This window comes from Octopus sinensis, unplaced genomic scaffold (assembly GCF_006345805.1).
Source record: "Octopus sinensis unplaced genomic scaffold, ASM634580v1 Contig13942, whole genome shotgun sequence".
In the NCBI taxonomy this organism is placed as follows: domain Eukaryota; kingdom Metazoa; phylum Mollusca; class Cephalopoda; order Octopoda; family Octopodidae; genus Octopus; species Octopus sinensis.
This window is the reverse complement of record NW_021833065.1, coordinates 147,501-422,500: the sequence shown is the minus strand read 5'-3', so window position 1 is coordinate 422,500 and position 275,000 is coordinate 147,501. Positions and strand designations below refer to the sequence as shown.

Here is a 275,000-nt window from a genome sequence, read left to right as displayed (position 1 = left end):
AGCAAGAGGCCTTTTGTGATCAGTAGCGCTAAGAAAAAGGGCCTATGAAAATGTAACATGCAAATCTGAGATAAAGAGGTGGATTGAAATAATAGCATAATTGGCAAAGCTAAATAAATTTGGAGCAGTGTGAACGTTGATTTAAGTGAGAAACTGAAACTAATATAATCTATACAACTCTGTTGTATGGATGTTAGACATAGACATACTCAAAAAATCATTGAGATAAAATTGTCAGCATTTGAAATGAGGTGCTTTCTGAAAACTCTTACATTATGTGGAAGGACCACCAGACCAAACAGTCAATCTTAGAACAACTTATTGTCTTCGTTGGGAAGAGAAAAAGACTTATAGAAATAGCAAGATGAAGGAAGCTGCAATGGTATGACATTAATAGAATGATTGGGTCAATTGCAAATACAATCATGTTTGGTAAAATAGAAAATAAAAGAAGAGAACAACCAAGAAGAGACTGGTTCAGTGATATTGAAATGTGAACTGGGATAAGAATATCTGAACGCATAAAGAAAACCAAAGACCAAGAGGAGTGGAAAAGATTTGCAAAAAAGTTCAGATGCTCTAAAGGCAAAAACGTGATGGAAATGACTTATTTTGATTCAGAACAGTCAACTGCTATGAGATGAATTTTTCTTTTCTTATTCTGCAAAGAAAATCTCCGTACTTCTTGGTGCAGTTTTAGTTAAAAAAATCTGAGCTTCTGTTAGAGATTGATATAGTTGTTGAGTGACAAAATGAATTTTAAAGAGAATCTTTTAGATTTGCTTATGAAAATAAAGTATTTTAACGAGTGTCATTTGCAGTTCTAATATTGATGTATGGATACAATCATCATCATCATCGTTTAACGTCCGTTGAGATAAGGCACAGTATGCTGGTTTTGTGCATAGCTGATAGAAAACAGACATCCAGTACATTTAGCAATTGAAAACTGGCATTAAAAAATTAGACCTTCCAAATAACATGCATAAAATCCCAGAATATCCAAATTTTCAGTGTCTTCCTCTCCATATAAAATATGAAATTTAATTTTTTTTAATTTTAAGGAAGCAGTTTATTTGCAACTTTGACCATACCATATTTTACCATAATAGTTTAATCAATTCTTATACAATTTTTTTTGCCTTAATTTCAGCATCTTTGTTTTTTCTCACATATGAATTCACTAAAACGGTCATCTCAACCACATTTGAGCCAAAGATAGCATCAATAAGTTATATGATAGCTGCATCTGCTGGAGAAGTGGTAAGTTATCATCATCATCATCATCATATATCCATTGGCATGGGTTGGACAGTTTGACAGGATCTGGCAAGCTGCAGGACTGTGTTGAGCTCTAATGTCAGCTTTGGTATAGCTTGCATAACTGAATGCCCTTCCTAATGCCAACCACTTTATAGTTTGTACTGGGTGCTTTTTTAAATTGCAACACAGAAAAACAAAAAGAAAAGGAAAAAAAGCTCCTGCTACCAAGTGTGTCTGTTCGAGAGAGGAAAGTAGCATTATGCCAAGTGTTGAAATGCTAAAGTATGATAGAAGAACAAGCGGAGGTGTCTTGCTATAGAGGAGATACATGGCTACCACTCATTATATAGCAATAGGAGTTGTTGGGAAGGAGATAAAATTGGTAGTGAAGGAGTACCAGAGCAACCTCTCGAGGTACAAGACAGTGAGACAATGAGTCAGAAGAGGAGAGGGGAGCATGGGTACTTTTATGAATGTGTAAGGGGAGAGTAACAGATGGTTAAAGATGTGTGTGTGTAGGGGGGTAGCAGTGAATATAATGATTGATGAACAGGTATGGAGGTATGGTTGATGAGAAGTATCAATACGGAGATGTGATAAGATGAGATAGAATTGTGAATGTGTGTGTGTGTACATATATATGTACTTGTATATGCTTTTCTTCTTTAAAGAATTAGCATAAATTCTGATTGATTAATTTTTGCTTGTTCAACACAGATGGCTTGTTTGATCCGAGTACCTGTTGAGGTAGTCAAACAGAGAACTCAGACCTCATCAAACATGTCTTCTCTGAAGATTTTCCAGCAAACCTTACAGGCAGAAGTAAGTAAAAAGTAACTTTTATCGCATAAGCAAACTATCAGCTACAATAATTAATGCATTCTTCTCCAAAAAATCAAAAACACTGTTGACTTTCTTCTTATTGGATGTCTTTTAAGCCGAAACAGCTTAGTGTTTTACTGTGATAAGAAATGCAAAATAAATCTCCTAGTAGGATATCAGTCTATCATAGAGATCATTCTCATTTGATCTGTTACTATTATAAATAGCTAGATGAAATGAAGCACTTAGAATAACGTGTACTATGCAAATATATAAAAATTTTCAGAGGAAATGAACTAAAGACCTTTGAGATTGTAACTTAATATCATATGGATCTGACTAATTTGTTTCTACTTTCTAAGCCACTATCATGGTAGAACTTAAACTTAGCACTGAAAGATAATGAAACTCTCGTCAATTGGACAGCATTTTTACTTCTTACAGTTGTAATCTGTGCCTACTTGTGCTATTTATTATTAACAGGATCCATTTAACAAGTGCTAGTTGTCTTACCTGGGAACTGAGTATACGCTGTCCATTTCAACCAGTAGATACATTATCAGCTTTGACTGGAAGACTTATTATCAACCTTTCTGCTGTTGTTCACAATAAAATACTAAATGACTTTTTAGTAAGATAGCAGATATAGTAAAGTATCAAGTCAGCAAATGCACATGAGTTTAAATCTTAAGTTCTACAGAATTTAAGCATACTTTAGTTTCATAGTACTATAGTTACTTAATATAGTGAGTTCCTACTTTGCAGTACCTGTTTATATCTACCTTAGCATGCCATTTGTGAGTTACAGCACAACACTTCACTGGTAGAAAAATTGGAATTACCAGCCTTATTGCTGTTTGTCTGTTACTTTGTCTTGAAAATCCGCATTCTATAAAAATATATGAACATCAAAATTAGTAAAACCCGTACCACCTGTGAATGACACAGCAGTGAAAAAAATAGGTGAATAAATGAAGTTTCAATAACTCTCAATTGTCTTTTGTTACTATGTAAACTCTTCATTGTATCTTCCTTTTCAACCATTGTTAAAGTGCTTGTTTCTTTTGTAGGGTGTCAGAGGACTTTATCGAGGTTATGGAAGCACTGTTGCCAGAGAAATACCATTCTCTTTCATCCAATTTCCACTTTGGGAATTTTTTAAGGTAGTAATGTCATATTTACATTCAGTGATTCTTGCATTTGGCCACTTATGTCATCATCATCATGATTTAATGTTCACTTGTTCACTTGTTCATGCTTGTACAGAATTTGTTGAGTCAGATTTTCTATGGTTGGACGCCCTCCTTGTCACCAGTCCTCACCTATTTCCAAGCAAGATAATATTTTCCTAGAGCCAGATAAGTTTTTCATGGATGGTTGGAAACAACTTGTAAGACAGTGATGCTTGTTTACAACTATCACACACACTGAAGGATTCATTTCAGTTTATGTCTGCTCAATCCACTTACAAGACTTTGGTTGGTCCATAGTTATAATAGGAGATACTTGCCCAAGATGACATGCATTGGGACTGAACTTGAAACCATATGTTTGCAAAGCAAGCCTCTTAACCGCAACAATACTCATTATATTTGTGCTAAATACAAAAATCTAATGGATTTTAATTTAAATGAATTCGTCCTCTAAGTCATAGAGAAATTTAAGACTTGGAAGCCCACAGGAACTACTATATGCTGATGATCTTGTCCTAATAATAATCCTTTCTACTATAAACACACAGTCCGGTGTTCACCAAGGCTAGGTCTTCAGCCCCTTCCTATTCATCATTGTCCTCAGGGCCATAAAAGAGGGATTTAAGACTGGAAGCCCATGGGAATTGAATGCCCTTCCTAACGCTAACTATTCTATTCTAAGAGTGTAGTGGGTGCTTTTTATGTGCCACTAGCAATGACCACACTCAAATTGTGCTTTTTACATGCCACTAGCAAGAGACCCAGTCAGGTGGCACTGGTATCGGTCACACTCAAATGGTGCATTTTACGTGCCACCGGCACAGGTGCCAGTTAGGTAGCACTGGCATCGGCCACGACAACAATTTCACTTAACAGGTCTTCTCAAGCACAGCATATTGTCTGATGATTGAAGGATACTTATATATATATATATATATATATATATATATATATATATATATATATTATGAACCAATAAAACAGTTACATTTGACTTCCAAAATGTAATTAAAAGAATTGAAATGCTAATGATCTTGCCTTTATAGTAGAATCTGTAACAAAATTGGAAAAGTAATTCCAGGTGTGGACTCAAAGGGTCTTAAAGTTAACTTGGCAAAACCAAGGTCCTAGTAAGCAAGAAATCAGACAGGAGCCTTCACTCTTCAGTTAAATGGTCCTGGTTAATATGTAGAAAGGGTGTAGGCAAAAATTTTTCATTTGATGTGCCCAGTGCAAGCTGTGGATATACAAAAAGTGCTATGGAATAGTAGGAAGATTATCTAAGAAAGTAGTGTTAGCGTGACCTAGGCATCACTGTCAGCAGTGATTTGCGTTGGTCAAAGCATATCTCTAAGATTGTCAGGAAGGCCGAGGGTGTCTTGGCATCACTCAGCAGGTCTCTTGTTAGCCGCTCTCCAGCCATCTATTTAAAACTGTATACAGCTATGGTACGACCACACTTGGAATTCGCATCATCAGTTTGGAACCCCTATCTTGCACAGAACATTGACCTCCTGGAATCTGTCCAGAGACGTGCAACCAAACGCATACCCTCCATCAGACACCTACCATATTCTGAGAGCCTTGTTTCCCTGGGCATGGATTCACTGAAGCTCCGGCGTTTGGCGACGGACTTGGTAAACACCCACAAAGTTATCAACCACCTCACCAACAACAACACTGAACACCTGTTTGATCTCCATGTGTCTAACACACGTGGACATGCCTACAAAGTCAGAAAACAATACAGCTCCCATGACTTTCGGAAACATTTTTTCACGCTCAGAGTTGCTGAAGCATGGAATAAACTGCCTGCGTCAGTTGTTGACTGCCATGACACTGCATCTTTTAAGGCTCTCATGCTTTCCGAAATCCGCCGAAACTACACCTGATTATATATACACTTTAGATGAGTTGTAGTGCACCTGAGCACTGTACACAATTATTATTATTATTATTATATGGAAGATGTACAAGAGCTATAAAGACCACAGATACATGGGAAACAGATTTCCTCAAATTTCCCAGTGGCTCTCTGGAAGTAGTAGATAATTTCTGCTACATAGGGGATCTAATTAGCAGTGGAGGAAGTTGTACAGAAAGTGTAATTATTAGATAAGAATAGGATGAAGAAAGTTCAAAGCGCTTTTACCTCTGTTGGCAACCAAAGGTCTTTCTCTTTGAGTGAAAGGAAGATGGTATGATGCATTTGTATGAACTGTGATGCTGCATGATAGTGCTTTTTTCATGATACCAACACCAGTGCTTTTTATGTGGCACCAGCACCAGTGCTTATAATGTGGCACCAGTGCTTTTAATGTGGCACCAGCACCAGTACATTTTACATGGCATCAGCAAGGCTTCCACACTTTCTGTCTACTGTCAATTTATCATAGAAGATACTTGCTTAAAATTCCTTACAATATGATCAAACCCCAAACTATGTTGTTTGTAAAGTGAACTTCTTAAGCACAAATGACTATGCCTAAGCCTATGTAAATAGACATGTTTATTACTTTTTAATGTTATTTCAATCCATGTCTTTTTTTAAACAGTAGGAACATTTTCTAAATTGAGTCTTTTTTTCTATCTTCTATATTTGGCAGAAATTTTGGAGTGAGAAACAACAAGAGCCTGTGAAACCTTGGCAATCCTCAATTTGTGGTGCTATGGCTGGTAAGAATACCCTTTTATGATTTACTCTAGGATAGAGCTTTACAAAATGGTTTTACAGTAATTCTGAAGTTTTCATAATCAAACCTAAGGAAAAAACACTAATGTAAAAGAAAGCAACTGTTGAAAACAGGTATTTCTTTTAATTACATTTTGGAAGTCAAATGTAACTGTTTTATTGGTTCATAATATATATATATATACATATATATATATATATAAGTATCCTTCAATCATCAGACAATATGCTGTGCTTGAGAAGACCTGTTAAGTGAAATTGTTGTCGTGGCCGATGCCAGTGCCACCTAACTGGCACCTGTGCCAGTGGCACGTAAAATGCACCATTTGAGTGTGACCGATACCAGTGACACCTGACTGGGTCCCTTGCTAGTGGCATGTAAAAAGCACAATTTGAGTGTGGTCATTGCTAGTGGCACATAAAAAGCACCCACTACACTCTCAGAATAGTTAGCGTTAGGAAGGGCATCCAACTGTATAAACTTTGCCAGAACAGATTGGAACCTGGTGCAGCCTCCTGGCTTGCCAGTCTTCAGTCAAACCGTCAAACCCATGCCAGCATGGAAAGCAGACGTTAAAAGATGATGATATATATATATATAAGTGCTAAAAAATATACTTCAACTTGTTTCAACAGAGAATTATAAGGTACTGGATTCAGGCCTTTGGAAACAAGCTTATCAGCTGACCCTATATGAAGCAGAACTGTACCATATACTAGAGTATTTCTTACACATATGAGGCTGAATAACTGCTGCACACACACACATACACATATTCTACAGTATTGCTTGAATGTTCAAGATGAAATAATTGTTACATACATACCACAACAGTATTGCTTACATAACTGTGACAACAACTGTTACCTGTACAAACATACTAAACCTTTTCCAGAAGACCATCTGACTGACTGACAGACCTTCACTCACTAACATTCCAACCATAAGTACATTGACATGCTATCTATTTTTCCATGACTATTAAGATTCCTGCACCTCTAAATATGCATACCACTGATCAGTTCTATCTAACTGCACAAAGCCAATGAGTTGTACCCCTCCCTGTCAAACTAGAATATAAAACAAAGCATGTAATCCACACAAAAAAAAATCCCCTGAATAATTTCTGATAATGTAGAATAAAGTTTATTCATTCACTGGAAAACACAAATCATGAATGATAAGGAACGACAGATATAGTTAAAGAATCAAAATTCTTCTTTCCTTTTTCTATTCATGATTCATAATTAAATAGTTTTTATTACTTGAGTTCAGGGTTTAAAAAAAAAGAATTTTTACTGTCTTATGAAATGAATAGTAAATCTATCTTTCTACAATATTTGCATATTGAGGGATATTCGACACCAAAACTCATTAAAAAAAGAATTTATGTATGCTAGCATGGGTTGGATGATTTGACTGAGGTCTGGTGAACCAGATGGCTGCACCAGACTCCAATCTTGATCTAGAAACTCTGCCAGATCAGATTGGAGTCTGGTGCAGCCATGTGGTTCACCAGACCTCAGTCAAATCGTTCAACCCTTGCTAGCATGGAAAGCAGACATTAAACGATGTTGATGATGATGATGATTGTCATAGAGATGATCTTACATAATCTTACCTGCTTGTTATGTGGGAGACTGACAGAGAAAACAAGACTTTGGAGTTGCACCATGTTTATATTGGTGTTTATATATACAATCTTGTATGTGTGTGTGTATGCTTACACATAGAAAATGGCATATACCCAATTAAATAAGGTAGGATTACTGTAAGTCAGCTGTTAATATCATGTCATTGATGTGTCTATGACCCAGTCACATAACTATCTGTATCCCAATCTACCTGAAGGTAAAAAGAAGTACTACAGAAGAATCAGTAAATGTAGCATTTTAAAATGGATGAATGTTTAGAGGTTTTTCAATTTTTTACTAAGTACAACTCTGAATGAGCATAGAGTAAGTTGGGCAGCCTAACACTTCATTTACAACATGTAAACAAAGACTTTAGAGTGACACTATGGCCCTATAGGATTCACCATCACACACATGCATGTATGTGTAAGTATTTATAAATTTAGAAAGACAAAAAAAAATTTCTCCTACCATCAGGAATAAAGCAAACACATGATGGACTTGCTGTATTTCTGATGAGGTTTAATAATACCAAAATATGTCCAGAAATGTTAAGGCCACAGGTAAGACTCACTCACATCTGCATGTACACATTCTGTTTGTAGATAATTTGACAAAAAAAAATACACTTCACTTTGGCTGAAATTTCTATTAAGATTTCTTGATTCACTACATTATGTTAGCACTGATTTTATTTTATGATGGGAATATATTGACATCAAAAATAAATATGTTTATTTGTAGGAGGAATTGCTGCAGGGACAACCACTCCATTAGATGTAGCTAAAACAAGGATCATGTTGGCAAAGGTATATTATTTTTATGCTGTTATTTTTTTAAAAACCAAATATGATTTTAAATCTTTCTTTCTAATTTTATTAGTTCTGATTTCTATTCACTCGAAATGTTATACCACCTTTTCACTATTTTATGATATAACAGGCATGGCTGTGTGATTAGGAAACACACTTGGCATTTATATTGTTTCAAGTTTATTCCTCCTGCTTAGTAACATATCAGGTTGGTGCAAATGAAATGTCTGATTTAAAGATCTAAGGTAAAAATGAATAAGCCAGTGACTCTGGAAATGTTTATTCATTAACATACTCACCATTGCTTTCACTGACCTCATTCCATCTTTCAACAACCTTATAAATGCTTCGCTTGTAAAATTCTGTTGGTTTAGAATCAAAATATGAATCCAACTCATTTTCAATTTATTCTCTTGTTGTTAACCTAAGTCCATCAAAATGGTTCTGTAGTCCTCGGAACAAATGGTAATCAGAAGGAGCAATGTCAGGAGAATATGGAGGATGAGGCAGTATTTCCCAACCAAGTTCTTCCAAGATAGTTTTGGTCAGTCGAGTTGTGTGAGGACGAGCATTATCGTGATGGCAGATGATACCTTTTCTGTTAATCAAGAATGCTCGCTTTTGGCTCAGAACTGTTTCCAAATGACGAAGTTGCTCACAGTAAAGATTAGCATTAATTGTTTGGTTGTTACCCAACAGTTCATAATGGATTACTCCTTTAATATCCCACCATACACTCAGCATTGATCTTCTTTGGATGAAGTCCTGCTCTCGGTTGATGAAATGGCCGTCCTCCTCGACTGATCCAAGAATGGTGGCGTTTAACATTATGGTAAAGAATCCACTTCTCATCACCTGTAACAAGCCTGTCTAAAAATGTTGCTTGCAAATGTTGCGAAAGCAATGACTGACAACAAGCAGCACGCTGTTGTCAATTCTCTGGGGACCGCTCATGAAGGACCCATTTTCCAGCCACTAAAACCTTTCCAATGTGTTTTAGTTGGTGTACCACGGTTGTATGGCCATGTTTAACTGTTCTGCAAGTTCCCTAGTGGTAACAATAAGGTTCTCTGAAATGTGCTTCCAACATTTTGGAATCATGTTTTTTGGGGATGACCCTCTTTTGGCTCTTCTTTTAAAGTGAAATCATCACTTCAGAAACAGGAAAACCACCTCCTGCAACTTCTTTCTTCCACTACATCATCCCCATAAGTGCTCTGAATAGATCTTGCTGCCGCACTTGCATTAATACCTTTATGAAACTTGTAGAGTAAAACATTTCTTATGTGATCTTTAGATGGGACAAATATGGTTGTAAAATTTTCTGAAAATTATGGCCAGAAATTAGATAATCTGAAAGAAAATAATACAAATTAGACACAGAGATAACTTAAAACTATAAGAAGTTAAAAAATTGATAAATCTTTTGCACCAGCCTGATATATATATATGAAAGAAAAGAGATTAAAAATCCGGGCAAATCTATATATATAAAACTGAAGTTGTGTGGTGTCTGTCTCCGACGATTTAGATTCCTAACTACTCCCACATTTTGCGGTGCAGTTTAACCAAAAGCGGGTATCTTATAGTCGTGATTCATATTGAGCCCTTCTGGGTATTAGCGTGAGTCTACGATTTAAAAAAAAATTTACCATCATCTTTTTCCATTTTTAATGCATTTTCTTGCTATTATATAAGGGAAGTAACTCTCTAAAAATGCTTATATAGTTATTTCCCTTACAAACCCGAGCAACGCTGGGCGATACTGCTAGTACTTTATAAGCACTTAGTAGGGATCAAACTTGGCTAACTAAATTGCTAAATTGTCCATTGTAATCCACATTGATCGTAAAATTACTTTCGGCTGTCTGTCTAATGTGTAAATCTGAAGTTTGAACACTGAATAAATTTAGTATAGAAGAAAAGCAAAGAATGAAAAATTGTACATTCCTTAATTTGCTTATGCACTTTTCAGATAGGCTAACATTTCAAATTTCTGTGAGGAAAATAAGGAAGATATTCCATTTCAAGAGAATTATTTTCCTTATAAGAATAAATATTGGTTGCAAATTTTGGCAAAAGGCCAGCAATTTTGATTACAACAACCCCAGTATACAATTGGTACTTGTTTTGTTAATCTTGGAAGGATGAAAGGCAATGTTGACCTTGGCAGAATTTGAACTCAGACTGTAAATATGGACAAATGCTAAGTTATGGGGACATAAACACACCAACATCGGTCGTCAAGTGATGGTTGGAGGACAAACACAGACACACACATAAATATGTACATATATATATATGATGGGTTTCTTTCAGTTTCCTTTTACCAAATCTACTCACAAGGCCTTGGTCTGCCCAAGGCTATAGTAGAAGACATTTGCCCAAAGTGCCATGTAGTGGGACTGAACCCAGAACCATGTGGTTGGGAAGCAAGCTTCTTACTACACAGCCACACATAGTGCAGGCATCGCTGTGTGGTAAGCTTGCTTTGCAACCACATGGTTCTAGGTTCAGTCCTACAGCGAAGCACCTTGGATAAATCTCTCCTACTATAGCTTCAGGCCAACCAAATTTCGAGCCTTGTGTCTAGAGTAGAAAAGAATATATCCTGAAATTAAAATATTCTTTAATTTTTTTTTTGTCTTCTCTTCTCTGACTGTAGAAAGACTCATCTCTTGCTTCTGGGAGGATTTTCGCTGCTTTGAAACTCATTTACCGTGAAAAGGGAGTTTTTGGGTAAGAAAGATCTTTTGTTTGAACAATAACTATAGTCGATACATTAGTTAATAAATGTCATATATAAGTGTAGGCATGGCTGTGTGGTTAAGAAGCTCACTTTGCAACCACATGGTTTCAGGTTCATCCCCACTGTGTGGCACCTTGAGCAAGTCTCTTGTGTAGCCCTAGGTTGACCAATGCATTGCGAGTGAATTTGGTAGACAAAAACTGGGGGGGGGGCTATCAGATATATATATATCCATGTGTATGTGTTTGTGCTCCACCACAGCTTGACAACCAGTGTTTGTTTATGTCGCCACGACTTAGTGGTTTGGCAAAAGAGACTGATGGGATAAGTACCAGACTTAAAGTAAGTACTGGAGTTGATTTGTTTGATTAAAACCATCAAAGAGATGCCCCAGCATGGCTGTAGCCTAGTGAATAGAACAAGTAAAAGATAAGATATAAATAGCTTTAGTCTTATTCATCATCATCATCATCATCGTTTAACGTCCGCTTTCCATGCTAGCATGGGTTGGACGGTTCAACTGGGGTCTGGCAAGCCCGAAGGCTGCACCAGGCCAGTCAGATCTGGCAGTGTTTCTACAGCTGGATGCCCTTCCTAACGCCAACCACTCCGAGAGTGTAGTGGGTGATTTTATGTGCCACCGACACAGGTGCCAGACGAGGCTGGCAGACGGTCACGCTCGAATGGTGTTTTTTTATGTGCCACCGACACAGGTGCCAGACGAGGCTGGCAGACGGCCACGCTCGGATGGTGTTTTTTATGTGCCACCGACACAGGTGCCAGACGAGGCTGGCTATTGTATAGAAATTTTAGGTTAGAAAATGTGATTGGAATCACATGTTTTTGCTTGTTAAACATGTATACTCTTCAGCAAGACTTATATTTTCATAAAAAGAAGTTATATTTTCATTAAAATCCATCAGGATTAGAGAAAGGAAGAAACTAATGATAATTTCTTACTTTGGTCAGAAATGGTTGGCTGACAATGTACTTGATTGAATCAACACCTGTACATATCTGGTACTCTATCAGGTGAGTAACAGACGTTAACTCTGTTTACTCATCACAACTAAGTAAACTGGAGGAACATGAAATGACGTGCCTTGCTTAAGGATTTGAACTCCCAACCATTTGATCACAAGTCAAACACTCTAACCATCAGGTCATATATATTTTCACAAGTTTAGATAATATTTCAGCCTTTTGTAAAAAATTTTTAAAAAAATAATAAATAAAAGAGAGAGAAAAGAAATTAATGTCTGCTTTAATTTGGATTGAAATATGTTTTCTTTTCCTAAAACTTTAAAACTTTCTTTTGTAGCCTTTATTCTGGAATTATGCCCCGTGTCATGTGGATTTCTGCTGGCGGTGCTATTTTTCTGGGAATTTATGATGAAGTTAAGCATCTACTATCATTGGTTTTACATTAAAATCAATGAGAAATATTGTTGAATTAATATTTTTAAAAGAAGAGAACAGGTTTTATATTTTTTTTATTTCTTTATTTTTTAAAATTTTGTAAACGAAATAAAGAAAATTTTGATTTTTTTTTAAACAAATTTAACAATTTTTATTATTTTATTTTGGCACAGAAGTTGTTTTTTTTTTTTGTAAGTGGTTTGTGAATTGTTAACTCATTGATGATGAGTTCAATTCCACAATAAACGTTTTGCATTTTTTGTGACACCTGATTTTATTTTTGTTACACCTGATTTTATTTTGTGACACCTGGTTTTACATCTCGGACCCATTTCAGAAGTGATTTTTATATCATGTAGCATAATTTAAACATATAAATATACTTCCCCAAGAAACTATTTATTCCATCCATGCCTGCATGGAGAAAAAAATTTCTATTAAACTACTAAAAGCTTCACCCTTATGTTTTTATTTTTTATTGTTCCAACCACCATGCAATAAAAATTAGAACCAGTATTTCAAGAATGGAGAGAAAGAATTTTATACTTGCCTCAGTGAATACACTGTTTACACCAATCTGTCTTGATATTACCTTTTCTCCCTGATCAGCACATGAACCAGAATACGGTATTAACTTGGGCTAACCCATATCATTGATAATTTCTGATGTGACCCTCACTGGCAATCAACTTCTGTTTAGTTGGAGATGCTGTTCTTATTTTGGCTATTCTAGTTTCATTCTCACACACATATAGCAATTAATGACAACAAACTGAGTAAAGTAATTATGAATATGAATAACATGGGATTCACACAATAATATCACCATATCCCAGACCAAAATGAAGTGGTCATAACAAAGTAGTATGATTGCCATTTGATTTTGTATGCAAATATCATTAAGGAAAGAAAACAGAAACTGGATAAGCTAATATAAATTCTTTTTAAAGATCACAGGGCTAATAGAGGTAGTGAGCAGCAGGAGTTAGCTTTGCTGAAAAATCAACAGCATTATGTCAGTTTAACATTCATTGCTACAGCTTCGTTGTACAGATGGTGGGCTATTTGATATAAAATGTTGAAGTTCTTCTAATTGTTCCCTCTGATTGCTGTCCAATTTCTCAAGACGATCTTTTAACTGGTGAAGTTCTTTTCTGTGGCAATTGTCCTGAATATGCAATAATAGTAATTACAAAAGTTGTCAGGTAATACAATGATGTGGATAAAACAAATAAACTGAAATCTTGAACATGGAAAAAATATTTAGAAATTACTGAAAAACTTAATATGAATAGGTGGTATTGTTTATCTTCAGGTTCAACTTATCACACAGAGGAAGTTGATCAAACAGTTGGGTACAATCAACAATAAAGGCGGCGAGCTGGCAGAATCGTTAGCACGTTAGTCGAAATGCTTAGCGGTATTTCATCTGCCGCTACGTTCTGAGTTCAAATTCCGCCGAGGTCGACTTTGCCTTTCATCCTTTCAGGGTCGATTAAATAAGTACCAGTTACGCACTGGGGTCGATGTAATCGACTTAATCCGTGTGTCTGTCCTTGTTTGTCCCCTCTATGTTTAGCCCCTTGTGGGTAATAAAGAAACAGGTACAATCAACAAATCCCATTCCATATGCCAGGGCGTTGCCTCATGAAAGAACATATTGTGCACCCCATTATGTGTGCATATTTAGGGCAGTTATGTATCCCCAGATCAACCCTGATTTTGCAGTCCTGTGGCACATAGGTTGTGAACTGACAGATGAGACATGGCACAAATACACCTTCCTTATTATATCATGCCATTATGTCTGTATGGGATGCAGTATGGCTGTCTGAACATATTGTACTCACTTTTCACTGTCCAGTTTATTTCTTATTACTTTATTGCCCACAAGGGGCTAAACATAGAGGGGACAAAGAAGGACAGACAAAGGGATTAAGTCGATTACAACGACCTCAGTGCGTAACTGGTACTTAATTTATCGACCCCCACCCCCCACCCCAAAAAAGGATGAAGGGCAAAGTCAACCTTGGCAGAATTTGAACTCAGAACGTAACGGTAGACGAAATACCACTAAACATTTCGCCCGGCGTGCTAACGTTTCTGCCAGCTCGCCGCCTTAGTCCAGTTTATTTCTGTATGCTTCCAGCTTCTGTAAGTAACCACAGTGAACTCGATCAAAATGTGACAGTTCCTCTGCACTGATATTGTACATCTTTACAGAGTTTGGAGCTAATAAGGCTATTGATATACAACTTATTATGGGGTGAAGTGTGTTGTTTTATGTTCTTTGTAGCTTGTTAAGGTGGTGTTCCAAGCAGGAGTGGTAATATTTTATCTAAACGGATTGTTCATATATTAGTGATGCTGTTTTTTTGTGTTGACTTTATGTTGATACCTGTGAATGGTTTAATCCTTTTGATACCAACCTGCCCAAAACCGCCCTGGTTCTATGTAAGAAATGACACAAGCATCCTCCACTGGATGTATAATGTTAGTATGCAGGAACAACAGATCACAAACAGAAAAATGATATAAGACAATCAGAGATAGTGTGCTAGAGAGAAGGTTATGCAAGTACATGATACATATAGAGTATGTTGGTTACATAAAGATGTGCCAAGTGGTTGAAATAGATGGAACCAGTAGAACGGGAAAATCTTAGAACTCACATGATGATGTATTGAAGGCTGATCTAAGAAGCTCAACCTCAAAAATGAGATGATAAAGAATTGTAACTAGTGGCGACACATAGTTGTGGAGAGATCTATACAACCAAATAACTGCAGCAAAATAGATATTGAAACAGTGATAATGATGGACGTTGAGATGTATTATATCATCATTTGGGTTTCTTGCAGATTATGTTCCTGTTAAGCCTTTATCTACAACCACCTCTACTTCTTTCTCTCAATCACTAATCATTCTCCTATGCTACCCGAATAGCAAGGCATGGCACTGGATCCATCTTTATTCAAAGCCCAGACCATTATGCTTTATAACTACATTTCTCCATCAGGTCACCTGTATTATAAGTGATCACATCAAATTAATATACAGTCACTCTTCTCAGTGGTTATCCATTATTCTTTCTCTCAAAAGTCAAAATACAGGGTAAAGATTATAAGAAATCTGTGAGCCAATGCCACAGTATGATTGTTAGTGTATTCAACTAAGGGGACCTAATCATAGATTGAATGGAAAGAAATTCTAGACCTATAGGAAAACAATGATAACATTGATGAAATAATTTTAAAATTGTAATTAAATATACCTTGCTAACAATTTTCAGAAATATAAAATTTATTAACCCTTACCTGTTCTTCAAAATTGCTATGAAAAGAATTGTTTGGAAGAATCGGGTTTAAAGGTCCTTTGTCTCCAACCACAGGAGCTGAGAAGACTAGGCGACGAAATTCATTATGACGATAAAGCAAGTCCTGGAGTTGAAGCTTCAGTTTCTTGTGTTCTTCAGGCGAAACCCAGTTTCTACAGGATGACCATGAAATTAATATTCATTAGTTTAGAACACTAAGATAGCACTTTTATACAAATTGAACTCTGTTAACCAGCAAATTCACTTCTCAGTTTTTGCTATGGAAATACTTTTTACACTGGCGAATTATATCATATTGCAGTACTTTTTTTTACAGCCACTGAGAGTTGTAATCACATAAATTCAAAACTGTTTCAATTATTTCGGTTATTATTGTTTGATTGACTGGTGTAGTAGCATCATAGTCAACTGCTACAAAGGTAAAGGTGATGCATTAGATACGAATAATTACAGAGGTATCAAGTTGTTGGATCAGATAATGAAAGTCATGGGGAGGGTCATAGCCCAACTAATTAGGGAGAGAGTCAGTCTAGATGAGATGCAGTTTGGGTTTGTGCTAGGGAAAAGCACCACTGACACTATATTTCTGGCAAGACAGCTGCAAGAGAAATACCTAGCCAAAGATAAACCTCTATACCTGGCTTTCATTGACATGGAGAAAGCTTTTGACAGGGTCCCCTGATCTCTTATCTGGAGGTCAATGTAGAAACTAGGGATACATGAGTGGTTAGTGAGAGCTGCACAAGCCATGTACAGGAATGCAACGAATATAGTAAAGAATTCTGGGTAGGGGTCCACCAAGGATCAATTCTAAGCCCCCTCTTATTCATCATAGTCCTCCAGGCAATAACAGAGGAATTCAAGACAGGATGCCCCTGGGAGCTTCTCTATGCTGATGACCTTGCTCTAATACCTGAGTCACTATTAGAACTAGGAGAGAAGTTTCAGATGTGGAAGCAAGGTCTAGAATCGAAGGGCCTTAGAGTCAATCTAGCAAAAACCAAAATCTTAAAAAGTAGGAAGACAGATAAATCACAAATCCCTTCAGGTAGATGGCCTTGCTCGATCTGTAGAAAAGATGTAGGTAGAAACTCCATAAGATGTACCCAGTGTAAGCTATGTTCACATAAGAGGTGCAGCAATATAAAAGGAAGGCTAATTGGGAAGATAGTTTCCGTGTGTGGCAAATGCTCAGGGGCAATAAATTGAAAATATGCAGAAAACAGCTTCCGTCGTATGCCAGGAGGTAAAACTAGAAGTAGTTAATAGCTTCCATTACCTAGGTGACCATGTCAGTAGTGGGGATGGATGCTCTGAGAGTGTAGCTGCTAGAATAAGAATAGCCTGAGCAAAGTTCAGAGAGCTCCTACATCCTACATAGGGCCTCTTGCTCAGAGTAAAAGGTAGACTGTATGACGTAGCAAACAGCTGTGCTACATGGCAGTGAAACATGGGCCGTGACTGCTGGGGACATGCAAAAGCTTGCAAGAAATGAAGCTAGTATGCTCTGCTAGATGTGTAATGTCAGTGTGCATACACGACAGAGTGTAAGCATCCTTATGCTGGACATAAAAAGCATTAGATGTGGTGTGTAAGAGAGACGACTGCGCTGGTATGGTCATGTATTGCATATGGATGAGGGCAGCTGTGTGAAAAAGTGCCACACCCTAGGAGTAGAGGGAACTTATGGAAGAGGTAGGCCCAGGAAGACCTGGGATGATTGGTGGAGCATGACCTTTGAACCAGCTGTAAACAAAATTATGTGCAATTTGTTTCTAAAGTAAGCTAAAAGTAATGGCTATCAAATGTCAAAAGGGAAAAATCTTAACAATGACAAAAACCATTCAAAAAAATTGTAACTATCTATTTGTGAAAAACGAAATTACTTTCTTCCAACCCAATATATATACAGGTATAAATCAGTTATTGATCAAAAACATCTTGTATTTAAGTATCAAGTTGTGACCCATCTACTCAATGAATAGTGATATAATCAATTTAAAACCATCAAAGTTAGTGCCCCAGTTTGGTCATAATAAAAGAATCTCTCCTAGACTGTCCTATATAGGAATATGCATCTTTTAAACTTGAAATTAATGAAAATGTTACTTACTCAAAGATTTTGCACATGGCATCCAATTCTTCAATTTTAGCACACTTTAATTCAAGCTTTTTCTTCAATGTCTGAATTGCTAGCAGGCTTTTCTTCTTATACTAAACGTCCATACAATAATGAAAAAATAGATATCAAAATAACTTTTATGCTACTAGTATAGAACAATTGTCTAGATTATGTCAGTAGGACTTCACAAAAAATATTATAGCAAAAGAACGACAAATGATAACTTGGATTATATTGATTGCTTCTAAAACCAAATTTATCAGGTTTTTTTAATACAAATTTAATATTAAATTGAAAGCTATAAAAAAAAACCTACAATAGTCATTATCATCATCGTTTAACATCTGTTTTCCATGCTGGCATGGGTTGGATGGTTTGACTGAGGTCTGGAGAATCAGTGGCTACACAAGGCTCCAATCTGATCTGGCAATGTTTCTACAGCTGGATGCCCTTCCTAATGCCAACCACTCCGAGAGTGTAGTGGGTGCTTTTTACGTGCCACCAGTCAGGCAGTCCTGGCATCGATCACATTCAGATAGTGCTTTTTATGTGCCACTGGCATGGGAGCCAGTTATGGGGTACTGGCATAGGCCATGTTCAGATGATGCTTTTTATGTGCCGCTGGCATGGGAGCCAGTCAGGAGGAACTGGCATTGACCACGTTCGGATGGTGCTTTTTACGTGCCACTGGCACACGACCCAGTCAGGGGGCACTGACCATAGCTACGATATTGGTTTTACTTGACTCAACAGGTCTTCTTCAGTTTATCATATCACCTGACACATCAGGGGTACTCTTAACTGGGCTGGACATGCATGGCTGCTATCTCACTTTTGTTGCCAGGTCTTCTCAATCACAGCATATCTCCAAAGGTCTTGGTCTCCTGTCAATGCTTCTGTGGAACCCAATGTTTGAAGGTCATACTTCACCACCACATCTCAGGTATTTCTGGGTCTACCTCTTCCGCAGGTTCCTTTCAGTCATCTCTCTTGCACACCACATCTGATGCTTCTTATGCCTAACTTTTCTTTCAGGGCCTAATTACAAATTATGTGTTTTCAACTGAACTACCAAACTTATGTCAGTGGCTGAGTATTCCAGAAACATGTATTCTTAACATGGGTGGAAGCAGTGTGACAGTGTAACACTGAATTACAGCCACAATCCATTTGATAGGCTTCCAAACAGTTTCCATCAACCGATTTCACTCAAAAGGTATGGGTTAACCCAAGGATACAGTAAAAGACATGTGTCACATGCAAGGGATTGAGTGCTGGGTTTTGTAAATGAGAAGCAAACTTTTTAATTTGGTGCAGGTATAAAAAATAATATAATAATGAAATTATTGTATACAGTGCTCAGGTGCACCACAACTTGTCAGAGTATATGCAGTAATGTACAAATGTCTGGAAAGCAAACAATGTATGAGTCAGATACATGCTTGTGTGTGTATGGAGGGGAGAAAATCAGGTGTAGTGTTAGCGAATCTCAGAAAGCATGGAAGTTTTGAAGGATGCAGTGCTCCGACAACTAACAACTGATGCCGGGAGTTCGTTCCATGCTTCAGCAACTCTCAGCGTGAAAAAAGGTTTCTGAAAGTCATGGGAGCTGTGCTGTTTTCTGACTTTGTAAATATGTCCACGGGTGTTAGATGGGTGGAGTTTGAAAAGGTGCTCAGAGTTATTGTTTGTACGATGGTTGATAATTTTATGGGTGTCTACCAAGTCAGCTGCCAGACGTCGGAGTTTCAATGTGTCCATGCCCAGGGAAGTAAGGCGTTCAGGATATGGCAAATGCCTGATGGAGGGTATTCTTTTGGTTGCACGTCGCTGAACGGCTTCCAAACGATTGAAATCTTGGGCAAGATAGGGGTTCCAGACCGGTGATGCAAATTCCAGGTGAGGTCTTACCATAGCTATATAAAGCCGCAGATAGATAGTTGGAGAGCGGCTCACAAAGGATTTGGTGAGTGATGCCAAGACACCCTCAGCCTTCTTGACAATTTTAGCGATGTGTTTTGTCCAACGCAAATCACTGTCAACAATAACACCCAGGTCACGTTCACATGAGTTGATTTAGAATTCACTTTATATCTACATTTTTGGCTCATACTATTGAAACAATTTTTATTATTTTGTAATAAGGTACAGGCATGGTTGCATAGGTTTAATCTTTTAGCCACATCAGGCCAAAATATTCTACATGTTTTCTGCTTAAACCGATCATCTCTGGCCTTTTTATACCTACCCTACAATATCATTTTCAAAAATAAACAATCACATCGTTGAAATCTTAGTTATGAGATAATGCATGATTAATAGAAAAAAATATAAATAAAAAAATGTTACATTTGACTGAGTAATATAAGATAGCCAGTCTTAGACTTCTCTGTGATGGTATGTAAAACTATAATGAATACAAGGTGACTAAGGACTAAACTTTGATGGACTCCTACCTTCATGCTAAATTTGTCAATGAAATTGTTGTTCTCCTTTACTTATTGCATCTTTGTAGATAGCTAGCATAGCCTTCACAAGCCATTCATCTATAGCTAGTTACCTTAATAACTACCAAGTTACTGGGCATGGTACCCTGTCAAATGCCTTCTTCACAACAGTGAATCCCAAGAACAGTGGTTTACTCTTATTCTACTATAATTATGAACAAACTGGTCTTTCCCTCTCTCGCTCTCATTCTTGATTACTCTCTCACTCTTCCTCTGACTGGAGCAACCATGTATCACCTCTACAGCAAAACACCTATTTTTGTGCCTCTGTCACACTCTAACATCTCATTACCTGGTACAAGGCCACCTCCTACAATACCTGCCCCGCAAAGAAGTTTTGTCTTGCAAGTTACTAGGTGATCTTGTCAGTACTAGTACAACATAAAAAACATCCAGTTGTAAAAACTGTGTCAAAGCAGACATTACCTGTGCTGATGCCATGTAAAAAGCACCCAGATCACTCTGTAAAGTGGATGGCATTACGGAGGGCATCCAACCATAAAAATCATGCCAAAACAGACAATGAAATCTAGTGCAGTCTTCTGCCTAACCAGCTCCTGTCAAACCATTCAACTTATGCCAGCATAGAAAATGGACATTAGATGATGATCATGATGATGCAATGAAACAGAATTGTAGAGAACATTTCAGATTCCAATAAAAACAATCTTTTCAAACTTACTTTTTCATGAATACTGGCAGCAGCTGACAGTCTCTCAAAATTAATCTTACATTTTTTCTCGAGTTCTTCATTTCGTTTTTCTATACGTTCCAGATTTTCTTTCCACATATGCTTTTGCTTGTGTAGCTGTTCTTCAGTCTGTTGGTCATTTTTCTTTGTTGTTTCCTCAATACGCTTCACTTCAGATCGGTATTTTTCAACCGAACTCCGTAAACGCTGGCACTTGTCTGACATATTATGTTCTTCTAAATGTAAATGATTGATTTCAGCTTGCAAAGAATTTACTTGACTGCGCAGAGCCCGATTATCAGATCTTTCCTGCTCTAATTCATCTTTCACAGAACGTTCATGATCTACTTTAGCCCTTGAAAAAAAAATAGTAGTTGAAGAATTAAGAGAAATACAGTTAGAGACACTCACATGTCACTTCAGAAAAAAAATTCAAAATCAGACTTAAAAAGTACATAATCAATTAATTTAACATTCAATAATTGTAAAATATATTTACATGTGAATATATTTCCTATCATTAACCACCCAGGTAAGTGTGTGTATCATTGTTTTAATGTTGACTTTTCCATGATTGCATGGGTTGGATGGAGTTTTAGTGAGGCAGCTTTTCGGTGGTTGGATGCTTTTCGTGTCACTAACCCTCATTTCCAAGCAAGGTATTATTTCCCATGGCCAGGTATTTTCTTGCAGAATATTGGAAATCAATGCCACTGCTTGTATGACAGTGACAATCATTTTACAACTATCATGCAATGTCAAGACAAGGAAGCATAAATATAGTCACACTTAAACTCAAATGCATACACATGAGGGGCTTCTTTCATCTTCCTACATTTAAATCAACTCACAAGGCTTTGGACAGCCAATAGCTATAGTAGACAACACTTTGCCAACATACCTTGCAGGGGGATTGAACTCAAAATCATGTGGTTGGAAAGCAAACTTCATGACCACACAGCCACAAATTTTTGTCAAAATTAAACTGTGATTAAAGTTTGATTAAAATTTCAACATTTTATTAAATTTCAATGTGTTCAAATTTCAAATTCAATTTTTGAAATGTTTTTAATATGATATTTTACTATGAATAATTTCAGTTTCAGAAGGTGGCTTACTTTTATCAATTTTGAAACAGAAAACTACCTGGGGCTCTCACCTAATTGCTTCTCAACTTGAAGACTATCAATAACAGTTTTGATTGATAACATATTCTATTAACTTCCTAACCAGCATTTTATTTTTAAAACAAATGTTTGAATCTAATAACAGGTGCCTTTGATTTTATCAATAATAAACAAGGAAGAATACAAGTGTTCAGCAAATGGAAAATAAGAATCCTACTGAATATTATAAAGTAGTTTCTTTTGGTAAATATATACAAATAATAAGAAATAAAACTTTAGATAGTTACTTTAGTATTAAAAGTTCTTTCTCAACAAGATTTTTGGAATCCGTAACATCTTTTATCTTGTCTTCCAAAATATCTTTCTCAGCTTGCCATACATTAATTTGATCTGAATTTTGCCTTTGTAATTCTTGGAGCTGAGCTTCAAGTTCAAGCCTTTTAAAAGATATCAAAGACAGAAAAGTTGACATGAAAAAAAAGGATAAAAAAAAAGTTATAAAACAAACCAGTTTAGGGTTGGCTATTTATCAGTTGGAACTTCAATAAAAGAATTATGTTTTAACAACAATAACTGATACACTTGGGGGTCATTTAGAATCAAATCTTTTCTTCTTTTGCCTATTTGTAACTGGTAGCCTGTTAAAGATCATTTTATTTTTAATGTAAAGTAGCACAACTTTTCTTTCTGCCCATAAAAGACAGATTTGCAATGATCACAGCATGATTGGAGTCATTTAAACATTTCTTGATAGTAACACTGAGAACAGCTTCAGGAGTAGTGATGAATAGCAGATCCAAAGTGTTGTTACCTCTTGTGGTGGGAAGTGACTGCTAGGAACCAGTTTGAATCCAAGTCAAGGAACTCAAACACTATGTGACCAATAAAAGATTTCCCAATTTATCTGTGGGGTAATTGAAATTGCCAGTGATGAAAAGATGGGTGGCTGTTTTCCTAGATGCAGCCCTGAGGATGTCAGATAGCTGTGTGTCTTGATGGAAGTCTGGATTACAGTAAACAACTCCAAGTAGAAGTGTCGATGCACTTATATGAATGCTGCAGAAAAATACCTCTTGCTATAATTAGTTCAAATTACAGAAATTGCTGAAAAGCAACTCATGTGAACATACCATCCCCACGATGATTAAAGGTCACACCATCCCCATGATGATTAAAGAGGTCTTAGAGAAACAAGTTATTGTCAGCTTATGCTAAGAATACCATCACAGAGTAAAGGATGTGCCCATGTTTCTGTAACTGTAATGAAATTAAGGTCAATAATTTAAATGTAATCATCAACAAAGTGGACTTTGTTGCATAAATATTGGTCATTTAAAGACAGTAATTTATAATTGAATTTGAGCCTATCATGATTCATAAGGGATGGAGTATTATTTTCTTAGTCTTTCTTACTATGTGTACATGTATATAAAAGTCATAGTTTTAACATCCACTTTTCCATGCTTGCATAGGTCTGATGAAAACTTGAGGTAGATTTTCTATGTCTAAATGCTTTTTCTGATACCAAATTTCATCTGTTTCCAAGTAAGGTAATATTCCCAATAGTCTTTTCAACAACAAGCAGCTTAATGACTGGACATGTTTTGACAAAAGATTGCAAACAAAAGATCTCAGAATAATCTGAACAAGAGTGTGTGTGTGTGTGTGTAAGAAATTTGTTTCACAACCATGTTTTGGGTTCAGTTCTACTGCATGGCACTTTGAGCAACTATCTTCTACCCTAGTCCTGGGTCAAAAAAGTGTTTTGTGAGTGTATATGTATGAGAGCATAGATGTGTATATGTTTGGTTTTTCTCTTCTCTTGACATTTGCAAGCTGATTATAAATAAATAAAATCACCATGATTATGAAACAAACTTTTTACACACACACACACACACTCTCTCTCTCTCTCTCTCTCTCTCTCTCTCTCTCTCTCTCTCTCTCTCGTTCAGATTATTCTGAGATCTTGATTCATAATATTATTAATAGTAATCATCTGACAAGAAGGAAAAGAAAATGTCTCCTGAGCTAATAGGGCTTTTAAAAAATTCAGCTTATTTTCATAGCATTAAGGAAAAGTAGGTGTGAGAGATAAAGTAGATGAGAGATAAATTGGCTAGGATATCCTGCCACCTCAGATGACATTCTCAGATGAGGTATTAATGATATTTAGAATTAAGCAGGCTACTCAAATAAAGAAATATCAACTGTAGCTTTGAATTCAAGACCTACAGGTTGGTTGTTCAGTGTCATATTTATCCTGTCTCTTCTACAGTCAAATCCACCTCATATCTAGTACAGTATTTACCTTGACATTTCCAAATAAGAGAGGTCCATCAATAAGTAATTAATAAATAAAAAACATTCATTATTTGACTTGGAATGGGTGATCAACTTTGCTGACTAAAGTGACGGGAAATCAGAATTGTGAACATTCAAACTTTTCCCAAAGGTTTAGTAGATTAAGTGAAATAGATATGAGTGCAAATTAAACAGGGTCGCAGATTCAGTTTGCTGGTGCCTTTCAACCTGTGCTTTAAGTCTTGTCAAATAGAAAAAAAAAAATTATCCCTTTAGGATTCAGATTACTCTGTCAAATGTAATGCTTATTTATTTACATTGTTTTGAATTAATCATGTATCATCCTATAGCATCAAGATGATGATGTGATTATTTATGTTTAGAATGACATTGTAGGGTTGATGCGAGAGGCTGCATATAGCCAGTTTGAACATAAAACAGATAGACTATTTGGGCCTGATATGGCTGGTTTAAATGCTAAAGGGTTATACTAATATTCCAGGTCAAATAATGAATATAAAAATAATCTCACTTTTCATTTTCAACTTCATTTAGTTTCTGTATCTCTTTCTCTTTGGCAAGCTGAACTTGTCTGGTCATTTCTTTCTTTTTGTCCATTAAGTTTTGAGAATGTTGCCTATTTGCCTGTTCTGATACATCCAGCTGAACTTTTAGATCTGAAATAAAAATGATCGAAGAAAAATAAAAATTGTTTCATTTTGTATTTAACTAGCGAAGTATTGTAGTTAATCTATTTAAAAATGTCACAGTTTTTCTAAGCAGCCAAGTTAAGCTTTGTTTTTTTTTTAATAGTGCAACTTTTAAATTTAACCTAAATTCTAAAAAAAAAGGAAAGGACTAGAAACCACATGGCAGCAATGGCCTCCTCCTCCTCCTCCTCACTTTTTTTAGCATCTACCTTTCTATGTTTGTACAGGCTGGATGAAGTTTGCTTTGTGCAACCACACGATTTCAGATTCAGTCCCTTGGGCATGTGTCTTATACTATAGTCCTGGCTCAACCACTGCCTTGTGAGTGAATTTAATAAATGGAAATGAAAGGAAATTTGCTGTGTGAAAATATGCATGAATGTTCACATCGCACGGTTTTGTTTAAGTGAAACAATGAATGATAATTCCTTACTTCAGAAACATTGAGCATGCTTTGGCAAGCTTATGGCGATGAGGTAATGGGTCGTCATACACAATATTTTGAGTGGCACTAGCACTTCAAAATCAGAAGAACATCCCTGGAAGATGATGAGTGAACTGGAAGACCTGTCACGAGCATCACCCCCTGGAAATATGGAGGAAATTCATCAGCTTGTTTATGAGGATACTTGGAGGACAATGAATGACATTGTTGATGCTGTTAGTCTATTGTATGTGTCTGTGCAGGCAATTGTAATGTCTGAATTGAACATGCAGCATGTCTTTGCCAAATTTGTCCACTGAGCAGAAAGAACATCATGTTGAAAACTGTCAAGATCTCTGTCAGCATACTGCTGACGACCCATCCTTCATGTCGAGGATCATCACCAGTGATGAGAGTTGGGTATATGGGAACGACCTGGAGCTGAAGCAGCAGTCATCACAATAGAAGAGCCCTTCATGTCCATGACTGAAAAAGGCACAACAGAATCACAGCTCAATCAAGAGCACAGTCATCATTGTTTTTTTTTTTTTATATCTGCAGTACTGAGCATTGAGAATTCATCCCCCAGGACCAGACCATCATTTGGGAGTTCTACTGTGATGTCTTGAAGCTTCAGAGGAAAGACATTCGGTGAAAGCGACTGATTCTGTGGGGCGCAAAGAATTGGATTCTTCACAATGACAATGCACCCTGTCATTGAGCTTTCCTCACTTGTGAGTTTCTTACCAAAAGCAACAGGGTATCGCTTCTGCACCTGCTCTATTCACCAGATTTAGCACCTGCAGGCTTCCTTCTCTTCCCTAAGATGAAAAGGCAGCTCAAAGGTCACTGTTTTAACACTGTTGTCAAGATCCAGAGTGAGTTGCAGAAGGTCCTTGACTCACTTACAGAAAACAAATTCCAGGCCGGATTCCAAAATTGGCAGGAATGCTGGGATCGGTGCATTGCTGCACAAGGTGACTATTTCAAAGGAGAAGATGTTATGGGGACATAAACAAACCAACACTAGTTGTCAGGCACAGTGGAGTGGAAGGTAGAAACACACACACATGTATATATGACTGGCTTTCACATAGTTTCTGCCTACCAAATTCTCTCACAAGGCATTGGCTGGCCTGAGACTATAACAGAACTTGCCCAAGTGGCCCTGAACCTAAGACCACATGGTTGCAAAGTAAGCTTCTAAACCTATGATTTACATTTAAAAGTAAATGAAATAAAAATTTCACTGGGATACCTTCAATGGTGTTTTGTAATTTGTCACGTTCCCGTTGCACATCACCTATCTGTCGTGTTAAATCTAGCTTAAGTTCACCCATTTCTAACTTATGCTGTTGAATATATTGTTCAAGCTTTGTCTTGAGGTTCATGTTGTCTTGTTCCAGTTCATGTTTTTGGTTTGACACCTTTGTTTGTTGGATCTCACATTCATACATTTCCTCATGGAATTTCTGAATTTCCTTTGTGAGCATTTCTTTTTCAACCTAAAAGAAAAGAAAAATTTACCTTGAACTAATCTTTTTAAAAAATTTTTATTATTGATGTCTTCACTTGCTCCTTGGAAATTTTATATTGAAGTGAGTTGAATATCCAACATGCCAAGAACTAAATCACAACAATATTGATCAGTTTCAAATTATACTCTTCTTGGCCAAAAAGCAATATATAGCAGACATATAAGAAAAAAATAAACAAAAATTAATGAAAGTAATTCAATGCTAGTGTACTTATTTTAGTTTGATGAAATCCTAAGTTAATAACAGTGGAATTTGAACTCAAAACCAAGAAGGAAAATGAAAAGCTTTAGTACTCATAATTTTCCAAAATAAGAGAGGTATTCCTGATTGGGAATCAGAAGTATGAAGTCGTTGGGATATGAAATTGTAACTTTACTCAGGTATACTTGAGTAGACCAATAACATATCCATAGTGGTGCTTTAATGTTGAGCCATCCCATATTTTGGGGTAAGATTTAGGACTTAAAATATGTTCACATTTTGAAAACAGTAGAGAGTTTACAGGAGAGGGATAAGGTTATTACAATGAATAAGTAAAATGATTCTGTAGTTACTTCTGTATTGTGAAAACTCAAAATTTTATTTAAAATGATAAAGTTCTAGTGCTCACCAGAGTGACTCTTTAGCATGAGGCCTTTCAAAAAAGAAAAATAGAAATTCATGTTTCCTAGATGTCATTAATATGAAACTCAAAATGAATGTGACAATGGGAAAGGCATTGATCGTGATGGTGATGATGGAAGGGTAGTGATGATGACAAGAGATGAAGAGGTTCAAATGTTTTTACTATCCCTCTGTTGCATTTACCATCACTAAAGAGCAAGTGAAAGCAATTCTTTTCAGCTCAATAACACTAACAAGCTTCTTACTTGAAAGTAGTATCTGCTGACAAATGACCTATTGCTAAAGTTTACAATGTTGAGTGAGAGTCTGGAGCTGACACATTAATAGCAAAGTGGAGTACAAGTGAACGAAAGAGGTAACTGAGTATTAAAGTCATTCATTTGCTGAAATATTTACAATATTTGTGCTGCATGAAAAGAACCTTGTGTTGATAATGGAACAAATTATCAACCAAGTTATGGCCATGTCACAAGATGTGTGAGTCTCACAAGAGTAGAGATATGCTGTAATGCAGACTCATACGAATAAGGAAACAAGATCACCATATATTTACATATATATTTAAATATACCAACTAACCAGAGGTAATTTGGATATCACTAAAGCCAGTAATCTTAACAACCTTAGAGGGTACATAGTGGAGGGCAAAAAAGTAGTTAGGACTCCCAAATTCACCATGATGTGAATGATTATGATGATGATTGTGATCTAAGTAAGATAACTTATTTTATTTAGTTAATAATCAACTAAAATTATCAGAATATAAATATTAGAATATTTAAAAATCGGGAAATTTCTACAAGATTATTTTCAAATCTAAATTTTAAACTGATAAAACTGAGATTTTTTTCAAAGACAAAAAAAAAAAATTTAGTTGAGTTTCAATATCAGTTTTAATTTTAAAATATTTTCAGTTTCATCTCCAACCTAATTTCAAATTTAGGAAAAAAAAACTTTCCATTTTTGATATTTACAACTAGAATGAAATAAAAGTAATAACAAAAGCCTCAAAGTGCCATATTATTAGAATTTCTAACTGTTTGAACTTAATAATAGAAAAGATAACTACTTACTTCAATTTTTTTCAAGTTGGCACTCTGCTCCACTTCATTTTTTGCTAACAATCGTGATACTCTATCAATCTCAAGGGAAGATTTTTCACGAAGAGCTTGTGCTTCTTCTAGCCCAGTCAATGCTGATTTCAGTTGTTCTTGCAAAGTCACATTTTCTCTTTTCAATGAAAAAATCTGTTCTGTATCTTTAGAAGACTCAGAATGAAGCTGAGCAAGAAGACGATCTTTTTCAGCTCTTACGTTGTTCACCTTTTAGGTTAAAAAAGAAATTGATTTTATCAATAAATGTTGTAGGAGTAATTAAAGTGTTGTAAAGTAATAAAGTGCAAGGAGTTACTAAAAACCGCAGCAGAGTTATTGAAACAAGAGGATGTTTAACCGAGAGAAAAACTTAACATGTGTGATTAAGTATTTTAGCTGGATGTTTAACTCTTTAGCATTTAAACCGGCTGCCCGAATATTGTCTTATGTTCAAAACAGCCAGATCCAGTCTCTCACACTTACTCAACAATGTCATTCTAGAAATAAACAATCACACAAAACTCTACTTGTGAAGACCTATTGAGGCAAGTGCGGATCAGAATCGAAATCGATCAATGGAGATTGCAGATGTGTTACCAGTGCCGGTGGCATGTCGAAACTCTACTTGTGAAGACCCGTTGAGGCAAGTGAGGATCAGAATCGAAATCGATCAATGGAAATTGCAGATGTGTTACCAGTGCCGGTGGCATGTAAGAGAACCTTCTGTTTCGCGACCGTTGCCAGCACCGCCCCGTTTCGTGTCCGTTGCCAGCTTCGCCTGGCCCTCGTGCCGGTGGCACATAAAAAGCACCATCCGTTCGTGGCCGTTTGCCAGCTCTGTCTGGCACCTGTGCAGGTGGCACGTAAAAAGCACCCACTACACTCACGGAGTGGTTGGCGTTAGGAAGAGCATCCAGCCGTAGAAACACTGCCAGATTTGACTGGGCCTGATGAAGCCTTCTGGCTTCACAGACCCCAGTAGAACCGTCCAACCCATGCTAGCATGGAAAACGGACGCTAAACGATGATGATGATGATAGCATCAGAATCTTGAAGCTATGAGACAATGCACAATTTATTCAAAATAATGTGAAAAAGCATCACTTTTGACAGAGGAATCAGAATGCTAAGGGTTGAGTTGTAATTAAATGTGAAATAGGTGTTATTGTTTGGTTACCACAAAAAGGAAAATATCGTCATTATCATCATTCTAATGTTCACTTTTTCTTGCTTGCATGGGTCGGACAGAATTTTTGTGATGCAGAACTTCTATGGTTAGACATACTTCTTGTTACCAACCCTCACCTGTTTGTAAGCAAGGCAATATTTCCTCATGACCAGATGTCTTCATTGAAGATTGGAAATGAAGGACACTGTCTATATGACAGTGACACTCATTTACAACAATTAGGTGATGTCAAAACAAGAAGACACTAACAAACATACACAAACAGACTTCTTTTAGTTTCTGTCTACCATCACAAAGCTTTGACTGACCCAGCGGTACTTGCCCAAGGTGCCATGCAGTAGAACTGAACCCAGAATCATGCAGTTGGGAAGTAAGCTTCTTAACCACACAGCTAAGCCTGATGTAAAAATTGATCTTGTTTTCTAGAAGATTTTCAGTTCAATACTACTAACATTGTATTAAAACGCCTTGATATGAAACTGCATGAGAAAGCAAGCAGGCATCAGCTTTAGCTGTCCATGTACTAAATAGATATCCATCTTAAATTTAATTGAATAGCTTTCAAAATTATGAAATAAGCTAACATCAACTTTGAAGTAGGCAGGCAATATGCTAATTTGTTTATATCTGATGCCGTATTTTCTACTTATGTATTTTGAAAAAGCTTTCATCATCATCATCATTTAACGTCCGTTCTCCATGCTAGCATGGGTTGGACGGTTCGACCGGGGATCTGGGAAGCCAGAAGGCTGCACCAGGCTCCAGTCTGATCTGGCAGTGTTTCTACAGCTGGATGCCCTTCCTAACGCCAACCACTCCGTGAGTGTAGTGGGTGCTTTTTACGTGCCACCGGCACAGGTGCCAGGTAAGGCTGGCAACGGCCACAATCGGATTGGTGCATTAACCTTTGAGCATTTAGATTATATCTGTCAAATGTAATGCTTATTTATTCACATTGTGCTGGTGGCACATAAAAAGCACCTTTCGAGCGTTAGGCCTCACTGAGGCAAAGGGCTGAGCTCCTTTCGAGGGTTCAGCCTGACAGTGGCAATGACCGAGACTTTTGGCATTATGTTGTGCTTGAGAAGAAGACCCATCAAGCTGAGCGAAACCGCAGTCATGGAAGATACCAGTGTCATGCAAATGGCACCTGTGCCAGTGGAATGTAAAAGCACTCATTGCACTTTCGGAGTGGTTGGCATTAGGAAAACTATCCAGCTGTAGAAACCTTGCTAAATCAGACTGGAGTCTGGTGCAGCTTTCCAGCTTGCCAGTCCTGGTCAAACCATCCAACCCATGCCAGCATGGACAACAGACATTCAATGATGATGATGATTGTTTTGTATTAATCATGCATTATCTTGTAGCTTCAAGATGTTAATGATGTGATCGTTTATTTTTAGAATGACATTATAGGACAAGTGTGAGAGGTTGGATATGGCTGGTTTGAACATAAAACAAGTAGAATATTTGAACCAGATAAGGCTGTTTTAAATACTAAAGGGTCAAAGTGCATTTTGCAGCTAATGAAATGGTATTCATTATATTGTGTCTCTATTCCTTAGTCGCTGTATTCTCTTTACTGACAAAATATATTCATTTTAAAAAACTCCCTAGGCAAAGGAAAATTCACAATAACAGCATCTCAAATTATTGTTTCCAAAAAAAAACCCTCCAAAAAATTTTTGACGAGTGAAGCCAATGTCAGTGAACCAAGACATAACACCCATGTCAAACATGCTCCTCTGACATCTTTTTATCATACAAAAATCTCAAGAGTTTAAATAATTTATCCATATAATTATTGATTTCTTACATTGGAACTAGGCCACAGTCATTTAGGAAAGGAGTATAAATGGTCATTAACCCTTTTGATACCAACTTGCCTGAGACTGCCCCTAGTTCTAAGGTACAAACTTCTTGCTTTTAAGTGATCTAAATAAAAATCTTCTTTCAAAATTTCATGTTAATTTATGTTCCAAACACCTGCTTAATAATGACAAAGATATCCTTACACACAGGCATGTCCTTTATGGCCATGTTCTCAATTCTTCTCCCAACTGAGAGGTTTTTGTCTTGCAGAAGCCTGTGCCATGTAAAATGTACTCATGCCAGTGCTATGTAGATGTACCCATGCCTGTGGCATAAGAAATGCACCCAGCACACTCTGTAAAGTGGCTGGTATTAGGAAGGGCATCCAGCTGTAGAAACTATGCAAAAAAAAGAAAACTGGAATCTGGGCAGCTCCTGCCAAACTGTCCAACCCATGCCAGCCTGGAAAATGGATGTTAAATGATGATTTTACTGTCATTAATTTTTAAAATCAATTTATCAGAGGCAGAGTATTTCAACAGAAATATGGTAACAAAAGGGTTAAATGGTAGAAAAAGGAATTGTACATCACCTCTGCTTCTGACTTTTTCCTCAATTCCTGGTTTGCATTTTTGTGTTGCACATCTTGCTGCTCACACTTGCTCTCCAGCAATGACAATTCATAACGTTGTCTATTGCAACAGTTCTTAAATTCTTCCAACTCCAATTCCAGTTTATGATACCGTTCCTTATAATTCTTCTCTAATTCGGAATAAGTCTCCAAACGGATCAGCTCTATCTGCTGAGGTGTCACAACTTTGGTTCGTAACAATGTAATTTCTTCATTTTTTTCAAGTAATCCTTTATGATATTGTTCTTGTGTACTTCTTAAATTATTATATAAAAGTCTGTTCTCTTCTGACTTTTGACGGCATTCATTTTGTATTTTGGCAACTTCTTCTTGTAATCTGTTCATAATATAGTAGGTAATAAGCAAAAACAAGAAAAAGACAAAACGAGAGGGACAAGTTTTAGCAAACGTGTTATTAGTATAATGCTTGAAAGGAAGGGAAAGAGCCTTTGATGTTTCAGGTGTTTCAGTCCTTCATCAGAAACAGGTGAGAAAAGGGGAAGAAAAAAAGAAAGAAAGAGAAATGGTGAGAAGGGGGTGGTGGTTCCAGGACCAGGTGGGAATGCAGTTCTAGGGGAAGAAGTTAAGAGGATGTAAAAATCAATGTGTAATAGATAAAATGTCAAAGAATATTTCTGCAACAAATAACCAGACAATTGCCACAAGTGATAATAAATTGCTGTCACCAGGAATCAAAACTGATTTACAGCTCACTGGAAGCTAACCTCTATTTTACGATGCTCAGGGTAAAGACCCCTTTCGGTCATGAATGACCTTGGGACTGCACCTAGAAAGTTACCCACAGAGGCACAGGTCTGGGCAAATTTGTTAATGGAAGACCAGCAGTTGCCCATACATACCAGCAATGTTATCCAAGGGAAAGACAAGGGTTGATACAGCTTGGCACCAGTAATATCACAACTCATTTCTACAGATGGGTTAATTGGGGCAACATAAATAAAGTGTCTTGCTCAAACACAACACACTGCCTGGTCTGGGAATCAAACTCACTACCTTATGATTGTAAGCTTGATACTCTAACCACTGAGCCATGTGCCTTCAGCTTAGAGTTTCTATATTTGATGTAATGAACATTAGAAATCTAATTAAGAAATAACTATGGATTGAGGAAAAGACAATATTAGTCAATGACTGTATAGTTTAATTGTTTAAGAAATTATGGGCTGAACATACTTTGAACTAATTAAACTTCCTCAATAAAGTATAAACTTCACTGTACTTATCAGTATACGAGCAAGTAGGATAAATTAACATATTAAAAAGAAATTAGAGAAGTTGACTACTTAAAAATACCATCAACAAAAACAATAATCAATGTAGTGTAGCATATTTAATGTAGTGAGCATTAAAAATTTGATTAAGAATAATTATGTGGTAAGGAAAAAATAACATTAGTTTGATGAATATTATTTTCTTTTTGCTCCACTGCATAACTACTTCTCCTTAAATTTTTTTGTTTTTGTTTTGCTGTTAACAATATTCAATATATTTATATATAAATAAATGTGTATGTGTGAGTGTGGTTTGCGACTTTCCATTTATGCCTTGATAGTGTTTCCTGCTGTCTAAAAACAGTTCATCATGTGAAAGACCAGATAATAAGTATCTTTCTGGGAGATAAATAAGAGCTGGTGACAGGAAGAAGGATATCACACATAGAATACTGTCTCAACAAGTTTTATCCAATTCATGCCAGCATGGAAAAAAGGAAAAGTAAAAACAGAAAAACAAATCATCATTCTGAAACCCACTTTTAAGTAAGGTAATATTTTCTCATGGCCAAACAAGTTTCCATGGAAAACTGGAAATGAAAGACACTGCTTATATGACAGTGATGTTCATTTACAACTATAACATTATATAAGAGGACACACAAACACATTCATACACACATGATAAGCTTCTTTCAATTTCCATCTACCAAATCCATTCACAAAGCTTTGGTTGCAGGGGTATTGTAGAAGACACCCAAGGTCCAAATGGTTAAGAAGCAAATATCTTGACCACACAGCCATGCCTGAGATATATACACTGAGTTTCAAATTATTAATGATGTAACATTTAAAAATTTTATTTAAAAACAAGTCATTGGAATACAACAAAATTTCCAGAGAATGATGGCAACATTTATATGCATGTGGTGTGTATAAAAACATGAGGTTCTGTAAAACAACACAGAAATTACAGCCATTTACCAAATCTACGTAAATTTTCACTGCTTCAAATTGTTAGCAAGGTGTAATTAAAACTCATGTAAACAAGAAAATACCAATTTGTTTAATGTACATACTGAAATGAATACATAGTCATAAACATGGAAGAATATAAATAAACAAATAAACAGTGTTCAAAAATGATAGGTGAGCTGGAAGAGGTAAACCCAAGAAGACAGGGGATGAGGTGGTGAAGCATGACCTTCGAACATTGGGCCTCACAGAGGCAATGACAGGAGACTGAGACCTTTGGAGATATGCTGTGATTGAGAAGACCCGGCAACTAAAGTGAGACTGCAGCCACACATGTCCAGCCCTGTTAAGAATACCCCTGATGCTTTGGGTGATATGATATGGTTGAGAAGACCTGTTGAGTCAAGTAAAACCAATATCGTAGCTGTGGCCAGTGCCTCCTGTCTGGCTCCCGTGCCGGTGGCATGTAAAACGTACTATCCAAATGTGGTTGATGCCAGGTTCACCTGACTGGCTCCTGTGCTAGTGGCACACAAAAAGCACCAACCGATTATGGCCAATGCCAAGCCCATCTGACTGGCTCCTGTGCCAGTGGCACGTAAAAAGCAACCACTACACTCTCGGAGTGGTTGGCATTAGAAAGGGCATCCAGCTGTAGAAACATTGCCAGATCAAATTGGGGCCTGGTGCAGCTGCTGGCTCTCCAGATCTCAGTCAAACTGCCCAACCCATGCCAACATGGAAAGCAAATGTATGATGATCACACACACACACATCCTTAAATCCTTAAAAATGTTTTAGCCCGAAGGCCGCGGCTATTCATTAATTTCATGCACATTGTTTTTTGGCTAACATGGGTAGGATGGAACTTGTTGAGACAGATTTTCTATTGCTAGACATCACTCCTATTGCCAATCCTCACATATTTTCAAGCAACATAATATTTCCCTGTGGTGAGACATATTTTCATGGAAGACTGGAAACAAATGGCATTACTTCTATCACAGTAACATTCATTTATAAATATCACATTATGTCAATACATAGAGACATTAACTCACACACACAAACATACAAGGCGGCGAGCTGGCTGAAACGTTAGCATGCCGGGCGAAATGCTTAGCGGTATTTCTTCTGCCATCACATTCAGAGTTCAAATTCTGCCGAGGTCGACTTTGCCTTTCATCCTTTCGGGGTCGATAAATTAAGTACTAGTTACACACTGGGGCCAATGTAATCGACTTAATCTCTTTGTCTGTCCTTGTTTGTCTCTTGTGGGCAATAAAGAAATAACAAATATACAAGGTGGTATCAAAAAGTTCCTGGACTAGTTCCATAGCATGCCAACAGATGGCAGTACATGGTGGCGTGCACAGTGAGAGCTAGCAATGACCTTCATGACACAGTATGCTGAGTGACATCACTGTGTTTACTTCACAAGTTGTGAAATTTGTGTTTTGTGATCACATGTATGCTGTAGTCTGTGATTTTGTCATGGACAGGAACAAAGAGCCAACATGAAATTTTGTGATAAACTTGGAAAATCTGCTACAGACATGCTTCGGCAAGCTTATGGCGACAAGGCAAAGGTAATGTTTTGAGTGGCACAGGCACTCCCGAAGCAAAAGAACATCCTTAGAAGACAATGAGTGCTTTGGAAGACCTGTCACAAGTGTCACCTCTGGAAATGTGGTATTGTGCATTGAGAATTCATCCTCCAGGGCCAGACCATCACTCGATGTTTTGAAGTGCTTGAGGGAGAACATTTGGTGAAAGCAACTGGAACTGTGGAATGCAAAGAATTGGATTCTTCACTGAGCTCTCCTCACTCATGAGTTTCTCTCCAAAATTAACATGGTATTGTTTCTGTACCTGTCCTATTTGCCAGATTTAGCACCAGTGACTTTTATTTCTACCCCAAGATGAAAAAACAGCTCAAAGGTCACTGTTTTAACACCATTGTTGAGATCCAGAGTGAATTGCAGAGGGTCCTTGACTCACTTATGGAAAACGACTTCCAGGCCAGATTCCAAAAGTGGCAGGAACACTAGAACCAATGTATTAACTAGTCTTGGAACCTTTTGATACTACTTCATATCCATGCCCACACACATATACAATGGGTTTCTTTCACTTTCCATCTACCAAATACACTCACAAAGCTTTGCTCAGCCTGGGACTATAATAGAAGTCACTTGCCCAAAATGTTATTTAGTGGAGCTGAACCTGAAACCACATGATTGGGAAGCAAACTTATTAAACCACACAGCCATGTCTTTGCAAATTGTGTGCATGTATTCATGTACATCTATCTATCTGTCTATCTATCTATCTATCTATTTATATATATATATATTGCTTTCTGTAATTATGCAGTAGCATAGTATATGTAGAACAAGAGATATATAGATATATGGATTGCATGTAGTAGTTTGGCTGACTACCTACAAGCTCTAAGTTTGTTTGATCAGAACTGAACTGGGACTACACAACAACTACAAAAGCCAGTTCATTGCTTCTGTGAAGAAATACACTATAGTAGTAAAGAAAATTTCTAATTAAGGAAGAAGCCAGCAATTTTGAAGGGAGAAAATTAAAGGAATTAGTTAATTACAATGGCCTCAGTACTTGACTGATACCATATTTTAGTGACCCCTGACAAAAAGGCAAAAGTTAACATTGGCTCGATTTCAGAACATAAAGGGCAAGAAAAAATTCCAAAAGGCGTTTTGCCAATCCACCTTGCTTATAGAACAGATGTAATAATAACTATAAACAACTCTTCAATTACCGTGAATGCTGTACTTTTAGCCGCTCATAGTTCTGCCTATGTTGTTCAGCTCGTGTATGCTCTTCATTCAGCTGTTTATGTATTTCCGGTTCAAATCCTCTAATAGGCAGACTCTGGCTAAGCCGTGCTGGAACCGGAGGCAGGGCTGTAACATGACTGGCCATTGAACCAGCTTCACTATCTGTTGTATTTCCAAGCATGGAAGAAGATTTATCCAATATTCTGTAGAAATTGAAAAGAAAGAAAGTTTTTTTTAATAATTATCAAAAGCAGCTATCATATATATTCAATTTTATAGTATTGAGTAAATGAGTGATAAACCTTGTCTTGGACAGGACACAAGTGCATTGCAAGTAATATTCCTCTATGATCTTGTACTTATTTCTGACAGCAAAGTAAATTTGGAATGATGTAAAAAGGCATTCCAGCCAGTGGTTTTGAACTCATGACCTATGAGAAGATAATCTAATACCTTTTTTACTCAGCTAACCTGCCTCAAAAACTAAATGGATCACATCCTATTGAAAGCCAACAAGACAATTATTAATAAAAGAAAGTAAGTTCCAAAATACTTTCCAACAAATATTGAGGACTTATTAACATTAATATACTGTTTCAATTAACAAAACTTATCTTCCAAGCATTATGTCAAATACTTTCATAAACTTTTGTGCAGGAAATTTTTTTTCTTTATATGTTTAAATTAGGACATGTCCTTTTTAAAATAATATAATTCTTTTAAAAAAATTAATGCATTTGAACTTTTCTATATCATTTAAAATTACTATGGGAAAATATCTACATTATACATCTATAAGGACAACACACTGAAACAATACAGTTCAGTACCATCATAAATATTTTTTCATATCTGTCTGACAGAGGGTTCTTTCAGAAAATCAATTTATTCTATCTTTTAGGAAAATTCATTGAAAGACTACAATTAAAAGAGCTGTACTTTTTTTTTTATCACAAATATGTTAAATTAGTGTAAATTTTCATATTTTACTTGTATCTTATTCCTTTCATTTCACAAGCCCTTAACTCTTGATGAAGTCAAAAGGGTGCTATTATAAAATACGGTGTTTTAGGTTCAGCAACTTAAAACTTGATAGAGCCCTTCCCTCAGCAGGTCTGAACACAGCCAATTTCTTATTGAGAAGATATAGAAAAAGAAGACATGACCCTAGTACAGGACTGGTACTTTATTTAATGACCCTGAAAGAATAAAAGACAGAATTAAAGCTCAACAGTATAAAAGTGAAACAATCTGTTGTCAGTCAGATAAACTAAGGCAAACATATATGCCATGTCCAGAAGAACAACATAATGAACTCTTGGCCATAAGGTCAGTTATAAAGTGTTTTAAACAAACAATAACTGTGACTCAGATATGTTAAGTTACTAATTGCTTTAGCACTAACAAGGCCAAATAGATTTTGATTGGTCAAAAGTAAGCCAATCAATATAGGTTTAAAAAGCTGTGTATCAATGATATAGCAGCACTGTTCCAGTTAATCAATATATTGATATTTTTGCAATACAGAATTAACTCCGCTTGAAGCAAATTTATTTTTTTCCTTTTTACTAATGGATGATATTTGTAACTATGTCGACCAAACATTAACAACTCTATAAACTAGATTTTGATTGATTGAGAAATTTTTTCCAATGTTCTTTTGAAGTATTTTTTTAATATTAAAACAAAATAGTTGCATTATATACCTAAAACTGGTTTTACCAGATTACACAATGGTAGATTAATTTTTCACCCTTTTTGACTTAATTTGGTTATTAAATATTCAAAACCTTTTCCTATCTCACCTGTAAATCTTAAATCTTGTGACTAATCAAAAGAAATTCTTATAGACTCATAGTAAACAATTCATTCAATTTTATATTTTAATATGCAGCTAAACTTCTATTTAATTCTCTTCAATGGGCAATAGTTAAGAAGTTCACTTTGCAACCATGTGGTTTCAGGTTCAATCCCATTGTACGACTCCTTAGGCATCCTGTTGAACCAAGAATGATCTGGTTCTTCTACCAGGACCAGCTGCACAACACCCAGAATAACAGTTGGCTTGCCTACAATCCATGCAATGTCCTACATATTCCAAAACCAAGTTCCCTCAAACTTTGATGATCTGTGTGTGTGTTTCTAGTGAAGGGGATGCCATGCTGCCAAGGCCTTAGGATCAATTCAGACAGCTATGTGAGGCTGCTAGAGACTGGTCAAACCCTGGTTGGAGAGAGTTGCTGCTGGAAGGCTATATGTGTGGTAGCAAGATTTGACTCTTTACCATACCTCTGGAAAAAGTCAGAAGTAGTTGTTGAAGAATTTTTATGACTTCACCAGCTGCAATTTCTGGTCTCCTAATTCCTCCCATTGAAATTCCATGGATTACTATGTGTTGGGCACAGTTGAGAAAGACACCAACTGCTCTGCTTGCAACACCAAGGGCAAGCTGGTGGCCAATCAAGGAGATACTCAAGAATCTTTTCAGGGACACAGTGAGAAATGCACGTGCCAGGCTCCAGAGCTGTCTTCGCACTGTGGTGGAAGCTGAGAATGGCTATTTTGAGTAAACTGTTATTACCTAGCCACAAACTAGTTGATATTTTTCAACTTTTTAAAATACTTTTATTTTTTGAATGGGATATTGTGCTTTATTTTCCTTTTATGCAAACCGTCAAATTTAGCCTGAACACCTTGTACTTTGTTGACTCCAGAAGAAAAAGCAGAGTCAACTACAGTAGAATTTAAAGTCAGTCAGAACATAAAAGGATGTAACAAAATACTAAATGTCATTCAGTTCCATAGTCTACTGTTTCTACGACTCTACAATCCATTAGCAGGCTCACCAGTCTTGCAATTTCTTTTGTTTTAAAATCTTCCTTGATTGTTCAGAGGTCTTCAGAAGAAGTGATAAATGGCAATTTCTTTCCAGATGAATACCATTTGATGGAGGATAGGGTAAAAAATTTGGAGGAAATTTTACAATGATATCATGAAAAAAGCGCACCTGGAGCTTGGGATGTTTCTTTATCATTTTCCTTTTGCCTTTAACATGATACTTAAGATTGTGGAGCCTGGTTGATCATGAGTTATTTCTTTTGTGATATATCTTCAGTTTTGCATGATAATGTACACAGAACAATACTAACTCCACATGACCAGTAGTCTTTGAAATTCATACTTTGTTTCCATTATAGTTAAAATCCCTTCAGTGGATAATTTCTACTACCTAGGAGACCTAATCTGTAGTGGGGGAGGATACACAGAAAGTATAATTGCAAGAATAACAATAGGATGCAGAAAATTCAGTGAGCTTTTACCTCTGTTGGCAACAAATAATCTCAATCTCTCTCTCACTCTCTTCGAGTGAAAGGAAGATTGTACGAGGCATATAAATGACCAGCAATTCTACATGGTAGTGAAACATGGGTCCTGAATGTAGAGGACATGTGAAAACTAGAGGGGAATGAAGCTAGTATACTCCATTGGATGTGCAATGTAAGTGTACATGTGAAACAGCATACTAGTGTGTTAAGAGAAAAGTTAGGCATAAGAGGAATTAGATGTAATGTGCAAGAGAAAAGACCATACTGGTTTGGTTGTGTGATAGGGATGGATGTAGACAGAAGCTTCCATGCTGGTGACACAATAGCACATATGTTGGTGCCACGTAAAAGCACATGCGCTGGTTCCACGTAAAAGCACCTGTGCTGGGACCACTTAAAAGCACCTGTGTTGGTGCCACATAAAAGGCATCCAGCACACTCTATAAAGTGGTTGGTGTTAGGAAGGGCTTCCAGTTGTAGAAACCAAATCAAATCAGACTGTAACCTGGGGCAGCTCTTCTGCTTATCAGCTCTGGTCAAACCATCCAGCCCATGCCAGCATGGAAAATGGACATTAAATGATGATGATGATAACTTATTTCCCCCTTTTTATGAGCATACAAATTCAGTACCATGAATCTCCATAACAGCAAGTGAATGCAATGATGGAAACAGTGTGTGTGTATATTTGTATCCTGTATTACCTGACATTTTTTTTTTATAGCAGATTTATCTTAATCAAACCCTGAAAACAAAAATAAGTTTCTGCAGCCTAACCAATTTTGCACATCACATGATAATTTCTAACCAATGAAGCTGACTGCCATCAAATTGTCAAATTCTGGGCTAAAAAATATTGACTCACCTATAAGCTTCAGTGTACAGCATGTTTATTTTTGTTCTATCAGTAAATCAGACACTTTTTGGTACTTTCAGCTACTGTTGAGAGTCTACTTTAATCAATAAATAGGAATGACATTTCATTTCTTGAGTTGTTCCTCAGTGGGAAGAATATTTGCTGATTACAGCACTCTTACCACTTGTATGAATGCTTGTTTATTTCTAAAAGTTTTGAGAACTTTTTTAGTACATGTTTGATGACACATATTTCACTTGCATGCATTTATGTATTTTGAAATTTTGAATTCTGTCTTATTTTCACATGTCAAAACATTATGACAGTTGATTACAATATCAATAAATCATTATGTTATAATTTTATTTTCACTTATTTCTTTAAAAAAATATTAAAATTTTGACAAATATTCTACCTTTACTGTAATATGTTTTTAATCATTTTGTCTTTTGGCCACTTTGTTATTCTATTAATAACTTTCTACAATTATGTCTTCAGATTAACTTATATTTTAGTTAATATGCTTTCTCCTAGGCTTGGCCTGAATGCTGACACTTTACAAATCATTGGATATGCTCACATATTTAGGAAAATACAGGAAAGTACTGCAACACATTACAGACTACTATAAAGGCAATTTGGCTGATTCACAAAGATTCACCCAACAACTGTCTACAACTTCTCACATACAGACATGCTGTTCCTTCAATCTTCCTCTTCCACTACAATTGCAATGCTATTTATTCCTTTGGATTATTAATCTACATACACCTTCATTGCAACCCACTTGAGGTAAAAATCTCTTGTGATGTCTACAGTGTTCCATTTACAGGACTCTACACAGATTTCCCCATTATTCCAGAGTTGAATTACTCAAGAACTAGCACTCTATGTATGTTGCTGTTGTGATATTTTTTTTCTCTTTCACTTACTGGATCTGGAGGAAGAGGCAGTGCCCAAGTCTTTGCAGGTGCTCCAAGACCAGGGAGATCAATGCCATTAATGTTCCTCTTGAATCTTTGTAAGTCAAAACCTACAGAAGCAGGGAAGGAATTCCAGAGGAATAATCTAAGAAGGAAGCACAAGGGGCTAGTGATTAATGTGGAGTTTGTTCGAGTGGGGTGGGGAGCAGTTGAACAAAGAAGAAGGGAGACATTGGGTTTGGAGTGCTTGAGTTGGGGTGGAACAAGTCCAGACAAAGGCCATTACAGTAGTGACAGAAAAGGCAGAGAGAGAGGAGTGCCAAATGCTGCAGCATACCTGTGACTTCATACCAATCAGCTGAGTGACCTTTTTCTGGGTGCAGTCTAAGATATCTGTGTGAGTAGCAGCACCATCCCAGATATGAATGCAGTACTCCATGGTGGGTGTCACCCGAGCTTTATTGCGTCAATTTACTGTTGGGGGCTGAATTATCTTCTGGCTCCGAAGAAAGGAAACAGTCATTAAAATATGGCCCTACCTATGTTAAGACTGTGCACTAGTCTGAAGAGATCCTCGTTAATGAGTGGAAGACAAAAATTAGAGCGATCTAAACCCAAAACATTTCAACTCTAGCCATCTCAATACTTAATGATTCTTATTTAAAACATTAAATATTGAACGGCCAAGTAAGAGGGGTTTTTTCTTTCTTTTTTATACAAGAGTTGAATTACAGAAATTCCAACTGAAAGTCAACTGCATCGCTTTTCAGTCTGGAAGGACCTTCAAAAGCCTGTTAGTCTTGGGAAAAGACTACATATATAAAGCAATGGCATCGTCTATTAAATCAAAATAAACACAAAATGGGCATATATTTTATCGAAAAAGTTGACTTTAACAGGATTTTAACTCAGAAGGTAGGCGCCAGATATGAATATTGTAAGGTGGCCATCAACTTAATTATTATAATGATATCATATTGCCGGTTCTATGATTGGTAAATACATCTTTAAAAAAAACAGGCAATGCAAAACGCCCGCAACAATCATAAATCAGATTGTTTATAGATTTATTGGAAAATTTAAATTTCTTGCACAAAGACAAAATAAAATGTCTAAATGGATATAAAATACTGTAACTCAAACTAAAATTATCACCAAAACACTAAAATGTGATTGAAGAATCAATAAACTGACCGTTTTTCACATTTCAACTTCTATGACATAACGGCTCATCACTTCTATTGCATCACGAAAATGAGTTATGTGACGTCTGTGATAATGTAAATATTATCATCACTATCACAGAAAAAAGCTTAAGGTGAAAAAAGTTGGATTAATGTCTTAAGTCAACGAATATTTCTTAAGAATATCAACTGAAAAGTTCTGGACGCAATAAATATTTGAAAATACCATTTAAAAATCAATTTTAATTTTTTTGTTCATGAAAATCAGAAAAAAATTCCTAAAAAAAGATTCTGAGTTTCATTTGAATTAATGTTTATTGAGACACCTATAAAGTATGTGTATGTATATATATGTGTATGTATGTATGTATATATATATATATATATATATATATATATATATATATATATATATATATATATATATATATATATATATATAAGTATGTGTGTGTGTATGTGTTATGTTTGCTTATAGCAATGACAGATGTGTCTGTAAAACCAAATCTGCGACACGGTTCGATGCTCGGTTGTAGCTACTTCAGTTAGGATATGGTCACAACTAAGGTTAACTTAAAAGAAAATTATTTCAATTTAAAAATATATCCACCGGTTCACTACAGCAATAAATATATACCTTCTATGGCAACAATTTTGAAGGGTTTGTACACCGCACTCATACAACAAATAACCCGATGGAAGTATGTACAATACGGCAAGTGTCTAGAGAAACATTAACCGGGTGTGGCTGACAGCAACTTAAAGTGTTGAGAGGATGCAATCAAGCAGTAGGTTTCGCAGCAAAAACGTACTGCAGTTTTAAACTATTTCGTCTAAATATATTTCTTATATATACAGACGAAGGACTAACATTCAATTCAGTCCATCAAACAAACAATTTACGCAACAATTACATACATATATTTTGGGTTATAATTTACACACCCAAATCTTCATTTTTGATAATCAAGTAAAGAATAACGATAAAAGGTCAGACTTACGGACATATAAAAGGAGAGAAAGCTTGGAATGTTATTAAAACCGAAAGACAACATGCCGTAGCACGCTTAAATTTTGAATCTCAACAACAAACAAGTCTACGCATGCGTATTTGGTGACAGCATGCGAAGCACTGAATAGTTTCGGTCCGGGTACTTTTCTAACGGGGTCTTCACTAATTCCATTCTTACCTAGAATGATAATTAGGAACCCGATACTTGACTAATATTTTATTTTATTGGTCCTGGAAGTATAAAAGGGTAGAGTTCACATCGACAAGATTTGAATTCAGAATGCCAAGTGTCTAGTATTTAGTTACGATTCTACCTACCAAATGTATTCCCATCCCACGTAATCCTCTTATATAATATTTTTTATCCATGTGCGGTTCGAAATAATGGGTATAATCGGAACAAGAATTAACTTTCACTTTAGCAATGGACATATCTCGCTCTATGGTCTTGTTCCAACTCGGGCTGCAGCAACAAAGTTCATCCGTCACACCTCTCGGTCCAACATCACTGCCTCTAGATCCTGGATATATTCCAGGTACACAGTGACCGGTTTGTCGCTGCCGTCTTTGCCTGATCTCGCTAGATTTCGACAGGTTTCCATAAAAGCATTCGCTTGTCATATGTTATTGCCATATGAACATATTTTGGTCTTATTAGACCTCCTCTGCGAAGTTGACAGCAGAGACGGACCCAAGGTGTGAGAGTGGGTGTTGAGGGGCATATGCCTCAAGAAAAGAAGTGCATCCTTCTAAATAATTACACCCTTTTCTCCTGGAATTGTATTCACTTCCGACCTTGTGCCCTCTCTTTGAAAAATTCCTGAGACAGCGCCTGCTAAGAGTGATATTCATAATCAGTAGTATCTCCACATTCCCTCTATTTCTATGTATATGGTGGAATAATAGCTTTGGTAGGAAGCCCGCCAAGTCCATTTCAGGACACCTACTCCACCATGGCTCCCACTTGGACCCAACATTCATCTGTAATTCCACAAATTATCTGCTTGCTTTAAACATCTTGGTTTATTTAAATCTCGCTGGCAAACTGCAACTAGCCTGGATCCTACTTCAACTGTTAAAAAACAGAGAAGACAGGAGATGGTACTCACACTAGGTACCTGCAATGTAGGTATCCATTTTTGACAACACTGAAATGAATAGAACTGCACTGATTACAAGAGAACTGTTTCTTTACAAGGCGGACATGGTAGCCTTCAGTGAAACATTCCTTACAAAAAAGGACTAGATGATGGTGTCTAGCAGTAGATACAAGTTGTTTGAGTGTTGAGGAGCATTTAAAGACTGTTAATGTCTGTCCTTCAGTCACATTTTGTATGAAAACTTGCTTGTCTACCAGAAGGGCTCAAAGCTCAGCAGATGACTCTCACACTCCTGCCAGAAGGCAAGAATAGTGTCACCATTGATGTATAGAAAGCATGGGGGACAAAACTGAACCCTGGAGTACACTAGAGTTGATTGTGGGCAGGACAGAAGAAGCTCAGTCAACATGCTTCAATGATGCAATCTGACAGGTCCAAAGGATGAAAGATGAGTGGAGTTTATAGGCAGGAAGTTTTGATTGGAGAATTGCATACCAAACATGATTGAAAGCTTTGCTAAAGCCTTGGGCAACAATATTGCTTTTACCAAACTTCCTTCAAGTAAGAGCCCACTTGTGAATCTGGATCTATGGAAGTCATATTATTAGCTATTGAAGAGTGGGTGAGAAAAAGAGATATTTAAGGTGTTGGAGAACATCATTGTTAATGGCTGTCTACATTTATCTTAATAGCATAAGTAAAACTACTGAAATATTGCATCAATCCTAAAAAATTCTAAAGTAATGTAGGAAGTTTACCATTTTTTTTATCAATAAGCATTCTTGAAAAAGGTTTGAGAAGACATGTAAAGCTAAGTGAAATTGTGGCCATCCATACATATAGGCATGTCTTTCATGGTTATAACCTTCCCCTTCCCATCACACACACACACACATATGCACATAATTTTGTCTTCTGGCAAAACTTACCCGCAACCATCTCTGCCACCCCACTCATTGCAGGCTCCTCCAGTTCCTCTCAACATCACTTGCTATCTCTAAATATCTCCCTCACACTCCCCATATGGTACATCTCCTAATTTTTATGAGGTCTGAGTTCAGTGAATTTCATCATCATCATCATCATCATCATTTAACGTCCGCTTTCCATGCTAGCATGGGTTGGACGGTTCAACTGGGGTCTGGGGAGCCCGAAAGCTGCACCAGTCCAGTCAGATCTGGCAGTGTTTCTACAGCTGGATGCCCTTCCTAATGCCAACCACTCCGAGAGTGTAGTGGGTGATTTTATGTGCCACTGACACAGGTGCCAGACGAGGCTGGCAAACGGCCACGCTCGGATGGTGTTTTTTATGTGCCACCGACACAGGTGCCAGACGAGGCTGGCAGACGGCCACGCTCGGATGGTGTTTTTATGTGCCACCGACACAGGTGCCAGATGAGGCTGGCGAACGGCCACGATCGGATGGTGTTTGTTACGTGCCCACAGCACGGAGGCCAGTCGATGCGGTACTGGCTACGGCCACGTTCGGATGGTTTCTTGTGTGCCACGTGCCACCGGCACTGGTACCACAAAGATACAAATTCCATTGATGTTCATCTATTTTGATTTGTTTTGATTTTCACTTGCCTCAACAGGTCTTCACAAGTGTCACAAGAAGGAAGGTATGCACAGGTGGACTGACTACGTCCCAGGTAGGGGCCACAGGTTATGGCCTGACTAGTCTTGCCGGGTCTTCGGATGGTGTTTTTATGTGCCACCGACACAGGTGCCAGATGAGGAAAACATTAATTTGCTTTTCCAAAAACGAATGTTCGATCACTATAGCATCTGAGCTGAAGTGTGAAGTTTTGCATTACAAGAAATTTAAATATACAATATATGATTCTTGAAATAAAAGGAAACTGAATCACAGTACCACACAAGCAGATCCCTGAGTCAGAGGGTTGTCACAGGAGTGGTGCAAAGGTTCCTCTGCTAAGAATAGGGAACTGCCAACAAATGGTGGATGCAGTGACATGCTGTTACAGCACATGCCCCCATACTACTACAACAGTACCCCTTACATGAAGAAAATTTACTTTAGATATGAGTTCTCTAGCCATTCATCCAGCAAAATTTCATTAAAAAAGATTCCCAACAACAAACACTACAAAGACTGTTTATACTTGTTTGGAAAAGTATATTTCCTGAAGGAATTCCTTTTGATGGGTTAGGAACACTAAAAGATGCAGCTGGTGTTTCTAGATTGTCAAGTTTGTAAGAAGATGCATTAATTATTTAGTGTGCTGTGAAAATGATAATATAGTTGAAAGAGTGTTTTCAAAGGTAACCTCCTCCAAAATTACACTGGATCGGATCTATTTTTATCAATTTTAAGACTAAAAATAAAACTCAAACAACATTTGTTGCTGATATTTAAACTCCTAGTAAAGCTACATGCTTCAAGCATCTACATCTAAATGAAGAAGAAATTAGGGAAGAGAAGAATTGAATTCTTGATGTCTTGAAGTTTTAAATTTTAAAGGTAAAAATCCTATTGAATATCATGTTTAATTATCAACAAAGAAAATTAGAATTGACTAGCAGGCTATCATCATCAACATCATTGTCATTTAACATTTTTTTTTTTGTGCTGGTATGGGTTGAATGGTTTGATATGAACTGATGAGCCTGGGGGCTGCTCTAAGCTCAGTATCTGCTTTGGGATAGTTTCTTTCTAATGCCAACCTCTTCACAGAGTACTGGGTGCTTTTCTTATTGCCCCAAAACTAGTGAGGTCATCAAGTACTTTCAAAGCAAGATCCCCTCAACTGTAGGGTACAGTATTGAAGGATATAAAAGTATAATAGAGGAACAGAAGAAAGTGTTTTGCTGAAAAAGTAAATACATGGCTTCCCCATTTGGAAAGTACAAGGCAAATATATGGGAAAGAAAAGGGATAGAGGAACAGAAAATGTGGGAGGGAAGATGGGTTTGAAAAATCGAATTTGTGAATTTTTTAAAAATTTGTAATTTCCACTGTTTAATATATGGAAATCCAAAAGAACTTTCTAAAAAAGTAAAAGAGTTTTCATATATGGTGGGGCATGTGGGAAATAATTTTAAAAAATTTACTTTCAAATTGTTTGTTTGGGGTTAGTTTCCAACATGGTCTTCCTTTTGAAAATATGGGGCTACTTCTTTTTTTATTTAATTGATTTGACAGCCCCGAAACAGATACACTCCCTAGACTCAATTCTCGAGTGAACTGTTTGAATGAACACTCCTTGTTTTCTGGCAGCCTTCCAGAATTCTCAGTCGACCAGTATTCTCAAATAAACATCAATTTAAAGAAAACATGAGACAGAGTAAGAGCAGTTTCCATGTATATGTTCTATTTTTAAAAGTGGGTTGTTGATGAAGATAGAATGTGAGTTCCCAGTAAGTCATTTGTATGACCTACTTTCAATAATTGCTTGTACTATTTCACATAATTACTTTGGCTAGTGCCTCTAGAAGAAAAGATTAACTTATGTTTTCCCTTCGTTACAAAATTTAAAGTTTATTTATATTTGGAAGAAAGCCAGGAAATCTTTCCAGTATACATTTGTAAGGAATACTAAGAAATTTATAGACCAATGAGGGGAACCTGCACTGCAAATGGTCTTCAATCTACTGGAAATAGCAACCAAATTTTGCTCAAATTGCACCTCACCTCTTAGAAAAGGATATCTTGGTAGTGCACAAGTTTCAGTTACCTAATTTGTTAAAAAACTTTCCTTAGTACATAACATCTATCTAAAATCTTAAAATTACAATACAACTGTATGACTTGTCATAAAAAGGGACTCTTCTGACGCTCCTAAGTACTGCCATTTCTTCACTCCTAACATCTACAACATGAAGGAAACATTCTTCATCAACCATAATTTACAAATATTTTCCTTCAGCAGCATCAATAGTTCAAATGGAAAAAATAGAAAAATAAATTTTCTCCAAATTGCCACTAGCTTTAGAAATCTATAGCAAAACTCAGTATGTAGCTTCTGTCAAACAATGACATGAAAATCAAACCAAACTCTTTTCATAGACTCAGACCAAGTTATAAAGAGCTAAAGCTTTCTTCTGAGCTATACACTAAGTGAATGAGATATTTCACTATCTACAACATTAAATCAAATGTTGCCACTGATTTATCAGTCACTGCTAATTTAATTTCTAATGATGTAGCTGACGCAAACCTCCAACCCTATATTTTTAGTCCAACACTAAATCCACAGCTAATAGTAACAGCTTTAACTATGTATATTCATTACAAAGATACATTATATTGTAAGGCCAAAATGCATGTAGGCACTTAGATTTTCTCTCAAGAATCAAATATACAATACCAACAACTGTGATTCACCAGAGGAAATAGCACAGCATAAAATCACCAACACCCTTAACTACATTTAGAAGAAAGCTATCTACATTCCTATTTCAGTGCTCATGACTTTTAAAGGCCTTCCTACACTGGTATCTGCATGAAAAGCGAAGAAGATAAGGTTTGGTTAATGAGACACACCATGTATATAAAAAGAAGAAACAGGTGTATTAAATGGAAAGGGTTTGCAACTAGTTCATTCAGAGGAGCAATGATGGTTGTAGTAATGATAAAGGAGACCAAGAAGCAGCACATATATGAACCAGTGATTGTTGATTCTTTGCCAAGCAATCAAGAGAGCTTACTTTTGGATGCAGTCTAGGATATCTCTGTACATAGTATCAACACTGACCAACATACATGAGAAGTCCTATGATGTGGATCTTCAACTTCCATAGCCCTGGAAGAGGAATCCGAGTCTTTGAGATTCACTTCTAGTGATATATGTTTAGATGTCAACTGTGTATAAAGTGGTTGAGAAGGAGAGAAGAGGGATTCATCTGCGTAAGAATGTATTTTTGAGAGAAAAGAGCAAATAAAGTGTTAATATACAAAAGGAAGATACAACCAGACCTTGCAGAATACCAGGATTGGCAGAATGTGGATTGGAGAAGCTTCTGATCTAAGAATGAGAAATAGATGGAGCCCATAAGTAAGCAGCTTAGAAGTTCACATTCAAGACACAGTCAAAAGCTTTGCTGATGGCAGGAGCAATTATATCATTTTCAGCAAACTTTTCTTGCTTAGAATGTCTTCATGCTACTGAAGTATTATTTTTTAACGTCGACTCTCTGTTTAGAGACAGAGGAGAGCAGTTTTAGACCACAAGAAGGAGAAACCCTCAAGATGATTCTTAACTTTTTCTACTACCTTTGAGATGTTGGAGCTGAGAGTAACTATATGGTAATTGTCAGGGGAGGAGGAGTTGCTCTCCTTGGAGATGTGACACAGTGGAGAAGATTTACAATGACTGGGGTAGATCTCTGTAAAGAATGATTAAAGAGTTTCGCAAGTTCTGAAGTGATGGAAAGGATACAATCTGCAACATTGACCTGGCTGAATTGGAGCAATCAAAAGTTTTCGTTTTTTCTTTTTTTTTTGCAACTGTGATTGGTGGGATAGAGGAATGTTTGGAATGAGTTTTGTGTGTATGCAGTTTTAAGAACATAGCAAGCAAAAAATGTTTACTTCATACTGCAGAGTTCAGATGTGATTAGTAGTATTCCTCAATACTAATTTGACACCTCCTGGTACCTTACTAGAAGGACCAGATATAAATTGAGAGCTGAGATAATTTGGAAGTTGTACAGTGCAGAAAAGGGTCCTTTGTATTTCATAAAAAAAAAAGTTTAAATTAAAATTATAAGTCTAATTTCTAAGATGTGTCATTTTATTACATTTTAAAATTAGTTCTTTGTTTCTACCAACACTCGTATATTTGTTGGTTACCTTCAGTATTCAGGTTAAAAACTGGGCCTTTGAAAATAATAACTATTAACATAAGGTCACATATTCTGATATTGCATGAACTTTCTGTATGACTTAACAAAAAAATTATCCACCTTTCTGTGCCTGAGGAGATTTTCTATGTTATAAAATATGTAACATTCAAGTTTTCAAACTTTTCATGTTATATGAAAAATATAACATTAGAATTCATCTGAATAATATTGTAATAACTTCCTTTTATTGGAGATTAATTGCAGGAGTCAAACTACTATTAAAAGAACAAGTCAAAATACTATTACAAATTTTAGCCTACAACTACAAATTGCCAATTCATCTAAATGATTATATTATTTAATAAGCAACACAAACACGTTATCATTAAATTAGCATGTTTGGTGAATATATAAGCTTAAAGGTCATGCAAAAAACATAAAACAAAATTTGGTTTATTTGAGTTTATACAATAAATAAAATGAGCCAAGGGGAGTAATTCAAATGAGTCAAAGGCATGAAGTAACAAATGCAATATGCAAAAAATTCTAAAATGGAATTTCTCTCATTGATGGGAGAAAGAAAAGAAAATGTAGCAGTAATTGTCAGTGGCTTTCAAAGAAAAGACCATTTCTGTGGTGTGTGTGTGTCTGTATATACATGATGGTATATGAATATATATCATCATCATCCTCAACATCTACCTTCTATGCTGGCAATTGTTGGGTGGTTTGACAGGAGCTGGTCGGGCAGAAGACTGCACCAGGTAGTAAAGTACATTCACTGGCTCAGTGTTCATTAGGTAATCGATTAATGAGAGAGATGGGAAATATGAGAATCTTTATTGATCACTGCAATTGTTTTGACCCATCTAGCATTGATCACTTGCAGGTGGGATACTGAATGTCTGGTTTAGTTGTATCTATCAGTGAAGATGTGTCCTCCTCAGGTGAAAACAAGGTTTAGAATCGAAGGGCTATAGAGACAATATTGCAATAACCAAAGTCCAAGTAAGTAGGAAGGCAAACAAATCAGGTAAATGACCCTGTTCAATCTGTAGAAAAGGTGTAGGTAGGAACACCATAAAATGTACCCAGTGTAAGCTATGGACACATGAGAGGTGCAACAACATCAAAGGAAGGCTAACTGGAATGAGAGCTTTTGTGTGCGGCAGATGCACAGGTGCAATAAACACTGAAGATGCTCAGAAAACAGATTCCATCACATGCCAGAGGGAGAAACTAGATATAGTTGATAGCTTCTACTACCTAGATGACCAAGTCTGTAGTGGGGGTGGATGCTCTGAGAGCGTTGCTACTAGAATAAGAATAGCCTAGGCAAAGTTCAGAAAGCTCCTACCTCTGCTGGTGACAAAGGGCCTCTCGCTCAGAGTGAAAGGTAGACTGTATGATGCATGTGTGCATACTGCCATGCTACACGGCAGTGAAACATGGGCCATGACTGTTGAGGACATACGTAGGCTTGAAAGAAATGAAGCTAGTGTGATCTGGTGGATGTGTAATGTCAGTGTGCACACACGACAGAGCATAAGCGCCCTGAGAGAAATGTTGGAGATAGGAAGCATCAGATGTGGTGCGCAAGAGAGACGGCTGTGCTGTATGGTCATGTTCTGCATATGGATGAGGAGAGCTGTGTGAAGTGTCACTCCCTAACAGTGGAAGGAGACCCAGGAAGACATGGGATGAGGTGGTGAAGCATAACCTTTGAATGTTGGGCCTCACAGAGGGAATGAGAAGACCGAAACCTCTGGAGGTATGCTGTGATTGAGAAGACCTGGCAAGTAAAGTGAGATCACAGCTGTAGCCTTTACCAGTATTACATAATCAGCCCATTTAAAAAGTACCTTTGAATCATTGGGCAACACACCATGCTTGAGAAAACCTATTGAGTCAAGTAAAATAAAAAATCAAAATCACAATTATACCAAAATGGAAATTGTAGTTGTGGCCAATGCCAGTGTCACCTGACTAGCTCCCGTGCTGGTGGAACACAATAAGCACTATTCATGTGTAGGTTGTTTTTGCCAGTGCTGCCTGACTGGCTACCCATGCAGGTGGTATACAAAAAGCACCATCCGAACATGGTCGATGCCAGCCCCAACTGGCTCCTGTGCTGGTAGAATATGAAAAGCACCATTCGAATGGGCTGATGCCAGTGCTGCCTGACTGGCTCCTATGCTGGTGGTACATAAAAAGCACCCACTACACTCTCGGAGTAGTTGGCATTAGGAAGGGCATCCAGCTGTAGAAACCTTGCCAGATCATATTCGAGCCTGGTGCAGCCTCCTGGCTTGCCAGTCTCCAGTCAAACTGTCCAACTCATGCCAGCATGGAAAACAGATGTTAAACAATGATGATGATGACATTCTGAGTTTGAATCCTCTGAGGGCCTAGTTTGCTTTCATTTTATCTGGCACTGAAAGAATAAATACTAACTAAATACTGAGGTTGATTCACATATCAGAGATGAATGTTGAGTGATAATTGAAAAGTCAACATTTTAGCCATTTAGCTGAAGTAATTCATCAGTCTTACCTGAAAGAAATATCATAGAAGTGAGATAAAATTAAGTGAAAACTAATACAGTTGATAATTCTTTATCTAAAAACCTCTGAAATCTGAATTTTTCAGGAAGTGGATGATCTCAACAAATGGAAAATTCCATAAAGTGCTTGGAATTTTACTTCCACTTAATTGTTTTTTTAAAGAATTTTTAGTCGTTGAGTTTGACACTTGTTTCAGCAATCTTGCAGTATGATATTTCATTCACTTTCCTAAAGTAGTTTACAGATGGATTTGTTGTTCCATAATGTGAAAGTAAATTTGGTGTAAATTACATGTGAATCTGTTGGTGGTTGAGCATTTGGCCACAAATACTCCTAGCTATACATGAACAATATTAATTTCTTTAAAATTATAATTGCTTTCACAATGTTGTCTTCATTTGTTCAAAACTATTATAATTGATATAATTTGTTTGTAAACTAATGGAAAACTCTTCATTAAGTCACTAATCTAATAGTGTCCATCTTTCTTATAAATATTTAAGAAAAATAGTGGGAGGGGGTGACTTGATCTTTACTATTTGTTTTTGTCGACTGAGCAACTGCATCTTTTTAACTTTTGTGAACTAATATCAAACATTGGAAAATATGTTTCATAAAATTTTTATGATTTCACAAATTTTTAAAGTGTTATTTCTCTATTCATTTCAATCTTATAAATATAAAAATGTTATTTCAAAAACAAGAAAGGAGACTTCATTCAATAATAATAATAATAATGAAATTATTGTATAGTGCTCAGGTGCACCACAACTTGTCAGAAAGTGCGTATAAAGTGTATGCAGTAATGTACGAATGTCTGGAAAGCGAACAATGTATGAGTCAGATACATGCTTGTGTGTGTACGGAGGGGAGAAAATCAGGTGTAGTGTTGGCGAATCTCAAAAAGCATGGAAGTTTTGAAGGATGCAGTGCTCCGACAACTAATAACTGATGCCGGCAGTTTGTTCCATGCTTCAGCAACTCTCAGCATGAAAAAATGTTTCTGAAAGTCATGGGAGCTGTGCTGTTTTCTGACTTTGTAAATATGTCCACGGGTGTTAGATGGGTGGAATTTGAAAAGGTGCTCAGAGTTATTGTTTGTAAGATGGTTAATAATTTTATGGGTGTCTGCCACTGCTTATTTGAAAAAGTTTAAAAAAAGTGTGTGTGTGTGTGTGTGGTGATGTTATAGTTGGGCATAAAATGCAAGTGTAAAGTGTTGTAAGTAGTTGATAAAACTGAAGTGAGTGTAACGTAGGTAGACTTGTTTTGATGGAAAGCTAAATGTTCCCAAAGTGAAGCTGTTATATGTTGTACAAAACAGGGGGTACCTTAGACAAGTGTCTTTTACTATAGCTCTGGACCAACCAATTCCTTATGAATTTGGTAAATGGGAACTGTATGGAAGCCCATTGTATGACAACTAGTGTTGATTTATACAAATCTATATTTCTGAGATGAGGAATTGATATTATGTATACAGTAATTCCTCGACTATCACATGTGTTATGTTCCAAAACCCTCTACGATAGGTGAAAATCCACGAAGTAAAAACAGTACTGTACTGTATATTTTAAAAATTATTTTCATAATTTCTATATAATTATTTTATTATAAAAGCAAAACATCAGAGAAATTGACGTAAGCTTAAATAATAAACCATGATATGCCATGGGATTACTGTATTGTTTATATTAGTTAGATGGGTGTACTCATCTTGAGTGTTGCTTTCACATTTTGGCTGTTGTACACTCCAGCCTTCTTCAGTGTCTTGTGTTAACCTTATTTGTATTGGAATTTCAAAGTTAACCCTTTACATGAGCACACTATTCTCATTCCACTCTTTGCATTTCATAACATTTTTTGCTTCAGTTGATTTGTGAATTACCTTACTGCCTTGCCTGGGATTGAACTTAGAACCTTTAGGTGACTGCATTGCATTAACCAACATCTTTATCTACTACTCTATAGCATAGCATGTTGATAGAATAAGTACTACTCATAAAAAAAGTGCTGGCAGTCAATTTGTTAGACTAAAACCCTTCATGGTGCTTTAGTATGGTTGCAGTCCAATGATTAAAACAAGTAAAAGATAAAACCAAATTTATAAAACTACCTTTTCAATACACACACACACACATACATGCTGTATTTAGAAATGGTAATGGATAACATGTTTAGACTTGGATCTCATTCTTAAGCTAACACATTTTATAGATACAAATATTCAAACATTCAAAAAACTCAAAATACTTTCAATCCCAAGATTTCTGATAAAAGATTATCAATTCTGATTTGAAAAGTCTGATATAAATTTAATTTCCTTTGTATTACAAATAAATAAACAAAAACAAAATTTGTGGCAGACGTTTTTATTTTCTGTAAACTAAACTGACATGAAGTATGCATGGTAGGTTAAAGTCCAACCAACTTGATTTTTTTTATTATCAGTTTCTTTTTTGTTAACTAAACAAGTAACATAGATTGGAGAGATCTCCAAATGCAGTTACCCGTACAGATAAAGTCTTCATTGAACTAAAACAGACAATTATTACCGAGGTTTGAAAGCAATTTTTCGGCTCTTCAACACAGACCACTTATGTCGTTTATAATAGAAACTCACAGAAATCAGAAGGCCAAATATAACAGCAGCCTGAAAAAGATAAAGAAGAGAATTATATCAATTATTACTCTTTCTTGCTAAACACCACATTTTTTAACAAAGTCTTTTCCTCTTTCTGACATCATTATCATTGCTTAACACCTGTTTCTCCATGCTGGCATGGGCTGGATGTTTAACAGGAACTGACTAACCAGAAGATTGTGCCAAGCTCTGTATAGACAAAAAATCTGATCATATAAGGTTAGCACAGATACTACTACTATAAAAGAAGGTTGGCTCCTTCCCCACAAGGTTAATTAAAAAATAAACAGCATTGGAGGGAGGAACATGTTACAAGAGTTAGTTTCTGTATGAGATAGAAGGAATGAACTGCAGCTCATTCTTTGTTATTCAGTTTCTTTGTTACATTAAGTATGAGTTTACTTTGCAAAGAATGATAAAACATAAAAAAAAGTCTTTAGTAGATGTGATGGCCAGTTTCAGTCAACCTCAAAACTAAAAGTGAGATTTTCTTTATATTTGTTTTAAATTAATTGACAAACAGTCTTATTGTTTTAGAGACAAATTATGGATTAACATAGACAAGAATATCAGCATAAACACTTTACTATTTTGATTCTATGTAACAAATGCTTTGCACTTCATCATATTTCCAAAACATTTTGAAATATTATTCTGATTTCATACATGAAAAATTTAATGCATTAGAGAAAAAAAGCCAAGACATTGTCAAGAAGGGCAACAACAACAATAATCTTACCTTCATAGCCATCTTTTTACGAGTATCGTGCTCTGGCTCTGCAGCCCATTTTAAGAAAGTAGTCACATCCATAGCCAACTGGCTTTGTGTAGCTGGTGTTCCTACAAATATAAATATTACATATAGTGGTTCTTTTTTTAAAACAGCAATTATGTTGTAGAATGTACAACCATCATGACAAACCCACTGTGTCCTTTTTACCTCTCTGACTATCCATGCAGGAGATGGTGAACGATATGAGTTAATGTAGTATTGGGCAAAATATGAATTTAGGAGATTTTTATAAAGCTGTACCATCAACTCAGTTAAATCAGTGCAGACATTTGGCATCTAGTTTAACAATTTTATTTATATTTTTTAATATTTCAGTCAGGAGGGAAAGCATTGCCCATGATATGTTATAGGGCCTCTGAAACTGTTGGAAGCGAGAAGACTGGCTCTAATGCACACAACAGAGTGGACCCTACTAAAGACACCTAAGGTGCCAGGTAGTGGTGCTAAACTGTATGATGGGTTAAGACCACCAAAGTCGGCCATCGCAGGATTTGAAGTAAAATTCTGCAAGGCATCCAGTTTGATGTTCTTACAGCTTCACCAATCCACTACCTTAGATTGGTAGGTTTTAATAATACACAAAAGAATGAAAAACTAAGTTAGATGGGTATTAAGATTTAGACACTTGCAGAGATTTCTGGATTGAAACAGACACTCATTTATTTAAAAATTGAATTATACAGAGGTAAATAGAGTAAAATATCTTGATGAGTATCAGAACAAAACAAGCTATATGTTTAGAATGAATAAGGTATTTCGCCATCATTTTACATCTTTCCTATGATGTCATGGAATGTATCATGATCCAAAACAATTCTTAAGAGTTACTGCCCCTGTATATGGGCCAGGATAACATTTCAATTGTATGGTATAGTTTCTAAAGGTTGGATGCCTTTCCTATCACTAACCACTTTACAGAGAATATTGAGAGCATTTTATCTATGGCACCAGTACTAGAGAGGTTACTTTCTTTTCAGCAAGAATCGAGAATCCTCTCTACCTTACACTGTCTTCATCCACACCAAAGAAGCTGCAAGGCTAAAATGCCTTCTCTTTTCTACTTTGTCTCCATTTGGTGGTTACTTTCTACACAACTGAGTGCAGAAAGATGAGAAGATGACTTATTAGCCAAGTGAATTTAACAATTGTGAGTCAGAGAACAAACATGGATTTTGTGTCTCTAAAAAATATTGATTGTAAAATCAGGATCAGCTGATAATGTTTCTCAAAAATAATATTCATCTTTTATAACATAGAAAAATGACATTAAAATAATAAACACACTTTGCAGCGATAACAGAATTTACTTACCGTCTTCATATTCAATGATTTCATTGTATAAAGCTTGTGCCATACCAATTGCACCTCCAGCAAAATAAGGATTGTAGTGTGTGCCTTCCTGGAGATTAACACCGGCAGGAGGATCACAATAACCAGTCAAAATAGAGAAGATGTAATCCTAAAATGTAAAGAAATTAAATTTTTATTTTATAGTAAGATGTTACATCATCTGTGTAAATAGAAAGGAAGTAGCTTCGTTATTTTACAACCAAATATCATTGGTAATTCTGATTTCTGTCAACAAGCAATGCAGAAGTAAATTCTCAAAGAATCTAAACTGTTATCTAGTTTGAAATCCTGGTTATAGAAATATCACTTGTTCATGTCACTGTCTACCAGGAGAAAAGAATGTAAACCAGACCTATGTAACCTTCCTAGGTTACTCTAATATGATAGGAAACTATATCTAAAAATGCACATGCTTTAGAGAAGCAAAATCTTTGAACTGAATCTATGTCAAACAGTAGGTCGATGAAACAGATGACAGTTTACGAACATAGTCATTTTGAAATTCTAAGTGGGTAGCTAATAGGAAAAACTCACAATATACGTGGAGGAATGTGGCTTAGTGGTTAGGGTGTTGGACTCATGATCACAAGATTGTGGTTTTGAATCCTAGACCAGGTCACACATTGTGTACTTGAGCAAAACACTTCATTTCATGTTGATCCAGTCCACTCAGCTGGTAAAAATGAGTAATCCTGCAATGGACTGGCATCTAGTCCAGGCGAGGAATTTATACATCATGGAAACCAACAATTATGAGTTGGCAGGATTCAAGAAGGTAACTTTACCTACTTTTTACTCACAATATATAAAGAGAAAGCCAGATAGCAGGAAGAACAGCTAACTACTAAATTAAAAAAGTTTGTGAGAACAAAATAAGTCCTAAAACGATATAAAGACAACTTGTAGTTCAATCAATATAGTTACTAGTCATATTTTACTAAATTTTTAAATAATACATTATAATAAAATGTTTGAAAGTATAATTTTAATGGAATTACAAAGCTAAATAATAATTGTTTCCATTCTTACAATACAAATCTATCAAAATTTATGAGCTTCACTATACATGCTCTAGTCAGTCAATGCACGAACGTGGCCGATGCCAGCGCCGCCTTGACTGGCTTCCGAGCCGGTGGCACGTTAAAAGCACCAACCGATCATGGCTGATGCCAGACCCCCCTGGCAACTGTGCCGGTGGCACGTAAAAAGCACCACTACACTCGCGGAGTGGTTGGCGTTAGGAAGGGCATCCAGCTGTAGAAACACTGCCAGATCAGACTGGAGCCTGGTGCAGCCCCTGGCTTCCCAGACCCCGGTCGAACCGTCCAACCCATGCTAGTGCGGAAAACGGACTTTAAACGATGATGATGATGATACTGGTACACATCAAAACACCTAGTAAATGAGTGTCAGCTTGTCTTCAACACTGAAATTCTTACACTGACAGGCATATAATTTCTTATCTTCTGAAAATACTATTAAAAATAAAAACAGGAATAAAAAATGGAGAATTGGAAAACAGAGGAGGAAAACAAATTTGAGAAAAGAAACGTACCTCTCCACCTTCCCTAGCTGAAGTGATTAAAGACAAGTCAGGTGGGAGTGCTCCATTGTTAGCTGATCTAGCTGCTTCATCATTTGCGTAGGGCTTTGGAAACCTGTCTGATAATTTTCCAGGGCGTTCAAACATATTGCCATCATCATCAGGCCCATCAAGCACCTGGATCTAGAAACGAGAAAAAAATTTTTTTCAATTAAAATTAAAAACTGATTTAACACATGCTTACAAATTTGAATTAACTTAAAGAGTTTAAATATACCAAGTTAATAAATACTATAAGGACACTCTTTAAGCACAATCTAGAGAGGTTTTATTAAGTCTTACTTTTGATTTAATTTTGATAGGAATTGTAAATGTCTACTGATATGTGCATTAGCTTGACATAGGCTATTTGGTGACAATCCAGATATAATAATTAGGAAGATATTTACTTCTTCGGCTTCAATTCGTGCTTCATCTTCAGTATGGGAAACATCTATGAGATTACGGTAACACAAATACCGCATACTGTGACATGCTGCACATACTTGTTTATAAACCTGGTAACCACGGCGAATACTGAATAATAAAACTATGAAAAATTAGTTAAGAGTAAAAATCAAAATTTTATGAGCTGAAATGTGGATTGAAAACAAAAAGGACATACTATAAAAGTATCTTTATAAGTGTTCAATATTATCTGCGCATTTCACTTTTTTTACACTTTTATTTATGCCCTATCTTAGGTAAACCAAATGATTTAATCTATACTATTTAAGGATGGATTTGAGAATACATTTTTCTTTTTAAATTAAGTGTGAATTCAAACTTTAACTTCTACATGTCAGAGAAAACAAAAATGTATACAGGGAGACTTGAGACTACACTCAATGATTCAAAGTGACTTGAATATACATCATTGATATAATATTTTTCATCCTAATATCCATGTGTTCCTATTTATTATTTATTTTCTTTCATAGATCTCTTTGTTTTAATCAGTTAAATATGCTTCTAATTTTTTGCCCCTTGACCTGAAATTAGTAATCCCCATGCAGCTTCGTTTATGATTATTAAACAGTAATAATTAGAATTATATCACTTTTATATGATTTATATTTCCTAGAACTGAAAAAATCCTCCCTCCCCAAAAAACAACAACAAAACAAAAAAAAATCAAAATAGGTACAAAAAAAAAAAAAAAAAAATCAAAATAGGTATTTGGTAGTAATCCAATCCACATTTTCTTGTTGGTATGTTTATAACTATATTACATATACTCAGATAATTCTGTGTCTAAAATAAATCTGAATTGACATCAGTGAAATTATATTTTTCATCCTAGTAGAGAAGAAAGATATAGATAGATAGATTCAATGGTTTAACGTTGAAACAGATGAGGTTTAATAAGTTTCTGAGAGAAGGACATATGTGGAAATTATGTGAGATGAAGTAGCATAGTAGTGGTCAATAAACCAAAATGCCATCAAGAAGAATTTGTTCAAATATCTCTAAATATTTATTTTCTGATTCTGTGTTGTATAAGTTATGTGAGAAAAGCATTGTTATATAAGTATTTTTTATCACTTCTACATTGAGTTAACTCTGTGAACATTCAAATAAAATTTAGCAGATCGAACATTTGGCCTCACAGAGGCAATGACAGGAGACTGGGACCTTTGGAGATAAGCTGTGATTGAGAAGACCCGGCAACTAAAGTGAGATTGCAGCCACACATGTCTGGCCCTATTAAGAATACCCTGTTAAGAATATCAGGTGATATGATATGCTTGAGAAGACCTGTTGAGTCAAGTAAAACCAATATCGTAGCTGGGGGCAGTGTCCCTGGCTGGCTCCTGTGCCGGTGGCATGTAAAAAGCAGCAACCAAATGTGGCCGATGCCAGTACCACCAGATTGGCTCCTGTGCTGGTGGCACGTAATAAGCACCATCCAAATATGGGCGATGCTAGGTCTGCCTGACTGGCTCCCAAGCCAGTGGCACATAAAAAGCACCATCTGAACGTGATCGTTGCCAGGCCCGCCTGACTGGCTCCTGTGCTGGTGACATGTAAAAAGCACCCACTACACTCTCAGAGTGGTTGGCATTAGGAAGGACATCCAGCTGTAGAAACATTGCCAGATCAGATTGGAGCCTGGTGCAGTTGCTGGCTCTCCAGACCTCAGTCAAACCGTCCAACCCATGCCAGCATGGAAAACAGACATTAAACGATGATGATGATATATATATATACACACACACACACCTGTAGGTGCATAGGATCTCCAAGTAAGTTGTGTTTTACATTTGTATGTAAATATATATACAGGAAATATAACCATTGTGTATAAAACAACAGTAAATTCCCTACCATGTTAAATCTCGATATCTTGTAAATGATAAAATAAGGGAACTTGACAACTTGTAAATGCAGCTATGCAATGCAAAAAAGATAATGCAAAGAGGGAGAGTGTTTACAGAAAACCACATTTTCTGTGCAGTAGGTGGATTTTTAATGTAAATCAATCACTTAACGAAAAGGTGCATTGAATGATATGAATATCCGATTTTACAAAACCTAAATGAAGATATTTTAAGCAATGAAAATGTACCCAGAATTGGGTGAAAAATATATATATTTTGTATGGCTTAAACTGAGGAGGGAAGGCAACACTGATGGCTTTTTGCTAGCTGCTGAAATTGGTGGAGTAAATGGAGGAGAAAATCAGTACTTAGGGATTATCCTCAAACTGGGGGCCAAAGGCCAGATGCTGGTGTTAAACTGAGTACCAGAATAAATATACCAACCAACCACAGACATAAATAATCCAGCTGATAGGTTAATGTTTGTTTTTGGGGGTTGGTTTGAAGAGATACAGGAGAGCATCTATCTAGTTGGTGAATCTATTAGAAATAGCATCCAGCTCATCCTAACATTAATCCTACCGGCTTGAACAACAAAAAAAAAGACACATTAAACAGTGTTGCTCTAGATATACAAAATTATGTGATGGTCATGGCTAATTTGTGAGCAAACAATACCTTACCTCGCATGGTCAAACGCATCAAATATTCCCTGATGTCTCCAGGCATACTTTGGAGGATGCAGTGCGCCAGATGCAAACACAGCCTGATTTACAGCTACAGCATAAGTGGCAGCTCCCAAACCAGTTAATCCAACAAGTGTATAAACCTAAAACAAAGATAGAAAAAAAATTATATATAAATCTGCGTGTGTGTGCATGCGTGTTTTTTTTTTCATACAGAGCTTAGTTAATATCACAGAAAATTATTACTAATATCTTTAATATTTAATTTAAAAGGTTTACAAAAATTTGTTAAATAATTGTTGCTTGATATCAAATTTTCTATTCTCTCCTTTGTATAATCCAATGTGGTCTTGTGTAAGAGGTGGGTTTCTCATTTCTTATGTACTCCAACCCAGTAACTGGTTGAGTTAGCTCTTAGTTATACTTTGGTTCATCATCATCATCATTGTTTAACGTCCGCTTTCCATGCTAGCATGGGTTGGACAATATGACTGAGGACTGGCGAACCAGATGGCTGTACCAAGCTCCAATCTGATTTGGCAGAGTTCCTACAGCTAGATGCCCTTCCTTACACCAACCACACTGAGAGTGTAGTGGATGCTTTTACGTGCTACCAGTATGAGGGCCAGTCAAGCGGTACTGACAACGGCCATGCTCAAATGGTGTTTTTTACGTGCCACCTGCACTGGCAACGACCTCGCTCAAATGTGTTTCACATGCCAGTAAGGCGATGCTGGTAATGATCAAGGTTGTTATTTAAAACTCTTGGTCTGCAAACCTATGTTCAACAAAAGTATTCAATCCATGACTCATTAGTAATTCCCCTTTCAAGCTCAATGTATATAGGACTACACAAAATTAGATCCTTGAAAATTTTCTTAAATTTTTCCCTTGACACTAGCAAAGCTTCTTACTGTGATATGAGTAATTTCATACAAAGCCTCCTATATATAAGGTTCTGAAAGCAATTTGGCTGTTTTTTTTTCAAGCAAATCGAGTTACCACATAAAAGCTCCTTCATTGGTTGATAGACAGATAGATATATGCACGTCATTCTCTAATGTTTAATTGAAAGTAATGAATCTATTTTTACTAAGCATACAATATTAATCATCACATCCCACCACCACTAACATTTTATTTCTTTTTGTTATATATTTCCTTTTAAATCAGCAAGACTTAATTCTCTCTGTTGCTCAGACACTACAGAGATATCAATTAAACCATTTGGATTTCTCTCACTGAAACTCAATGCATAAGGCCTTCTAATATTTTTGATGGTGATGAGCTGTTTTATATCACTCTTTCCACTAATAGGACAGATTTTGATGAAATTGTGCACCAAAGAAGGTTCTTCTTACAGTTAACAGTTTAGTGAAAATGAAGTAGAACCAGTTTTTGTTAGTTTGGTAAACTAAATTGAGCTCAGGAAAAATATTTCATATTGATATTTTGTTGTTAATCGTTCTGCTAATTAAGAGGACTCAAAAAATCTTTAGAGGCAACATTAATTGTAAGATTATCAATAAATGCTGACCATTTAGGTTCTATCAATGTCTTCTTTATAATGCAATGTAGAAAAGAATTTACTTACTACTTTCTTTCTTGTGCCAGGGTTTTGAAAAGAGATACCAGCCTGGAAAAAAAAAAAATTCTTACATAAGATAAAGCCATAAATTTAGAGAGAGATAAACAGATGACTGTACTGACTTGTATTTGATTAGTACTTTATTGACTTCAGAAAGATGAAAGGTAAAGATGACCTTGGAGATAGCTGGACTTAGAATGTAAAAGGCTGGAGCAAATAGCTATTTTGTTCAATGCTCTTACAAGTCTGTCAATCCAATCCACTACTCTCATGAATAATAATTTTTTTTTGTAAGGTGTTGGTGGCAGTATAAGGATGAAATATAGCACAAAGTGAGATTTATATTGAATAAAAAAAACTGCAAAATCAATAAAAACATAACCCTGCTGAAGACCACCTAGGGTGGTATTTCATAGGTAAGTTCCCATACAAAGTCACAGATTACTCTGTTGCATCGAAAGGTATCCAAACAGGAAGAAAGAAACAGAAAGGATTTCTTTTGTTTATTATCCCCTATTAATAAAAGCACAGTCAGAATAGGCTTCTTCAACTCATCAATCTTGCTACTTCTATCCACTTTTTGTTAACACAACAAAAGGCAATGCTCCTCCTTCTGCCCTCTCCTTCAAGTGCTTCTTGAAGAAGCAGATGAGATGAGAGCTTAGCCAAAGAGGAAAACAGCTGTCCTCAAACTTCTTAAACATGTCATTACACAACTTCTTTCACTACAGTTAGTAGTCAGAGGAAGACTAACCACACCATCCTGCCAATGAAAGTGGTAGGTTAATTTTCACTATTGATTCAGCTGATTGCCATGGCAGTGATATCATCTGTGCATGGGGACATAACACTCCTATGACTTAGTTCAAGTGGGATGTCCTTTGAAGTTTCCATATTTTGCAGCAATGGTTACCAGCACCAACACATGCTTGACAGACCGGTGTGTGTGTGTGGTGCAAAATGGTTTTGAAAGGTGGCCATTTAGTTTGATCACTGAACAGGTGCTGTAGTAATCAAGCCTCTGAAAACAGAATTGAAACCAACTGCTCTAAGTTCAGCCACTAGATAGAGGTACACAACTTTGTCAAAAGAACTGAACTAAGTCAAACTGACCAATACTCCACTGAAGCCAGACCTATTCTCAACTGGCCCAACAATGATGAGAAGATTGTTGAGGACAGATCCACAAGCTATCACTCAAGAGTTTGTATATCTTCACACCAACCTCTTGGCAAGCATCTTGCATTTAGTTGAGTTGTGGGCCTGAAGATCTCTATCACATCTCTGTTCTTCAGGTCCTCAGCAATGCATCCTTACAACTGAAGTACATAGAGAGACTTTCATGTATTCATGTTTCACATGGTTATTCCTGCACAGCACATCATTTGTGGTTCATCTTTTGACAGATGTGTTTCTTTTGTACTATACTATTCTCTATAAGCTATCTCTTTGTTAAAAGTTAAAATGTTACTCTATTTTTCTCTTTAATCATCAACATGTTGATAGTCCCTGTTATTTCCCATTTAATTAGTTCTCTAATCTGGTCACTGAAGTATCTGCACAATGAAAGATGTTTCAACTTCCTGTCCAGGTCCATCTATTGGTCTTTTCTAAGCTGATAGTAAAGGCCACAAATTAGTAATGCATTTAACCAACTACCTAAAGCTGTGGACAACTTATGTTAATCCTTTCATTACCAACCTGGCTGAAACCAGCTCTGGCTCTAAGTACAAATGTCTTGTTTCCATAAGTTTTGAATTAAAATCTTCCACCAAACCTTAGCCACAATTTATGTTCCTAATACTAGCTGAATGACAACTAAGTTATTTTACTAAATTCTTTGTTACATTTTAAGTAATTGAAAGAAACAGAGCATCTCAAAATAAATACAGTAACAAAAGGGTTAAGCCTATTTGCTAGCCTGATGAAAACTCTAAGCACGACCTGAATGAAATGCTGCAATTTGACCATGTCCACATTCGAACATTAGTTGAAGGGTTCATCTAAAAGTTGTTGTTGCCATAGGGCAGAAAACCTTGAAGTGGTCTGTTATGTCAAATTTGTAGTGCACTGGCAGTCTTCCTTCACATTTTTTTGCACTCTTTGAACCAAGAGTTATCTAAGGTTTCAGCAAAATCCTCAGGTAAGACCAACACATGGAACCCCAGAAACATTCACATTTTGTGCTACCACAAGTGGACTTCTGTGTTCCTCTACCATAGCTTTCCTCTGGCTTGGCCTCTGTGGTGTATCATGTTGGTGGCTTGGATTTGTCACCTGTTTTCCCAAATACAGTGAAATCAACATGAAATCTTAGGATGTGCAAGTGGTTGTAATGATTCACTAGCCTTCATCTTACTGTTGCAGACAGCAACAAATGTCTGAAGTTGTTTCCTTCTTAATAATTAATATCTGTACCATATCTTGTGGGCATTTTTCTGTTTGTGCTGTACTTAGATGTTTATGATGTATACCCTCATATCTTTATCCTTTCTCCCTTATTATTGTGGACATTGGTGAAGATCACATCAGTAATTTACCCTAGCATAAAACACAAAATTTCAGAAGATGTTAGGTGATTTTAAGCTTGGCCAACTGAAAATACACTGGTGGGTGTTTTTAGATGCACCATTTTCAATATGAACAGTGACAGATGGACAGAAAGAAGGCAAGTAAAATGTGTGAGGAGCCCATTTTTTTCTATGTCAAATTGAAGTTTGTTCTTTGCACAACAAAAAACTGGTAGAACTAAAATCATTTCAAAATATGAGTTGTTTTGCAATATTTTTCTTTGCTTGTGTGTTGGCTGTGCAATTGCCAAAGCTTTTGTTTGAAAAAGTATTTCTTGCTGACAATTTCAAATAACAAGAGTCTTTATTCACTCAACCAGGGTAGGAGAGTTAACAAATAAACTGTTCACTTTTGTTCAAAACAACAAATTTACGCAAAAGAGTCATTCAAAATATTTTTAAATCCATAAAATGTAATCCAGAACAAGACATGGGAGACACATTCCATCATTGTAAGTTCCACTCATAGTAATCCTTTCCAGTGAAGGTACAAGGTCTGAAATTTTGAGAGAGGGGACTAATCAATGACACTGACCCCAATGCTCGACTGCTACTTATTTCATCGTTCCTGAAATGATGAAAGGCAAAATTGACCTTGGTGGAATTTGAACTCTTCTCACAAGTAATAATAATAAATAGTTTCAAATTTTGGCATGAGGCCAACAATTTCGAGTGAGGGGGTAAATCGATTACATTGACCCCAGCAGCATTTGAACTTAGAATGTAAAGCAGGAAGATATATCATTAAGTATTTTATCCGGCATGATAATAATTCTGCCAGCTCACTGCTTTATAATAATAATAATGGTTTTAAATTTTGGTACGAGGCCAGCAATTTCGGGAGAGGGGGTACATTGATCCCATTGATCAACTGGTACTTATTTAATTGATCCTGAAAGGTAAAGTCAACCTCGGTGGAATTTGAACTCACAAAGTAAAGATGGACGAAATGTCACTAAGTATTTTGCCTGGAGTGTTAACGATTCTGCTAGCTTGTCACCTTAAATAATAACAGAAAAGTAGAAAATGCATAGAGATAAAGATTTTAAATAGATATTTCTTCCATAAACCATCATTTTAAGAAATACAAAGATTTTTTTTGTCTAGAAAAGACTGTATATAAACTATTCCACAGTTTCGTTTACTAATGAAAAAATTTTTAATTACAGCATGTAACCACTTCATTAACACTCACACATTGTCATCCTAGCCCAATGACATTAAAACAATTAACTTCTACATAGCATGAGATAACATTTGCACACCATCCTCAAATACACATAAACAACTTGCGGTCACAATGAAATCAACAATCTCATCAACTCTACCAATGCACTATTCAAAGAACAACAGAATTTAACACTTTGTATACTACATCATAACACAACAACAGTATTTCACAAAAAAATTGAAGCACTAGTAAGATGTTTATTGTATAATGCTATCATTTTCCCCATTCAACAACCAAGATGTTAGTAAATTAGTTTTATTTCCTGAAGAATCTTAGAAACTACTGAAGAAAGAAAATCCAAATATTTTATCAATAACTCATCAAAACGATTTTCTCACTTTCTTTGGAATTTTGCATTTTTAGCAAGTTATTTCAGTGCACAAGAAAAACAAATGTGCTAAAAATGCTTTCAGTTTTACAGCAACACTTTTTCACAATAATAATATTGCAAAATACATGCATACATTAATGACAACAGTGAAGAATATTTTTTAATATGTAGTTATGAGTGCTTATCAAATGCAAGCCTTGCTTATTTGTTGGTTTGAGGAGAAAAGACAGTGATTATAACCGACTGAATGAAATTGTTTATATTTAATGTTTTGTTCGAATGTTAGCATACTAGTGGCTGAATACAAAACATTAGCAAAGAAGTTGAAGATGTAGCAGTTCTTTACCAGCCAAAGATAAACTTGTGAGCTTGGGAGGTGGAGAAAAAAGAGCTAGGAGAATCCACTGCTGTAAATGTCAAAGATAACATTAAGTTGAAAATGAGCAATAAACATGCAAAAGTTTATTAGTATTTTTTTAGAGGCATGAATGAGCAGCAACAGTGGGGAGTACTGAGAGCTTGATGCCACATATTGTGCAGAAACAATTGCCTCACAGTTACTGACAAAGTAACATTTCCAGTAGAAACAGTAAACTGTTTTTTTTACCTGTATACAACAGGATCAGCTCTAGTTATCCACTTCAAATTTGTTGTAGGTTTTGATTGCACAGAAGATAGTCAGATATAGCAAAGAAGATAGTTTCTACCATTTTGTTGGTGTGGTTTGACTCAAACCAGACCTGATCTAGCAGGCCTATGAACAAATGCTTTCCAGCAGTGACAGTCCCATATTTTTCAAAAATAATGTAACTAGAACCACATTATCCAATATGTTCTTCCTTTTCGAAGATAGTAGGTGTAGTTTGAGATAATTTGTTGCTGAGACTATGTTGTTGTTGTTGATGGCGGTGACTAGTGTCCAACAGTTGGCTTAATAAGTGATGGTATCATTATTATCATTGTTAACTGATGATAGTGGCAGTGATGGTTGTGTTGGTTTTACTGGTAAAAAATCTTCCTGGGTTGAATTTTCATGTTAAGTTGTAGAATTGAACATTCAGGGAAGAAATTGCTGACATGGAATTGTATGCAAATCGAAGTAGGAGGGTACTGTGGCACACACTGAAGCTGTAGGTGCATGCACGGATGAAGTCAACCACGGATGTAGACCTCTATGGTAATAGAGAATTTTAAAACAATTTTCTGTCTGATAAGATAGATTGATAAAACATGAAAAATACCCGCTAACTTACATTGAAAATCATAAGACCTATTATTAAATAGTTCGAAAAATAAATAAGTTGAGCTTAATGTCATGTATGAAATTTGTCTGAAAGAAAAATACATTAAACACACATATCTTGGAAAATTCTCAACATTCTTATATTAGTCTCACTCTCTCCTAAATAAAGACACTAAATTAGCCCAATATAAAAAACATATCAACATAGATATGTTTGGACATACAATAGTACAAGTTAGAATGTTTTCATTCTTTCCTTTCTTATTGTGTTCAATGTTTGGAAAATGTTTGCTAAAAATGCAACTTTATTGCACTACATTTTAAATACGAAAAAAAGAAACCTTAGTTCATAAAACCTCTGAAACAGCCTTCTTTGAGATAACAACCCCACACTCATATGCAATAGAAACTGTGCAAGTAACTTCCATAGAGGAACAGAATGAAGGAAATGACTCATTTTAACAACCTACTTTTGATGTAATTAACCGTTATCTGAACCAGTATATCTAATGAATTTTGAAAAGGGTTCTCTATGATGGAAGGAATGTGTAAAAACAATCACAGATTTCTTTTGCTAGGTCATGGCATAAAATCCTCACAAATTTCCTATCATAGAGGAGGAACACCAGCCAGACTTTCCATGACAATCAGCAATAACTGTAAAGAAAAATAGCTTCATTTTTTTTATTTTCGTTTCTGGAAATGGCTTACAAAAATAAAAATTGTTTCATGTCTCTTTTACAAACAAATCTATTGAATGTAATTAGTTGAGCTTCTTCAGTTATGTCAGGTGATTCATCCAGCAATATGATAAATGAAAAACCATTGTTTAATACAAGCTTTATTGACAGTTCTACCTTCCACCACAACATGCATTGAGTGCTATACGGAAAGTCCATTTGGTTGGCTATCTTGTTTTATCTAGATCAGACTTTCAGGCCTACCCCTGACTGGTTTTCCTGACAGAATCTTTTCATATCCAGCATAATATCTTCTTGCAGTACAACACATGACATTAACCACCAAATGTTTGTTTCTGACAACATATCCACCCACCACTTTACCTTTGCTAGTACATATAAGTTGGTATGATGAAAAAGTCTTCACCTATACACAAGGTAGCATATGGGTTTCTGAGAGAAATTGTACCTCCACCTGGAATGAGTGACACTACAAATACCCAACAAACATTTCTCTACCCGAGTCTGTGAAGGTTTTTCTTGCCATGTATTGATACAATGCCATTTTTTCTGTCCTTTCATGCATGGGTGCTGGGTTATAGCTAATGTGACCTTTCTGTCTTCTCTACAAACAAGACATTTCTAGCTTCTCTCAAATCTTTTTTTTTTCTCTTCCAGTGAGACTCAGGCTTTTGATGCTGCTGCTATATTTAGCTGCTGTTAATGCTGCTCCTGCTGGTGTCTGTGGTCACAGTAGATATGGCAGTACTGGTGTTGGTTGCAATTGTGGTGATTTTTGCCTGTACCAACCTCCACCATATCCATGGCTGAGACTATGTTGTTGTTGTTGATGGCGGTGACTAGTGTCCAACAGTTGACTTAATAAGTGATGGTATCATTATTATCATTGTTAACTGATGATAGTGGCAGTGATGGTTGTGTTGGTTTTACTGGTAGCCACCACTACCAGACTAATGGAGCTAACCACCTGGAATGTAAGAAGCAGTGTGTTTCTGCAACAAGCTTCTGTCCCCTACAATTATTGTCACTACAGGTAAAAAAATTACCTCCAAACACCTAGAGAAGGGGTTCTCAACTATTTTTTATCCATGGACCCCTTTGATTACTATTTCAATCTGGTGGACCCCCATAGCTATTCAATGTTCAAAGACTAGTTTTATAGAAACTTCTTTCAAAACTCCTGTTTAGTTTTGCACACATTAACCTGTGAGAGAGAGAGAGAGAAATCTGTTTCTTGCAATACATACATCTAAAGCAAAATTCTTTCAGGGGCCCTGAAAATATTGTGGAACCCCAATTTATTATTTTATTATGTGGAGCCCCGAAAATCTTATATGGACCCTGGTTGAGAATCACTGACCTAGTACATCTTAGAAAGCATTATTTTCCCTACTCACCCCAGACAAGCATGTGGAACACAAACAAAGAAATGGTTGCAAAATCAATAGCCTCACTTGCCCCTAACACTGTTCTTGGACACTCACCACCCCCAAGTGCAGAGGAACAGTAACTGCTGTACTCCAGTTTGTCTGCCTCTATAGTGTCTACTACAATAATCTACAATTGTACAGGGATAGACGGGACAGGGGAATAAATCCAGACTGTCATGCTGTACAGGGATAGACGGGACAGAGGAATAAGTCCAGACTGTCATGCTGTACAAGGATAGACGGAACAGTGGAATAAGTCCAGACTGTCATGCTGTACAGGGATAGACGGGACAGAGGAATAAATCCAAAACTGTCATGCTGTACAGGGATAGATGGGACAGTGGAATAAGTCCAGACTGTCATGCTGTACAGGGATAGACGGGACAGAGGAATAAGTCCAGACGGGACAGTGAAATAAGTCCAGACTGTCATGCTGTACAAGGATAGATGGGACAGAGGAATAAGTCCAGACTGTCATGCTGTACAGTGGAATAAGTCCAGACTGTCATGCTGTACAGGGATAGACAGGACAGAGGAATAAGTCCAGACTGTCATGCTGTACAGGGATAGACGGGACAGAGGAATAAATCCAGACTGTCATGCTGTACAGGGATAGATGGGACAGTGGAATAAGTCCAGACTGTCATGCTGCACAGGGATAGACAGGATAGTGGAATAAGTCCAGACTGTCATGCTGCACAGGGATAGACAGGATAGTGGAATAAGTCCAGACTGTCATGCTGTACACCTTACAATTCATCACTGCATGTCATAGTGTGCAGTATGATCCTCAATTAGACAAAGATAGTGTATGACTGGGAAGACGGACCTGTGGGTCATATGCCATCATTCAGAGATTTGCTGCATACTAAATGAGTGCTTGATTAGAGTTGATTTGAGATTACATAACAGCACAATATATAGAAACAGCTTGAGCAATGAAGCTATTTCAACATGTCACACTGCATATCAGAATGTGCATTTTATAGTGTACCTCTAGTATTAAGTTTTTGTAATTCCTGCCACTGCCTTTATAATGGCCTAGTTCACCTTAATAATTTTTAAGTCAAAACCTTCCAATTTCTACAGTTTGCCAAGTAGTCATATAGATTTTCCATAGGACATTCACTCCTAAATTCCAATGTGATTGCTCAAGATCAAAGATCAGAAAGCTGAGAAGAAATCTTTCCACAATTCTTCAATGCTGGCCCTAATTCATTTTTAAGCAACTAACAACTCATTCATTCAAACTTAAGGTTTCTGCACAATAACTGGTAAAGAAAAATGCTTATTTTGCTAGCAGACCAAACTCCACAATTAAATTGGGCAGAGATTGAGGTTATCATGGCTAAAACACAAAGTGAGTCTCTAGATTCACTTAAATTTTGAATCTCTGACCCAAGGTGAGATGGTAGTTGCTACTTTCAATTGTCATATTGCAGAACTGTTTTGGAATCCAAAATTTCTCACTCTGAATAACATTATGTAGAACATAATGTTTGCAGGTCATGACCAATCATTCAATTGTTTTTCCAAATACCTATTGACCAGGGTGGGACATATATAATAACAAGAGAATTATTAAAGCAGCAGCAATAGAATTAGATACAATCTATTTGTCAAGGCATTACATAAAATACTTTAGAAAATCCAACTGAAAATAACTGAGTTTATTGTATTGACATCTTCCACAAAATGTATCTCCTCTATAGCACGATACTTATCTCTATCTCTCTATTACACTTTTTAACCTCTCGTCATCTAGCACAAAGCCACCTATCTCAATACGACTTCCTGTCCTAGCCGAGTGATATTTGTCTTATAAGATAGTGACCTCGCCGGTGTTGGTGTTACGTGAAAAGTATCCAATACACTGTAAAGTGGTTGGCGTTGGGAAGAGCACCCAACCATGTCAAACCGTGCCAAAGCAGCTCCTGTTAAACCCATGCCAGCAAAGAAAACGGACGTTGAATGCTGATAATTTATCTAAAGGAATTAATTTTAGTATGTATATTATTTACTTTTTACAGTGGCACATGAAAAGAAGTGTAACAAGTCCTCAATGAAAATACCTAGTATTAAATTTTTGTACAGACGAATGCTTTCATAAATCGATTAGGATTTCTATGATAAGAAAATCAAAGAAAGAAACTAGCGATCTTAAATATTTAATGTGTTATCTCAAGTGAGTTCCAGTAATGTATTGCTTATAAGATACTAGAAGCTAAATAAGCGGATACCACTAGTTTTTTTAGGTTCTAGTGACTTTTTATGCCCACCTGACAATCACAAATATTGATACTTTATAATTATTTTTCTTTTATAGATATTGATTTTAAAACTAAATATTAATTGCGGTTTCTAAATTAAATCCATATTTCATTTTAACATGGTGTTATTCAGAGTGAGAAAAGAACATATTTTCAAGATTTACTTTAAATAAGAACACTAAAAAGAAACTATCCTTTGCAAAGGTCGTACAAAACCAACCACCTCCAATACCAATGGCTCTTATTTTCTATCAATTGACAACGTAAAGGTCAATGTCAAAACATTCAGTTAGACTGAAGATTCCGGAGTTAAGCTATATAACCGCTATAATTCTAAAAGAAGGAAAAAGAGAGGGTTGGAATATATTTAGAAAAAAATATTAAATGACACTGATTCAAAAGGAAATTAAGTCATCTTTTTACAGCAAAAGCAGACAGAACATTCAATATATCGTATTATTTTTATCTCTAGGTGTCGAATTAATTCTAATTTCATTCAACATTATATTGAGAAAGGTGTGTAGTGCTTTGAAGATCATTTTTATTCTGCTTTAAATCTGATTACACAACACTGCATAAAAATATTCAATTAAAATTCGTCTAGTTCAAAACATACACGTAAATAGTATCTAAGAATGTAAGGTGAAACAGAATATGTTTACACCTACGTATATATATATATATATATATATATACATATGGTTCACTCGTTATTAGCACAAAATATTAGATTGTGGGCAAAGTCAGTTATTAATAACAAAACAATAAGAAAATAACGTTAAACGAAATAAAATGAAATATACAATGTATGATCCGTAATTCATAGATCTCAATACATAAAGAACAATTTTAACAAATATAAAAAAGGGATTGAGTAATAATTTTTTTTTTAATTTTGAGAATTTAAAACTTCATCAATCTATGTGTGTATGATGTGATGTGTGTGTATTGATAATGAGAATGAATTACTGGAGATTCCAAAATTTAAACCTATAACGGTAAAGACTATATCATTAAAACGGTTCATAATGAATTATTAGCAATTAATTGAATGAATGTTGAATGAACAGTGAAACTGGAGATGAAAAGGTTAAAATAATGAGTAACTACTATCATCTGAAAGACCTTCATAATATTAGACCTTCGAGTGACATTGTGGAAAGACAGTACTGGTTTAGAAATCTTGAAAGGACTATGATATAGAATGTATTTTGATTTTAATGAAATGAGATAATGAAAAAAGCATGAAAAGTAAACTTTTTAATCATACCTTTTGAATATGAAAGTTGGCCGGCCACCGTGATAAAACGGGCCTCAGCCCATTATTGAGCAGCGAAGCCATGTCGAACAGAAGAGAGGGAGTACAACCACAACGAGGCTACGCACGAGCGCAGGCTTCAAACGCTGGAATTACCTCCCCTTTCAGGTCACTCTAATTACTTTCCAAGAGGTTAATTCTGAAAACTTTGAGAATGCGAGAATGACATGTCGTATATGAAACTGATTTTATCGATCACCAGTTGAACAATATGACTTGTCATGTTTCAGTGGTAAACTATTAGAAAACTCTGTTCCCACTTTCGGTGCTTCTTTGTTGCCAGGGCCCCATGAAAGTGTTTACTTTGTTAAAAGTAAAGGTGTTTCCCAAAGTTAAAGAGTGTTTTCTTTTGCGAATGGGTTTTCCTTCGCAAAGAAGGTGAAAATGTTGAACCGGGCAAAAAGTGAGTCTATTTTTTAAATAAGTTTTGAAAAAATAGATTCAATCTTTTTTTTTAGTGATTGTTTATATCCGTCGTTAAGAAAGGCGTAATATTAAATATTCTCGACTGAACGACGTTACTATGCGTTTGTGCCCCGCCTCCGACATTAAATGTGACTGCTCGCAATGAATTTCTTTCAACGAAGTCGTCTTAGGTTTATCTCCGTAAGCATCCTCTGTACAACGGGATTCTTTAGTGAGCTTCATGCAGTCACTACACGAAGTCGAATGCCATGACAAAGACCATAATTTTGAAGAAAAGTAATTGCCTTTCGTGTATTTGTATAGTAATTGTATCTCTTTTGTTAACACTTGATACAGTTGGGTAGTTTATAACCGTGCTTTTGTTCTCTTCAAAACAGTAAGAAAAAGGTTAGTTAAAAAAAAAAAAGCTAGCATTCTACTGCCTATTGCTAACGACTTTCGTTCCTTAATAATTTCTATTTTTGTAAAACACTTATATCTACACTTTTGACAAAAGTAAACGCTTTATTTTCATCAGTTCCGGAAAACCAAGGAGTGTCCCACTTTCTGTTCTTACTGAAACTTCCGCCCATCCCCCACCAAAGACCACCCTTAGGAAAAAAAAATTTTTTTCGTCTTTCCCATTTTGTTGCAAATGATCAAAATATTACGACAAAATAGCCCGTGTTGCTCAGGAGATTACTTACCTGACCTTATGACCTTGGTCAAGATAATTTTGGTTTCATAATTACTATAAAAATAAATCGTGCTTATTCTTTATTACAGATTAAAAACAATTTTCAAGTGGATGATTTTGTTCTTTATCGTCGAAAGCTTTACAGAGGGAATTTATCAATTTTATAAAAATTATTATTATAAATCTTATATAACTGGAATCGGTATTGTGCAGAGAGAAATCTTTGGCGAGTCAATGATGCAACTAATTTCTTCATTCCCCTCCTTGTAGCTATTTCACTTAATAAATTCCTTTAACGACCACCTTTCCTTCATAGTTCTAAGCCTTAGCTCTACCTAAGAAGTCTATATTTTATAAATTTCTACATTCTAAGGAAATGCATCAATTCGAAATAAGAAGGAAATTCTTATTTTTCTCAAAAACTTTCGGGGATGGGTGTGTGTGTGTGTGATTATATAACACCTTGAAAGAACTGGAAAGTCTAACGACTGATCCACAACCTAGTTGGGTCTCATTGGGTTGGATGGATTTGAAACAATACATGCTTTCTCTATAATTGATGAAATATTGGTCAAAACAGAATAAATAATCAGGTGATATAGATTTGGCAACAGGTGTTTGAGTACAATTACCTATTTATTGTAAAAGTATATGAATAACTTGTTGGTATTCCAAATCTTGAAACCATAATTCCAGTCACAATAGAACCATAACTTAAATTAAAGGACCAGCCCTGTTTTGTTTGGTAAAACAGCAGAATCAGGGAACTAGCTATATGCACCAGTAAAAATGAATGCAAATAGTCCAAAAGTGTTTTTATTTAGGTATTTATAGTGGGCTTAAAGGAATTATATAATTATTACAAAAATTTTTCCAAGATAAAATTGATTGCATAAGTTCAGTTAAAATGTTGTTAAAAGATGTTTTTTGTTTTTAGTAATCTAAGAACTCATGACTTTTGCAGCATCTTATGTGAAAGATATTTACTCTTTTACTTGTTTCAGTCATCTGACTGTGGCCATGCTGGAGCACCACCTTTTAGTCGAGTAAATCGACCCCAGGACTTATTCTTTGTAAGCCCAGTACTTATTCTCTCGGTCTCTTTTGCCGAACCGCTAAGTTACGGGAACGTAAACACACACCAGCATTGGTTGTCAAGCGATGTTGGGGGGACAAACACAGACACACAAACATATACACATACATATATATATATACATATATACGACTGGCTTCTTTCAGTTTCCATCTAGCAAATCCATTCACAAGGCTTTGGTCGGCCCGAGGCTATAGTAGAAGACACTTGCCCAAGGTTCCACGCAGTGGGACTGAACCCAGAACCATGTGGTTGGTAAGCAAGCTACTTACCACACAGCCACTCCTACTTGTATGAAAAAAAAAAAAAATTGGAACAGGAAGGGAATTCTCGAAGGTTGCATTTCTGGAAAAGGAAGGCTTCTGGTAGTAACATATTTCTTTGAAATTGAGGTTTTATGAGAAAAAGTGTAGTGTTTTTGTTTCTGGTTGTGCATGGTAAAGAAAACAGTTTGGGAACAGGTAATGATTCCACAAAAACTTTCTTGTTGGATTTCATGTTAGCTACCATTTCTAGTAGGTCAGTTACCAATTCGTAGATGTGTAGTGATAACCATTTTGTTGTGTTGAATATTGGACATTATCTGGAAATGAAGGGTTTGGAAGTTTAAGGATCCTTTGAATAGTCAGAAATTTAGAGACACCCTAATTAAGATATTTAAAGAGAAGGATGAAGAGCTACAGGCCATAAAGGATAACTGAAATTTTCAGTGGGACAACATACTGAGTGTCATAGACCAAATCTGTGGCTGGTGATGTGGTGGTGGAATGGTGTAGTAGCCAGGGCTGATAGGGTAAAGAAACAGACTCGGAATAATTGGTGCTAGCAGAGAACTACAAGTAGCTAGAAGACAGGTATACTTAACTGGGGGAAAAGCAGACAGGAAAAAGTTTGCCAATGTTCTGCAGTATGAGAACCAGAGACTTTAAGTATTTTGGATTATAAGATAGTGTACCAGAGAGAATCATGATGTACAAGAGAAGTGTTTTTGCATGGATGATGGCTCATTTGCAGTTAGCAATTCTGCAAAGAAGGAGGCTTGGAATTACCTCTATGAAAGATTGCTAAACGTAAAGAATGTATGGGAGAAGGAGAGCTTGCCTAGCATGGACCTAACAAAGGGATTGGCTATCCAAATCAACAGTAGCTTGGTATTATCTACCAAGTAATTAAGGATATGGCCTAGTCACCTGTATAATTAATCAGGTTGTCCATGCGGGAGTCATATTCAACAACTGGTATAGCAGCATTATAGTCATGTGCTACAAAAGTAAAGGTGATGACTCAGGTAGAAATAATTACAGAGGCACCAAACTGCTGGACGAGGTGATAAAAGTTACAGAGAGGGTTAATTAATCAGGAAGATTAATAGATGAGATGCAGTTTGATCTTGTGCCAGGAAGAAACACTATTAATGCTATCTTCATGGTAAGGCACCTGCAAGCGAAGTACTTGGCCAAAAAAAAAACTCTGTATTCAGCTTTTGTTGACATGGAGAAAGCCTTTGACAAGATCCCCTACTCCCTTATCTTGTGGACAATACAGAAAATAGGGATAGATGAGTGGTTGGTGAGAGCTGTAAAAGCCATGTACAGGGATGCTGTCAGTAAGGTGAAAGTTGGCAATGAGTATAGCAAGGAATTTAGTGTACAGGTAGGAGTTCACCAGGGATTAGTTCTCAACCCCCCTCTTATTTATCATAGTCCATTAGGCCATAACAGGAATTTAAGACAGGCTGCTCTTAGGAACTTCTCTTCACTGATGACCTTGTTCTTATTGCTGAATCATTACCAGAATTAGAGAAGACATGTGGAAGCAAGGCCTGGAATCAAAGGGTCTTAGAGTCATTTCAGCAAAGACCAAAGTCCTAATAAGTAGGAAAATAGACAAGTCACTGATCCCTTCAAGGAGTTGGTCCTGTTCAATATTTAGAAAAGGTGTTGGTAGAAATTCTGTACAGTGTACTAAGTGCAAACAATGGACACATAAAAGGTACAACAGCATCACAGGAAGATTAATGGAAAAAGCTGTCTTTATATGTAGCAGATGTGCAGATATATTAAACACCAGGTATGTTGAGAAAATAGACTCCTTCAAATGTCTGGGGGGTATTTTTAAAAGTGGTAGGCAATTTCCGTTATTTGGGTGACCAAGTTAGCAGTGGTGGGGGTAGTTCTAAAAGTGTAGCTGCTAAAATAAGAACAGGCTGGACAAATTTCAGAGAGCTGCTACATTTGTTGATAACAAAGAACCTCTCCCTCAGAGTAAGAGGTAGATTGTATGATGCCTATCCATGAACAATTATGCTACATGGTAGTGAGACATGGGCTTTGGCTACTGAGGATGTGTGAAGGCTTTAAAGAAATGAAGCCCACGTGCTCCATCATCGTCGTCATTTAATGTCCGTTTTCCATACTGGCATGGGTTGGACAGCTTGACTGAGGTCTGGAGAGCCAGCATCTGCCCCAGGCTCCAATCTGATCTGACAATGTTTCTACAGCTGGATGCCTTTCCTAACACCAACCATTCTGAGAGTGTAGTGGGTGCTTTTTACGTGCCACCAGCACAGTCGATCATGTTCAGATAGTGCTTTTTACGTGCCACCGGCATGGGAGCCAGTCAGGTGGCACTGGTATCGGCCACGTTTGGATGGTGCTTTTTATGTGCCACTGACACAAGAGCCAGTCAGGTGGCCCTGGCATCAACCACATTTAGATGGTTCTTTGTATGTTTCACTGACACGGGAGCCAGTCATGAAGCATTGGCCACAGCTACGATATTGGTTTTACTTGTCTCAGCAGGTCTTCCCTTTTCAAGCATATATTGCCTGATGCATCAAGGGTACTCCTAAATGGGCTGGGCATGCAATACTGGCTTTAACCATGGCTACGATCTCACTTTAGTTGTCGAATCTTCTTAATCACAGGATATCTCTAAAGGTCTTGGTTTCCTGTCATTGCCTCTGTGAGGCCCAATGTTCAAAGCTCATGCTTCACCACCTCATCCCATGTTTTCCTGGGTCTACCTCTTTCACTGGTTCCTCCCACAGTTAAGGTGTGGCACTTCTTCACACAGCTGTCCTCATACATATGTAACACTTGACCACACCAGTGCAGTCGTCTCTCTTGCATACTGCATATGATGCTTCTTATGTCCAACTTTTCTCTCAAGACGTTCGCACTCTGTCGTGTATGCACACTGACATTACACATCTAACGGATCAAACTAGCTTCATTTCATTCAAGCTTACGCATGTCCTCAGCAGTCATGGTCCATGTTTCACTGCCGTGTAGCATGGCAGTTCACACACAAGCATCATACAGTCTACCTTTTATCCTGAGCGAGAGGCCCTTAGTTGCCAGTAAGAGTTTCCTGAACTTTGCCCAGGCTATTCTTATTCTAGCAGCTACACTCTCAGAACAACCACTCCCACTACAGACTTGGTCACCTAGGTAGCGGAAGCTATCAACTACTTATAGTTTTTCCCCCTGGTATGTAATGGAATGTTTTCTGTACATCTTCAGTGTTTATTGCCCCTGTGCATCTGCCACACATAAAAACTATCTTCCCAGTTAACCTTCCTTTGATATTGTTGCACCTTTTATGCGTCCATAGCTTGCATGGGTACATTGTACAGAGTTTCTACCCACGCCTTTTCTACAGATCAAGTAGAGCCATCTATTTGAAGGGAATTGTGATTTGTTAGCCTTCCTACTTACTAAGACTTTGGTTTTTGCTAGATTAACCCTAAGGCCTTTCGATTCTAGACCTTGCCTCCACACCCTAAACTTCGTCTCTAGTTCTGGCAGTGAATCAGCTATTAGAGCAAGGTCATCCTAGTTTTGCGGGCTTTTGGGTTCTAGTGCTACGTAACAGCACCCATGCTGGTGCCACATAAAAGCACCTAGTACACTCTGCAAGTGGTTGGCATTAGGAAGGGCATCCAGCCATAAAAACCATGCCAAGACAGACAAATAGAGCCTGGGAAGCTCTCCAGCTGACTGACACCTGTCAAATTGTCCAACCCATGCCAGCATAGAGAATAGACGTTAAATGATGATGATCTATTGCTAGTTGTTGATTGAGTGAATTTACTAACACTGGTTAAATCAGGGCAGTGAGAGATTTAGTAGAGATTTTGTTGAGTGTATAAGGTGAGTAGTTGAAGTTAAAACTGGTAGCACATATGGAGGTGTGTGTATATGATGTTCGACAAGTAGTTGAGCACTTGATCACTTAAGAGAGTAAAGATATTATTGATAAGAAACACAGAAAGCCTTGTGAAATTCAGCTATCCAGGTTTCCTGGCTGGAATATTAAATTTATTTAACAATTTTTTAAAGCTGGTTATGTCAATAAAGCAGTTTAGTAGCTGCATTTGACGTAAGCAAGGTTTCACTGAGCATGCTTGGTTTAAGAAAATACAGTGATTAGGGGGAGATAATTTACTGAACAGCAAACACATAATCTCATATGAGTAGTGAAAATTTTGTAAACCATCGTTGGAATGTACTATGGTTTGCCTGATGGCTTGTCTTTAATTCCTATTAAAATAGGGGAGAGTTATTCTCTTTTAGTGCCTTATAATTTAACACACTCACTAGTAAAATATAGACATGAGAAATTTTCACTCTTGGTATTTATACAGTCCCTGGAGGTTCTTAGGTTCTTTAAAAGATACAGTTTTTTGAGTGAGTATACAGAATAATGTTAAGAATTCCCAAGGTATTAATCTAATATTATATAAGCTGGGTTCACTGCGACTTTTAATACAATTTCTTAATCACTATACATATTGCATTTCCAATATTTGGATGTGTGGGTTTCCTTTGAGCACTCTGGTTTCTGCACATTATAGGAATGATTTTATCTCTACAAGTGCTTTTACTTTCCAACACTCTTGTTTTTACTCATTTCTCAAGCTATTTTAAGAATTAAGGAATATCAAGAATAAAAGATTAAGTAAATATTTTGTTTTTTAATTTGCATAAATTAGAACCATGTAATTTTTCACATTTAAATTATGAAATATACTTTTTATATCAATAGTGCTATGCATTAGACATTGCACAGTTGAAAATGCCTTCACTTTATAGCTACTGTTCAGTTTGAACAATACCAACTATTCTGCTAGTATACACACACACACACACACCCATCATCATCATTAATTAATATCCATGTTCTATATTTACATGGGTTGGATGGTTTGACTGAATTCCATGAGCCCAAGAGCTGTATCATGCTCCAATGTCTGTTTAGCATGGTTTCTATGGCTGGAAGACCTTTCTAATGCCAACCACTTTACAGTGTGTGCTAGGTACTCAGCCATCTGGACTACTTGTCTCAACTGTGGTCACTCTACAGTGTCAAATCAATAGCAGAACTTGAGGCAGTTCAGTGGTGTTACACCAAGTAGATTGCATCAATGGAACAGCTGAGCTACAGGAGGAGACTGAAAGAGCTATGACTCTACTCCCTGGAGAGAAGACAGGAGAGGTATGCAGATCCTGGAGGGGCTAGCACCAAACTTTGGTATTGAGAGCTATACCAGTCCCCAAACTGGATGTCACTGTACTGTTCCGAAGGTCCCAACTATCCTGTCTAGAGTGAAGACTATGTACTGCAATAGCTTGGGATTCAAGGGCCCATAGCTAGTTAAGGCCTTGTCAAAACATCTGAGGCATCTTCATTGAAGAGGGGTAGATGTTTTCAAGAAATAACTTGACCCCCTGCTATCCAAGGTCCCAAATAAACCAATATCAAGGCAGGAAACTCAGAAGCGGGTGGCAGTGTTGAACTCCCTCCTTCACCAAAAGCCAATCACATTGGTGGTGCTCCAGCATGACCACAGCCTTAGGGTTGAAACATTTAAAAGAATAAAAGAGTATACACACACACACACATCGTCTTGAAACCAAAGATAGTTGTTTTTCTTCTAGTGCTGATTTAAGCTGCTCAAACTGCTCACAGTAGATCTCCTTTGTTATCGTTTGGTTTGGGTTTAACAGTTCAAAGTGGACTAAACCTTTCATATCCCACCAAACAGATACTAACACCTTACGTGGGTGAAGACCTTTAGCCTGTTTCTCCTTTTCCTACCCATTGTCTTTGGCACTCAATATTTTTATAGAGAACCCATTTCTTGTCTCCAGTCACTATTCGGTCCAAAAACGGTTCATTTGTGAGATGTGACAGCAAAGAAGAGCACACATTCACTCTCTACGCATGATTAGACTCGGAAAGTTTATGAAGAACCCATTGACCCAATTTGCTGACTTTTCTGATGGCATGTAGTTGTCAATGAATGGTTGAATGACCAAATCCAAGCTTCTCTGCTAGTTGCTCAACAGTCATGATGGGATTTTGTTCCACCAGGGTTTGCTGGATGTCCTCAGTGAGGTCTACAGATCTTCAGGATGAGCTCTACAGATCTTCCAGGATGAGGCTCATCTTCTTCGCTGTAGCTGCTGGCTTGGAATTTCTGGAACTACCAAGGACAAGAGGAAAGACTGCACTATGAAGCTTTTGAACAAACTCAAACATCTCCTCCAACTGAACTTGCTTTGGTTTTTCTCAGATGAGAAAATTTTCTGCCAGGATCAGATGGTGAACACAGAACAGCCATTGGCTTTCCGTGTCCCCAAAATATATACTGAGAGTGATAAAACTCAAACATCCAGTCAACATCATGGTGTTTAAAATGATCACTCGTGATGGTGACATTATGCCTCCATTCATCTTTCCACACAGCCTCAGACTCAACATGGAGGCCTACATCAAGTGCCTGGAGGAGGCAGTGCTGCCCTGGGTAAAGAGGGTGGCTGCTGGATGGCACTATGTCTGGCAACAGGACTCTGCACCATACCACACAAGCAGGAGAACCCAGTTATGGCTGTCAGTCAATTTCTGTGACCACATCACTCCTAACATCTGGCCACCTAACTCCCCAGATAGCAGAGACCAACAAAACTCCTTGTAACACCAAAGATGAACTGAAGGCAAGGATTATGGCAGCATTCACCAATTTACACAAGGAGACCATCCAGAAGAGTTGCAGGAGATTGTGAAGTCATCTGGAGGCCATGGTTGAAGCCAATTGGGATTTTGTTGAATAAATTTACTCTTTAGTATTTCAAGATAGTTTTATGTAATTTTGGTAAATATATCAATCAAAATGAGATTTCAGTGTTATTTTCATTTTTGTATAATTTAGATGACAATTTATTCATCGCACCCTGTATCATTGTCATCTTCATCATTAGCTGATGCCACTTATGCCTAACTTTTCTCGAACATGCACACTGACATTGCACATCCTGCAAAGCATACTGGCTACATTTCTTTCAAGCCTATGCATGTCCTTGGCTGTCACAACCCATGTTTCACTGTCATGTAGCATAGCTGTTTGCACACAGGCATCATATAATCTGCCTTTCACTCTGAAAGAGAAGCCCTTTGTTGCCAACAGAGGTAGGAGCTCTCTGAATTTTTCCCAGCCTAATCTTATTCTTTACAGCTATACTCTCAGAGCATCCATCTCCACTACTAACTTGGTTTACCTAGATAACAAGCTATCTACTACCACTAGCTTGCCCTCCTCACCTGGCAGTTTATGGAATCTACTTTCTGCACATTTTCAGAGTTTATTGTACCTGCGCATCTTCCACATACAAAAGCTAGTTTCCCTATTAACCTTCCTCTGATATTGCTGCACCTTTTATGTGTCCAAAGCTTTGGACACATAATTAGTTGGGCTATGACTCTGTTACTTTCATCACCTGATCCAACAGCTTGATACCTCTGTAATTATTTCTATCTAAGGCATCACCTTTACCTTTGTAGCAGTTAACTATGGTGCTGTTACACCAGTCATATGGTATGACTCCTTGGTGAACCACATTCAGCAGTCTTGCATAATATTTCCAAGCCTCTTTCTTTGCAGAATCATTAAATGAAAGTGCACTATCATCCATGTCAACACATTTCTCTCCTATGACATCATAATTTTCCCTCGCACACTGTCTTACAATCTGAAACACTCCAGTTCTTTGGTCCTCACGTCACTGAACATAAGCAAACTTCTTTTCTGCTTCTCCCTTAGCTAGATATACCTGTCTCCTGGCTTCCCTTCTGACTGTCTGATACAGTTCCCTGCTAACCACACTCTTCTGGGCTCTAATGGCCCTGTCTCCCTCATCATTCCACTACCATGTTACCCTAGGTCTGGATGGGGCTTAGCACCAGCTGCAGATTTGGTTTGTGGTACTCAGCAGGCTGTCCCACAGAAATTTTCATTTGCCCTCGATGTTACAAGTCTGTAGCTCCTTATATATGTATGCACACATATAAAGATATAAAAGTTTTCAAGACCTTCAGCTCTACTGCTACACAGACTTCAATTTAAAAGAAGGCTCCCCAATAATGCTATTGCATAATTTAGATCAGTACCGCTATATGATGGTTAAGAAGTTCATGCTACATGTCATTGACATAGCTAACCATTTGCAACATAAACTTCGGGAAAACCAACCAGCTACTTGATTGCTACTTGTTGGTAATGAATTTAGTATCAGGAAGGTGTCTGTCAAGTGTTGGTTCTCAGCCTCCTTCTGTTTATTATAGTTCTTCAAGCCATAACAGGAATTTAAAACCAACTGTCTGTGGGAACTCTGACATGCTTATGACCAAGTACTTGTAGAGGTGGAAGCAAAACTGACAATGAATAGGCTTTAGAGTAAACTCCTTGAATTTTATCAAGAAGTTTTACATAGGCGCAGGAGTGGCTGTGTGATAGGTAGCTTGCTAACCGACCTTTGGTTCCGGGTTCAGTCCCACTGCGTGGCATCTTGGGCAAGTGTCTTCTACTATAGCCTCGGGCCGGCCAAAGCCTTGTGAGTGGATTTGGTAGACGGAAACTGAAAGAAGCCTGTCGTATATATGTATATATATATATATATATGTATGTGTGTGTCTGTGTTTGTCCCTCTAGCATTGCTTGACAACCGATGCTGGTGTGTTTACGTCCCCGTCACTTAGCGGTTCGGCAAAAGAGACCGATAGAATAAGTACTGGGCTTACAAAGAATAAGTCCCGGGGTTGATTTGCTCGACTAAAGGCGGTGCTCCAGCATGGCCGCAGTCAAATGATTGAAACAAGTAAAAGAGTAAAAGTGTGGTCTATCAATATTTCAATGTTATGGGATTAGAAGATACAGCTGCATGGAGTCAGTTTAGGTGAGATAATAACAGTGTTGAGCATTTTACAATCAAAGTGAATGTGACGGTCAGGGTTTACAGTTCAGCAGTAGGCCGCAGGGTAGATTTTTTTTCTCAAGTTTAGTCCAAAACAGTGGTTCTTAAATTGCAGAGAGCCAATTCTAGGAGCTGTGAGAAAAAAGTGTTGAACAACTTTTTGTTGTTTTGTTGCTAATTTATGCAACTTTTCTTCTTCTGAGAAATTGGTTGGATGCTCAACATGACATCTTTTTAATGAGTTATTTCTTTGTTAATAATAATCAAAAGTAAAAATTTCAAAACAAAGATTTATGAGCAAAACATTTAAAATAAATTTTGTTTTTGTACTTTTCTTCTTCTGAGAAATTGGTTGGATGCTCAACATGACATCTTTTTAATGAGTTATTTCTTTGTTAATAATAATCAAAAGTAAAAATTTCAAAACAAAGACTTATGAGCAAAACATTTAAAATAAATTTTGTTTTTGTATTTGGTTTGCAAGGTTCTTTATGTGAATTCGTTTGTTGAAGCATATTTTATTGTCTGGGGAGAGTCATTCTCTTTTAGTACCTTATTAACTAAACACTTACTGGTCTAATTTTCACTCATTTACTTATTTATTTTTTTTACTAAAATTTTCATTGCATCATGAAAATTTTAGTAAAAATAAATAAGTAAATGAGTGGAAATTAAACCAGTGAGTGTGTTGAATTAATAAGGCACTAAAAGGGAATGACTCTCCCCAGACAATAAAATTTTAAATGAAATTAAAATACAAAAAGCAGTCTGACTATTTCAATGATTATACTGTTTTTATTCAAATATTTAGACTAAATAGAATTCAATGACAATGAATACTTTATTTAAAACAAATATTACAATAAAAAAAAAATCAACTTACAAATTAAATACAAATGCAAATTATAAAAAAATAAACAAATGAAATGGTTTCAAATGCTCTCTGCTTATACTAGAAGCTCATTATAGTATCTGCACAACCCTTGCATACTAAAAGCACATAATGAACACCATCTGCACCAGCCTCTTCTGTAGATCATATGCAATAATGTGGCTAGATATAAAACTAAATAAAGAAGTTAGATCCTCGTTATTAAACCACTTTGATATAGATTATTGTTTTAAATTCCTAAAACAATGGTTATTTTTTCTATACTAAACTTTAAAGAGTACAGTAGCTGATAATTGATATTTCTTATTAATAAAATTGTTTTGAAGTTATTCAATAGTTTGCTGCCAGTTTGACAGAAAATCAGAATTGTCAGTGAAGGTTTGCAGATATGGAAGCATATAAAGATAACAGTTTTGATTTCAATGTTGAGAGCAGATTTTTTTTACTTATACACAAGCATTAATTCACTGAATACATTAATGAATGAACAGTCACTTCATTCATCATGCAAACACATAAGTATTTTTTAATATATATCACATGTCATTAACTATTTAGTAAAAAAAATTGCACATTGGATCCCAGGTACAGCAATCATTTACAAAAGTCCAAAAGGTGAATTATATAGACACATACAACAAAACATGATGAGAAGGTATGTGTATAACTGACTTGGTTATTTAAAAAGAAATCTTCTATACAGATTCAAGATATAAAATAATTGCATGCAAAATTTGACAAAGTATGGTGAAAAATGTCTTTTAAAAAAAAAGTTGTACTCTTGGTAAAATTAGATGTTATGGGGCACAGGCTTCATATTAATTATAATGATATGTGGCATGATTATGGGAAATAGGATGGCACTTTTTTTAGTTGAATTAATAAGAAAATTAACTTTTTTGAATTTTAATATTTCTTGTTACTGATTTTAAGTGGTAATTGATATAAAAGAAGTACATAGCAAAAATAAATAAAAAAAAAACAACTTCCAGGTAGGATTTTATAACAGATGGAAGCATTTGAAATTATAAGAAAATTTATAAAAGGTAAAAAATAAAATAAAACTTAATTACAAAGTACTGAGCCAGTTTGTTTATGATTTAATACATAAAGATATAAATTATCTAATGGAAAATTGAAAAAACTAATTTTGCAATGAATTGTCTTTGAAAAATGCCATTCTCAAGAGAACCACACATTTGGTTTTAGAAGAAAGTGGGTATATCTACACATTAGAACAGTAGCTATCAAATATGTTTATAAAGTAAGGTAAATTTAAGGCAGATCTTTTACACCAAATGTTTTTGTTTCTGTTCTTAATAAATATGACTTAAATAAATAATTGCAAACTAAAACAAAGACTGAACTTTTAAGTTTACTTGGAAATGATACTTGAAATAAATATTTTTGTATAGGTGAAAAGAATATAAAATGTAATATAAAAAAAAAATAGAGGGAGGGGAAAATAACATTTGAAAGGAAACTTATTTTATGGTGATGCATGTGAAACAAAATTTGAGTTTAGTGATACTAAGAAGGCAGTGGAGACCAATAATAAACACAGATTTATTTGATAATATAACATTACTGGTTAACTTTTCATTTTTACTTCTTGATAAATTACTGTAAATGTTGTGAAATATGTGAAGTAATTCCATATGAAAATAAATTTAGAGAAGAAAATTTTAAATGAACAGGTAACTTTATAGAAGTTTCTATGCTTAATAAAAAACAAAACAAACTTTATAATGGCAAAGAAAAAATATCCAAGTAATACAACCGGTGCTTTATCATTTTATATTCTTTGCAGAGAGTGAACATGTTTATTTTTAATCTTTAGTAATAAAAGATAGTCATTGGATAGAATATCAACTGTAATTAGTCAAAATTATAGAATGCATAAGATTTTATATCTATTGATATAGTTCACTTCTTTACCAGTTAAGAAGAAACCAATCTAGTGATAGAATTTATTTTACCATCAAAAATATTTACAAAGAATAACAATAAAAATAAAATGGCTAGGTGTGCCTAACAACAGTTCTAATCTTTTATCAGTCTTTATCAGTTCTAATCCTTTATCAGTCACTTTCAACATGTTGCTTATTGTTCCCCATTATGTCACATGACCAAAGCTACTCTGGCTTCAGAAACTGTATAAATAGCACATTTTTCAGTTATCAAAATTATTAAAATGAATGATTTGAATGTAAACCACTTCACTTTCATGCTCTTTCTTTCTCTCTAAGTATCAGAGAACATGTGTAATTTTATTATCAAGAAATGGTTAATGTCTAACTAAGCCACATAAATTTTAAAGACAAAACTTGTAAATTGAACATCCGTTCAAAAATTGAATCTCTCAGATATGAATGCTATGGGAAGATGAAGCATATGATACAGTAAGTAAATATAGAAATACATGATCTTGTTTTATGTTGGTGAAAGGTATATGTAATTAATAAAAATGATTCTAATGTTTACATTAGAAGTATTATTATACTAGTGCTGATTTGGCAAACGTCTGGCACTAGGATCCAGTTAGGAAGATGACAATGAAAAATTGTGGTAGATTGGATACAGAATATTACATTCCAAAAAAGATGACACCCTAAAGAATTGAAAATGATAGCTGAAAAGAGAAGTCATGTTGAAAATACTGGAGAGTGAGTGAATGCAGTTTGTTGCACATTGCTGACAGATCCTGGTCAGTCAGAAAGTTATTGTTGTAGTCCTCCCAATAAAATTGTGGAACCATAAACATTCTTTAAGCAATTTCACTTCCTTTTCAAAATATGGACTTCTTCTTATCTTTCTTTGTACTGCAGAAAATAAAATGAAAAGTATTAAAATTATATCAAAACAAAAAATTAAAAGTATTAAATCATAAAATTCTTTTTTCACCAAATTTCCATTGGAAAGTGAAAGAATAATTGGAATTAAAGAAAACAATATTAGTTTTTCTAAATGAATTTCATGTAAATGTAGCCAATCTCTCCCTAATATAGAGACTGACTCAATGCAGACAGTTTTTAAGCTGTGGAACAGAATCAACTAAACAAAGATTTGCAAGATATATTTTCAGAGTTTTTTTTTAATGTATACTTCACAAATATAAAATTATATTGATAAAACCTTACTTTATATTAACAAAGAGTAAATTTGGTAATAGCAAAATAGCTAACATATATTTGTAGAAAATATAAATAATAGAAATACCGAATGATTAAAAATAAAAGAAAATATATAAAAAATATAAATTTGGAACTATTTTGTTTCAGACAACCAATCCCATAGGCATATCTATGAAGGAACAGCATCAGAAGAAAAGAAAAATCAGACATCACAAACAACATAGACAAAACATATATGGAAACACTATGACCTTATAACTAGTTCAATAATTTATTTTAAAAAACGTGCATCAAAATGAAGTAAAACGATGACAAAGTAACTGAATATAATAAATACTCAAACAGAATCAAATATATTTGAAATTTGAAAGTTTATGAATTTATTTACGGTGCTCCAACATGGCCACAGCCAAATGACTAAAACAAGAATAAAAAAAAACATCCTCTAAAACAGAAACGGCAATATAAAATATGTAGACTTTTTCTTCTAAAATTCTTTATAATACTAGGGTATATAATTGATTTAACTGACCTTAGTGTATATCAACAATAGATGTAGGAAAGAAAATGGGATTTAAACTCTAATACACAGTACACTTAACTAAATTGCAGAAAAAACCCTATAATTTCTTGATTAATACTGAACACCAAATTACAAGTTATATTCATTTAAATAAAAATGACAACTTTATTTTAATGCCATACTGTACTACAGAATATAACTCAGTTTTTTTTTAGTCAACACTATGCATGAACACAGACATTTTCATGGATAGGAAAAGATGAATCAGTTGAACTAGTTTCAATCTTGTGTTGGGAGTTTATCAATGACTGAGTACCTCTTTAACGACCCACAGAGATACTGCTTATAAGCATACTAAATAAAAGATAGAACACATTCTTGGCAGGTAGTTTGATTATTAAAATACAGGTGCATTGACAGTGTTTGGTTTCAAAGCTGTATCATACTATAGAATATATATATGTATTCTTAACCAACATTAAGAACAGACAGATGTAAACATATTGTCTGTATATACAATATCTTTACAGACAGAAAATTTTGTATATTACAGACAAGGTATTAAAAGCTGTCTATTCATATCATCATCATCATCATCGTCGTTTAACGTCCGTTCTCCATGCTAGCATGGGTTGGACGGTTCGACCGGGGTTCTGGGAAGCCAGAAGGCTGCACCAGGCTCCAGTCTAATTTGGCAATGTTTCTACAGCTGGATGCCCTTCCTAACGCCAACCACTCCGTGAGTGTAGTGGGTGCTTTTTACGTGCCACCTAGCTAAAAATCTATAGGTATATTCTATAGTACAATACAGCATTGACTCAATACAGTTAACACACTAGTAATTCATTAATCCAAATTTATTTTTAAATTCTCTCAGAAAAAGAATACCTGATGCTCCAGTATAAACTACTTTGAAAGTAGGCAAAGATATCTAGACTGTTACAGGAGATTTTCTTTCAAACAAGGTACACTGCTATAGATAATGTAATGCAATAAAAATAGACAAAGAAAACAGGAGATTCTTGACAGTTTTGATGGAAGTAGATGTAACTAAAATTTCAGAAGCTATTCAACCAACTGCAATTAACAACCATTTCAATTTTGTTCTGTTGACAAAAGAAATTTCACAAACTCAAAATCCTGTCTCAATAAAGAGAACTACCTGAGCTGGTTGCCATTCACAAGTTAAAAAAAAAAAATCAGAGAAATGGAATCAAAGAAATGTCTATCCTCCATATCAAAGCAGAACTTATAGGAAGGTTTTTACCTTAGTGTTAACACAAGCCAATGAAAGAGCTCTTATGTGGTCACTCAACTATTAGAAATAGCTGCTAAATCTCTTACAAATTATACCACACCATCTTGAAAAGAGAGTAGCATATTGACAGATACACAATACCTAAGAGAAAGATGATTTAGTTGCAACTTAAACACCTTTGATTACAAGGTCTGCTCAATCAAAGACTTCCAGGGACTAAGATACTGTTGTACGTCCAAGAAGTGAACAAATAGGAACAATGTTGTTGATAAAATGAAGTGTGTAAACAGTTTGGAAGTAGAAAAAAAATGTAGTAGAGATTATATGAAGAGTTTAGATGACACTACATTTACTGAGCTGGAGTGAATATTAATGGCATGAGAAAAGTGTAAAGTGCCCTAGACAAATTAGGCTGTTATGGGAAAGAAATGCTATCAAAAGTAGAGATGTAGTCAAGGGCTAATGGTAAGAGAAGCTTACATTATCACTACAATACAATCATTGAACATATGGTATGAAGCAGAGAGAGTCTATTCTCAGTAGAGGAAATAAAAGTTTCAGATATTAAATAAAACAATGATATGTAGGCAGAGAAAATTGCAAGACAACCTTACAAATAAAGAAAACAACTATCTTGCATTTGTTCTACATGTTTATAGTTGTTGTTCACTTCCATGTCAGCTTCAACTAAGCAAAACCTAGGAGCAACCATGACAATCCTGTCCTCAAAGATCTGAGATTACATTATCCAATGTGTCCTTCAATTCTGAAGACAGTATGGTGTAATTTGAAGGATATTTGGCTGTTAATTCTCATAGGTTATGTAAGCATGTAGAATCCCATTCATAAGCTGAATGGGATTATGAGAAATTTGTCAGGTAAAAATGTGCAATAAACCATGTCAGGATCAACTGCAAACCCAATGAAGAATTTATGAATGTAAATATAGTTTAGCTTGCTTTGAAAAAAATCATTAGCTAAAAATCCAAGTTATAGTTTCAAAGAAAGACTAAATGTGTTTATAGTCATAAAATTCAAGGATTTCTATTATGTGTAGTTTATCTAACAATTAACTTCAAATATTTTTGTCAAAGGCTGGTCTACATAGACTTTGTCAAAGGCTATGTAGACCAGAATCCTTAGTTGTGTACACAACCCTTTAGCATTCAGATTAGAATGACATTGTAGGGGAGGTGTGAGAGGCTGGATCTGGCTGGTTTGAACATTAAACAATTAGAATATTTGGGGTGGATATGGCTGGTTTAAAGAAGACAGTATGAGATGGACTGAGAACTGGCTATACTAATTTTATATTAATTCCATTCAAATCAGCTAGATGTCATTATGTGTAAAGAAATATGCTTTACTTTAAATAGTTCTTTGGATGGGATAGTATGAAGTGCAGGAAAAGCAACAACAATATAAGGAACCAAGATATCAGTAATAAGAGAACAGAGAATCTCGTAGTGACAGTGAAGGCAACCAGATAGAAAAATAAGACTTGATAAAAACCATTAAACACACACTCACAAAATATTTTGATAGGATCAAAGCAACTTTTGTAAGGAGTGTGTGGTGTACATAATTAATTAAATCAAAGTATAATCCTGGCACTGATTTTATCAACTTCAAAAAGAGAGAAAAAGAAAAGACTGAGTTTAAATAACTGCTATCTGGCCCTGAATGGTAAGAAATATTGAAAAGATAATGATGTTTTCATTAATCTTTAACCCCTGTAGACTGATCTACTACGCTAATTCAAAATAGAATCTCTAGCTAAAAAAGCACACATCCAAAATATAACTGTTGACACTTGAACTATTAGGGAAATATTTGTCATTATTATACTATATGGCCTGATCATAATAGTTGTAAGATGAAACAAAATAAAAACCTTATATCAATGAATAGTATAACCATTGCACCAAAAATAATGATAAAGGATAATATATCAAGTTTGAAGATTTTAAAATTTAATTATTGAACTCAAATGATTTTCATTTGATACAGAGCAAAAACAAAATAAATGTATTACTCAAGACATGAGAATCTAAATTTCATTTATTTTACTTTTTTTTTTTGTAATTGAAAAAAATAACAACAAGGCAGCAACTAAAGCTCTGAAATCATGCAAAGGAATGGGTTTGAGGCAGTAACATGAAGGTATGTATATATGAAGATGACAAGGTTCTGAAGAAAAACGAAAAAAAAAAAAAACCCTCATCTAATAATACATACAATCCAATCTGTAAATGTAAAACTATTCCAGAATATTCACAGCCTTACCCACAATAAGGACAACACACGAAGCTCAAATGCTGAATAGCAGCTGCTAAGCAGGATGACACAGACATACAAAGGACACAATACAAACCACATTGGTTTCCACTTAGCAGGGTAAGACACACAAGTTGCGAAAGCCACTGAAAATATTTGAGACAAATATTCACTATATCACAGGAATAGGTGAGAATATGCAAGCTAGATGGGATCAAGCAGTTTGAGAGAAGAGAGGAACCTCTTGAATAGAGGCTGTGCATAATTGAAAAGCATATTGTTCTAAATATTAGTCATACAGATTCTCAACTGAAATAAGCACATTTGTAGGAATTAAATTCCTTATAAGCAATTTTGAATTTAATATAAAATGACTAATAATAAGGATAATAATGAAAATATACATTAATTTTTTTTAAGACTAAAAAATAAATTCATTTTTAAAAAATCAGGACGAACAGAATAACTACAGAAAGAAACAAAATTATTTGACATATATCATTAAAAATGCAAATAATAATGTATAATCAATTAATTTCTAGAAAAATAGATACAATGCCAAAAAAAAATTTAAGAAACAAAATGGTAATCAAGGAATAAAATAGAGAAATTAGGTTTTATTCTCAAAGAATAAAGTTTGTGAATGAATATATTCTTTAAAATAGACAGGAATAATAGGCCTTACAACTTGTTTCTTTTTATACAAAGGTTTTCTCTCTTTGTGAAAGGCAGTGTAGAGATGTGCATGAAAAGTTATGGCTATACATATATATATATATATATATATATATATATATATATATATATCGCTGTGTAATACAGACACTGAATGCAGAGAATGTGTAATAATTAGGAAGGAGAAATGAATTCAGTATAGTCTGTTGAATTTCCAGTGTTAACCTGGAAGAAAGGTGGAGCAGAAGTGAGTTGCAAAAGCAGCTGGGGTATCAAAGGCATTGGCCAATATATGCAGGACAGGTGACTGCTTCAAGATGTCATATGAATGGATGATGCATGCAAGTGAGGAAAAGTTATGAATTGGTCAAAGTTATAACTTCACACAAACCAATAAATATTTGGGAAAAAAATGCCTGATTATGTTAAATTCTTACAAATAGGATGGCCAGTAGACAGACAACACAAGTTTGTGGACCCATTGCAATATTCAAATGGTAAACTATACTGTTGATGGTAATTATAAAGATACTTGCAATATTGAAATATGTATATATAGAGACACTTTTGAGCAAAATTTGAAACATTCTAAGTATGGCAATGAATCTCATAAACAATTATCGATAACATTCATAATGGTCAATCCAAATAAGGAGGCTTTCATCAGATATATTTAAAGAAAAGTAATAAAATTAAGCAAGATAATAGCTATTGAAGAAAAGCACCATTTTTAGAATAACAAAAGTATGTTATACCATACCACTCTATCTTTCAAATGGATGAGACAAAAATTGGTGCATCACAGGTATCTCTTGTTTTTTATTTTTCTAATTTCTTATAATTTTTTTTTTTACAAGGATGGGTAGCTGGCTAAGCACAATTCTTTTGAAGAAAATTACTTTTTTCTATAGGGAGAATTGAATACTTTAATGTAAGCCAACAAAAATTTACCAATATCACAGGGCTATCACTGCATACACAGCAATCTATATCACCCCGTGGTAGTTATTTAGAATTAGGTGGACTCATTGTAAACTAAACCATAAGAGAAAAAGGAAGTAGTAAAATATTTTGCTTTAACTTTTTGAAAATCAGTCAAGATCTTTCCTACAATTGAAAAAGGTGCTATTTAAAATCACAACATTTAAGTTGTATGAAGAGGTTAAAAATTATCGTAACATATCTGAAATGACTTACAACACACCAAACAAATGGCTCACTATATACACACTCCAGAAATAATGACATAAAACAAATTATTATCACCTACAAAAAAACCTTCAGTACAACACAATAATCCTTTATAAAACTTGTTAGACAAATCACAAGAAAAACCTAAAACACGAGCCCTGCTCATAAAAGTCCAAGATGCAGCAACAATTAATGCATAGGTTGTGACAATTTAGTTAGTTGAACTGTGACATCATATAATACCAAACATAACCAACAATCAAGTTTATTTTCAAAATATGAAGCATCCAATACACAAAATCATTATACCAAGTTTGGAAAAATATATCCTGTAAAAGAATGAGTACTGAAAATATTGGCTTAAACACAATATAGATGTTACACATTAGATAATACAAAGGAAAACCAAGCCCTACATGTTTGAAGAACTTGAAATTTAAGTGCCATCACAATCATAATTCTGATACCTCCATACCTCAAAGAAGAAACAAATGGGAAATTTTTGACAGATTAACATCTTGACACTCAAATGTGATTTTTCTTGTACTATCATTTGAAAATATTAATCTGGTTATTGGTTAAATCCTTAAATCAGTTTAAAACCCAGTGGAAAAATACATGGAAAAAATTTAGCGGCTACTTTGAGTAATACTTATCAGTAACATTGTGATATATTTTTTTTTTTATCATAGCAGTATGAATAGAAATGAATTTATTTGCACATAAATTATTGAAGCAACTGTGTTTACAATTAGAAGTCCTTCTACAAGCACCTGGATAGTAGCAATATCTACATTTACATTGTTGAAATGTTTTCAATGCACAGTATATATTTTCCCCAAACATTTTAAACTTAATAAAATAAAAAAAATTAATCTAGTATAGATATCAAGATAACATTCTTATTGTCACACACCATCATATCAATCACACTAAGTTATATCTTTCTTGTATCTGAAATATATCTTTTATACTACAGACACTTTGTAAAAATGTTTATCAAAGCAGCTTACAGCATTATTTTATTAAAACTATAGACCCATATCAGGCTTTATTGCATTTTTGTCACTCATCACATTGTAATATTAGTCAGAAGTATATCAATTGTTATTTTCATATTGTAACTAAACTTTTATTCATATTTCTTCATTTACAGAATCTTATATATAACTTCTTCCAATATTCCACTGGTCATATGAATTCTTTTTATTTTAAGTCTCAACAGCCAATCAAAACAGAAATTTACAAAATTTTTTGATTGCCTGCACATGTGCGCACACACACAAACATACACAACGAGGAATCATTTATACTTTAAATATATTCTTTTTAAAAATACACCATCATCATTCAGTCGTCAATTTTGAGGCCAACTAGAAAATCACAAAGGAAATAATACATAAGGAACCAAACGTGCTGCTAGACCCTTTGACTTACTTTATAAATTTAACACAGATATTTTCACCAGTGAAATTGATTAATTATTAAAGCATGTGTTAATATAACTCCACTTATTTTTAAAGAGGTAGTGAAGAAGTCAGTAAATAACAACTATGGTAAACACTGTTTAGATTCCAAACAAAGTGCTGAAGATTTAATAAATCTAATGACCAAACAAAACGAAGCATCAACATGTCAGTTTCATATAAATACGAATAAAACGTTAGTTCATGCTGATCCAGTTCTTAATTTCACAGCATGTGTAATTATACAACTGGATTACATATCTGACAGATGATATGGCCGAGGCAATTTTTAGAAAAAGGAGATGAAAGGGTTATAAAAAAAGTTCATGCCAATAACATGCACTTGATTGCTTTCAAAGCATGACGGTTGTTTTAGTATTCAGTGGTTTTGATTATAGTTACATTTTCTTATCTACTTCGCTAGCATTTCACGACATACCTGCTCTCCTTGTGATATTTTGATCAATTTAGCGTTTCAACCGAAAAAAAGTAGACCAGGCCGCACTGAAAGCGAAAGAAACTTTACCAGAATGGAATAATGTTTCCTTAGAGTTTAGATGCAGGATGAAGAATGTTAATGTAGTAGATATTACTACTGGAAATGACCTATTATTGTATCCCCTTTAAAGGGCTTTTTAGTAGGTTAAAAATACTTCAAAATTTTCTTTGTCTTTATTGTTTTTTACTCTCTTAGGAAAGCAAGATAAAAATTACCCAAACTGTTAGAGGGATTATGTGAGGTATCAAGGGAATTCAGACTTCAAAGAAAATAATTCAATTAATTAATAATGTTAATTTGTTAAAAAGAATTAGTACATTAAGAAAGAATCATTATATATATATATATTTACAGACAAAAAGTAATCATGTTTAGTGATTAGAAAAGAATTAAATATAATTATCTCCCCTTAGTTTTATGATTTGAAACTAATATTAAAGACTATTTCCATAGCAAGAAAATAAATCTCTAAATAAAGCTACATTGTATACAAGTACTAAAATATATCAAAAGTAATCCTTCCAATAAGAATAAAAGATCATTACTGATTTAGTGTTATCCAGTGTATTTTGTAAAGCAAAATGGTGAAAAGATTAACTGTGAAGCTCATATTTCTCATTTAAAATATAAATTTATTCAAATATCACATGGTTGCATTTATGTATTGCAGCCATTGTAAAATTCTGTCACTGATAAAATGCCAGATGCAACAGGAAAAATGTTTTATTCATATTAGACACTAGCACATAATTTCAAACAAAACTTTTCTTTTGTTTCTTTTTACAGGTTTCAATCATTAGACTGCAGCCACACTGGGGCACTGCCTTGAAGAATTTTATTTATTCTTTAAAGCCTGGTACTTATTCCATCAGTCTCTTTTGCTGAACCACTAAATTATGGGAACATAAACAAGTCAACACTGGTCGACAAGCAGTGGTAGGGACACAATCACAGACATAAACATACACACACAAACAGGCTTCTTTTAGTTTCCATCTATCATATATACTCACATGGTTTTGGTTGGCCTGAGGCTATAGTAGAAAACACTTGCACAAGGTTCTACACAGTGGGACTGAACCTGAAGCTGGAACCATGTGGGTGGGAAGCAAACCTCTTACCACACAGTTATACCTACATAAACATAGGTAAAAAGGCTGTGTTTGTAACCACATGGTCTTGGGTTCAGTCCTGCTGGGTGACAACTTGGGCAAGTGACTTCTACTGTAACCCAGGCTGACCAATGTCTTGTGAGTGAATTTGGTAATCAGAAACTGAATGGAAGCCCATTATGTGTGTGTGTGTATGTATGTATGTATGTATGTATGTATGTGTGTGTGTGTGTGTATGTACGTATGTATGTATGTATATATATATATATATATATATATATATACACACACACACACACACATATATATATACACACACATACACATATACATATGAATACATGCATATGTGTGTTTATGTTTCTGTTTGTCCCCAACATGACCACTTGACAACTAGTGTTAGTTTGTTTACATCCCCATAATTTAATAGGTTCAGCAGAAGAGATCAATAGAATAAGTGCCATACTTAGAAAATAAGTACCCCAGTTTGGCAGCAGTCCAACAACTGAAAACAAGTAAAAGGTAATATTATGATATATCAGTGCTCAGTAATTATACAATTATACACCCAACCACCCGGGGCAGTCAACTTTCAAGTTAAGAAAGCATGCTTATCTTGCCTCTTGAAAAGAAAATATAGCTTAGAATTAAAATAAATTATGAAAATAAGATACAAAGCTTACAACATGTAGAGCAAGCAAGCAAGAAAAGCTTCTCATTGGTTTTGATTCTTAGTTGATGTAAGTTCATTTTACTTACACCATTATTACCCTTGTGGAAGGTATGAATGTTGCAATATCCTAATTTTCCTTTAAAATACAGGGTCTTTGCAACTCGTCACACGAATCAATAAAAATAAACTTAAGAAAGAGATAACATTGAATATATGGAAATACAATAGCATCTATTTTCTAGTAAAGAAATCAAATACAATTATAAATGCAAACCCAACATTTACTACTTATGAACATATGTTCATACTAACACTACTATTCTAACCCTTACCAGTGCACTGAGAAATGCCATTTAGTAATATGCATAATATATTTGCAAACATTGATAAAAGTTTCTCTTCCCACATTATATGAGCCGTTGTATTTTTTTTAAAGCTAATTTGGAACAGAATCCCATGGTTCTCTAAATGGTTACAATTTGGAATTGCTTCTAGGCAAATCACAAGTTAGGAGACTTATGCAAGCTTTCACACATTAAATGATCTCTTTATTATGCTTTTAACTCTGAATGAAAATGTCCTGAAAGCTAGTTTCAAAAGCTAATACTAGAGAAAAAGTTCCAAGGAAGTTTAATATTCTACCTCTTTTGTAAAATATATACTGCTTATCTAATTAACAACCCCGGATATACTATAACATTATATCTAAATGAAGATATTAAGAAACATTTTATGTAAAGATATGTAATATTTGTGCGAATTCTTATTTCTAATGTGACTCCTTCCTTTATGATTGTTAGTGCTTAACTATGAACAGTTTAGTATGAATGAAATACACTAGAAACACAGCAATACCTCTTCATAAAAAATTAAGTATCAACTTAGGAATGGTATTAGCAGAGTTGATGGAGAGTAGATTGTTATGTATAAGAGAAAGAATATGGGAAACAAAACTGAAGCTAAAGATCACACTTAGAGTCAAAGAGAACTTTATTAGTATGCTCTGCAGTAGTGCAATCTGACAAATGAATGGAGCCCACAGGTAGACATTTTTGGCAAGAGATTCATGTACAAGACATAGCTGAAAGCTTTGCCAATATCAGGGGCCACATCACTGCTTTCATTAAATTTCTTGAGGGTAAGATCCCACTTGTTAGTGACATAGGAGGAGTGTGAGTCTAGTAAATATGGTTTTATGTACTGGTGACCATTAGAGAGCGAGAAAGATCAAGTGTTGGAGAATGTTGTTAATAGCTGTTGCCATCACCTTTAAGACATTGGAAGTGTATGTATGTAATATAATGGTTGTTGGCGGGATTAGAGGAGTTGCCTTTCTTGAGAGGGGCACACATCGATTGTGTTTCTAAAGATTGAAAGTAGCACAATAATGGATAATAATTTCTTGAAAGTGGTTTTAATCTTATTTAGTATTACTGAAAAACAAAAAGTTGCACAAGTACACATTTTCATCCATCCATCTATCCAATCATCACAACATCAAGATTCCCTATCTTTTATAATTGCTCTGTGAGGTTTTCTGCCTTCTATCATGGTGCTCAGAGGACTTCTAATTGTTCAAATGTTGAGAAGTAATGTAAAATTAAATGTAGTATATATGATGGTTACTGATGTTATTCTAAATATCTGGTTTTAACAATAGAAAAATATTCTTAGCAAGTGAAGAGATCAAAGAATAAGAGATCCTTTAGTATCATCATCATTGATTTTGTCATTTATTTGATAAGATTTGCAAGCTTGCCCATTTACTAGAGAAAGAAAGTTTATCAAAACCCTGATATAAATCTATCAATAGCTAAGATATGTTTTTACCAAAACAGACTAACTGAAATCATACTGAGCTTTCATTAGAAAAACTAGTGAGAGAAAACAGTTAACTTAAAGAGGGTCTACAATATTTATAATTTCTAAAGACAAGTTTTCAAACAAATAACTACTCATGAGAGATAACACAGGAGAGTATCAATATCTTGTAGAAATGCAAATAATGATAGACCAGTGAAGGTTAAGGAATTCATATGCCAAACAGTTATAGCCTGATAATCCTGAACAACCAATTCTAAATGCTATAATCCCAAACATTAAAATTCCTCAAAACTCCCCGAAAACCTTCCATCACAAATGTCGTATTTAAAGATTAAAATCCAAAACAATTCTTGCATCTTGTTTATCTCCCTTCGACTTCATCTTTTTGATGTATAAATACCATTCTACACTGCCTACAGAAATACAATCTTGAATTCAATGATTTACTGTCATTATATGGAAGGATATGGAAGACATAATCGGGGATGTAGTTTCAATATCAAACATGTTTATGACTTCATCCAAAAGCTATTCATCACTGTACACATATTTGCAGTAAAAGAACAGACGTATTCAATAGTTTAAGAACAAAAGTATTCAATATTTAAAGAGTAAAAGTATCTGACAAAGAAACTCTTTACATTCCCAATTCTTAAAGTTGCTGGAACGTATGTTCACCAATGGAGCCTATCCTTGAAATACACTTAAAAGCTTTTTGAAGTAATTGTATTTTAATATTTCTTAAATAAATCCCATTTTAAAATCATAAGAAATGTCCTTTAAGAATTTTTAAAAAAATAATTTTTTTCCTGAATATATTTTCTGGGGTTTTGAGATTGTGATTTTCAGCATTTGGGATGTTTTTTTGAGATTACACTCAAAACCCAGCCTAAGACTACGAGTGGTCACAACATGATAAAACTCTTCAACTATATGATTTGTTAATGCCAACAGGATGTAACATCATACCTAAAGTATGTATCAAATGTTTCTACCAGGATTAAATTATTTTGAGATTATATGTAAAGCTGTTAGACAGATTAACAAACTGGTGAAGTAGACTACCATCACAAAATATATAGATAACTATCTTAGTTATTACAAATGGAAAACAAGGTAACATATACCAAGGGCTATTGTTCACAAACCTAATATTTCCATAATAGCAAATACCAACATCAGACCAAAATTATATGATATGAGAGATAAGCCAAAAGTACCACTTATATATATACTTCAGTCTTTTTCACACATTATCTATGTCACTAAGTAGAGGGTAGAGAAAATTTACAATGAAAACTGAACATTCAAGGTAGTTGTCTTAATAATAAAAGTTGCACTAAAGCATTTCCTTCTTGTTAAATAAACAATGTTTTGGATCAAGATTTGAGAACTTCTCACATTTCTAAAATGAGAATATATAGCTAGATAAATAAAGAGAGAAAGCAGTAAGGATATTAATATGTTAATGTATACACCTTATAAACCTCCAACAACAACGACAACAACAAAAAAAAACCTACTTCCAGTTTCTATGACAGTGGATCTATTTAGTAAAAAAGAAGCAGAGCGAAATTTTTATTTACACCCGTACTTCAAATATACAAAAAAAAAACCCCAGAAAATACAAAATAAATAGTGTCAGAAATGTTAGAATTAACTTCAGTTGATCAATTTGTTTGATTTTCATCTAGATTGAGATAATGTTATATACCATTGCAATTTAAATACCTCATTGTAAGTTGTTGTCTCATGAAATCAAGGATATAGCAATATTAAATCAACAGATCATAAAAAACATACAAAGCCAAGTAACAAGTGTTACACATTTTTATTGATTTTTAAGTATTTTCATTAAAGGAAAACAAAGTGAATCAAGTTTTGAATTGCCTTTTTTTTAATAAACTGAATTTTTTTTTAGTGCAAGAAAAAAAAAATGAAAATATGGCCAGTTGTGATATACTCATGCAAAGAAATGGAAAACTGCAACGAGACAGCAAGTGAGTCTGCTGAGAATAGTCAAGCACAGAATGTATTAACTGCAGATAACAAAAGAGGAAAAGATAAGCTAAATGTCACACACCTTCAGCCAAAGCATTCTAAATGAAGGAGAAAGCAACTGCTTAACAGGCAAAGCTTTCTGAATACTTGAAAAGGGGTTGCCCATCTTGTCTTTTACTCCTACCTGCTTTCAGAATATAGATTTTCTGGGTTTTTTTTTTCAGGAATGCCCTAGTACTCACCAAGTCAGGCTTCTGAACCCCCAGTGAGTATATCCTTCAATGGTGTGTAAAATGTTGACTAACTTTTAGTTTAAGGGATTGAGGGAAGAGGTATTGAAAGTTCTGTTTTTCTTTCTCATATGCATACCTAACAATAACATCATATTAATATTGTGTTGCTATTAGGTTCAAATAGACCACCGATGATTCTATGGATGTCTTACAAAAACTGCAGTAACATGTTAACGTAAGGCAATTAGTTGTAGTAAAAGAATGTTCATCAAAACTGTTCATTTGCAAAAAAATGATTTATTTCATATTATCCTCAATATATTCCTAGTTCAACATCTGAAAAGCTTTGGTGGTGCCTTGATATTTTTGTTGTTTCTCATTGTCTGTGGAATATTATATTTCTACTATTTAGTTTCCTTACTTGGGCTTCACAACTGCTGACTTTTTGTCAAGAGTTGCAACTGACATTACCAGCAAATGGAAACATGGTTTCCTTGGTTTGATTCGGACGTGATATCTAAATTATATTTTCAGAATATATATAATTTAAGTTTATAAATTATCATACAGTTTAGATAATAACTATGAGTCACTGACATTTACATAAAAATTGTATTGCTAAAGAAATGACTTGCACTTATTTCCATGATCAAAGAAGAACAACATAAAATAGACATATATACTGGAGTGAGGAACAACAAAAGAATAAAGGGAAAATACGGTAATCTGATTAAAAGGGATTAACTTACTCTTTTGTATTCTCTAGTGAGCGTCTTCTTTCTCCCATCTGCTCTTCCCAAGTGGATTTTTCTTTCTCAAAGGCAGACCATTTCTCATCAAGTTCTTTCTGTTGTTGTTCTAAACTTTTCTTCATCTGCTCAGCTCTTCGTTGCAACTAAAATTTTATTTCAATAGAATTTATGAATGCATTTTAGAAAAAACTAATTTCTCAATAAACCTATCTATACCTGCCCTGCCTAGTAAAATCTGCCATTCTTGTTCAGTATACTTATACTATATTGACTATATATTCAGTCAGTAATAAAGGGTAATGTGTTCATGATGGTCAGTTGTTCTTTCTAATGATTAATTATATAAGAAAAACTAAATTTGTATATAGGCAAAAGTGGGTATACAGTTGCTTAATGAGTTCTTTTCATTTCTCTCTTTATCTTTTAGGATGAGAATTAGTTAAAAAGATAATTAAATAGAACATAGAATCAAAGAATTCTGATCTTCAACGAAGCCTGTAAACTTTATACATATATAACACACACACACTTTCTTCAAGCATTAATCATGATGTAATCAAATCTGAACACACACCAATTATTATTGATAATTAAAACTAAAAAACATTGGTAACAATAGTCCTTTTACTGTTGATATATCAAAGTAGTCAATGATACATGTATATTTAGAAACTTAATCAACTCACATCAGCTTCAGAGTCCTTTAATTTGGTCTTCTTTTCTTTGACCTTCATTTCGAAAACTTGTTCCATTTCAGCCTCCATCTTCTTCATTTTAGCATCATGTTCACGCTTTTCCTCTTGCATTTGTGTGAGGGGATCCCTAAGAAAAAAGCGGGGATAGAAAAAGATAATTTAATTAACAGTAAATTTTAATAGCTCCAATAATTAGTTTCTCTTGTTGGATATTTTCATTGTTATTTGCATTGATGAAATATCTTGATTTTGCTTATCTAACTAAAACATTCAAGTATAAGACTTTATCTCATCTAGAAAATAACAGGAAAACAAGGAATACTTACTTTCCAAGAGATGCTTTTACTTTTCCATCAGCAGTGACAGGAGCTAGCTTACTATAGCGATAATTTTCATAATGCACATTATTGGTCACATCTTTTAAGTCTTGCATGTGTGTCCTAAGAAAGAATAAATTAAGAAGGAAACATTCTAATAGTCAGTCAGTGAAAAAGTATAGTTAAAATTGTCCAAATTTAGTTGTCTGTTCAACATTATACCATGAAATGTATCTGCAGCATTGAAAGCTAACAAATGATTAACAGTTACACAGATTTGTTTTTCTTTTAGTTTTTTTTTTCCTTTTACTATTGCTATGAAAGAGACTAATTTTATTGACCCTAAATTCAAAGTGATATAAAAAAATCATCAGCATTGCATATTCCAGGCATTAAGCTTTCTGTTTCATTTTAGCAATATTTTCAGCATTACTTTAATATATTGCTACTACCGTTGTTAATGGTTTTACAGGAACTGATAAACCAGAAGACAGTGCCCAATTCCAATGTCTGTTTTGGCATGGTTTATATGATAGATCATTAGCCACTACACACATTTTTTTCTCTCCTTGTTTTCTGTGTCCCATTCTGTAGAAGAGCATATGCTCGAAACGTAAAAGACTTTTTCTATTCCTGAGCGTTATACTGATACATCTGTTTTGTACACCACCTGTTTTCGTCTTTTGTTTTTTTCCGTTAACTCTCCCTATATATATATACATACACACAAGCAAATGCATCCATTCCTTTGGATGGCTTAAGTTGCTTTGGTGGTATTTTTTTCACCAAATAATTGAACTACCAAGAAGTTTTATGAGTAGCATGGCAATCTGTTTCCAATTAACCTAGGAATGGAAAACCAAATTGATGGCTGGTTATTGTGGAGGTCATAACACTTTAATGATCATAGAACAGAAGTTTGCAAGTGATGCAAGAGCTACTGAAGTGTTTTGGGAGTATATTATGGATAATGACTACAAAATATAGTTGTTTTACATGAAAGCTAAATTTCTTGGCAGAAATAGCTACATAAATGGTATAAGGAAATTGAAAGAAGATGTGAAACTTCCTCTTTGCGAGTTTATTTTATTCGTCGGCAAAGGGAGCTACTTTTTCAGAGAGAAGTATGATTGGTACATTCAAAAATGGCAATACCTACTTGGAAAAGTAGAATTAAAGGAATGTATTTGCTACCTACTTACAGTGTACGACCACTCTGAAATTGACTTCAGGTAACAAAAAATGAAGACATGAAGAGTTTGACTTCAGTTCACGAATACTGCTTTGAATCATTAGCAGTTCGCAGTGAAAAGATGTCGCTGTCGAAAAATCATAATGGATGGGTAAATAAGCATCCTTAAAGTGAAACAATGCATTGGTGGGTAAACAAAGGTATGAATAAAAAGAAGAGAGGGAAGGGAACATCACCTTTCAAGTAACTCAGAATAGGTAAAGGTAAGCTTGCCAAATTTTAATGCAGTTTAAATATGGAGAGTAAAATTGTTTGGTATTGGATATTCATCGCATACAGTGTTCCTAGCCAATTTAATCACTGTTACAAGCAGACAGTCGAAATAAATAAAGACACAAAATCCTTTCACTTTTATAATATTCTCTAAGTAAGTAATAATACACAATTACAACATATAAATAAATAATAAATAAAAAAAATGTGAAAACCAATAAAACATATTTTCTAATGCCAATATACAACTATATAGATTAAAAAAAAGTATAGAAGACCCTACATACAAAATATGTGCATACAACAAATTAGAGAAAAACCAGTATAAACCACCATTTTCCCCAGTTTGTTCATTTACACGGGAGCTCTGGGCAAAATGTTATAGTGCATGACCATCCTTAGGACATAAGTAATGTGTGTGTAAAGTTTGGTGAAAATCAGTTGAGAATTGTGGAAATGTATGTGTCAGTCAATATACACACACACATATATACTGTAATTTATATATACTAGATGACCAATTGGCAGGGCTGTTAAAGCTTTAGATAGATTGTTTAGTGGTAATCATTCTGGATATTAGTGCTAAAATCAACATTCGATCATCTTTCCAAGATAAATAAAGTACCAGCCTAGTAGTGGATTGATTTCTCTCTCTCTCTTTTCCTTTTCTGCTGTCTGTCTATCTTTTTATTTGGAAGAAATTGGTTGTGGTCAGAGCTGGAGAAAGATGGTCTAAAACTGTCCAAGACATATAGTATGTCATTCCATCAATAGCTGAAGAGCCAAGGCAAGGCATATATATTATAATGAATAATTAAAAACATTCTAGACAGTAAATTGGCAGTAAAAGACAAAATTGGTGTAGGACAATATGCTTTGCGTTGTTTGCCTTTCATCCTTTCATGACCAATAAAATGAAAGTATGAGTCATGGAGAGTGTATTGTCAGAATTATTGGAGCATTAGACAGGATGCTTTATGGTATTTGCTCTAGCTCCTTGTCTTCTGAGCTCTTAGACTTAATCTGACACCTTGTTTAACACTACCACCTGGTCCTTGGGTGCATTTGGAAGAATTCATTCTATTGGAAGTATCCAGGCCTGGTGTCTAGCTTGAGGATAGCTTCCTCTATTCCTCCCATCAGATTACATTTATAATCTAAAAAAATCTGCTTTACTCAATGATTTACAGTTACAAGCTAGTGGAAGCACTCCGTCGGTTACGACGACGAGGGTTCCGGTTGATCCGAATCAACAGAACAGCCTGCTCGTGAAATTAACGTGTAAGTGGCTGAGCACTCCACAGACACGTGCACCCGTAACCTAGTTCTCGGGGATATTCAGCGTGACACAGAGAGTGACAAGGCCGGCCCTTTGAAATACAGGTACAACAGAAACAGGAAGTAAGAGTGAGAGAAAGTTGTGGTGAAAGAGTACAGCAGGGATCACCACCACCCCCTGCCGGAGCCTCATGGAGCTTTAGGTGTTTTCGCTCAATAAACACTCACAACGCCCGGTCTGGGAATCGAAACCGTGATCCTATGACCGCGAGTCCGCTGCCCTAACCACTGGGCCATTGCGCCTCCAAAGTTACAAGCTAATACCTACCAAATATGTAAGTCAATTTTAGTAAAACAAAGAAGCATGACAGTGAATTTAAACCTCAAGTTTCAAAGAAGTATTGCATAAATTTTAAAGATCATATTGTAAGGTACAAGCAACAGAGACATTTGTTTAAGCCAAATAGGCATATAATTTATCAAAGAAAAAAAAAAAGAGGCTTAAAAAATTAACTTAAGACCAAATAAAAATATTCTTCTTTTACTAAATTTAAATAATAAAGTGAGTTTCATTTGGCACTAATTGATAACTTGGGGAATCCATTGAAATATGGAATATCAGCTAAATGCTATAAACATTAAATCTTGTGCTCTTTGAGGGTCAAAAGTATTGACAATGATGTGAATATCTTCTCATAAAACAGTATATAGTTAGCACCAAGAATAGACTGTAGAACATCATCATTTAATATCCAAACTGTCTACATATAAAAATCATAAAAAGAATTCTTTTGAAATTGCAAGGATTTGTATAGTATCGTATTTTGTCAATTCCAATTTATTTTATTGGTGCGTAATTTTGAATAAACTGCTACCAGAAATTAAGAAACATCCCAGTAACTGATTTAGAACAAAAGGGTTCAATTGGGTTTCTTTAAATATTTTAAACATTTTCTTACCGAATCAGCATATTTCGAAGAGCAATAAAGTCATTATGCTCAAGATTTTCAACTGGAAGTAAAATAAACAAGTAATCTATTAGTGATCATTATGTAATTACGCCAATAAAAGTTACAAATAGGCAAGTATGTGCACTTATTGGTGTAGAAAAATAGGAATGTTCACAGAATAAGTTATTCTGATGCCATCAGTATGAAAAAAACAACAGTAGCTAACATAGTGTTAACATATTTAATGCAAAAAGTTTACTGGGAAAAAAAAATTGTGTGTCTTAAAAAAACCCAAAAGCCACAACATTTATTGATTATTATCATTTTGATTTTTTTGGTAAGTAAACAGGGAAATTCTTACCAGTTTTATTAAACCCATTGCCCCGCCCCACCAGAGTTTGTAGTCATAACCAATATGCTTTTAGCAATGGTGTGAGTACAAGGTTTTTTTACTTAGTCTTTACTATTGTCAATCAATTACCAGAGCATTAAAATAGTTAAAAAGTTATTTATTGAATGTTGGAAAAAGAAAATTTCTTAGATTTAATTTTATACTAAAGTCATCTTTATTTTATTTTTATCTTTGAAAAATATTATTCTAACCTTCAACAATCCCCCATGGATATTGACGTCCACGCATTCTCTTTCCATTGCAGTCAATCACAGTGTTACTGCCAACAACAGCGAAAGGAACTCGGTCCTAAAACATAAAATGTTATACTTTTACAAATAGGAAAAAGAAATGTTTAATTTACTCACTGGAAAATGTATTAATTATTTGAAATTACGCGGGGAGAAATGGTATAGATACCTATGTGAGGTTATTTACCATGGGCGCTACCTTAGTCGTTATAATGTCAGTTACATAATATATAGTTACAAAAAAAAGTTGTAAACTCCTTGTGAATTTCATAATAAAAGATGGCATTTACAATTTTGATACTAATCACTCATATGTGTGTGTGTGTGATATCATATTATATATATATATCATCATCATCATCATTGACTGTCCACTTTACATGTAGGTATGGGTTGGACAGGTTGACAAGATCTGATGAGGTGCAGGGCTCTGTTGGGTTCCACTGTTGGCTTTGCCATGGTTTCTACAGTTAGATGCCCTTCCTATTGCCAACCACTTTACAGTGGATACTGGCTGCCTTTTTTGTGACACTGGCACTAGTGAGATTGCCAAGTTTGTAAGATAAGGAAAAAAAAATGGAAAGAAAAAGTTCCCTCAACTGAATGGGAATGTGTTTGAGAGATGGGGAGGTGACTTTATCCAGGTGTTGAAGGTTAAAGTATGAAAGAGGGACAGGCACAGATATCTTGCTATAGGAGATACACAGCAACCCCATATTATATAAAGGTGGACGAGAGTAACTGGAAGTAAGATAAAGATGGTAGCAACAGGGTACCGGAGTATACTCTCAAAATACAAGAAGGCGGGTATAAAGGGGAATACAGATAATATAGGATCAGGGGAAAGTGGATGGTTAGAGATGAGAGTGGAGGTGGATATATATATTTATATATATACACACACACATATATATATATATTTCAACACCATTATATATATATATATGTTGATTTTATTAAGGTAGCTCCAGTAGTAATTCATGTATCTTAATAAAAATATTTTAAAAATTAGCAAGACATTTTCTTTCATAATATCTCAAAACCCACACTGTTCCTGCCCATTTTAGTCTCTTTAGAATAATAAATAATAATGATAATAAAATTATTGTGTATAGTGCTCAGGTGCACAACTCATCAAAAGTACATGTACAGTACATACAATTATGTATAAAAATCAGGAAAGTGAACAGTGTATGTGTCATGATATACATGTGTGCATGCATATGGAGGTGGGGATATCAGGTGTAGTGCTGGCAAATTTCAGGAAGCATGGAGGTTTTAAGGGAAGCAATGTCTCAGCAACTAACAACTGATGCCAGTAGTTTGTTCCATGCTTCAGCAACTCTGAGTGTGAAAAAATGTTTCTGAAAGTCATGGGAGCTGTGCTGTTTTCTGACTTTGTAGGCGTGCCCATGTGTGTGAGTCACATGGAGCTCAAAAAGTTGGTTGTTGGTGCAATGGTTAATAATTTTGTGGGTGTTTACTAAGTCAGTTGCCAGATGTTGGAGCTTCAATGCATCTATACTAAGGGAAGCAAGGTGTTCAGAATATGGCAGATGCCTGATTGCATGTCTCTGAACAGTTTCCAGAAGGTCATTGTCCTGAACAAGATAGATGTTCCAGATTGCTGATGCAAATTCCAAGTGTGACCACACCATAGCCATATACAGCCTTAAATAAACAGCCAGAGAATGGCTGACAAAGGTCTTGCTGAATAATGCCAAGACATCCTCAGCTTTCTTGACAATTTTAGAGATGTGCTTTGTCCAGTGCAAATTGCTGCTGACAGTAATGCCCAGATCACGTTCACAAGAAAACTTCTTGTTCTGAATATTACACACTATTAGAAAAGCTACCATCCCTCTTCATTAACAACAACTTGAGCATTATCTTGTTGAACATGAGAGAGGTGGTGGAAGATAAAGGAGAAAAATAATTTCAAAAGCAATTCTGCAATGGTTAATTGATATAAAGAAATAAAAAAATTCATTAAGAAAAAAAATTAAATGTAATTATATAATGAAAATTGAAAGCAAATTCATTGTTTCTAATCAGAACAACTAGTTTGTGAATCCTTTTACAACAGCTTTATATTTATAATACCATCATTTAATGTCCTTGTTCTATGTTGGCATGAACTGGACAGTTTCATGAGGATCCAATGAGTCAAAGGACTACATTGTGCTCCAGTGTCTGCTTTGGGATGGTTTCTACAGCTGGATGCCCTTCCCAAAGTCAACCTCTTTACAGTGGGTACTGGGAGATTTTCTTCATGTTACCAGCAGTATTTGAGGTCGCTGTGTAGCTCAAAACTCTACAAACCTAAGGAGGGGGTATGTGTGCTACATCCTTACGTTAGATGGAGTTTAAGGTACGAGGGAAGAGGTTGGGGTAGAGCAGGTTTTGTTACATGACTACTCACATTTAGGAGAGACAGTGAGAATGAACTGGTGGTATCTCCAAAGAAAGAAATAGTGGTGATGAGGTGTCTAGGTGGCAACTCATGTAAAAAGAGTGGTAGTGGGTAGGGTTTTCAAGAGTGTAGGAGAAGTGAGAAGGATTGGGAGGGGTTGCATTATTTGGAGAGGCTACAGGGATGCTAAGAGCAGGGTAGAAATGACCAGTTTGTTAAAAATCTAACTTCAGAGATTGATTGTTCTATGAAGTTCACTCTTAAGGTCTAATCAACATACAATACCAATTTTTCAAAATTGATAAAGTTTAACACAAAAGTTATTATTTTAGACAAAAATTACAATTTTTTCTTTTGCTTTTCTTTCCAGTCAGTTGTATGATGAGAGAAAAAAGAGAATATGCTTCAATTACAGAAAGGGATGATTTAAAAAAAATCCCAGATCAATATTTAAGGTTTAATTTAGTTTATGATTTACCAGAAAAAACTGCCATGATAAAATTATTGGGAAATGTTAAATGATTTAAAAATACATACATGTCCATGTAAAAAAAAATCAACAACAAAAAACCCAAAACAGAGTTGAGCTATTAAAATGTGTGAAAATGTGTTTCTACTTTACAGAGTTAAAACCATTTTATATATGTTGATCATTCAAGTAACTAAAGAATTTAATAGACTATCCATACTTCCAAGGTCTCCTTGCTTGACCCTCATACATCTACATCCATAGGAAAAGAAAATACATATAGTATGGAAAGCAATTTTATGAAAATTAGGGCTCTGACGTCATACTGAATGAACAAATACTTGAAAAGGTAAATCATTTCAAAACTTAGGCTTCCTTTTAATTAAGAGATGGTTATTTATTAAAGCAAAATAGAAAAGTGGTGACCCTGGATATTCTAGCTGCAACCAGTCTATATATTATGTATCTGAAATCAATGTGTCTATATATTATGTACCTGAAATCAATGTGTTTATACAGTTGAAGCTATGAAAGTTACTGGTCATCATTTATCTTCATGAATTGAATCCTAATGGCATGAACAGATGCTAAATGTTAAACACAGACATTTTAATCATAAAACACTTTTTCAAATCTTATAACCAACAACTCTATAAAAAGGGAGTTGGGGAGAAAAAAACAAAATCACCATATCTAATTGTCTAAAATGAGTTAATAATAAGATTAAAAACATTTTGGACCATTAATGTCATCTCTACAGATAAAAGACTTTTCAATAATTACATCTACTTTACATTTTGATTTCCGAAGCAAATACTGTGAAATCTGTAGTGGTTAACAATCTATAAAATCACAATCTTAGAAAATCTTGAATTTTGTAGGAAACTGAAAGTATATATCACATTCACTGACAAGATGAAGAGTTATCAAGAGTTATTGATACATCACGCAATATAACTCTCTATCTAAAATTTATGTTCAAAACTACAACAAACAGTTGAAAGCAACCATTGAAATGCAAAGTTATAAATTGTGTCTTTCAAACCTACCACAGTTAATGAGGACTGTGAATACACAAACTAATTAAAGACATAGTCAGGACACCTTACAAACTCACTATTGTCACATGTTGAATGAATGAGTTGACATAATTCCCAATTATATGCACTTCATTTTTTTGAATTATATATATATATATATATATATATATATATATATATATTATATATATATATATTATATTAAATTAGAGATAAAACCACTATTAGGCAAATCAAACAGTGAAAAACATATGTATTGGTTTATGTATTGGCTTATGTTTTTCACTGTTTGATTTGCCTAATAGTGGTTTTATCTCTAATTTAATATAATATAATATATTTATACTATAAAATTGGATTTAATCCTAAATCTCATTTTCCCCTGTAAGTTTGGATTTATTCCCTAATATCATTATATATATATATATATATATATATATATATATATATATAGCATAATTGTAATAATTAAACATATATAAATGCCAAAGGCATGAAGAGAATGATTTACAAATAAAAACATAGGATGAGAAAAATTGTTGGTCAAGAATCAAGAGTTCAGTCATCTGGAAAAGAATGGCATTAAATCATCTTTTGCTTTAACATGTTGAAATATCCTATTCATAGTTTTTTTAGATATGTATTTTGACTTTGTTGCAGTAAAGATTTACATGTAATAATATTTTACATTTACTTCTTTTAGTAAAGATAGGATAGGGTATTTAAATGGAATCAAACATTTTTCAGAACCTCAAAACCATTCATAGAAGTTACTTAGTGAAATAACAACTGTTAATTATATTAATGTTAACAAATATTTCAGATAAGATAGGAAAATAAATCCTCTTGTATACAGCAGTTACACGACAAAGGTTGAAAACAACTTAGATAATGCAAACAAAATTGTTAATTAACCATAAAAACTTGAAGTAATAGCTCAGTAGAGACAAGGTAACATCTGAAACTTCAAAATATCAGCAAAAAATACAGTAAAAATATTTTGATATACATAATTAACACTAAGTACAATGTGTTGAAGTTATAAATTGTTTGTTTTCTTTAAATAAAAAAAGCTCCCCACCCACCAATCAAGAATAATAGTAAAGATAAACTGTGGTAGCAAGATCAAATTTAATTCAAACATTCAGTTTGCTTAATTTTGATATACCTCAATTATAAAATAAGGAAATATATTTGCAGAGGGGAATAAAAAGCACAAATGGTGCCAGGGGGAAAAAAAGCACAAATGGTGCCAAATTATAAGAATAGTAAAAAAGAAAAAAGAAAAAGAAATTAAATAAATAAATAGATATAATAAATAAGTAAGTAAATAAGCACAATTAAGCAAAACATGCAGATTTGAATAAAAGGTCCTGAAAAGAATCTCAGAAAATGACAAACAACAATAAAACAAGAACATAAGCAAACTTTGAACCTATATTGAATGTTAAGTATTAATTTATAATTAACTAAAATTATAATTTCTAATAATTCAATGCAGCTTTGGATTAGGAAAAATAAGCTTCAAAAAACTATTATTAATAAAATAAAACCAGCATTTTTCATACTGGTTGATTTAAAAGCAATGTTTTATATTTCTGAGTTTAACCAAGAACTAGTTTTTAGTATTAAAAATGTTAATAAACAATATATATATATATATATATATATATGGGGTAAGTTGCATACCACCAACCAACACTGATTCATTGCTCTAAATTAATTAATTAGTTTAACATATTTCTCTTGGCTGACAATTATTTTGTAAACTTCAAAAAGTCCATAGTTTCAGTATTTGACTGCTCAGCAGATGAGAGACAAGTCTCCAATAGGATAAGATGCCAATCTATAGCAAGTAAATTTGCCAAAAGTTCTGATACCTATTCCCAACAGGTGGGAACTAATGAACGAAGAATAAAGAAAGCAAGTTAAAGCTAGTTATGATAATTTGGTAACAGGATAATGATTTTCATCACAGCGATGAATATTCCTAGTATTTACTGTAATAAAAAAAAAAGGAATCCAGAATATGAAAGTGGCATAATACTCTTTTACTTGTTTCAGTCATTTGACTGCAGCCATGCTGGAGCATCATCTTCAGTTGAAGAAATCAACTCCAGGACTTATTCTTTGCAAGCCTAGTACTTATTCTATTGGCCTCTTTTGCTGAACTGCTAAGTTACGGGGATGTAAACACACCAACATCAGCTGTCAAGCAATGGTGGGGGGACAAACACAGACACACAAACGTACACACATACATATGGGCTTCTTTCAGTTTCTGTCTACCAAATCCACTCACAAGGCTTTGGTCAGCCTGAGGCTATAGCAGAAGACACTTGCCCCAAGGTGCCATGCAGTGGGACTGAAACTGGAACCATGTGGTTTGGAAGCAAGCTTCTTACCACACAGCCACACCTGTACCTATAATAATAAAACACTAAGAATAAGATTCAGTTATATAACTTATCTGCACAATTTTCCCTGCACCATAACATAGAATTTAAATATATTTTTTATTTTTATTTGTTTCAGACATTAGACTTGGCCTTGCTGGGGCACCGCCTTTGAATTTTTAGTTGAATGAATTAACCTCAGTACTTTATACATATTTAAGACAGGCTTCTTTCAGTTTCCATCTACCAAATCCACTCACAAGGATTTGGTTGGCTCGGGGCTATATTAGAAGACACTTGCCCAAGGTGCCACGCAGTGGGACTGAACCCAGAACCATGTCGTTGGAAAGCAAGCTTCTTACTACACAGCCACACCTATGCCTATTAACATTTTTCATTGCGATATCTCTATCAATATAAAGTTACTTTGAATTCAAATACATTTATTATTATGATAAACTTAGTGATCTATTTAAGACTGAGAAAAATAATGATTAATCACAATATTTACACAGGAAAGATGATTAGATAAACTCAGTATATTCTTGTTATTTTATTGACCTAAAAGAGACGAGCAAAGTTGGCTCTGGAAATCAGAAGAATAAGGCACCAAATGAAATACTATAACATAACTGGAAGTGCTTTAGTATTAGCCCTCATACACTTAACTAGAGAATTAGAGCAATAATGTCAGTAAAAGTATTTTCTGCATTATTTATCCAGTTAGTATATACTGTCATTTAAACATATGGTATTTATTTTAGAAAGCATATGGCATTTATGCTCAGGTCATACTTTATAAGAATATTCAGCACATTCTATTTCAGAAGTTACAGAATTCATATTGGTAGTAAGAGTTTAAATTTCATAACTAGATAATATCAAATAAAATCTAGTATTTCGACCATTATGGTTTCTATTTCATTAACTTGCTAATTCAGCTAGGCTAATATCTATCACTACAAATAAGTAGAATATCTCGAAATAGCACTTTATGACAACCCTCATTTTATTTTTACTTAAATGGTTTCAAAAACAAAGTGAACTTGCACGTCATCTTCCACTCACAGATTAAAGTTCCTAAATACTCTAATGCAGAACTGAGTAGAACATGAGAAAAATAATTATGGTTGTTTCGTTTGCTATTTAATTGAATTGTATCTCAGTTGGTAGAGCAGAAAATTGTAGTCTATAAGTGTAATTAAATATCAAAAGATATGCCTAGTATAGCAAAGTAAATATATTACTTTTTGTATTATGTATCTTTTAATACAAAATATTTAATCTCTCCTAAACTATAAAAAATAACCAATAATGCCAAAAATATAACTAAAACATGACTTATCCTGGGGATGTTGCTTTTCAGAATAAATTAGCTCCAATAGTTCAATATTGTTTCGTAATCAACCTTTTAATATATAATCTAATGTAATTTAAAACTGAACACCAATAAAATTGTTGTTCAGCATTTTATTTTCAGTTTTATAGTGGAAAACTATCTCTTCCAAGTATTACTGCTTACATTTATGAAAATATTGAGAAGACATTTACAATGTAATTGAAGAAAGGTATTTTTTTTGTTTAGAATAAAAGAATGCAATTGGCTAACAGAAAATGCTCAATTATATCCAAACCAGCTTTAAAAACTACTTTAAACTTTCTTCTGAACAAAATTCTAAATAATCTGATTTATTTAAAACCAGTAGTCAATATCTCGTATTGCTCAAGTTAGCGATATTATGAGAAATTAATATAAAATTTAATAACTAAAACTAAATACTTTTAAATAATTCTAATGAATGAAGCAGGAACTAGTTTTTATAATACAAATGAGTGCAGCAGGAATGATTTCAAATGTGTATAACATCCCAAAATTAGCTGTATTTTCTAACATATATAGGCAGCTCAGATTAAATATATATATATAAAAAAAAAAGAGAGTTGAAATGATTATTTTACATTCAGTGTCAAATAACACTCAATTTCAGATGTGAGTGAGCTGTGAAAGTGGACTTCAACATAAACCACTTTTTAATAACCTTGTATAAACATACAAATAGTGAGTGACTAACATACCAAATCACATTAGATTATTAGATTTATATATTATCACGAACACTGAGATAAAATGTGCCAGTGAACATAAAAGTTGCATTTAGAAACTAAAGCACGCCTAATGCTATTGCAATAGCAACAACTAAAACACATACGTTGCGATACTATATTAGATACAGACATAAAGGGAAAAAGAAGAGTTTGGGTAAAGAACAACAGGCAAATGGAGACACTATAAGACATGAAAAAAAAAATAATAAACAGAAAGCAGAAAATAATTTAATTACATACCTTGAAGAATTTACCGCCTTTTAAGTCTTTCTGAAAGGTTGAAAATAAAATAGTGTGCAAGATCCAACTTAGCAGACAGCTAATTCTCCACTTCCCAGATAGGTATGAGATAAGATACTTTTAGAAATGTGAAAACCAACTTAATATTTGGGAGATTTTTCAACTTCTATAAGTTTTTAAGCATATAGATATTGTTGAATGGAATTACTGCGTATATGTGTATGTCTATGTATACTTGTACACATATGCATGCACACCGATTTAAATAATTAAATGATATTAAAATGAAACTGTTCCTGAATCGATAAATAATACAATTTCTGTACTTCATCAAGAATAGTATATGAAAACAAAATGTATATTAAGAAATGAAGACAAATGTTTGTTAAATAACAGTGAAATGCAACTTTTCTGTCATAATAATAAATAGAGATGAAACCCAAGTATCGCACAAAAGTAAGATTTTACAATACAATTAGTATGAGAACCTCAATAAAAAATCAAGCTAAATAGTAAGATTTCTTTAATCATCTACAATCATTGTACATTAATAAAAGTTGTTAGAGTTTTCTTCTAAAAACTAAAGAAAAAAGAATGACAATTTCCCTATTATACAGAGATATGAACTGATACAGATGAAATTCAAAAGCATCAATGTTTCCAAACATTGCTACATTTTCTTACCCAACTTCTATTTATCTAATTATTAATAGTAGGTGGACTAGAATACTAATCTCTCTATATATAAACGGCAGTTTGTCTGTGCGTGTTTCTGTTTGCTTGTACCCTCACCCTGACCACGGCTTTCAACCGATTCTGATGAAACTTGACACACACATAGCCCAATGTCATAATTCAAAACTAACGCAGCCAAAATTTTGAAAAGTTTCCCCAGTTCTGAAAAAAATCGATAAATTCGACATGGGGTCGAGAATCAGAAACACGAACCACAAACTGTCTAGGGGACGCAACTCCATCCTTTTTAACTCTCAAAAAAAAATTTACCATCATTTTTTCCCATTTTTTTGCTATTTTTTGGTTATAACTCTCTAAAAATGCTTTATAGTTATTTCCCTTACAAACCTGAGCAACGCCGGGCGATACTGCTAGTCAAATATAAAGAACTAGTTCAATAACTCAGTCTTGCAACTACCTAACTTGAAATTTAATTATAGACCTATATGTTTAAAATAAATTAATGGTAGAGCAGTTAGAAACAAAAATTATGGACAGTCTTACTTTTGACACTATTTCTATAAGTGAGATTTTTTCAAATTGCCTTTTGGCAATACATATTCTGTGGTTAGGCTTGAACTTAATATATCAATTTTAAACTATAGCCACAAGGTCCTGAATAAAAGCTTCCGAATGGCTAAGAGTATATAAAGTGTGCTTAAAATAAAAGTTATAGAAATATGGCGTGAAGACAATCAGTTTGATCATTCAAAAGGAAAAGGTAAAAGAAAATCCAAAAAAAAAAACAAAAAAAAAAAACAAACAAAAAAAAAACAAAAAAAAAAACCACAACAAACTTAAACTAAATTTAAATGAATCTAAGATAACTGAAAATATAGTAAAACAATATTTAAAAAAAGTCAACACTAATGGTGGTTTTTAGCAGTGTTAGTGTAAAAATGTTTAATAATACACCAACATCATTTCAATAACAGCAAATGAGTTATTGGAAGGCAGAAAGTTATAAGGCAGAAAGCTATTATATTAATGTTATTAGTACAAATAGCAAAGCAGGATGATAATTTAAAAGTTGGCAAAATTTGAAGTAATATACTAGAGTAGCATATATTAAAAACCCATTAAATCAATTAAGCTAATGAAGGGGGAAAAAAAAAGTTTGGTTGCTAAATATTTGCCACAAAATACTAAGCATTCATGAATGCTACTTCAGGCAAAGTTTTAAAAGAGGGACATAATTTTGTTAAATTAATGACTTGGATAAATTTCCCCCAGTTTCATCACTAAATATTTTGAAGTATCTTAGTAAATATTAGCAAGTACATTGTGGAAGAGTCGTAGCTTATTATGAATGCAAAAATCTATATTTAAACATTTTACATTTCTTTTTTCAAACTACAGTTTATTCTGAAATGTCAACAATTTCTGTTACCCTTCTATGACTTGGTCACTGTTACAATTTCAGTGCACAATTGTATCAGGAAGCAGGCCAGAGAAGTGCAGTGTTGAGACTTCAAAACAGACTGTGGTATGAAAGAATGTGAAAGTGAATATAGCTCTGCAAAAATGTAGCTGTTTCAGTTTCAACATAAGTATGACTCTGGAATTAATAAACTTTATAATTCACTCATATAAATTAAAATGAGGATAAAAGTAGTACCATATTAGACAATCCTAGGCAATTTGATATGCAATTGGTTTTAGATAATTAAAAGAATAAATAACCAAAATAAAGCTAAATATAAAAATATTGAAGTATGTAGGGTGGCAGAATTTTGAAATAGTCCCCAAAATTCCACCTGCAATACAAAACCTGCAAAACATAACTTTGGTAGATTTTTTTCAATAAAATATATGAACAACTTTATAAACTATATGTAAAAAATACTCTCATATTCAAATAAGTACTTTTATGACATGGAGGTGGGGAGCAAAATAAATCACCACAAACATCTAAACAAAGAAAACAATTATTAACAAAGAAACAAGGTGTAGAATAAACAAACCTTTAGTAATTTCTTCTGCAGTTTGTTTTCCTCTTCATCATCACATTCAGGAAACTCATAGATTTTGATTTTATGCTGCGCTATTTCATTTAAAATCTGAATAAAATAGTCAGAGGAGATCATGGAATGGAGACAATGAATATATTCTTTGACATTATAATTTCATTCATTCTATAAATGTACATAATACAGCTAACATTATAGAATTATTATATTTAATAAAAGATGGTGTCTTCTCTCTCTCTCTCACTCACTCAAAAAGTGTGACAACAGATAAACATCCTCTGAATAAATATATGAATTGAATAATAAAGAGTGAAGATTCTATCCATTTTCCTATGCATGCATTTGAAATCATCAGGTGTTTTTTTTCATATTCACAAAGGCTTTTGTTTCAAGCAACACTTTATGACTAATAAACAATATGATCTCGTCAATTTTCAAAACTTTTTTTTCATCTCCAACAACAATAGTTACTTATGATTCATAAACATCCAATACCCAGGTTAATTAAATTACATACTCAATTTCTCATCTTAAGCTACATATTTTGACTTAAAATGCTTACAAATACCAAAGTTTTTGTTACTCAATTTTGGAACTGCTTTGTTAGATTATCTGCATATAAATTATCATCCATTGTCTTTTAAAATTTTTTTTCCCCAGAAAAAAAAAAGAATTATCCCCCTTGTTTTAGGGGAGAGAGAGATACAATCTTCAAGTTGCAATTTTATCTTGTATGAATAATGTTAGCTTAATTCAGTTTAAACATATTAACTCTTGCAATCCTAAAATGCATAAAACTGCAACCAATCACTTTTCTGCATGAGGGACAAAGTTTAGCTTCATTCTGAATTCTATAAAGAATTTCTTGTCACATGGTTTCCTGTTCACATCTAATCAAGTGAATTTCTCTGGATTTTGCTTCCTTCAATTTATGAACATAATGGCAATTAATACCTCAAGTGAATTAGAATTCAGTGACATTATCCATTAATAATTTAATTAGAGAAAGACAGCTTAGACATGGACACAAAGAATTAGAATGATATTTCAGTTTCATCTATAAACACCAAAGACTTTGGAATTTACTGATTCTGAGCAGGAGTGAAGTTACCACATAAATGATATGGCTTCAATAATTTTCTTAATAGATAGTAATATTTAAAAAAAAAATGAGTGGCTGTGTGGTAAGTAGCTTGTTTACCAACCACATGGTTCCGGGTTCAGTCCCACTGCGTGGCACCTTGGGCAAATGTCTTCTACTATAGCCTCGGGCCGACCAAAGCCTTGTGAGTGGATTTGGTAGACAGAAACTGAAAGAAGCCCATCGTATATATGTATATATATATATGTGTGTGTGCATGTATGTTTGTCCCCCTAGCATTGCTTGACAACCGATGCTGGTGTGTTTATGTCCCTGTCACTTAGCAGTTCGGCAAAAGAGACCGATAGAATAAGTACTGGGCTTACAAAGAATAAGTCCCGGGGTCGAGTTGCTCGACTAAAGGCGATGCTCCAGCATGACCGCAGTCAAATGACTGAAACAAGTAAAAGAGTAAAAGAGAGAGTACTGATATATTTTAAATGTGCAGCTTCTGTACTTATGAAGAGAACATAATTATTGTAATAAAAGTGAACAACATTCATTTGTTGAGCCTTACAACATCACTGAATGGAGGAAATGAAGACATAGCTTGGAATCCTTTTTGAATGGAACCCTTTTTTGAATGTGTAGCTTCAAAGTTACAAAGACTAGCTGGAACACAATTTCAGCTCTATAACAGGAAACCAATGCCCAGGATATCAATATCTTGTAACTATATGTGAAAACACCTATGTGTGATCAACTTAACTGTATTCAACCTATCCTGGCAGGTGACAGTGACATGACTAAGTAAAAACCACATTTACAATGCACACTAATTAATGGTTGTTATATTGTATCAGTAAAGTCATCCAAATTCATGCCATTGTCATATTTTTATGATTTTTAAACTGAACTAATTGCATTTCATCAAAATCTCTAATTTCTAAGATTGGGAGATTTAGAGACAGAAAGCACTATAGGGTTTTAAGAGTTAACATTCAGCTTAGCATTATATAAAATATTCAAATTATCACTTTTAAGATAACATTTTAATACTAAAATCATCATAGTTAATGAGCACTTTGCACACTTAGATTGCTCCTATTTGATAAGGACAAAAACTATAGAGTTTGGTGCCTTTTGCTCTTTTTATTAGTCTACTTGACTTGGAAGAGGTTACTTCATTATAATAGTGGTCTAAGCAGGATTTTGAACTTAGAGCATGCTGAACTGAAATAGATACTTCAAAGCATCCCACTCAACATTCTAATGAATCTGACAATCTGTAACTCTGGAATGGTATTTTATTTAACCCCGGAAGGATGAAAGGCAAAACTGATCTCAGCAGGATTTGAATTCAGAGTGTGGAAATCTAGAATAATTTCAACAGATATGAAGAGGCTATTTATTTCTAAAGTATTTCAATATTTATAATGAATTACAAATATACATAGCTCCACATAATATTGTCCAACAACATAGTAAAATCAAATTTAGGTTTTTTTTATTGTTATACAGGTGTTTTCTGGAGTTTTAGAATAGATACATCATATCCAGTTATAAAACACTTTCATCCAACCCATATCAGCATGGAAAATAGTAATAAATGCAAAAAACTTACAGTTTTCTTGAAATCTCTGCATTCATCTGGTGTCAGTGTGTCAGCTTTGGCAACGAGTGGAATAATATTTACTTTATCATGAAGACGTTTCATGAATTCAACATCAAGTGGTTTCAGTCTGAAGGAGTTAGAGAAACAATTATCTTATTACAGATGAGCTTTCTTCTTTGTGACAAATATTTAGTAATGTTATGTTATATATTATCAATTTAAACTGTTGAAATTATTACTCACCCATGACCTGTGGGAGCAATGAAATATAAGCAACAATGGACTCTGTTGTCAGGCATAATGGTTCGGTTAACCCTGGATTCTGAGTTGAGATATTCCTCATATTTAGTGTCAATGAAATCAATTACAGGCTGCCAACTTTTGAAGAATTTGAAAAAAAAAAAAAAAAAAATTTGTATTAAAAAATGTAAAAAGACAAAACTAGAAACTAAACTAAAGCTTTCTATAATAACCTGTTACATAGATTTGGAAAGCAGGGAAATAAGATTGTGTTGTGCAATACACACTTTTTAGTGTTAGCAATTCAAGTGGAAAGAGAATTAAAAACCCACATTAAACTCTTTCTTTCTTAGAACCATTTTCATTTATTCAGATGGCAAACTGGCAAAATTGTTAGCATGCCAGACAAAATGCTTAGTGTATATCCTGAGTTCAAATTTTGCCAAGGTCAACCTTGCATTTCATCCTTCCAGGATTAATAAAATAAATACCAGTCAAGTACAGGGGTTGATGTAATGAACTTTTTCCCTCCCACAAAAACCGCTGGCTCTGCACCAAAATTTGAAATCAATTATTTTTCAATTTGTTAGCCACTTTCCAAACACCAGCTTAATTCTGAAAACATGATGCATTTTACTAAATCTCATAAAATTCGTGAAACAGAGTTTGTCAATGGAAATATTGTCGTATAAAATTAATTGAAACAGAGCATTTCACTGGGAGTATTGCAACAAAAGTTAGAATTACTAAAGTTATTTTTCTTATGATACAATAGCATGGATACATTGTCGTCAATAACATTCTAAAGTCTATTTTTTCATTGTCATGAACTATGGAAAGTTTCGCTATATAGCATATCTCCACTTAACTCAAACTTTTATGAAGACCAGCATCTTGAGATCTGACCACACTACTCCTTCCTATATTTCCCTTTTCCAATGGTACTTTCTACCAAGAGCACAAGTTCTGTGTGCATTTGCATTATATGTTTATTTATTCTTTAAGGTTATTTGTGCTTCACCTTTTATGTAAGCTAGCATCACATATCTAACAGGTCATGATTACATCATTAATCTCCAAATCCTCTCTAGTCAATGATCCTATCTCAACTGCTGTATCACACTTCTTACACATGTTTCATAGAGTCTTGCCAAAATATTCAAAGTTTTTCAAATACAAAATGGAATAGATTCATACCAATTGCTGTTGTCAACGGCATCTCCAAAACCTGGTGTGTCAACAACAGTTAAACGCAATGAAACACCATTTTCTTTAAGGAGTACTTGAGTTGTGTCAACCTGTAAAGAAAAAAAAAATGAAAAATATGATCTTCTGAAAGCAAAGTTTAGTTTATAAAAATACTGATAAAAAAGCCCAGGTATTTCAATGGAGTATATATAAAGTTGCAATCATGGATGAAAGTATTATCTATAACAGTTGCAGTTGAAATAATGGCATCAGTTAACCAACTTGTCCTGTCAACAGTAAGTAATTCCTCAAACCAGCAGAAGTACTGTACTGCAGAAATAAATATTCTTAATCTTAATTAGTAATTTCTTTTTAATTTAAGATTTTATATATGTTTTTATATTTTTGGCATTAGGAAAGGCATCTAGCTGTAGAAATCATGCCAAACAAGTACAAAAGCATGTGTTCCATGGACCCATTCATTCCTGTCAAACATCTAATTTATGCTAGCATGGAACACAGATATTATATGATGATGATTTTATAGAACTTAAAATATTTTATTTGGACGATGTCAATATGAAACTAGATTCTGGGTATTTGTAAAGCTTAGAGAGGATTAGACACTATAAAGATGAAAGTGTTGAGTAGTTCCTCAGTGGCCTATAGTACATTCTATAACTTTACTTACACTTAAATTATTACTGACAGATAGAAAGTTACTGAAACTTTGGTGAATTTAATGATTTTTGTACAAATTATTATAACAAATGTTTTTTTTTTTTTTGATGTATGTCAGAACAAGAGTAATATATTATTTTCAGTTCAGAAGGTTGAACAGCTACAGTAGTATTGTAAACATAATTGAAAATGCATTTGTGAGTACATGTGCCATATTTTACTCATTTAGACAACAGACTTTTCTATTGCATAATATAAATTTCTTCAATGATGGAATATAACATAATTAAAAAAATTTGATTATAAATTCTTTATGCTACTATCAAACATTGGCTTTATTTTTAGTACATAAGTATGCTTGTGTGTGCATGTATAACACACAAACATATACAGATCAATAAAGAAAAAATCAGCAGCCACTCCAAAACAGATTAGATGAATATTATACAGGATTGCAATGTGAAGAATGCAAAGCTTTTGTAAAATGCTGCTACTAGAGGTAACTGAGTGCCATTTCTCCACTTAAATACCATTAAAAGGGGATCATTTGCTGACATTATACCAAAATAGAAAAATTCATTTTTGAATAGAATAAATATTCTGAGAAAGTTGAACATTGTGAAAAGTTGAAAATATGGAGCAAAATTAAAAAGGAATTAATAAGTATTATTTATAACATTGGAATGACATTTCAAATCTTAGGATGAGTAAAAATGTTAAGCTGTCACATGGATATCTTTCCCAAGTGTATTAGTAAAGAAAAACAGAATTTATCACAAACTACTCCAGCAATACTAATAGCAAAAAAGCTAAGTTGATTATTAAAATTTTTGTCAGGAAGGAAAAGATAAAATTACAAGTGTAATATATTTAGGGTGAGGCCACAACAGTGTAACTTAAAGTTATCATGTGTATCTTATGAAAATGGAGTAATTACTAATAACAATGGCTGTTTGTTGAAGGCCAGCGCTATAAGCTACACATTGTAAAATGCTTTTCCCAACACTGTGACACACTTTAGCCACATTTATGTCTTAGTTTACTTCAAACATATTCCACAGTTTAGACAGCTTTTCACCAAAAATTTTATCAAAATTGTACACAGATGATTCATTTCTTAATTGTTAATTATTATTCATTTTTAAAATCGTACTTTATGAAATCCTTAAAAATTAATAAGGAGCTGAAATTACCAGTACCATCCACTTATTACTAACACAGATTTTTTTTCACCATATTTTTTCTATCTTGAAGAGCAGTAGGGGGTGGTTTGAGAAGATTTGGTAGCTAAATTCTAGCAGGCTGAGAGACTTCCTATTCTAACTATTACTGACAGTAGCAAACCTTTTGATATCATTCAGCCCTGCCCACTTGTACTCTGTTGAATAGTAAACACTGCCTTAAAAACAACACAAAATGCTGGCTGATGAGCTGTTATTGTTAATGACACTAGGCCTATGTAAGGTACAGAAGCAACATGTATAGAATCCCGGAATCTGTAACCCTTTTTAAGCAGAATACTGCAAAGATCTTTCTCATCTCATAATAATAATAATATATATGCACAACCTCATAAGTAGATGAAATATTATAGTCTTTTCACCACACTTAGACACAGCTTTATAACTGCTCAAACCCATATTTCAGTCAAAGATGAAAATATTATCTATAAAATCCCACCATCTTTCTTTTAAATGAAAACAAAGTGATGCACAAATATTTATTACTAGGAAACAACATTTCTACAATCTGCAGCATGCCTTAAAAATTTCTAGAGATTAAGAAACCCCCCACAAAACTCTGAATTAGTGAATCTCATAAATGTATTTTAGAATGACTTGAAAAGAGATTAATCCTTAGTTGTGCATCACAAATTCACAATTGTGTCTGTTTGGAGAAATGGAAACAGATCTTAAAAAGTATGTGTATCAAGAAATCCAAAGGGTGAAGGAAGAGGCTTGCATACACAAAGCCAGGATTACAAAACTTCCCCAACAACCATATGGTACAAGAATGGGGTCTGAATTACAAGATATTGTAGGAAGTTTGTATGACATTCAAAATGCTGTTCCACAGAATATTTTCAAAACACCCAATAAATTGATGTCATATATTTTGATGCAATAATTAAAGTCAGATAGATAGCCATCACCACAAAAAAGGGAAAAAGAACAAAAACAAAATAAAACCATATTTAATTCATCAAAACAGCTCATCCATTATTTAATGCAATTAATTAACCTATATTCATTTAAATAATTGTTTAAGCCTTGTGTCATAAAATTCTTTGCTCTGAAAATTTTCAAATTAAGAATATATATTTCTTTTAATTCATGAAATCAACTGCTTATATTTTTATAGTGCTTTATTATTTAGATGTTGTTCATCAGAGTAGTTCATTCAAACTGGTAGGGATGAAACTAATATTTATTGTTCAGTAGAACTGTCCTACTATACAGACAAGTCTCATATTAGACTAACAGTTCCTCTTGTAAAAAAAAAAAAAATTTAATAAATACCAAATGCAATAGAAAAAATGCTATTTTTGTCTTTTATTAATCAGATTATTTTATGACAAACACGTCCAGCAAACTTGGATATTGTACATTTGATACATATGACTATTATCATGGCTGTGCACACACACAAATTCTTTTTCAATCTTGGCCCAAAACACAAGCCTTTTCCAGCTGCCCATATCCTTTCTTAGTCATTTCCTCTTATGCCCTCACCTCTCATGTCAATCCTACTACATTTTACCCTGCCTGCTTCAGTTTAAGCTACCATTAACAACAGCAAACAGTGTCTACAGTTTTAAAAATAATCTTACTATGTAAACTAAACATTGAGCCAAGGTTGATTCCAAATGAATTCATTGCTTTTTGTTTTTAGTATTTCTGGGACAATGTTTAAGAAAAATTTGTTTGTTGAAAAAGACATTTTTTCTTCTTTAATTAATTTTACCCTTCCTAAGGAAATTATAATAAAACATTAAATTTGACGAGGAGAGAAAAAAGTGCTGAGAGAGAGAGAGACTTGAAAGTAAATGGTTATAAGAAATGATGGTGGGGTGAAGAGGAAGGATAGGAAAAAAGAGAGATTCAAGAAGAGACTAAGATAGAGAGAGAGAGAGAGAGAGAGAGAGACTGACTGGGAGAAAAGGGATGAGGATTGAGAGAGCTAGTTGGGCAAAGAGAAAGTGGCAAGCTTAAAAAGGAGGTGAGTTTGGTGAGAATGGAAAAGAGAAGAGGAATGGGATCATTGAGATGATTAAAGTGGTCCTTGGGATATATAATTCCCTCTGTAATAATATATTGGCATTTGTCTAGAAATCATAACCTTGACCTGAATGTTATTCTTGTTAATCATTATTATTATCGTTTTAAAGACATATGAGAATAAAGAATACATATCCACAGCCTAATTTTAAATAAAAAAAATGAAAGTTAATTAAATGCCTTAACATTTCTCATGTAATAATTATTTAGATCAAAGTTATTTTCCACCATAACAGCTAAGAAATTAAATAGACTTTACATCATCATTTTCATGTTCAACTGGCACAGATCATATGATCCTGTTTGATCATCTATTGCCTTTTGTTGATGGTCTATAGAAAGTCCAGCCTCTCACACTCCTCTACCCTTTTGGTTACATATTTTCAATGTATTTCAGTTTGCTTCATGTAAGCATACTTGCAATTCAGAATTCTTCCTAGTTTCACCCAAGCTAAATGTATTGCTTAAATTCTCACCAATATGACATCATACTGAATATTCAAATATTAATATGATTACATCATATATTTTGCTTCTTTACTATTTGCACCAGAGTACTCACACTGTTAATATGTATGTCATACATAAATGTACTGAAACCGATAATGAAATATAGTTAAAATACAAAATATTAAGTTTATTTTTAAATACTGATATTTACATACTGTGGTATTCATAGCTTTGAATATTTTTTTTTCAAATGTTTATATTCCATTCCTTCCAGTATGCATGCTAACACAATTTCATGAAAAAATAGTCTTTCTTTTTTTTGGGAAAGTAAAATTTTTCATAAATTTATGTAGATGTGATTGATGGGTGTGTTGTGTGTATGTTATCATCATACCCATGCTTGCATGAATCAGATAAGATTTGTTGAGGCAGAAATTTTTATGGCTGGATGCTCTTCTTGACGTCAACCTTCATTTGTTTCCAAGCATGCATGCATACACACTTGTATGCACAAGCAATATCACTTATGCAAATGGCATCTTAGCTAGAGATACATGCACTTCAGTGCATGTGCATATATGCATGTGAACAAAAGTGATCTATCACTATCTAACTAGCTAGCTAGAGTGTGTGTGTGTGTGTGTGAGAGAGAGAGAGAGAGAGAGAGATGGCAGTGATGTGAGAAAAGTAGATAGAATGATAGATAGATAGGTATTTAAACAACCAACAAAATACAAGTTAAGCTACATTTAAGTAACAGGTAAGTAAGGGAAAGTGATAAAAAGGCCCTCATTTTAATTCTTCTACTACCTTTCCCTATTTGTGGTTTGATCACCTCCTACTGCATTACACAAAATATAAAATACACACTGGAAATTATTTTAAGTAATTAAAAGAAATTTTCAAAATTCCTACAGTTAAGACAACTTGACCAATAACTACAACCCTGATAAAACAACTAATCTTTCTATTAAATACACATTTGCTATGGTATATATCCTGTCAGTGTACATAAAATTGGTAATTTACAAAGATTAGCAAAAAGAAAAAAGAAAGAAAGAAATATATTGAGTGATGTACACTTTTTGGAAGCTCAAACCCAAATAAACTTATTTGCATTGACATTAAATAAGTTTTTATATTGTGAATGAAGTGTGGCACTTGCTATCATGTTTGGCATTCACTTAATGGCAACCTTACACCATTATCAGTTCTTAGAATTCCAGCCTGAAATTCTAAATTATCAATCAGACGGGACACTCTTCCATATAAACTATACAGGAGTTGATGGTTCTAACAAAACTAAAAATTGCAGTACTCTGGTAGCAATCATATGATTTATGTTTCTAATTTCAAAATTCTTTCAGAATGATTACATGTAAAGAAGAAGAAAAATGTTTCACTATTATAGGTATCAATGTCTATCATTCATTCACTTATGCATAATGGTGCTCAGGAAGAAACTTTTATTTTTATGCTTTTTAGTTTAAAAAACAGTAAAGCTGGTCAATTTCTGTCTACACTAGTAACACGTAGAGGATATGCCAGAAGTTATGAATGATATAAGTACATGCAGCTGTTCCTCATGGTACCATGAAACAAAAACCAACCACTAACTAATATATGTAGCCACTTAGTACAATATTATTTCTTATTTTTATCACCAGTTAATATTTCCCCTCTATAATTATTTAGAAGAGAGATATTTGTTTTTCATGACGTACTGAAATACCCACTTGAAATCAAAACTAAGTTATCTTTGAAATAATTGTACAAAATAGAAAGTAGATTGAATAATAAAGATTTTTTTAAAGCTGACCATAGTTTTCAAATGTTGAGCATGTTAGTAATTCTGCTAATTCTCCCTAATTCTTTAATACTTCTTATGTTTGGAATGGACAGATGAGATCCATAACTAATTCTCTAAAGTATGCTGTTGAAAGGTATATGTTTTTATCAACTGAGAAGTTTAAGTGATAACAGGCAAAATTCTTGAAATAAGATGTGAACAAATCGGTTTGAAACTGGAAACAATGATAACAAAAAAAAAAAAAGTCTTCTAGTCATGGTTACAGATATGCTAATTGTCCCTATATTTTTGCAGTTTACCTCAGTATAGGTGTGTGTGTGCTTAGATGAAAAAACACTTTACACCCTTATAACACCCACATAAAATTGTAGTAAACAGTCTTTTGATGACAAGATGCATGCATAGAGCCAGAAAATATTTAATCTCCAATCAGTCATTAGACAGCTACAGCTTCCAAGTATGACTCACAATGAAGTGCTGCTACAAGCACGAACATCCTAGACTATAACCTGCCTTAGGCCATCCAGCTGATTAGAAAATACTCACTCCACTACATTACAACCACTACTTGCCAGCTGTGTTATTTTCTCTCTTATCATTACTAAAACAGCCTCTAAAGCAGAAAGCTACATACTTCTCCAACCTGGTCCACCACAAACACTTACCCTTCCTTGCAAATATACGGCATTTCACTCTCCCGGACCTCTTGGAGTAAATATTCTTCCATTCTCCCCCACAAGAACTCCAACCTATTGAAATTCTTTCCCTGCTTACATATTTTCTGCAAAATTTCACAATGAGCATCGATCATACAAATTTTTTTAATGGTTTAATCAGAGGAGGAAGGGTAGCTGAATGAATAACCTTTTAGACCTTCAAGACCAGTAAGAGGAAACTTGCCCAGAATGCTTGCAGTGCAGTGGACTTCGCTAAAGGTACTCAATGGTGATGTGGATTAGGTCTAACACCCCAAAACAGAAACAGTCACTCCAATGCACTTCTTCAGTTGTCATCTAACAAATTTTACTCATAAGGCCTTGGTCAACCAGAGGGATATGGTAGAAGACAGTTGCCTCAATTACAGTACAGTGGAAGCGAAACTAAAAAACCATGTAGTTGCAAAGGAAATGTCCTAAACACAGTCTTGTTGTGCCTTGATTTGACCAGGCTTACAAAACTAATGGATGCTGCACTTGTGTGCATGCATGCACATCCATGTCTACATGTCTTACTATCTGCTATGTAAACCACTCCAAAAGATCATCAGAGTAGAATGGACTCTTAAGTCTTGCCAAAGGTGCAATGAGGTCCACATTATAAGACAAACACAACAAAAAAAAATGATGATAAAGATTTAGCTTATACAGGTACTGAAATCCACCTATTTCATATGGAACCAAAATTCAAGATTGCATAAATATCTTTCATTATGAAATCAAAAATAAAACTGGGAAGTCATGTGTGAATTCTATATTATTAAAAAACTGCCCCTCAGCCGGGGCTACCTGATGGGCAAAAAGACCGATTTTATGACACCCTCTTGCAGACTACCTCGTTGACAAATGACAGGGACCTTCTCTTTGTGGCTGGTGACTTCAATGGACATGTTGGACAACATACAGGGGTCATCCATGGCGTACATGGAGACTATGGTTTTGGTTCCCGCAATGAAGAGGGAACCAGGCTGCTGGAGTTCTCCAATGCAAATGATCTTATGGTTTACAATACTAACTTCAGGAAACCTGCCAGTCACCTAGTCACCTAACATTCTGGCAGACATACTAGCCAAATTGACTACATCCTTGCCAGAAAAAGGGAAAGATGGCTGCTTATAAATGCCAAAACCTTCCCAGGCAAAGAATGTATCCCACAACATAGACTGGTAGTTAGTGACTTCAGGATCGGGGCTAAATGGATGCCCAGAAAACGACCAGCATGGAGGAGAAGGGTCTGAAAGCTTAAAGATCCTGCGAATGGACAGAGATTTAGAGACATATTACTCGAAGCCTTTGATGAAATAGAAAGGGATATAGCTTCACACGATGTAGAAGACAACTGGAGGTTTCTATGGGACAACCTGCTGAGGGCCACTGACCAGATTTGTGGATGGTGCAAAGTTCCCTCTTGACCCAAAATAACGTGGTCGTGGAACAATGTTGTTGACAGGGCTATTAGAGAAAAGAAACAGGATTGGAAGAACGGTGGTAGCAGGGAATTGTATCAGATTGCTAGAAGGGAAGCTAGGAGACAGGTTTATTTAGCCAGAGGGGAAGCAGATAAGAAAAAGTAGAAAGGTATTTTCTTGGGCGAGTCATCCTTCACCTTATTTCTGACCACCAGCTATCTATACATGAGATAGCCAAAAGAAGCACTTGACTCTGACTGCCTTCTTCAAACTGTTAAACATGGAGGAGGATCTGTGATGATCAAGGGGGGGGGGGGCTATATCTTGGAAATCCACTGGTGCAATGGTTTCCCTTCATGGCAGAATTAATAGTCAAGATTATTCAAATATTTAATCGGACAAATTCATCCTATGGTTGTGGAACTGTTTCTGGAGGGAAATGCAATCTTTCAGGATGATAAATACACCAATTCACACAGCTAAAGTTGTTACTGAATGACATGAGGAACATTCTAGTGAAGTTGAACATCTTATCTGGCCACCACAGTTACTAGATCTCAATATTATTGGACATTTATGGTGCATTTTAGAAAAACAAGTAAGGAGTTGATACCCTCCACCATCATCACAAGAACTAGAGACTGTTTTAGCTGAAGAACGGACAAAAATTCCTTTGGGAACGATTCAAACTTTGTATGAATCCATATCTCATAGAATTCAAGCTGTAATTACTGCCAAAGGTGGTCCTACCCCTTATTAAAATAAATTTGTTTGAAATTTTAAGATGTTTTCATTATTTTGTCCAACCCCTGTATATAGAGTAGCTTTATTTTCACAAAATGAAATTATACACCTCTTTCCTTTTTACACCCACCCAATTATGGTGTTTAAAAAAAATCAAATTGATACTATATTAAGATGTTTTCCCCACTGATACTGACAAGCTGCAATCTGGGATTTTTTCCTTTCCATGTAAATTCATAAAGTTACAGAGATCTAAAACAGCAACTATTACTGATTAAAACTGATAATGAACCTAACAATGGGCACTGATGCATTGTAATTAATAATTACAGTTTTAGGAAGTTATTTGCAGAGAACCATTTCTGTGGAGGGATAATATAAAAGGCAAAAAAATAGGTTGGTTAACCAGGTGCAGAGCATAATGACCAAAAAAATTCAAAATCAATCAATACCTGTTTTTATGCATCTTTGGATATGATTAATATAGGGGATGCACAACAAAACAACTAGGTTAAGTTAACCCAATCAAATCAGAGATGATTTAGTTTCCAAGGCTCTGATATTCTACTAGCTGTTGTAATAAAGAAACAAATACATTCTACTGGTGTTAGTTTTTAAAGCACAAGAAAAAAATGTTAAAATAAAATTTTCTTCCTATTGAATATTAAGTAAATTTTATATACAGTAGGAAGACAGTTTCTAGCACTTGTAAAGTTATGTTGTATTAGAGATGTGAACTACTTAAAGTGAATGCAAAGAATTTACTTTGGTGACTTCAAGCCATTTATGAATCAGCAAAAAAGAATCCAGAAGAGATGTGGTGAGGGAATACAATTTTTTGTGCAAGTGAATAAGCAAACAATTATTTTCTTTGAGTAAATTCAGAGGGAGAGCCTGCTAACAGCTAGGAAATAACATAAATAGTTACTTAGGAAAGAAAAAAAAAGTGAGTATATTGGTCAGAGATAACTGATGAAAACCACATTTTAAAAATCTACTTAGTTCTAAACAGGTCACTCTTAGTGTTTGTTTCTTGTAGAGAAAATGTATGTATGTCAGTTAGCATATTATTTTTCCCTTTAAGTAAATCCAAGAAAATAAAATTATTTACCTAAAACTATTACATATGAACAGTCAATTATATAATTAAATATCTTCCCATTTAAAACATATGTTTGAAATAATGTTTCTTAAGTATAAAATTGTTTATTGTTAACAATATTTTCATCCTCTATAAAGATTCTATATCTTTAAGTTGATATGGCAGCATCTAGATAGAGCAATTCATTTATCTAATCACTCAGCTTTCACCAAATTTTTAAATTTTATTTTTTGAACAACATTACCATTATTTACATTTAGTTTGAGAAAGCTGTGACTGCTGATCTTGATAACAGGGAGAACTAGCATATAAGTTCAATTCCTAAATCTTTTATGTTAGTAAGAGTGGAATGGACTTTACCAGCTTGAATATAAATAAAATACAGTTAGTGCAACTATTTCTACATCTGGAGGCTCTTCCTTTTTCTAGACAGATTTATATAACATTTTATGACCAAAATGGAAACTAATAAAACATTTAAAAAAATAAATAATTAGTAAATCATTAATAAATGAATTTAAAGCAGATGTAACAAACTATAAAATGCAAGTTCTTTTACAGTTATAATTCATTATAATATAATTATCTGCAATATAATAATCTACAATATAATTGTGTACAATGTAAATACAATATAACCTAAGTTATTACACATTTGCACAAACTGAGTAAAATTTCATATCACTTTTCAATAATTAACAAGAAACCAAAATAATTTGAAACTAGAAAGAATGGTTTCAGTATTAATTTAGAATATAATTATTTAGTGATAAAAGTGGAAATAATTTTCCCCTTTTTATTTGACATTTTGTGTGAAATTTTTTGTAACTTTGTTGAAGAATAATCCTGTTAAAAGTGATTCCATGTCTGGCCACGAAATATAACTTTGCACAGGAACATGAGGATTAGCAACAAGAAGAGCATCCAGCAATAGAAAATCTGCTAAAACAAATTCTGCCTGACCCATGAAGCATGGAAAAGTGGATGTTTCATGACAACACACACACACACACAAAAAAAAAAAAAAAAAAAAGAATCAAAGGTTGCTTCCATGTTCATAAGGCCAGTGTCCCTGATTCTGTGGCATACATATTCACCTTCTGGATGGGGTGCTGTTCTGTCACAGGATTACTAATTTTTACCAGCTGAGTGAACTGGAGCAATGTAAAATGAAGTGTTTTGCTTAAGAACATAAAGAATCACCCAGCCCAGGAATCAAAACCACATTCTCAAAATCACAAGAGCAACACTCTAACCATTAAGTCACAAACATATTTTCTTTTAACAGCAAATGTGGAAATGTCATTTCCTTATTTCAACAGAATATATATTTCATTCATTTTAAGTAGAGCAAACGTATGAGTGAAGTAGAGCTGAAGAATACTAAACTGAATCATGGACTATATCTTAGTTTGCTAGTCATTAGGTTTATAAATTCTATTAAATGCCATGTTAAACAGGAATATGCATAGTGAAGTAATGGATAAAAAAATTGTAATTAGTGAAGTTACATTAGTGACTAAGAGCTAGATATTTAAGTGTTTACCATGTGTGCACATATATATGTATGTATATAAATTAGGGGTGTGTGTATGTGTGTATGCATGTAGGAGGACACAATGTGGCAGCTAAAAGGAGGATGAAAGTCGTCTGATATCAGAGAAGTAGCTAGTACAAGAGAAGTTGCTGGCATGAGAGATAGGAATAAACCAAACAGAAGTTGATGCAGAAAGATAAGTGAAATAAACTGTAATAGTTTAAGACCATTCCAATTTCTCACAACAGCAAAACATTTTGGCAAATAGCACACTCATATCTTTAGTGGCATGAAAACATGTATTTACTTAATGTTGTTAATTTTCAGCGAGTTGCAATAAAGCTTTTTTAAATTCAAACCTAATGCAACACCTAAGCATAAATAAAAAATACAGATGTGATTAATTTTTCTTGCAATTTGTTTTGTATGACTTAAGTGCTAACTGTAAGCAAAAATAGTTTCCAAATCAAAAGGTCAACAACTTTCTTTATATTTTGTCCAAATTTGCTTAACAAAGAAGCAGGTGTTGAAATGATCTACTGGGCATCCACATTTAAGTTCTATCCATTTTATACATCTGATTGAACATCATCTTTCTTTGTCTCACCCAAGTCTGCCACTGCTACCTCCTACCATGTGACAGATCTTGAAGTGGTACTTACAGAAAGGTGAAACTCTGTGGTGTAAGGTAACATAATATCTGTCAGCCTTGCAAATGCTATGGTGGGGAAATGTTCTTCATTTTAAGTATGTACCTAAAGTTAGACAGACTGAGGTACTTGGCATTAAGTATTTGATGGTAACATGACACAAACCATCAACTCCTCAATTGGCAGTCTGGTATTCTATTGTCTAAGTCAGTTGTGATACTTTTAATTGAAATAAACAAATATTAAATATGCATTATATTTTCTGCTTAGTATATATTTTTTTCATTCAATGTTACACTATTAATACACATCATAAATTATAATTACAAGGTATCCAACAAACAAACAAATGGGAATAAAAAAAATATATATTTAAGAAAACAAAAATCATAATAATGTCCAAAACATTTTCAACTTGCTTTGACATTCTGCTACAAGTAACTTAACCATATTCTGACCTGCTGTCCTGACCGCATCTATAAGATATCAATTTGTTCTATGCCCTAGTATGAGAACAACTTTCAGTTGACACTATCTTTAACTGACTTCATTGTCATTTTGACAAATGTAAATAGCAAATGCAGTAATCCACAATATTGCTATACGACCTCTTATGCAGACATTTATGTGTAGCGAGGCTCAAAGAAGCCAGTGCCATTTTGAAATAATGAGATCTCGTCTGCAACCCTTATTTAAGGAAAAGACAACATTTTCCCTCTCATTCTTCTCACGCTGTTGCCGAGCAAGACATCAAAGCCAGGAGTTCACAGCAGACTTTTGTCCCGCTATGATACCATATGCATTGTCTCTAGAGGTTATTGAGCCTCACGTGTATGGGAGAGAAAGCTAACTATGCACTGCTATGAAGATGGCTACTGAAAGCAAACCCCTTGTACGAAGCACCTGTGAATGAACGGTTATTGAATTTACTCTGCCTAAGAACTTCATTCTTTGTATTTCCAGCTCCTTGAATTAATAGAATAATTATAACAGAAGATACCCCAAAAGTATCATAAAAACTTTTGATCTAAACTGATTGGAAATGTTATAAGCTGGGCCACAGCAAATATTCTGCTCAATATCACAGATTTGCTTGTCAGTTGCTTGACCATAACCATCTGAGCATGTCCCTTAGTGGCCGGTGATATGTGCATATCTGATCATGAGCAGAAGTAGTGGGACAACCCTTATTCAGGGACCTTTTGAGTGGGATGTGCTACCCAGCTCAAAGAAAATTCTAACCAGGCCCCATCTGCAAGGTCATGTGCTGTTTATTTCGATATGAGATTACCATGACATGCACATATAGTTGTAATGCATGTGCCTGGTGTACCCTTATTAGGCAGGTAGTCATGATGGGTATATAGGGTTTCATATGGTTGTACCCCAGTGTCACTTAGATGGTATTCACTGCTCTCTCACTCAATAATAATAATAATAATGCTTTCAAATTCTGTTACAAGGCCAGCAATTTTAGGGGAACAAGCTTAGTCGATTACAAAAATGTTCCTTTCTACTACAGGCACAAGGCCTGAAATTTTTTGGGGACAGTGGCAAGTCAATTACATTGCTTCCAATATGCAACTGGTACTTATTTCATCAAAATGAAAGGCAAAGTCAGTCTCAGAGGAATTTGAACTCAGAATGTAAAGATTGACAAAATGATACTAAGCATTTTGCCAGCTCACAGCCTTAACAATAAGAATAATAATACAAAGAAAAAAAAGTTATATATTTTGCATGCAGCAAACATTTTCAGGTTCTTATTGGTATAATTAACTTATCACACTGCATCTAATCTCCTTCTGCAGAGAGTTATATTTGAAATGAAGGATGAACAAGATATAATTCCATCCTTCCAATATTTAAATTTATCCTATTGCACGTATACTGATTATGCAATGAAAAATGAACCATGTACATATAAAAGCTCCTATGGAAATATATTCTTGAGATTCTTTAAAATAGCTTTTGGTTAAGAAATGAATCATGTTAATACTTCAGTTAATTCTTAGTGAATGTAACATAAAAACCTAACTTTACATTTGTTTAAAGTGTCATTCTTTCACATTTAGTTTGTTTCTATTATTTATCAAACAAAACATGAGATACTCTAGATCAGTAAAAACTAGGGATTTGTTCTTTGCACTTTCTCAGAAAAGACAATCAAACACAAATATTACACTGTGAAAAATACATAAAACATTTTTTGTCATTTAAATAGAAATAATAAAAATAAATAATGCTTGTCAACCTTGACAGTCTTTTGAATTCTTAGTGATGGTCCAGGATACTCAGAAGAATATAAATCCGTTAGAAATAGAGAATTTATCAATGTAGATTTTCCCAAACCAGATTCACCTGAAAGTACACAAAAAGAAAATATTGATGTTGGCTGGATAGTAATGATGAGAGTATCAGTTAAAAAAAAAACAAAAGAAAAACTATAGAACTTCAAAAGCTCTGACAAATATTTAGATAATATTGGAATAAACTGATTTTAAAATACCAAAAACAATCAAGTAAAAATCATAAACTTACAGTAAAAAAAAGAACTTGATATAAATTTATTCTCTAAAATATCTACAAATTATACACTTACTTAAAGAGTCTCTTAATGATTCAGCCAGTATGGCAGTATAGTGACATCTATGTTTCACTGATGACATCTAATATCACCAGAACACGTGGGGGGGGGGGGGGCTGTACAACCAGAATAATTAATATGTCAGTCACTAACTAATATTGTCTTTTCCTCATTGAATAATTTAATTAACTTTTAATGGCCACAATATTCAATTTGTTAACACCAACTTAACTAAGAACATTTGTGTTTATATATATATATTCTTAAGTCTTTAATATAGTCAATAAAAATTTACTACGGAAGATATATATCAAATCATCATTATTTTGTATGTTTTTCCATGGAAGAGTTAAATGTATCCCATTGCATCCAATTCAGTATCGGGAGTTACTGCCATCCTAGAGGGACTACATTCAAATGTCTTTGGGTCTCTGTGGGAATTTTCACTAGATAATGTTTTTGCTATGTGGACAGAGCAAAGGACATTACAGTGCTTTTCTGTGGCAGCTGGGTATGAAATAAGTAGATGGTGGTGGGGAGGAATACTCAACAGTACAACTTATTGTTTTTAGATAAAACAGTAGGGTTAGATATCAAAGGAACTAATTGTCCTAGACTAATGGGGGTTGGGTTGATATACCAACTGTTAGGGTCCATGGGTTATGGTAGTGCTTTGTTCAGATCAAAGAGTTCAATAAGAGAGAACTGCAATAGTGATCAGCAGTTGCCAGTCAAGATGATAAGCATAGCTATGCACACACAAGGAAAGAGTAGACCAAAGCTGGCTCCATTATTTAGATAGTGAGGGAAGTAAGGTGTTTAGCTATTGGGGGGAGAGAGCCATGACTGACAAGAAGGAATGGGAGAGTGGGTATAAATGATTGTCAAGGACAGTATGTATAAAAATTGTCAGCTGGACACTTCTCTCAACAGAATTTTTAAACAATTTAAAATAGATAATAATTTAAAGTAGACAAAATCACTTGCATTTATTTTTGTTGGCAGTGTGTAAAATTTCTACAAATTTCATTGAACAAACTTGAGCATATTTTCTAACTATATTCCAACAAAATGTAAATAATACAACATGATTATTTAGCTTAGTTTTTATCGAAATGCTGCTGAGTTCAGTGACATGTAACTAATTACAAATGACTGAGTGCTGTTTGTTGGTAATGCTAATTTCTACAAATTTCCTAGAACTAAAATCTTGACATATTTCTTCTAAATATAAATGTAAAATAAAAATATTCAATGAAAAAATACTGCTGCTGCAGTGTTGTTATAAAAGTTATTTAGGTTAATGTGATAAACATTCATGTTGTTTGATAATTTCAAATAGTGGTAGTTACACATAAGATAAAATTTTGTTAGTAGAGAGGATCAACAAACATATCAAAGTACACTGTTCATTATATTGTGGAACAAGACATGTGAATGCAAGCACTGTTAAGAAACACAGCTATGGACAATAAACGACAAGGACCCTACCAAAGCTTTATCTACTCAACCAATCTATGTCAGAATGTAAAATCATAAAAGAAAAAGTATATCATTACACTAGCAAAGACGACACATAAGTACAAGGATTTCTTTCATTTTTATGTATACTTAAAATGAATGAAGAATTAATAGGAGATATGCAGTTTGGTTTTGCATCAATGCTACTTCACTGGAAGTAAATTGGAACAAGTAATTTTATTTGCTCCCAAATTCATTTGGAGAAAACATACAATATAATTTGATGTTAATAAGTATCAGTCAAATATAAATGACTGAGATAGTAATCAAATTTGGCCAGTCTCAAGACTGGTTTCTTAGAACGAAAAATATATTCTTTTATTTGTTTCAGTCATTAGACTGTGGTCATGTTGGGGCACCACCTTGAAGAGTAGTAATCAAAGCGATCAACCCCAGTACTATTTTGTGAGTCTAGTACTTATTCTATAGGCCTTTTTTGCTGAACTTGCCAAATTGCTAAGTTATGAGGATGTAAACAAACTAACACTAGTTGTCAAGTAGTGGTCATGGAAAAGGCAAATACACCAGGCTTCCACATAATTTCTACCTACTAAATTCACTCTCAAGGCATTGGTTAGTTTGGAGTTATAGAAGATACTTATTCACAGTGCTGTGTGGTGGGACTGAATCTGAAATCATGTGGTTGCAAAGCATGCTTCTTAACTACAAAACCATGCCTATGCCTACACTGTAAGCTTTTAAAATATTTAAAAAATGTTATCACAAAAAATCCCCAAATAAATGTCATGAAGAATGAAAGAATTGTACTCATTTAGATATTGGGAAGACACTTTCAATAAACTCATAAAAAAATATTGTAGTATTTAAGACAGAGCTTTTTCAATTTCTACAAATAATATAAATTAATATAGAACAAATTTTAAATGATAACCAAAATGGAATGAGAAAACAATTTTGATGTCAACAGAATTTAAGACAAAAAAAAAAAAAAATTTAGTGAACAAAAGTAGCAGTAATGTTAAGTCAAAAGAATGTAGCAGGCAAGCCCATATAAGAGATGAATAAGCTTTTGATGTAATTTACTGGCTATGACAAATTTCTAGCACTGGTAGGTAATATTTTCAATGTTAGTGTTGGACATTTTTATAATACTGGAGATGAAGTAAACCAATAGTTTAGGAGTGGCCAATAGGGATTATGCAGAAATGTACCAGATTATGTACATATATGGCCTAGTTTCTGACAGTATATTCCAGTACTGAAAGGAATGATTTGCAAGGCGAAGTTGATCAACATTCAAAATTCCTATAAACTCTCATCATTAGGAATTTAGAGACCAATATTGTATTAATGTATATCAGGTTGCTGTAAACCAAAATATAAGAACAAACATTTTCTGTAACTTTCTAAGAGACTAAATAGTGGATACAATTCTGGTCAAAGTAGATTTTATCACCAGAAACTCATCTCTATTACACTTCAATTAATAGATTTATTTATTTACTGTGGTACTAACACAGTAAGCTTGTACTCTTAGACTCATGTGTGTTCACCAAATGATGTTATTTTGTTCCTTCTTATATTTCCTTTTCCATTTAAAAAAAATGTTTAGAGAAAAAGTGACAGCACCTACAACCTTAGCATACCCTCCAAGAAACTGGTGAGATGAATGTTCAATTTGAACAATTGTAGTTGATATCTGCAGGAAATATATTAGCAGAAACAAAATTGCCTTCATGATAGCTTAAAGAGGGAAATTACAATTTGACAATGGTACTGAAATGAGAAGATAACCAAAATTCCATCAAGAAGGGCTGAATAACATGACCCTTGAGAAAGAAGAAATATTATATGGGTGATGAGTGAGACAGGACAAAAACTAGGGAATGAGAAACTGAAAGAAGGGTAGAGTGCTAAGGACAATATTGCATAGTAGATATAGTCCAGGCAGATATGTTTCTTTTGATATTTGGGTTTAGGCTAGCTATCTAACCAGCAGCAAGGGAAAAGGGAGAGGACTAAAAATGTCAGTGTAAAAAAAAAAAAAAATACCAGCATGGCCACAGCATGACTGAAATAAGATAAAAGACGAAATAACTAAAAATTAAATACAAACAATATATATTACCACTTTGACATGATGGGGAGGGGGGTCTTTTCCGTTTTGGCTGCCAGTGTCAATTTCTCTTCGAATTGATTTCATATTCAGTGTAATGATACACTTTTATAGGCTAATGAATGACATGAAAATCATTTTTGTTATAAATCAATAAATAAGGAGTTATTAGCAATTAAAGTTTGAAAATTTTGAGCAATTTTAGCCAATGGTAAACTACAGATGCATCCATGCCTGTTTCCATAGTAACAGGTAGAACATGAGAACTCTTTTGTCTGTGAGAAAGCACATGTTGACAAATATATTGAAACCACTTGTTTTATCTATCTGTTGACAACTGAGCTTGTGAATTTATGTGGCGCAGGAGATACGAAAATTGTGATTTGTTCGAGAAATTGATTGAATGCTTAAAACTACAAAAAACATGTTTTACTCTTTCCTTTTGTTTTTGTCTTTGAGGTGGTTGTGAGGTATGCTAAAAATAACAGCTAAATAACGTTTTTGGATAAATCTTTTAAGTTCATGCTATCACATTAAATGCATATTGAATGCTTCAAACAACAAAAGACGTGTTGTTTACTTGTTTTCCATGTATAGAATACAAATATTGACAACATGTACTATTTTCAGGATGCTGACGACAAAATGTGCATCATGCACAAAATGACAACTTCCAAATCCTGTTTCCTAACTGGGTGAAAAATGATCAAACTTTAAACCTCTACAACTTTTTAAAAACATTTTTTCTGGAAAAAGTGAAATAACTCCAGCAGTTCAGCTTGGAAAAGTACATTAATGTGCCAAATTTTGAAATTTTTAATAAACTTTAATTTTTGAAATGCTGGCAGCCAAATGGAAAAGATCTGATGGGGGTAATAGATAAAAAGGAAAATCTCTAGAACTGAAAAGGAAACCAAAATCAGAGATGCTAGTTGATGATTTAAAGCAGTAGTTTTCAACCAGGATCCATATGACTTTGGGGGTCTGCATAAGATTTTGTTGATAAAATTGTTACATTTTTACAAAATATCTTAATTTTCTATACAATACCTAATAAAATTTAATTATAAAAATATTATAGGATTTTTAAAACATTGAATGGCTATGGGAGTCCAGCCAAGTAAAATAAGAATCAAAGGAATTTATAGGTAAAAAAAATCCTTGAGAACCACTGGTTAAAAGCAACATAGAGAATAATTACAAATTGTGTAAAATGTTAATAAAATTACTGAGCAAGAATATCTTCCTTACATATAAATGCACATGCACTAATAAAATAAAATATATATATATATATATATATATATGGTTGCCCAGAAGAAGACCAGCTTGGAGGAGAAGGGTCTGGAAGCTTAAAGATCCTGCAAATGGACAGAGATTTAGAGACATACTACTCGAAGCCTCTGACGAAATAGAAGGGGATATAGCTTCACTTAATGTGGAAGACAACTGGAGATTCCTACGGGACAATCTGCTGACAGCCACTGACCAGATCTGTGGATGGAGCAAAGTACCATCTCGACCCAGAGTAACATGGTGGTGGAACACTGTGGTTGACAGGGCTATTAGACAAAAGAGACAGGCTTGGAAGGACTGGAAGAACGGTGGTAGCAGGGAATTGTATCAGACAGCCAAAAGGGAAGCTAGGAGACAGGTTTATTTAGCCAGAGGGGAAGCGGATAAGAAAAAATTTGCCAATGTTCTGAGCCGTGAGGATGAAAGACTTGAGGTATTTCGTGTTGCAAGACAGTGTGTGAGAGAGAATCGTGATGTGGTAGGAGAGAAGTGTGTTCGCATGGATGATGGTTCACTTGCGCTAAATGAGGAGGCAAAGAGAGAGGTTTGGAGATGCCACTATGAAAGGCTACTGAATAAAGAAAATGAATGGGATAAAGAGAGTCTGCCGAATGTTGACCCAACAGAGGGACCAGCTATCAGAGTTGATAGTTCCGTGGTAGCTAAGGCAATTAGAAGCATGAAGACAGAGAAAGCCCCAGGCCCATCAGGAATTACTGCAGAGATGCTCAAAATATCTGGCAGTGTCGGCTATAACCTAGTCACCCGTATAGTCAACCAGGTGATACACGAAGGAGTCATACCCAATGACTGGTGTAGCAGCATACTAGTCAACTGCTACAAAGGTAAAGGTGATGCCCTGGATACAAATAATTACAGAGGTATCAAACTGTTGGATCAGGTAATGAAGGTTACGGAGAGGGTCATAGCCCAACTAATTAGAGAGAGAGTTAGTTTAGATGAGATGCAGTTTGGGTTTGTCCCAGGGAAAAGCACCACTGATGCTATATTCCTGGTAAGGCAGCTGCAGGAGAAATACCTAGCCAAAGATAAGCCCCTGTACCTGGCTTTCGTTGACATGGAGAAAGCCTTTGATAGGGTCCCCCGATCCCTCATCTGGTGGTCAATGAGGAAACTAGGGATAGATGAATGGCTGGTGAGGGCTGTGCAAGCCATGTACAGAGATGCCGTAAGTAAGGTTAGAGTTGGCAACATGTACACAGAAGAATTCAAAGTAGAGGTTGGGGTCCACCAGGGTTCAGTACTCAGCCCCCTCCTATTTATCATAGTCCTCCAGGCAATTGTGGAGGAATTCAAGACAGGTTGCCCCTGGGAGCTCCTCTATGCTGACGACCTCGCTCTAATCGCTGAGTCACTATCAGAACTGGAGGAGAAGTTCCAGGTGTGGAAGGAGGGTTTAGAATCGAGGGGCCTTAGAGTCAACCTAGCTAAAACCAAAGTACTAATAAGTAGAAAGGTAGAAAATCCACAAATATCCTCAGGAAGATGGCCCTGCTCGATCTGTAGAAAAGGTGTAGGTAGAAACTCTATAAGATGTACCCAGTGTAAGCTATGGACACATAAGAGGTGCAGCAATGTCAAAGGTAGGCTAACTGGGAAGATAGTTTTTGTATGTGGCAGATGCTCTGGAGCATTGACCTCCGAAAATCTGCAGAAAACAACTTCCGTCACTTTCCGGTGGGAAAAACTAGAAGTAGTTGATAGCTTCCGCTATCTAGGTGACCAAGTCAGTAGTGGGGGTGGGTGCGCTGAAAGTGTAACTGCTAGAATAAGAATAGCCTGGGCAAAGTTTAGGGAGCTCTTGCCTCTGCTGGTGACTAAAGGCCTCTCGCTCAGAGTAAAAGGCAGACTGTATGATGCATGTGTACGAACAGCTATGCTACATGGCAGTGAAACATGGGCCGTGACTGCTGAGGACATGTGTAAGCTCGTGAGGAATGAAGCCAGTATGCTCCGATGGATGTGTAATGTCAGTGTACTTACTCGACAGAGCGTTAGTACCTTGAGAGAAATGTTGTACCTAAGAAGCATCAGTTGTTGTGTGCAAGAGAGACGATTGCGCTGGTATGGTCATGTGGCGAGAATGGATGAAGATAGGTGTGTGAGAAAGTGCCAATCCCTAGCAGTTGAGGGAACCCGTGGAAGAGGTAGACCCAGGAAAACCTGGGACGAGGTGGTGAAGCACGACCTTCGGACGTTAGGTCTCACCATGGAAATGACTAGAGACCGAGACCTATGGAAGTATGCTGTGCGTGAGAAGACCCGGCAAGACTAGTGAAGCCATAATCCGTGGCCCCTACCTGGGACGTAGTCAGTCCACCTGTGCATACCTTCCTTCTTGTGACACTTGTGAAGACCTGCTGAGGCAAGTGAGAATCGAATCGAATCAAATCGAACCAAATCAAAATAGATGAACATCAATGGAATTTGTATCCTTGTGGTACCAGTGCCGGTGGCACATAAGAAAACCATCCGAACGTGACCGTAGCCAGTACCGCAACGACTGGCCTCCGTGCTGAGGGCACGTAACAAACACCATCCGAGCGTGGCCGTCAGCCAGCCTCGTCTGGCACCTGTGTCGGTGGCACATAAAAAACACCATCCGAGCGTGGCCGTCTGCCAGCCTCGTCTGGCACCTGTGTCGGTGGCACATAAAATCACCCACTACACTCTCGGAGTGGTTGGCGTTAGGAAGGGCATCCAGCTGTAGAAACACTGCCAGATCTGACTGGCCTGGTGCAGCCTTCGGGCTTGCCAGACCCCAGTTGAACCGTCCAACCCATGCTAGCATGGAAAGCGGACGTTAAACGATGATGATGATGATGATGATATATATAATGAAGAAAAACTAGGATAATTATCTCCTAATACAGCACAACTAATTAGCGCTCTAACTGAGTATCAGGAATATAAGACCAAAAAAGAGAGAATAAATTTCAGAAGTCATGTTCTTAATCACTCAATATATTTCACAGCATTGGAATACTTCACAGCATACATAGGTGCACTCACATATACATACATATATATATATATATATATATATATATATATGAAAGGTTGTTGAATAAAGAAAATGAATGGGATAAAGAGAGTCTGCTGAATGTTGACCCAACAGAGGGACCAGCTATCAGAGTTGATAGTTCTTGGTAGCTAAGGCAATTAGAAGCATGAAGACAGAGAAAGCCCCAGGCCCATCAGGAATTACTGCAGAGATGCTCAAAATATCTGGCAGTGTCGGCTATAACCTAGTCACCCGTATAGTCAACCAGGTGATACACGAAGGAGTCATACCCAATGACTGGTGTAGCAGCATAATAGTCAACTGCTACAAAGGTAAAGGTGATGCCCTGGATACAAATAATTACAGAGGTATCAAGCTGTTGGATCAGGTAATGAAGGTTACAGAGAGGGTCATAGCCCAACTGATTAGGGAGAGAGTCAACTTGGACGAGATGCAGTTTGGTTTCATGCCAGGGAAAAGCACCACTGATGCCATATTTCTGGTGAGACAGCTGCAGGAGAAATACCTAGCCAAAGATAAGCCCCTGTACCTGGCTTTCGTTGACATGGAGAAAGCCTTTGACAGGGTCCCCCGATCCCTCATCTGGTGGTCAATGAGGAAACTAGGGATAGATGAATGGCTGGTGAGAGCTGTGCAAGCCATGTACAGGGATGCGGTAAGTAAGGTTAGGGTTGGCAACATGTACACAGAAGAATTCAAAGTAGAGGTTGGGGTCCACCAGGGTTCAGTCCTCAGCCCCCTCCTATTTATCATAGTCCTCCAGGCAATTACGGAGGAATTCAAGACAGGTTGCCCCTGGGAGCTCCTTTATGCTGACGACCTCGCTCTAATTGCTGAGTCACTATCAGAACTGGAGGAGAAGTTCCAGGTGTGGAAGGAGGGATTAGAATCGAGGGGCCTTAGAATCAACCTAGCTAAAACCAAAGTACTAATAAGTAGGAAGGAAGACAAACCACAAATGTCTTCAGGAAGATGGCCCTGCTCGATCTGTAGAAACTCTATAAGATGTACCCAGTGTAAGCTATAGACACATAAGAGGTGGGTGCAGCAATGTCAAAGGAAGGCTAACTGGGAAGATAGTTTTTGTATGTGGCAGATGCTCAGGAGCAATAAACTCTGAAAATCAGCAGAAAACAACTTCTGTCACTTTCCAGGGGGAAAAACTAGAAGTAGTTGATAGCTTTCGTTATCTAGGTGACCAAGTCAGTAGTGGGGGTGGGTGCGCTGAAAGTGTAACTGCTAGAGTAAGAATAGCCTGGGCAAAGTTCAGGGAGCTCTTACTTCTGCTGGCCTCTCGCTCAGAGTAAAAGGCAGACTGTATGATGCATGTGTACGAACAGCCATGCTACATGGCAGTGAAACATGGGCCGTGACTGCTGAGGACATGCGTAAGCTCGCGAGGAATGAAGCCAGTATGCTCCGATGGATGTGTAATGTTAGTGTGCATACTCGACAGAGTGTTAGTACCTTGAGAGAAATGTTGGGCCTAAGAAGCATCAGTTGTGTATTTATGTCTTCAAAGAATTATGATATCCAAAATTTTAAGTAAAATAATTGGATTACATTCGCTGTGTGCATCTTTTAATATTCTCATTGATTTCTAATACGGATAAACTATCACACAAGATCTCCTGTAAGTACAGTTATGATTTACATGTATTATTGCTATATCATTATATATATATATATATATATATATATATATATATAAGTGCACCTATGTATGCTGTGAAATATATTGTGTGATTAAGAACACTGACTTCTGAAATTTATTTTCTCTTTATATATAAAATTATCTATTATATTTAATAATAATCATAAAAATAATTGATCAAACAATATTTACTACTGAAGCTCTGTTTCAGCATGAAAAGTAAGAGTAAGAAAGCTCAACATTTGTCAATCTGAAGGGGTCTTTAATAGGGTTCTATGGTCTGAAGTCTCATAGTTGCTATGAAAACTATCGGCAGATGAATGCCTAGGGAGTTGTTGAAACCATATATAAAAATGTCCCCTGCAAGGTGAGAGGAATTTACTATTGTAGACGGATGCTCATCAGGACTTAGCTCTTAGACCTCTCCTGTTTGTTAAGATTTGCCAAGCAATATCAGAGGAGTTCACAATAATATGTCAGTGGGAACTCTTGCATGCCAATGATCTAATATTCAGAACTGTATCTTGAGAAGAAATTCAAAATGTGGGAGAAAAGTCTAGAAGTGAGAGGTCTCAAAGTAAATCTGGCAGCGACAAAATCTTTAGCAGGAAACAAGGCAAGATTCTACAACCATCTAAGAAATAGCTGTGCTGAGAATACAGAAAACATGGTGAAAGGAATTTCAAACACTACGCCTAATGTAAATTATGTGTACACAAGAATGTAAGGGAATCATAGGTAGATTGACAGTAATCGCAGCCCCACCACACACACACACACACACACACAAAATGCATATGCATCAAATGTACCAGAGTAGTTAGTAATAAGAGCATCAGTGGTACCTAAAGTAGTTGACAGCTTCCCTTACATGGTGATCTAATTAAGAGTAGCGGTGGATGCTTCAAACATTTAGCAACCAGAATAAGAACAGATGGAAAAAATTTAAGGAACTGTTGCCTCAGCTGGTAACAAAAGGTTATATCATGAAAAAGTGATATGAAGTGCAACAATGCATAGTAGTGAAACACAGGCATTAAATGTGAAAGATGCATGAAAGAATAATGTTAACATACTCCACTAGATGGGTAGAACTGTGTATGAATGATGGAGAACAAATGAATTGAAAGAAAAACTGAGTACAAGAGGAATCAGATACAGTATGCAAGATGGAACAATGGAGCCAGAATTGAAATGTGCTACACATAGAAGATGATAGTTAAGTAGAGAAATGCCAAATGATCCAAATGGAAAGCTGAAAAAGACATGGGCAGAAGTGGTGGAAACTGATGAAGATGCTAAACTTCATAAAGGAGAAGATGCATGACTGAGACAAGTGGAAAGATCCTGTTCTGGAGAAAGCCTATCTAGCTTGTTCATGCAAGCATGAAAAAACAAAACAAAAAAAAACCCCAATGATGATGATGATGAGGAGGAGGTGGATGAATAGTGAACTTGAGAGCAAAATGCAAATAACTTTGAAGATTAGCATTACTGGAACATTTCATATTCATAGAACATTTTTAATGAAGCACCTAATTGTTAGCATATTGATGCGTGGTTTCAAAACTAAAAGAATGTAACATTATATCAAGCTACTATAATTCTTGGCACAAAAATATATCTAAGAGAGCCCTTCCCCACCTGAAAAAAAAGGGGGAAGAAATCTATTATTTGATGAATTAGTATTCCATGACGTTAGATTTCATTGGTGAGAATTACTTGGATTCTGTTTATATATTCCAGTCTCTATATGAAGACTGGAACTGAATACATTGAAATGACCCATTTTCAGTCCATAAATATATTTTTAGCAATTAATTACTTTTACAGCAAACTAAAAGGTCATGATGCCCAATTCAGTATTTTTCATTCATTCAAATAATTTGAAGTCAAAACAACAAAACTTGATCTGACTAAAGAGTAATTTAAAAACTGGTTCTTGTATAAACTTATAATAGAGAATCTTAATAACTGAACAAGAGATCATTTGCTTTCAAAAGTTCCCATGTCTATTTAGTCTTGGGTGATTAAAGATTAACATATTAAAATCTTAACCCTTAGTAGAAACTTTTTCAATAAATCAATAAAAAGTGATAAATTGATAAAACTGTATGAGTCCATTTTTTAAATACCACTAAGTAATATTACTCAACCGTAAACTAATTTGTAAGATTTTGTATTAAATTCATTTTTCCATACTTTTGAGTAAAGTGATTTAGTTATTGGAGCCATTTTAACAGTTAAATGCTCTTCCTATGGTTAACTATATGTTTTTGTTCAGTAATCATAGACACCAGCTTACGGGTGAACTATAACAAAATGACAGTAATAAAATATTAATTGATGACCATGTTGTCAGTACACCATAACTTCACTGCTACATTTCATGCATGAAGAATTTAACAAAATACACAAAGAATTTAAGACAAATAATAATGAAGAATTTATTCCACTTAACAAAATGATCATTTTACTTCAATATTTAAGAACACTGATAATGAAGCAAAATATACAAATAAACCCTGTTATCAGACTGCAGAACAGTTATTCATGCTCATCATCTATGGCTTGTGCATTTATGTACTATGATTCAAGTTGTAAAGTTAACGGTTTAGTATAGCAAGCATGAGTTTTATTAAAGAAGTACAATAAACCAGCCAACATGAATTTATACATAGACCTTACACACGAAAAAAAAAAAATTGTGAAGTATAAAGAATACTTTATGGGCTGTTACAATTAGCTTCTTATATAGGCACAAGGTAATCATTTTGAGGGTTAATTAATTGAAATTAGCCCAATGTCTCAGTGTATAGTTGATATTTATTGACTCTTGAGGTATGATGGTAGAGTTGACTTGAATAAAATTTCAACTCAGAATGTAACAGGCATAGTTATGTTTGTTACTATACAGTCTTCCATTGAACTACATCAAGGAGGATGGAGCAAGGTTCAGCACAACACATGTGGAGGATGACATGATGATAAAATAGTAGATAGAACCATAAAAGCAAAAGGACAAACCTGAAAAAAATAGAGGAAACTGGGGAGCAAAGAACATTACTAAGTATTTATGAGAGAAGCTAATTGTCTGTCTATAGTGTGAGCACTAGAGGCGTGAGGTTTTCCAGATTGTGAGATAATGTATTGGAGTAAATCAGGCCATCATTGGTGAAATGTGTGTATAGAATGATGCATCATATTTGCCCTTAATATCAGCAAGATGAAAGAGGCAGGGAAATGAGATAAATAGTTACTGAACGAGGAGATTGAGCAGGAATAAGCGGGGTTACCTTGGTTGAATTGAACAGAGAAAGTTGCTACTGAAGTTAATTACAATGTAGTAGGAATTAATGATATCAAGGTTGGGAAGGCAGCTGGCTCACCAGAGATAATAACTGAGATATTAAAAATATCTAGTCAAATCATGTAGTGCATGGAATTATCTCTAATGACTGGAAGCAGTTTTGTAAACTACAAGAGAAAAGATGGTTGACAAGGAAATGTAGCAAATCTGTCATGACAAAAGGAAGACTATATTTGTGGTGTGCCAATGATGTGAACTTACACCTACAAGTTTAATTCACAGCTGTCAAATAAATCTGTAGATATACCTTTTTGCTGTTAGCAGTGATTCTATGCCAACCATTTCTAACAGTCAGTGCTTAGTACCAGGTTATATTAACAAGCATGCCTAGTCACTAGAGAGAATGCCAGTAGTAGTAGTGATACAGACAATAAATCAGTTATGCAATACCAACTAGAGTGACTGGCTTGCTTTTATCAACAACCTAGATTCTTGACCAACTCAAATGGTAACTCCACATAAAACTATGTGGTGACTTTTCCCCACAGAATTATGCAGAAATTCCAGTCAGAACCATGTAGTGAGCTATTATAACAACCAGCTCAAAGACAAAATTGCTTTAACTGTAGTTATGTATTAAATCAACTACAGTGACAGATGGCTTTTTGCAGCCACAGTTTGCAGTTAGAACTTGCAGCAACAAACTATTTACTTCCTAGTTTAGCTTTCATTTGAAGCATATGGTAATAAGAATATAAATTCTGCATACTTTAAAATGGAAATACCACTGCAGAATTACTTGCATGTACACATACACTCTTCATTGACTAACTTTGTAGAATGCTTTCTTCCTTTCTGTATTCAATAAATTTTCAATGTTTTTCATATATTCTTGGCATTGGAACTTAAAGACATTTTATATGTACTATTAATCTTCTTGCTGAACAGGCCTGTCATAGTCATATTAATTTATTGACAAGCAGAGAATATATATCCTCATGCTGTTACTATAAATAACATCATATAGTTACTCAGTTTACACATTTGGTTGAATTAATGTTTTCTAGAGAAGTAATTACAGAAGTATTCAACAGATGACCAAATCATGAAAGTGGCAAGTCTTGGAGAACAAATCCTATACTTAGTATTCAATGACTTGGGAGAAAGATATCACACCAGATATCTGGTAGTCAATAAGAACATTGGGAGAAGAAAAATGGTTTGTGAGAATTGTGCAAGTCATGTACCAAAGTAATTTCAGGAAAGTAAGAGTTAAGAATGAGCCCAGTAAAAGTTTAGTGTGCAAATAGGTACCCATCAGAGTTTGATTTGCAACCATTTCCAGTTTGCTATTGTCCTCAAAGCCATCACAGAGGAGTCCAAGACAGCTGCTAGCAAGAATTCATGTATGCAGACAATCCAGTGCTTAGAGCCGAATTTGTTGAAATGTTAGAAAAAAATTACTAACAGAAGAGTAGAATTTAGAATCAACTGTTAATTAAGCAAACAAAGCATTACTATCAACAAGGAAGTGGTTATGTCCAATACACAGAAAGGGAGCAGAGAGGTACTCTATACTGTGAACCCAAATGGGTACAGTACAAGATTCAGTGGGATCTTAGGTAGGCTGATAGAGAAGATTTCATATGTAAAAGATCCATACTAGTAGATAGCAGTGAAGACTTAAGTGCCCAGTAGCCTTGTTGGAAGTAGATCTGTTTTGTTACCTAGGTGATGTAATCAGCCAGCAGTGAAGGTGGATGATGCAAAAGCATGGTAGCTGATTAAGGCCAGTGTAGGAAGAGATTAGGGAGAGAGCTATTACCACAATTCACATCAAAGGGTTTCACTTAGTTAGTGATGGCTAAAGTGTGACATTACAAAAATGAAAAGTAAGCTTGACTTTGGAAGGATTTGAACTCAGAGCACTAAAAGCCAGAACTAGGAACATAAGGCAACCTATCTGAAGCCAACTTTCCACCAAATAAACTCATAAAATATTTCACATTCTTTTTTTCCAGAAATTTATCTCCAAATGGAAGATATTTTCAGAAAAGGGAAAGGCTTTTGCAGATAACTTTTATTGTTCTTACTATTGATGGCCATTGAGTTGCAGAAACTGTAAAGTACAAGACTAGCTGCTGGGTTACAGAAACAGGTAAAAGTACTAGACTAAGTGCTTCATGATATTTACTCATGTATCTTCTTTACCTTAAAGGTTTCCATCCCTCTGAAGTTGAAGAAAATAGGTGGTAGTCATTGAACCATCAACACAGTCTGTAATTTTTAGTCCTTATGTTTCATTTATTTCTAAATGAAAATGCTACACACCAATTCTAAGTATACAGTTACAAAATGTAATCTTAGCTTACCAGAACATTTTAATAATGTTGAGTTTGATGTATGACAAGAGTAACAAACATGAAAGACAAAAACTGGAGGCATCACATATTCATCTCAATTTTCATAAGCCCAGGGTACACAATAGAATGTTTCATATGCTTAACCAGCTTTGCTTGGGTTTCCAACTATGCTGATACAGATTCCAATAAACTGCAATATGCACCAATAAACCTTTGATATGGCTTGGCATAAGGAGCACTTAATACACTTCAAACTGATTAGTTGGTTTGACAAGTTCTCACATTAATTACTCCACTTAGATAGAAATAATACATATAAATTTATAGTTTTGACATTCTCTTTCATAAAAGGCCATTCATCTGTTAATATTATGAGCCTTCACTTGACTTAAGTTAATTTCAAGTTCCATTAGGATGCAACTTATATTATAGAAAAATATTACCACACATTCAAATTCTTGTGAACAATTCTTTAAGAATTCTTGGTATTGCACAAACTAAGACAGTCAAAAAATAAATATATTAGTTTTGAGAATACAGAACAACATGTTATGGACTGCTGCTCTCCTATATGGAATGCACTGGCAGCCTTTTATGACAATAAATATCCCACTGAAGAATTAGTTAAGAACCAACTTATTAATTTTAAAATGTTCCATAATTGAGAGCACAAATAATTTATTTCGGCTTTTTTTTCCGTTACATAAATGTATTTCTGTATAAGAGCTATGTACCAACTTTTTACTATAATCAATGTTTCTCATTCTCAGACCCCTGATCCATAGAATATCCACAAGATTTCTCAAAACGTACCTGATGCATTTGTTTCATAAGTCAACCATACATACATAATACATGCCAAAAGTTAGTTGTTTAATCATCTTATTATCATTGTTTCATAACATGATTTTATTCAGCAGAACAGGATAATTCCATTCATCTTGAACATTTCCTTTAACAGCATGTTCCAAAGTTTTACCATATGTATTGCAACTCTCACTATTACCATTTCATTATTTCACTGATATTCTATTAACAGTCATTAAATCTTTTTGTGGAACTACCATTATATGTTGTAGGTCTTTTGCTTGTAATACCAATTTTGAGGTTATCAGAGAATTTTGCTGCTCCAGTGCTTCACAATTTACTAACTATATAATATGCAATATAGTTTCCTTGTGAGCTGAGTTGTGAAGACACAAACACATGCTTATGTATGATTTGCTGTTTCTTTCTTCCAAATTTCATTCACAAAGTATTGGTTAATCCAAGGCCATAATAGAAAACTGTTGCTGAAGTTACTGTGTGGTAGGCTCAGAACTACGACACAAACATTTTAACAACACAGCCATATATGCACATATCAATATCGATAGCTGTTTTTCAAGTGAAAACCAATATATTTATCTGATATCCATCCACCTGCTTTCTTAACTTACACTCGCTATGACCCTCAAATTAACACTGCTTATCCAACTTTCAAAGTGTTAGCAGCAGGGCATGGATTTAGTTATTGGCAGGACTTAACATGAAATTCCTGGCTTTGAACTAGAAGGATATCATGCAGAGGATCTTCAATGCAAGCCAATGGATGAGACCTTAATATTCCTAGTTAGATGGAAACTGCAGGACCACATGGAGCAGTACTCTGTGACTCCTATAGTATGTGCAACCGAAACCCCTAAAAAAGGGGTGTCCTATGAGATGACCTAGATGATGAGATTATCCAGCTGGTGATATTTAACTTACTCTTCTTTTATCACTGCAGGCTATCTGTTCTGATTAACACAGAAAGCTGTACTTCTGTTTAATTTTGTCACTAATAAAATCAGTAGTTACATATGTTTTTTTCCCACTTATTTCCTTTAAATAAACAGGTGTATCTCATCATGAAATTTATCTATAACCTCAAATAACTTATCAAAACAATCTATAATTTTCAATTCATAAGAGCTTATTCTATTTCAAATGAAACTACTTTTACAATTTATCACCTTAGTTCATCAAGACACAGTAATGTTAGATTTCATAGGAGACAAAAAAAAAAAAAAAAAAAAAGCAAAAATCAACTATCATAGACATCATCTTGGATATATTAATAAATTGTTCCAAAAGGCTTAACCATTTTCCTGAGGTCCTTGAGCCAATCTGACCCAAAACAATACTTATTACAACAATGAAGAATTCTCAGTGTAACACATGAACATTATTTTCTAAATCACATCTCATTCAAAACTAACATCCTTCATATTCACACGACATACACCCTATTAACTACACTTAAACGACAATATGAAAGAAAAATTTAAAATAATGTAAACAAGTGTCATATTCAGTAAAGAAAAGTTAATTAAAAATGTTTTTGACACTAATTTACAAACAATACCTAGACTTCCTGAGGTTTCAACCACTTTTCTACAAATTATAAATCAGCCTACACAGTGCCTATGTAATTTAACAAGTAACACACAGGCAGTGTACACAGGAAAAGGAAAATAATAAAACTAAAAGACCACTTAAAACATGTAAGATCTCTTTAGTCTATGATTATAGTTTGCTCCAGTTGAACTGTTGTATGAACTGGAGCTCATACAACACAAGTAAAACCTGCAAATACCAGTAGCACTCATATTCAAAAATCATTTTCTTAACCATCTTATCTGACTCATATAAGTACAAAATCCATGTACAGAAAAACAATTTCAATATCAATGGATTTATTAGCTCTAAATTGCTGAGCTGTATCAAGTGAATTTACTAAATGCTGAGTAATGTAAGTTGTTAGACATTCGCTGGCTTCACTAAACCATTTTTGCTGTAACTATCACCAGAAACTTGATCTGTATACAGAACCCCACCCCCCAAAAAAACAGCTGTTTACAACACACCATTTACAATAATGCATGATGGTCTACAATGAGCCACAGACTAAAAAGCAACTCAATAATAGTCTTAAAACATATTTAGATCAATGAATATGAAGTTTGTTCTTAATGACTTTTCTTCTAAGCACAGAAAACAGAAATAAGGACTTTGTGGTTCCACACAAGTACAAGTTCCAGTTTATTCAACTATTGCATTAATTCTTACCATCCACATTATCTACTTGCCCTATAACCTAATTTTTCAATCCTAAAAATATTTTTCCTTAGTTGACCTGTTATATTCTTCAATTTATGTATTTTATTCACCCAAAATCATACATTAAAACTATGTTAATGGATTTATCCTCTCAATGTCAAAATTACTCATTTGTAACAGAGAAGTTTTATTCTCATGATCAAATACCCTTTAGTTAATGATGTGGTGGCAGAGACTTTTGTCTGAATACTCCAGTTAATAAGGTACTAATAGAAAAAATACATGGGGTAGTTTGATATAATTATCAGATTTAAATTCTAGATTTTGCAGTAAGAAATTAATGCTTCCTCATTTTGAATTGAAGCCAACTCATCAGTTAAGAATTATAACTGTCAAGGTTTGTTCAATAGTTATAACTTTATTATTTGGCACAAAGCTTCGCATTTTGGAGGAGTGCAGAATTTCTTATATTGACCTCAGTACTTGACTAGTACTTATTTTATCTACACCAGAAGGGTCAAAGGCAAAGTTGACTTCTGCAGTATTTGGACAGAGTACAAACACCACAGGCATTACTTAGATAATTACTTCAATTCTATAAAGACATAAAAATGTCCAACATAACCTCAAAATTTTTTGGTCTTTCTGTATTTAAAATGATGTATATGGATGACTATCTCATTATTGTCAGGAAAAATGATTTGTTTTGGTATTCTGCATCATAATTATTTTTTCAGAATGTCAAATGTTACTTTGTAACAAATTAAAAGGCAATCAATTATTATTGACAATTAAATAAAGTGCTTTAAGTGGTCAACTGAAGACTTTTTAACTTAGAAATAATTCTATCTCTTCCACAAGATAATCAACATATATTAAAACTAATACAAGTTAAACAAAATATGTAATCAGAGACAAGTTTTTCATAAATTTAATGTCCAATTTTTTCATGCTTGCCTGAGTCAGATAGAATTCATTGAAGTAGGTTTTCTACAGCCAGATGCATTCTTGTCACCTCACCTGTTTCCAAGTAACATGTTTTCATGGACGACTGGGAATGTGCGATCTTCTGTCTTGTATGACAGTGACGCTTGTTTATAACTATCCCATGACATCAAGGCAAGAGACGTAAACAAGCACACCTATACATTGGCTTTTTCAGCTTCCATCGACCAAATCCTCTCAGGTTTTGGTTAGCTCTGAGCTATAGTACAAGACATTTGCCCAAGGTGTGCCACACAGTGAACTGAAACTAAAACCATATGGTTGGAAAGTGAACTTTTTAAACACCCAGCCATACCCGCACTATTATTGACATGTGTTCTATCATTTTGTTTCTTTGTTTATACAAAGATTCTAACAAGTGTGATTTTTGTCCTGCAATAAGTTACTTATACCTCTTCATCATTTCCACTGTCAGAAATGACATGAACTAGTAATTGGCCCATTGGAAACCTATAGCTAATGATAATATTGTTCACAAATTGCAAGATAAAATAAAAATAAATAAATAAAGCACAGTTTGGATGTCTCAGGGTTAACATCCACAAATCATTTCTCAGTTAAACATAATGAATTTGGAAGAGCCAGGGTTCAGGAGTGAGACAGCGGAATTTTCAAATATATTGGAAGTGAGCTATAAAAAAGCTATATATGTAATAATTGGCTATATGTATATGGGCATATACATATGCCTATATATCTAATATTGATACGAAAAATTATTTTAAGATAGTTTATGAGAAGACCAAAGATTTTCTCATTTAAATAACTTAAAATATAAAGTACTTTCTTTTATGAAAGCCACATGAAAGATGCAATTACATGTTTTATTTCATTTTTCGTAAGTTTTCTCAATAAAGAATAAAGGTAAAATTAAAATGTATTTAAAATAAGATACTTACCAACTACCATTAAGTTAAATTCAAACCCTCTTTTGACAGATTTTCGGTAAACTTGATTTGGTAAGTTAGCAAAGCCTACATAGTTCTCCAGTTCTTTATGACCCTCTCGATGGTGCTTCTCATTACGATCATTGTCAACATCCTTTGTAATTATTTCCCGTTCTCGTGTACGCTCCCTTTCCATTCCGAACCTTGCACTAGGGTCAAATTTGGGTGCTGCTTCATTTTTAAAAAAAGCATCCCTTTTGGCAGCATTAAGCTTAAAAAAGAAAAGAAAAGGAGAAATAAGTATGTATTTAAATGTAAAGAAAACAATAAATGTAACAAAATTACCTCAAATACAGAATGGGATTTGTATCCTAAAATATATAAATTGATTTTATTTTAAAATAAAGAGAAAATTATTAAAAAAAAATTCTCATAGAATTGAAGTCAATTCATTTTGTACATTGGTTGAATTAACCCAAAGAAATAAGAATAAGTATTTAATTCTTTGATACCAATCTGCTTGAAACTGCTCCTGGTTCTATGATATACAAACTTCTCGATTTAAAGTGATCTAAATTAAAAGTTTTCATCAAAATTTCATGTTACTTAATATAGTAGAGTTATTTTAGTAAATTATTCATTATTCTCAAAATTAATTGAAATAAGAGCAGTGTATTTCAACAGAAATATGATAAATGGGAGCTATTCAAATTAGATTTAGTATTACTTGCAAGATTATTCATTTGCTTACTATCTATGTTTGAAAAGCATACAACAATAATTAAAAAACATTGAAATAAACATTTAATTGTAAACAAAATTTAAATCTTGATCTTGACTAAATTACAATGACTTGATGGATCAAATTCTTTAGTGATAGTGATGTGTATCTGTGGAAAAGACACAGTACTTGCTAACTTTAAAAGTGGGTGAACATATTTAAAGCCAAACATCAAAAATTTCATTGGAAATATTAGTGTAGTGAACAGAAATAAACATTAGTTAAATGGCTAAAATTATTTTAATAATTTTCACAAATGTAGGAGACAATATTGAATATATTTCAGCAAAGCATAGACCTCAATGTAGTGCCAAACTGGTAATAAGAGAACAAGTTTGAAGTACAGTACTGTAATCCAAATAGGCATGGAAAATTAAACATTATGTACATAAAAATTTATAGTTAAGTAGTGGTGAACATATTTAATGCAGAAATCAAAATAATAATGCAGTGGGAAAAGAAGTTACTTAAAAAAAAAAAAAAAAAGACTAAAATTTATATAACTTTTCAGACAGAAGAAGCATATCTGAATTAAGTTGTATTTTTTATTTCTTGAAAGCAGAGACCTAACTATTCTAACCCTCAATCAATAAAAAAAAAAACTAAAAAATTTATCCCTTTTCATGCTAGCTCAACACAAAAACTGATATCTTCTCAGTTGTGCCAACAAAATATTCAGCACACAACATCTGGCAAAAATATATTTAAAGCCATTCCTTAAAGTTTCCTATTTAAAATAACTTGATGCTTAGACTGATAAATAGCCAACTCTCAGTACAAGAAATAATTTAGATATCAAGTAATGTAGATTAATATTAATTTTAGCTCATACATTTACCTTTGTAAAGAGAAAGATAAGTGGTATTAAAGCTAATATTCTATACAATCTTCAAGACAAATATTTATATCATTATATTTAGTTTTAACAGCATTTTTAAATTTCAAAGCAACAGTAAGCAGAATGTTTGTATAAAATGTTCTAACATGTTGTTCACACACTTGAGCAACAAATCTGTGACAAAAATCTAGTCAGAATTGTAGGATTGGAATAGATGAGACAGTTTTTTTCCTATCTGAATTCAATTATTTTTGTCTGACAAAGAATATAACTTGCAGACAAGTTTTAATACAGAAACCAGCAAGAAATGTCAGATCATGAAAAAGCAAAACAAATGTCTACTCAGCCACATTGAAAGTTACACATTAAAAGAAAAAGGAAGTAAGAAAATACAAAGATCTGTGAAGCATTTTCAACAAGGACATCCTCTCATTAATTAACTAAAATATACAAATAATAAACTTACAATGATGTCTTTATGTAATACACTACATAAACTCTAGCCTGGTTAAAACAGCAAGTAAAGAAAAAAAAAAGTTTTAAGATAAGCAGTTAATTATGTTGTGATTTTATTGCTTTTTAATAAATTACTTCAAAATTTTCAACTTTATTATAAAACCCAACTGATTTTTCCAAACACATCAGGCATTGCCTTACATTTTTGTTTTGTTTCAAGTCAACATAATTCTGTGAAAAAAAAAATCTTTCATGTAGTTTTTCACAAATATTGTTTGAATTGTGCAAATAACTTGTTTAATTGTATCAGTTAACATTTATAGTTTTCAATATTCCTCAAGTGTTATAAAATCTGCTTTATTGCTGGCAGATGAAATTCAAATACAAACAGTAAAGAACTATGAAGTTAAGGACAAGTAGAAACTTCCAGAAATGATGGCATAAACTGTTTAAGAATTTTAATTCATAAATCAAATATCATCAGGATCAAAAAAAATCATACTATAATAGGCGTAATGTCCGTCTGTCTGTACTCACATCACGGCCAAACGGTTGGGTCAACCGGCATGAAACTTTGTTTACAAAGAGGTTTTGTAAAGATAGCACCATGAATGAGTTATGTAAATGTTTACATATACATTGTTCAATAAGGTACACTATATAGTTTGACACCATCAAATATAAAGAATAAAAATAAGTACAACTTAAATTGTCTCGGTTCGCACTCTGCTCTTACTAACCATCGCAGATGGATAAGTTTGCTAGTAATGATAATGCCAGTATGGAAAGTGGACGTTAAATGATGATAAATAATAATAATGCTTTCTTTTACATTATTTAGTTTTGAGGAAGGAAGCAAGTGCTTAATAGTTTATAGAACAGAAAAAAAAATGATAAATGGCATGTAACAATATACCAAGGGATTTTCGACAAAACCACTAAATAAGGACATCTAACTTGAAGCCGACACAATTTTTACTAGCTTACTAGTAGAATTAAACCTTTAAAATTAATAAACAACTGCAAATTGTATTATTGTCATCCTGAAATATTATTTTGACAAGATTGGCTAGATAAATACTCACATGAGTTTAGTTTTATTTATTTAGTTGTTGATCTTAAGAGTTTACACCATCCCACACCCACTTTTAAACTACTTGCCACTTCTGGCTTTCTGCTTCCGCACCACCTACACTTTTTCATTCTGTAGGTCTCACACTAGGGAGTATGTACAATCCTTCCTCAATAAAGCTACATACATCATTAACAAATTTTCAGTCAACCCACTGAACAGAGTAAAATAATTTAGATCACAGTAGTCTTTTCTCATACAAGCTGTTCCTCATCATGAAATGCTTAAAAAAATATTCAAGGCAGAAAAAGTAGCATTTATTTATCAATATCATGATGAAGTATTTGTTACCAGAATAAATTATTGAGGCCTTTTTTTTTTTGTTTTGTTAATCAACATCCCTACTTAATATATTGCTGCTGTTTAGAAACATGAAGCTAATATTTGTATCCTCAATTCATTATGATAGTGAATCGATCATTATTTCATAAAACATTGAAAACTTACACATGGAAACCTACGGTTAACTACAGCTAATAAAGAATACATATTTTCATTCTGTCCAGTACAAACAAAGCAGCTAAAATCCGTGTGTATGTTGGTAATCATACAAAGATAATTTTAAATTAGGATTATCGCTAGACACATCAATTTCATTGATAACAAAAAATATATTCTGGAAGCAATCCATCACTATTTATCCAGCTATACTTTCATAATGAACCAACAAGGCAGTTTCTATATGGTCACACGACTGGCTAGAAATAGCAGCCGAATCTTCCTTAGTCAACACTAACCATCTTGAAAACAGAAAAAGACATTGCACAGTTTAATTCTAGATATATGAAACAAGAGATAGTTATGGTTGTAGTATTGTTGATCATAGGACTGTGTGTAAACAACAATAATGAAACACTTCACCTAATTTTACAATAACTACATTTACAATAACAACCTGCCTAGTTGATTTGCTTATAGTGATGAAATTTTTGTACTGCACACAAGCTCACTCTCTCCATCAAATAGGCACTTTCTGTATAGGTGCATGATGTGCCACATATCAGATGTTAAAGTGATCATAGAGCAACATTAGATGAAGTATTTTGCTCAAGAATACAACACACTGTTCAAGCCAGGAATCAAAACCATGATCTCACAATCATTACTAGCAAATAGGCTATGTACACTCGCTCACAAAATAGTAATAATTAATCTCACCCAAATTTCTTACTTTCCTCTTGAAAGATATTAGTAGGCTGTAGGCATTAATATTCCACTTAGAATCAATAAAGTCTTTTAAAAATTTATAAAAACCATAGTGTTTCCCTATGTATTGCCTTCAGACTTCAGACTGAATCATGGAGAAGTGCTTGAAAAACTTAAATTAAAAGACAAAAATATTTTTGTAGTGATGTTTTGTGGAGGTAATGAATAAAAAAAAAACAGGAAAGAATGCTATCATTTATCTTCTCTGAGACTAAACAGTTCAATGACCTCCACAAAACTTCACTACAAAAATGCACTCCTCCATAGTACAATTCAATCTGAAGTTTTTAAAATCATGGTGACTTGGTGGAAATTACTAACACAATGCAATACACAGGGAAACACTATGCTCTTTATAAACTCTTTAAAAAAAATACTGCATTGTCATATTTCTTAGAGAATCTTGGTATTTGGTTGATGCTAAGAATTCTTTTCAGAGGTCCAATTTAAAAAAAAAAATCATTATTCTTTATTAATCTACAAGTAGTAATGGTGCTTTGACATGTGTTTTACATTGGTTAGTTGTGTACCTGGTTATACCAATATATTGTTTATTCATTAATTACTTTTGGTCTTAATCCAACATTTTATTCATTCTCATTATGGTAAGACACACTTAATATAAATATTTCTATAATTGCAAATTCAATATGATCAATTTTTGAAAGGTCATTTGATAAGCGTAACTAATTTCAAATAAAAGTAGCCTAGTTTCTTGCAGTACCATGCATAATAAAATTAATACAATGATGATGATATTGACAAATAAAATTATGAAACTAGAGATTGGTCTTCTATAATTTTCTTTTTGTTTATTCAAAGACTTCTAGTAAGTACATTTTGGATGTTTCAGGGACAACTTCCTTAAATTTTTGATGGAAAGCATTTTCTCAGCGAAAAGTAATAAATTTGTAAGAGTCTAACTATGAAGCTATAGATTAGTAATCAATCTATCGGGATTTTCAAATATATTGGATACTAGATAAAAGTCTATACATCTGTTTATATTGCATTCCCCAAAATTACCTATTTATATGAAAACTGATTTTAAGATTGTTTATAGAACTAAAGAAAATGTTCATATGACTTAAATACAAGCTGCCTCTGGAGGCAAAATAGTAAAATCTGGACATAAGAGGAATCAGATGTGTGCAAGAGAGAAGGATATATAGATATGGGGTGAGAGCAGCTGTATAAAGAAGTGCTGACTGCTTAATGTGGATGGAACTTATGGAAGAGGAAGACCCCAAAAGACAGATATTTAATGATGAGTTTGTTTGTGTACCACAAGACTGGGTAAACATACTTTCTTTAGTTTACTTAGGATAAAAAAAAAAAGTATCAGGTATATTTTCAAAGTTCTCTGTGAAGCAATCTGTGAATGTATTAAACTAGAACCAATAAATAATCACACATTCTATGTATCAAGACTTCTCCTTTCAAGACTTTCAGAATCTTTTATATCAAAATATAAAACTTGAGAACAAAGCAAAGGTTTAACTAAAAACAATGGTGGTGTATATCAGGAAACGGAAAACTGAAGTACACAAAAATCATGCAACTGAGCACCAAGAAAGATATTTTAGAAGATAAATAAATAAAAGATTTTGAGAGGAGTAGAACAAGAAAACAAAATTAAATTGAGAAGTTTTAACTGAGAAAAGAATTATATTTCTGATATTGACAATTTTGTATGCATAGTTGTAAAAAGGTATATTTTAACTGAAAACTATTTTTCTCAAAATGTCTGAAGCAATTGCAAGCAAATTTAATATACATAAACTATCTATAATGTTTAAGCAGTAACTTATATAGAACAGCTTTGATTTAGCATTTGTATTAGCAGATTCCACACTTGTGTGATGCAGGAAGCAATCTAAGATTTCTAGCTCAGCCAGTGCTAATCCACATTGCAACATTTTAGGGCTTGTTTACCAACCAGGTACCCCTAATTATCATCTGTTAATAATTCATTTTTGAGTGGATTTTTTTTATTCCTTTGAGTCCCACAAAAGGGCTTACTTTGTGTGTTTGGTTAGAGACTATTATGCAGCATAGCTAAGCATGTGAGATGCTATTTGCATTCAGCTGCAAACACTGATTGTTGTTCGACTATCTTCTCTTCCTTCCCAACTCCATGAGACAGTCCCTCCATTGGACAGCTGGTATATTACAATAGCATCTGCATGTTGAATGCATCAAGCATCTTTCCATAGCTGGTCTTCAGAACGCCCCACAGTTGAGGTATGATAGTATACTGAGCAAAGGTTTCATTGTTTGAAAAACAATGCTCTTTTTGAATTATCTTTTTCTTACTTTTTAGAGGAAAGTGTTATGCTAATTGACTATCATTATTCTAAAACAGGGTTCTTGAAAAAACAAATCTTTATATTACATAATCATTCTGTTGGTTAGAGAGGGTGAAAATACTTATTCAGTCTCAAATTTTTCATGACCTATAACACAATTTTAAGTAACTACATTCTTCAAATTAAAGCACTATATAAGTTCCACGCCCCTGGAATCAGCCTTAATACGGGTCACTTAAATATCATTCTTTTTACAAATGAACTACTGTCCCAAATATTTAAACACAGAACATACATTTTGCAGTAATGATTTTGATGTACTGGAAATAACAGTTCTCATTTGGAATACCTGAAGAGCCACTGTATGACATTTGTATTCATTCAATTTGTATGGTCTCCTTTGTATTGAGTTGCTATTTTCTAAATAGGTGCAGATGTGGCTGTGTGGTTAAGGTGGTTGAGAGGCCTATTTTCTAACCATGTGGTTTCAGGTTCAATCCCACTGCACAACACCGTAAGCATGTCTTCTACTAAAGCCACAGGCTGACTAAGGCCTTGTGAATGGACAAGGAAACTGAAAGAAGCCAATCATATATAAATTGATGTATGTGTGTGTTTGTGTACCAAATGGACATTGTCATCATACATGTGAATGTTTGGCCAAGGGGAAATATTGCCTTGCTTGGAAACAGGTGACGATTGGCAATAGGAAGGGTGTCAGACCATAGAAAATCTGCCTCAGTGAATTCCATCTAACCATACAAGTACGTAAAATATAATGCTAAAAGATGATGTAAAAAATGATGATGGAGGAATAAATATGCCTTCCTGTTAGGACTAAAGTGAGACATCACTTCAAGTATAGCTAAAACTCAAATAATATAATTTTCACATTTTAATTCTTTTTTTTTTTTATATATGATTTTCTTATATAATAGATGCAGGCACAGGCATGGCTGTGGAGTTAAGAAGTTTTTCACAACCATATGGTTTCAGATTTGCTCTCACAGTATAGTACCCTGGGCAAGTCTCTTCTTCAGTCTTGGGCTGACCAATGTGCTGTGAGTGAAATTCACTTGATACCAACATAGAAAAACAGACTTAAGAATATTACTGATGAGGTGATGATCTGCTTATTAAAACAATCTATTAAGAAATCTTGAATTTCTGTACTGAGAAACTAAAACTAAAATCAGTAAACATTGAAAACAGAGCTATATGTAAACATCAAATGTGAGCTAAACATCAGCAGTATTATCAGTAAAGACTATATTAGTATTTTCTGGAGTGAATAGTGACTAACAAAGAAGGTGACTTTTAAAAAAATTTAAGGAAGATTTTCTTACATTTTTTTTTGTTTTTTTTTTTAGCAGAAATATGGAATCTTCAGATGTCTTGAATACAAAAACCTAATTGTTTCTAAAATGTTGATTTATCACATGATTTTGTCTACTCCAACCTCTCACACTGAAGTGTCTCTTGACAAGACATCTGTATGAGCTTAAGTATAAAAATATAACATCAAGATATCTATTTAACAAAATTAACATGACTGATTTAAAATTAATATTTTCCAAAATAAAATACTGAAAAAAAAAAAAAAAAAAAATTAAAGCTTACATCAAGGCTGTCTCCAAATTCTAAGTCTTTAACTGCGATTACATTATCAAAAGTAGTAATGTATTGTTGCTCTTTATCAGCCATAATGACAAGTATTCATACAGCCTGCTAAATTATATATCTTAAGGAGGACAAAGGAACTTTCATGACAAAATTCTTAAAATACTTTAGGAAGTGATTAAGCTCTCTTCTGCATTAATTCCATAAATGAACAAAACAAAAGATTTCATACTACATTAAAATTTCAGCATTTTTAAAGATAAAAATAGAACTTTCAACAAACCAAAATCCAATTTAATTAATTAAAAATCAGTTTGGGAAGAATTTCAGATGATTTTTAGAAGATCACACTCTAAATAAATACACCAACACACCTCTAAACATTCACACTAAATAGGTTCAACATTTAAACAAAGGTAGAATATAAACAACTTCCTTTTTTTCCCCCTTCCATTCCAACTAGGCACATACTGTGTTTTGCTTTTAGCAATAAAGTGAGAGGAAATGTAGTTTAGACTAAAATATAACAAGTGCAAAGTATGTTGGGCTTAAATTACTATTTCCTCAACAAGTATCAACAGTTTATATAGAAGCAAGGATAAAATAATCAAGATGGAGTTGACAGGCTCAAGGAATAGTAAATTGTAAGAAAAAGATAACTTTTTCTAAATATTTGAGTATTTCCACCCAAAGATTAACTTGATAAACACTTGATGAAGGATCACGCCAGCTTAAATCCTAATCCTATATACAACTTTCACTAACACCATAATTTTATACTGAGAACATTAACAAAAAAAACTTCCAAAATACATCTTTCACTGTCTTTTTAGTATGCATTAAGAGATTCATTAGGAAAATAAAGAGAACAGTTTTGTATAAATTTTGAGTGTGAACTTTTTCTGGATCACCAATATTCTTATTTGCAACACTATATTAATGAAGAAACAAAGCAACAATATTTCTAAAGATTAAATAAATATAAGTTTTATCCAAATCTACAGAAACAATTGTATTGTCTGATATAAAAAGACAGATTATAAAGATAATCCTATTAAATGAAATCATTATGTTGGCTTTGATGATTTTTAACTATAACAATAACCATTTAATAAGTAGGAAGAAAGCTGATTTGTAATTCTATTTTAAAATGAACTTAATTATGAAAATTTAAAGATCATTCAAATAAGATGTATATTATCTTAAAAACTGAATCAAGGACATAATTACTTCCTTGAAATTTATCTAACTATATGATGATGATGATGATGATAATGATGTTCACTGAATACTCTGATTACACTGAGGCGCTTTTTAACTGAATGTGGTTTGAGCAACTCTACACTTGACTATTTTTCTTCTTTCATATGTCCTCTCTACATTCAGATTTAGTTTAAAATACATCTTTTTTTTTTTCTTTTATATATTTTTACTTGTTTTAGTTACTGAACTCTAGCCATGCAGAGTCACAACCTAGAAGAATTTAGTCTAGCAAACTGACCCCAATATTTTCTTATTGGTAAAAAGTACCCATGCTAGTCCATGAAAAGAGCACCCAGTACACTCTGTAATATAGTTGGCAGTAGGAAAAGCATCCCACTGTAGAAACCAAGCCAAATCAGACTGGAACCTGCACCTCTCCAGCATGCCAGCTCTGGTCAACCCACACCAGAATGGAAAATGGATGGATGATGATGGTATGGTATTTATTCTACAGGTCTTTTTTGATGAACTGCCAATTTTATGGGGATGCAAAAAAGCCAACATGGGCTGTCACGCAGTTGAAGGAACAGGAGACAAACATAAAAGACACACACACAATGGGCTTTCAGTTTCCATCTACTAATTTCACTCACAAGGTATTGGTTGGTCTAGCACTATAGCAAAATGAATTTGCCCCAAAATCATATGGTTGCAAAGCAAGCTTCTTAACCATACAGCCATGCCTAAGTAAACCAAGAAGCAATACATCTAAAAAAGCAAAAAAAAAAAAAAAAAACAGACTGTCTTGGCAAAAAAGAGAAACTAAATGAACTGATTCCCACATTAAATTACACTTCATTGCATTTAACTAAAATAGCTATTTTAGGTTCTAGATGGCAAATGAGCAGTAGAAATATGAAAATGTCAGAAACCTATCTAAAGGACAATATTAGACTATTTTCACCATTAAGCACTTGATCTTGTTTAGAAAGTCATATTTGGACAACCACTGCTTTTTTAAACCTAATCCAGTATAAGAAATTCTTTCAAGTTTCCTTATTCTTAATATTTTCTAAAAATCTACTGAACACTACATCCATTCTCAATTTTGTGATTTGTAACCAAGTTTCAGCCCTTTAAAATGATTGTGGAACATAAAAATACATGGCTATGGTTTCAGTCTCACTGTATGAAACCTTGGGCAAGCATCTGCTATAGCTTCGAACTGACCAAAGCCTTGTGAGCAGATTTGGTAGACGGAAACTGAAAGAAGTTTATCATGTATATGTGTGAGTGCTTTTGTGCTTGTGTTCGTCCCCATCTTACCACCTGATAACCAGTGTTCGTTTGTTTACATCCCCTGTAATGTGACTGTTCTGCAAGAGACCAATAGAACAAGTACCAAGTTTTTTTTTTTAAAGTACTAGGAAGTTCAAAGGGGAACCCTAGCATAGACATCTCCTAATGACAAACAAGTAAAAGTTAAAGATAAATAAAAAGAATAGTCTTAAAGATATAAGATCGCTGACCACAAGGAAAAAAAAAACGAATTAAAAAACATGCTTAATTTTACCATTTTCAACTATTTATTTATATATTATTTTACTTTTTGATTTATACGAAGACTTGAAAAAGCACTTTAGAATGCTCATGTTCTTAATACATGATATTGAAAAAACAATATTTTATTTCACATTAAATCCGTAAGTAAACTGAACGAATAATTAAGACAAGAAATGTTCCAGGTTCCATTCTATCTGTAACAATTCTACCGTAGCATTGAGTTTGACTAAATCCTTTTGTAAGTGGGATTCAATACAGTGAAAACCTGTCACCAGTTGGTAGCCTATGCTCGACTACTTACGATTTCAACAGGTACCTCACACACATCAAGAGTTGATTCATAGATATCATTCCGCTCGCCACTTCGCCAATAACGCTCGTATCCAGGGCTTTCCCTCCTCTTGGCAATCAACGCTTCCACAGTATTCTTAAGTTACATTTGCTGTCATAGTGATCTGTGTTCTTTCCGTCCACAAAATTGTTTTTCTCCAGCATCACATTTCGAATACATCAATTTTTCTTCTATCTTAAGTTAAACTGTCCTGTTTTAGCATTCATACATCATTATTGGATATACGATTCATATTAGTATCTCTTGCTCTTTGCAACAAATTGTTTGTAACCCTATTAAGGATTATAAGCTCACTCCTCGTATATTTGTGACCATTCTCGTGTCCCTTTATGTGCTTGAAACTTAGCTGTTCGACGAGCAATCGATAAAATAACAGACGAAAATAAGGATCAATACGTAGGAAAGGACTTTTTTCAACTGATTACTTTCATTCTGTAATACTTTTATTGTTCGATATTGTGAATATTTTCCTGATATTTTTCCGTCATGCCTTTGAATTTCATGTTAATAATGAATAACACCAATCACGGTAATGGGAAGGAACTTAATGTCATTCTTAGAATCATGTGTTGAAGTGTTGGTATAAATATTTGGATAGGCATTGGGTTGATTTTCCAACAGTTAACAACATTATAGTATTTAGATGTTTTTGTAAACCATAACACACCAGAGGGTTATATCATGTTTTGAAAAATATACGTAAATATAAAAGAATATGAATGAAGAAAATATTTTCTCTTGGTTCATCTTCAAGTATTCTAATAAATTTTCTAGTAATTGCAAGAAACTTCGCTTTCCACTTGTCGCTTCTTAAAGTTCGTCGAAATGAAGTCTGATATATCAACTGAATTCTTGCGAATACTTCATCAGTCATGACCAGCTGATTTAATAGTTGATTTACAACACGGTTATTAAAGACAAAAATCAAATAAGTAATTTATTCCTGCAAACACATCCGAGAATATGAATGCTTTTCTATGATTGTTACCTTTAATAGACTCCAAAACAAACAATAACGTTTCTGCTAAAATAGGAAACCATGACTCAAATATGCAATACCTTAACTATAATACCATTCTTCCCTTTCCTATTGATTATCCATCTACAACTGATATGAACTTCACGCCTCGTATATTAACATTTCTTTGTCATCACCTGCTCACATTTTTATTGTAACGAAACGGTAGAACAATCAAGTTTAGATTACACATGATATCAGTTCTTAATGTAAACCTTTTTGTTTCAAGTCGTTTTAAAGAGTAAAACTGTTCATTAACAATTGCTATCCTTATAAGATACTGATGATAACATTCGAAAAATTAAATCAATTTATTTATTTATTGACTTCATAATTAAAATAAAATAGCTAATAAATAATCAAATGACTTCCCCATTCTCTCGAGTACATCATAGCCTGTAGTTGTTGACACTTGTAGTTAATCTATACCCAAGAAATACGAGTGAATAGATTCTTACGGATAGAACTCATCAAAAAGTCGAATCACCTTTGACGGGATGTGTATTCGTATTCATAAGACTAAAAATCCGACAATTACATTCATTCATTATCTTTTCTTCTAGTTATAAAAACAATAACTTTCTATGTTATTTATAACTCAAAATAAACATGAATATAATAAATAGAATTCAATTTATGACTAAATCAGCATGGGACTGCAAATAGAGAGACAAGCTGAACAGATGGAAGTTGAAGGAGGTAGGGTAGGGCAAATCTGAGTCAGAGGCTAAATTAATACAATTAATAATAAATGTTAAAAGAATAAAACAAATAATACCTAATATGGAAAAAAAAGATAATTATATTTCGATGCGTCGTGATCCAAAAGAAGAACATAGGGACAAATTTGGTCACAGTTATATATTGAACCTATCAAAGCGGAACACAAGACAATTCAATCGGAATCGAAGGAGGAAATAGTACTTACAGCCAACTTGGAATTTTCTTTGTTATAATCTGTATTTATAATAGTATTTGATACACCGTTAACAGGTTTATTTTCAGAGCTCGGAGACCAGTCAGAGACACCAGTTATATGTACATTGTTTACTGTTGTTGTACTAGACATGGTAGAAGTTAATTGGATTGGGGTACCACCACTAATGTTTTGGGATGAATTTCCTTCTCCATTAGCAATCCGGGAAGAGGTCATAAGTATAGGATTCACATCAGGCTTCTCGCACAAAAGACGGGATTTGTCAACAACTTTAGGTCTGTCAATATCGTCTCGACGGAAACTAGATTTCAAAAGTCTTGTTCTTTCAGCCACGGAAGGCGGTTTTTCTGGTGGTGGAGGTGCAGATCCACGATTCATTCTTTACACCACAACAATGATATATCAGATACTGAAGGTTTAACTGAGTTTGTTTAACCAGCTGCAAGTTTTCAAAACTTTCTCACTCACCCGAAGTGAACATTTAGTCAGTTTCGATAGCGTTGAGAATGAAACATAATATTACACACTAAACGTGTTGTTGCGGCAGTCGTAACAGCAGCAGCAGCAATAAAGATGACGGTGGTATAGTAAGCGCTGATAAGTAGAATTAGTAGGGAGATGGGGAAGACGGAAGAAGGAGACAGTGAAGAAAAAAAATTTGATTCAAATCATTGCCAATCCTTAGCTCCATTTTGTTTAAATAAAGCCTGTTACTCGGTTATGTTGCGACTATGAAATAAGGCATATAATATTTACCAGATGTCGTAAAATTCGTTTACGAACAGCAGAAGAAAAAAGTAAATTATTTAAAACAGTAATGACTAAAATAGGCCTAGTGAAATATACAAATGTGTAATTTTTGGGGGCCTATTTATGTTATAAAATATTTTAAAATCTGTTTAAATGTTGTGAAAATAAGGATAGAATGAAATAAAATGCTCAACGAAAGACTGGTGAAATGTCATCAGTTGTTGTTACTTTCACAATAGTTATAACAAATTGCTACAATTTCTTAATAACTATATAGTGAAGGTAAACAGCAAGAATTCTCTTAGCAAATAATATTCACAATTTTTATCTTGGTGTTTGGAAAGAGATGGCGGTCAGTTTTAGAAAGATATGTAAGCAACGCAGAATTAAACTTCAATGAAAAAAGTAAATGATTATTGTTGGTGATTTTTTTTTTACGTGACTATATAAGCGTTATTTTGACATATACAATATATACACATACAATACATCTAGCTACATTCATACATACGTAAACACATATATACATAAAAGACACGGCATATATATATATATATATATATATATATATATATATATATACACACACACATAGGTATATATGGAAGTATATACACACGTGTTTTGTGTGTGTGTGTGTACACAGGCAGGGCTAAGTGGTTAAGAAATTTGCTTCGAGCCTACGAGGACCTGAGTTCCAATCCTGCTGTGCGGCAACCTGAGCAAGTGTACTTGCCATCGCCTTGTGAGTTAATTGTAGTTCAAAAGTTCAGCCTTGTTACACTTGTGTTACTAGTCATCATCATTTAACGTCCGTTTTCTATGCTGGTATGGGTTTGACAGTTTGACCCAGGCTCCACTGTCAGTTCTGGCAGGGTTTCTACAGCTGGATGCCCTTCCTAACACCAACCACTTCACAGTGTGTACTAGCTGCATTTTATGTGGCACAATCACCAGTGCTTTTAACATGGCACTAGCATGAGAAGTGGCACCAGCACTAGTGTCTGTGGAATATCCAGCTGCTTTGCATATTAATTCAATGAATAGATTTTCCTGTTGATCAAACAGCTGGTTGCTTATATGTTGAAATTTATGTGCGTATGAGTCCATCTCACATGCACATTATATACATCACCATTTATGTTTTAACGTTCATTTTCCCATACTTGCATGGGTTGGACAGAATTTATATGGCAGATTTTCTATGGCTGGATGCCCTTCATGTTGTTAACCCTTACCTGTTTCCAGACAAGGTAATATTTCCCCAAAGCCAGACATGTTTCCACAGAATAAGAGAAATAAATGACATTCATTTACAACAATGATGACATGCAAAGACACAGAAATCATGATTTAGTTATTCTACAACTGCTGTTGGATACTTTTTGCCTGCTACCGATAATTTGTGCTTTTTAGCACTATATGGCTATATGAAATGCTTTCTCAAGATGAATGTTAGAGGCACAGACATGGCTGTGTGGTAGAAAGTTTGCTTCCCAACCACATGGAGCTCAGGTCAAGTCCCACTGAATGACACCTTGGGCAAGTGACTTCAGACTATAGCCTTGGGCCACTGAAAGCCCTGTGAGTGCATATGGTAGACGGAAATTGAAAGACGCCTGTTGTGCATGTGTGTGTCCCCTATCACTGCTTGACAATCGGTGTTGATTTTTTAAAGTTCCTGCAAATTAGCAGTTCAGTAAAAATAAAAGGTATTGGGGGTCAATTTCTTTGACTAAAACCATCAAGGCTATGTGCCCTAGCATGCAATGCTTCGTTCAGTTTCTGTCAACTGGGCTATAGTAGAAGACACATGCCATGCAGCAGGACTGAACTTGAAACCATGTGGTTGTGAAGCAAATTTCTTTACTACATACCCATGCCTGTGCCTATATATATGGAGAGAATGACATTCTGAATAGAGCAAAGCTTATTGAAATATTGGTTTGAAGCTGCGTTACATTTCTAAAGACTAGATAAAGTCTGCGTTCATAATTTCAACAAGAGTTCTAACAAATATTTCTATAAAATTCCTCCAACTCAGAAAAGTCATTCAATAGATGACTGTAAAAATTATTACAAAAGACTAAACCCTTTAGCATTTAAACCAGCCATACCTGGCCAGAATATTTCTACCTGTTTTATATTCAAACTAACCAAATCTAGCCCCTCACTCCTACTCTACAATGTCATTCTAAAAATAAATTACCATATTGAAATTTTGAAGTTATGAGATAATTCATGATTAATTCAAGGACAGCTGCATAAAGAAGTGCCAAGCTCTAATTGAGGAGGGAACCTGTGGGAAGGGTAAACCTAAGAAGACATGGGAGGAAGTGGTGAGAAAGGATCTTTGGGTGTTGGGCATCACTAAGATAATGACAAATAACTGGGAGTTCTGGCAATTTGCTGTACTTGAGAAGACACACCAAGCTAAGTAAAACTCCTGTCATTTATACATACAGGTTTGTACTTTACAAGTGCCAGTGTCACATAAAATGCACTTGTGCCAGTGCTGTATGAGTGTACCTGTGTCGGTGGCACATAAAAAGCACCCAGTACCCACTGTGAAGTGGTTGGTGTTAGGAAGGGCATCCAGCCATAAAATCCATGCCATGACAGACAACTGGAGTCTCAACAGCGCCATGTCAAACTATCAACTCATGCCTGCATGGAAAACGGATGTTAAATGATGATATGATATGAATGTGAATAAATAGGCATTATGTTTAACAGAATAATCTGAATGCGACATGGTTAAATTCTTTCCTATCTTTTCTCCTCACATTATCACCCATACATCTATGTATAATTTGTAATTTTACTAATGTTGTTTCCAGTATCACCTGACTGATTCCAAAAGATGGCAGTATAAAAAATAGGTTCACTACTGCATGATTAATAGTTCGCTCAATCAATCAGTTGTTTAGTCAGAGATCTTTCATTGCTATTCATGACCTCATCAATGGCATACCCCAATAATTCGAGGTCTATTATTATGTATCCAATCTCGTCATATATGGTAAACCTCAAGCACTGAGATAAACTTTTTTTTCTTTGATATTCATGGGGAAATGTGTTTTGTTTTGAGTTTGCATGTCAATGAGAATGATAAACTTAATCAAACATAACATTTGTAGCTATTGTTATGGTTTTGGTTTTGTTGCTGGTATGATACCTGAGGACATGGCACACATTCTATGCAGCAGCACTTTTAACCCTTTTGTTACCAACCTGTCTGAGACTGCCTCTAATTCTATGAGCCAAACTTCTTGTTTTAAATGCAGTCTAAATTAAAACCTTTCATCAAAATTTCATATTAATACGTGTTCCAAACACCAGCTTAACAATGGCAAAGTTATTTTACTAAATTACTCATTATTTTCAAAATTAGCTGAAACAAAGACTGTATTTAAATAGAATACGAACAAAAGGGTTAATATCTGATAGCTACTGCATGTGCATCACATGACAATATTGTATTGCTTAATTATGTAAACATATACATAACCGCACACAAACATGTATCTAATTTCAAAGATATTTTTCAAATTCTTCATGCTGGGATGGATTCATGACAGAAAATGTAACTTAAGTTTCAAAATCCATTTGCTAGAAATTGCAGTCATACATCTATCTAACCCATTGGGACACATTATCAAAATGTTAAGTATGATAATCAAGAACTTCTGAAATGCTTTAAACACATTTCTCATTTGATCTTCTGTGTCTGTCTAGCTACTTCTAGTTGTCTACCCATGTATCTAACTTCCACCCCATCTATCTGTCTGTCTATATATCTATCTATGCATTTATCCATCTACGTATTTATCTACCTATCTATATGTCTACCAATTTGTCTGAGTTCCTCTTTCTCAGTTTTATATCTATTCACCTACCTATCTAAAAAAAAAAAAAAGTGGTGCTCATGGCTGGAATATGTTCTCATCAAAACAGCGAATGCAAAGCTCAAGAAATTCACAAAAGTTGATTCAAGCACACACACACACACACACACGTGTGCGCGCACACACACACAACACACACACGTTTATATATTTGTTTTGCAAGATTTTTTATGTGAAATCATGTGTTGAAACAGATATTGTTGTATTTAGGAATGGTCATTTTGCCAGTTTAGAACTCTGGCCGAAATAAGATTAAGATTAATGTAAAATATAAATAACGCAAAGTAACACCAAATATATAGTGCGTGTGTTTTTATTGGCTAAACTGGCAAAATGACCATTCCTAAATACAACAATATATATATATAATTCACAAAAGTTGATTCAAGCACATTATATATATATATATATATATATATATATATATATATATATATGCACACACACACACATCTATCTATAAACCAATCTATCTATATCTATCTGCTTATCTATTTACTCCTCTCTTTATTTATTCACTTATCTTCCAGATAGCCATCCATAAATAAAATGGCTTTAGAGATGCCAGTCATCATGTTTTGTTTCAATCAGATCACATGTTCTCATCAAAAATAAATGTAAAACTAAGGAATTTCATCCATGTTGATTTAAACCTACCTGCATATCAAAGGATGATCCTACCACTTCCTAGCTATGCTCAAAACCTTTCCAAATTTCCTCCCAGCACATCTGAAAGCAGTCCACCCTTGATCATATATAGTAATGCCATTGGATGGACCTTATTTCTCAAACTAGCTTTTACAATCACGAATAGTAATACACATGAAAGAAACTACTAAGTTGGGTTAAATACCAGCATGCCACAAATTTGTTTCATTGTGGCTAACTTGTGACTACATAACCACAACACCAGACACATAGAAAATGATTTCCTCCATTAGCAACCAACAGATCATCCAAAGATACAGGGTTCAATTCCACTTCTTTACAAGTAGTAAAAGAGAAATACATAGTTACTGGTCTATGAAGAAATTATCTATATAAGTACTAAAGAGAAAAAGAATGTTTCTCAAAAGCTATGCCAATAACCCTATTTTGATTCTGAGTTAATATTTTCTAGTTTTATTTATAACGATAACTTATGAGGAAAGAAATGAATCCCATTACATCCTGCTCTTATGTAAACCTAAAGTTTGTACTCTGATGTAAGAAAACAATGTCTCTACTATAATAGCTGAAACTTGAGCTAGTTTCTCTTCTCTTGATGACTAATGGCAACAAAAATTGTAATTTCCTTTGACAAGAATCAAGGCCAATTGAAAATGATTTCCTCCATTAGCAATCAACAAATCATCCAAAGATACAGGGTTCAATTCCACTTTTTCACAAGTAGTAAAAAAGAACTGATTCCAATGTGCTTATTTAACCACAGTAGGATTTGAACTCTTGAGATCATAGGGTGGGCAAGGGTTAATTACTAAAATCAAATTTTTTTGTCAACTTTTCACCCTATAAACACCAAGAAATATTATTATGTAATTAAAATATGTTAATTAATATTCAATAAATAACTGCAAATGTAAAGTTAAAAATTGTGAAATTGTTAGATCACTTAAGGAGGGGAGGAAGAAAAATAATTTATTTACAACAAAATTTACTACTATAAAGTAATATAGATATATATAATTACACCCAACTAGGATTGAACACTTCACACCACTGTACAAAAATGATTCAATGTAAACATAACAAATGGATTACTTAGAATTACTTTTGCAAGTCCATGGTAATAAGTAACTAATGAAATTCTGTCAACACCTCATATATTGTAGTATAGAAAAACTGTAAAGATATAATTTCTCTATACCATGAAAGGTGAAATGAAATTATAGAGCAGGTAATTAGTACATCTGAACTATAAGCATTTTGAGAAAAATGATACCCTGCACGTGCAAGGAAAATTTATCAAGATTATACATAAGGACATCAGTTTGCTCACTGTCACCTATCAATACCATACAAGCTCTACTTTAATGTTGTAACATTAGTGAGCTTGCCATTCTGAAAGTAAGAAAACTTTTTAAAAAATATTTTATGTATTTTAACGTGAGCATGCATGTGGTGAGGACTGTCAAAGAGGAGAGACAAATAAAGGTAAGTAGGATGATAATGTATTGGATTAACAGCTTTTTATTGTTATTGGTAAAATAGGGTATGTGCTAACAAAAACGTTTTTGTCCATGAACAAACTAAGGGTATTGCGATGATTTCTCTCAGAATTATGGTAATAATCACTTAATCCACATATTTTCAATTTACTCATGCTATCACACACACACCACACACACACACACACACACGTGCAATATCTTAATTACTATTTAGGTGACAAACTGATAGAATTAGTAGTGGTGAAAAATATGCCTGGCAGTATTTGTTCTAGATCTTTATGTTCTGAGTTCAAATCCTGCTGTGGCCAACTTTGCTTTTCATCACTCTAGGGATGATGAAATATAGTGCCAGTCAAGTACTGACTAACCCCTCCCTTCAAAATTGCTAACCTTGTGCTTAAATGTGAAACTTTATTACAGGTGATGAGCTAGCAGAATTGTTAGAGTGTCAGAAAAAATGCTTTGTGATATTTGTTCTGTATCTTTATGACCTGAATTCAATTCCCACTAGGATCATCTTTGCCTTTCATCCTTCCAGGGTTGATAAAATAAAGTAACTGTCAAGTACTGAAGTCAATGGTATTGACTATTTCTCTGCTCAAAACTGTTGGCCTTGTAAGAGCTTTTTAAAATTGGCTGTAATTCACTCAAGCTTAAAGCACTGAATGATTTTCAGCATCATTGTGTTGCCTAAGAATGGGTCTTTCCATTTGCATATCTGGTACTGTCAGTAGTGTCTTAATTCCTTCCAAACAGCAGCCAGATCCCTTAACTGGGTGAGGACAGAATTCAAGAATTTCTTAATACGAATATAGAAAAGGACCTTGTGAGTGAAATAATCAGCCATTTTGAAACAAAAATGATGTGTTATATCTAGTTTTCATCGAAACATTAAAGAAAACAAAACAATGTACTTTATCGTGTTTAAATACAATCCAATTACTATAGTATTTTTAATCAATTGATATGTAATTAGATACCCAGCATTTTACCTTACATGTATAGGGTGTTTGTTTGTTTGCATGTATGACCAAATGTTTAGTATGAAGCTCTGTGTTCAATCTAGTGGGTGGGGTATCTTAGCAAGCCTGAATTAATATGCAGGAATAGCCTGTAGCTGTTAAGACATTCACTTCATAATCATTAGGACCTAATGTTCAAACCTACTGCATGATTTTATGTGCAAGTGCCTTTTGTATCAAAGCCTTAGGTTGATCCAAGCCTTTTAAGTGAAAAGTGAGTCTATGGTCACTGTGTGGAAGTCTATTTGACAGATTGTACCTTAAATTCAAAGAGCTGACCATGACTGCCTCACACACATGCAAATTTCTAAAAATTACATTAAAGATAAATGCCTGTGGAATACTCAACTGGTTAAACAGCAAATCAATGAGTTGGTAATTTCATTGATTGAATAGCTAGAATACTTGTTGAAATGCATGTGTGAGATCCAGTAGGTTATAAATAGATTTTTATAGAACTGATAAACAATGGATGAAGAGATGTTCTCAAGGGTTGTTTTCAAATGAATAGGTTCATATTACTTCACCACAAAACATGTATTTACAATAAAACTCCACAAAAATCAAAGGCTGGATTTTCAAGATGGTTTGTCAAACTGTGTGCAACAAGTTCACACAGAATTAGAACAGTAAAGGTGTGAGATGGAAAATTAGTTGGCTCTTTGCAACAGAATGGTAATAATCAGACAAAAGTAGCTATTTCATATGTGAATATACTGTGTGACTGAATGAATTTCAAATACCAAGTAAAATCGATATGAAAATTTTAGTATATTATTGGACAAATTGGGATTAATCACCCTCTCGTATGCTGAATTCATTTGGGGACTGTGGCTAGTATAGGTGCAGGAATAGCTGTGTGATTAATAAGGTTGCTGTGTAGTTATGTGGTGTTGGGTTTTTGATCTCATTGCGAAACCTGGGCAAGTGTTTTCCACTATTGCCTTGCAAGTGAAATTTGGTAGAAGCCCCTTAAGTGTGTGTATATGTGATTGAGTGTGTATATTATGTGGGATCACATGCAGGCTGACAGAAATGGTATTCTATGTGGCAGATGTGCAAGATTAGTTAGCAGTAACAGTAAACATGAAATAGACCCCTTCATATGCTCAGAAGGCTCCTGCTAAGTTGATAGCTTTTGTTAACTCGGTGACCTGATTAGTAGTGGAGATGGGTGTTTTGAAAGCATACTTTTCAGAGTTAGGAATGGCATATGGAACTATTTGCTCTGCTGACAACAAAAGGTTTCTTTTAGAATTAAGAGCAGATTTCATGATGCTTGCTTACAAGTGTGATATTTTATGGTTACCTGTGCTGGCAACAAAAGTTTCTCTCAGCGTGGAGGGTAGTTTACGTGATGCTTATGTAAAATATGCAATACTGCATGATAATAAGAGATGAGCCTTGATTATGAAATATATGAAAGTATGATTTGTAATGCTAGCATGTATAAATGACAGAAAAGTAACTCCAAACAAGAATTAATAAGGACCATGATAACCTGTCCAGCCTATGTTAGCATGCAAGAAGCAGATGTAAAATGATGATGATGATGTGTGCATGTCAACAAGGAATATCAAGATTAGCATACACCACTTTGCTCAAATGGTGACAAACGTGGAATGTATATTGACACACATCCATGCATGCATGGACACACACGATGGACCTCTTACAGTTTCTGTTTACCAAATTCCCTAACATGGCATTAGTAGACTCGGAGTTATAATAGGAAACAAACATACACAGGTTTAAGGATTTAAGATACATATGGTGTTATGCAGTAGGATTGAACCTGTAACCATGTAGGTGTGAAGTAAACTTATAATGCACTTATGTAGCTGCATGTAGGAAATTGAAAACATTTATAAGAAAATCCTAAACATATCTATAGGTGCAGGCATGGCTGTGTGGTAAGAAGTTTGCTCCTAACCATATGGTTCTGGGTTCAGTTTTACTGTGTGACACATTGGGCAAGTGTCTTCTATTATAGCCTTGGACCAACCAAAACTTTGAGAGTGGATTTGGAAGACGGAAACTGAAAGAAGCCTGTAGTGTGTGTTTCCATCCCTGTCACTTAGCAGATCAGCAAAAGAGACTGATAGAATAAGTACCAGACTTAAAAGAAAAATTAAATACTTGGGTTGATTCATTCAACTAAAAATTCTTCATGGCAGTGCCCCAGCATGGCTGCAGTCTAATGACTAAAACAAGTAAATGATAAAAGATACACACACACTCACACACACAATATCTTGCATTATATTGTATATGTGTATATATACACAAGTGCCTTGCATTCTAAGTTAGTGCAACCCATAGAAGAGAGAAATCAAGAAAGACACTGGACAAATTGGTGAAGGCTGACCTGTAAAATACTGTATCTCGCAGAGGAAATGACAAAGGAATGTATTGATTGACGATATGTGGTGCTGCAGAAGACATGGTTACCCCTGATGAAATGTGTATTGAATAATAGTAGTAATACAGGCTGAGATCTCCAGTGTGTATATTTGTGTATATGTATCCTGCCAAGCCTATATTTGCTGCCACCCTCAGCAACTTTGACCTCTACCTCTTAAGTATCTGGATCACCTTCCTTCTTTCATTTGTTTCTCCCACTTACTTCAATCAGCTCTTTGCTCTATCACCCATATCCCTTCATCTCTTATCACCATACCATCTATAAAACTCATAAATTATTAAGTGCCCCAGCCCTACCTTGAATGTCATCCTCAATCACTCTATCCCACCTCCATCCTGTACTAGGTCTATGTGTGAAAGACTCAACTGGTTCATCCTCATCACTCTACCTCTACTTACTTTCTCCAATCCGCCCATCTCCCCCCACCCCTCACTTCAATCATCACCCTTTCATATCTTTCATTTCACCACCTGTAATACTCACTGGCCCATCACTCCTCTTCTGTCTCTTTTTCTCTCACTGTTCTCTCCCTGCAGTTTCTGTGCCACCTCAATGCTCTCACTTACACATCACAATCCAAACACCTCCCTTTCTATTAATGACTTTTTCTGGTTCCTCATTACTCTTTTTCTCTCATGTTCTCTTTTCCTCACACTTTCTGCCTATATTTGCCCTTATAATGCAATATAGCTTTGGACTCCCTCCTCACACAACCCACACATCACCCTTTCCCTCTCATTCTCACTTATATTAATCCTTTTCTTTCTCAATGTTCTTTCAATACTCCCTTACTCCCTTCCCCATAATGTTTCATACTCTCCACTACCAACCTCTCACAACTATAGATCTCTTTCTCTCATCATTCTGTATCCTCTCTCAATACCTAACCTAAAATCATTACAGTTTTCCCCTCTCTTATTCTCCTTCAATTACAGGGGCATATTTAGGCCCTGTACTAGTGAGGTCACCCTATAATGTGACTTCACTAGTGCTAGTGTCACAAAAAAGCACCTAGTACACTATGTAAAGTGGTTAGCATTAGGAAGGGTGGCCAGTTGTACAAACCAATTCTATCAAACCATCAAGCTATGCCAGTATGGAGAGCAGATGTTAAATGATGACTAGGATGTTTTGTGTGTATGACAAGCTTCTTTATCCATCTCTTTTCAAATTCACTCAGATTGCTTTGGCTGGCTGAGGGATGTGATAGAAGATACTTACCCAAAGTATCAAATCCGCATGATTGTGAAGCAAACTTCTTCACCACACGACCATGCCTGAGCTTATATATATATATATATATATATGTATATATATATATAATTAATATAATTTTTTTTTTTTTTTTAATTGCCCACAAGGGGCTGAACATAGAGGGGACAAACAAGGACAGACAAACAGATTAAGTCGATTACATCGACCCCAGTGCGTAACTGGTACTTAATTTATCGACCCCGAAAGGATGAAAGGCAAAGTCGACCTCAGCGGAAAAAAAAAAAAAAATATATATATATATATATAATTAATAAATATAAGGGTAGCAAAAAAATTCTAGAAAAAATTCTCCGCTACCAGCAGTCTAGTGAGAAAGAAAAGATAGTCGAAGACTATATAATATACATTCAACAATATAAGGAATGGCCCTGATAGGCCATTCGACTCACTAGAAAGAGCAGCCAGACTCAAACCGCTAAATAGTTGTAATTCTGAAATTGGAAGAGAAATAAAAACATTTACCCTTTTCATCTCTGGACTATGCATAGTAAGGGTAAATGTTTTTATTTCTCTTCCAATTTCAGAATTACAACTATTTAGCGGTTTGAGTCTGGCTGCTCTTTCTAGTGAGTCGAATGGCCTATCAGGGCCATTCCTTATATTGTTGAATATATATATATATATATATATTATATATATATATATCTGGTTTTGGGGTAAGTTCCACTATGTGGCACTAGACAAGTGTCTTCTAATATAGCTTCAGATCAACCAAAGTTTTGAAAGAATTTGGAGGTGAAAACTGGAAAGAAGCCCAATGTGTGTGTGTGTGGGGGGGGGGGTGAGATCAACTTTTAACATCCATTTTCCAAGCTGATATAGGTGACAGGATTTAACATGCTGGAGGACTGCGTCATTCTCCAATGTCTGCTTTTGTATAGCTTCTACAGCTGTGGATGCCCTTCCTAACAGCTACCACCTTACAGAGTGTATTGGGTGCTTTGAGGATGTCATGTAGCTTGCAGGTCCAAGATACTCCCTTAACTGGGTAGGGTTACAGTAGAGACAGATTTATACTAGGTAATGAGGCATTAAAAACTGAAATGAGCTAGAACAGGTTTCTTGATGTAGAGGACATACATGACACTTTGCACTATAAAAGCATGGATGGGAGGAATCAGGATGTTCTCCTTATTAATTATTCTACTACTAGTTTGTTATGTTTCAAATAAAGTAACATACCTGATCCAGGGATTGAACTCACATTCAATAACTAATTAACCTCTGACACTTGATGCTTATATTGACTATCCTATTGTTCCCATCGAACAATTAGGTAGCAGAATCTAGAAACTTTAAGCGAAACTAGAAACTTCTGCGAGCTGGCAGAATCGTTAGCACGCCGGGCGAAATGCGTAGCCTTATTTTCGTCTGCCGTTACGTTCTGAGTTCAAATTCCGCTGAGGTCGACTTTGCCTTTCATCCTTTCGGGGTCGATTAATTAAGTACCAGTTAAGCACTGGGGGTCGATGTAATCGACTTAATCTGTTTGTCTGTCCTTGTTTGTCCCCTCTGTGTTTAGCCCCTTGTGGGTAGTAAAGAAATAGGAATCTAGAAACTTTAAATCTAACTTTGTTTTAAGATAGGAAGTTACTAAATCATTTTGACCCACAACAGTTCAGATTTATTGATCATGAGAGAAACAGATTAAGTTACTGTTTCTTATTTGCATATAAACATTAACACAGAAATTTTCTGGTTATAATTACCAAATGCTATGAATCAACACTTGCATGCATTCATTAGGTGAAAAAAATCAAATGATTGTTTTCAAGGAAAACAATAAAGAACAAAAAAAAAATAACTGAAACAAGTACTTGTTAGGCAACTGCCAACTATTTGTTAGGAGAATTGACTATATGAATCATTTATGAGTATTTCATTAAATTGCTTTATTTTAATACTTTTTTTCATGTTTCACATCTTTCTTTCCTTGCTTATAAATTATTTTTTTGTTGTAATATTTTATTGCTGGATTCCCTTTGTAGTAAGATAGTAACACTTTTTTTGTCAGTTAAACAAGCTGGAGGCTTTTGTTGAGAGGCAAAAATTATAAACTAATGTAAGATTTCAAAATATGCTCATGTAATCCAGTATATTAGCCTCACAGCCATTGTGCTTTTCTCAATTCTAATCTAAAATGTGCACTTAACTCCTACCTAGAGTCAAATACATTTCAAAAAACTACCAAAGGCTAAGCTGAAATCAAATACAACTAAGGAGACTACAATGACAGGGTTACAGCTGCAAGTCAGTACAATCAGAGCTGACTTGGGGATAAACAACAACCACTATGACTAATCATAAAATTATTATTGCTTTATTTTCTGTGTAAATATATGTGTGTGTGTGCACGTGTGTGTGAGTGCTTCTCAACTAAAGATGTTGCTTTTTTTTTTTATTTTATTTTCTCTTTTACCCAATGGTGGCTAATATTAGTTATCTAAACACACAGCTACTATGTTTCCATTGTTATTTAATAAAATTTCAGAACACTTCCTCATAACTGTTTTTGACATATTTTAAAAATTCAGACTGCATACTGAAATGAAGAAATTTCAATAATTTTCAGAAATTTCAAACCTGTAGCTCTAATTTTCTAATAATGATAGTATATAGGTACCAACATTAAGAATTACACACATATTGATCCAGTGTTTAATAACAATGGTTATAAGAATAGCCATTACAGATAACTGAACTTGTTGATTGTATATTTACTGGAAATTCAACTATTGTTTCAATTTAAACAACACTTCAATTTACTTAAAAATATTGTAGAAATTTTATATTTTAATACCTTTCATGTTGCCCATATTTCACATGCATTTCTTTTCTTTAATATTCCCAATTTTTTTTATATTTCCCTTATTTTTGAAACTGTTTCAATATTTTTTACTTAATTAAAACCAAACCCTAGATTATGAAGTACATATCCAAGCATTAAGTTTTATAACCATGTAAACAAATTGCACATAACCAACAGTGAACAAATCTCAGAACTAAATACTTTAATATACTTATATATATTTTCTGTTTATACATACAGTTCTCTGCCAAAATCAGCCTTTTGCTGAGTCCCATTTAAAAGTGCTCATGCCAGTGCCATGTTAAAAGCACACAGCACACACTGTAAAGTGGTTGGCACTAGGAAAGGCATCCAGTCACAGAAACTAAGCCAAATCAGCTGGTGCAGCTCTTTGGCTTGCCAACTCTGGTCAAATTGTTCAACCCATGCCAGCATGGAAAATGGATGTTAAAGGATGATGATGATGATGATGAACATCATCATCATGTAGAAAAATAAAAACACCTGCTTTCCATCACATGTCTAGGAAGGAGTGGGATTACATTTGGGCAAGTGACAAGCTTATAGGATCCCAGATAGAGCCACAGTGAAATTTAGTGAAAACACGATTTGGATTTTTGTAAAAAGTCAATGACAAAACCAATGATTGATAGGTTTCCTAATTTGTCAGGAGCTAGGATCAATCAATTCTACCAAGCAATTACTGCATGGCATTAAGAGAAGTAGAACATTATTTAGTGTGTGATGAAGCTATGCCAAGATGATTATATCCAACATAAACCAAACTAAACTGAATGTAGCCAAAGTTAACAATTTTTCTTGACAAAAGACCAAAGTTTTTTTTCCTTCAATTTTCTATCAGAAAAGAGCATTGCATGTGACTTTTGCCAACTCTTCTACATTGTTGAGATCAATGTAGAGTGAAATGTAAACATTTGGAAATTGATCGCTGCAAGAAAAAAATAGGCAGAGAACCAATTCCAAAGGGTTTTATTGAAATGTGTTGGGAGTAATATAATACATTCTAGAATCAAGAACTCTGAGTTTTAAGATAACTAGCCTTTTCAGCTATTTAATAAAAGATAAAAGTTTCCCCACAAAAATCTTTTTTTAAACAATTGGTAGTCTATTAATTTCTCAGAGAACCAAGTTTATTTCCAATTGCTACATTTTTACATCTCTTACAAGTTTTTTTTTTTTTTTATCTAAGAGGACTTTTGTCAAGTTAAAAAATATTACAAAACTAACCAATCATTCAGAAAAATTCTTTATGAGTGGAACACACACACACATTGTTTGATAGTTAAAATCATTAGACCATGTATATCAGATAAAGACATGAATGAATTGTAGCTCAACACTTCAAATGTTTAAAAATAAATAAAAACAAATAAAAATAGTTACTTACTGCTACATGAGTAGGCACGGGTATTGAATTATGAAAAAGAAAAACGAAAAAAAACAAAATGTTAGAATTTAAAAACAGAATTTATTTCAAACAGAAAATAATTTTATATTTTCTCTCATTTACATTTTTTCAAGAAGAAACATTGCATTTTTCAAGAAATGAACTTTGAAGAAAAACAATTTAAATTATATTTTACAACACCCATTCACAGGTAACATATACTGTCCATGAGCAAAACAAGCAATTAAAACAAAATAAAATCAAATGAAATAAAAAGTTTGTTAAATACTAAACATCAATGGCAAAATAGAATTCTGTAAGTAGTAATTAATTTAAGCATGCTATTTAAAAAAAATTGTAAATTATCATTATCAGTAAGACACACCTCACGCCCACCCCACAAAAGCTTTCTTAGTAATTAGATGTATAAATTCTTTATAAACAAACACCATCGTGAAGATTTTAAGGTGTATTTCTAGTCTAGATTGGATATGTAATTAAACTTAATCATTGCTGAATTGCTTAATTTACAGTGGGATGCCTTTTATTTACTTTCTTAAACCAAACTATCTCAGTAACTGTAATCATTAGCTCATTAAACAGTCATCATTGTTATAACTATTGGATACATCAACTGCTTAAAAATGATGAAACAACCTACGGTTACAATCAGGTAGATTAAAACTTATGTACTTTGATTTATACTAAATATGATATTCTTCAGCCTGTAGTGTTTACAATTTTACTGCTATAAAACATCACAATTATCATATCCGTCGTATAATCTGCACGTCTCCACTGAAAGAATTCTTTACAAATATAGGTTCATCATACTAAACGTCACACAAATTTCTAAACAGTATAAAGGGGATTTATTTGGTGAAAAACAACTTGTAGATGTTGCAAGAAACTTACTTTAAATATCATAGTGCTAACTTATTTTCAAGCATTTGTCCACAGATAACATCATTAGGTATTCACTGCTAGTAAAAAGATTTTACTATAACTTTCAGTAGAAAGATCTGATAACTTTATGTCAACTGCATTTCACATGGACGATGCTCTGTATGTACATGGAATTATGATTTCTAGCAATCTCTACTGGAAGTTCATACTTTAAATCACAATAAAAAAAAATTCACTCTAAGTAGACATTTATTTCAAATTCAAGTAATATTTCTACAAGACCCTACAATATCTACTATTAAGTGCTGATTCCATATCTGGGACAATGTATCCTATTTTGATTTCAGAAATCATAGGTATAAGTAGAAAAACTTCTGATTAAAAATCTTCAATCTGTAGCTCACCATTGTGCAGTTTCCACTGAGTATTGAGCCCAATGTTATTGACAAACCCCTCCCCCAAATTTCAGACCTTGCACCTAGAGTAGAAAGAATTTACTGTCATCACTGTCACCACTGCTATCTCCTCCACCTACAGAGTTCTTGATTTTAAAGAAAAGTTCATTTTGCTGAAATCAATTATTTCTATTATTTAAAAAAATATTGTTTTTAACAGCAGAGTTAGTATTTGATGCTTTTAGCATGATTATCTTGTAGTTATTTTCAAAATGCATTTTAATGAAATTGTCAGCAAGCTTTCCAACAGTGCAGGTTTTAATTTCTACTAATCTGCTATAATTGCTTCCAACAGAGATTCCTTGCTTTTAAAGGTTCTTGAAATCTTAATGAACTGCCATACATTTCCAATAGCATTTAAGTCAGGTTCCAATACTAAAATATTGATTATAATGAGGAAACCACTACAATCAGTTTTTCATTCAAGTTAGCACAACCATTTTCATGTTTGAACATTCATTCTTCTTACTACAACTAACTGTCAAGTTGGAAAAGAAAGGTATAAAGTCCCACCCCTTCTTTTTCTGAAGAAAGTTGCAATTAACTATTCAAATAAAATAATTATCCATTATCATTTTACTTGTACTTTCTATGCTAGCATGGTTTTCATAGGGCATGATGATTTGAGTCAATTCTTATTCAAAGTTATTGCTCTCCTTAGGTGTGGGGAGCCATTTCCTAACATCAACTGATTTACTGAGTGTACTTGGTATATTTTATCATGGCATCAGTATGAGTGAAGATACTCTGTATCTGCAAAACAGAAGGGGATTTTCACTGCTCTCCATTGCCTTTGTTTGTTCAGGTTAACATAACCAATATGATGAGTAGAATAGAGGGTGATTGTAGATGAACTTAGGTGCAAGGGTGAAAAAAAAAACGTATGAAAGGGAGTCAGCAAGTGAGGTAATGGTGTGAAAGAGAGAGAAATAGGTGAGACAGTGTTTTGGAAGTGACAAAGTATCAAAGGTAAATTGTAATGGGAGAGAGACAGTCATGACATAGGGTAATGGGGGACACAACTAATGTTAACTACATGTATGAAGTAAAAGAGTGCTTGAGTGAGGAATAGTGACAACTGGGAGCAATATGGAAGGGAATGGTAATGCTAAGTGGCACAGGTGATGGGTAGCTGAGATGGTAATGGAAAGAGAGTGATGACTATCAGTTAAAGAGTAACCTGAAGGTGAGGGAGAGATGTTGGACAGAAGAAGAGGGTAAATGCATCAACATCGATAAATTCAATGCAATATCTTGTTAATCAGGCATTGTGATGAAAAAGAAACACTAATGACAGCAACAATATTTGCTGGTAAGAGAAAGAAGGGGTGTGTGATGAATCATTGTAGGAAGGGTCACTAGTAAGGGTGTGATGGGTGATGCGGTGCAGTGAATAGAAGAAGAAGCAACAGTTATAAGAGGATATCAAATAAGCAAGCAGAGCAACAAATGAAAATTTAGCAGCAACAAAATTGTCAATAGGCCCAAATGTGGATATGTAAAGCTGTCTCCGGCATCAGAATATAACCCTAACCTTCAAATGATATAAGGAAAATTTTTTAAAAAATACTAGCCCAACCATCAACAGCTGACTATACTTTGACTAACAACAACTTCCTACTTGAGTTAACTATGGTGTTTGAAGACATAACTGACTTAAAAGACTTCACCCAGGTGGTGCTATTATTTTACACATGCCCTGAGTCAAAACTGAGTGAAATCTACCAAAGATTCTCAGGATGTCCTTGTACATATATGTGTGTGTGTGTGTGTGTATGTATATATATATATATGCATATATATATATACTAGCAGAATTGCCCGGCGTTGCTCGGGGCTGAATTGCTTGAAAGTACTGTTAATGATTGCACTGAATTATGATGATTATTCAGGCAAATATTGATATAAGTTTGCAGTGGGAGATAAGGACTTAACGATCAAACGTGTGCCATTGCATTGTTTTGGGGGAACCAAATTTCTGATGAGCATTATAGGGGCACCAACTTTAAGTTTGAGAAAGTGTGGTGGTAGTCCGGGATGCTCAAAGGAATTGAGTACCTCTATTGGATAGTTGATGACGTCCTCTGGGTCAGGAGTTGTATCGATAGACTGATATACATAGACTTACCCAGGAATGAGTTTTAGCATTTCATCATTAATATGGTGAACAGTTTTATTCCTCGGGGCCAGTATAGCCTTTTTGCCAATCCAATCCATATTCTGATAATTAGCTTGTAGATCTGGGAACACTGCATCTCTGAGATCAGAAGGCGTCTTAACAATGGTACAAATGGAATCGATGGCAATATTACCATTTTCATCCCCTGGTATTTTGCCTTCGCCAAGTGCAAGGAGGGTGTGAGGAAATGCTGCTGATGTGATATTACGTCGCATATGAGCACGCATATTGGTGTGAAGTTTCAGAGTTACTTCCCTTTATTAAAAAAATATGCATTAAAATGGAAAAAAATGATGGTAAATTATTTGTAAAATCATAGACTCATCGTAGACGCGCGCTAATACCCAGAGGGCTCGATATGAATCACGACTATAAGATACCCGGTTTTGGTTAAACTGCATCGCAAAATGTGGGAGTAGTTAGGAATCTAAATTGGAGTAGACAGACACACAACCTTTCTTTTATATATAAATATTTTCGTCCTAAAAAACTTTGTATGGATTGAATGGTTACCCCTATGGAAATATATACACACACATTATACATACATGTGTGTATAGATGAATATATAAATACATTTAAATATCTATATACACTTTTGGGCGATCTTTGTGCTACTTAGAGATAACTTTAGATCTTATTTTCATCCTAAAAAACTTTGTGCGGAGTGAAAGGTTACCGCTATGGAAATATATACACACACATTATACATACATCTGTGTATAGATGAATATATAAATACATTTAAATATCTATATACACTTTTGGGCGATCTTTCTGCTACTTGGATATAGGTCTTATATTCGTCCTAAAAAACTTTGTATGGAGTGAAAGGTTACCTCTATGGAAATATATACACACACATTATACATACATCTGTGTATAGATGAATATATAAATACATTTAAATATCTATATACACTTTTGGGCGATCTTTCTGCTACTTGGATATAGGTCTTATATTCGTCCTAAAAAACTTTGTATGGAGTGAAAGGTTACCTCTATGGAAATATATACACACACATTATACATACATCTGTGTATAGATGAATATATAAATACATTTAAATATCTATATACACTTTTGGGCGATCTTTCTGCTACTTGGATATAGGTCTTATATTCGTCCTAAAAAACTTTGTATGGAGTGAAAGGTTACCTCTATGGAAATATATACACACACATTATACATACATCTGTGTATAGATGAATATATAAATACATTTAAATATCTATATACACTTTCGGGCGATCTTTCTGCTACTTGGATATAGGTCTTATATTCGTCCTAAAAAACTTTGTATGGAGTGAAAGGTTACCTCTATGGAAATATATACACACACATTATACATACATCTGTGTATAGATGAATATATAAATACATTTAAATATCTATATACACTTTCGGGCGATCTTTCTGCTACTTGGATATAGGTCTTATATTCGTCCTAAAAAACTTTCCTGTCACACACTCACGCACACACACACACACGCACCCTCACAAACATGCACACACACACACACTCACACACACACGCACGTTAGCTGACAATTTTATTTATATATTTGCGTGTCTATGTGTGTAAAGAGGAAGTGGGAGGCAGAGTGAAAGAGTCACTCACTACAGAAAGTGAATTACTTTCATTTTATTCGTTGCACACTGTGTGTGTGCGTTTGCGTGTGGTGTAAACCACACTAAGAGAAGCATTTGACTCATACACCAGAATGTGAGTTTTCTGTAAATTTTGCTTAATTGGGGTTGAAATTTTAAAAAGTGAACCTGGCAAAACCCGATGCATTCTACTCTTAAAAATGCTAGGTAAATTGTAATTGAAGAAATCCTATATTGTAGATTTCTATAAGTGACAAAGGGAGGCAGATAAAATCTGCCTTTTATAATAAGAGATATGTATACATATGTGTATATGTATACATATACATATACATATATATCTATGTCTATGTATGGTCAAAAGTAGCCAGAGACTTACAGACTAAAGGAAAAATCTCTCCAATCTGAACTTCCACAAAGCAGACTGGAAATCAATCCAAAAAGAGATCCTCAGACAGGACTGGCTGAAATGCCTCTCCACACCAGACATTGGCATAAAAACTAGAATATGACCAGTTCAAAAGTATCTTTACCACCCCGTTAGAACACAGACAAGTGAACGAACCACTGGATATCTTTGCTGCCTCACCTATAACCAGTGAGGCAGTTACGATGGATTGCATCAATATCAGCGAAAAAAAAAAATACTACTAGCGATAGATGAGGTGGACACAAACTCAGCTGCTGGTCCTGATGGTTTCCCAGCAATGCTCCTCAAATTGTGTAAGCATGCCCTAGAGAAAATTCTACAGATTCTCTTCCAGAGCTTTCTTGCAAATGGCAGGCTGCCAAGCAAACTGAAAGAGGGAATAATATGCCAATATAAGTGTAAGTATATATATATGTGTGTGTGGAAGCCAGCTAGTCTCCTGATAACCTATCAATCAGGTGACTCTGCTTGCCAGATCGATTTCATTCTCACAAGACAGCGGGATGCATGGTTGCTCTTAAATACAAAGACCCACCCTAGTGAAGAGTGTAACTTTTACTCGAGGCTTGAAGGATGCCAAAAAGCACACCAATCTGGAAAAGAAGGACTTGGAAGCTTAGGAATCCTTCACATGGTCAGAGATTTAGGGATATGCTTGTAGCTCTATCTACCAAATTTGTAGCTGGTGCAAAGTCCCTTCCAGACCTAGGGTGACATGGTAATAGAACAATACTGTAGACAGGGCCATTAGAACAAAGAAACAGATTTGGAATGCCTGGAAGAGTAGGGGTAGCAGTAGAATGTATCAGATAGCCAAAAGGGAAGCAAAGAGACAGGTATATACAGTCAAGGGAGTAGCAGAAAAGAAGTTTGACAATGTTCAACAATGTGATGACCAAAGAACTGAAGTATTTCAGATTGCAAGACAGTGTGTGAGAGAAAACCGTGATGTCATAGGAGAGAAATGTGTCCGCATGGATGATGGTACCTTTGCGTTTAAAGATTCTGCAAAGAAAGAGGCTTGGAGAATCCATTATGAAAGACTGCTGAATGTGGAGAATGAATGGGAGGAGAGTCTGCCAAAAGTTGACCCAAATGAGGGACCAGCTATCCAAATTGACATTACCCAGGTACATAAAGCAATTAAGGATATGAAGACAGAGAAAGCACCTGGCCCATTAGGATTCACTGCTGGGATGCTTAAAATATTGGGTGGTGTGGGTTATGGTCTTGTCACCTGCATCGGAAATCAGATAGTTCATGAAGGAGTTGTACAAAATGACTGGTGTAGCAGCACCACAGTCAACTGCTACAAGGGGAAAGGTGATGTTTTAGATAGAACTACAGGCATATCAAATTATTGGATCAGGTGATGAAAGTTACAGAGAGGGTCATAGCCCAACTAATTAGGGAGAGAGTTAGCCTAGATGAGATGCAGTTTGGTTTTGTGCCAGTCAGTTTAGATGAGATGCAGTTTGGGTTCGTGCCAGGGAAAAGCACTACTGATGCTATATTTCTGGTAAGGCAACTGCAGGAGAAATACCTGGCCAAAGATAAACCTCTGTTCTTGGCTTTTGTTGACTTGGAGAAAGCCTTTGACAGGGTCCCCCTGATCCCTTATCTGGTGGTCAATGCAGAAACTAGGGATAGATGAGTGGCTGGGAAGAGCTGTACAAGCCCTGTACAGGGATGCTGTCAGTAAGGTGAGGGTTTGCAATGAGTATAGTCAAGAATTCCGAGTATAATACGTATATCCGAATATGCTATGTGACACTCACTCTATCAAGTCTTCTGTAACAATAATAATATTTTTTTGATGTATTCTTTTTTTGCAATGAGGAGAACAGTAATATGTAATTAATTTAATTATAATTAAATTAATTTCTAATTTTTCTACCATGTTATTTACATGTTAATATTGCTGTTTGAAATGATTGTTTGCATGGATTAAATTCTTTTCAAACTTTTAACATCTCTTCTCCATCTTTAACAGTTTGTTGAGTTTCTATAGGATATTTGTTCTAGAAATTCTCATAACACACCTAATACTTGTAGCATTTTCATATTCGCAAAATTCTTACAACAGTAAGCTACTAATGAAATATGAAGAATCTTTATTAAAAATCGACCTTTTCAACCCCACAAAGTAAAGGATGAAATAGAACTCAACCTTTTCTCATATATATATATATATATATGTTGTTTACACGGTTTTTCTATGCTAGTATGGGTTGGATGAATACATGGTATTAATGCATTGTTTGATGCTCTTCCTGCTATGAATGTTACATTTGTACACATGAAAAATAGACTGCCAGTGTTGCTCAAATTATAACAGAATGAAATTTAAAAATCATCAAACCTTGGTGCACTGTGTCATCTATTTCTCTTTACAACTAATTGTGAATTTTAGAAACATCTATTTGTATTTCTATGTCTGCATTTGAAATCACTTGCTTAAAAGCAATCACTTTTGTATTTCAAACAGAAATCTAAAAAAAACATTTTTTAATTCAATTTAAATTACAGTAAGGATGTTATTTCAAAAGTCCAGGGTTATAATTTTTAACATTTTCTTTTTATGAATAATTTTATTTTAGAAAGTAATAAGTTTGTTTAGCAATATAATTACTTTCTTTCATTCTTCTACTTTTTAAATGCAGTAATGCTAAAACAAGCAGCTAACTTCAGAACAACTTCCAACATCAAAAGGCGCCTCTCTTCACCCTTTGGTCTACATTGTTCAAAAACTTTGCTTAACTGATCTTAATGGGGGTGACTCCTCTGCTTGTTGTTTTTAGTATTAAACACTCCGAGACAAAGCGTCTACTAATTGCTTGGATAATCTGAAATAATTCAAGTTCTCCAACTCCCTGTATTACATATTACACACGCAACCATATTTGTACAACTATATATAGACTATTTGTTTTTAGTTTTGTAATGAGCCCATACAACTAATTTTACAAACAGTGTTTCTTCCAGAGTTGTCTCACTGCTGAAAACCATTAATGGATGTATGTATATCTATTAATATGTGTTTACATTTGCCTTTATAATGTCAATATAGCAATTAGTAAGATACTGTATTTATTTAGTTATATATATTGAGGTTAATGATCTCTTTCTTTTTACTCTTGCAACTTGAGATCTACTCTCGTGTTTGTTGCATACATATACAAGGTAACTGAAATTAATTAAAATAGTTGCTTTAGATACCATATGGGATGTGAAAAACATGCATTACACTATCAAAGTGGATTGTAGGCAATTTATTAGTAGATAAAAAAGCTTATGGGTATGTAAAAAAAAAAAGGGGGGGGGCTGGGGCTCTGATAAGAAAATAAGAAAACTTTTATATATCAACAATGATTTTCCTAAAACAAAAACAGTAGCTTAGCTACAAAAATAGTAGCTTAGCTAAAAGTAGTTTTAATGAAATTTGCCAATTATATTTAAAAACTAAATCACTTAGAAAACACAAGATGTGTATCTTGAAACAAAAAAGTTGTTCAAAGAATGTACATTTCCAAAATAGTTTTCAGAACTTTAGTAGTAAGGAGTAGGCGCCACTAAGTGGTAAGAAGGTTGCTTCCCAACCACATGGTTCCACGTTCAGTCCCACTATGTGGCATCTTGGGCAAGTGTCTTCTACCTTGGGCTGAGCAAAGCCCTGTAAGCGGGTGTGGTTGTCGGAAACTGAAAGACGCCTATCGTGTGTGTGTTTTCGCCCCCCCCCCGCTTGAAACCGATGTTGGTGTGTTTACGACCCCCGTAACTTAGCGGTTCGGCAAAAGAAACCGATAAAATAAATATCAAACTTAGAAAGAAAATAAGTACGGGGGTCGATTAGTTTGACTAAAATTCCTCAAGGCGGTGCTACAGTAAAGGTAAATGACAGTAAAGGTAATTTTATGTTTTCTTTCAGTTTTGTTATTCAGAGATTTTTCAATTAATTTTAATCCGAATAAACTCCCTTTATAGGGCTGAACATTTTCTTTCTCTTTAAGCAGGTTGATAGTTAGGATACGGCACGTCAAAACACAAACTCTTTCTAAGTGTCTATCCTTAACAGACAAATTAATGTTAGTATCAACAATTGTGTATAGCATCTGATATCTGATTACAGCTCAACGAAATTTAATACTATAATTGCTCACTCCCACATCGCGTTCATTTAATATTAAAAATAATAATCTTCATAAGAGCAACAATGTTACTAAAGAGTTGTTTCCCCTGGTCCAAATTAGCTTCGAAAGCAAAAAAAACCTCACTGCGTTCTTTTGAAACCATTAAAAAATACGAAAAGTTAATAATTTTAACAATTATCTTGATGCCAAGGACAAATTTTCTGGTATTTTGATACATGAAATAACTTTGAAATGTCAATGAATGTTTTACATGATGCTACTTTTGGAGTTGCACAAATAGCAAGTGATTTGATGTGAGGGTTGAGACTGGGTGTTAAAAACAAGCTATTACATCGCAGAAGAATTCTTTTAGATATTTAAAATCACACAAAAACTTGTCAAATTCACTTTTAATTGATTTCTTGATGTCAACATTTTCATAGCGCAACTGCAATCTCGTCACAACAGTATCAGTGGCCACGTCGTAGTTGAGCAAAGAAATTTTTTACACCTCAAAAAATAAAAAGTGAAGAATAATGTCTATTTCTCTAAGTTGTTACGCAATGAAGGTAACAAGAAATGATAAGTCTGAGTTATTATTAAAAAAATGCATTTCAAGTCATTCTTTATATCCTGTGAATTCAAGATGAGATTTCATTTTTTTAATATTTATAATATTATTCTGTGTTCTAATATTAAAGGCATTAATATGTGTTCTAATATTGTAGTGGAAGGGTATTTTTTTTCTGTAGAGGGGGAGACCTTTTCATTGGTTTGGTCTGAGGGAAGAGGTTCCTGGGGATTTTGTAGGGTCACCGACATTGCTTTCTTTTCTTTAACCTTTTAACATTCAGATTACTCTGTCAAATGTATTGCTTATATATTCATATTGCTTTGAATTAATCATGCATTATCCCATAGCTTGGAGATTTTGATAATGTGATTGATTATTTAGAATGATATTGAAGAGTAGGTGTGAGAGGCTGGATCTGATTGGTTGAAACATAAAGTAGGTAGAATATTTGGGCCAAATATGGCTGGTTTAAATGATAAAGGTTTAATGTTTGACAAGTTGGGAGTAAGCCTTGCTTTTCAAGATTCTGCAATGAAAGGAGGGTCAATTTAATTGTCTGTATCCTCCCACAGAATGTGTGACCAATATCAGAAAACAATAATTAGTTATGTCCCATATTTTTTAATTCCAATTTGCTACCTTCCCTACTTGCCCAGGTACAATGAAATAAATAGTTGTATTGAGATTTATTATAAAACAAAAGATCATATCTATTATTATGCTTTTTTTTTTCTCTTAAACCTAAATCTAGAGAAAGTGAGATCATGCCCACAACTTTAGCAGGACTTCTCAGATCAGTGAGACTGATGCTGTTAGTATCCTACTTAAACTGTTCCAAGTTGGAACAGTTTGAATGGGAAATATATATTCAGGGAGAGATTTCTGCATGGCTTATGTTCTAGAGAGATGGGACAGGCCATATTGGTTAGTGATTGCAGGAAAGATATGTGTAGTGAGAAAATTTCTTCACAAGGCTGATATTCTAGAGAGATAAGAAAAAACATAGCAGTAAGTGTAGAACCTGGAGGGTTGGACACAAGGCCAGCCAGCTCCAGAGAGCTGAGGTAAGTGTAGTAGTATTAGAAAAGGCAAAGGAGAAGAGAGCAGGTCTGCAGGCCAGAGGCCTGTGATCAATGTTAGCTGGCTTTTCTATTGCAGTCCACCTGTATGAAGTTGTAGCACTATGCCAGATGTGAGAACAATATGCTATTGAGAAACTTTGTAGAAGATCAATAATTGTTGAGGATTGAAAATATTTTCTTTCAAGAAAAGAGCCAGTTCTTGAGATTCAATTTTTTTATTTCCTGTTCAGAATGTGAGTTCATCAGGAGAGATTCTCAGTGGTAATGAGGTCTAGTATTAAGAGTGGTTACAAGCACATGAATTGCATGCTGCTTGTAAGTGTGATGAGTTTTTTTTTGTTTTTTGCACTGAAAGAGACAAGGCTGGTATGAATCCATCAATGTTGGAATTTGAACTGTTTGGCTGTTGATCATCATGCTTCACAACTAGTTTTGATTTTGATAATGAGCCATTATAAGTGATTTACCTATCATTAATAACAGCCTTTTATACCTTCTTACATACTATTGTTCATGATCACTATTATTTTTATACTTTTAAACTATTTTAGTTAAAACACTTTTGCTGAGCAATGGTAGACATTTTAATACTTGAATGAGATCTAAACTATTATGCATTTGTCTGTGTTTGATCTTTTCTGTGGTTTATGGTTTTACTTTGCACAAAAGTGAGTATCTGTGTGTTCACTTTATCCAGTGGTTCAACTAGGTCCACATGTTAAATTCTTATAGGATTTTTGTAAATATCAAATGGCTATGAGGATCCACCCAAGTAAAATATTAATCAGAGGGGTCCACAGGTAAAAATATGATTGAGAATCACTGATTTTATCAAAGGCATATTCTGATATGTGTCTTCATTTTGTTCAAATTAGGTAAAATATATCACGGTATATATATATATATAGGCTGTTTCCTTCTATATCAACTCTCTTTCTTTCTCATACATCTAATCAGCTAATCTGTGGAGTTGGCAGTGCATTAATAATGATTTATGTTGTAGTGAAACATTACCTTTTTTAAATAATTTTTCATTATTTTTATGAATTTTAATATTTTTTTTCAATGTTATGTTTTACTTCCATCCAATGATCAGCAACATGAAAACTCAAAGTAATGATTTATGAAGTTTGTGTGTGTGTGTGTGTGTGTGTGTGAGTGTGAGAGAGAGAGAGAGAGAGAGAGAGTGTGTGTGTGTGTGTGTGTGTGTGTGAGAGAGAGAGAGAGAGAGAGAGAGAGAGAGAGTGTGTGTGTGTGTGTGAGAGAGAGAGAGAGTGTGTGTGTGAGAGAGAGAGAATGTGTGTGTGTGTGAGAGAGAGAGAGTGAGAGAGAGTGTGTGTGTTTGCTTGCATGCACTTATTGTGATGTTTGCAAATGTGAGTGTACATTTTTATATGTGTAGTTTATTTAAGCCAGTCTAGAGTAACAGGTCACTGAACCAGCTTTGATAACTGCATGCTACATTTCTATTGAGTACTTCTTTTCTGAATTGTTACCCAACAACATGTGTGTATTTATAGTTAGCATAATTTTATTCCTATTTTCTATAGTGGAATGAGTTGATTTATTTGTGTCTGTATCAGAATATCTGTATATATAGCTGGATGTAATATTGTATGTATAGAGATAAGTGCTTGGACTTTAGGGTGTGAACATTTATTATCTTGGTGTGAATATGTCTGGGAGGGTGTGTATTTACCACTGTTCATATAAGGCATCTGCTTCAAATTCTCAAAGCCTTAACCTAACTTCATGCATGAGTGATTCTGGTCACTACCAAAGGAACCTAAACAACAATGAACTCTATTTATCTAAGAAACTCAATAGCTGTTCTGCTTTGGCTTAATCTATACATTCCATCACTCTAACCCAAGTTTCTCCCTCCTCCATCCAAAAATTCTTTCACCCACACAAACTGTCTATTCTTAATAAATAATAATCCTTTCTACTTTAGTCACAATTCCTGAAATTTTTAGATTGGGAGTGGAGGGTAGCTGCTCACATTGACCCCAAAGATCTATTTTATTGACCCTGAAACAATGAAAGACAAAGTCAGGAATTTGAACTTAGAAGATAAAGCTGAAAGAAATGGCACAAAGAATTTTGTCTGGTGTGCTAATGATTCTGCCAGCTTGCAGAGACAGATGAAGCAGTGCTGAATGAAATATAGGATGTAGAAAGGACTTCTGGCTGTGGAAATAGTCTCCAGGAAAAAATTCTCTTCAATGTGTGAAAATACATTATTGGATTGTAGGATGCATCATTATGTTTCATCAGCTGCAAATACTAAATCAGTCTTTCATAGCCCTGCAAATCTGATGACATCTTTCTCAGCCCAGTGATGTGTTTTCAATATTTTGTTAATGAGGAGAATTTTCTCCCAAGACTATTTCCACAGCCAAAAAAAATCTTACTACATATAAATATATATGAATGTATTAAATATGATTGTACACACATAAATAACAATGATTATATTTTCCTATTAAATTTTACACTGTTGCAAAATCTACTGGTTTTTATTCATCAACGTGCCAACAAGTAACTCACTGTATCTTTTTGCCCTATCAAGAGAGAATTGCATAAGTAATATATCTCCAACTACAGTATTCCTAATTTAACAACAGCTGAGCAGTGAAAGAAACTATGAATCATTTCTTGACAGACACAATAAACAAAGTATTTTTACTGTTATTTTTTTAACGACTATGTATAATGCATATATGAAACACACATTAAAATACCATATACATATAGGTATAGTCTTTTAATATGTGTACTTTATGTATTAAGTAACATTGGGCTTATGGGCAGTGTATTTGCGGGCAAGTAAAGAAAGTACGCAGTTGCTAATGACAATTCCAATAAGAATTGAGACATGCTTATAACTGATTTGTCTTTATCTGTCCATGCATATACTAAACAGAACTGCCAATGGGAGATATCTGCAGTATGCCAGACAACCAACCACATTACCAAATATACTATAGTGCCTTTCAATAATTTGGCCCACCAAATTAGTACTTACAAATGCCTTATTGAATAAGCAAGCATTATTCTTTACCATCACTGCTGCCACTACTACACGTCTCGCGCATAAATCATCAATATTTTAGTAGTTCTCTCTCTCCCTCTCTCTGTATATATATATATATATATAAGTGTTTGGTATGAGACATTAAACATTTTTCCAGAATGTAAAAATGGAATTCTCAATCCCTGACTTATGAACACTGTTATCCAGCATATGCATCTCTTTTCGACATGGTGTTACTTATTGTTTATCAAACTTGCTTAAATGTGGAAAAGGCACATAGACAGACTTCCCATATAAATAGCTTTCACTGGTTAAAAAAAAAAATTTACTGGAATATTTAGAGCTGGAAGAAGGAGGGTATTTTTAAAATACCAGTTCTGAAAAGGCTTGCCCCATCTTTTGGCACTAACAAAAAAGGTTGCAAATGAAGGTAGATATGGTTTCAGCTATTCCTCTGGACTGGCTTAAATACACTATATATATATATATATATATATTTCATTATCATCATTGATTAACGTTCGTTTTCCATGCTGGCATAGGTTGGATGGTTTGACTGCTGTCTGGAGAGCCAGCAGCTGCACCAGGCTCCAATCTAGTCTGGCAGAGTTTCTACAGCTGGATGCCCTTCCTAACACCAACAACTTCAAGAGTGTAGTGGGTGCTTTTTACGTGCCACCGGCACAGGAACCCTTAAGGCGGACCTGGCAATGATCACGTATAGATGGTGCTTTTTGTGTGCCACCAGCACAGGAGCCAGTCAGGGGGTACTGGCATCAGTCATGATTGGTTGGTGCTTTTTACGTGCCACTGGCACCAGAGTCAGTAAGGTGGGTTTGGCAACGAAATATTAGTTAATTTAATGCTGATTGTAGCTGTTTGGCCAATTCTTGATAATTTCATTTTTGGATACAAGTCAGGTTGAAGAAGTTACTTAGTGTTCAATCAAGGACCAGTCAAATGAATTTATCATTAAAACCAGTGTTGAACAGTTACTATAGCTTATGAAGGGATCAATTTATTTTTAATCATATGCATGACCATGACCTGGTGTTTTTGCACCTAAACTGGCTCAAAATTCACAAGAGTTACCAAGGATCTTTTAATAAAGTTAAATACTGGTGAGAATTAAAAGCAATTACAAATTCATACTGATCAATTCTTTCCAAAGACATATTTCAGCATATAACAACATAAATCTTTCTTTCAAGTGCATCCTTGCAAGTATGCATCTCATGCTTAACAACTTGAGAGAAAGCTTTTTTCCCAAATCTGTCACCAAACTAGATCATCACCTTTAGATTAAATGTCATGGACTACAGCAAATGTATTTTGAAGGACAGTCCATTGAATTCTTTAGCAACTGAGCCACTGTAAACAATGCACCTGGTTATAACATCTCTTTCCGTATCTTTTTGAATATCATCATTACTCAATCTTCAATAAAATATTAATCACTGGCAACACTATTGTCACTGCCATTTTCATTATTTTCTATAATTGGTGGGCTATTAGTAGTATAAATATTTGAAGTAAATAAAACTGATTTAATATTTTTTTTAATGTTAAATATACTATCAACACATCTAGTAAGCATTTCTTTCACAGTTACCAGTTATTAGATCAACCACTTCATTTGATACACTTAGCTGAAGGATATATGAAGGACTGCTTTGTCTTCTGACATGAAATGGCATTTAAGGTGGAGGAGATATACATGAACAAACAACATTTAGCTTTATTGCATTAGCATGTTAGAACTATAATCTGATAGAACTAAACTACTACTTGACAAATTGCCCAAAGTGTTTCCAAATTTTGACTTTTGCATTTTTTTATGTAGAGCTTAATGACAATTTGAACAATGTGTAAGTGTGCATGCACACATGATGTATACATACACATATATATACACATACATGCATATATATACATATACTTACATATATATACACACACATACATATATATACACACACATACATATATGTCTTGGATAGGCTACCTGCCATCAACAAATTAATCATAGGAACCTATCTTGATCATTTTCAGAAAGAATGGACAAACAAGAGAGACATACATCTACACATAACTACTTTATCTTATCAGATGTCAACAATCTTATACCATCTCTTGTCACTAATTTATTGTCATATATCCATGTATTCTGAGAGGACACTTAAGACTAGCTGTGAATAAGATGGGCTGGAGAGACATCTGTACATCTTTGGATTGATTACTTTGAGATTCTGGGACAATGATGGAGTATATATATATATGTCAATAGATGATTCAATAAAAGTCTAGTGAATATCTTACATTTACTAGTAAGGAAATAGTATGGAAGTCACTGATTTAACATGGCACTTTTTCCCATGTGCTATGAAATTATCCTGTAGAATTAGTGAATCATTCCAGATATTGGCAATTAGCATGATCTCAAGAACAGTTACTACATCCCCACCATGCTTGGTAACTTCAGCTGATATACCATGAGCTTCAAGGTCTTTACCTGAGTTGATCAGTTCAATGGTAATTACGATTTCTCTATGTTAGGATTATTATCCATTTCTTCAATAACAAAGAGCAGCAGATCTGACTTTCTTAACTATCGTGGGTGGAATATGAGAAAGGTCTGTGAAATGCTCTATCTATCTCTTCAGAATACCTTAAGTAATTTAAAATGGATCCATTCTTGCATTGAGACAGAGCAGCCTGAATGAATTTAGCTACATCACTTTACATTCCCAAGTTGAAATTTTGTCAGGTTGACTAAGCAGATAATCATTCAAAGGTTGATGAAATATAATTCTCCTAATTATAACTGGTTATAGCCTTCCTAGAAAATGTGGCCTTGTATCTGTGTTAAAATTCATTCACCATAAATTTATGAGGTTTAACAATGGTACAAAGCTAGAAATTCTGAGAGATGTGCAGTCAATTGCAGTGAATTATTCTTATTTTATCAAGCCTGTAAGGTGGAATTTGAAGAGACATTCTCCCAAACCTGTAATTCATAATCCACACAACTTGTAACAAATATTAGAATCAAATATTCTTACAAACATTTGTATACCTGACCTAATTCCTGCGAATCAATTGATCAATGAAATTGTTGTGAACAAAACTATCACAAATGACCAAACAACAATAATTGTAATCCTAAGTCAATAAACACATTTAGTACATAGGAAGCATGGAGGGATAGGAGAAATCAATGTTATAAAACGATATGTGTAAGAGACGTTAAGTAGTATTCATAAGTTCAAACAGTATAAATGATTAAATTAGTGTTTGAGGTAAAGTCAGATATTCTTAATGGATTGGACAATGTCATCTATAAGGGCAGGGCAATGAAATACTTGTTTGGTCATATGATAAAAAAAACTTAAACAAGTTAAATTATATTTGAATGTTATACATATTCAATGAGAGATTAGGGTCAGTTATTATTATTATTATTTTTTGTTCTGTCCTACATAAATTATCAAGTAAATGCTGTTTGAAGATCCTTTAGTAAAGATTATTTCGGGAAATTGAGCATTTAATATGAAATATGACAATAGCTGTCTACTGGAATCAACAATGTTATCACCATTTGCCCACTTCATCATGGGCTGACAAAGCTAAACCTAGATTGCATTCAAATGATCCTGAAATTTTTCAGTATTTTGTACACATCAGTCTTTTCATTAGAGGCATTTCTTTTCACTTAATTGTATACATATTTGCTAACCACTTATCTCATATTTGATTTGTGTAAAAGTTAATAGATGTTTAACAAATATTCAAAGAAAAACTACTACATTACTATCATACATTGAATGTCCTTCAAAGATTTGTCTGTTGTTGCTGCTTAGTTCCAGTTCAGCCATGATTAAAAGCAGTAGACTCATCTGTTCTTGAGGCATAGTTTACTGAAGACTATAACGTCTAACATGTCCCTTTTTTTTTTTATCTATTTTTAAAACAGTAGTGTGATCTGATTGTGAGTTGGCTGTTATTCTGAGTCTGCTGAGCAAACAGAGACGCTCTCTTCCAGCTTGTTAAAAATGTTATTAAATAATGATAAAAAAAAAAAACCACATTACATTTTAAGCATAAATAAAAGTTAACTAAAAATGAATTAAATTTTTTTCCCTTCCCAAAAATATAAAACTAACCAAAGCCATTTGAATATGAAAAAATATCATCTTTAACATGCAGCTTCTGATATGCAAAAATATTATTTTATTAATTTTTAATGTCTCTCCAGTGTTATTATGTTAACAATAAAATGTATTGAAGATGCTTAAGACAAAATTAATTCTCAACAAGGTCTTGATCTTAAATATACACAGAGTATTGTTTTAACATATATAAATAGTACAAATAACTCTCAGACTAGCATTCTTGAGTCTCCAACATGATGTGTAAATTTACTCTTTAACCTAGTGTTTGTTGAACTATAACTTCTAACATTTTTTTGTATCTCTTATAAACTGGCCAAAACATGTATACACACACACATACATACATACGGATATATGTACACACACACAGAAATACAGACATATGTATGCACATATACACATGTATACATACATACATACAAAATGCTTTTCTTTCTGGACCTTCTCAACCAATATAGGAAGAGTTCAGTTTCATTTGAAATACATTGCATGTACCTATTCTTAATATTTATTTAAGATACATAGAAAGGGAGATTCTATATAGTTAACTAGCTAGAAATAGCAGCCAGATCTTTTTTTTTTCAAAATAATACACCACCTTTTAAAACACATATGTGTTTGAAAATAAGATGGACTGGCCATGGATAGTATGCCTTTAACTATGGGTCTGCTTGAATATAGCTGATCAGACCTATAAAAGAAAACGAAATAACAAACTAATTAGCTATATCAATTTAAAACCCTAATTCTATTTGATTTTTCTATTCCAAATAGAATAAAGCAAGCTTTAGGCCTTTTCTGAATCTTTCTGACTCACTGTTACCAGTGGCTTAACAGCAATTATTAATTGCTATTAATTTTTTTTTATTTATTCATTTTATTTCATAATCATGTAAATGGTTCCTAGAGGGAAAAGTAAGCATTGAAATAATACTGTTACTAAATATCCTGTATACTGTAAACTAATACTGTAAACTTCACACACACACACACACACACACACGTACGTATGTATGTATTTAGACAAGTAGAAGCTCATGGCAATCAATGCCCAGGTATTGTATCAAAGTTACATATAAAAAACAGAAAGGTGTGACCTGAAAGTGAAGCGGCAGGTATTTCTAACAGGAAGATACTACATAGAGGTTTGTTCATAGATATGATGGTAGGGTGTGATTTGAGAGAGAGAGAGAGAGAGATTTAGTTGCTTTTTTCCATCATGTGCAGCTACAATATATGAATTTCTCTTGGCTCCTACATACAAAAATCCAAAGTGTGTGATTTGAGAGAGGTTTATCTATCACCTCCATCAGGTCAAGATATGTATACATATATACATACATAAAATTTGAGTGACATTTGGCTCCTGTTTCTACAGGTTTAGCTACCACACAAAAGTTTACCTCATTGACTTAAGCATTGTGCATCATTGTCATCATCATAAACATTTTTTACATTCATATTTTCCATGCTCACATGAGCTGGATGAGATTTGTTGAGGCAGTACACTAAGCCATATTCATTTTCAACTAAGTCTCACATATTTTGAAATAAGGTACTTTTATTCCATGCCTTTGGATGACCCACAGAATTGTTCGTTAATATAAAACCTAAACATTATCACTTAACTGTGTCAGTCTGAAAACATGTGAAGATACAAACACACACACACACATCTAATATATAAAACTGTAGTTGTGTGAGTGTCTGTCCCCTTCGATTTAGATTCCTAACTACTCCCACATTTTGCGGTGCAGTTTAACCAAATTCGGGTATCTTATAGTCGTGATTCATATCGAGCCCGTCTGAGTATTAGCGCGCGTCTACGATGAGTCTACGATTTTTAAAATAATTTAACATCATTTTTTATTCCATTTTAATGCATAATTTTTCGTGTGTCGATGGCGGTGGAGTTGACGTCCATGGTCACACCTGCACCTGTGTTGCTTTTCCCCCTTCTTCCCTCCCTCGTTAAGCTGTGGGGAAGGGAGTGTAAGGAAATCAACGTCGTAAAGCATTGTCAAGGAGACCAGTGTTCTTTTAGAACAACGACTTCATGGCTTGAAGACACCAAAACAGAAATGGCTAAGAAAGCCCGAATTGGCATCTATAAGGGAAGTAACTCTCTAAAAATGCTTATATAGTTATTTCCCTTACAAACCCGAGCAACGCCGGGCGATACTGCTAGTCTTTATATATAAAAGTCAAGTTGTGTGTCTGTCTCCTACGATTTAAATTCCTAACTACTCCCACATTTTGCGGTGCAGTTTAACCAAAACCAGGTATCTTATAGTCGTGATTCATATCGAGCCCGTCTGAGTATTAGCGCGCGTCTATGATGAGTCTACGATTTTAAAAATAATTTAACATCATTTTTTTATTCCATTTTAATGCATAATTTTTCGTGTGTCAATGGCGGTGGAGTTGGCGTCCATAGTCACACCTGCACCTGTGTTGCTTTTCCCCCTTCTTCCCTCCCTTGTTAAGCTGTGGGGAAGGGAGTGTAAGGAAATCAACGTCGTAAAGCGTTGTCAAGGAGACCAGTGTTCTTTTAGAACAACGACTTCATGGCTTGAAGACACCAAACAGAAATGGCTAAGAAAGCCCGAATTGGCATCTATAAGGGAAGTAACTCTCTAAAAATGCTTATATAGTTATTTCCCTTACAAACCCGAGCAACGCCGGGCGATACTGCTAGTACATGATAAGTGTCTGAATATTAGTGACAAGCCATTGATCGACTTAAGTTAGAGCACAATTAATTAGGAAGAAATTTTGCTTAGATGAGATGCAGTTCGAGTTTCTGCCAGGATAGGGTACCACTGATGCCTTCTTTTTAGTGAAATAGATGGAAATTCTTAGCAACTAAAACCTAGTAATTGTTGGTATGGAGAAGGCCTTTGACAAGGTATCCAGCTCTATAGTTTTATGGCCATTAGCAAAACAAAAATGCTTGGTGGGCTCTCTAGAATTAGTTGATAGCTTTCATTTGCGAGTGGAGACATGTGTTTGAAAACCATATTAGTCAGGTTAAGAATGCAGTGAAAAAAATTCAGGGAGCTACTTCCTCAGATGGCAACAAGAAATTCTGAGAAAAAAGCAGACTGTATGATGCTTGTGTACAAAGTGTGATGTTTCATCAAAGCAAAACATAAACGTTGAATGCATAGGAAAGGCTGGAAAGAAATGAGACAAGCATACTTAGCTGGGTGTATAATACTAGTGTGTGTATGAGTGATAGGCTACAAATGAGCTTAGAAAAAAACTTAGAAATACTATGCTAGAAAGAAGACTGAGCTGGTATGGATATGTGACATGTATGAAGGAGAACACTTAGGTAAAGCAGTGCAAAGTGATCCAAGTAAAAGGAACTTTTGGAAGAGAAGGACAAGACATGGGGAAAATGTGGAAGTCTGATGTTAAGAGGCTAAACCTTACACCAAAGATGACAAAATTGCAACAAATAGCAAGATTATGCTAGAGAAGACATATCTAATCTATGCAAGTATAGAAATATATATATATATATATATATATATATATATATATATATATATAAAATTCCTGTACATGACTTTAAACTATCTGGTAGTGGGACCCGGCTTCAGGAATTCTAGGCTTTTTAGGAGTGTGTAACCACCACTTAATTACTATTGTCTCCAGGTCTTTTCTGAATTGGAGTAGTAACAGCTGTCAGGGCCCAAGCTATGGGTTAAATCAACTTGTCATGGAATTGCCTTTGAAAAATCACTCACAGAAACCTCCAATGGATCCAGGGTAGAAGAGGCTCTTCAACTCTTTAGTTGCTCATCTAAGAGAAAGTAACTTCCAGCAAATATTGCATCCAGAGCAAAATAAGTGCTTAGAGCACTTGTTGCACCTGATGTATGAAGGACAAGACTGACTTTGCATAAGCCATGTCTACTATAATGACAAACCTCTGCTGCCTTGGAGGATAATTTGTGGAACATATAAAAAGGCTGAGAGAGAAAACGTCTAGAGAAAATCTGGTGGGAGGGATCCTGTACTTAACCAATATCTGGCATTCCTCGTGGCTCCATGGATGCTACAAACATACTGACTTATATCCATGTATGGAGACAGAGGTGGTAAGTATACTTAGAGTAAGGCACTTGTTTCTGAAAACAACCTAGCAGACGTGGTTAAGTTACTGTCTCTGCAATACTGTTGACCAATGATGATACAGGCGATTCCCAACACACAATTTTAAGCAATCTTATATTTAAATTATTTTTAATGAATTTTTTAAACACAAATTATTTTTAAATAGGAAGCAAAATAAGGAAATAAATTTGTTCACTTCTGTATAGGAAATAAAAATGACTGAAAATAAAGAGCTTTAGTTAAACATGGCATTTAATCTAAGATCTGGTAAGCAAAAATGTTAAGAATTGCAACTATTAACAGCTAAGTTTAGAAAGGGAGCATGTTTTAATAAATAGAGCATTTCATTCCTGACTGATAGCTATCACAAAGATGACCTTATTTTGCTAGTATTTCATTTTCACTCTTCTTACATTACATAATTGTATGTTCCTGATAATGACAACATCAAGGAAGTTTTAGAGCAGTAGATATTTGAAGAAAAAGAAATTCAATGAAACAATTTATAATATCCAAACTGAGTAGAAATCATAGACAGACTAAAAATGATAGTGTATACTAAGAGTTATACATATGCCCAGACAGTTTACTGAACTACATTATGTTTAATTCATAATACAAAAATTAAAACAATGAGATTTAAGCATAAAAATTGAAAAGGCTAAAAAAAAAGTAGTAGTGACAGTCAGCACCAGTATAAAAAGAAAGAAAAAACCATTAATAACATTTGTAAAATAATATTATGTGCCTTACAAATTCTATTAACAAAAATATGAAATTAAACATAAAAATAAAATGCGTAAAACTATTGTCTACTTAATTATGTCAATGTTTTGAGAATGTTTAAACCCAACATATCTCATCTGGCAAACAATTCCAATTCCTACAGATGAATCTACTCACAACCATTACCAAATTCATTTGCTAGCCTAAACATTTTCACTCTTCATGGAAAGCTTCAAATAATCTACAAACATATAATGCCATATGAATCAAAATTACTTCAATGAGCTTCTCTTGTGGAAATGGAAAGCATGTCATAATTTCATTAGCTAAGTTTGTAGCATATTGTTTATTTTCTCTGAAAATAGGAAGGGCATCCAGCTGTAGAAACTCTGCCAGATCAAGATTGGAGCCTGGTGCAGCCATCTGGTTCGCCAGTCCTCAGTCAAATCGTCCAACCCATGCTAGCATGGAAAGCAGACGTTAAACGATGATGATGATGATGATGATGATTTAGTCTCAGGTCAAGCCTTAAAGTAGCAGACCTATGATAAAAGGTATACTAGTGTTGACCATCCAGCATTTTTTAAATCCTATTTCAGGTATAATATACCTGGGGACTATTCATTCTGGTTGTTCCCCATTTATTTTTAAGGATGCAAAGTGTGATGAGGGAAATTTAATTATTATTTCTAGTAGGTCATCCTGCTTATCAAGAATTTATTAAAACTGGTAGGAGACTAATGTTATATAACACCCACTGCATACCAAAAACTGCATCATTTTAATGAGAAACATAAGTCATATAGAGACACTACAAGTTCAATTGAGTGAGCATTGACTTATCTGGAAGAAGGTCTTATCACTCAAAATATGTTTAAAATACTTATTACTAATTTACTCCACTTAATTACTAATAATCAGCAAGAATATGAGAAATTAAATTTTACAAGGAGTTGGATACTGGTTTAGTGTATCAGTTTATGTATCAATGGCATTTTAAAGAACTTTTTGAAGCTTTAATCAGAGGGAATAGGGTAATGTCCATGCCCATGTTTAAAGGGACCCTGATGTTTGTGGGAGGAAGAGATTAAGTTATTCTCAGACTGGCAACTTAGCTTAAATTCTTAGACCAGAGATTGCAACAGAGTGAACTCCAAAAGTCACTCATAGGCTAAGTAGTGTTAAACTAGGAAACAGATTAAGTAAGGGACCCAAGGGTAGTGAGTTGACAGAGTTGTTTGAGTGTCGAATAGACTTCTTCACAGGAATTGTTCTGATGCTTAGCACTCAGGATTCAAATACTGCTGAAGTCATGTTGCAAGATTTTGGGCCAGATCTCTAGTTTGAGGACACCTTCCTTCCCTCCCACTAGCCTTGGAGGGTCTACGAGAATCATGAACACTGCCTTCCATCCTGATTAAAAGATAAAAAGACAGAAATGGTCGCTTTAGTGGGTTTTCATTATTTTTCTCTTGTCAAATTTCTTTCACAAGGCTATGGTAAAAGACATTTGCCCAAGGAGCTGAGCAGAGAGATCAGACTTATGAAACAAATTTCTTAATACTGGTGACAAGAGCAATACAGTGGATTACAAGACAAAACATCATAAAAAAAAAATTGTGTAGTTCGTTGATTGTATATCTATATGATAGTTGATACTTTCAATTAGGTCAGTTTTCTAACAGAATATTTTGAACTAATATACATCTCTTAGATTGTCATCTCTGCTGTCTTATTTACGAAGATTAATGTTTTTAAGTCACTCAAACTGGAAAATTGATCTGTGAAATTTTCTCAAATTCTATTCCTTTCACACTTGGGACATTTTGAAAGATGATACCAAGTAAGAAGTTAAAATGAATCAAGTTAGATTACAATGAACACATTGTACTAAAAGATAAAACAATAGATTTAGGGTAGAATTCTGATCTAAATAAGTAGGAGTTATTCAGAAGCTAACACATCTGGATCCAAGACCTGCTCAGATTGATTTAGACTGTCAGCCTTCTGAGAACATTTGAAATAAGAATGGACTAAACAAAAAATTAACCAAAGACAAAATATTATTAATATTTATGTTATGGCTGTATTGTTAAGAAGTTTGTTTTGCAACTAACTAGCTTCAGAATCTAATCTCTGCGTGTCTTTACACTGATACCATTCCAACTGCAGTGATGTGTTTATGTTTCTCATAAACAAAATGTGAGACAGCAGTTTGTTATGCATAGTTGTGGAATAAAGCAACTTGCTTGAAAAACAAGGGTTGGCACCAGAAACGGCATCTGATTGTAGAAATTGCCGTAAGAAGCTTTTTCTAATTAATTCATACCAGCATAAAAAATGCAAAATGTTAAACAAAAAAAAAAGAGAGAGAGAGAAAAGAAAATGATGAAGATTATCTTATTTTTGATTTGTTCACAACTGATATTGCAACATATGTTCAAGTCAGTCAGCATGTCACAATTCATTATCATCATTTGGTTCTAAAATAATGGTAAATGCAATCTTGTTTGTACTGCTAATCAATAATTACCATATTAATAACAAAATTTGAAGAAAAAATTATGCAGTATGGCTTGAAAATACTTAATGAAGATAAACTTGAGTACATATGATTATCTTCCCAACAGCATTAACTTTCATTCAATAAAACAAACTGACATCTTACTCCAATATCTTTCCCATTACTAAATGCAAAAGAATATTTCTTTCTACTAAGATTCTGGCATTTTTTATCTAGTGAGATGTAAAGATGCTGGATGCTTTGTAAATTCAAGAATAATTGAAATAGTAGCAATCTTCCATTGCTCAGAGAGATATTCACAATGCAGTGACTGCTTATGCAAGCTAAGCTATTGGAACATGTAGACCAAATTCTTAGACAAAAGCAAATCAAAATGATTGGGAAATTCTAGTTTGAAACTGAGTACTAGAGTGGTTTCTTTAGACACTTAGCAGAGTTGAACTTAATACAGAAAGCCAACAGCACTGCTACTACTTAAAATGCTAATGTATTCCCACTAAAGAGTATATATTTTCAGTGGACTGATACTTTTGAAGGTTAAGTGTGTTGACCATAGCAACAATGTCGTATCAGTTACACAATGGAATCGAACTGTTTCTATAACTGAAATAGCATAAGAACGTTCTTACAGTAGCTTTTTTCATTATTCTTGTTTTAGTTTTCCAAAAAGGGTGTACCCATGGTCCTCTGAGACAATAGTGCTGTTAACACTTCTCTTGAGTTGCAAGTTGATAGATACAGGTAAAACATGGGCAAGAAGAATTCTAGAAGGCTAACAGATACATAGTGACTAGTACAGAGTTTGGGAGGGTAGACAGAATATGGGTGATGAAAGGAAGGGAGACAAGTGAACTGAGAGTGCTTGAGTAGAGGCTGCACAATACTAACCAATTTTAAGGTGTAGATACCAATATGATAGCAATAGAAAAGACAGAAAGAGATGAGACAGTACGTCAGCAAAAAGAGAAGTTGTAATGTGTTTATGAGTGACCTAGTGACAGACAGTTGAGTAAGCTTTCTTTGGATAATCTAAGATGTTCATGTGTTTTGCAGTTACACTATCCTAAACGTGGGAAAATATCTTATAGTTTGTACTTCAGTTCTAAAGGAAATGTGTTAACCTATTTTGTTTCATTCATCTTTGTACACTAAATGTTTCTCACAAAACATTTTCCTTCTATATAAAATCATAGTTCATAAAACCAACAATATTACAATTTTTCATGACCCAAATACCAAAATAATAACCTTGGTGTGATAATTTACCATTAAACAAAAATCTCTTTCCCATAGATCTTATGAGATCCATTCTGTTCAGTATTGCTAACAATGAACTTCCTTCTTCAAAAACCTACAGAATATTGGAGCTCAAATATTCTCTATAACAGCTAAATATTAAAATTAAGAAAAAAAAAAAACCCATCTGCTGCACTAATTTCCTCATGTCTCTATATTTCTATTCAAAGGAAACTGTTCCCCAATGAATAACAGTCAATTTACTTGAAATTCATCCAGTTGTTTAGCCCGGTTCAACTCTCACCAAGTAGATTTATGATAAAAGACATTCCAGCAATGACCATTCTGTTTATATTCTCAGGTAAAGTACATCCCTGACTATATTAATGTATCCTTTAACCCATTAGCCCTCAGATTACTCTGTCAAGTGTAATCTGAATTTATTCACATTTTTAAAGATTAATCATGTATTATCTCATAGCATCAAGATTTCAAAGATGTGATTCTTTATTTTTAGAATGACATTGCAGGGTAGGTATTAAATGATAGATAAAGCTAGTTTGAACATAAAACAGGTAGACTATTTGGATCAGATATGGCTGCTAAAGGGCTAAAACAGTAAGACTGTCATTTGCTTGTGATAGATATATGTTCCAATCAAATGGGAGAAAAATCAAAAGAATCATTAAATAGTAGTGTAATTATGATAAGCAACAGCCATTCTAAATGAAACTAAGACTTGCCAAATTAGTTTGATTGATTTGACATGATTCTATGAATAGACTTTTTTCTATGTGAAGTTAAAAAAAGAATTAGCTTTTGTTGTTAACCCTTTTTACTGGAGAAATCAGATATATCCACTCAAAATTTCATTACCCTTAACTGCAGAAAGCTGTTTTATATAACAATCTATCTTTTGTTGAGGAATGTCATGTTTGAAGCAATGTGACTTGCAGGAAATATCAGTTCTAGTTTTTGGTAGATATTTAACATAATTACTGGAATAACCAGGAAATTTAATTTCACAGTTAAAGAGTTAAAACTCTAAAAACTCTATTGTGCAGTTTGAAAAATTCAATTTCTGAAACTTCTCAAGGACAAGGAATGGTGTATCCTGCTGTTTTCTCATTTAATCAGCTTTTCAATTTGATAACTATTGGTCACTGTGTTTACGTGGATAATTCTTATCCAATGGTTAGCATTAGTGTCTGCACTGACATGTAGAAGTGTAATAATTACCAAATGGTATTCATATTGCCAACCAGCAGTAGCCATTTCTGCAACCATCCGATCATTACAAGTCAATACAGACACCATCATAAAGACAGTGGATCAGAATTATTGACATCATAATTGCAACATCAATAAAATTTAAATATTTATCGATCATATATTTAATTTTAAGTTATTAGATGATTAACACAGAGCTCTCTTAATTAGGTATGATGTAATAATTGGTTAGACAGAATCTAATAAATGAGTATTTCTGCTACCAACATTTTAAAGTCAATGAAGGGAGCCTTCATGTAGTCACTCATCCTGCTAAAAATAACAGCCAAATTCCCTGTTTAAAAAATGGAAGGATAAATTGGATAACAAAATGGTCACAGCTGGAGCACCTTTTATCATACGTCAGCTTGATCAGGGCCAACTGGGGTTAGATAACAGCTAATTTTAAAGCTGGTTCTGAATGTTTCATTGTTGTAATATTACACAGAAAGAAACTATTATTCTAGACAACAAACTTTTCTTTTTTCTCTTAATCTGACTTTCTTCATATGGATATTTTCTGAATGTCAAGACTAAGCTGCTTCATTTGGTGTCCTTCTGTTTAGACCATTGTTGAAGAAAACAACGGTTACTTGAGGAAATAAGATCATGTGAATCACATATACAGAGTGCAAAGAAGCTCAAAAAGGTTATAATTTATGCATGCACAATAGAAAATCACAGAAATATTACGACACAAACAACTAACAGTCATGCATATGCATATTCCAATCTACATACTACTAGACATAACACTATTACAGAATTTAAATGAAATATGATGAATAAACAAAAACAATGGACATAAACTAATAAGTTTGTATTTAGTTAAAATCAATACTTGTACTCTATTTCTTTTAACTTCAATCGTATGATGAAAAATACATAATATGAAAGTGCAGAATTCAGTTAATTAGTAACATTTATAGAACTGATCTTCAGCATAAACAATTCAAATTTAGGATAATTAATTTCTAACAGATTTGCCATGATTGAGTTGCTCCCATTACAAAGTTGTATTGCAAATTAACAAGAGCTGCATAGCTTAAATTCTCGGAGTTCTCAAAATAAAAAAATGAAATTAACTGAAACTAGCTTAGTGAATAGTAGTGATGAAATTAGTAATGTAATATAGGTCAAAAGTATCTGGGTATTAAACTATTCTAATAAATAAAAATAAAACACCATTCAATTTCTCAGATGAGAAAGGTATGACACAACAATACACAAGCAGATTAGTTGAAAGTTTCATGTCAAGAATTTGTAAGAGAACTAATGTAAAATTCAATGTAGCAATTGCCACACAATCAAATTTAAGCTGTTTGTAGGAGGAACTCATCTCAAGTAACATGGAAAGCTTTTTTAAAAAAAGCATCTTAATTACAAAATTCCAATGAAATCTTTATGAGAAAGAAAATAGATATAAAATAAAAATCATGGACATTTTGAAAATTGAGAATTAATGTCAGAGAAAATTAAGGACTAGTGTTAATAAATGCCAGTTAGTTTACTAAAGGATAAGATGAAAATGTTTCAATGTGTTCCTCAACTGGATTGCCAGTTTAGTAGCAAATATAGATAACCCTCAAACTATAAATGGATACAGGTTAAATTCTTTACGTATACTATTTTAAAGTTGACTTACATCAATTAAATATTTATATCAAGTTATAGTGATGACATTTAACAATCATAGAGCTATTTATTTTGCCTTGGTCCAACTGAAATACAGTTTAAATAATTTCCAGATCTAAGTTAGTCAATATAATCAAATAGACTATTAGGGATGGATTAGAGAGAAAGTAAAAGTATTAATGCAGAATATATTTATGTGTTTATCAAACATGATACAAAGAAAATGATTACAGTAAAAAAGAATGCGTATAACGTTATATACTGGTATTTTCTTAGAACGTGAAACTGAAGATAGCAAACTTATAAAAGACAGCATAAGTTTATCAAAATATTTTAATGGCATTCCAGTCATCACAAATACCATTTGTAGAAAAGAATTTAATCTGTTTTTCTCTCTTCGTGTTAAAAGACAAAACCCCCTTATATACATGGCTTGTCAAAATGTAGATAATATAGAATTATTCATGCCATTTTATATTTAAATGTACAGGTATATCCATATAAGGACTATTGAATTTCTGTTATTTTATTTTTAATACATTCTTTAATGTTTAAACAGATATAGATAACTACATTTTTAAGATTTTTTCTTTTCCTTTAAATAAATGATACTTCTTATTCCATTTAAATAGAGAATGGTTTCAAAAAGTAAGTGTTCATAAATATAAATTGAACATATTTTGGGGCAGATTTCAAAAAAATCTAAATATGACTTCTGTTGATACATGAATGTAAACAAATCTACATTATTTAATTCCATCTATAGTACAGACAGAATATATGCAAAATATAGCAGTTTATTATTTTTTTACAGTAAGTAATAAGCAGTTTTATAGACAATAAAACTGAAGTAACTCATAAAACATTTCATACAGATTAAAACAGAAATAGATTCTCAAAAACTATAAGAAGTAAAACCATTTTAAAAGATATTTGTTCTGAATATCCAAATTTGGAAAATCTGTTTGAATGTAATGAACAACTCAAAGCATAGGCTTTTACTTAAATCTAACAGGAAAAAAAATGCCACCGCCCTCACCAAATAGCTTTTACACCAGAGCATGTTTGTTTAATTTTTCATCTGAGAGAATAATTTATTACAATAGAGGAAATAGCAGCAGTGCTTGTGAGTTGAACATGTCAAAACACTTACCAAAGCAACTACTTTTGGAAATGCAATTCTGAAAATGTTTGTTACTGTTCAGTCACTGAAGCCATACAAAAATTTCAATTTATTTTTGCATTCTGCAAAAGCATATGTAACACAAATCTGTGTCTAACCCATTAAATAAAAGTGTGCATATATTTCAGAGGCCAGAAGCCTCAGATTTTTAGGGAATGAAAAGTGAAAAGTAATGATACATATACTTGGCTGTTTCTATCAGCAATGGGAAGTAAAGTGAAATGCCTTCAATTCACAGATAATCAAAATAGGTTGTCCAGTTTAGCTTTTCTTCTTTATATAAATATCATAAATCTTATGAGCAATAGTATCATTGGTTAAAGGTTTCAAAAAAAAAAAATGAATGGCTTACTGCATTTCTGAAGCAACACATGTAGAAGAAATACTTAGTAATCTTGTTTGATTAGTTTATCAGCTCTCTCAAGCACATGTGCTAGTTTTCTAAACAATTTTCATTTAACAGATTTCACTCCCAAAGAATTGATTGTTCAATGTAAGGCTATAGAAGAAGACACTTGCTTAAGGTGCCACATAATGAGATGAAACCTAGAACCAGATCATTGCAAAATGGTCTGCTTTACATAAAAAAAATCAAATAATAAAAAAGCTGGCAAATTCTAAGAAAAAGCAGCAATAGCAAGAGTGTTTTGTTACTATCTCACCCTAAAGTTACATAAACCATAAGAGCAATAGCAGTTTTCATTTTACTAAAAAATAATAATTTAGCATTTTTAGAATTATCATCTAGATGTCTATTTTGCAAATAGCAGTTAATCTAAATAACAATAATACCCTAATAACAATTTCTTTACTAGAAATATAAAGAGCTATTTTTTAAGGGACATGAACAATTGAATTTATGTTCAAATATTACATGTATATGTGAAGACTAAAGAAGGATAAAAGCCAAAATTTGCTCTCAGAGAATTTGAACATGCAACTAGGTGTGGATCTTTGTTAAATACGAACCTTTAAAATAAGGAACCACTCCAAAAATTTTTTTCCTGTGTATTGTAAATTCTAAACCATACCGAGCAACTATGAGACTGAGAATATACCACCGTACCAATTTTAATTACCACTTTTTATATTAGACTTCAACATAATTATTTCAGAAGCAATTCTTTTTGGTTAACAAAAAGAATTTAGCATTTTGTTTTGGTTTCATTGTTTTCTCAATACAAATAAATAACTGATCCCATTAGTAAGATACTTTACAGAAAAATTTGAAAAGTGTAGGTAAAATCTGATCTCTTTGAGAAGTAAATTAAAAGAAACATATTAATAAAACAAAACAAAAAACACATACACACACAAAAAACAACAACATTTGTCTTAATGCACAATAGCAAACAAATTTTCAAAGCTAGCATTTTGAATTTCTTTTCATGCATATATTTGTAGTAAATAAAGAAAAATATCAGCATTCAGTTCAGCTGTATTAATCTAGTTTAGAACAAACTAATTTTCTTACAAACGGAAAACTCACAAATACATTGAATAAAGATAATTCAAATGAAAGTTATACAGTCTGAAATATATTTGAAATAGTTAAGTACATAGCAATAAATGTGTTTTAATTTGACATAGTTCAAATTCTTTTCTAGACCATTTCAATTTTCTTTGTAAAATTATTTTTAAAAATATATTTTGATTGAGGGAATATATTGAAGCTCTTCTAGAATAGTTGATCAGAGTTAATATTTAAAATGTTGGTATTGTAAAATTGTTAGGAGTGCATAAACCAGAAGAGTGCTTTAGTCAATAATCAAGGCCTAGTGTTTAATATTTGGTTGCCTATATGGAACAAATAATTTAAAGTAAAATATAGACCTAGTAGGTTCAAAAGACTGACATCCTTTGCAGTACTTTCATATGAGCCATCACAGCTAAGACTATGCTTCATAGTAGTAAAAGTAGTTTCATGGGCTGAACTAAAAAACAAAGGATGGTGGTGGCTAGTATGCTATGCCTTTTCTGGTTGAATGAAAAATCTGGCACTGTTCTAGATAATGGGAAATGTGCTCTATGACAGTATTTCAGTTGTAAATGATATAAGCAGCTACGCAAGACAGGAATTTTTTATCACTGTAGAAAAATGTTGGCCTGTCAGTATTATGGTTTTGGCCACACATAGATGTGGCTTCCATAACCTTCAGAAAAAGCATATGTTTTTCTTGTTTTTATCACATGTCATGAAAAATAAATAGAAAGACAGTAGATTTTATCTCTCACAAGCAAGCATTTTTTTTTTAAAGTAATACTAGGGTGTGTCGTTAGATGCTCAGAGGAAAATATTTCAGACTATGATAACATTCCTTTTGAGTTCACACAAATATAAAAATATCTATGCAAAAACAGGTTACCTGTAGATGAAATATCTGTTATAATTGAAAAACAAAAAAGAAGTTTATAATTAAGCCTGATATTTCTAAACAATACAAAAATATATTTAGTAAATTTTCAAAAAACATTAAAATTTTAATAAATAAGAGAAAAAAGAAATTGTATCATGAAACAAATGTTCACAAACATAAAACAGCTACAAATAAAATCTGCTTTAATATAAAATCTAAGATCAATGCAGAAATATTTATCAATAAACAAGAAAGAAATTCTATATGATCATTCTGCCATGAACTTCAGCTGGGGGGGGGGGAAAAAAAGGAACGTTTTTCCAAATGAATTTCATTGGGGGGAAAATTTTGACTGTAACATTAATCAAAAGAAAAACAAAATGATAGCAAATTATTTTCAATCCTATTATAAGACATAAGTTCAACAATTAAAAACTGAATATATAACGAAGATCAATAAACTTAACTTTTAGGTAATTGACAAATAACAAAGGAAATTTTAAGCTAATGTATTTATGGTATTTGATTTTAAAATTAATTTTCTCTATTTTCACAATATCTAATATCCAAGAAATAATAATGCTGTTATCCTCATGGAACTGCGGTCCTGACTCTAGGGCATGCATTTGAATTTCTCAGTCTTTCTTTGCACAGCAAACTGAATAGTTTTACCAGCTTTGTATATGTCAAGTTGACAGTACCTTCCCTTCCCTTTTAGTTGTTCATGCCTGCTTTATTCTAATTTATGCCATCCTTATCTAACTTCAGTTCTTCCCAGATCCAAGAAGTCACTGCATATTTTCATATATTACATTTTTTTCATTCTGCAGTTCTACTACTTCTGTTATAATCATTGTCTATAGATATATATATAAATGTTATAATAATTATCTATAAATATATATAAATACACTTGCTTAGAAAGGTCTCCATTAAGCATGCCCACAAATGAAATTTATCATAAACTAGAAGCAGTGGAAGTAATACAAGTGATGAAAATATAATCTTATCAGTTTCAAACGTGAATTTATATGAGAGAGAGAGAGAGAGAGAGAGAGAGAGAGAGAGAGAGAGAGAGAGAGAGAGAGAGAGACGGTCATGGCTGGGTCTGGAAGATGATTCAGATGCTTTCATAGTTGCCTATATATAGGTCAATGAAGGTATAAGAAATTATTCTTTATAATCTTTCTTATAATTTCAGAATCTAATAAATGTTCACTTTAGAATGTTCATTTTGTGGAAAACAAAAGGCATCCATACATATCACTAGTAATAGCTTGATAACAATTAAAAAGAAGAAAAACAAGTTAAATAAGTTGCTTTTCAAATGTATGCTTTCCCAGTCGTTCTCACTTAACTGTTTGGATATGTTTGAAATTTGGACTGCTGTATTTACTATCAAGCAAAAATTATAATTTGCTAATCCAGGTGAGGTGATTTAAGCCTGTAGATACATGGAGTTGGATCAATAGTGAAGGAAAGTTAGATAAGGGGGACAAAAAAAAACTTTTAAGAACGGGTTAAGTAATAAACATTATTTTACTTTGCAGAAAGTAGCTTCTGCCATAAACTGAAACCAACTGCTGATTTAGCTCAACATGGGAATGTCAACAGTAAACTTCAGAGTTAATCAAGAAACAACACAATTACTATTTATAAGCACAAGTGGCAGTAGTTTTCCAGATGCACTAATTCCAAACTACCCTAAAGTATAATTGGTATTATTTCTTATAAGACCAATAAACATGTTTAGCTTAAGGTGGTAATATAATGCCTTTGTTATAATTGAAACTCATTACAAATGGTCTACAATGAAAGTAAGTCAACTTTTATACTTCTGCCCTCCCACTCCTATTCATTTCATACCATGAGGGTCCACACTCTCAAGGTTCATTGTCTTGCAAGCTGCATGGCAACCTCAACAGTGCTGGTGGCACAAAATTAAAAAAAAAGTGCAAGGAGTGGCTGTGTGGTAAGTAGCTTGCTTACAAACCACATGGTTCCAGGTCCAGTCCCACTGCGTGGCACCTTGGGCAAGTGTCTTCTACTGTAGCCGCTGGCTGACCAAAGCCTTGTGAGTGGATTTGGTAGACGGAAACTGAAAGAAGCCCGTCGTATGTATGTATGTATGTATATAAATGTGTGTATGTGTGTATGTGTGTGTGTGTGTGTGTGTGTGTGTGTGTGTATGTTTGTGTATCTGTGTTTGTCCCCCAACATCACTTGACAACTGATGGTGGTGTGTTTACATCCCCATAACTTAGCGGTTCGGCAAAAGAGACCGATAGAATAAGTACTAGGCTTACAAAGAATAAGTCCTGGGGTTGATTTGCTCGACTAAAGGCAGTGCTCCAGGATGGCCACAGTCAAATGACTGAAACAAGTAAAAGAGTAAAGAGTAAAGTGGTTTTAGGAAAGGAATTCAGCTGTAGAAAACATGCCAAAGTAGACAATGGAGTATGATGCAGTCCTTGGGCCTGACAGATCCAGTCAAACCATTTAAATCATGCTAGCATGGATATTGAATGGTGATGAAAACTATAGCCATGACTCAGAAGCAAGTGATTTGGTAGCATATACCATGCTTTCGGTAATTACTTTAGGTATCAATGTAGTGCTAAGTAGACAGTTGCAGCCCTATTGCAGTGTGAAACAGCAAGGGGGTGTGTGTGTGTGTGAGAGAGAGAGAGAGAGAGAGAGAGAGAGAGAGGAGAGAGAGAGAGAGAGAGGGGTGAACACTTGGCTGGTGCTCATTTTCAACCGAGTAAACTGGAGAATGTGAAAAGAAGTGCTTTGCTCAAGAACAAATGCTACCCAGTCCAGGTATTGAACTCACAACCTTATCATTGCGAGTCCAACAATGACTATTAGGCAATGTGTCTTAATATTTTTTTACACACACACACACAGCTTTTAGCTCAAACCTGTCACAAAAAGTAATAACTGAAAGACATTCTACTAAGGAGGGTAAAGAAAACTTTCAAACAATAAAAATAAAACAATTTAAATAAACATAATGAAATGTTATGACGGGATGGCTCTAAAATTAAGCACAGATTAGTATAACTAAGTTCATGAGTGAGCTCTAAGTAAGTCAAAATTTGGTATTTGTCGTCTGTCAATCAATACTGAATTCAGTGCTTTCTACCCAGAGCTAACTGGCTTATCGTATGTAAGAATCCGTTTTCTGTAAATCAGTTGCTATGCAATAGCAAAATAAGGAAGAGAACAAAATAAATCCATATCTTTTAAAGGAAATAATTCAGATAAGCCAATACATAGATAAAAAAATAAAGCTCAAGTACGTATCTTTTATCTTTTACTTGTTTCAGTCATTGGATGTGGCCATGCTGGGGCACTGCCTTGAGGTGTTTAGTTGAACAAATTGAGCCTAGTATTTATTTTTGAGTCTTTTACTTGTTTCAGCCGTTTGACTGCTGCCATGCTGGAGCACTGTCTCAAAGGGTTTTAGTTGAAGAAATTGACCTCAGAACTTATTCTTTGTAAGACTAATACTTATTCTATTGGTCTCTTTTGCTGAACTACTGTGTTATGAGGACATAAACACACCAACATTGGTTGTCAAGTGATGGTGGACAAACAGACACACACACACATATACAATGGGCTTCTTTCAGTTTCCATCTACCAAATCCACTCACAAAGCTTGGCTCAAGACTATGGTAGAAGACACTTGCCCAAGCTGCCAAGCAGTAGGACTGAACCTGGAACCATGTGGTTGGGACTTCTTACCACACAGCCATGCCTGCGACTTGGTACTTATTCTATTTGTTTCTTTTTGCCAAGTGTCAAGTGGTATGGGAGAAGACACATACACATATACACACATATATGATAGACTTCATACACTTTCTGTCTACCAAATTCACCCACAAGGCATAGGTTGGCCCTCAGCTACAGAAGACAATTGCCCAAGAAACCATGCAGTGGGACTGAACCTGGAACCACATGGTTGTAAAGGGAACTTCTTAATCACACAACCATGTATGGATGTATTATTTGTTTTTTTTTTTTGCATACATCATTTAATAGATCCATACATACTTGATTTATTTCAATCTGGGACACAACCCTTAGCTCAATTTTGTTTTTTATTAAGGAAATTACTGTATATAATATGTAATTTGTCAAGGAAATTACTGATGCCAAAAATTATTCATAGAAGCCTTTGTTTATTGATCAAGGAACTTTGTTTATGCTCTGTTAATCATGTCTAATAAAACTGAAACAGGTCTGTTATTTTCACTGTCCTGGATAAGAAAATTCAGATTATCCTCCTTAGGCGTGAGAATCTTTTTTAAAATCAATTTACGGAAGTTATCTTCTTTGCTAATTGCTAATGAATGCTACTCGACTTGTTTTCTTTCTCCAAAAGGAAAATTTCAATTCATGAAGAATTCTGAGTGTACATCTTTCAGTACATTCAAATGGAAATAATTAATAAGTCAGTTAAATACTACAAGATTAAGAACAATCTTTAGGGGCTGGCAAAAACGTTAGCATGCTGGGCGAAATGCTTAGCAGTATTTCGTCTGTCTATGTTCTGAGTTCAAATTCAGCAAAGGTCGACTTTGCCTTTCATCCTTTCGGGGTCAATAAATTAAGTACCAGTCGCATACTGGAGTTGATCTAATCAACTGACCCCCTCCCCTAAAATTTCAGACCTTGTGCCTAGAGTAGAAAAGAATATTATTGATTACAAAAGCCAGATTATTCTGTTGTAAATGGGTTTACTGAAATATTTATTGATGTAATGGTTGGAAAAAATATCTCCACATTTCTGCCAGACATATTACATTATTTAATAATATTCTATTTTCAAATGACAGTTTCTGCGTAATGTTATCTAATATTTTGTGTCATGCATTTTAGAGTAACTTTGATATGAAATATTCCAGAATACTGCAAAGCTGTATAAATAAATCATTATAGTTTATGAAGGAAGTAAGAAATTAGTAAATAGAAATTTGTATATTGTCCTTTAATTTGACATTTAATGATAAAATTATTAAAAAAATGCTTCAGTTCATGAGAGAGAGAGAATATATATTTCATTAAGCATAGTTTATTTTGATAGTCACTTTAAATCTGTTAAAAGAGTCGCCATTACTCTAAGGCAATAGATAATATTTTTTATGTATAAATAAACAGCTATTTAAAAATTGACAATTACTTTTACGGACATAAATTTTGAATATTTCTATTTAAAAGCAATAAATATTGCAACAGTGCATTTTACAGAATTAAGATTTTCTCTCCATTGAACTGCATGTTAAAAATTGCTTGGGGTGAAAGTAGGCATCTCTATTCTATACTGTCATTACTTAGATTCCAGTTTAGTTTCTTAATTAGAAACCAGCTGCTTCTTATAGAAATAAAAGATACTGTACAAACATCATGTGAGATATGTGTGTGTGTATAAGGGCATCCAATTGTAAAAATCATGCCAAAACAGTCACAGAAGTCCGGTACTGGTTTCGGCCTGGCCGGCTCTTGTGGTACCGTCCCACCCATGCTAGCATGGAACATGGACGTATGATGATACACACATACACACACGAACAATCATCATCATTGTCATTTAACATCTGCTTTCCATGTTGGCATGGGTTGGACAGTTTTACTGAGGGCTGGCTAGCCAGAAGGCTGCACCAGGCTCCAATCTGATCTGGCAATGTTTCTACAGCTGGATGCCCTTCCTAACGCCAACCACTCTGAGAGTGTAGTCGGTGCTTTTATGTGCCACCGACATGAGGGCCAGTCAGGTGGTACTGGCATTGACCACGCTCAAATGGTGCTTTTTACGTGCCACCACCACAGGAGCCAGTCAGGCAACGTTGGCAATAATCACGCTCAAATGGTGATGAAGGTCATGGAGAGGGTCATAGCCCAACTAATTAGGGAGAGAGTCTGTTTAGATGAGATGCAGTTTGATTTTGTACCAGGGAAAAGCAACACTGATGCTATATTCCTGGTAAAGCACTGCAGGAGAAATACTTAACAAAAGATAAATCCCTATACTTGGCTTTTGTTGACTTGGAGAAGGCCTTTGACAAGGTTCCCGAATCCCTTATTTGGTGGGTGATGCAGAAACTAGGGATTAACTAGTGGTTAATAAGAGCTGCACAGGCCCTGTACAGAGATGCTACTAGTAAAGTTAGGGTTGGCAATGAGTATAGTGAAGAATTCTGGGTAGAAGTAGGGGTTCGCCAAGGATCAGCCCTCAACCCACCTCTTCTTCATCATAGTCCTCCAGGCAATAACAGAGGAATTCAAGACATGATGCCTCTGGGAGCTCCTCTATGCTGATGACCTTGCTCTCATAGAACTAGAGAAGTAATTTCAGGTATAGAAGCAAGGTTTAGAATCGAAGGGCCTTAGAGTCAATGTTGCAAAAGCCAAAGTCCAAGTAAGTAGGAAGGCGAACACATCACAAGTCACTTCAGGTAGATGGCCCTACTTGATCTGTAGGAAAGGTGTAGGGAGAAACTCCATAAGATGTACTCAGTGTAAGCTGTCGATGCATAAGAGGTGCAGCAACATCAAAGGAAGGTTAACTGGGATGATAGCTTTTGTGTGCAGCAGATGCACAGGGGCAATAAGCATCGCAGATGCTCAGAAAACAGATTCCATCACATGCCAGTGGAAGAAACTGGAAGTAGTTGATAGCTTCCGCTACCTAGGTGACCAAGTCTGTAGTGGGGTTGGGTGCTCAGAGAGCATTGCCACTAGAATAAGAATAGCTTGGGCAAAGTTCAGAAAGCTCCTACCGCTACTGGTGACAAAGGGCCTCTCACTCAGAGTGAAAGGCAGTATGATGCATGTGTGCAAACTGCCATGCTACACAGCAGTGAAACATGGGCCGTGACTGCTAAAGACGTGCGTAGGCTTGAAAGAAATGAAGCTAGTGTGATCCGCTGGATGTGTAATGTCAGTGTGCACACACGACAGAGTGTAAGCATCTTGAGAGAAATATTGGACATAAGAAGCATCAGATGTGGTGTGCAAGAGAGACAAATGCACTGGTATGGTCATGTGCTGCGTATGAATGAGGAGAGCTGTGCGAAGAAGTGTCACTCCCTAACACTGGAAGGAACCCATGGAAGAGGGAGACCCAGGAAGACATGGGATGAGGTGGTGAAACATGACCTTCGAACGTTGAGCCTCACAGAGGCAATGAAGAAAGATCGAGACCTCTGGAGATATGCTGTGATCGAGAAGACCTGGCAAGTAAAGGGAGATCACAGCTGTAGCCTATATCAATGCTGCATAACTAACCCATTTAAAAAGTACCTTGAATCATCGGGCAACATGCTGTGCTTGAGGAGACCTGTTGAGTCAAGTAAAATCAAAAATCAAATCACAATCAAATAGAAATTGTAGTTGTGGCTGATGCCAGTGCCGCTTGACTGGCTCCCTGTGCTGGTGGCAAGAAGCCAGCCCTGACTGGCTCCTATGCCTGTAGCACATAAAAAGTACCATATGAATGTGGCCGATGCCAGTACCGCCTGACTGGCACCTGTGCTGGTGGCACGTAAAAAGCACCCACTGCATTCTCGGAGTGGTTGGCGTTAGGAAGGGCATCCAGCTGTAGAAACCTTACCAGATCAGATTGGAGCCTAGTGTGGCCTCCTGGTTTGCCAGTCCCCAGTCAAACCGTCTAACCCATGCCAGCATGGAAAGCAGACTTATCACTACTGTGCCAAGCAAAAACTTGTAGGGAAATGTATAAATGATTGACTTGATCCCTGTACATGTTGTACAAATCATACTGACTCCAAAAGGATAAATGTAAAATTAATCCTGGCAGGATTTCAACTTAGATTGATGAAATTTAACAAACCAAGTCACTAATTCATTTTGACGATGATAATAAAGTATGTTCTGCTTGTTTAAAATAAAATATTTTTTCCTACGACTTGTAGAAAATGTTGAAACCCAAATTTGGGAACATAACCAGTGAATAACCTCTTAAGTTCTCAATGTTTAATCAATATGCAATAAAGAACTTCTGCATCAACAATAATATATAGTTTCATTCATTTATAAGTAAGATGGAACAAGAAATGATGAGTGTATAACAATACTTTCTTGATATCTTAGAATAAAACAAAAATGACCCTTGAAAATCATGTCCTTTTACTGGTTTCATTCATTGAACTGAAGCCAAAGTGGGTACTGCTTTCAAGAATTTTAGCCAATTTTATTGACATCTAGAACTTGTTTCAATCTGGTAATTATTTCATCTTTACTTATTCACTAAACTATCTTCTGGCACAAAAATATACAACACAGTTTTACACTGGTATATACAACAGATATAAAAACACACACCACATCACCTCTAACAAGCAATCCTCTACAGAGTCATTCAACTTATTAGAAGTAGCAGCCAAATTACCCTCAAATCACACATATCTTTCTTTATTAAATTAGGTGATGTATTTCTGCACACTCCTAAAAAGATAGAGCAGTGGTGGCTGGAATATGCCAGGGATGATCTGAGGAGCAGAATGACTAACTTATAAACACAAAGCACTCTTAACTTTTATGTAAAGTGATATTCTTTATAACTAACAGATTTTGTTCTTGAAGAAGAGTTATTAGGTAACATGAGAAGTGATGATGATAAATGTTTTTTTTTAAAACGAAAAAACAGGCGAAACCAAAACAAAAAGCCTACACACAAAAGAACAAATTCAGTCATGAATGAAACATTCAAAGAGAAACAAAATAAATTAAACCTGCATATATATATATATATATTTATATATATATAAACTGTGAAATTTATATGTTTGTGACACAATGTGGGAGTACAAAGAATGACTCAAATGACAAAAGACAGCCACTAGAACATAAAGAGATCATTTGACTTCAATTTGGAATTCAAATGTATCATGCCATCAACTCGTGACAACACTAGAAACAGTAATCCAAAATATGAATGACACAATAATCATCAGCACAACGAGATAATATATAATCAACTATTGATCAAAAGAAACAGAGGTTATTAGATTAATGAATCTCACTCTATGCAATTTCCTGATTCCCATCACATATGTTTTTGCTCTTCCAAGTTTCTGTATGGTAGAATACAGAAGGCAACTCTTCCTTTTTAAAACTGTACCAACAAATTGTATCAAAATTTGAATACTCATCATGAGTCTTTCAATTTTAAGAAACACCAACCATTTCCCCAATTCAAATAGCTTAAAAACCAAGCATATTCTTTCTCAATTATCCTTTAGAGAAGTGGTGCTAATTTTTTATCATTTAAATTAAACAACATACAAATTACTCAGTCTTTACACACACAAACACACTACTTTTAACACTTTAGGGGAGTGGATTAATTTGATAAGTTTAGTGTCACTAAATATTCATTTTGAATTACTGGTGATGAGTATGTGGAGGAACAATACTAGCTTGAACAGAGTTCCAGAGAGAGATAGCTCTCAGGAAATATAAATTATAAAATTTGAAAGTTGCTACAATGATGTAATTAGGAGCATAAGGAGATAAATTTAGTGAATTTATAGTATAGCTTTTGGTGGTAGGTTTAGTCAAAGTAGCAAAGTTTATTGTAGGATACATCCTGGTGAGAGACCAGTGCATAAATGAAAGTTTGACAATTATGCTGTTTCTTAGATGTGGCTTGGAATATGTCTAGTATATTAGTATGATGTGCTGTTCCTCATACATGAGCAACACTAATTTAAGGCCCAAAATGAAGAGCTATTTACACTTGAAATATTGTTTTGTTTTCAAAAGGAAACCTAGCCTTTGTGATACTTTGTTATGTGAAGTATGTACAGCTTTCATGAGATACCATAGATTGTCAATTTTCCGTGTAAGGAGTGTTGATAACGGATACAGTGTTAATGGCATGTGTAAATAAGTGTAGCAATTAAGTTTTAGCACCATTCAAAGAAATTGGGTTGTAAGGTCACAATTGCAGGATGTATAAAAAAAAAAGAAGTTTGCTTTGCAATTACAAGGTTTGGGGCTGAGTCCCAGTGCAGCATCTTGGGCTAGTGTCTTCTACCATAGCCCTGGGGTGGCCAATATCTTACTAGTGAATTTGATAAGCAGAAATTGTGTGGAAGCCTGTCACATGCGTGTGCATCAATTATTTGCAATCTTTAAATATAATATCCTCTGGGAAATTTGTGAAGTAATGAATGCCTGTTCATCGTACTGTTTGTGTTCAAAGATGAGGGTAAATATAACATTGCTTGGAAACAGGAGAGTGTTGGCATTAGGAAGAGCATCTGATTAGAAATCTGCTTCAATAAGTCTCAGTTGACCCATGCAAGAATGGAAAAGTAAACATTAAAATAATAATGATGAAGATTAGTCTAGAGGAGGGGCTGTATCCAGTAACTATACAGATCTATGTGATTCTGCCATCCACTGCACTTTAAACTAAACTATTTATAATATTACATATGAATCTAGATGTATAGAAAACACCAGAGTAACAATAAAAATGATATAGATGGATACTGAATATAACAAATAAAGGATATCATTTCTCCCACAACTCATCTTCTAACTCAGATTCTTTCATTAACAACAAGATTATTCACTATATATCTCCACTATACTTTACATTGTCTCCCTTTTACTCTCATTTATCCCCTCTTCTTCATCCTTGACCCAATACAATTTCCTTCACATCTTCCCCAAACTAATACTCATCACTGACTGTGTCTCTAGCTATGTGTTCTATTTACTGCACCTACCTCTATTCCCTTCTCTAACCATATATTAGTTTCCTTTCACACCCTTGGGAACTTACCTACCCTTCCCTTCAATTCCTCCATTCCAATTCTTTCCCTTATATTCACCTTGTACTTTGAAGGTACACTTTTACCATGTCTTTTCTCCCATTCCAGCTAAGAAGCATGTATCTCCTCTTCAGTAAGGGCGGCGAGCTGGCAGAATCGTTAGCACGCCGGGCGAAATGCGTAGCCGTATTTCGTCTGCCGTTACATTCTGAGTTCAAATTCCGCCAAGGTTGACTTTGCCTTTCATCCTTTTGGGGTCGATAAATTAAGTACCAGTTACACACTGGGGTCGATGTAATCGACTTAATCCATTTGTCTGTCCTTGTTTGTCCCCTCTATGTTTAGCCCCATATGGGTAGTAAAGAAATAAGTAAGAGGCCTGTTCTTGTCCCTCTATTATACTTTAACCTCTCAACACCTGGTATAAAACTACCTCCCTTAATAATACACTCTAACTGAGTTGAGGGGTATCTCATCTTGCAAGTTGCTTGGTGACCACATTTATATTCTGCAAATAGATTGCAATAGGAGGGGCATCCAGCCATAGAAATCATACAGTTCTCTATCTTGTTGGTTCCTGTCAAACTGTCCAATCCATGTCAGCATGGAATACAGACATTAAGCAATAATGAATGGGTACAAAATATTTATATTTTTATCTGTAAAATGTATTAACATTCATGCCTTTCCTCACAGCACAGGCGAAACAAAATTGTTTTTATAAGAATCTGAAGCCAATTTTGTGAGCATTAATTTATCATCAGAAGCAGACACAATGGTACCAGTTTAGTTTGAAAAGAGGAGACAAAAAATTCAGCTTTTCGATTTGTTAAATATAGCTAATAATTCATAGCAGCTGAACAAAGATTTGTACGTTGGTTATTTTTGGAAAATCAAAATTACAAGAAGACTGACATACAAATGCCAAAATAGAGTAAATAAAAAAATAACTGAAAGTGATACCCCTATCGTGAAAGTCTCAGTGAGGTTTTATGTGACAGCTCAGCCTACAAGTAATAACAACCACATCTTCATTTCATACCCTAACATCGTGAAAAAGAAGAGATACATATTGAATGAAGCAGTTCTCAATATGCAATGCTCAAGAGAAAGGCAAGATAGGCAAAGCTGAAATGCTTTTGATTATAGATTTGCTCAATCAGGGCTGATCTGGAGCTAAAACAATTGTAACAGTGAATGCTTATATCCCTTAACAATAAGAGTATTAATTTTGTTAGTGTACAATTACAGAGAACTGAATAACTGATCACAGGCTAGGAAAAGAAAGCAAATAACATAATTGGCAAGGTTCTAAATTGCTGTCTAATAATTTGTGAATGTATACAAATGCTGTGCATAAATTATGAAATATTTAAATATCTGACTCGTCTATTCTTTTCTGGGTTTTGACTGATAAAAAAAGAAATAAATCCAAGAAAGGTAAGTACAGATTAAAATTTTACTTTCATTTAATAATATATTTTGTTGGAAGCCAAGCAGTGACATTTTCATCAGTAGAATTATGTAAGTAGTAGTTTTTCTTTTAATCTACAGCAATTGCAAAAAGCAGAACAAATGGTGAAGGCATGTCTTTCAGTGAGGAAAACTTTATTGTATCTAGTGCAATGCCTAGCTGTTCTGTATCTAGATCCAAATGAGAAGACAACTGAAAGATCTACAAAGTGGAAAAAAAGGCTTATGTCACAATGTTCATCAATCCTTAAATTAAAAATGAAAACAGTCAGAAAAATCTTTTTAGATTGTTCCTTTGTAATGCTTTAATAAATGAAAAAAGCAAGGAGAAAGAGAATTAGCCAAGAGATTTCAAGAAAATGGGCTCAGGAGTTATCAAAATATTAACATATATAATGAATTTTCAAGTGTTGGTCTTTCAAACAGTTTATGTATAACAGTTTTTCTTTTAATTTTATTTATGCCTTATGAATGACCTCACATATAGATTATTGGCTTAAGAGTGCAAAAGTCTGCTGAATTACTTTCCTCTACACTTCTAAATTTTATTCAATTTTTTTTTATGTAAGTATAATTACTTCAATTCATGTACCCAACTTGTAAAATGTAGCCATTTATCCATTTTTCTACAAGTTTGTACACCATCATTATTTTATTTTTAGCAACAAATATTTTGATGCCTTTAATTTCCATTCATTCATTTTTTTTTTTAAGTTTCATCTTGGTACAATCTTTCATTTAAAAAATTTCATATTTAGTCAGTCATACTAATTCCTTGCCAAATATTGTGTATTGAAAATTCTGTTTTGATAGGAGGTACTTTGCCATTTTGTATGCAAACAAAATCCTTTAAGAGTATACTTTAAGCTGTTGCTTGTGAATATCAATATAACATTTTATCACAATGCTGACACCAAACATATTACGTGTTGTCATATTTAATGGGAGATTGTCTTCAAACACTAGTTGTAAACAAAACCCAATATATAATTTCAACAAGTACAAAATTTAGCAGAATACTATTTTGATTGTTGCTATGATTTTTCTCATTACATGAACTGATTAAAACAAATCAAGTTTTAGGAAGTCATTATAGCAGTTATATATGAATAAAAGTTATTATTAACAAAACAAGTTAATAACACTTTACTCAGGTTACGAACACCACTTGAACCAATTTTGCAATAACTTTTAATTTAACCACTTTCTCTTAAGGTGGTGGGTGTGTGTTTAACTAATCCTAATCTAAATGACTTCACTTATAGAAATTGTTATCTTGGTGGTGTCATCACAATATATGTGTTAGGGATAGGATTACAATGATAGCACACTGTCTACTGTTGGGTCATAATAGACACCAACAAGTGACAAAATTTTACTAACTACAATAGCTACAAAATCTTAGTCAGAAATAACAGGTCATAGGAAAAAATATGACAATGGGGCATTGTCGAAGACAAGAACCAATTAAAGTGAAGTGTAATGTAAATTAAAATATCTGGAAATGATTGGCTTTCTTTCTTTTTATGATAGTGTTTTAAAGAGGAAAAAACTCAAGAGCTATACTCATATGAAGTGCTGGTAATGTTTTAAATTAGCCAATGATATTAGCTAGCCAAAGGTAGTTATGATTGAGCTGATCTACCTTAAAACAAAGAAATCAAATGAAACATATTGTATCAGATATTTAATGGAGGTATTTCGACTTTATAAATCCAGAGTGGTATATATTCCTTCTAGCTATTAACAGTACTTGTTTCAAAAGGACTGTGAAAGAAAAACAAATTGAAGAGGCTAAAAAAAGATGCAATATATTTGGACCTATTTCTCAATGGTTTGCTATATGGATGATATACTCTTTCACTTAACTTTTTATATACAAGTATCATCCACATACAACATTGTTTCCATGAAGAGAAACCTTCAAATTATTTTCTAACAGGACCATATAAATCATGTCTCCTTCAATAGTGCTACAAGTCAATCACTGTATACATCAAAGGAACAATCTTTTAAACCCCTCCCACTTATGAATATTATTACAAACTAAAACCTCTAAGTTAATAGCAAAGTTAGACTTCTCAATTACTGATCTATGCTAGTGATTTCACATCCACAGATTAACCAAAACTTCATCATAGAGACTGGTCTTTCTTTTCAAGGTCAGAAAATACTTTAGCTACCAACAATTGCTCTCTACAAAAAGTCATGTGAAACCTGTAATGGAATACTGCTCCCACGTCTGGAATGGCAATGCTGCTACACATATGAACATCCTAGATTACATTTCCAAAAAAGGTCACCTAAATGATCAGCATAGATTATTCACAAACACATGCTATCATCTCCTTATTTTCATTTCTACTGTTATAACAATGGCCACTCATTTTTAAAGGCTGGTTGATCTCATGCCACTTAACTCATTTGTTTCTCTTCCTCTTTTTCCTAAGAGCATCTACAATTCCAAATCTTGCACCAACCACTATTCCTTAACTTTCTGCCATAGACCATAATTTTCTTCCAGCCACTGACTTGTAATTGTTCAAGAAGAACATAAACCATAGTGATTTTAGAGCATCTACAAGAGCCATGAGCACAGCTTCTTCCTCTAATTAAAAAACAACAATTAGTTCTATATTAGGAATATTTTTGAATGACAGGAAAACCTGGATGCCAATATAAAGATAACTCTTTAGATTGATGTCCCCCACACCTATTTTTAAAGACTTTTTCACTGTTCACTTTCTGCACATATTCTATCTACTATTCATGCAGTTTTGGTTACTTTTTCTGATGAGTGTAGTGCACCTTAGCACTGTATACAATAGGTTCATTATATATATTCCTTGCTTAGCTCCTTATTTTCATTTCTACTGTTATAACAATGGCCACTCATTTTTAAAGGCTGGTTGATCTCATGCCACTTAACTCATTTGTTTCTCTTCCTCTTTTTCCTAAGAGCGTCTACAATTCCAAATCTTGCACCAACCACTATTCCTTAACTTTCTGCCATAGACCATAATTTTCTTCCAGCCACTGACTTGTAATTGTTCAGAAGAACATAAACCATAGTGATTTTAGAGCATCTACAAGAGCCATGAGCACAGCTTCTTCCTCTAATTAAAAAACAACAATTAGTTCTATATTAGGAATATTTTTGAATGACAGGAAAACCTGGATGCCATATAAAGATAACTCTTTAGATTGATGTCCCCCACACCTATTTTTAAAGACTTTTTCACTGTTCACTTTCTGCACATATTCTATCTACTATTCATGCAGTTTTGGTTACTTTTTCTGATGAGTTGTAGTGCACCTTAGCACTGTATACAATAGGTTCATTATTATATATTCCTTGCTTAGCTCCTTATTTTCATTTCTACTGTTATAACAATGGCCACTCATTTTTAAAGGCTGGTTGATCTCATGCCACTTAACTCATTTGTTTCTCTTCCTCTTTTTCCTAAGAGCGTCTACAATTCCAAATCTTGCACCAACCACTATTCCTTAACTTTCTGCCATAGACCATAATTTTCTTCCAGCCACTGACTTGTAATTGTTCAAGAAGACATAAACCATAGTGATTTTAGAGCATCTACAAGAGCCATGAGCACAGCTTCTTCCTCTAATTAAAAAACAACAATTAGTTCTATATTAGGAATATTTTTGAATGACAGGAAAACCTGGATGCCAATATAAAGATAACTCTTTAGATTGATGTCCCCCACACCTATTTTTAAAGACTTTTTCACTGTTCACTTTCTGCACATATTCTATCTACTATTCATGCAGTTTTGGTTACTTTTTCTGATGAGTTGTAGTGCACCTTAGCACTGTATACAATAGGTTCATTATTATATATTCCTTGCTTAGCTCTAAAACAATATTGAGGTTATATCTGTTAAGGTAATGTGGAACCAAATGTAGAAAAGAACAATACATAGATTGTTCATACGTCAGTTAATGTCAAGAATAAATAAATTTTTTGAGTAAATTTGGAAATTAGTGTATGAGGGAAATCGTGTAACATACCACAACATAAATTTATATATTTCATAAGAATGCTTTTAGCCTTATTCATATTCTTGTTTAGAATGAATGCTTATCACAAAGGTAGCTAAAATTGGCTTGCTACCACCTGAAATTGGCTCAACTCAAAATGGACACAAAAGTATTTTGTATAGGGGGAAAATGTAAAATACAGATTTTAAATATCTATGAAACACATTTGTCTTTTATTTTCCATTCAAGCTATTTTCTCTTGGCCCCAGGCTGCAGCTATGGTATAACCTGCATATGTATTAAAATAAGAGACCTGCTCTTTTGTCAGCATGTTATTCTGGCTTCAGTCAGCTGAACTGAATAAGTAAAAATAATTGTCATCTCTCTTTGAACTCAAAGTTTATAATTACACTGAAGAGGTCCCACTTCAGTTGAAATATGCATATACAATTGGAATTTTATGATTTAAAAAAATTTTCTTCATTACTATGAAATAGACTAAATATGATTCTACAATGGAATTTTAATTATGATTTTTAAGAATTAGGTATGTATTCGCTCCCTCACAGAGAAAAAAAAATGAATAACCCCTTAGCATTTAAACTGGCCATATTTGGCTTAAATATTCTACTTTATTTTGTGTTCAAACTGGCCAGATTCAGCCTTTCAATCATTGAAATCTTGAAACTGCAAGATTAATTCAAAACAATGTGATTAAATAAGTACTACATTTGATAATCTGAATGCTAAAAGGTTAAGTTGATGATTATAGACTATATAAATGGACGCATTAACATTTTACTAGGGGCTGCAAAGAATTGGAAGCTTAAACTTGTCACATCATCAAACCTCATTATAAAAAAAAAAAGAAAGAAAGAAAGAAAGAAAAAAGGAATATAAAGCTCAATAAAATAATCTACTTTTAATTTTGAAAATACATATAATAGTAGCTTTTTATTAAGTAAAATTCTTGGAATATAAAGTAATATGTGTGTGTATACTTATATATATTACAGTTGTGGTTTCAAATTTCACTAACGTCAACTCTGCCTCTCATTCTTCAGGAGGCAATAAAATAAAGTACCTGTCATATAAGTGACTGTACTCCTTTACACAAATTTTTTACCTTGTATTTCATTTAAAAAAGTTATGATTTTGACCACTATTAAAGACTTCACTATCATTATTATGATTGATGCAATAGTTAATAAATAATTAATTACAGTTATTAATCATTACTATTATTGTTGTTATTTTTGCTATTGTTACTTGTTTGACTGCTACTACTACTATTATTATAAGGCAGCAAGCTGGCAGAATCGTTAGCATGCTGGGCAAAGTTCTTAGTAGTATTTTACCTGTCTTTATGTTCTGAGTTCGAATTCTGCCAAGGTCAATTTTGCCTTTCACCCTTTTGGGGTCAATAAGTACCAGTGGAATACTGGGGTTGATGTAATCAACTAGTCCCCTCCCACTAAATTTCAGGCTTTGTGCCTTTAGTAGAAGGGATTGTTATTATTATTATACTTTGTTGTTTTTACTTTATTCATTCTTTTTTTGGCAGGCAGTTCTATGCATTTTCTTGGTTTATTGTTTTTCACAATGACCACTCAGGACTGGACAACTTGATATGGTTTTCTTGAGTGCCTATGAGCATATTAAGTAGTTAGTCTTTGCATACGTATATTTATGTATTCATGTACGTGGGTGTTTGTGTATATCCATGCACATTCACAGCTTATTTCCTCTACTCCCTTCTAATGACCTGGACAAAATGCAGGATAGTAATTTGAGGCAATGACGTATGTATATTTAGCAATTCCTGTGAGTCCTAGTTTCTCTCTCTTTCCGCTGTCAGAATGAGGTATTGTATCTTTCCACCTAGTGTCCATTTGTCCTATGAACTGGTGACAGGTTGTGAAAACTCCATAAGCCACTGGAGTGACAATCTATTACATCTATCTGTAACACAAATACACGAGAAACTAAAATGGAGCACTTTTTAAAATGGTGTATTACATTATTTATATTTGACGGATATTTGTCCTCATCTTGTTTGTTGTTAACACAACGTTTTGGCTGATGTACCCTCCAGCCTTCATCAGGTGTCTTGGGGAAATTTTGAACCTGGGTTCTCATTCCTAAGGTATTTTTTCAATGTTGTTGTTATTATTATTATTATTGTTCAGGTCATTGCCTGGAATCAAACTTGGAATCTTGGGGTTAGTAGCCTGTACTCTTTACTACGCCATGTGTCCATGGACATATGGCGTAGTGGTTAAGAGCGCAGGCTACTAACCCCAAGATTCCAAGTTCGATTCCAGGCAGTGACCTCAACAACAACAATAATAATAATAATAATAATAACAACAACAACATTGAAAAAATACCTTAGGAATGAGTACCCAGGTTCAAAATTTCCCCAAGACACCTGATGAAGGCTGAAGGGTACATCAACCGAAACATTGTGTTAACAACATACAAGATGAGGACAAATATCTGTCAAATGTAACTAATTCCTCATCTCTTAAATATAGAACTGTATGGTGTATTACGTTCAATTTTTTAAACTTGCTCATTAAACTCATTTGCGTATTGTTTGATTATAAGATAAACTTTAGACTTTTCAGTTAAGCAAAGCCTGCGGTGCCCTAATCTATTCAAGTATGGAATGGTCTTCACACTGCCAGTTCTTCAGCATCCAGATAAATTGTGACAGAGATGTGAATTTTCCTTGAATGAGTGGCGTTGTTGAGGTAAGTGATACTTGAATTCTTTTCAATGCTATCTCAAGTCATTATGGTTTTAAAAGTCACAATCCCCTTAGTGAACAGATAAAAGAATTTCAAGAGTTACAGATTGGTTAATGAGGTAGTGGCTGTGTAATTATGATTGTAGTACTTGATTTAGGAATTTATGTTGTCGACAGGATTAAGTGACCTTAATATTGTCTGAATTGAACAACTTACAGTATTTTTGTGTGGATGGGAAATGATGGTTTGCTAGATTTAGGAAATATCTGGCTACAATAATGGTAAACTCTAAGTCATAAGACAGATTGAACTAGATTATTGTCCTCTTTTTGGCTTGACATTGACCTGTGGTTTGTCAGGGTTTTAATCAAATAGAACTAGTGAAAGTGGTTATAGCTAGTACATTATGATAGGGAATGCTCTATTGAAGATATCAATGTTAAAGAATTAATCAGAGACTCATGAAGACTGAATAAACAGTCACTTGCTTTTTTCACCAAGTAGGAATTATTGTTGTATAACAGTAACTTCCTAGCACTCATTGTGATGTCAGTATCTAGATCAGTAATGGTGGTGAATTCCTTCCTGAAATTCACAGCTTTCATGATGACAGACTTAAATATGGATGAATAAAGGACTACAGTATTACACGGAGGGAACATGCAATATGTCATGCTTTCAGTATTGTGTATCCACCTGATGATGGAACACTGCAGATCCATTACTCTACTGTCATGAAGTTTCTCATCTTGAGGTTGATAATGCTGATAGGTCAAGAAAAGTTACTTTTCTAAAAAGAGGGGTTAATTGACCTATTTTTGGAGTTCGGGGAAAAAAAAACTGGCTGTGATCTTTAAGAATAATGTGCTGTGTGTGCATGATGAGATGATTCACACAGTTTTCTATTGGGAAACTAATTCCTTTGCTTCTGTCTTTATAGAGTTTCATGTGGTGGAGCTGCATGTTTTAAATATCTTCAGGTGATGTTTGTTAGAAAGTGTGTTTCCCAATCACATGGTTTTAGGGGTTTAATCACACTGAGTGGAAACTTGGGTAAGTGTCTTCTACAATATCACCAGACCAACGAGTGGAGTTACGAGTGGATTTGGTTGACAGAAATTGAAATAAGTTCAATGTGTGGTGTGTGTGTGTGTGTGTGTGTGTACATGCATGTGCCTTGGTTTTGATATGTTATAGTTGTAGACCACTGTCACCATCATCAAGCGGTATCATTCATTTCCATTTCTTCTTTGAAAACATGTCTGGTCATTGGGAAATATCTTGCATGAAACAGATGAGGGCTGGCAACAGGAACATCGTTTGGCTAGAGAAAATATGCCTCCATGAATTCCATGGAAAAGTGAGTGTTAAAATGATGATGATATATGAACAATGGGAGGATTGTTTGAAGGATTTCATGTGGTTATTTAAGGTGTTTAGAAAGAGGTGATGTAATAACAAAACAGTTATGCTTTTATTTTTATCCAATGCTGCATATTGGATTCAAAAACTTCAAGGTCCTAAATCTGAGGTAGAAGGCATGTTTGTATTTTGAATCCATACTTGTCTGCAGGTATTCCAGTCATCCAATTCTTGTGGATATCATTCCAATGCTTGTGCTTAATTATGCTTACAAGGATAGCTTCCTTCAACATTTCTACCCATTCAGGTCAAGAACACAGGGAAAATTCCACAACTATTCACTGGGAGCTTAGTGATAAAGAACTGACATGGCTTTTGCATTACAGCAAAGACTTAAGAGATATTTTCTATTTCAGTGAGTCACAAAACTGCAGAAATTGCCTCACTGAAAAGTTCCAGATCCTGAAACAACCTGCAAAATATTTTAGAAGTACTGCCCAGCTGCTTCTACTAGAGGAGGGTCTTCTATAAAATTTACCAAAACTTCTAGATTTCTGAAGGATTCATTTTGTAAAAATAAGCTTTAGCCAGTTCTATTCAGCTTTTGGTGAGTAAGTAACTTCAATGGTGAGAACCTTGAACTGAGATTTCTCCATTTTACACCACAAAAGCACAAGAAAAGTAGTTCTGCAACCTCCAGCATATCAGTTACATGACCAGCACAAATGCACTGACGGACTTAACACCTGGCATCATTCCCCTTTATCCACATTATTTTCTGAAGCATCGCAGGCAAAAACCTAGTGTATGTGTGAAACATAGTAATGAAGAGATGAGTCATTAACAGTTTTCCAAAAAATATAAACTCTTCCTCATTTTTTGAATGCATAAAAGTGTGTGTTTGTGTATTAAGCTATTATGCTCAACACAAATTGATGCATGCATGCAGCAAAAGTGAGGAATGGTGGCACTGCGAAAGAAAGATCCAAACAAGGGGAATACCATAAATGACTTCAGGCCCATCACTCTACTCAATGCAGATTCAAAGATTTTGAAGATGTTAGCCAAGAGGTTGGCGCTTGTCATTGGGAAACTGGCTGACAAGGCGCAAATGTGCGCTGTACCAAGCAGGAGTATCCATGACATCCTCCATCTGATGCTACATCATAAACAAGGTAGTTAAGGAACCTGGCATGGACGAGGTGTTGATCAATTTAGATCAATCCAAAGCTTCCGATAGGGTAGACAATCGATACTTGGAGGCTGTCCTCATAGCGGCTGGTTTCAGTCCTGTTTTCCATGGCTGGATCACTGCCTTATACAGCGGCATCTGTTCAGTAGTTCGCATGAATAGGCATCTATCCTGACCATTTGACATTGCACATTCAGTCCGTTAAGGATGCCCCTACTTGTCACTTCTGTACATTTTGACTCTTCAGCCACTACTGTGGAAGCTGGCAACGCTAAGGAGGACACCACAAGAATTGGGATGTGGGACGAGTGTATCTGCATACGTGGACGACGTCACCTTTATAGAGTTTAGCCATGGCCATATTGATCTAGTCAGCGAGACACTAAAAGAATACGAAGCGGTAACAGGAGCAAAAATTAACTGGGAAAAGTCACTTGGTGCAACCCTCAGGTATCAGTCTACTGATGGGTGACATCAACTGAAGTCCTACTGCCATGTGGTGCATCTTTGGTTTGTAATGCTTCTCCCCTGTTTGTTGATTTTTGCAATGGCTAAAATGAAAGAATAGCATGCTTTTGTGATATTCTGTTTTATGCTGGGGAAAACAGCAGCTGAAACAATTGTCATGCTTCAAGCAGATTACAAGGACACTCAAATGAGCAAAACACAAGTTTATGAGTGGTTTCCATGCTTTAAGAATGGTCACTTGTTGACCAATCTTGTTCAGGATAGCTGTCAACCTCCCAAACGAATGAAAACATCATGAAAATTCATGAACTAATTTTGGAGGACTGTCACCAAACAACTGACAAATTTGTTTATATGACTGGTATGTCCTGAAACTCCTGCCAACGAATTTTGAGCAAGAAAGTGCGAATGAATAGAGTTGCAGCAAAATTTGTGCCTTGCTTCCTCATGGAAGATCAAAAGCAGTCACAACTGAATGCATGTCATAAACTGAAAGAACAACTGGAAGTTGATCTGGACCTTTTTTTGAAGGTCATCATTGGTGACCAAAAGCTGGTGCTATGGAATTTGCAGATGTGGAGTCGTTAAAAGGTATCATTTTGCAAGAGTTCCAGTTTCTTTTGGGTATCCCCTCATGTGTGTGTGTGTGTATATATATATATATATATATACATATATATATACAAATCTGTAGCTTCATATCTAACATATATAGCATAAACTTAGCTAAAATTATATAAACAGAGTATGCCTAAATAATTTGAAAACAATATAAACAAATTTAGCTTTGCTAAAATTCCTATAAAAATACTAGATTTCTTTGAAGGATATATTTTCTATAAAACATTATGCTAAAAGGGAAATTAATAATCGAAATTAAATGACCATTAAAAATCGTTGAAGATTAAAAAAGACTTTTAACAATGTTTGAACTACTTTTTTTTAACACTCTTCAGGATTTTAAATAGACTTGAAATGAGTAAAAGATAAAGAGTAACAACTAGTTTGGAAGGGTCTATTGCACATAACTCTGTTATCTGGTAACTTGCTTAAATGTGTGTTAGTGTATTTATGAAAGACTTTTTTATTTTAACCTTAGTGGTTTAATTGTAGAAATTTAGTATTATGAATAGCAAATATGCAAGAACAGAAATTATTTCAATACAATGCAATGTATAGTTAATGCTCCAGAAATATTATAATGAATAACTATATTTTCTAAAATATCTTTTGCTTTTTTATATTCACTCTCACATTAAAGCACCCGAGTTTCCATACTAACAGAAGTTATAAATACATCTATTAATGCATCTGTAACCTGAATCATCTTATCTATGAGGGTCAAAACTCACAGGTTTTGTTTAATTTGTTTTTATCAGATCTTTCTAGAATTCTCCAGCAAATAGATACCCTCCACAACAGAACATATTTATTCACAGTACATGTTCATTCTAATGTAATCACCTGCTGAATTTATAGTGACCTTATTGTTTTGGTATCAATTTTGTCAATTCACAAATATAAGACTTTGTAGGTTAATGTTTTAAGTCTAACTTACCAAATTCCACTTATTCTTCTCTAATTACTGTCATTCATTTCTACTGTTTGTGTTTCATTACCACACAGTATCATATACACACACATATGTTCACACACACATATATATGTACATACATATATATGTACATACATATATACATACACACATATATACATACACACATATATACGTACACACATATATATATGTACATACATATATACATACATATATATATATATATATACACATACATACATATATATATACACACACACACACACATATATATATATACACATACATATATATATATACACACACACACACACACATATATATATATACACACACACACACATATATATATATACATATATATAATATATATATATATATATATATACACACATATACACATTTATCTAATATATAAATTCCATTCTGTATGTCTGTTTTTTGTATGCTTAGAGCACAAGTATTGTTCATCCGATTGCACTGAAATTTTAAACATGGATACACGAGAGAGTGGGGCATTCCATAATCTAAAAAGATTTTCAAAATTGTCAGTTTCAAAGTGAGAATCGCTATTTTTGTAATCTTTCTGTCCTGTTTCTTCCACCATCCTGTTCATTAACCGATGTTCTAAACAATTCATTTCTACGTTTTCACATTTAAATGACAGATATATGTGAATAAAGCTTGCTATTTGTAAATACAGTCTCATTTTGATATAAATATTAGACCACAAGCAACTGTATTCATTTCTGCATTTTCACATGTTTGAAAATAAAGCAAATAAATAACTGGTGATTACTCAATTTTCTGAAGATATTCTCAAGAAAATTCAATTGAAAGTAGAAAAGACTAATTGATTGCTTATAAAATGTGAAAAATTTGGAGAACAATGTATGGGATAGTCTGTCATGGATCAATTGTGCTGTAATTTTTCTATGGCCTTCAAAACATGATCTAGAAGTTTGATTCTCTATAATTTCTTCTACAATGTATAACTTGATTAACTATCTAGTTGTTATTCGTATATCCTACCTCACTGGATATTTTGAGCGTCTCTGCAACTATCCTTGAAAGACCTGCAACTTTCCCTTTCTTCATGTTTTTGATCGCTTTATCAAATATGCTCCTGTGAACATGAATTACTTGTCCTTCTGAAGAGTCAGCATGAGTTAGCCACTTATATCCTATGCAATGTCCATGTTCAGTTGCCACTCATAATTGCAATATCAACCCTTGCCTTCCACATCACGGGCAAGTATACTTTGATCATTCTCACCAATGACATCTCAGTTTATTCTCACTCTCACACACTTTCTCTCAATCCTGAACACCTCAAACCTCTGATCTCATGTTGCAAAACAAGCACAAATCTCTTCTTTTCTGCTTCATCCCTAGCCAAGTACACTGGTCACCAAGCAACTCTTTGAGCCATTTCATAATGCACCCTACTACCACTGCTGTCCTAGCTTTACCAAGCCTGTCTCTTAGTTTTTACTAGCCTATCAACCAAATTATTCCACCATCATGCCACTTTTGGCTTGATGAGACACTATCTGACAAACATATTTGATATATGTACTTCTAAACAGGTTTTTTCACAGAGAATCTGTTTATCATCTACACCACAGGTATCTAAGTCTGTCCCTACAGGCTTATGTAGGGACAGACTTTCTCAAAATCTATTCACCCAAATCCCATACACATACATACGAATGTGTAGTGTGTGTATATATATATATATATATTGCATACACATCTATATCTACATGCCTATACATAGATATATTCCTACATATATATATATATATACGTACATATATTCAAATACACACACATATATATTCAAACACACACACATATATATATATATACACACACACACACACATATATACATACTCTTTACTCTTTTACTCGTTTTAGTCATTTGACTACGGCCATGCTGGAGCAGTGCCTTTAGCCAAGCAAATCAACCCCAGGACTTATTCTTTGGAAGCCTAGTACTTATTCTATCAGTCTCTTTTGCTGAACTGCTAAGTAACGGGGACGTAAACACACCAGCATCAGTTGTCAAGCGATGTTGGGGGACAAACACAGACACACAAACATATACACACACACATACATATATATATACGACAGGCTTCTTTCAGTTTCTGTCTGCCAAATCCACTCACAAGGCTTTGGTCGGCCCGAGGCTATTGTAGAAGACACTTACCCAAGTTTGTTTCCCAATCACATGGTTTCGGGGTTTCAATCACACTGAGTGGAAACTTGGGTAAGTGTCTTCTACAATAGCACCAGACCAACCAAAAGCTTACGAGTGGATTTGGTTGATAGAAATTGAAATAAGTCCAATGTGTGTGTGTGTACATGCATGTGCCTTGGTTTTGATATGTTATAGTTGTAGACCACTGTCACCATCATCAAGCGGTATCATTCATTTCCATTTCTTCTTTGAACCCGGAACCATGTGGTTGGTAAGCAAGCTACTTACCACACAGCCACTCCTGCGCCTATACATATGTGTATATAATATATATATATATATATATATATATATATATATATATATATATATCATCATTTAACATCCGTTTTCCATGCTAGTATATATATATATATGAATATATATACACACACACATACATACATATCTTTAACTTGTTTCAGTCATTAGGAGCAACACTTTCAAGAATTTCAAATGAATGAATTCACCCCAGAATTTTTTTTACAGATATTTATGCATATGTACATATACATATACATTATAGGTGTGGCTGTGGTAAGAAGCTTGCTTCCTAACTCCATGGTTCTAGGTTCAGTCCGACCGCATGGCACCTTGGGCAAGTGTCTTCTGCTATAGCCTTGGGCCGACCAAAGCCTTGTGAGTGGATTTGGTAGATGGAAACATATATGTATATATATGTATATGTTTGTGTGTCTGTATTTGTCCCCCCCACTATCACTTGGCAACTGATGTTGGTGTGTTTATGTCTCCGTAACTTAGTGGTTCGGCAAAAAGACCAATAGAATAAGTACTAGGCTTACAAAGAATAAGTACTGGGTTGATTTCTTTGACTAGAGGCATTGCTCCAGCATGGTCACAGTCAAATGACTGAAACAATAGAATGCATATACATATATATGTCTAAAGGGTAGACCCAGGAAGGCATAGGACAAAGTGATGAGAAAGGATTTTTGGACGCTAGGCCTCACTGAGGAAATGACAAGGGAACGAGAGTTGTGGCTAATTTGCTGTACTTGAGAAGATGTGTCTAGATAAGTGAAATTGCTGTCATCCATACATACAGGCTTGTCCCTTACAGGTGCCAGTGCCACATAAAATGCACTCATGCCAGTGGTGTGTAAATGCTGGTGGCACGTAAAGAGCACCCAGCACACTGTGAAGTGGTTGGTGTTAGGAAAGGCACCCTCCCTTAGAAACCATAATACAACAGATAACTGGGGTCTGGATAGCTCTTGTCAAACCAATCAATGCATGCCAGCATGGAAAAAGGACGTTAAACAACAACGATGATGAATATATATATATATATATGTGCATACCAATATATACATAAAAAAGGCGGCAAGTTGGCAGAAATGTTAGCATGCCGTGCAAAATGCTTAGCAGTATTTGTCTGTCTTTACATTCTGAGTTCAAATCCCACCAAGGTTGACTTTGCCTTCCATCCTTTCGGGGTCAATAGATTAAGTACCAGTTGTGTACTAGGGTCAATCTAATTGACTACACACTCCCCCAAAATTTTGGGCCTTGTGCCTGGAGTAGAAAAAAAACATATATATATATATCATCGTTTAACATCCGTTTTTCATGGTAGCATGGGTTGGACGGTTCGACCAGGGTCTGGGAAGCCAGGAGGCTGCACCAGACATATATATATATATATGTACATATATACATATACATACATATATGTGTATATATAAATTTATACACACATATATACATACATCATGTATTTATCTATAAATATTGAGATGTATATACAGGCATAGATATACACTCACATATTCCTACCTACATATTGTTATATATAAATATGCATTCATACTATCATATACATATGCATACATACATAAGCACACACACATACATTCTTGTAGAAACAGAAGCTTCTGTCTAGTGTGATTTAACCAATTCCTTTATCATACAACCTTTATGTAGTAAAAACAATTAAGTTAACTGGTTTGCTAAGAAAATTCAATTTATAACAGTTTGTATACACTACATGTAGTCAATTACATAAATTTCAAATGTAAATCAGAGTGAATTTAAGGAAACATTTCACATCTGACAACTGAAGAGAATAATTTTCCCTACTCCCTCATCACTAGTTCGCATGTCATCTGTCAAACATAGAATATGACATGTATTTATGGAGCCATTCTTCTTCATTCAGGGTTTGTGAGGAAGCTAAATATTTTGAGTCCAAAATGGTGTCAATACTCCAAGAGAACAGCAGTTGTGGGAGCCATATTATATCAGCAGCTGCACATAGTTAACCAAGATGTTTGAACATCCAGTAGATAGAGAGATATAAGATAAGGCAACACTAATTTAATGTCAGTAATGGAAACTTAAATCTACAGTCACTGAGAAGCCCCTTGCAAGAGAGAAAGTGGTGGGTGATGGGAGAAATTGCTGTGAGAAACAGTTGTTATACTTTTTCACAAACAGATTTAAAGATAAAAAAAAAGATGAAGATATTTCACATCTACACATTCTCTTTGCAACAATGGAAGAGCCAGTGAAAAATGAGGGAAAAGAATACCTAGTTTTACTTAGATGCAACCTAATTTAAATTATAAAAAGAATAATTAACAAATCAACTCTTAACATTGCTAGCATATTAAAATATTTTAAGGTTAAATGTCTTTATGGAGTACTTAAAGAAACTGATTTTTACAGTTTTAATCAAAAGAAAAGCAAAACAACAAATATTCCATCACTAAAATCTTTTATCTTTTTCTTGTTTCAGTTATTATTAGACTGCAGCCATGCTGGAGCACCAACTTAAAGAACTTTTAGTCGAATGAACTTTTCTTTAAGCCTGGCATTTATTCTATCAGTCTCTTTTGCTAGATTACAGGGATGTAAACACATCAACATCAGTTGTCAAGCAGTGGCGGCAGTGGGGTGCAGACACAAACACACACTATATATATATATATATATACACACACACACACTATATATATATATATATATATATATACACACACACACGCGATGGGCTTCTTTCAATTTCTGTCTACTGAATCCACTCAGAAGGCATAAGCTTCTTGTCCAAGGTGCCACAAAGTGGAACTGAACTCAGAACCATGTGCCATTGCTTAATTTATTTTTCTTTTATGGACAGAATTTCAAAAAGAAATAATAGACCAAAAAAATCGAAATTATAGATAAAAAATATTTGAATGTGTAATTAAATTACAGGTATATTAAAACACAGATTCATATTTATATTCAAATTGACAAAGTACATTGATAATATTCTCTGAATCATAATAAATTACTTTTCTAATTATTCTTCTTGGCTATCATTTATAGATACTTGTTAGATCAGTTAAATTTTTAACAGCAATCAAATTATTCAGTATACTGTTCTGTATTGAAAATTATTTACATATCTTTTTTTAGTAACAGTTAATTTATGTTTCAAATGAATTACATAACTTTAGATAATACTAATGAACTTCATGGTTCAAGTTGAATTGAGAATGAAAATATAAGAATAAGTCTTAAAGATCTGTAAACTTAATGCATAGATCTAGAGTACAGAAGTTAAGTAGGTTCCAATAATTAACTTAGAAGCCACAAATTTAGTTTTGTGGTCTATATTTAAAACAAAGTTTGGTTAAATATAGTTCATAACATGTTTGTCCAGTTAAAAAGAATAATACCAGGCAACAAGCTTAAGCTGTCACGTGAAGCAACCGATATTTTAGTATTCTAAAACTAAACAAAATAGATAAATAAAATAAAATAATGGAGAACTGCAAAAAAATAAAACAAAACCCTACAAGTTTTGAATAATACTAATTAAAATGTTGCAAAAGAAAAGAAAGAAAAGGCAGGAGGGGCTTCCTCTACTTGACTTATGTTTCAAATCAAAAGGAAAATTAAATTCAAGTTGAAAAAAATAACTGAGCCTTGGAAGCATATTAGAACTAAAATGTTTTTCTTTTTATGATTAAAGCTAACAATCATTAAATTTAGAAATGTTAATTTAACATTGTAGAATGTTAATGTGTTGCATTACTATACATATAAAATTTGGTCAAAAATTCCTTTCTAATTTTTTATTTTATTTTAACAGCTAATGTTTGGAAACAACAATAAAATCCAAAAAAGAAAGTATGAAAGTTTTTATGTCTATATTCTAATAGTCATTGTTTTTTCTATTTATATTTAAATAATAATGTGCCAAGTCACTGGATTATGAATAAAAGAGTTTATTTGGTACATTATGTCTTTTGCCCTTAGTGGCATTCATTAACTCAAGAAAGTATTTTATGAATGCAGTGGTGTAAAACCATCATCAGCGGAAGAAAAAAAAATGTGTCACATTTCAATAGAGGAAGAGACTGCTTGCTGCTTAATTATATACAAATATTACCTTTGGTTATTACAGAAGGCAGCTAGCTAATGGGGATAATTATCGAGTCAACTTGAAGACCTTTTACACTGAAGTTGTTTCGGAGAGGAAATGTTTTGACAGGAGTGAGTATCTGGCATTATTTGTGGATAAGTTTTCTTAAGGTCAAACAGATTCAACACTTAAGTGTCATCAAAGTAGCTTCAACTGATAGCAGTGACAACTCCTAAGTTGTAATCCTACAAGTCACGCCTGCTACTAACATTTAAGATGAGTAGTCTCTGAAATCGGGATAGCATCAGAGCAATTGCGTTTTTTTTTGTTTTTTTTAAATTTCTGTTTCTTTTCCGTTATCAACATCATCATCAACAACAGCTATTAACACAGAATTTGTAAGCTTAATCCTAAATGACTAATAAATTAATTATGAATTTAATACAAATAAAATTGAAACAACTTAGCAAATGCATCGAAAATGATTGGAGTAAAAATTTCAAAACTGTTTAAAATTCAACATTAAATGAAAACTTATCAAACATAATAACTGGTGATGGCGGGGCACTTAATACAGTATCGTGGTGGTTTTACTTTGATCTAGGTTATTATTCTTGTCTGAAAAGACCTATGATTAAGAATATTCCAGTTGTGACCATCCTGCCTTTTTAGCCGGCTGCGTGCACACATGACTACATTATTCAATACGTCATCTAAGTTAGTTGAGAGAAGTGCAGCTGCTATTTCTAGGAGAGGGACTGTGCAGAAACTCCCTTGTTGGCACCTAGTAGCATGGTTGTTGTTGATTAGCCCTACGTCAGACCTGATTGAGCTGACGTATGATCAAAGGCATTTCAACCGAGACTATCCCGTTTTTCTCAATGTACAAAGAACCCGGGACTATATCCAGAGTTCTTTTTTTTTTTTTTTTATGATGGTACTGATGTAATTTCAGGGAATTTGGCTGATTTTCAAGCGATCACATAACGGCTCTCCGTTGATTCATAGTATCGTGGTATTTATCTTAGGTGCAAGTCATTTATATTGGGATTATAAAACGAAAACATATTCGTTATTCTTTAGGTAACGAAACAGATGATGATAATAATAATAATCTAATGTTAATACATAAGCTCAGATTCAAGGGAATCAAGCGGAATGAAGAGAAATTACGATATTGTTAGAATGAAAAGAGGTGGGAACCAGTGGAATATATGAAATGCTGAGCGGAAGGGGATGCTGCAATGAAAATGGGAAGAAAATTATTAAAACAAAAATGGGGCACAAACCAAAAATGGAAATAAGGAGGTTATAAAGCGAAGGTTTATCTAAATTTCGCAATTATAGAGTAAAATGTAAGAAAATTGTTTGAATCTATGAGTTGTCAAAATAAAAAAAAGACCCACAAAATGTGATAAATAAATGAAAGAACCATATAAAAGAAGAATCTACAAATGATGAGTTGATTAATCCAAGGTAAATTTATTTCCAAGTCTTATCGGAATGCTAAGGCGAGTAGAGATTCTACAAGATATCTATTATGTTCACTGAAACCAAAATGCATATCACAACATTCACTTAAAATACATCACAATGGAGAAATATAACGGCACGGTGACGAAGGTAAATTATCTTCTAGTTTCAATGAAAATGAATAAACATAGGAACAATGAAGGAATTTCGGTAAAAAAAGAGATAAAATTCCTAAGGGCTCAATCATTTTATCTGAACCCAGTGTGAATGTATGAAGAAGTTTCAGAATGAATCACCGATAGAAATAACGAGTAAGGTAGTAGCAGCCCGGTCGGAATGTTGAGCAGACGTGGTATATTCACAATTGATCATTTAATAGATTTATAACGTCGACTAACTTTCTAAATCTTTAATTTATGGGCTTTCAAACTTAAGAAAAAATATGATTGTGCCAAAGCTAATTTTTTAATTAATATATTTTGCATTACTGCATTACTACAGTTTAATGGTTAATCGCTCGTTTAAATATTCATTAAGGTGGGAAATTTCGAGGCAAAATATGGGAATTAATGACTATCGGATAATGCAGAATATATAATATATATACACATCTACATAATTACAGTCGTGTGTACCATATGAAAGAGGGAGATAGAGAAAGAAATACACGTTCTGATATGTATTATTGTCTAATTTATACAAGCGCTACAAAGATAGGTACGAAATATGTACAAATATAAGCGTAGTTACATTAAATATATAAGTATATTAATAATATTTCAACAAAAATTCCTCGAGAAGTCAAGCAGATTAACCGAACCCATCCCTTTTTTTCCGCAACAGTAATTAAAAAAATATCATAAGATCCTGCTGACGAAAATAAATATAGTTTCATTGAAATATGAAAATTACAATCGGCTTCGCTTATATATATATATACACGGTGGAATTGCAACTTATATCGGTGATAATTACAAACAGAGCAACACCTAGCGAACACATGATAGATATGCTGGGTAGAAAGAAAAGTATGACCAACAGCCGACAGTAGAAATTCTTGAAAGGAAAAAACTTACCCATATTCCTATTTGACTGGTGAATTAGCAGGCAGACAGTTTAGAAACTGATGCTAAAGACAAACGACAGTAAACTTGCGCATGCGCACAGACCACTTTCGGCGGTCTTGAGAATTGGGTGTTCTGCTTTTTTGTTTTTCCCCTTTTTCACTGTCGAGAAGACTCCATTGATAAGTTTCGGTTTTTTCTGCTGCTGCTACACAATACCTCTTTCAATCTGAGATAATTTTGGAATTTTATAAGTTGTTGCAATACTTTCCCTCTTATCGTAACTGTATGGATATTATTTTTCGACATGGGATAAATGCTTCTCTCTTCTTTCTTCTTTGGTTGAATATGAGCTATTCATTCATACTACTAAGCCCAATGCATAAAGACATGGTTATCTAGTCAGGTGCATTTGTTGAAATCAAAGGAGTAGGAGACAGTATTAAAATGTGAATGTGCGTGTGTGCATAAATGCATGCATTTATGTATGTATGTATGCGTGTGTGTGTGTGTATATACACATGTAAATGTATATAATATACTAATATAAACATATATATAAATATGTATAACTATGTATATATTTATAAAAACAAGTCTATGTATGTATATATAACATCATGTGTATGTATATGTATATATATTCACACACACACACATATATATATATATATATATATATATATATGCTTACATACACATATTTATATGTATTAATTTCTCTCTTTTTCTCTCTCACTATATATCTATTTATCTATCTATCTATCTATCTATCTATCTATCTATCTGTCTGTCTGTCTGTCTGTCTATCTATCTATCTATCTATCTATCTATCTATCTATCTATCTATCTATCTATCTGTCTGTCTGTCTGTCTGTCTATCTATCTATCTATATATATATATATATATACATATATATATATATATATATATATATATATATATTAGCACCTAATAATTTATACACATCTAATTATTAAAGAGGAGAAATTATCAGAAAAGCCATTCTTGTTCATTTTTTCAAATATATCATCACCACCATCATCATTGTCGTCATGATCATCATCATCATTTAATATCCTAATTCCATGCTGGTATCAGTTTGATGGTTTCATGGGAGCCAACTTGCTAGAGGGCTACAGAGGGTCCCTAAATCTTATGTAAAGTTTATATGGCTGGAAACCCTTCCTAATACCAACCACTTTACAGAATGTACAGGATGTTACATGGCTACTCCAGCCGGAAAAGGAGAAAGAATGATAAGTGGGTGATGGTGTACCTTTAAGGTAGAAGAAGGTGTATAAAGAATAAAGACTGAAATTGAAGGGTAGCTGGATGGGTTGGTAGGTTTGTGAGAATGTGAAAGGAGAGTGATAGATAATAGAGATGAGGAGAGAAGTGAATGATGAACATGGATGGGAGTGTAGACAGTGGCATATCTCAGTTTGGAGGAATGTTAAGAAAATAGTAAGTCAAAGAGGAGGAGGAGGTGATAGGTGGTAATACATAAAGGTGTGCTGGAGAACAACAGTATAATAAAACTATAGATAGATGAGATGTAGTGATATGAGGTGAAGTGTTGTGGGGATGGAAGGGGCACAGCAACAGAGACACACAGTGGATAAGTAACTTCAGAAAGGGGTAGGGACATTGATAGACATGAGGGGGTGTTCAAGGGAATGGAACATTCAATGTAAATATTGTGGCAAGGAATGAGACCGGGAGTACAAGATGACTGGCAAGGGAAGTGATTCCAAGGAGAGGGATTACTGGTAGTACAGAAATTGGGGTGAAGAATATATGCAGTTCTGCCCTCATCTAGTAGATGTGGAAATATTGCCAAAGTTAGAAGGGTGAAGGAAGGATTTTTGTCACAAAGATGTGCTGCTGGGAAGATTTGACATGAACAGATTAGATGCAGGGCAAAAGCATTAACAATATGCCTTTAGAACCTTATTTTTACAAAGATGGATTGGTCTTCTCAAGAACAGAGAATTACCATTCATCTAGGTTCTTTGTCATCTCCTCCATGAGGCTCAACAAATTGAGGCTGGTCTTCACTACTTCATTTCATGTTTTCCTGAGTTTTCCTTTTCCATATACATTTAATAATTGGCACTCGTTTTTTGCAGCTGTCCTCATCATACACACGACATGACCATATGATCATATGACCAAGAACCATCTGAACATGGCCGTTGCCAGCGCTGCCCCGAATGGCTTCCGTGCCGGTGGCACGTAAAAGGCACCATCCGATCATGGCTGTTTGCCAGCCTCGTCTGGCACGTAAAAAGAACCCATTACACTCATGGAGTGGTTGGCGTTAGGAAGGGCATCCAGCCGTAGAAACATTGCCAGATCAGACTGGGCTTGGTGCAGCCTTGTGGCTTCCCAGACCCCAGTTGCACCGTCCAACCCATGCCAGCATGGAAAGCGGATGCTAAACGATGATGATGATATGACATGACCATATGCCTCACATGGCCATACAAATGTAGTTGTCTCTATTGCACACTTCATTTAATGCCTCTTGTGCCTAATTTTCCTCTCATAGTCATATAGAAATAATGGATGTCAATAAAAAGTGACCAAGAGGAAAAGAAGTGGAATTTTGTGGCATAGAAAGATAATGCAGGTTAAAAAGTAACCTCATGGGAAGGGGTTGTTGACTGTCAATACATAAATGTAAATGAGGGATCCACTGGGTACCAGAAGATTTTATGTAATCCCTACTTACTCAAGTATTGTGATTGATGGGGGAGAAAAGTAGCAAAATACAGGTGGCAGCAGAATAGAAGATTGAGGTTGGACATATCTAATGTTTTCTCTCACTTCATGAATGGCATAGTCCAGTGAAGAGAAGGGTTGCCAGAGAAATGAAAGTTTGCCAAATAGGCAAAAGGGCAGCAGATGGTGACTTATGCAAAATAGAGAAAAGACATATATATTGTACATCCTAGTACCCAACATTATCTTTATTCTAATGTACATATTATGGAGTTTGCATGGGGGATCAGATCTCCAGCACTGTGTATCATCAATCAACATAATCCTCTATCATCATCATCATCATCGTTTAATGTCCGTTCTTCATGGGTTGGACGGTTCGACCAGGGATCTGGGAAGCCATGAGGCTGCACCAAGCTCCAGTCTGATCTGGCAGTGTTTCTACAGCTGGATGCCCTTCCTAACGCCAACCACTCTGTGAGTGTAGTGGGTGCTTTTTACAGGCCACTGGCACAGGTGCCAGGTGAGGCTGGCAAACAGCCACGATCGGATTGGTGCTTTTTACATGCCACCGGCACGGAAGCCAGTCAAGGCAGCACTGACATCGGCCACGTTCGGATGGCGCTTTTTACGTGCCACCGGCACAGAAGCCATCACCTTCATAAAATACGACATCTTAAGATCAGTCTTCACCACTTCATCCTGAGCTCTTTCTTCCATGGGTTCCATTCACTCTGAGCTCTTTCTTCCATGGGTTCCATTCACTCTGAGCTCTTCTTTATGCAACTGTCATTATCCATATGTATTGTGTGCCTATTCCAGCCCACTACTTTTTGACTGCCTTTATATGCAGTTTTTCTTCTTAGCTTATTTGAACTCAATAGTTCATACAAGCTAACATTACATATCCAGCAGAGCATGTGTGTATAATTTCTTTTAGTCTTTTGCAAGTCCTCAGTACTTAGTGTCTACATCTCACTATCATGCAGCATTGAGTTCACTCAAAAGCATCATACATCTTACTTTTCACACTGGGAGACAAAGTCATTGTTACCAGCAGATATAACTGAACTTTTTTGCAACCCACTTTTGTTTTGGTTATTATGCTTTCAGATCATCCATCCTAACTGCTAATTAGGTTACCTAGATAGTATAAGTTATCAGCTACTTCTGGAGAAGTGCCTGGACATTTGAAAGAGTTAATTTCATGTATATTCTAGATACTAACCACTCATGTACACAGGCTATATATAAATTTTGCTTTTTTTTAACACTTTGCCTGAGATCCTACTGCACCAGTTGTGCATCCATAATTTACACTGAGCACAATATATGGAATTTCTACTTTCACTTTATCTGCATATCAAGCATTTCCCTGATGGTAACAGGGGCCTACTTTTTAAAAACCTTAACCTTTACTAAGTTTATTTTGAGGTCTCTTAAGCCTAGATTTTGCTTCAAGGTTTGGAATTTCTTCACTAAATCTCCTACAGATTCAACTGTAGGAACTAGACTATAAGAATACAGGAGTTCCCATGGACAGCTGGTCTTAAACTTCTGCTATAGTCTGAAGGGTGAAAGTGTATAGGAGGAGGTTGAAGACCGAGACCTGATGAATCCTTACCTGTATGCTAAATTCATCATTGCTGACTTCCAGTTTGCTGATTGTGTAACACTATCATATATAACCTTCACAAGCCATTTATTTGCATCTGGTTTTCTTATCAGCCACCTGATTATAAAGCATGGCACCCTGTAAAAAGCCTTTTATATGTTGGCAAATGCTAGTTATAGTGGTTTACTTTTAGTTAAGTACTTCTGTAGTTGTTTTACTATGTAGCTGGTATTGGTGCTACATTCAGGCATTAAGCTGAACTACATCTCATCCAGGTTAAATCTGTTTCTAATCAACTGTGCTATGATTAAGCTTCATAATCTGGTCCTATAATTTGCTGCCTCTGTTATCACATCTTCTTTGCCCCTGTAGCAGCTTTTAATGACACTGTTATGTCAGTCATTGGATGTGATGACTTTTATACTACCTGATTAATTATTCAAGTAATTAGGATGTGTCCTACTTCACTAGATATTTTAAGCATCTCGGTGACTATCCTTTCATATTCTTAATCACACTGTTTGCTGCTGTTAACTTGGATGGCTGGTCCCTTTGTTTGGTCTACTTGGAAAAGACCTCTTTCTCACATGTTTTCTTCACATCCAAGTACTTCCAGGTCTCTTTTTCTTCAGTAAGTAAGGTTAAGTGTCCTCTGTCATTCCAAAACACTTTTCCCCCATGACATTTCAGATTTCCTTAGCACACTGTCTTGCAGATTGGACACCTCATATCTCTGACCCTTGCATCACAGAATATCTGTGAACCTTTGTACTTTCTACATCTCCTCTAGCTAAATACACCCAACTTCTAGTTTCTCATCCAGCTATTTTATAACATTGTCTGTTGTTACCTTCCTTATAGATTTTTCAAGTCTGTTTCTTTGCTGCTTAGGCTTTTGGAATCCTATGATGCAAATGGCCTAACCATTTGTATAACTAAGTTCAGGAAACCAAATGCCTATCATATTACTCAAGTGAACATGAAAGCCAGATAGCCTTCATTCTCACCTGGAAATGAAGACAGATGGTTCCAGTAAGGCATATACCACTCAACATAACAGAAGTTAGTGATTAGAGTAAGTGCAGATAAATCCTGTTGCATAAGATGACTGAAGTACATAACTATGATATATTCTTCTGATAGCAGTAATGTTATTTATTATTAAAACTTTCTCATTGCAAAAGATTAAATTTGCTGCTACTATACTAGTGGCATAGCGTCTGACTATCATCTCTGTTTTTCTTTTGATAAAAACAGACTTTTAAAAAAAAATTTGGTATGTATAGGTGAACCTGTAAAAGTAAAGTGTCAACTGTCTCCACCAATCAAATAAGTATAATGTGGTGTAAAGAATTCCAAGGTATATAAACATGTACTGGAGCCAGACTATGAATGATAAAAGCAAATGTGATGAATAATGTTCTACTTGTAGATCCATATCAGTAGCAAATAATATAACTAGTAATTTGAGATCACGAGAGAGAGAGGGGGAGAGAGAGAAAGAGAGAGAGATATGAGTGAAAGAGAGGCCAGAAAGAGTTAAAAACAATCAACTAATAAAAATTAGAAAAATGTAAAAAAAGAACTTATTTATAAAAAGGACTTATACATGACCAATCAGAAAGGAAGAGACAAGCTTGGATAGCTAATATTGTGATCTTGATTTTGAATAAAATATAAATAAATGAAGTGAAAGAGAATGCATTCTAAAAAGAGTCTACTGTATTGGTTCAGATAATCAGAAAGACAGGGTATGTGTGTCATAAAATTTGTTATTAGTTTAACCTGTTTTTCCATGTTGGCACATGTTGGAGGAAAAAAGTAAAATAAAATTTTGCTTTCCCTTTAGTCTCCTCTTACCAAGCAAAATCCTTTATTAGTTGCTATTTCTGGAATATGGTTCTATCAGAACTTACTCTTTTTGTACACACAGACACAGTCATGAACATACATACATACATACATGAGTGTGTATGTGTTGTGTGTGTGTGTGTAATTTTAGTATTTGTTTTGCAAGATTCTTGATGTAAATGGTCTGATGGAACAGATGTTATATCTTAGGACAGTTCTGTTGCCAATATAAACGCTCAAACTGGTTCTGTTTCACCTCCTCTTATTATTAGTAGTCGACTAATTAATGAATTAATCAATTAACTAATTGATTGTGTAAATAATCGAATTATCAATCAATCATTTGGTTCATCAGACTCCATACATAGCCATTCACAATATCATCAATGACATACCCTCATTGCTCCAGGTGTGGTTTGATTTATCTAAACACCAACTGACTGATCAAACAATTAGTCAAACAATCAATTACTTAATCGGTTAATTAATTAACTAGTTGACTAATAATTCATTCTAATTTTGGCACCAAAGCCAGCAGTTTTCGGGGGCAGAGTTACTCAATTACATCGACCCCAGTATTTGATTGGTACTTTATTTTATCACTCCCTCCCTGCTTCCCCAAAGGATGACAAGCAAATTTCATTTTGATGGGATTTGAACTCAGAATGTAAACAGCTGGAAGAAATGACACTAAGCTCTAACAATTCTGTCAGCTGACTGTGTTTTGTTGACTAATACTAGTGAAAAGAAGTGCTATAGAGCTAGTATGTTTTAATTGACAAAATGGTCCACCCAAAATGCGAAATACATAAGTCACTGGGAGCCCATTTGTTGCATGATTGTGTATAAGTATACTTATACATATTGGAAGAGGGAGACCCAGGAAGACAGGGGATGAGGTGGTGAAGCACGACCTTCGAATGTTGGGCCTCATAGAGACAATGACAAGAGACCAAGACCTCTGGAGATATGCTGTGATTGAGAAGATCCTGCAAGTAAAGTGAGATCACAGCTGTAGCCTATACCAGTGTCGCATAACCAGCCCATTTAAAAAGTACCTTTGAATCATGGGCAACATGCCGTGCTTGAGGAGACCTAGTGAGTCAAGTAAAATCAAAAATCAAAATCAAAAATCAAAATCAAAATCACAATCAGAATCTCAATCAAATCAAAATCAAAATGGAAATTGTAGTTGTTGCCCATACCAGTGCCACCTGTCTGTCTCCTGTGCTGGTGGCACGCAATAAGCACCATTCATGCATGGGTTGTTGCCAGTGCTGCCTGACTGGCTCCTCATGCTGGTGGCACATAAAAAGCACCATATGAACATGGTCAATGCCAGCCCCGCTGCCCCAACTGGTTCCTGTGCTGCCTGACTGGCTCCTGTGCTGGTGGCATGTAAAAAGCACTCACTACAATCTCAAAGTGGTTAGTGTTAGGAAAGGCATCGAGCTGTAGAAATATTGCCAGATCAGATTGGAGCCTGGTGCAGCCTCCTGGCTTGCCAGTCCCCAGTCAAAGCATCAACCCATGCTAGCATGGAAAACATACGTTAAACGATGATGATATTATGTTAACACACACACATGCATACATGCACACACATATGCACATACATATATATGTATTCACGTACATTATATATATATATATATATATATATATATAGGCTCAAAACGTAAAAGACTTTCTCACCTTCCTGAGTGTCAAGCTAATATACATGCTTGTTGTTTATACACCTGTCTTCATCTTTTGTTTTTCTGTCAATTTCAACTATACATATATATATATGTGTGTATATATATATATATATATATGTGTGTGTGTGTGTGTGTGTGTGTGTGTGTAAAATACAAAATGGGACAAGAACGTAAAACATCTGGACAGCTAGGTGATACAAAAAGGGACAACAAAACATCCAGATAGCCGATACAAAGAAAACAAGGATGGGTCATTCGAAGTTTTCTTTCCTTGGTCAACACACACACACAGGTGAGGGAACATCAGGAATGGAAAAGTCTTTGACATTTCAAGCATACACTTTTCAACAGAAAGGATTGAGAGGTAAAAAAGGAAGAGAGAACAAAAAAAAACAACAACAAAAAACAAACACAGTGATAAAAAATGTGTAGGGATTAACAGTTCAGTATATATATGTTTATATGTATATGCATGTGCATATATGCATGGGAAATGGCATTGCTCTATATATAGAAAAGGAGTAAGTAGAAATTTCATATGGTCTGGTGGTATCATAAGCAGGTTAATAAAGAAAGACTTTGTATGTAGTAGATGTGCAAGAGCAATGAACAGTAGAAGCACACACAACATAATTTCTCCTTAATGCTCATGAAGATCTCTAGAAGTAGAAAATAGCTTTAGTTTCCTGTGTAACCTAATTAGTAGTGGAAAATGATGTTCAGAAAGTATGGTTGCCAGAGTATGAACAGGCTAGAGAAAATTCAGAAAGTTTTCTCTCTCAGAGTGAAAGTCAAACAGTATGATTTTTGTGTATGAACTGCAATGCTACATGGCAGTGAGATTTGGGTACTAAATGTAGAGGTCCTGTGAAGACCAAAAAGAAATTAAGTGAACATATTCTGTTGGATGTGAACTATTAGTGTGCATGAACAATGGAGCACAAATATATTGAGGTAAAATTAGGCTTTAAAAAAATGTGGTGTGTAACAAAGAAGACTGTGTTCGTACTGTGAGTGATGTGTATGGATGAGAATAGCTGTATAAAGAATTGCCGATCGCTTAGTGTTTGGAATCTGAGGAAGAGAGAGACCTGGAAAGATGTGGAGTGAAATAGAGAAGGCTTATCTCAGGATGTTGAGCCTCCTGAAGGAGATGACAAAAATTTGCTATATATAGACATAATATATAGGATATAATGCAAATATCCATACACACTCATACATGTGTGTGCAAAGATAGTGTGTGTGTGTGTGTGTGAAAAGAAAAAGTCAAAAAATGAGGGATGACTGATACATGAAGAGATAAATTAATATGTATGTACAAAAATAGGTGAATCTATGTAGAAGAAAAAGATAAATGAATGAGTAGATAAATAAATAAAAATGAAATAAAAGAAATTCACAGAGACAGAATATTGTGTATAAAGAAAACAAGCTTACTGTATACGATGACTAGAAATCAGTCATTAGCAACAATTTTCTTCTTTGGGGATTCTAATTTAAGGTTTGCCACTATCAATGTTGTGCCTTTGAAAGATAAGTCTGGAGAGATAAAAAATTTTCTCTTTTTTAATGATTTCTTTGGAAGGTAGAGGGAGGGCAGCAGCCATGACTCTTTTCAGGGCTTCTGAATCTGTTGGAAGGAAGGGAAAAAAATACACTTCTGTTGCAGTATTTGAGTCAGAGTCCTTTACTAGCAGAGTGAGCTTTTCTACAAGCACCCAAGGGTCAGATAATGATGTTAAATTGAGCAGTGCATGTTATGTTCGTAATATGGTCATGAAGAAAGGTTTGTTGTAAGTAAATATACAACACTTATTGCTACATTAATATGGAAGATGTTCATGCAATACAAAAAGAGTAAATTTTATATGAAACTATGTATATTAAAAGTACAGATCTTTATCAGAAAATTCAACACTAGGCTAATTTTACTCGTCAATACATATTCATGCTGTGTTGTTGCAGTATGTTTCTTCATTTATTGTACCAGGTTGAATATGTAGCTGTGAGGACAGCTATGTGTCAAGAGCAAGCTCCACCAAAAACTGAATTCACTCAGCCCTTAATGTGCTAAAATGAGCAGCTATTTTTAGGCTCTGTTCACAGAAAGTTCTAGTCATGCCACCAGACTATCATGTGAACAAAAGCTGTTGTTTGGACTGAAATGGGTTTGGCACCAAGATCAACTACATGATTTACATGAGGCCAAATATGGGGTCAAATCCAATTGTCATATGTTCAAGAAATGAGATGCTTAGGTGCCTCAGTACTTCAGCTAGATTCTCATTGGCAAAGAACTCAAGTAGAAATTCTTCTGAGGGGAAGAACCTGGCATTCTTAGTAAAGAACTGAGTAGATTTGCTTATGATTTACAATGTAGTAAAATGACCCGTCTTCTGTGAGATCTTTGTTCAAGTTACCTCTAGAATAATGACTGTGGCATTGTCATCCATAGTTAGTCATTTCAATAGTCAACCAACTATGGTGACATATATGAGAAAAGATCAATAAAATACATTGATGTAAAAAGAAACTAGGGTTGTATTACATAAGAACAGACAAGAGAGATCAAGGCCCTTTGAATTTTCTTGTGCAAATGACTTTATTATTTGCAATACAAACTTTAGTCAGCTAATTAGCTAAGCCAAATTATTTTGCATTTTCCATAAAATTAGACAGAATGGTTATGCATACCTAATCTTTCTCTAAATTAGTGATGATAAATTTTAATTTGGGAACAACATAGATTTGAAAGTAAAAAATAAAAAGAAAAAAAAGAAAAGATATGGAGGTAAACTAAATTTCTAAACATTACTAATTGTTGGTAATGGAAAATTATGACATAGGAGATGGCTAACCGTTCCCTTGGGATAAATTGCTGGAAACCACTGACCAGTTCTCAGGATGGATCTAGATAGTTGCTAGGTATCAAAGAATAGTAGCTACAAGAGTTAAGTAATAAAATCAAAGGAGTGGGAGAAGAGGAGAAGCAAAGAATTATATATATATATATATATATATATATATATATATAAATGGTTGGATATAACATATCAGGCATATCTACATAGGAGAGAAGGGGATGTGCCAATGTTTAGTTTCATGAGGATGAGGTGTAAAGCACTCTGAATTGCAAAGCAGTGTATTTACATACATCAGATCCCAAATTATTTACACACCAAGACATCTAACCCACAGACTTTCTGCCTCCTCACTCTTACCTTTCAACAGCTATTGTTGCTTTTACATTTCAGAGCTGGATGGTCGCATGCTAGGCCCACATATCCAGGCTCACCTATCCAGGCCCACCTACCCACTAGTCTCTCCCCATCTCATCACTCATGTTGTGTCTGCCATGTCTAGGAGTCACACTAACTACTATGCTTAGTTCTTCTCCAAATTTCTTTCTGGAATTCTCTCTGAATGTGTTTTTCTTGCAATTGTTCAAGAAGCATCAAACATATCAATCTCACTGTCTCAGACGGCTTGTGAAAGCTATAGGCATAGCCCCTTCCTTCAGAGCAAATCACTGAAAAAAAATGCCAAACTATCTGCACCAGTTTCAGTATCTACTCCTGGCACCTGGCTGTAATCAAGAACACCTGTACCCAACAGAAAAAAGTGTTAAGACCGATCCTTCTGGTTGTGTAAAACAACATGGTAAGAGCTACAGACAAAGTCTATCATTGGGGTAAGATATTAGCCAGATGGAAAATAACATAGTGATGGAATAGTACTGTAGATGGAACCATAAATGCTAAGAGGCTGGCCTGAAAAAACAGGATAAAAGTGGTGCAGCAGAAAACTATACCAATTATAATACAAACTAAGAAATTGACATAGCATTCATTGAATTATAGAATCTCTGTGTTGAGCACTGTAAAATTAATCAACTTTATTGAATATGCTCAAAATATCTGGCAGTGTTGGCTATAACCTAGTCACCCGTATAGTTAGCCAGGTGATACACGAAGGAGTCATACCCAATGACTGGTGTAGCAGCATAATAGTCAACAGCTACAAAGGTAAAGGTGATGCTTTAAATACAAATAATTACAGAGGTATCAAGTTGTTGGATCAGGTAATAAAGGTCATGGAGAGGGTCATAGCTCAACTAATTAGGGAAAGAGTCAGTTTAGATGAGATGCAGTTTGGGTTTGTGCCAGGGAAAAGCACCACCGATGCTATATTTCTGGTAAGACAGCTGCAGGAGAAATATCTAGCCAAAGATAAACCTCTGTACCTGGCATTCGTTGACATGGAGAAAGCCTTTGACAGGGTCCCCCAATCCCTTATCTGGTGGTCAATGAGGAAACTAGGGATAGATGAATGGTTAGTGAGAGCTGTGCAAGCTATATACAGGGACGCTGTCAGAAAGGGTAAGGGTTGGCAACAAAAACAGTGAAGAATTCCGGGTAGAGGTTGGGGTCCACCAAGGTTCAGTCCTCAGCCCCCTCCTATTTCTCATAGTCCTCCTGGCAATAACAGAGGAATTCAAGACAGGATGCCCCTGGGAGCATCTATCCTCTATGCTGGCGAGCTTGCTCTAATTGCTGAGTCACTATCAGAAATAGAGAAGTTTCAAGTGTGGAAACAAGTATTAGAATCGAAGGGCTTTAGAGTCAACCTAGCTAAAACCAAAGTCCTAATAAGTAGGAAGGCTGGCAAACTGCAAATCCCTTCAGGTAGATGGCCCTGCTCAGTCTGTAGAAAAGTCGTAGGTAAAAACTCTATAAGATATACTCAGTGTAAGCTATGGACACATAAGAGGTACAGCAATACCAAAGGAAGGCTAACTGGGAAGATAGTTTTTGTATGTGGCAGATGCTCAGGAGCAATAAACACTGAAAATGTGCAGAGAACAACTTCCGCCACATTCCAGGAAGAAAAACTAGAAGTAGTTGAAAGCTTCCGTTACATAGGTGACCAAGTCAGTAGCAGGGGAGGGTGTACTGAAAGTGTAGTTGCTAGAATAAGAATAGCCTGGGCAAAGTTCAGAGAGCTCTTACCTCTGCTGGTGACAAAGGGCCTCTTGCTCAGAGTAAAAGGTAGACTGTATGACGCATGTGTACGAAAAGCCATGCTACATGGCAGTGAAACATGGGCTGTGACTGCTGAAGACATGCATAAACTCGCAAGGAATGAAGCCAGTATGATCCGATGGATGAGTAATGTCAGTGTGTATACTCGACAGAGTGTAAGTACCTTGAGAGAAAAGTTGGACCTAAGAAACATCAGATGTGGTGTGCAAGAGAGACAACTGCGCTGGTATGGCCATGTGGTGAGAATGGATATTGATAGCTGTGTGTCACACCCTAGTGGTTGAGGGTACCTGTGGAAGAGGTAGACCCAGGAAGACCTGGAGTGATGTGGTGAAGCATGACCTTCGAACATTGGGTCTCACCGAGGCAATGACTAATGACCGGGACCTTTGGAAATATGCTGTGCTTGAGAAGACTCGGCAAGCTCAAGTGAGATCATAACCTTGTGGTATATGCCAGGGGTGTAACCAGCCCACATATGCATACCTTTCCTTCATTGGACACTAAACTCTGCTTGCAAAGACCTGTTGAGGCAAGTGAAATCAAAATCGAAAGCGAAATCAAATTCAATGACTGGCATCCGTGCTAGTGCAGCGCTAAGAGTACCATATGAGTGTGACCATTGCCAGAGCAACAAGCTGGCCTCCATGCCAGTGGCATGTAAAAAACACCATTCGAGCGTGATTGTTACCTGCGTTGCCTTACTGGCACGAGAAAAAATATTCAAGCGAGGTCATTGCCAATGCCGCTGGACTGGCCCCTGTGCAGATGGCACATAAAAAGCACCATTTGAGCGTGACTGTTGCCAGTACTGCCTGACTGGCCCTCATGTCAGTGGCACATAAAAGCACCCACTGCACTCTTGGAGTGGTTGGCGTTAGGAAGGGCATCCAGCTGTAGAAACTCTGCCAGATCAGATTGGAGTGTGGTGCAGCCATCTGGGTCACCAGACCTCAGTCAAATCATCCAACCCATGCTAGCATGGAAAGCGGACATTAAACGATGCTGATAATGATGATGATAATATATATATAAATAAAAGTAGGGTACCATGGGTCAAGGCCAGTACTCTTAACAAAGAAACTAAATCATCATAGTAATTTCACAGTACTCTGGTTTCCTTCACAGTACAAACATACAAACACGAGCTAATGTAATATTTTCAGCTTTATAATATTTTAAATTCCAGTTAGAAAAGCTTATCTTAATTCATCCTATTTTTATTTTACTTAAACTCAAATCTGTTCTTATCACAAAAAACAAACTTTTGTAATCAAACTAACTTTAAATTTATTTTGTATTTTACAAGTTGCAACTTGTAATATGACACAAAGTTATTTGCCTCGACAAAAAAGTGGCACTAGGAAAAAAGTTAAACTTCCAGAAATAGATTAAACATTATCAGTTCACAGTTTTAACACAAGTTTCTTCAAAATAAACTGCTTATTATATTACAGTAAATGTGAAATCTTGTTTTAACACAAAATCACTAAAAAGAAAAATTAAATAAATAAATGAAAACTAACACCCCACATGGCCTTGATATTTCAAAATGTGAAACATCTGTTGCAAGTAATATATTATAGAAAATAGGCTCAGAAAAACTGTTTTTCAAAACAGTAGGAAGAAACTGCCAAACTGATAACCACCTCTGGATATACAAAGTCAAAAAATTTGGTTTTATTGACTGAGTTACTAATGTAATATACAAAATAGCTTTTAGTATTTCTTTATCTCCCTTTATGTTCTAAGTTTAAATTCTGTTGTGATAGACTAGCTTTTCATCCTTCCAGGATCATAATAATAAGTACCAGTAAAATATTGTAGTCAATATTATTTACAGTATCTTCTCCCAAAATTTGAGTGGGTTAGTACCTATCAAGCAAATCATTGTGTAACAAAGAAATATATTATCCATGAATTATAGAGATTGCAATGTATCATACAAAATGATAGTTAAGATTGGGATTGATTTAAGAGGGGTTAGGGAGATTAAGATATATGTGGAAAAAATAATTGAGAAAACAGTTCTGTGAGATGGAAGATGTTATTCTGAATGAATACATATAAAATTTAAATATAGATTTATTGGAATAAAACAAGTATTATGAGTTGTGAGAAGCAGAGAAACAAGTTTGGGGATTAAGTTTAAGAGGAGTGAATACCAGTAATAAGATATAAGGAGCAGAATCCACTACTGTAGAAACAGAAGGAGCATACAGGCTAGGAACTGAAAATTATTTCCATTCTGGAAATAATTATTCATGAATTATAGAGATTGCAATGGATCATATAAAATGATAGTTAAGATTGGGATTGATTTAAGAGTGGTTAGGGAGATTAAGACATATGTGGAAAAAATAATCGCTATCAGTTTTCTTAAGCATAAAGATGCACTATCCCAAATATGGAAGCAGTTTCCAAAACCAAACAGTGTTTTCAAGAATTTAAATAGCTATTCAAAATCAAAATTTTTAAATCTAGAAGATGATCAAATCTTTATGGCTGTTGTTTTCATGTATTTCAAGGTTTGGGCTATATTCAGTGAGTGAGGCTGGTTGGTTTTCTAATTCTAAGTACACATTATTAAGGTCTATTCTTGCAGTTGCTCAGGGGTGAGGTTAATTTTGATGAGTTGTTTATTGGTGGTGAGAGGATTAATTTGATGAGGTTGGTAAAATATCAGTGTTTTTGTTGAATTTTTTTGAGAGTAATTTAACATTACTGGATTCTCAGCTCTCCACTGAAGGATTCAATGGTTTTTTTTACACTGACTGATTATTAACAACAGATGCCAACCAATCTCATTTGCATAGGATCTGTTGATAAGGGCTGATTTGGTGGTTTTTAAACAACATGAAAGACTGATTAAATAGAGCTGATGATAACTAAAGATGAGAAGAACATTTGGCAAAATGATGAATCATTTGAAACATCAAAGGATTCATCATCACTTAAGAAGTTCTGAATTTAGGTGGTTATATTTAGATTTCAGATTTATTATACAGGAAGAACTTGGTATGCACCATTTGTCAAAAGTCTTTCTAAAAATGAAAAATGGGAAACAGCCTTAGTCTATCACTATGATTTTCAATAATTTGAAATAATTTGTGCTTTATGTACAAAAATAGCTGATGAGTTGCAACTGAGACAAAAGTACAGCTCACATATCTAGGATGATATTTCAATCACAGATACATGTTGTACACTATATGCCAATAACAATTTGTCCACATTGTAAGCTATCTTCATTCTCCAAAATCTATAACTCTCTAACGTTTGAAATATATTTTTTCTTAAAAAATTATCATTAGAATTGGTAAGCTAGTATATCACTTTTACTGCTTCTACAAAGGTAAGCTATGAATGGATGAGTTGAAAGGATCAAATAGAAGTTTGGAATAACCACTTCATATTCTACCTCAGCATTGTGATATGTTTGTGACCATTTAACTTTCACAGGTCAACCCCTTTAATTGTAAGTAGGTACCACATAGTGGAAGGGTTCAGCATTGTTAGGCAGAGGTTGGGGAACCAGGGTAAATTACCCAAAGTGGGGTAAAAATGAAATTGTTGTGGGTAATGAAGACTCATTAGACATAAGTGAGATTATATAAAAAACATGTTCCTTGTTATGACAGAAATTTTTCTTCTGGCAACACTACATCTGTCCAATCTATTGAACGTGTTTTGGAGATGTCATGTCATTTTGAACTACAAACAATTTGGTTGCTAAAGTGTTGTCAAATGACTCAACAGATATCATTTGTCAGTTGTCTATTACCTGCCTTAACCTTATTTTTTTAACACATGTTTTTTCTTTGTTTAAGTAGATTTAAGTAGTTGTTCAATTCAGCCCTTTAATGAAACTGATTGGATCCCGAAGACTGTATACAAATTGCTCTGGCATCAAAAT

General features: G+C 34.5%; 4 protein-coding genes across 15 annotated transcripts in view; 1 reads left to right on the top strand and 3 right to left on the bottom strand.

Annotated features, from left to right (window-relative positions):
- The window catches only part of LOC115229959 (S-adenosylmethionine mitochondrial carrier protein), a 28,299-nt gene extending 15,578 nt beyond the window's left edge, over window positions 1-12,721 (top strand). Inside the window, exons 4-10 of the mRNA XM_029800219.2 lie at window positions 1,154-1,263; window positions 1,981-2,085; window positions 3,156-3,248; window positions 5,885-5,954; window positions 8,350-8,414; window positions 11,083-11,156; window positions 12,488-12,721. Coding sequence (XP_029656079.1) covers window positions 1,154-1,263; window positions 1,981-2,085; window positions 3,156-3,248; window positions 5,885-5,954; window positions 8,350-8,414; window positions 11,083-11,156; window positions 12,488-12,596 — 626 coding nt within the window. The 3' untranslated portion in view covers window positions 12,597-12,721. The remainder of the gene's footprint in view (window positions 1-1,153; window positions 1,264-1,980; window positions 2,086-3,155; window positions 3,249-5,884; window positions 5,955-8,349; window positions 8,415-11,082; window positions 11,157-12,487) is intronic.
- Window positions 12,722-13,512: 791 nt separating this feature from the next.
- Window positions 13,513-45,136, bottom strand: LOC115229963 (centrosomal protein of 83 kDa). 2 transcript variants are annotated; one of them, XM_036499414.1, is made up of 12 exons: window positions 45,003-45,133; window positions 41,904-42,100; window positions 37,694-37,915; window positions 32,657-33,032; window positions 29,043-29,291; window positions 27,066-27,312; window positions 25,206-25,350; window positions 22,657-22,806; window positions 21,234-21,597; window positions 18,036-18,136; window positions 15,903-16,074; window positions 13,513-13,753 (listed from the first exon to the last, which is right to left on the bottom strand). In XM_036499414.1, exons 2-12 carry the CDS (start codon window positions 41,924-41,926, stop codon window positions 13,607-13,609), a joined length of 2,196 nt encoding a protein of 731 aa, XP_036355307.1. In that variant the 5' UTR covers window positions 41,927-42,100; window positions 45,003-45,133; the 3' UTR covers window positions 13,513-13,606. The 2 variants fall into 2 exon arrangements, with proteins under 2 accessions (XP_036355307.1, XP_029656083.1); XM_029800223.2 differs by lacking the exon at window positions 41,904-42,100 and having other exon boundaries at window positions 45,003-45,136.
- An 11,705-nt stretch (window positions 45,137-56,841) lies between these two features.
- Window positions 56,842-76,649, bottom strand: LOC115229962 (cytochrome c1, heme protein, mitochondrial). The gene is made up of 8 exons (XM_029800222.2): window positions 76,496-76,649; window positions 65,456-65,497; window positions 63,859-64,004; window positions 61,265-61,391; window positions 60,828-60,998; window positions 59,234-59,381; window positions 57,869-57,969; window positions 56,842-57,138 (listed from the first exon to the last, which is right to left on the bottom strand). Exons 1-8 carry the CDS (start codon window positions 76,565-76,567, stop codon window positions 57,037-57,039), a joined length of 909 nt encoding a protein of 302 aa, XP_029656082.1. The 5' UTR covers window positions 76,568-76,649; the 3' UTR covers window positions 56,842-57,036.
- Window positions 76,650-88,764: 12,115 nt separating this feature from the next.
- LOC115229953 (septin-7) lies at window positions 88,765-258,521 on the bottom strand. Of its 11 annotated transcripts, none has more exons than XM_029800210.2 (17): window positions 258,158-258,521; window positions 225,374-225,388; window positions 218,150-218,151; window positions 162,562-162,820; window positions 141,977-142,083; window positions 127,355-127,455; window positions 126,161-126,295; window positions 125,927-126,044; window positions 123,216-123,311; window positions 120,517-120,546; window positions 111,814-111,910; window positions 111,220-111,271; window positions 107,527-107,640; window positions 107,192-107,327; window positions 106,503-106,648; window positions 99,851-99,915; window positions 88,765-91,709 (listed from the first exon to the last, which is right to left on the bottom strand). In XM_029800210.2, exons 1-16 carry the CDS (start codon window positions 258,159-258,161, stop codon window positions 99,879-99,881), a joined length of 1,449 nt encoding a protein of 482 aa, XP_029656070.1. In that variant the 5' UTR covers window positions 258,162-258,521; the 3' UTR covers window positions 88,765-91,709; window positions 99,851-99,878. The 11 variants fall into 11 exon arrangements, with proteins under 11 accessions (XP_029656070.1, XP_036355309.1, XP_029656072.1 ...); XM_036499416.1 differs by lacking the exons at window positions 218,150-218,151; window positions 225,374-225,388; window positions 258,158-258,521 and adding exons at window positions 163,077-163,081; window positions 178,688-178,697; window positions 188,315-188,320; XM_029800212.2 differs by lacking the exons at window positions 218,150-218,151; window positions 225,374-225,388 and adding an exon at window positions 255,605-255,606.
- Between the last annotated feature and the right edge of the window lie 16,479 nt (window positions 258,522-275,000).

Bases quoted from the DNA above. Each gene is read 5' to 3' on its own strand.
- LOC115229963 (XM_036499414.1), bottom strand. From the start codon at position 41,926: ATGCTGTACACTGAAGCTTATAG. The intron at 25,351-27,065 runs GTATCCCAGTGA...TTTTTATTTCAG, and splicing joins ATTACAAAACACCATTGAAG to ATCTAAAAGTTCAGCTGGAT. The intron at 22,807-25,205 runs GTGAGATTATTT...ATCTTTTAAAAG, and splicing joins AATGAAGTTGAAAATGAAAA to GCTTGAACTTGAAGCTCAGC.
- LOC115229962 (XM_029800222.2), bottom strand. From the start codon at position 76,567: ATGGCTTCGCTGCTCAATAATGGGCTGAGGCCCGTTTTATCACGGTGG. The intron at 64,005-65,455 runs GTAAGTAAATTC...TCTTTGTTTTAG, and splicing joins CTGGCACAAGAAAGAAAGTA to GTTTATACACTTGTTGGATT. The intron at 57,970-59,233 runs GTAAGTAAATTC...TTATATTTGTAG, and splicing joins AATCATTGAATATGAAGACG to GAACACCAGCTACACAAAGC.
- LOC115229953 (XM_029800206.2), bottom strand. From the start codon at position 176,342: ATGAATCGTGGATCTGCACCTCCACCACCAGAAAAACCGCCTTCCGTG. The intron at 123,312-125,926 runs GTAAGTTTTTTG...TATTTTATTCAG, and splicing joins GCAGAGATTTCAAGAAAACT to ATTTTAAATGAAATAGCGCA. The intron at 111,911-120,516 runs GTATGTAATTAA...TTTATGTTTTAG, and splicing joins AAGGCGGTAAATTCTTCAAG to GACCGAGTTCCTTTCGCTGT.